The 288,358-nt window shown below is 41.0% G+C and overlaps 8 protein-coding genes and 1 long non-coding RNA gene across 22 annotated transcripts; 3 read left to right on the top strand and 6 right to left on the bottom strand.

Annotated features, from left to right (window-relative positions):
- Positions 1–33,588: 33,588 nt before the first annotated feature.
- Positions 33,589–34,558, bottom strand: LOC134206240 (uncharacterized). The gene is made up of 3 exons (XR_009978256.1): positions 34,132–34,558; positions 34,001–34,068; positions 33,589–33,928 (listed from the first exon to the last, which is right to left on the bottom strand). It is a non-coding gene; the product is annotated as an uncharacterized LOC134206240 (long non-coding RNA).
- A 6,902-nt stretch (positions 34,559–41,460) lies between these two features.
- LOC134207158 (uncharacterized) lies at positions 41,461–42,613 on the bottom strand. Its single transcript, XM_062682880.1, has 2 exons — positions 42,205–42,613; positions 41,461–41,952 (listed from the first exon to the last, which is right to left on the bottom strand). Exons 1-2 carry the CDS (start codon positions 42,611–42,613, stop codon positions 41,474–41,476), a joined length of 888 nt encoding a protein of 295 aa, XP_062538864.1. The 3' UTR covers positions 41,461–41,473.
- Positions 42,614–44,243: 1,630 nt separating this feature from the next.
- On the bottom strand, positions 44,244–64,072 carry LOC134206236 (zinc finger and SCAN domain-containing protein 21-like). 4 transcript variants are annotated; one of them, XR_009978253.1, is made up of 7 exons: positions 63,917–64,072; positions 62,704–63,860; positions 62,328–62,568; positions 61,691–61,942; positions 61,335–61,585; positions 44,480–44,619; positions 44,244–44,419 (listed from the first exon to the last, which is right to left on the bottom strand). XR_009978253.1 is itself a non-coding variant. In XM_062681928.1 (5 exons), the coding sequence occupies exons 1-5, from the start codon at positions 63,968–63,970 to the stop codon at positions 61,343–61,345; spliced, it is 1,944 nt and encodes a 647-aa protein (XP_062537912.1). In that variant the 5' UTR covers positions 63,971–64,072; the 3' UTR covers positions 61,301–61,342. The 4 variants fall into 4 exon arrangements, 2 of the variants coding, with proteins under 2 accessions (XP_062537912.1, XP_062537911.1); XR_009978252.1 differs by having other exon boundaries at positions 44,244–44,352; XM_062681928.1 differs by lacking the exons at positions 44,244–44,419; positions 44,480–44,619; positions 61,691–61,942 and adding an exon at positions 61,991–62,239 and having other exon boundaries at positions 61,301–61,585.
- Positions 64,073–84,616: 20,544 nt separating this feature from the next.
- Positions 84,617–103,903, bottom strand: LOC134206169 (zinc finger protein 2-like). Its single transcript, XM_062681861.1, has 2 exons — positions 103,681–103,903; positions 84,617–85,863 (listed from the first exon to the last, which is right to left on the bottom strand). Exons 1-2 carry the CDS (start codon positions 103,786–103,788, stop codon positions 84,634–84,636), a joined length of 1,338 nt encoding a protein of 445 aa, XP_062537845.1. The 5' UTR covers positions 103,789–103,903; the 3' UTR covers positions 84,617–84,633.
- Positions 103,904–104,066: 163 nt separating this feature from the next.
- LOC134206168 (DNA ligase 1) lies at positions 104,067–107,510 on the top strand. Of its 2 annotated transcripts, XM_062681860.1 has the most exons (4): positions 104,067–104,233; positions 104,291–104,416; positions 104,690–104,905; positions 105,038–107,510. In XM_062681860.1, exons 1-4 carry the CDS (start codon positions 104,214–104,216, stop codon positions 107,412–107,414), a joined length of 2,739 nt encoding a protein of 912 aa, XP_062537844.1. In that variant the 5' UTR covers positions 104,067–104,213; the 3' UTR covers positions 107,415–107,510. The 2 variants fall into 2 exon arrangements, with proteins under 2 accessions (XP_062537844.1, XP_062537843.1); XM_062681859.1 differs by lacking the exons at positions 104,067–104,233; positions 104,291–104,416 and having other exon boundaries at positions 104,423–104,905.
- A 1-nt stretch (position 107,511) lies between these two features.
- On the bottom strand, positions 107,512–108,933 carry LOC134206170 (GATA zinc finger domain-containing protein 1). Its single transcript, XM_062681862.1, has 2 exons — positions 108,048–108,933; positions 107,512–107,987 (listed from the first exon to the last, which is right to left on the bottom strand). Exons 1-2 carry the CDS (start codon positions 108,585–108,587, stop codon positions 107,619–107,621), a joined length of 909 nt encoding a protein of 302 aa, XP_062537846.1. The 5' UTR covers positions 108,588–108,933; the 3' UTR covers positions 107,512–107,618.
- Positions 108,934–120,547: 11,614 nt separating this feature from the next.
- Positions 120,548–123,267, top strand: LOC134206165 (protein Aster-B-like). Its single transcript, XM_062681855.1, is given in 3 exon segments — positions 120,548–121,966; positions 121,969–122,216; positions 122,364–123,267. Coding segments are annotated over 3 exon segments (2,247 nt in total). The 5' UTR covers positions 120,548–120,780; the 3' UTR covers positions 123,177–123,267.
- Positions 123,268–154,083: 30,816 nt separating this feature from the next.
- On the bottom strand, positions 154,084–241,442 carry LOC134206237 (septin-4). Of its 10 annotated transcripts, none has more exons than XM_062681931.1 (6): positions 241,300–241,442; positions 181,864–182,251; positions 157,498–157,936; positions 157,124–157,440; positions 156,820–157,064; positions 154,084–155,473 (listed from the first exon to the last, which is right to left on the bottom strand). In XM_062681931.1, exons 2-6 carry the CDS (start codon positions 181,868–181,870, stop codon positions 155,390–155,392), a joined length of 1,092 nt encoding a protein of 363 aa, XP_062537915.1. In that variant the 5' UTR covers positions 181,871–182,251; positions 241,300–241,442; the 3' UTR covers positions 154,084–155,389. The 10 variants fall into 10 exon arrangements, with proteins under 10 accessions (XP_062537915.1, XP_062537916.1, XP_062537919.1 ...); XM_062681932.1 differs by having other exon boundaries at positions 241,275–241,429; XM_062681935.1 differs by having other exon boundaries at positions 181,864–182,246; positions 241,275–241,425.
- LOC134212173 (uncharacterized) lies at positions 223,014–224,818 on the top strand. Its single transcript, XM_062689797.1, has 3 exons — positions 223,014–223,260; positions 223,320–224,045; positions 224,114–224,818. Exons 1-3 carry the CDS (start codon positions 223,132–223,134, stop codon positions 224,816–224,818), a joined length of 1,560 nt encoding a protein of 519 aa, XP_062545781.1. The 5' UTR covers positions 223,014–223,131.
- Positions 241,443–288,358: the final 46,916 nt, after the last annotated feature.

Genomic DNA, 288,358 nt, shown 5'->3' with positions numbered 1-288,358 from the left:
TCTCAAAGAATATGCGCTCGAACCATCGTCTTGGCCCATCAGAATCCGGCTAAAAGAGTTTGTTGATTTCTCAAAAAAACTAATCTTGGATGTTGACAAAAACATACCATCTACTGTTGCTGATCCGGGACTACCTTCGAAAAGTATTGGGGATTCCTCCTACCCCCCGACCCATTCGAGCTCTGCAGCATCGTTCATCATCGTCCCGATCGTGTGGTCGGAGGTGGCGTAGGGGATTATCGCACTCCAACCTCAGGCGAGTATCCTCATAATTATATACTTTTGGTACCTGATGCTTCTCCGACTTTCAGCTACTCCATACCATTCGACTGTATTGTCAGTGCTCCTGCATCGGAAACAAGCATTCTATCATCATTTACTACAACTTTGGATCCGGGACACCCTGTAACAAGTACTTAGGAAGTCCCTGAGCCTCCCGACCCTTCCAATGCCACCCGCCATCGTCGTCGTCCCGGTCCTGTGGTCGGTGATGGCATACGGGACTTCCGATCTGCTTCACCAGGCGAGTATAATCACGTTAATGATCTGTCGCTGCCTGAAAATTCGCCGCTTTTCAGTTCGGTTTCAACTTCCGTCATGGACACCGCTCCCACTAGGAGTCAACGAGTGTATTACCAAAATACTAGAGGACTTTCTACCAAATTGGACGACGTTTATCTGGCTGTGCTTGATGGCGAGTATGATGTTTATGTGTTCACCTCAACTCACTCCAACTTTTCGGTGACAACTTCGTCGTTTATAGAGTGGACCGCAGTATATCTAATAGCTCTCGCGTGCGTGGTGGCAGTGTTCTAGTTGCTGTTTCCAATGAGCTTGTTTCCTGCCAGATCGCCGTCGGACAATTCAATTCAATTGAGACTGTGTGGGCCAAAATAAGTCTCTCTAGACGCAGCGTTTTCATCGGTGCCTCGTACATTTCTCCCGACAGACGACATGATTGCAGTGTAATACAACTTCACCTTGGTGCTACAGAATTTGCCTCCGCTTTGGCCTTATCATCGGATGTGGTTCTTCTGCTTGGAGACTTCAATCAACCAGGACTTGTCATGGATATAAGTTTCCTGATCCGCTTTTGTCTACAACTACACCTGCTAGTCGCCAACTAGTCGATGGAATTGCTTTTCTTGGACTCCAACAAATCAACAGTAATCCCAACTTTCAATCAAACATGCTCGACTTGGTGTTTATCAATGATTATTCACTGCATGAATGCACTGTCCTTGAGGCTCCGGACGCCGTTGTGCCACTTGACAACTATCATCCTGCGTTGGATATATCAATTGACAACGGATTTAATCTACGTTTCGATGGACCTATGAGTGACGACCGACTCAATTTTCGCAAAACCGATTTTCAACAGCTCCGACAATGCTTGTCCCGTATTGACTGGAATGTTTTAGACCGCCTGGACATCGAATCAGCTGTAGACCGCTTCAACTGTCTGCTACGTGACTGCGTTTCGGCCGCTGTACCGAAGCGAAAGCCTCCGAGGAAACCACCGTGGACTAATGCTCTATTACGCAACCTGAAAAGAGTGCGCGCTAGAGCTCTTCGCGCTTATACCTATCGACGGTGTGCCTTCACTAAACGGAACTTCAACATTGCCAGCAATGATTATCGGCGGTATAATAAACTTCGTTACAAACATTATGTTCATCTCACGCAACAAAATCTCCGACGACACCCTAAGAAGTTTTGGTCTTTCGTGAATTCTAAAAGGAAGGAAACTGGACTGCCATCAAGTGTTTTTCTCGATAACGACATTGCGCTGAATACTGAGGAGAAATGCAGCCTTTTCGCTAAACACTTCTCAAGTGTATTCTCGAGCTATTCGCCTTCTCAGGATGACACTGATAGTACTGTGAGTGGAGTACCTAGTAATGTAGTGGATATGGATGTCTTTGATATAGACGTTCAAATGGTTCTGTCAGCGATACGTTAGACCAAATCATCTTTTTCTTCTGGACCTAGCGTTCTTTCCATCGGCCGTGCTGAAGAAATGCTCTTTTATTCTAGCTGTTCCGTCTATTATTCAACCTATCACTCCAGCAAACATTGTATTCCTTATATACGCTTCATTCGTAATATTCTTTGAAGTCAAACAAATCATCATCTTCGCAATATAGTGTTGACGTTTTCGACCCGATTTTATCACCCCAAAACATTTCGAAAACTCCAGTCTTTCTTTTTATTTTCGTAAATAATACAATACCGTAAATAGTACAAACAACAATGATTTTCATGAAATAATTGTGCCTGTGATTAATTGTGAATCATTTCTGAGTGCCTGTCCAGAATTTTCCACATGAAGTTACTGGAACCTTACACGCATTTTGCCTTTCCAATACATAAACTGATTCATATTTGTAAAATGAATTAATTTTTTTTCGATTTTGTCACATTTTCTATTTTATTCACCCTGGAATTCACCAGAGGGTGATAAAATCGGGATATTACAGTTATATGAGCCCACTTCCGAAAGAAGAAAAGAGGGACGAGTAGTGCTAAACGCATTGTTATCATGTCATCGTCTCGAATATTTCTGATGCGTCCTGTTCAATCTGGAGCTATTTTGATAATGGATGAGCACGTTTCTTTCATTTCCTTATGAATTTAAAAATTGAAAATTGAGCACTAATTACGTACAGGGCATCGTTTTTTACTATCGCCGCGGACATTGTGGAAGTCCCAGGTATCCGGTTCACGCTTTAGTTAGCAACGGTGGCTCTTCTCGACCTTCTATTCCCTGAGTAGTTAGTACAAATAAGGACGTCCTTGTGAAGTTTTGCTGTACATGTTATGAATAACTAGTACATCCCGTTCCCTACACTTCCTGAAGAAACTTTTTGCTTCAGGGGTGAATCCTTTTTGTAGTACAAGTCTTCGTAACATAAAGGGCACCATTACGGAACATGAGATATGATCAAATTATTCGTGGTACGTATGTTTTTCATGACAATCAATTAATTCCAAAGTGCATAACCTAACCCCTAATATATCAACAGAAAACTATAGAAAAGTTCATATAATTATCGTACAATGTTCTATAGAATTGATCTTTAACATGCCAACTGCCTTTGTTGCAGTTGAGCTCAATCGGGCATACCAAACCAATTTCCTGAACAAAAGAGTGACGGAGGTGTATTTTCCTATGCATTTTGGCTAAAACCAAGATACAAACTTCAAATCAAATGCGCCAGCTTATGCTGGGGCACTCCTTAGCCGTGCGGAAAGATGCGCAGCTACAAAGCAAAACCATGCTGAGGGTGGCTGGGTTCGATTCCCGATGCCGGTCTAGACAATTTTGGACTTCCCTGAGCATAAAAGTATCATCGTGTTAGCCTCATGATATACGAATGCAGAAATGGTAACTTAGATTAGAAACCTCTTAGTTAATAACTGTGGAAGTGCTTAATGAACACTAAGCTGCGAGGCGGTAATGTCCCAGTGGGGGATGTGATGCCAATGAAGAAGAAGAAGAAGCTTATGCAACAAGCGATTGAGGTGAAATTTTCATAGATTGATTTTCTTACCCAAAGGCACAATCCTGGGGGGTGCCCTCATAGAGTTCGACAACCTTTTGTTTCCTCGGCCAGTCTAGTATGTATGTATGTATGTACGTATGTATGTGTGTGTGTGTGTACAAAAAAATGTGAGACACACTTTTTTGTATTTAACCTTATCCGATTTGCTTGCAACGGGTTGCATTCGACGCGGAATCCTTCCTAAATTTTCGCTATTGAAAATTGACCCAATCGGCCATTTGCGTTTCCAGGTATTTAAAAAAAAACATTGTTTTTTCCCCATTTTTGACAAGGACTCCTTAAAAAAATTCAAAATCATATTTTTTTTTCATAAACTGCTGCAATGCATTCAAATGAACGCAAATAAATGTGAATTGATGAAAATGACTGAATTTATCTCCCTGAAGTGCAATTTTCACCTCTCACCTTTCTTGTTACTCTTATGTATTTTCTTGTTTTAATAATACACGAGAAAGGCACCATCATCGCTAGGTGGATTATTCTGGGTTTTTTATTTACGAAAACCTTTCGGGATGTTCTACGAAACAATCCCTGGAGGAATATTCAAATGAACTACTGGAGGAATCTTATAAATTATTGCTGGAGGAGTTCCGGAGAGAATTTCTTGGAGGATTTTCTGGAAGAATTTCCAAATGTATTTCAGGAGGAATTTCTGAATGAATTCATGAAGGAAACTCCGAAGATCAACTTGAATAGATTTTCGAAAATAATTTTTCAACCAGGTTCTGAAGGAATTGTTGAGGGAATTTCCAAAAAAATATTATAGGAATCCACGAAAGAATCTCCAATGGAATTTTTAAACAAATACTTATTGAAGTTTTCATATAAATTTCTAGATTTCTACAGGAATTCATTCGGAAATTACTTCAAAATCTTCTGCAAGAATTTCTTCAGGAACATCTGAAAGAATTTCTCCGGGAATTCCTTCGAAAATCCGGACACAAGTAAAACAAAACCCTGTTTGAATCTGAAATTAAGGCTTCATGTCCAAAATAAGAACTCAATAATATCGACATTGCAATCGACTCATCATCAAACTTCTTCAGATATTCTCAAGAATTCCTTGGAAATTTACTTCAGGAGTTGCTTCGGCAATTTATCCAGTATCTACCCAGGTGGTATTTCATGAATTTATGATAAGTTTGTCCCGAAAATCTTCCCGACATTTTTTTTGTAAAAAATACCCCAGGAATTAGTTCGGTTAGTCATCCAGAAGTTCTTTCAGGCATATCTTCAAACAAGTACAAGACACTGAAGACGACCACACAGTTGTGGTCGAAATACGTATCTGCAAAGATATCGAAATAATTGGTGGAATTAAATGGAGATTACTGCGAGAATATGAATAGTAAAACAAATTTGCTTTTCAATAGATTTCCTCACCGTTTCATGCATGTGATTAGTATTATATTTAGGAGCTGCTGGCTGCTGCAGTAGTTCAAACCATGGTACGATTTTAGTTCAAACCATGAACAGTGTAGTTCAAATCATGGTACGAATCAAAGTTATGTAATTATTAAGTTTTTTCAATGAAACTAACCATAATTATGTGCACCCAGGATGTTTTTAGAAAGATAATGAACTAAGCTTTCATATAAAATAGAAATCGCAGTTCTAACATGTCCCTTTAATGAAATAAATCAACTTTGTTTTGACGGCTCATCTGAAACCCGCCATTTGGTTCAAACCATGATTGGATACCCTACATGTGGCCCATTGTTAAGCATTATACATAGAAAAACTTTTCATGGTGCCCATTTTTGTTGTTGCATTCGAGTATTTTGACAAGTTTGCACCTTTATGTTGTTAAAGGACGGTAAAAAGCATGAATCGTTTTATCATCATGATAAATAAAATTCATCACTTCATAAATATTGAGTAGGCTAACAGCAAACATACTTCAATGTTATTGCTATGAAAATAGCATTTTTTTTCTTTGCATATTTAAACGAGCTTAATGTCGAACTTCATGTAAAATCAATGCTGCTTCACACTGCTCTGTAATAAGGATGCTTTTATTCTTAAAAATAAGTAAAGGCACGGCGAAATTCAACTGAAAAACTGCTAGATAGTGAACTTCAGGAAACACGTTGACTTCAAACTATTATGTCAATGTATTTTAAGCTACGGAAAATATTGAACGAAATCCAGATTTTTTTTTCATTTCTCCGCTACATATGAAGAGAAGGTTTTAGAAATGTCAATTGATATTCGAAATGCAGATTTACTCAAGTTCAATGCAACACTGCTAAAATGTTCACCTGGCTTCAAAAATACTTTTGAAACATGCCATCGCTATTTGCGCGACAATTCATAGTGGACAACAATCCTTAAAAATAAATGCATAAGGTAATAAAGTCGGAGTTCGGCTAAACCGCACCAAGCGGTTTTTAGACTGTCTTGTAACACTTTGCTCGTAAAAAGAACACAAACAATATTCATATATCTATGTTTGTGCTTATTTGATAGAAAATATCTTCGATTACTAAAACGAGTATAGTTCAAGGCGTTTTGTAAACAATTACAACCTCAACACGTTGTTTTGTGCGCAAAATTGGGTGATTTTCCATTGGCACTTGGTGCGGATTGGGAGGACCCCGACCATTTGTACATTTGAGAAAATAGCTTAGCATACTTTCTGCCAACTGATTCAAAAAGAAGGTGATGCAAACGAATTATCTCCTGTCAAGTCTTAAAGAGCAGAAGCAGTAGTTTCGACTCATAGTTAGCTATGGCGATAAAACATCACTTAGGTGCTTACCCATACGCTTAAACCTGGTTTAAGCACTAAGCGGAGGTGAAGAAATCGGCCCTTAGTACTAAGATTAAAAATTTTAATTGAAAAGAAAAACAAATATATTGCAAATATACTGCGGCCCGCTTCAACAGTTCAAAATTGCAATGTGGTCCTTGACAGTGAGCATGCTGGGGACCACTGCACTAAAAGCTTAAAATATTTTTTCTGATTTCTCCTGTAATTCCATCGTAAATATTTCTAAGTAATCCATAGGAAAATCCTTCAGTGATTCATTACTAAAATCCTCGAGGAAGGAATTTATTAAGGAGCTCCTGGAAGAAACCCAGAAAATCTGTGCACATTTCTTCGGAATTTCCTCTAGAGATTCTTTCGTCAAATTCTCAGGAATGACCTCGAAGATAGATCCAGACATTATTTTTGAAATGCACCAAGCCAAGATATTCCTTCAAAAAATCAAATAAAAAATTCTAGGAATTCCTTCAGAATTTTCCTAAGCAGCTCCTTCAAATATTCACATAGGAAAACCTTTAGAAAATCCTTAAGGAATTCCTTCGGATATTTCTAAACGAATTATTGAAAATGAACCTACGGAATTTTTTTCTGAATTCTTACGGAAAATTCTTCCGAAATACCTACGGAAATGAAATTCCCTTCTTTGGAAATTTCTTTATGATTTCTTTTGCTTTGGGAATTCCTGTGGAAATTGGTTTAGGAATTCCTTTGAACTTTTATTTAGAAACTGCTTCTGCAATTATTTCAGGAATTTCTTTAAGTAATTCCTCAAGAAACCCCTTCGAAAGCTCTTGGAAGAAATTCTTGGAATCTCATCAAGATGTGAACCATTCCAGCGAATCGTTTAACTGTTAGTTAAAATTTGACAGTTCGATGGTTATTTCTCCGTGGTTATGCTCCGGAGCATGGTTAGATTTGATAGTTCGATAGTTAAACTTTGTTTGCGAGAAAATTGGCGCTATCAACCTGTCAAATCGCAAATGGGTCGGCTTCGGAGTAAATATTTTACCACGATGGGAAAATAACCATCGAACTGTCAAATTTTAACAAAACGTTAAACGAATCGTTGGAATGATTCACAGCCTCAGTAAATCAGTAAATTATTCAGAACTTCATCCAGACATTCTTGTTTAAAATATTTTTGGTTATTTATCCAGACATTCTTGTTTAAAATATTTTTGGTGATTTATGTAACGACAGAAACGTATTTCGTTTTTTACTTCTTCAGTATCAAAACACTGAAGAAGTTTTCAAACAGAGAACGAAATACGTATTTGTCGTTACAAAAATGTATCGTAGTGGAAGTAAATAGAAAGCAGGAATCCTTTCGAATTCTTTTAGGAATTCCTCCTGAAATTTAATTAGAAATTCATTGAGACCTTCGGATATCCCTTTAGGATTTTTTCAGGAAACTCTTCAGAAATTCATTCATGAATTCTTTTAGAAATCAAACTTCCGAATTAATTCCTGGACGAATGTCAAAAGGATTTCCTGGCGTAATTTTCTAAATTATTCCTGGACGAGTTCTCAAACGAATTTCTGAAAGATTTCTCAAAACATATCCCGAAGAAATTCCTTAATCAATTTCCGAACAAATACCTAAAGAAATTTCTAAAGGAATTTTAAAAAGAATTTCGTAGAAATTCTCAAAAGATTTCGTAAAAAAAACTCAGAAATTTTATTAGAATTTTTTTTTTGAATTAGCAAAGAAATGTCTTGAGGAATTTCCAAATGAATTTCTGGATTTATCTACGATTTTTTTTTCCGGAGGATATTTTAGAGAAATGCTCAGAGGAAATTCGGAAAGAATTCTTGAATGAGTCGATTGCCAGATCCGCCGACAATATCCTCCGATGATGTTTGGTACACAACGGAGCGGAGTAAAAAGTTTCAATGGATATGGCAAATTTCTGGAGAGTTTTCGAATCTATTGATAAGAAAATCTCGAAAACCCATCGTAAGTAAAAGGGCGCTTTTTTGAAATCTCGTCTAAATTTTCGTCTTACACCCTGTATCCAAGCCTTACTTTAGGTGTAGTTTACGTAAAAAAAAAGATTCCGGTTGTTTGTCATTCAAGCGAGATCCTATTCGGATAGCTAGTAAATCAAAATAGATAAATACAACCACGTAAAAAAGAGAATATCCCATTGTGCAGTTAGAAGTCAACGCCAAAAGTAAACGAAGAGCATACTCGAACCAGGAACTGTAACCAGTTTGCAGTGCAACACATTGCCAATCGCTCCGGTTGATCGAGTTTCACTCCACTGCACGGAAGCATTCATCCGCATGGTATGAGATAGCCAGGGAACCTCACAAGCATCTGCTACACTGATACAAGATCCCTCGTGGCAAACCCGAACGTTCCCAGTGCCGAGTCACCAGCAGCAGCACACGAATGAATGACTTTTCACTGGGAGTAGAATTATTGGACGAAACAGAGCATAAATGTTCCAAAACAACCGGAGAAAAAGGAGTGCAATCGTAAGCGACAGAATGTGCGTTGCTTTTCTGCATACTAACATAAAATTATGCTTATGGTAGCGCACGTTCCACTCTCATTTATGGCACTTGATGTGTCGTCGCTTTACGATTCAAAATTCTAGAAAGTAAACAGTTCACAGCGACAGAATTCTATGTCCCAGAAGTGTTGTTTCTTCAAATAGCCTCTATTCTATTCGTCAACGAGAAGTTCATGGTCTCCGTAATGTGTACAATCGAATCGTGATTGTGTATGGAAATATAGACGTTGATTAAAACTTTAATAACAATAAAAAAATCTGCGTAAGTAACAGCAAGGACATGGCCGACGCAATTTGAATTGTAGCGTAGCAACAGTGCATCATAGTGTTCAATGCTCAATACATCTTAGCATTTTTATACCCCATTATCATTAGCCCTCATCATCCAGTTCCACAAAAATATTTATCACCAATTCGAAGAGAAAGGGTTATTATGATAACAATACTAATGAAAGATGTACATGTGTAGAAGTTCCATTTTCATGCACTAGAATAGTAATTCAACATTCCTGTTTTGTAAAGGCCAAAATTCTTTCTCCCGCATATTTGTTATTCCCATTAACTACTATCGAAATCAGATATAGACTGCAATTAGCATCAAACGTACGATTTTTTTACGTTTGTGACATAAACGCTTATAAAACAAAAATACCAGAATTCATTAGGGGAAAAGACGGCTTTGGCAGGTTTTGTTCTATTATTGGCAGGGGGGTTTTTGTCGACCGAATTTTATGAAATTTGGCCACAATATTCTTTGATATGCAAAGAATGTTTAGGCCAAATTTGAGCATAATCAATCATAAAAAAACCCAGACAATAATAGAACAAAACCTGCCAAAGCCGTCATGCCTCCTATGTCGAACACCATTTCAAACATGAACATAATCAAGCTGATCTGATAGGTACGTCGGTGCAGTGGATCTTCCACGCAAAGGAATACATTCTCAGGAGAGAGAGACGGAAGCAACTCGATTTGCCATAAAACTGCAGTCCACATTAAAAGAGAGAAAGCATTTTGACCACGCCTTTCAACGACGGTTGCTATAAACGCATCGACCAATCAAACAAACGAACACACTCTTTCTCCCTCTCTCGTCACTGAGAGCAATTCTGTCATTGTATCAATTTCATTCGGAACAAAAATGGCGACCGCGTTTGTTCGTTTCGGTTTCAATTACAGACTCTGGATGGTCCGGATGCATTCTGTGCTCTCTTCTTCCACAGCAAAACATAGCTTGGCCAGGTGTGCCAGGTGCTCGCCACAGTTACAGGAAAATGGTTTGAAAAGATGGAAGCGACAACACAAGGACGACGGTGACACATTGAATCGATTACCGAAAGAAGAGAATATTCAATGTCAATGGTTTGTTGACTGTACTGATACTCTTTTCTTTGTAGGGATTGAAAGGAGGAGGGTGTCACCTTTTTATTGTGCCAATATAGTGACCGGGAAGCCAGGAGCGAGGATGTGCGGTGAACAAACATCGTTAGCGAAAGCTATGAAAGCGCTCTGTTGCGGATGGAATTAAGTGCATCAAATAGAAAGGCAAAATGGATTTATAAATAGGTGTTATTATGCAAATCAAGATTTATTTAGGGTTATTGAAATAGGTAAAATTAAAACCTTAAGGCTTAGTATCAAAGCCTGACGTTTGAACGCTGAACAGGGTGTCGTATCTGATGCTTACTTTGAAAAGCATTATCAAACCAACAACTGTTTCGAGTGAAGCGCGGAACGCAGAATGCGAACCCATTCTACTCTGGAGAAGAATCAGATTATAAAACTAATGGATCTTGAAACCAATTTCACTACACATATCCCGAGAATTTGAAGATTTCCTAAATATTTTTGTCTGAATTGTCTGAAGATTTCTGAAGAATTAAGGATTCCTACTATGTTTTTCATCTGTTTCGAAGTAAATTTCTAAAATTCTAAAAAAATGTTTCTTCCATTTAAATAAATTTTGGGGATTTCAGGAAACTTTTGGGGTTCTGATAGCACTCCGAAGGAACTCGATGCACTTACGTGGAAATCATCTCCAAAACGGCATGAATTTGCGAGATTTTAATGTCTATGAATGTATGTTTAAACTTTCTAAATCTCGCACATGGCCTCTAAGGGGCTGTATGTACAACATGGTTTGCTATTGGCTTTGTATCAAGCCCAGTTGACATGGTAGATCAATCGGTCTGAACTCCTGAGGGATTTGTAGAATTTAGATCATCCGGTTGTGACATATCCAAATCATAAATCATGCACATGGCCTCTAAGGGACTGTACGCGGATACCTTGAGTTGCTATTTGTTTTGTACCAAGCGAAATTGACCTGATAGACCAAGATTCTAAACTCCAGAACTGTTTGAAGAACCTAGAACATCTGTAGAAATATGATTGCATTCGTTATTCGTCATCTCTGAAATATTATTTTAAAAAACAGTAATAAAATTATTCATGTCCATACCGTGCAATTTTCATTGTGCAATTTTCATCCACATAAAAGTGGCCAACTGACGATCCTTCCTCCGACGATTAGGTAGTAGGTGTGGCCGATCAACAATCTTAAGTCAATTTCGGAAAATTTATGAGCCGACGATCTTTTTGGGTATATAAACATGTGAATTTGGCCAAGTCAAATCCCGAACACCGTTAGTGTGAGTGTTTTTTAGCCCTTCAGGAACGTCGTACAAAGTAGGTCATCGTTCAGGAACATAGTTTTCACACAAAATAGGAAAAGTCGAGAAGTGTCAGACGTTCACATTGTTGCGTTAAAAAGTTATTACAATTCGAAAGTTCGATACGATTCATATTGACCCAAACACGTTGGGAAGGTTAAGCAGCGCAGAATTTTCATAAACATAGGAGAATTTTTCAAATGTCAAGAAGCAATCAGTTTTAGCAATTCTTCTTTCTTCTTCTTCTTTTTCCTGTTCCATCCTTTTTCTTTTGTATTGCCTCCTTCATTCTTCTTTGAGTGATCGTAGTGTGCATTGATACAGACAGGATGGAAAAATTTCAAGTGTCACAATTTTTCAAGTTTCCTAATTTGTATAATTTATCACCTTGAATTTGCTAACACTGTATTTCGGATAATATGTGATTTGCCGAGTTGCCGAGAGGTTGCCGAGTTATTATAGTAGGACAATTGTGGAGCTTAGATGGTCGTGTTAAAAATTATTTTAAGAAAAAAATCGGGCTGGTTTTGCTGAACGAAAAATACTCAATTTAACCATCGGAGGAACAGGATCTGAAGGACTCAAACTCTTTGGATTTGCAGCTAAGTACATCATATTTTGTCCCTCTGTATAACAAAACACATCAACATTACCTCAGTTATATTATCTGATGGTTTTGTCAAACAGCTTTACTTCGGTCATACGCATGTTTGTATCATGTCTGCTGGGATTCCTTGGAGCATGGGACGGTTATGCGTGTGACGGAGGCTAAGTAACTTTATTCCAGCATTCGTTATATTATGGAGCTCGAGACTAAAGAGAAGATTTTTGTTTTACTTTATTTTTACCTAATCTAATTTCCATTTCCTTACTATTTTGCTTAATTTTTTATTTCAAGATTTTTAATCTTATTCCAACTCATAAGTTTTTAGTTTTTCGTTTACTCTATTAGTATAATAATATTATTCGATCAAATAACAATCATTGATGCGGATTTTTCTAAATTATTCCTTATCATAACCGTTGAGATGAATTAATTGAATTACACTGTAGTTATATACCGTCGTCGGGGTGACAATGGGTCAAATGGGGGTGAGAGTGAGACACTGTTTCAACTACTTAGAATGCTTGTAGAATAGATTTAATGTATCTGAGGGCGGGAAGACTAAAATATAAAAGACCTTTTTGAACGATTTTGCTCTACGACCTCCAGACTGCCGGTGAGAGCGCTAACTCATTCTCACCCCCCAGATAAATTGTACATAAATATAAACGCTTGGAAATAAAAATATGTTCAGTAACAATTAACAGTACCAATAAAAAAACAAAGATTCAAGTCTTGTTTACAGTAATAACTAGAAACAAACCAATCAAGATTACTATCGATGTGGTTGAGCAATCGTGAATATTTCCTTATTTTCAATTTCAATCCCACTTTTTTCTACTTTCCTTACGTTAAAGAAATAATAACGCTGGCTCTTGATCCAAAATTAAAATGACCAATCGCTCGTTTTGAGCGGTTGATTGTTTGTCCTCTCGAGGGATGAACAATTGAACAAGATAGGGAAATGCTAATACTTTTGTATAAAAGTTGCATAGGTCACATCACTTTCCATGGTGAATCCCGATCTATGTTATTGATTGCCCGACCCAATTAATGCAACTTCCTTTCCGTGGTAAATTGTGGAGATGCAGAGGTATTCTCGGTCTCTAGTAGCAACACTCGCTCACTTTGAGCGATTGATTGTTTATCCTCGCGATGGATGAACAATTAAAGAACCATAAAAAGTTTTAATCACTGCAAATCGTTCAACATAACGACCACCAACGACAAACCTGTCCCAATTCCAAGCACCTGTTCATGTTCTAGTCCACTTTATCATGCTATGAGTGTATGTTTATCTGTTTACACAAAAAGTATATTTTCGGGAAATAGCTGAGAACCCGAGAGGTAATGCTCAATATTCGGTATAAATACATACATACATTACATTAAACAATTAATAATACTATACAAATCAATGTTCTCAAACATCATTGGTGTTTGATTTACTTTTTACTATCTTTTTTCGTTTCCTTCTCTATAATTCGATTGTTAAATCCACACGAAAATAATAACCATTATACACTTTTTTCACTTGGTTTGCGTGAGAGTTTTTCGGACATCTAGCGCTCGGAACGATCACCAAATTGTTTTGTTCTGTGTTGTGTGTACGAGTAATTAAATTTACAATTTCAGAACGATCACGCGATCTTCGAAATATTTTGTTCTGCTTTGTATAGGTGCATTAATTAATTAGCAAATGAAATATCGGTCCGCGTATTTCTTCTAATAAGCAGAACGATCGCACGATCATTATATTTGGCTCTACGTTGTGCGGGTAATTAAATTAATTAACAAATGAAAATTAAGTGCGTGTTCTATCGTGTTTGTATTAGTACGCGGAGCGATCGTGCGATCATCGAAATATTTTGTTCTGCTCTGCGCGGTTATTAAGTCGATTAATCAGTGCGCGTTCGATTGTATATTTGTTTAAACTTCATCAAACTACACGCTTCACACGGAAAACCGTTTACCAAAACGAACCCTGCTACAATACCTACCCCATGTATCCAACATCCCAGTGATTTCTCGTGAAAGTGCAGATGACTCGTCGGCTTCCATCAAAGCGAGTGTGATACATTCTCCTACCCATTCCTTAATTGATCTGCATTCGAACACGTATGGCGCTGGTATTGCTAATAATTTGGGTCACCAGTTCTTACACATTGAGGATAATGTTGGTCCCAAACATAATCTGTTAGTTCTCTGTGTAATTTCAGCTGACCTGACAATAACGGAGTAGCAACCGTGGGCGGTCATTCATGCTCATGCTCATGCTCATGCTCATGTATTGCCTCCTTCATTCTTCTTTATTCTTTCTTCTTCCTTATTATTTTTCTTAATTCCTTCTTTTTTTCTCTTTTTCTTCGTCAATCGTCAAACCATTTTCTTCCCCCATCCTTTTTCCGTTTTTCATCTTCCCTCTCTCTACTTTCTTTTTCCTCCACTTTTTTTTTATTCTTATATTTTATCTGTCTTCTTCCTTCATCCTTCTCTCTTCTTCCTTATTTGTTCTTTCTTCTCCCATCTTCTTCCTTCATTCTTCCTTATTCTTTCTTCTCCTTTCTTCCGTCTTCAATCTTACATCATCCTTCTTCCGTCTTTCATCTTCCATCCTCTGTATTTCTTCTTCCTATCAGGTATCAGGTATCAGAACGTCGGCCCAGGACGCACTTTCCCTCAATTTGGGAGATTTGTGCCATCGCCTTCACTGGCCTTTCTCATCATTTACATGACGGAAAAGGAAGTGAAAAGGGGAAAGGAAGAGGAAGTGAAGTTGGAAAGGAGAATGGAACCATTTATAGGAAAGTCAATTATGTAGACTCACACGCATTCAGCTAGGGACTAAAAAGAGGTGTCACAAAAACACAGAGGACGTAACAATGGACGAACGTCAAAGACGAAACACAGAGTGCACTGTGAAAACGCATAATGCGAATCCATATAGGTGACAATTTGTTGAAAACTAAGTAAAACACATATCCATAACCCCACTCTTATTTAACCTCACGTTGAGATTGAACAAGAGTAGCCGAACCCGAACGTCAAGAACGAAACACAGAGTACACTGTGAAAAACGCATAATGCGAATCCATAAAGGTAACATACACAACGTACATCGTAAAAATCGCATAATGCGAATCCATATAGATGAAAAATTTGTTGAAAAACCAAGTTAAAAACATATTTACTACCCCACCCTTATTCAACCTCAAGTTGAGATTAAACAAGAGTAGCTGAAGCCAAACATCAAAGATGAAACACAGATTACACTTTGAAAAACGCATAATACGAATCCATATAAGTGACAAACACAAAGTACATTGTAAAAAAACGCATAGAGTAGAGTGGGGCAAGAGTACGCACTTAGTTTTCAATCGATCATATGGCCCTCATGAAGCAAGTTTCTGCATATCAAATCAGTGTCGATGATTCATATACTCTTCCTTTATGTTACCCAGTGGAAAAAATATTGAAATTATTGAGATTCGTTTTAGTAGAACCCTTATTGCAAGACAAGTGAAAAACGCACTCTTACCCCACCGGTGGGGTAAATGTGCGCATCGGGTGGGGTAAGAGTACGCATTTATCCAATCATGTGCTTTGAGTATATATTAACACAAATAAGAGTTAATAACATTTAATTTATGTTTAATGAGCATATATTAGGGAATGTTTAAAGATTACGTAACTCTTAAAGGGGGAGGGGGTCCTAAAAAAGTGCACTTTCATACGAAAACCCATTGTTTTTTATATATACAAAAACATTACAGAGGTAATAACATATATCAGGTTTCGCGTGGCATATACAAAGGCATTTTCCATAAAGAAAGTCCACCAATCACGTATCGTAAAATTTGGCTATTTTCTCACCTCCCCTATCTTACACTATTTGTATGAATCCTCTAAAAATTATATGGATCGTCACACATCCCACAACCCTCCCAGCTAAACGTTGCGTAATTTATGAATGTTTCTTTGGATTAAAAGAAATTATCATTTAGAGGAAATTCTATTTTCGTACTATGTTTAGGTGTACAACAAGTCCTAATACAATTTCATTATTTCGCTTCAGTGCTTTGTTCGCAGAGTCCTTTCTAACACTGAATTACTTCAACTTATCCTAAAACTTGTGATAAGTTCAAATTCTGTCCTTTTTCTTAGTTGTGGATCTTTACGCTTTGGAAGAAGTCTTATTTCGGCCGCAGATACGGGTTTGACATCATAACTTGAAGATTCGTATGCGTACTCTTGCCCCACCGGTTCCTGCGTACTTTTACCCCACAGTCCCAAAAATTATTCAAGTAATGGTTTTGACTTCTTGGAAAACCAACCGATTTGGTGTTCTGTACCATAAAGTACTCTATACAATAGGTTATCGAAATGGTATAATGTTCACCTGATTGAACGTATATATGGTAATGAAATACTAGTTGCGGAAATCCAATTATTTTTAGCAAAATGATCAAAAAGTTATCCAACTCCATATCTCCCTTGTTGTTTATTCAAATCGTTTACAATTACACATGATAATAGTTGGCCAGAATACCTGTCAAACTGATGCAGTGCTGCTAGTTTATCTTTTTTTATTACTTCAAAAAATCGAAAACGTACTCTTACCCCACGCGCACTCTTGCCCCACTCTACTCTAATGCGAATCCATATAGGTAACATACACAAAGTACATTGTAAAAAAAAAACGCATAATGCGAATCCATATAGGTGACAATTTGTTGAAAACTGAGTAAAATACATATTTATATCCCCACTCTTATTTAACCTCACGTTGAGATTGAACAAGAGTAGCCGAAGCCGAACGTCAAGAACGAGACACAGAGTACACTGGGAAAAACGCATAATGCGAATCCATAAAGGTAACATACACAAAGTACATTGTAAAAAAAACGCATAATGCGAATCCATATAGGTGAAAATTTGTTGAAAAACTAAGTTAAAAACATATTCATAACCCCACCCTTATTCAACCTCAAGTTGAGATTAAAAAAGAGTAGCTGAAGCCGAACGTCAAAGACGAAACACAGAGTACACTGTGAAAAGCGCATAAGTCGAATCCATATAGGTGACAAACACAAAGTACATTGTTAAAAAATGCATAATGCGAATCCATATAGGTGGAAGTTTGTTGAAAAACTAAGTAAAACACATATTCATAATCCCACACTCACGTTGAGATTGAACAAGAGTAGTCAGAGCCGAACGTCAAAGACGAGACACAGAGTACACTGTGAAAACCGCATAATGCGAATCCATATAGGTGACAATTTGTTGAAAACTAATTAAAACACATATTCACAACCCCACTCTTATTTAACCTCACGATGAGGTTGAATAAGAGTAGCCGATTATCTCGGAGGATTATCTCGGAGTCAGAGTCGGACTCGGAGTCAACTACGCCATAGCTCCGGTTAGCGCAGCGAGGGCTAAAATACTGTGAAGAGGGCCCTGGTGCTTCACAGGCTCCGTTTGCGGATAGGTTCTTATTAGACCCCCCTAACCATTCATTCGTAGGCACGGTAAGCATAAAGCCGCATCACACCGAGAATTAGGGGTCACCTGTATGGTGGACTTTTACCACTGGAACAGGCAATCCGTAATGTTATTCTTAGCCAGATAACCAGCTGCCGACACCACACGGCTATCTAGGCTGTTCGTGGAGAGAAGTTGACATTGACTTTACGTCAACTCTCAATGTGGCCGAACAGCCGTTTATCATCCTTCTTCCGTCTTTCATCTTCCATCCTCTGTATTTCTTCTTCCTACTTCCATAATGCTTACTCCTCTTTTTATCTTCTTTTTTCCTATTATTTCTTCCTTTTGTTTTGCTTCATTCTTCTCTCTTCTTCCTTTTTCTCTATTTCTTCTTGCTTCATTCTACTTTCTTCTCCCTTCTTTCTTTTTTTACTTCTTCCTTCCTAATTCCTTTTGTCCTTTCTTCCATCTACATTCTTTTCTTATTTTTTATATTTTGTAATAAAAGTTTTCAATAACATCGACGCCATAAAAATAATTGTATACTCAGTTTTTTACACGGTTTGGTTTTAGTCGAATAAAACTATTAGCGTCAATGAAACAATGAGTTACCCTACAAAAAAAAGAAAAAATCAAGGAAAATTTAGGTGGTAGTCAAAAAGCTGTGAAAGTTCAACCGAGAAATTAATTAATTCCAATCGCCCTATTCATTCCATTTTAAAACTTCCGCATTTTTCCCAATATTTTTTGAAAAGTTCCCGATAAGATTTTGAAGATTTAAAATAAAAATATATATTTTCAAGTAGGTATCAATTTTTTTGTAATGATCATATTTTCTTTTAAAAGTTCTTTTAATTGACCTTTCCCGTCAAAAATTTTATCTCGTTTTATTATCTCAGTCAATTCTTTGACATATTTAACGTCAACTTTCCCAAAGAATCCATATTTTTTAAGCCTCTACCCAACAAACATTGGAAGCTGGTAAAGCACTTATTTAATCAAAAATTGTTTTCTTCAGCTACAAAATTAGCTTATTCAGCTTGAATTGTTTGTTAGGCAACTAAAAATCGAATGTTGGCCTTAAATAAATTAAAGAATCGATTGAACGAATACAAAATTTGAAAAAGGTTTATTTTTTCGTCAGCACTGCATTACGTTGTGCATGTGTCAATATTGTATTTAAATAGCTTCTATCTCTTCAACAGCTTCATGTTATTAATTGCTTCTCTCTTAATATCTAATTTTTTTCTCGGTCTATTATCAGTTCTTGAGGTACCGTGACCAGGTGTTTCGAATAGGAGTAGTGAATTATATTAATTGATTTGTTTATTTTTCCTATTGTTACACATCTTGATCGTTTTCTGGCATCGTACCTACCTGGATACCAGGTTGGCTACATCGTCGATATACCTATGTCTGGCGTATTGTAGAGCTTCATAATCATCGGTATTGGGTGATTTTACTCCCGTTTTCCCAAACGATTAGGGTCCCCATTTCCGATTCCACCGCGTGCAGCCAGCGTGTTCGTGGCCTTCCACGAAGTCGCCGGCCTCTATTTGGTTCTCTATTGAATATTGTTTTCGCTATTCTTTCTTCCGACATTCGCACTAAGTGACCAGCCCACTAAAGTCTGCCGTATTTTATACGATTCACAATATTTTCTTCTTTGTATACTTCATACTGCTCATGATTCATGCGTCTGTGCCACACACCATTTTCTAGTTTCCCTCCAAGGATCATCCGCAGGCTAAACATCTGATTCGTCGTTGGCGGCCCTCACGAAAACCTGCCTGACATTCGCCGACGAAGGACTCCTCAAGCGGTCTCAGTCTGTTAAACAGGATACGCGACAAAGTTTTGTACGCCGCGTTCAGAAGGGTGATCCCTCTGTAATTGGCACACTCTGGTCTGTGCCTTTTCTCATAGATTGGGCATATGAGGCCATCTAACCAGCCGGCAGGCAGTTCTTCATCCTCCAATATTTTCTCGATCATGTGGTGGATTGATTGATGCAGCTTCTCACTTCCGTGTTTAAGAAGCTCGACCGGGATCTCGTCCTTCCCAGCAGCTTTACTGTTTTTCAACTCGTTTAGAGCCTTTTTTAACCTCTCCCAGCGTTGGTGGTTCCACAGCTTGACCGTCGCTGACTATGTCCATCATGCTCCTTAATACACCTTCATTTTCATCGTTCTACAAATCTTCGAAGTGCTCCTTCCACCTGGCTGCCACCATGGTCTTGCCTGTCAACAAATTCCCCTCTCAGCATTGCACATAGCGGGCACTGGCACAGTCTTATGCGCTCCATTGACAGTTGCGTAAAACCTCCGCATATCGTTTCTATCCATGTTCTCCTGCGCTTCAGCTATCACACTCTCTTCGTGTTGCCTTTTTTTCTGCGGTGGATTCGTTTCACTTCTGCCCTTGCTACACTGTACCGCTCTCTGTTGGAACGGGTACGAGCCACTAGCATTCGACTCCTAGCAACATTTTTCTCGTCCGTCACTCGCTGGCACTCCTCATCAAACCAACCATTTCGTTGGCGTCGCTGTACAGTGCCTAACACTTCCTGCGCTGTTGTAGTCACAGCTTCGTGGATATTTTCCCACAATCACGGATACAAATTTCATCCATTTGATTCAAAAATATTCATGTTTGTTCACAAACTGATAATATGTTTGAATCAAACATATTTATTTTGAAAATTAAATTTAATGCCTGTTTGTTTTATGCGTGCACTAGTGGGTAGCCCCTCGATCGCTCTTGCAAAAGTAAACAAAAACTTCAGTTCAGGTCAGGTCCGATTGGATTCCAGCAAAGAAAGGGAAGCAAGTTTTTTCTTGCTTCCAAATTGCTGATGAGGATGTTTTTCAGGTACAATAAGGTAAGTAAATGAAATATGAACGTTAGAAATTGTGGAATCTGGTAGTCAAATGCTACCAGAATATAAATATTGCAATAATTGATAGGAAAATATTTTTGCGTTCGAACCAAAACAATAATATCCATGTTTGATTCAATAATTTCGATGGTTAAAGCAACTTAAAATGCATATTTGATTTAAAAATAGTTTTCGTTTGCTTCAAATGTAACATTATGTTTGTTTCAAACGTATTTATGTTTGGTGCTAGAACAAACTGAACTTTTGTTAGAATTTACCTCGAATATGTTTGTTTGTACCATACTTTTTTCTGCGTGATCTGTTGACGTCGCCAGATCCGGTAGCATCGCCTATCCGCTCGTCCAGCTTCTAGTGGTACTGTTCAGAAACTCCTTCAACTGGCAAGCGTTGGATTGGTTGCGGACGATTTTTTGCAACTACAAGGTAGTGATCCGAGTCAATGTTCGGACATTTTAAGGACCATAACATCCGAGAAATATCGTCCGTCGATTAGCACGTGGACTATCTGTGAGCAAGTATCTCCACTCGGATGTTACACGCAGAAAAAAGTACGGTACAAACAAACATATGTGAGATAAATTCGAACAAAAATTCAGTTTGTTCTGGCACCAAAGAATAAATACGTTTGAAACAAACATATTGTTATATTTGAAGCGAGCAAAACTATGTTTGAAACAAATATTTTAAGTTTCTTTAACCACAGGAGTTATTGAAACAAACATGGATATTATTGTTTTGGTTCGAACGTTAAAATATTTTCCTATCTATTCTTGCAATATTCATATTGTGGTAGCATTTGACTAACAGATTCCACAATTGCTAAACGTTCAAACTTCATTAACTTACCTTTTTGTACCTGAAAAACATCAACATCAGCCATTTGGAAGCAAGAAAAAAGTTGCTACCACTTCTTTACTAGCTTCCAATCAGACCTAACCCGAGCTGAAGTTTTTGTTTGCCTTTGCAAGAGCGAGCGAGGGGCTAGCCACTAGTGCACGCATAAAACAAACAGGCATTAAATTTAATTTTCAAAATAATATGTTTGATTCAACATATTATCAGTTTCAGAACAAACATGAATATTTTTGAATCAAATGGATGAAATTTGTATCCGTGTACCAAGTGTGCTTGCGGATATTCTTACGTGCGAAGTAGGTACTGCTGATTGCCATCTCTCTAGCAGCAGCAAAGGTCACAAGTCGCAGATCATTATCGTTGGTAGCGGAATGAAGGCTTTCCGTACCAATGACAGGGTGAAAGAAAATTTCTCTTCAGATCTGCGCGTTTGCATTCCCGATGACAATCTTTACATCGTGTGTTGGGCACTCTCCGTAGGCTTTATTAAGGCTCTCACAGAACTCATTCTTCACGACATCAGGCCCATCTTTCGTTGGGGCATATATGCTGATCGGGCTATAGTTGAAGAATTTGTCCTTCATTCTCAACACGCAAATGCGGTCGCCTATCGGCTTCCACCGGATAACACGCTTCATTTGCTTCTAAACCACCATGAAGCCAACTCAACGTTCTGCTCTGTCACCGCCGCTATAATAGATGTGATACTTGAATGAAGTGTTCGCTATGGGATCCACCGCCCGGAATTCACGTTCTCCAGTTCTGGGCCACCGTCTTTCCTGGATTGCTGCTATACTCACGCCGACCTTCTGCAGCTCACGAGCCAGTAGCCCAACACGTGTGGGTTCATTCAAAGTTCTCACGTTCCAAGATCCGACTTTCCAATCGATGTCCTTTATTCGTTGCCGGGTCTGTTGCCGTTGAATCAATCCGTTTGCTCTACTTTTGGCTTTCTTGGTAACTGTAGAATCTTTGGTAGGCTACCTTAACACGGTTGCGCTACTTACATCGCATTGAGCCCCTTCTCGATGCAGCATGATGTGCACACCTTTGTTTAGAGTCCCTCGCTGGCACTCGGACGATGATCAGCCGCCTCTAATATGGGGAACAGACGCTGTTGTGAGCGGTGTCAGGACATGTGGTAGGTAGATATGGGCGAACGCTCACGAGCAGTTCATTTAAGCCGCGGCTCTCAAATGAACGGTCGCTGTTAAAATGAATCAATGGCTCAAAAATAACAATAGCTGATTCCCTCGTTCAGTCGTTTAATTTTGGTGCTCAAGGAAGCCTCATACCTTGAGTTTACGATTTTGTGTTCCGTAATCGTAAATTCTGCCCATTTTAAATATATGGGTGGCAAACTTAACTGTCCGTCGCATTTGGGATCCATGATCTGATTGTTTGACATCTGTAACTGAAGCTCGTTAATATTAACGTACAAGTAAGATTGGTAATTTTTGTATGCGCTAGCGGTTCTCAACCTTTTTCTTGAGAGGTACCCCTCCAAACTTTCGCATGAATTGAGGTACCCCCCCTGTTGAGTTGAAAATAGGCTTCCAAGCCTTTGAAAGAATAATTCCGAGCCCTTTGAATGGAGCCTTCCGAGCCTCTTGAAAGAAGCTCCTGAAACTCTTGAAAGCAGGCTTCCGCACCTCTTGACAAGAGGCTTCCAAGCCCCTTGAATGGCGGCTTTCGAGCCACCTAAAAGGAGGCTTCCTTTGCATCCAAGCCTCTTGAAAGAAGAGTTCTGAGCTTCTTGAAGATAGGCTTCCGAGCCTTTTGAAAGGAGACTTCCGTTTCACTTGAAAGTAGGTTTTCGAGCCTCTTAAAAGGAGCCTTTCGAGCTTTTTGCAAGTAGGCTTCCGGTACCTCTTAAAAGAAGGTTGAGCCTCTTGAAAGGAGCTTCTGGACCTCTTGAAAGTAGGGTTCCTCACCTCTTGATAAAATACTTCTGAGCGTCTTGTAGAGAGGCTTTCAAGCATCTCGGATGGCGGCTTTCGAGCCCCTTAAAAGGAGGCTTCTTTTGCATCTTGAAAGCACGCTTCTTAGCCTCTTGAAAGTAAACTTCTGAGCCTTTTGAAGGAAGAATTCCAAGCTTCTTGGAGGGAGGCCTCAAGGAGCCTACCGGGCTTTTTGAAAGAAGGTTTCCGGCCTTCTTAAAATGAGCTTCCGAGCCTCTTGAAAGTAGGCTTCCGGACCTCTTAAAACGAGGCTTCCGGGTCTCTTGAAAAGAGGCTTCCGAGCCCCTCATAAGGAGCTTTCCAAGCCTTTTGAAAAGAACCTTCCAAGCCTCTGGAAAGGAAGCTTCCGAGCCCTTTTAAAGAAGGCTTCCGAGCCTCTTGCAAGGAGGCTTCCGAGCTTCCTTCCGAGTTTCTTGAAAGGAGGCTTCCGAGCTTTTTGTAAGAAGGCTTCCGACATTCTTGAAAGGAGCCTTCCGAGCGTTTTAAAATAAGGCTTCCGACCCTCTTAAAAGAGGCTTCCGAGCATCTTGGATGGAGGCTTCCGAACATCTTGGAAGGAGGCTTCCGAGGCTCTTGAAAGAAGGCTTCCAAGCTTCTTGATAAGAAGCTTTCAAGCCTCTTGCAAGTAGGCTTCCGAACTTCTTGAAAGGAGGCTTCCAAGCCTCTTGAAAGTAGTCTTCCGAGCCTCTTGAAAGTAGGCTTCCGAGGCTCTTGAAAGGAGCTTTCCGAGCCTTTTGAAAAGAACCTTCCGAGCCTCTTGAAGGAAGCTTTCCGAGTATTTTGAAAAGAACCTTCTGAGCCTCTTGAAAGAAGGCTCCGACTTTCTTGAAAGGAGTCTTTTCTGAAAAAAGCCTTCATGCCTCTCAAACGAAGGCTTTAGATTCTAGATTTCAGTTCAAAAGCATATTCCCAACATATTATTCAACATTTTGTTTAGATCAGGTAGACTACATTGAAGATTTTTCAAATTTGCTCATTCGACGTTTTGTCCATTTGATCTTTTGTTCCGCAGCCCTTGAGCAGGGCAGGATTTAATTGGCTTTGATTTACTGATTGCCATGCATGTTATGTACAAGACAGTTCAAAACTTTTATCAAAACAATTATCAAAACTTCATCAATAAGTTCCGATTGGAATTTAATACGTCCGCCATTACGCATTTTTGTCCGAGGTACCCCCTATGGCCAGCAAAGGTACCCCCAGTACATGTACCCCAGGTTAAGAAACACTGCGCTAGAGTAGACAATGCTTAAATGATTTTTTGTTCGTTAAGTTAGCATTACACCTCGGGCAAATTTTCCGGAACAGTTCTGGCTCCCATGTTAAAATACAGGCCGAAATTTCGATTTTCTGTGTCGGAAATCCCGTGTTACGATGTTAACAACGAAAAAAAAATTACCCGACTGAAATTGGAGAGCAAAGAGCATATACCTTCTCACAGTTGTCTGATTCTAAATATACAAGGATTTAGACGAACTTTTGACTGAACGAATTTGAATTTTTAAACAAGCATTTTAACATCAATAAAATCACAGTTGAATTTACAAGATATCATAAAACAGTTTACTTTTATGCTTCATTCAAAACAAAAATTACTTTGTAATGAGTCACGAGCCGTTCAAATGAGTCGGCTCATTCAAGTGAACATTTGACTCATTTTGCCCATCACTAGCCAAAGGTCATTAACCCGAACGGTCATTAGGCATAACGATCATAAGGCCGAATTAGCAAAAAGAAGCAAAAAGTTAAAAATGAGTTAAAAAAAGTTCTTTCTCCACCTTATCTCTTCTTCCTTTTCCCTTCTTACATCTTCCTTCTTCTCTCTGTGTCTTCTTTTTCATCTTCTTCCTTTTTTTCTATTGTGATCTTCCTTCTTTCTTCTTCCTTCTCATTTGTTACTTATTTCTTCTCCCTTTTTCTTTCTGCATTCTTATTCCTTCTTTCTTCCTTCATCCTCTTCCTTCTTTCTTCTTCCTTCTTTCTTTTTTCTTCTTTTCCTTGCCCTTCTTCTTTCTTCTTCTTTCCCTTTTCCTTCTTACTTTTTCCTTCTTACTTCTTCTTTCTTCCTTTTGTCTTTTCTCTCTTTCTTCTACCTTCTTTCTTATTCCTTCTTCTTTCTTCTTTCTTATTCCTTCTTCTTTCTTATTCCTTCTTCTTTCTTCTTTCTTATTCCTTCTTCTTTCTTCCGTTTTCTTCCTTCTTTCTTTTTATTTCCTTATTCCTTCTTTCTTCCTTCTACCTACTTCCTTCTCACTTCTTCCGTCCTACTTCTTCCTCACTTCGCATTTCTCACTTCTCACGACCCAGTTCTCATTTGACCTAATGGCCATTCGGCCTAATGACCCAGCATCGTTGCGAGCCGATACTAACATGGGGAACAGACGCTCGATTAGATTTGCACCTCCGGAGAGGTGTATACTATGTTGCTGTTTTGAAGATCTGGTATCGGATTTTTGGTGTTGTTATACAATTTTTGGTCTGGTCGCTATATTGGGGATGGAACAGTATGTAACCAATACATCACTGGTAGTATAAACTGTATTATCAGTGGGTTGATGAAGCATTCTGTTTACAAGTTTTTTTTATAGTCGTTGCGGAGCAGGTTCATTGCTATTAGTTTGTTTTGCTCATCTCTGTTTTTAGCCGTGCTGAGGGATAGTACTCGGTTGATGGAATTAAATCCTACGTCGAGTTTTTGATCCATTGGATGCATTGAATGGAAATTTAGTAGCCTTCCTGATGAAATAGGTTTGGCATACCAATCGGTTTGTAGGGTGTTGTTCTCTTTTATAATGATGAGCATATCCAGATATAGAAGTTTTCCATCTTTTTAAACTTCACAGGTAAACTGAACATGTGAATTGAATGCGTTGAGGGTTTGGAGAACGGAGTCTATTCAATCTTTAAGAAGAACCAAGAACAAATCGTCTACATACTTGCGAACGTGGTCAGTAGGAATATTGGCTAGTGATGAGGCTGCGATGAGCAAATTCTCGGTTACGACGTCCGACAGAATTGACGACAAAGGAATCTATCATGCATTTGCACAACATGTGATAGATTTAGTTCGGAAAAAGTATTGGAGGGTAACCGCTCCCTTCGGTGGGGTTTGATCCCACGAAACCAGTACGCTGGACAGGTGCTTTCCCTACTAAGCTACGAAGGATCTCTGTCGTCCCCCGCACCTTAGCGGGTACTGATGAAACCAGTGGGGGGATGTAATGCCAATGAAGAAGAAGAAGCAGAATGTCGGAGTGACCTGTGCAGTAGTCTTCTGGAGATTACAAGCCATACAAATGGTCCAGCGTCCTGCTGCACATCCAGCGGCCCAAAATATGTTTCCCTCAACTGCCGTAATCTGACAAAGTGACGTATGCGCCAAATTACAACATGCATGTTTTCTATTTTTCTGTTAAAGAGCACGTTAAGTACTACTCGTTAACACCATTTTTGGAAAATTGCATATACGGCACTTCTTCAGATTACAGCAGTCAAGCGGATGTAAAATAACGCAAGAAAAATGCACAAAAAAAACGCCACAGTCAATGAATAAGGGCGATTCAAATATGACGTCCACTAATTTTAGGGATTTCTAGACCCCTCCCCTCCTTTGTCACGCTTTTTTGTATATCTAGTACATGTTCTGTCACAAAATCAAAAAAATACCACCTCCACCCCCGTAAAACCTGCGACATCATTTTTGAACGACCCCTAATAAAAAAAGAATCGATTATTACTATGGAATGATTCTTTTATACGAACAAAATGGTCCAATTAACTGCGCGCCCCCTCAAGCAATAAGGTCCAGCCACGTGTACCATCTCTACAGCTGAAGTCGATCCAATGTGAACTGTATACCTTTCTCAACCTGTAGGATAGGTTTAATTCAAAGTCGGACTCGAATAAAACTGCAGTCGAAGCCAAAAAGTGCTTCCGTTTGGCGTTCGGGTTCATTAAGCGCAATCCCGCGTCGTTCAATTGTGGGACCGACACGTGCACCCGTTTCTACGCGTAGCGATCTCCGGCACTCAGCGTGATGGGAAGTAGGTCTTGGCACGTGGAAGCTGAATTTAAAAACAGAGGGGAGTACTGATTTGTTCGTAAAACCTACGGAAAAACACAAAACGAACAAAGCCTTGGTTTTTTTTTTGTTAGGGTAATTGACTCCTGTCAGCAGGTTTACATTGCTTTGTCATTCGACACTAGTTTTGGGTAAATTGGTAAAAATCCCAGTTAGTTTAGTGCTGTTCGGAGATTTGTTTTCACTTCAATCGAGGTCCTTGGCCTTGCGCTGGCTGTCCCAACGGAAGTAGTGCGTGAAGGCCAATCAAAACACTTGACATGGAGCGTGTTTCATTCATCGAAATGGGATAAAGACTGGCGCTACTCTACGTTGTGCAAGCATGATGCGAACTGGGTGGGAAAATGATTTGAATAAATACTTTAAGTTTGCAGCCTAATCTGTTGTAAAAACAATGCACTTTTGTTATCCTGCTGGGCGTATAGTTGATGTGAAAGAAAAAAAAAACTTCAAGGGTTGAATAAAGTGGAAAATGGAGAGCCTTGCCACTGATTTCAAGTAGTCTAGTTATGGGTGTCATCATCCTATACTGAGTTGAGTTTACCTTTGTTTCGGGTACAGTTCCCGTTCCTAACCTTAGATTGCATAATCGATATTTTAACAAAGTATTTATAATGGATCTTTGTAGTTGTTTTGCTGTCTAGGAATAGAGTAGCATTGTTCTGGTCTTGAGGGTTAAATATCGATTCCTATAGCGATAAGTCCTAGGGGTCTCCAGTAGCCTTGCGAGCAAAGGCGTAGGATTGCCAATCCGGAGATGGCGAGTTCGATTCTAGGTCCGGTCTAGGATGTTTTCGGGTTGGAAACTTTCTCGACACCCTGGGCATAGTGTATCCTTTGTACTTGCCACACAAGATACATACTCATGCAATGGCGGGCATAGAAAAGCTTTCAATTAATAACTGAGGAAATACTAATACTAATAGAATACTAAGTTGAAAAGCAGGCCAAGTTCCAGTTGGAATGTAGAGCCATTTAAGAAGAAGAAGAGAAGAAGAAGCGATAAGTACTGTACTGTCCAACGTACGGCCCGCGGCCGCATTTTTTGAAGCCCATGGCGTGTAAGAAAAATTCTTCATAACAAATTCGCAAGTTAATCTATCTGGTTCACTGTGCTCCTATCTAATCTATCATAAGGCTATCATTCATATCCAAAACGAACTTTTCTTTTTGCTCGAAACGCTTCTTTCACTAGCATCCTCGAATTGACCATCGAGAGATATCGTAGAGGAGGCGAATATAGACAATTGCTGCGGCTCTCCCCCCTTCGTCGGCCAGTGTGTCCACCTACGCTCAATTGTTCCGTATGCAGTAGCGTTTAACCAGGTTTACCTCCTTCTCTAGACCCAAATATCGTTGACGAGGCTCTTTTTTAGCTTCTCAGGTTCTTGCCCCCTGTATTGCGGGCTTTGCTACTCTCCTTAATAGGTTTTTTAGATTGTCAAAAACTTATTTATTAGTTTATTGAGCACTGTCTTCAATTTGAAAATTGCACAGACTGATTGTTTGGCATAGAGTAGAGTGGGGCAAGAGTACGCACTTAGTTTTCAATCGATCATGTAGCCCTTATGAAGCAAGCTTATGCATATAAAATCAATGTCAACGATTCGCATACTCTTCCTCTATGTTACCCAGTGGAAAAAAATATTGAAATTATTGTAATTCGTTTAAGCAGAACCCTTATTGCAAGACAGGTGAAAAAACGCACTCTTACCCCACCGGTGGGGTAAGAGTACGCAATTTTCCAACCATGTGTTTTAAGTATATATTAACACATATAAGAATAAATAACATTTAATTGATGTTTTTTGACAGTATATATACAGTTGGATTCATTGTCAAGAACACTCAGGATTTTTATATTCATGGGGCAATGCATAATTGTTTCGTGATACGTAATTAATTTCTGATCTAGGATAAAGCTGTTGGAGATTATAACGAACAAAATTGCTGGTGCAATGAAGGAAATTCATGCAGTTGTTGTAAAGTTGAAAAGGAAACGAACACAAACAAATTCATAAAAAAACGACCATATTGCATGTCTGTTACAGATTTCCTATATACTAGTTGTTTTATATATATATATATGTATATATATATATATATATATATATATATATATATATATATATATATATATATATATATATATATATAAGTTAAACACGATACTCCTCAATCGAACATAAACGACAAATCAGCAATACCCGGACAACCGATAGAAGTCACTGCTACAGCGATGTCAGCAACATCGAAGTGGAACGGACGCAATACGACACCCAACATCAGCAATATCCACCTGGACTACGTGACCACCGGAGGACCATCGTTGCTGAGCGTAAAGTCAGCAGTTTTAGGTACGAAGGCAGGGCACTTAGGCTTTGTATAGTATTCAATATATCATTCCAGTTTCGACAGCGAAAGCGTGTAGTTCAGTTTATAATTTTTTAAAAACCGAAATCCTCAGATTAGAAACTTAATTGGCGCAGGATAGTGAGAAAACTTGTACCGCAATCGAGCACCCGCGAGTGAACATCGTGGATTAGTGTCAAGTTCAGTGTCTGCAGAACCTTTAACCCAAAAACCAAAAGTGATCTTTAAAAATTTCAGAAGAAATAAATTAGTGATCTCTAAGAACTCTACAAGTGCTAACCGATCGACAACTGGAATCCAGAACTCATCTTAGATCACGAGCGAACATCGTGCAATCAAGGGTAAGTCTGTATTTTTATATTTTTAATATATTTTTAAGAAGTGAATATTTAATAAAGTGAATAAATAATTGAACAGATTCAGCAAGTGACTAAAAAATTTTATTACCAAGAAATAAGTGAAAAAGTGAATAATTAAAAAAAAAATGGATCAGATTCAACACCAAATGAATGTTCTTCAACAACAATTAGAGGAAAGGGATGAAATCATCCAACAATTAAGATTAGAAGCACAAGGTGCTGCCCATGCATTACATGCAGCACAATTGGCCGGGCAAGCAAACGCAGCTGCGGCACCCGCGCCTATAATTCAGGAAATAGAGCAATCGCAACCGATTTTAAAAGCATTACAAACACCACAAATTATTAGAGACCTCCCATCTTTTGACGGGAATCCTGTGAAACTTCACTCGTTTCTGAGATCTATCGAAAATCTCATGCCATTAGTAAATTCTGTGCGCAATACCGCGATGCACATAATTTGGATTCAGGCGATTCGTTCAAAAGTTATCGGTGATGCCGATAATGTGTTAGAGCTGTACGGGACGAGGCTAGAATGGAATGAAATAAAAACTAATTTAATTACACACTACAGCGATCGTAGGGATGAAGTGACGCTTACAAAAGATCTTACAGGGCTAGTGCAAACCAATACTGTGGAAGAATTTTACACAAAAATCTCGCACATTCTTTCGTTATTAGTTAACCTACTGAATCTCAATGAGACAAATCCACAGATAAAATCTTCTAAAAACACTCTTTATCAACAAATGGGACTAAAAGTGTTCTTAGGTGGACTAAAGGACCCTCTTGGACCCATTATTAGGGCTCAAACACCCCCAACTTTAAAAGACGCACTTAGACTATGTTTAGAAGAAGCTAATTATCACTATGCAAGAAATCCAAACAAACAGATACCGATACAGATACCAATACCAATCAAACCAGTCCAACGTCCTATCCAAATGCATCCAATGCAACATCGCGTACCATTCCCACGACTTCCATATAAGCCATTCACGCCAATGCAAAGAAATCCAATCCCCACATACAAACCGAATTCATTTAATCCTAATCCATTCAACAACCAGTTCAGAAAACACCCAAATCCGCCTCAGTTCAACTTCCCCAGACAGCAATATTCAAATCCGCATCCATTTAACCTGCCCCAACAACAACGTCCCATCCAAAATGTGTTTGCTCCGCGATTTACACCTCAACCAAAACAAGTCCCGATGGAAGTCGATCACTCCATCAGGTCCAGTAAGTTAAATTATATGAACAGACCCAACTATCATATAGAGCACGATACATACAACTACGACGACTATTACGATAACTATTACTACTATCCTGAGTCAGAATTTTACGACTATTATCAACCCGCAGAATGCAATTCAAACGAGCACGCCGTCGAAACAGTAGAGGCATCTACTGTCGAGACACCTGAACCGACAGCAGAAAATGATCCCGAACCAAAACAAAGTGAACCAACTCATGTCGATGATTTAAATTTTCAGCAGGCCGGCGGTCCATCGAGTCAGACATAAATAATTTCATTCCATACATCACCATTTTAACAAACAAAGGCGAACTCAAATTTTTAATCGACTCTGGAAGTAATCGTAACTATATTTCTGAAAAACACGTAAATTTACAAAATTGCAGGTACACAACTCCTACTACTGTGAGAAACGTAAGAGGCACACATACAGTTAATCAATTTGTAGAACTGAACCCTTAACAAATCTGAAGAAAAATACTCGGCTATAGAGAAGGAGCTCTTAGCCGTCGTTTGGGCTTGCAAATATTTTCGTCCGTACCTGTACGGAAGAAAATTCACTTTATACACAGATCATAAGCCACTCACATATGGTCTTAACTTAAAAGACACCAATAATAGGCTTGTCCATTGGCGTCTTTCACTGAGTGAATTCGACTACGAAATACGCTACCGCCCAGGTAAGCAAAACGTAGTCGCTGATAGCCTCTCAAGGATTCGAAATGACCTCAACAATAATGAAAGCTCATCATCTGATATGACTGTTCATTCAGCCGATACGGATGATTCCGAGTTTATAAAATGCACAGAACAACCGTTAAATGCCTTCAGCAACCAAATAATTTTGAAAATAGGACCCACTGAACCTGATCATTACGAAGAAATATTTCCAAGAGTCTACCGAAGAACAATAACAAGACTAAACTTTGGGGTACCAATAATATTTAACATGTTTAGGGATTATATGGATTTGAAAAGGATAAATTGTATTTATTGCCCAGAGAATCTTATGAACCTTATCCAGACCGTTTATAAAAATCATTTTAATAGAGCAAATCAATTCAAAGTCTATTTATCACAGAAGTTGCTGATAGACATTGAGCAAACACACGATCGCGCACATAGAGGCATATGGGAAAACAACGAACAAATCTCGAACAGATTTTTCTTCCCTAGGATGAAAGCAAAGATTCGAGATTACATCAAGCTTTGCGAAACATGTAATAAAAATAAATATGATCGTCACCCGTATAACCGTCAGCCTTACTGACCTTCCCGGCTTAAAAGTGAGATGGCTTAAGCGCCACTCCCGAGGGAGACCATCCACCAATATTTGGGTTGCCCGACCGTTGAGACCTTTCAGGGGAAGAAGGCTCAGTTTTTAAATTTGGTCCGGGAAGTAAGATGGCTGACTGAAACTGTCCACAAAAAGAAACGCTACTAATGCGATTTGTGAATAAAATTACTTTGAACACGATTGCAATTAACGGCCAGTGATGAATTATGTAGAGGGGGTTTTATCATCACCGGCAAGTATCCCGAAATTCCCAATCGAACCGACCCGTGTCCGACTAAAAAGTTGCCCGGTTGGTTTCGGAGCCAACCTCCCCAGTAAAACAATTTCTACAACAAAAACTACAAACGGGACACGTGTGACATGAAAAACACTCAACTCATTTCACTTAATTGGGACCAACATTTATTGCGTGGATCTATCTGTCCGCTTCCTTAACATTCATACGGTACAGCTGAAATGTTTCTACATTACGCGTGGAAAAAACGAGCTTTTATCCAGACAAATATAAGCTTTATTCATAACATTTATCCTACACTAGTGTTCATTTCTCTTCGCTCTTCTCTTCCTATACTCTCTCAACCTTTCCCATGCTCTATGGTCCCTGTCTACCTATCGTGTGTGCTTTGGCTAGGTGTGCATTTATCAACGTGCTATTTACGAATCTCTCGTTCGCCCTGCGAACGCAACGGGTTTTCGATTCACGGAATGTTCAATTCACGGTCTTATAAATTTAGCCGTGCACGCCACGCAACGTAAGCTATGTTGCGGCGTGAATTAACTGGTCGTCATGCGCATGAATATTGAATGGGTGGGTACTCACAGACCTTCTTCGGTGACGATGATGACGCCGCCGGATGAACGGAAAGGGGGTGGCGGTGAATTCGCTGCTGCTCTCTCGTTCGGCGAAGAAGTTTGGTTGCCGCCGGGGGTAGGCGGATTGCCTTTCTGCTGCTGGTTGGCGGTCGGTTCACTCGAACATCGGAATAACTTACTCGATTTGCGCGCGACGCGACACGTGCGTCGAAGTTTCCCTAGTCGTCACTAGGGGAACGGAAATGCGATTGCGCTTGCTGATTCGTCCTGCCTAGGGAGCGTAGAAACGGAAGCGTCCCTCTTCCGGCGTGTCCCGGGAGAACTTCTGAGCCTGACAGTGGGGTCAGAAATGGCCACTGGGAGTTCGGTTGCGGTGCCACGGACGGATTAACGGCTTGGCAAGAAACCTTTAGAATAATTTAATGCACGTTCTACGTGTTAATTTAACATCACATTTAGCACAAATAAGCACGAATTACCTTTAATTGCACGAAGCCACACACGATAACACACCGCCTTTTCACAATAGCACACACGATTCTACAAACTAGGGAAAGGAATTTAAACAGGTATTAATTAAGCTCTACTAACTGACTATTCTTCATGTCACCTTTGAGAAGACACCACGGCGCGAGAACTTTGGGCCACTCCTGCCTCTTCCACGGATCAGTTCGAAGTGAACTTGATCAACTTGGGAATCCTCAGATTAACCGCCAAATTGCAAATTGCATCACCGGACATCACGAAGTTAATTTCGTGATTCCAAAAATTACTCTCGCGCTCTAAATAATCATATTCGCGCATGTTTGCGTCTCTTTCCACGAACAGCTTCAATCATCCATCTCACTGTTCGGCCCCAAAATCTTGGGTGGAAAGAAAACGCCAAAGGTCAACGCATCCTGAAAGGATTCCCAACGGGTCGATGCACGCGGGCGATAGCATGTGCTACAAGCCACCCGGCAGATTTGATCAGTTTTAATGGGCAATTAATTCCCACGGCCGCTCACAACGTCAGTAGGAACTCACATAATCAATTTTGTTTTGCGCTTCTTGCGAGTGTCGCTCATGAACATAATGAACGCTAATGTAGTGAATTTGTATTGTGGCTCTAGACTGGTTCAACTGTTTTGGCAAATTACTAAATTAATTTAAATAAATAACGGATATTACGAGTAACATAAATTGAACAAATAAACATGAAACGACCTGCTCGTTACACCCGTTCAATTTGAAATTAGGCAGTACACCTAACCCGGAGAGACCCCTAGACATACTACATATTGATATTTTTATCGCGGAAAAAACTTATTTCCTTTCAGCTATTGACAAATCTCGAGGTTCGGATCGTTGACACACATCAAATCCCGTAATATCATAGACGTAAGAAATGGATTGATAAAGTTTTTGAAAATTTATGGAACACCTCGTAAAATAGTTTGTGACAACGAACCATCCTTAAGATCGATTGAAATTAGAGGATTACTTCACGATCTCAATATTGAAGTATTCTTCACACCTGCTAATCACAGTGAGAGTAACGGTACTGTCGAGAGATTCCACTCCACCGTTGCGGAAATCTTTCGTTGTATCAAACCAACATTTAAAGATCTAGACTTGAAACAAATTTTCTATATTGCTTGCACTCAATATAACAACACCATCCATTCCGCTATTAAAATGAAGCCTAGAGAAGCTTTTTATGGGTTGAAAGATTCCCAAGAAAGGCCTCTCGATATGGAAATACTAGTAGAAAATAGAAACAAAGTTTACGATGAGATCATTTTGGCCCACGAAAAATCAAAACAGGATAATTTACGCTATCACAACAAGAGCAAGGAAACCATACCTGAATTCCAACAGAATTCAACTAAATACAAGAGAGTGCAAGGAATAAAGAAAAAAACACATCCCATGTATTCACCGGTCATAGTCGCCGAAGATCAAGGTAGATTATTGAAAGACGACTCTGGACGGGAAATACACAAAGAAAACATTAAAAGAACAAACTAACATGAATTTAATTTCAGGAAGGACAATATGGCAAGCGAGCAATGGATTCTATTTCTTTACACCGCCTTCACACTCTTCATTCCATCCCATGCGCAATCCATACAGATTCATGATATTACGAACAACGCAGGAGCGTTGCTTCTTAAAAGGGGGGACGGACGAGTGGTTGCAGGATACGACAGATTATTGCATGTGATTGATTACTCAGAATTTGAAATTTCGTAGGGCATATAGTTGTCTCGACTGGCCCTTTCCTCCCTACTGTCAATACAACAATTTGACAGTGACAAGAAAGAAGAAGAAGAAGAAGAAATTTCGATATCTATTTTAGAAAATGTAATTAGCCAAACTAAAAATTCGTCAAGTAATTTTTCAGAAATAATTCAAATGAAACTCAGGGAAGTAAAATTCATTTACAGCACACTTAATACGAAATCAAATAGATACAGGAGGTCTATTGACATTTTAGGAAGTACTATCAAATTCATAACAGGTAATCTTGACGCAGAAGATCTTAAAATAATCAATAATAATTTAGACGAATTGAGAAAAACAGGCAATTCCTTCATAAAACAAAATAATAGGCAAATTAAAATCAATTCTAAATTTGAAAACAGGCTTAACCTAGTGAACAAAGAAATCAGAAACCACCAAAACATGTTAAACTCAAACAAACGATGATTACATTCTGTCAGAGAATCAAAAAATTTCAATAGCTTTTCAACTAGATTCATTCTTAGAAAATTTAAAAGCAATAGAATACGCAATTATGTTATCAAAATTAAATATTGTCAGTAAATTTTTACTCACACCAAAAGAAATACAAATTATTGTTCAGGAGATCGTAGATCAGGGCCTCAGAATTCAACACTTCGACGACGCTAGCAACTACCTAACAACCACCACATTACATAAAGGCTCATCAACCATCATATGCGTGAACATCCCCAGACTACAACCTACATCCTACGAGAAAGTTATCATCGAACCGTTATTCCGTAACAACCATTCGGTATGCTGACACATAACACAGTTTTCATAAACCCGGAACAAATACTAGCTATTACATCCCAATGTCGAGAAGCCAACCAAGTAACGATCTGTGAGAGGAATCAACTAGTGGACATCAGCAACAATGCATGTGAAGCTCCACTCCTAAGAGGACAATATGGGCAATGCCCGGTATCAGAAAAACCACCATCAACGAATACTAAAACGATAGCTCCAGGAACACTATTAGTGCAAACCGTTCACCAAGACGTAATCATTAATAGCACCTGCGGCATTCAACCAGAAACGTTGAGAGGAATTCATCTAGTCACGTTTCGCAACTGTTCGCTGTTCATCAAAAACGAACTTTTCGAGAATTATGAACTAAGATTTGAACAGCCATCAATCCTTCCGTTGCAACTTACAAAAATCGAAACGTTGCACGTAGAAAGACACATAAACCTTTCGGAACTACATGATCTACATTTGGAAAACAGACAACACTTGAAAACCATAGAGTTCAAATACCGAATCGGATCCATAGCATTCGGCACCGTCATCACTCTCATAATCATACTATTGGCCATCGGCATCAGCAAATACTGGAAATACACAAAAACAGGAAATTGCTCGGGACGAGCAATACTTACGGGGGGAGTAGTTAAACACGATACTCCTCAATCGAACTTAAACGACAAATCAGCAATACCCGGACAACCGATAGAAGTCAGTGCTACAGCGGAGTCAGCAACATCGAAGTGGAACGGACGCAATACGACACCCAACATCAGCAATATCCACCTGGACTACGTGACCACCGGAGGACCATCGTTGCTAGGCGTCAAGTCAGCAGTTTTAGGTACGAAGGCAGGGCACTTAGGCTTTGTATAGTATTCAATAAATCATTCCAGTTTCGACAGCGAAAGCGTGTAGTTCAGTTTATAATTTTTTAAAAACCGAAATCCTCAGATTAGAAACTTAATTTATATACTAGCTGTATGTATCCGGCCTTGCTCGGAGTTGCCAATTTGATTCGCAGTTTTTTCACTATCGGAAAATGAATAAACCAATTGGTCAACAGGAGAATCGTATTTTCTTTGATACTTCATCATTTGATTAAAAGAAGGTAGATTTCATTTGAAAACATTGACTGATATTGAAAAAGGGATCAAACCAAAAAGTCATCTTATTCCGAGCAATCGTCTATTTTTAATCTAGGAAAAACATCCACCGATGCCTTATTCCGGGCAAACGTCTATTTTTAAGGAAGGGAACACATTCACCATCCAGAAGGCAACACATTAACCATTGCTTTTCACTGGGCGAACCCTGATTTCGATGAATGGTTGAGGTGATTGATAACTAAACAATACCACTCCTCCCTCACACCCTCCCTTCTTCCATCCTTAACCCACTATCGCCGTCTCTTTAATATGAAGAATGTGTGCTCCAAATTGTGCTGAAATCGGCTAAGGGGAGATCAGAAGTTACACTGAGGTGATTAAGGGCTGAACCATGCCAGTCCATCCATAACCTTTAATCACAGGTTGAATGATTTAATCATAACAAATTTTTTCATTCGTTGGAAGCTTTATTCATTAACGCTATGATACATATATAGATTTCTATGCCCCTTCTACCTTTTCAATAAACATTTTTTTAAAATAAAGAATATGTGTACCAAATCTGGTTGGAATTGCTCCTGGGGTTTGGAAGTTACACTGAATTGCTCGTTTCTAAAAACAACCGCTTCTCCCTTACCCTCCCTCTTTTCCCAATGACCATTCCACCCCTTTGTTATCTTCTCCTTATGATAGAGAATGTGTGTACCAAATTTGGTTGAAATCGATACAGGGGTTCAGAAGGTAAACTGAATTGCCCGTTTTCTGAACAATATCCCTCCCCCCTTTCCCTCCCATATGATCGTCTCCTCATAGTGAATATGTGTGCCAAATTTGGTTGAAATCGGTCCTGAGGGTTGGGAGTTACACTGAATTGCTCGTTTCCCAAGACAACCCCCCCCCCCCTATACCCACCCCTTTTTTCCAGTGACCATCCCACCCCCTTTGATGTCTTTTCCTTAGGATAGAGAATGTGTGTACCAAATTTGGTTCGAATCGGTCCAGGGATTCATAATATACTCTGAGTTGAACGTTTTCTGAACAAAATCCCTCTCTCCAGACCCCTTCCCCCATTCTAATTACCCTCAATCGGTCCTGGGAGTTGAAAGTTACGCAGAATTGTTCGTTTTCTAAACAAATCCCCTCCCATATATATATATATATATATATATATATATATATATATATATATATATATACAGCGATTCCACGGGAAAAGAATAGAGTTGAAAAAAAAAGTTGTCCAATTTTGCTCAAAATCGCTTGGTATGTTCTTCACCGAAAATAATTAGACCCGTATTTTTTTATTTTTTTATTAGGATGACCATGTTCGATATAGGGTTACCAGAAAAATCTCTATTTTTCGAATTTTTTTATTTTCAAAAAATCATAACTTTTGAACCACTGGTTCGATTTGCAATATTTTCTTATGGATAGAAAGCTTATTACTTCAAGTTCTTACTAAAATTTTTGGTTTGGTGTATTGGTGTACTCAAATTTGCTAAAATGGCCAAAATATTCGTTTTTTATGATTTTTGAAATGTTGGACCACAACGACTATATATTTTTATATTTTTTTATGAAAATTCAAACATTTTTTGATAACATATCAAAAAATTAGAAATGTTCATCGAGCCGTTTTTGTGTTACATTTTTTTGAAAATTTCAAGTTTTCTGAACATACACACATGGAATGAGCATAATTTTCCATCACTTCAAAATAACTGCGGGAATCATTCTGTTGAAGTTATCAAACTTATTCCTAATAAATTCATGATAACCATGTTTACAAATCTAGTTTTATTTGTGAAGTAATGTACCTACTCTATTCGGCGTAGGTTCATCGAAGAGCTGTAGCCCATCAAGTATCAAGTAAGTAATGTACCTATCAAAAGCAGGGGAGGCTTGTCCAAGCAGAGACCAACATTGCTAGGGTTTACTCAACCATGGTTTACGCTTTAACTGGAACCACAATGGTCCGTTAGCGTCCTAATTCAGCATGAGTGCTCATAAGGGTTGTAGAGGCACTCATGCCGAATTTGAGTGGTAGCGTAAACCACGACTGAGTAAACTTAACTGTTTTGAATTATTCCACAAAAGGGTCATTTTGAGTGAACCGAACTAAAACTAGAATATATTTTTTTTAGCGTGTAGAATTTTTTTTTATATTTAGTGAAGTTAAAAAATCAATTTTGAAGTCCAAAAAACACCGACCAATGAAATCTACGTTGAAATTCTTTGTGTAATGAATGCTTTACATTGGTATTATTAAAAATTTGGCAACCAGCGCTGTCTGAGAGAATCTTGGCTCTGCTATATTGAGGAATGGTAGCTCAAATCTCAAAGCTTTAGACTACAAGCAATGGTTTTCTCTGATTACCTTCAATTAAAACTCAGCATTTAATTTGATTATTTTTATTTTTCATAATTCATCAAAAAAAATATTACATAGCAAAATTCTTACAATTTAACACACTTTTCTTCATCTGAAAACGAAAACCGTTTCACGATAATGTAATTTTCATTTTGTGGCTTAAAGTAATGAAACGATTGTGTCCCAGAGATTTGTTTCACACGAGTATAACGGTTCTTTATTTTCTTTTGCATTGCATTGTAATCTTTTTCCGAGAAAAACTCGTAATATATTTTGGAATCTACTTTAGAAACAGCCCAAGAGTAAAGTTCGTATGCAGTTGTAATATGATGGCCTTGTAAACTTGCTTTTGAAGCGTTTCGCTTTAGAACACCTCCTAAAGCGTCACAAGGTCCTTTTCCATGGCAAGTGGCAAAAAAGTTCCACTCTGCTTTAAGACCGAAGTCTTTGTACATGTGGCACAAATTGAAAGCAGTCATCTTATTTTTGTATTGACTGCCTGATCCATCAGAAAAAAAATGGATATTTTCAGGTAAGGTAGCTTTTTTTAATGAAATTCACACAATTTGTTATAAACAGCCGAACGGCAACATGGTTATGTTTAGTAAATTCTGCGATTGCTATGAAGCTTGTAAACTTTATATTTTGTGCTTCATCCTTATAATATATGGCAAAAGGATGGATTATGCATTGAGCGTTTGCCCAATGAAAACCTTGTATAGCGTCCTGAATAACAAAAGAGTAATTTTCAGAGAAGTCAGCAATTATAATGCAATCAGTTGCTTCCAATTTCCTTGTTGCTCTGCAATAAAATTATGCGGAGATAATTCGCTTAATTTTTCTAAAAATGTTTCCACATACTCTTCTGCATCCATTCGCATTGAATTTAAATGACAACGATCTGTTTGCTTCCATTGTTTAAATTCTAAGGAATCGACATTTTTAAGAAAATTCATCAGGTCATTCTCCAGTGTCTGCGTACCCGGGCAATGATCACAGGTTTTCAACCAACATTTCTCTGTAGGATTTTCACAAAGTATTTTAAAAAACAAGTCATGATACGTTTTTAAATGGTTATGAATAAGTTTCTTGTCCTTAAGGGTTTTAAACATTAATTTAAGATTCTGATGATAAATGCATACGCAGACAGTATGCGTTCCACTTGAACCAGCTAGAATACAATTCGGCACCAACATTTCAAAAGGGCGTAACTGCTTTTGTAAACAAAAGCTTCTTACGTCGCTGGTGAGTTAATTTGAGCCCACCCACGCAATCCAATACCACTGATGGAAGCATCGAACCCTCTTCTTTCATTTAATGGTGCTGGATTGCGTGGGTGAGCATAAATTAGCCCACCAGAGACGCGAGAAGCTCTTGTTTACAAAAGCAGTTACGCCCTTTTGAAATGTTGGTGCCGAATTTTTTGGGCGGCTGCTGGAAAACATTGAAAATCCAATTTAAAAAGTAAAATATTGCTCTTTGAAAATTGAATAAATTTCACGAAGGTTACATAAAAGTAACCTGCGCTGTACATGCACTTTTTCTCCTGCCATATTTTCAATAACGAAATCCCTTTTCCCAGGACATGCTCTGCTCATCTCGTCACTATTATAAAAGTCCCTAACTACAGTTAGAGTATCATCGCTCAAAGACAACATATTTACTCTGGTCTCCGGTGTGCTCATAAAACCTTTTTCAATCTGTAATTTCTTTGCACGTTGAGCAGTTCGTTGCGAAACACCGAATTCTTGCATCATTTTGTATGCAGTCCAGGATTTGGGAAGGGAAGTTAGAATCCTATATCGATCGTTTCTGTCAGATATTTCATCAAATTTTGCCTTCATTTGTTGAAGAATTTCCTGGCCGTCTCCGGGTTTCTGGGCACCAGCGCTACCAATTGATTCAGCACTCGTTGATTCCAAAGAAAACAAAGATTCTGAAAACAAGATGGAAAAATAACTATTAGTTAGGAGCATGTTTCTTCATATAATGTAATACATATTGTATTCGATTATTCTATTTTGTTGCATGATGGGCAACTGCTCTACAAATTGAGCTACTAGGTCAGATTAGGTAAGATTATACGGAACTGATGTTTTTTCAATTTTCTGAATAATCGAGTACAACTAGCATAACGTAGCAAATCATGATGTCTGAATGAACAAAAAGAAGAGATTATTCTACTTACCAACACTAGGAACAGCGTCAATTTCCGATGATCCAACGGCATTGGGATCGATTATTTCGAAACCACCATTATTGATGTTTGCTGGTGCGGGGAAATTGTTCACTCTAGATGGTCCCGCCACGGCGAAATTATTGGTGCCTGATGGTCCGGCAACGGCGAGATCATCAAGTTTCGATGGTTCAGAAACGGTGAGTTCTTGATTTTCACATTCTATATTAACTGCACTTGGAGCTGCTGGCTCGTTTCCTTTCTTGATAAAGCGATAAAGTCGGCAATAGCAGGTATTACAAATGTAGGAACAGCTTTTATCCAATTTTATTCTCCTTTCCGCTGCATGATAATACAGTTTAGGAGTAAGTTTCCTGTAACAATTACTCCAAACATGGCAATTTGAGCACTCGTGCTTCATTGTATTAAACGTTTCTTCAGTAAGGCAACTGGACAATTTCACTGATTTTCTTGACTGACATATACTTTATCTTATAGACCACTTTAAAAAGTCCCTTTGGGTATCATTTAGGTAGAGTGAACAAGGAAAAGGAGACAGATGAATCATAATCAAAAAAGAAAATACAATGAATTACCTGCATCAAAAATATTGAAAACATATAAACAAAGCAGGTAACCTATTGTATGGATCGCTGAAAACCAACCTTTTTGAAAAACGACATATTGCTTTGCCGATTTTGGAGAATGAAGTCATCAATAACAACACCAGACTATTCCGATTGAATTATTTTCAACAAAAGATATTTTAGTTACTAGATAAAGATTGTCGCTTCGGTTCCCTTTGTTTGACATTTAGCTCCCCTATCCTCGCCAGAAAAAAAGATGTTCCAGACAGCGACGACAGCGACAATCTTTATCTGGTAACTAAAATATCTTTTTTTTTTCAACTATTGCGATTCGTAAATTCTTCTAATAAACGAGACCAAACAAACACTCTTGAATAACATTTTCATACTTTTGATTTAATTTGAGCTATTTGAAATAGTGGAGAATAACGTTCATTCCATATGTGTATGGGCAGAAAACTTGAAATTTTCAAAAAAATGTAACTCAAAAACGGCTCGATGAACATTTCTAATTTTTTGATATGTTATGTAAAAATATTTGAATTTTCATAAAAAAAATATAAAAATATATAGTCGTTGTGGTCCAACATTTAAAAAATCTCAAAAAAAAAATATTTTGACCATTTTAGCAAATTTGAGTACACCAATACACCAAACCAAAATTTTTAGTAAGAACTAGAAGTAATAAGCTTTCTATCCATAAAAAAATATTGCAAATCGATCCAGTGGTTCAAAAGTTATGATTTTTTAAAAATAAAAAAATTCGAAAAATAGCGATTTTTCTGGTAACCCTATATCAAACATGGTCACCCTAATAAAAAAATTTAAAAAAACGAGCGATGGGTAATGTTTTCAACATAACCGCGAGTAGACGTAGGACTTGTATAAACGTAACGTATTTACATTTAACTTCTAACTTTGGAGTTTGATTATTAGTATTGATATTGGAAATGACAACTTCCATGCTGTGTACAAGTATTAGCAATTTGTTTATTCAAAACTTCTGGAAATAAAACTAATAATTAAATACATTATTAGAATTGCTTAGTTTCTAACTATTAAGCCCTTATTTACTCAAGCAAATGTAGGGCATTTTTAGATTTCTTATTGATGATAGTATTTAAAGTTTAAAAATTTTGATTTATAAAATTTTTAGGCTTGGGCAAAATGTGCTGTTTTATTGGAACTGTCCCGTTTTCCAAACAAAGAAATGCAGCACCAATTTCGTTGCTTCTATTAGCTACCATGCGTGCTTACTAATGAAAAAATCACAACAATAAGAAACAAGTCAAGGAGCAGTAACCCTATTAAAATAGAGGAGGTATGTACTGCTAATACATCAACGAAAAATTATTTTATGTTTTGATTCCGAACTCCGAGTCTACGTCAAGTTTAATAATATAATTTCTCAGAAAATGAAAAACAAAGAATGAGATAGTTTATTTAAATATCTTCTGGAAATTACTTTTTGCGAACTTTTTTAAAACATTTACATGTAATACAGCGAAATTTTCTAATCTAAAATTAATATTAACACTATTGGTGATTTTGTATTTTTAATTGCTAATACCTTCTGCAAATAAATGAAAGTAATTATTTTAATCAAATTTTCATTTTCATCAGTGTAGTTGATTTTTTTGCTGGGGAATCAGAACTGTTATAGTATAACCATGTTTTAATGTTAGGCTGACCATACGTACCGTATTTAACGGGACAGTCCCGTTTTTTAGGCCTTATTGTGCTGTCCCGTCGTAATCTAGAAAATCCTCAATTAGTCCCGTTTTTTCATTGATTCATCAAAGGAGCTCCAAAATGTTATTCAAACAAATTTAATAGGAATCTAAAACCAAATAAAAATAAAGTGGACTAAAAACCCATAAAAAGAGTGTGACATGTTATGATATACACTGAAAATAATATAAACATTCATACTACTGGTTTCACACATGAATCTGCACTTATTGAAAAGTATAAGGATGTAACGTGTATTTCCAGTCGCATATGTCAAAAAAGGCAACGCGTGATTTTATTGGAAAACAACATGAATTGAAATGCGAAACACGTTAAATTTATATGGATTGCTCTCGTTGATGAAATGAAAGAAAGGGTTTCAGGATTTAATCTTAACATGAAGCAAATCGTAGATAAACATTAATAAAACACTGCATGTAATATATTGTACGAAACATTTATTGACCATCTCATGGAACAATTTTTTTTCTACACACCGACAGTTGTAAACAGTATAGCTCTCATGATGTAATGTAATGCAGCGAAAAAGTGGCAGCGGCAGGAGTTTGATGGAAATTTTAAATTAGCTGGCCAAACATACCCTTTCCGTGGCCGTCTCACCGCATTACGATCGAGGTTTTGCCGGATAATTATTCAACGTTGACTCGATGTTGCTGGTCACAGGGGATTCAAATAGATCTGGTATATGTCTGAATACATGCTGACCTGTGAAGTAAATTATTATTCAACATATTTTCCAAAACTACGAACGGAAACTTAAACTTACCTTATACCAATAGAATATATTATATCAGATTTATAAAACTTAAATTTTGTTTGAACTAAACTTCTGGCAGGCGCCATGATGTGAATTTCTCAAATCGATTGTCAACTAGATCGATGTTTTTAACACGTTAAATTCCGCAGTGATAACTAGTGGTGTAGATTCAAATTCATTTCCTTAAAGTATAACGTGTATCACTAGTGAAAATTCACAGTGATAAAACACGTTAGATTCACGTTTAAAAGAACATTATTCAAGCGTGTAGATTATTTTCAGTGTAAGTGTTGCTTTTAAGGTGATTATACAATAAAGCCAGAAATCGGCCATTTTGTAAACCACGTGCTTTTCCAAAAAAAATTTCAAGAGCACGAGATGAAAGAACCATAACGCGTATGCGGCTGAAATAATGGTAGATCGTTTGGTTAGTTATGCTGAACAATCATAATTTGAGTTTCAGCACTGTGTGTGTGCGTACAAACTAACCCCCACTGTCTGGTAGTGATGTTATGGAAGAAAGCTGTCTGTTTGAACAGTCAGATTTAATCCGGGAGTTAGAAAGTGCTAGCTCTACTGCAGCTCCAGTGACCCATTTCAGAGTGCCTGGTATTTCATGTCCACTCCGAGGTCACTATCACTAACAGTAAGCCCCGCCTGGTTATGCTACCGTTTATCAAATGGATAAAGCTATCATAATCAAACTTCCGGATTCAAAATATATATAATAGATTTTGAATTCAGCCCGCATTTAGTTTAATTCATTAAACCACCAATTCCGCTCATATCTTGGGTGGAAACGCATTTTCCCGTGCGTTTATCGTAAGATATATACATTGTTTAACATACTGTAGTTCAAAAACTTTTTAAGACTAAATCTAAATCTCTCGCTGTATTGATTTGAAAAAAAGGTCGTTGAACAGAACTCCTTCTTTGCAGTATAAGATGATAATGGAAAAAAATGTGTAGTACTATTAGGGGAAGAAATGGCCCTATGTTCAGAAAAAGGAATACAGGTGCCTTCCGCTAAGAATCAGAAGCGATAGATATGTACATATTGGGCATGGTTGGTAAATGATTGTGTAAGATGTGGGTGGATGACAGTTGAAAAAATGAAATAATGGTAGATCGTTTGGTTAGTTATGCTGAACAATCATAATTTGAGTTTCAGCACTGTACGAAAACTATTACGCCAGATTTGGACGTTTGAAAATGTATGTAGATAAACGTGTGGTGAATTTGAAATTAACCACGGGCTTCATTCTATAATCACCTTAAAAGAATGCTAGCTATGCCGTTATGTATTTTGCATGGATCGAATTTTCTTAAACAGCTAATGACAACAGGTGAAACGGGAGATGTTTTTCATACAGTTTCATTTCAATAATTTTTTCTGCTTATTCCGAAGGCATTAAAATTTGGCCAATTTCATCAGCGGATTGAACGGAAACGGTAACTTGGTAGGCATGTCTGTATATCCTGGTAATCAGGGTATCACCTCAGCGTCAGTAAAATGAAGCGCAGGGACAGACATTCTAATTATAAGATCGAGGAACCCTCTGCATCTCCATGAGCGCTGGAAAGGAATAGTATATTAGTTGGGATGGAAATATATTGGAAATCGCCTTGGTAAGCGACTAATTATTCATGATGATACAAAAACGGAAAATCAACGCGTGTCTTACGTATTTTCCCGAAGACTGATTCGATATCTTAACTACTTCGGGACGACTAAAATACGCACTGCCCAACGCTTGCTCGATGACTACTGCAAACTATCGAAGATCGCGCTTGATTCGACCTGACAATACATGCGCATTAGTCACCGAACAGAAGATGGATATTTTATTATTTTCCCGACGACTAAAACACGCACTGCACTTACTTGCTCGATGGCTACTCATCAGCTGAACAAAACCGAGTTCAAGCCAGTTTCTAATCGAGGGGAAATTTGTTCAGATTTCAGTCCTCACATACTTTCAGGCTAGTTCACAGATCAGGCGCTTGTCTGAAAATTTCGCTTCCTTATGTGTGGGCGGGTTTAATTTAGGCCCGATTTGAAATACAATCCGGCGGAAATCTCCGAGACTCCGAGCCGTAAACCAGCCTATAAATTAGGCAGGATTTGTTTTTTACTTTTCGTGACGAAAATTGCATGAGTTCCGTCTTTTTGGAAGCACATGGGAACAACATCAATGAACAAGATTCCCGAGGTGTGAAGCTACTTTTAACGTCATTTGAATAAATTTCGATCTAATAGAACTGTGAATTGATTAGGTTTGACATTTATTCACATGCGAAATATGGAAATAATTACAATTACAGTTTATTAATGTTCTTTCCATGATTATCTTTCCGCAGATTTTCTATCACTTATATTTATGAAAAAGGGTTTTAGTTTGGGAAATGATTAAGTCCCCCTATTACTCTTTTCGCTTTTGTCTTTTGACATTTTTTTCATAAAATTATTTTATATTTTCACTCTAATGCCCAGACTGGCTTTAGGCAGGGTACTTTGACATTTTTTTATATTCAATTTTTTAGAATTGGAAAAGTTTTTGATATTGGTCAGTAATAAAATCCTTAATGCATGTTTAAAAGTGAATTAAAATAATATTTCAAAATTCCAGAATTTTTCAATTTTTTTAAATGCATTATTTTTTGCTCCTTTGTGTTTTTGTCCACGCCCCTTTGAAGAGTTAAGTATTTGTAGTTCAGTATTTTGCCACATCTAACTCAAAACAATAGAAAGGCGAATGTGGCGAATGATTCACTTTAAAATGTTTTTCTAACTCACACGTAAAATGAAAATAAAGCCCATAAATTATGAAATTTCCACAGCTCTTGTATTTTGACACAAGGTTTTTTGACATGGCCCGTTTGCAAGTGCGTTTGTCCCGTTTTTTCACCGAAATGATCTGGTCAGCCTATTTAATGTACGTGTCGTTTAGTACCAAGCACAACTTAACCACAGAGAAACAGACGTCTCACTTAGAACAAAATGCAATCAAAATCATCGTCACGGAAACATTATCGCCCAAAGCTAAATTCACTGTGGATGGTCAAGCGGAAACCAGATGGCGGTAGTGCGCAAACGTCAAACACAAGCAAAATCGATCGAAGCGCCATCCGTGGCCGATTGACCACCTACAAAAAAAATGAATCTACCGTTAAAAAGGTGAACGATGGAACATAGGTCGAGTGAGACGTCTGTTTCTCTGTGACTTAACATATGGTCAGTCATATGACATGACTCGTACCCATCCCGGGATCATGTGGATTATGGAACCAATCACCTGGATGAGCAGACCAAATCTCTCTAATTTTATTCTTCTTCATCCACCACCGGTGCCCTCGCTGCCTCAGCCATCATCGGCCTCTAGTCGTTAACTCCGAGTAATGCGATGGGCGATTGCATCCATCGCAACCGACACCAGAATGACAAAAAAATGCGCCCACTTCTTTCATGCATATTCGCAGACCTACCGGCAGTTCTACCGCTGGTGACTGCATGCTGTCGTTGTGTAGGTAAAAAGCGAACGAACGAACGAAACGAAAAATGCGCGAGCAAAAAGCACGTCAGTACGCGCTGCTGTCACAAATTGTAATGACTCGCACACGGCAGGCACTGCTTCTTTTATACACAAAGAAAATCTTCCGGTAGACCCGAAGCCCCGTGACATACCGAATTCTGATGTCCGTGTTAGGAATGCACGGGATTGGTTACATATGAAATTTTTACTGGCTTTGGCAAGAATTGAAATTTTCAATAGCTTATCGTTAATAATCTTAAGTTTCAATGAAATAGACAAAATGGTGGAGAGTGTCCGAGTCCGAGTGTCCGAGATAAAGGCACTAGTAGCGTTCAAAATCTTCCCTTCCAGCGTAACGCTCTCGATTTCCAAAAATCTAATTGACACCCAGTATAGTAAAGAAAGACGTAAGTCCTACGTAAGTCCTATACAATGGAGCTGAGTAGACCAAATAATGCTTTGACAGTTTTCACATTTCCACGTTTAAAATGTTCGACCGTGTTCTTTTCCCATGATCTTTGTTCACTTGAAAAATGTACAAAGTGCGGCGCAGTATTTTTTGTTTCTACGGCATGTTGTGAGCAGTGTTGGAGTGAAAGTGTGTGTGTGACAATTATTAAAGTCTTTTGCCTTATTTCGGGTAAATGCGTACTTTTAAAGAAGGAGTCATCTACCCTTTGGGTTCATCCTGGACAAATGCGTACTTTTAAAAAAGGAGTCATCTACTCTTATGCCTCATTCCGGGCAAATGCGTACTTTTAAAGAAGGAGTCATCTACTTTTTTGCATTATTCCGGGCAAAAGAGTACTTTTAAAAACATAGTCATCTACTTATTTGCCTTATTTCGGGCAAATGCGTACTTTTAAAGAAGGAGTCATCTTTTTTTTGCTTCATCCCGGGCAAATGCATACTTTTAAAGAAGGAGTCATCTACTCTTTCGCATTATTCCGGGCAAATGCGTACTTTTAAAGAAGAAATCATCTACTCTTTTGCTTCATCCCGGGCCAATGTGTATTTTTCAAAATGAATCATTTACTCTTTTGCCTTATTCCGGGTAAATACAAAGGAGTCATCTATTCTTTTGCTTCATCCTGGGCAAATGCTTACTTTTAAAGAAGGAGTCATCTTCTTTTTTGCTTCATCCCAGGCAAATGCATACTCGCAATCGTAAACAATGCCTTTTCCTGCAAATTTCTCAACAACTAGGACCGCTCCCAGGTAACAACCACTTGGAACTGGTGGCGCTCCGCGCCGTCTATCAAACAGAAGTGGAAAATATCGCCAGAAGTCTTTATTCTACCTGAAAACAGCAGAAGAAGTCAATGTTTACGTTAGCGACTTTTGCCCTTATGAAACAACAATGTCGATATATACCTACGATTAACCTTTTTTGTGCCAAATGGTAGTTTTGCTAAACGGTCCGTTGTATTTAATTCATGTTTCGAGGATTATGCCAAATGGTAATTATGCCAAACGGTCGTTATGCCAAATGGCCTCGAGGTACCCAACAAATTATGCCAAATGGTCTTCATGCCAAATGGCCTTTAGACATTTAAATCGTTATGCCAAATGGCATTATGCCAAACGTTCTTATGCCAAACGGCATTATGCCAAATGGCATTATGCCATATGGGCTTCCTCCCAAGAAAAATATATAAATACGCATCAATAGAAGAAAGAAAAGTACATATTACCAAATAACAATCAAAAAGAGGATAATTTTTGCCACTACTCAATTTCCAAAGATAATTTTGCTAGTTTGACAACAGGGGATAAGGTTTACTACAAAAATCCAAATTCCAAAGATATCCAAAAACGGGTTAAAGCAGTATTTATTGAAAGAATTTCTCAAAATATTTTGCAGATTGCCATCGGGTGCTGAGAATTCCGATCGTTTCGGCGTAACCTCGCCTGAACTCACTGTCTCCTTGATGAGAAGTGGTGAGTGGAAGGCAGGGTTAAGCGAGATCCGAGAACTATCCTGGGAGTCAGCGTTGGTCAAGGACTGAGGGGTGGGTTCGAAGTTGGTGACGGAGTTGCTATGGGCGGGGTAGGCCCTTTCGGTATCTCGATAGAAGTGAGTGTGTCGTTCATCGAGTCTTGTTCCTCAGTTCAGGCTAGTTGAGGAGTTGGTGCTGTTATAAGGAGCTGGCTATCAACGATTTTAATAGTCATGTTTGGCAGAGAACCTAGAAAAGGGCGTCGGCTTCCGGGTGGACCCGCACTCAGTGGCTGTGTGCAATCGAAGAAGATGCGTGTGCAGCCGACGTGCAGGGAGACTGGCGACTGACGGCCCGATAACGGCATAACCTGGCATAAGACATTACATTCGGTTTTGCTCCGGACAACACAGACCATCATATGTAGGTAGGTGTGGGAGAGAGCGGAGGGTTACTAAAAAAGATTGGGCAATAGGGTGGCTCAAAAAACACTTTCTCAAATTTTTTAATGGGCCGCCCTCTTATTCGGTTCTATTTGATGCCTGATGCTCTGGACAAAATTTCAGCCAATTCGGTCAACGTTTGGGCAGTGCTAAACTCGTTGGAAGTTTATATGGAAAAATGTATGCAGAAACATCCAAAAACAGTGATTTGCAGTTGGACGGCACAATTTACGATCAAGAACCATGATACTCATTCAGTTCTTGTAAAATAAAATACAGAATGTTATGCTGAAAACCGCGAGAAGATTAGAGTTTATTAGGCAAAGATATTAGCATTTTACTGGAGTGTTGTAGGGGTGAATTTATTTGTTTTCAAAGGTAAAAGAAACGAAATTTGCTCGTACCCCACTGCAGAGAAATGCTAATAACTTAGCCGGGAAAACTCGAATCTTCTCGCGGTTTTCTGCATAACATTCTGTATTAAATTCTATTGCAGAGCAAAAGACTAACACAACTTGTTAGGTTGAACACTTACAATGGAATGAATTTTTTTTTATTGAAACCTTAGCTACTAATAACAAGTCCATAGCGACGCGAATTACTGAACTACTATGATCACAACACTCCTCCCTAATCCGCGACGCCTATCATCTTCCGAAATTCCTGCTGCTTCTGTATGGTTATCGGTTTGGTGAAACCATCGGCGGGCTGTTCCGTTGTTGATATGTAGTTTAGCTTCACGACGCCTTGTTGCAGACTGTCATGCACGAAATGGTATCGTATGCTGATGTGCTTTGTTCGAGGGTTGTACGATCCATTGTTTGCTATGCTGATTGCCGATTGATTATCGCAGTGTACGGAAATAGACTGAACATCGAAGAACTGCGATTGAAGATTTTTCCACCACATGGCCTCCTGAATAGTGCGAGACATGGCCATGTATTCCGCTTCGCAGGATGAGAGAGCTACTGTAGGCTGCTTCTTGACGTTCCATGAGATTGCCCCTCCTTGCATCATGAAAACATAACCAGTTGTAAATTTCCGGTCGTCCATATCTCCTCCCCAATCGGCATCGCTGTAACCAATTATTTCCGCTGGACCGCTTTCCGAATATTCGAGTTTTTTTGCGATACAGTCAAACCTCCATGAGTCGATATTGAAGGGACCATCGACTCATGGAAATATCGACATGTGGATTAGGAAATCTTTGGAAATCTGTTTGAAGGGGCCATCACAGTAACCCAGAAAATATTTTTTAATATGGGATAATTTGCTTCCATGAGTCGATATCGAGTCATAGAACATCGACTCATGGAGGTTTGACTGTAGTGCCTTTTAGATAACGTATTATCCGTTTCACCGCATCCCAGTGAGGACGTCCGGGGTTGGCACTGTACTGGCTCACAACGTTCACTGCGAATGCGATATCGGGCCGGGTAACTTGAGCTGCAAACGATAAGCAGCCGACTGCTTCTTTATATGGAATTAACTTCATTTCTTCCGTTTCAGATTTTGTCTTCGGTTCCATCGATCTATTCAATTTGTTGCTTGGATCTGCTGGTGTTGCCACTGGATGGGCATCGGCCAAACCGAATCGATGAATTTTTTTTTTTTTTTTTTTTTAACTAATTTTATTTGCTAATTATCTAATACATACATTCATCTCTTAGACTAGGTGTTCCGTGTTTTCTTAACACTATCATCCTTATTTGCTATGTTACGCTTTTAGTTATTATTAATACATTTCAATTGCCTCTGGCAGTTAGAATTTTTTCCTCTGGTTGAATTGAACCATGTAGGAATTACAATGTTTTCAACTTAAACTAAACTTAACCTATTTTATACTAAGGGTACAAGGAGTTAATCGTTGGAATAGAAGATTGCAACGATTTTTGTCTAAAATTGGAAATTATTTTGTTGGACATTTGTTGCAATGTCTCAATATTAGAAATTCTATGAAGTTCATTGGTACTATACCACGGAGGCAACTTCAGAATCATTTTCAAAATTTTATTTTGAATCCTCTGGAGTGCCTTCTTTCTGGTATTGCAGCAACTAGCCCATATTGGCACAGCATACAACATGGCAGGTCTAAAAATTTGTTTGTAAATCAAAAGTTTGTTCTTAAGACAAAGTTTTGATTTTCTGTTTATAAGTGGATATAGGCACTTAATATATTTGTTACATTTGGCTTGAAGGCCTTCAATGTGATTTTTAAAAGTTAATTTTTGATCTAGCAGAAGTCCTAAATATTTAGCTCCGCTAGACCAATTAATTGGAACCCCATTCATAGTGACAATATGTCTGCTAGAAGGTTTCAAATAAGAAGCTCTCGGCTTATGTGGGAAAATTATAAGCTGAGTTTTGGAAGCATTCGGGGAAATTTTCCATTTTTGCAAGTAAGTGGAGAAAATATCCAAACTTTTTTGCAATCTACTACAAATGACACGAAGGCTACGCCCTTTGGCTGAGAGACCTGTGTCATCTGCAAACAAAGATTTTTGACACCCTGGTGGTAAATCAGGTAAGTCAGAAGTAAAAATGTTGTACAAAATGGGCCCCAGTATGCTGCCTTGGGGAACACCAGCTCTAACAGGTAATCTATCAGATTTAGAATTCTGATAGTTTACCTGCAGTGAGCGATCTGATAAATAATTTTGGATCAGTTTAATAATGGAAAATTAAAATTCATCAATTTTACAATCAAACCTTCATGCCAAACACTGTCAAATGCTTTCTCTATATCAAGAAGAGCAACTCCAGTCGAATATCCTTCAGATTTGTTGAGCCGAATTAAGTTCGTAACTCTTAATAACTGATGAGTGGTTGAATGCCCATGGCGAAAACCAAATTGCTCATCAGCAAAAATAGAATTGTCATTAATATGAACCATCATTCTATTTAAAATAATCTTTTCAAACAGTTTGCTTATTGAAGAAAGCAAACTGATTGGGCGATAACTAGAAGCCTCAGCTGGATTTTTGTCCGGCTTCAAAATTGGAACAACTTTGGCGTTTTTCCATTTATCTGGAAAGTATGCCAATTGAAAACATTTGTTAAATAAATTAACCAAAAAGGATAAAGAGCTCTCAGGAAGTTTTTGATAAGTATGTAGAAAATACCATCATCACCTGGGCTTTCATATTTTTAAATTTTCTAGTAATAGATCTCACTTCATCCAAATTGGTTCCCAACGAAGGGTCAAAAACATTCTCTTGATTGAGAATGTCTTCGAAGCTCCGTGTAACCTGATCCTCAATTGGACTAGTGGGACCTAGACTAAAATTATGGGCACTCTCGAACTGCTGAGCAAGTTTTTGAGCCTTTTCGCCATTTGTTAATAAAATTTTATTTCCCTCTTTAAGCGCTGGAATTGGCTTTTGAGGTTTTTTAAGAATTTTTGTTAATTTCCAAAGGGTTTCGAACTGGGATCCAACTTCGAGACATTATTCTCAAAGTTGGTATTTCTCAGAATAGCGAAACGTTTTTAATTTCATTTTGCAAATCTCGCCAAATAACTTTCAACGCGGGATCGCGAGTTCTTTGGTATTGCCTTCTTCTCACATTTTTAAGACGGATCAGTAGCTGAAGATCGTCGTCAATAATAATGGAGTTGAATTTAACTTCACATTTCGGAATTGCAATGCCTCTGGCTTCGACAATTAAATTTGTCAAAGATACGAGAGCATTATCAATATCACTTTTGGTATCGAGAGGAATATCAACATCAAAATTCCTATCGATATACGTTTTGAGAGAATCCCAATCAGCTCTATGATAATTAAAAGTAGAGCTGATTGGATTATAAATGGCTTCTTGTGAGATTTCAAATGTCACAGGAAGGTGATCAGAGTCAAAGTCAGCATGAGTTACCAATTGGCCACACAGCTGACTTGAATCCGTTAAAACTAAATCAATTGTAGAAGGATTTCGACTGGAAGAAAAACAAGTTGGTCCATTGGGATATTGAATAGTATAATATCCCGCAGAACAATCTTCAAATAAAATTTTACCATTGGAATTGCTTTGAGCATTATTCCATGAACGGTGTTTGGCATTGAAGTCACCAATTACGAAGAATTTTGATTTGTTGCGAGTCAGAATTTGAAGATCAGCTTTCAACAAATTCTTTTGCTGCCCATTGCATTGAAAAGGCAAGTAGGCTGCAATGAAGGAAAATTGTCCAAAATTTGTTTCAACAGAAACTCCCAAGGTTTCAAAAACTTTGGTTTCAAACGAAGAAAATAATTTATGTTTGATACGTCTATTGATGACAATGGCGACCCCACCACAGGCGCTGTCAAGACGATCATTTCTGTAGATAAAATAGTTTGGATCTCTTTTAATGGAGAGTCCTGGTTTTAAATACGTTTCAGTTATAATGGCAATATGCACATTATGAACTGAAAGGAAGTTGAATAATTCATCTTCCTTACCCTTTAGAGAGCGGGCATTCCAATTTAGAACTTTCACACAATTATTTGGATCCATTGAAACGGAGTCCGATAACAATTTTTTGTGTGTACTTTATACCAACCTGAACAGCTTCAGGAATGGTATTTGCTTTGAACATTGCATCAATCATGTGATGCAATTGTTCAGTTAAAAATCAAAATCGGAAGCAGTCATGCTACCTGAATCGGCAACATGACCGTTATTTTCCGTTGGGACATGGGTATAAACCTCATTTTGAGAAGAGAAATTTTGTCTACCAGCAGCGATGTTTGCATACGTAGGTACATTCGAAAAATTGGAATTTACTGAAGTGCTTGCTACCCGTTGACGAGCGGCAAAATTTGTTTGTGAATTGTGGTGGGTATGAATTGCTCGACCGGTAACCGGTTTCGAAATTTGAGCGTTTGAAAAATTTCTACCCGTCGAATCGGATCCCATCCGATTGGAATTTCCCGTCATCAATTTTGCACGGGAATTCAAAACTTTTTTGCGTGAAGGGCATTCCCAGAAATTGGATTGGCCCCACAGTTTGCGCACTTAAATTTATTGGAATCTTCTCTCACAGGACATGCGTCCTTGGCGTGAGAGGTTCCACCACAAATCATGCATTTAGCATCCATGTGACAATGTTTGGTTCCATGACCCCACTTTTGGCACTTACGGCACTGGGTAGGGTTTTGGAAATTTCCCCCAGGCCTGCGGAAATGTTCCCATGTAACACGGACATGAGACATAATACAGGCCTTTTCCAAACTTTTCATATTATTTAGTTCACTTTTGTTAAAATGAACTAAATAAAATTCTTGAGAAATGCCCCTCTGGGAAGTACCAGAATGGGATTTCTTTTTCATCTTAATTACTTGGACTGGTGAAAATCCAAGTAATTGAGAAATTTCAATTTTAATCTCATCCAGTGATTTGTCATCACTGGGAGACCTTTCAAGACGACTTTGAACAATCGCTCAGTTTTGTCGTCGTATGTGAAGAATTTATGGCGCTTCTCAGTTAAATAGTGAAGAAGACGTTTGCGATCGTCAAAGGATCCCGGCAAAACGCGGCAGTCACCCTTCCTAGCAATCTGAAATGAAACCTTGATCCCCTGAAGGTTACTCAAGATTTCATTCCGAAAGCCAGAAAACTCGGCAACAGATACCACAATTGGCGGAATCCTTTGCTTTTTCGCATGAATCGAATCACCTGGGCTAGAGGTAGATTCGATTTGCTCAATTTCATCATTAATCAAATCGAACTGATTGCTCAGTTCGATTGGAGAAGAATTAATTCCGATATTAGAGTTAGAAGGAATATCTGAATTCTCCAGCTTCCTTCTATTTTTTCCGCGCTTGGGCAGGACGGTCTTGAAACCTTGTTTCTTTGAAGGAAGTGGAGAATTCAGAGACTCCCCCTTCCTCTTGTTTTTGTTAATACTCATTGCTGAGCGTGGAGACGTGACCTTCTAAGAGGTTTTTTCCCAGAACGGTGTCCCTGCAGGATTACCACCGCTTGTCGGAATTTTACTTCCGCAAACGGGTCCAACGTAAAACGAAGGCACGGGTCCTTGCAAAGATCGTAACGGGATCAGTGGGTACAAAAAGCGCTAAGAAGCACCGTTGAAATTAAAATAGCTTCGGGTAGTATTAAAAACTTCCTTCCGCAAAGAGAGAAAGAACCGCACAGCACGAAAGCACGATGCGGTCTGACGAATCGATGAATGATTTCTTCTATGTAGGCTTGTTGATCCAACCAAAGCTTGCCGTCTTCACGCCTTCTTGTGATTCTGATACCGAGGCATTGTTGCGCCTCGCCAAGGTCTTTCATTTGGAAACGATTCTGAAGATGGGCTTTCAACTTCTTTTTCAGCTTCCTGTCGTTTGTAAAGATTAAAAAATCGTCAACGTAGATGGTTACAAACATAATTTTTCCTCCGCGTATGTACCAATACAAGCAGGGGTCGACGCTTGACCTCTTCAGTCCAAACTCTTGCAGCACTACATCCAGCTGAGCATTCCACACTCGACTGGACTGCTTGAGACCGTAAAGAGCTTTCTTTAACCTGCACACCTTTCCGTTAGGCACAACGAACCCCTCCGGTTGGAGCATGTATATTTCCTCGTCCTCTAGTTCGCTCTGTAGGAATGCTGTAATAGCGTCCATTTGATCAATGTCCAAGTTGTAACGCACCGCCAGTGCCATCAAATACCGTACGGTTGCGTACCGCACAACCGGAGAATACACTTCGTCATAGTCCAGACCAGGTCGTTGAGAGCACCCCTTTACAGAAAGGCGAGCCTTGTACCTCTCAATGTTTCCGTCAGGCCCTCTCTTTGTACGAAACACCCATTTGTTCTGAATTGCTTTCCGCCCCTCGGGCAGATCAGCGATGGTCCAAGTGCTGTTGTCGCTCAGGGACATGATTTCTTCTCGCATCGCAGCCATCCAACATTCTCGGTCGGGCCGCCGCAGAACCTCTTCGTAACTTATCGGATCATCCATTTCGTCATTGTAGGTCTTGTTTGAGGGAAACTGAGGAGAATGGATACCACCAGAAAAGGAACCGTAACTAATAAAATCTTTATACTTGCCTGGACAACGGCGCTCCCGACCGCTGCGCCTTGACTCTTGCTGCATTTCATCAGCTGGTCTATTGAGTTGCGGTGGGAGCGCAAAATCGGCACAGGCATCTTCAAAAGGTTCTTCTTCACTAATCGATCTATCAAAACCGACGGCTCCCTCCTCTACCTCAGCATTATTAGGGTTGTCACTCATTTGGTTGAAAGTTTCTTCTTGCTCGATAGCACCAGGAAGTGGATAAGTGAATTCTTCCCAACATAGCTCCATGAACTCCACCGGCTTGATTAGGCACCCTTCTACACACGTAGCGATACCTTCATTCAACACTACGACATCTCTGCTAACATTGAAACGACCGTTCACAGGATTGTACACTCGGTGGCCTTTCGTATCTTCACAATAGCCAACAAAGATTCCCTTTTCGGATTTAACATCAAACTTCTTCCTTTTAGTTTTCGGTATTAAGGTCATTACACTAGAACCAAAAATCTTGAGGTTTTCCAGGTTTGGCTTTTTTCCAGTCCACGCTTCTTCTGGTGTTTTGTCTTTCAGTGAACGTGTAGGACATCGATTCACCACATAGGCAGAGGTTGAAATAGCTTCTGCCCAAAATTTCTTATCTAGCTTCGCATCGTTCAGCATGCACCGCGCCTTTTTCACCAGTGTGCGGTTCATCCGCTCTGCTGCTCCGTTTTGCTCGGGCGTGTACGGGCATGATACTTGATGACGAATTCCTTCCGACTCCAGAAGCTTCCGAAAATCTGCGTTCACATATTCCGTTCCGTTGTCTGTACGCAAGATTTTTAGCTTTTTACCACTTTGTCTCTCTGCTTTGGCCTTGAATGACTTAACCATCACCCGCCTGCTTGCATCGTCTAGGAACGTAATAAAATAACGGCTTCCTCCCAACGATGGAACCTCTACTGGACCGCAGAGGTCGGAGTGTACCAGCTCCAAAAGCTCTTCAGCTCTTGATTCGCTGCTTGAGAACGAACGCCTCACATGTTTACCTTCCAGACAAGCAATACAATCAGCTAGAGACCCGTTCTGAAAATCGATTCCATTCGCAATATCTTTCAACTTCTTTAGGCCGCCTTCATGAAGATGTCCCAAACGTCGATGCCAAAGCTCTATGCTGCCGGCCAAAAACGATTTTTCTGGACGATTCACTTTGTATAAGCCATCTATTTCGACACCGCTGACGACCAGATCACCATCATCATCCCAAACTTCGCATTTCTCCTTAGAGAAAATGACAGTATTTCCCTTTTTGCAGATTGCACTCACTGATAATAAGTTGGTGGCTAGATCGGGGATTTTTAGAACTTCACTGATATCGATCCGACCATCGTTGCTATCTAGCACAACGGAACCCTTTGCTACAGCCTTCATACTGGTGTTGTTCGCTGTTCCAACCTTGTGTTCCATCCGCATTTCACCAATGAACTTTTGATCCGGCCGTGCCATGTGGCAAGTGGCACCGGAATCAAAATACCATTCACTGATGTTCACGTTTCCCATGGCAAAAATTGAACAAAGACCTTTGTGCTTGTTTGGCTTCGTTTGCGGCTGCTTCTCCTGGCACTTTGCAGCGAAATGTCCCGGTTTTTTGCAGTTGAAACACGTTTTCTCGGTGACTTTATGCTTTGTTGCCATTGACTTACCGGATTTTGGTACATGCTTGCTGTAGAACGCCTCTTCTTTGCTGCAACTGATAGCGCCTCGTTCGATCTTCACATCTTGCAGTATTTTGGATTTCACTGCATCAGCCGTTAGTGCAACGCCAGACGCCTCGAGGCCCATTATCATAGGCTCATAATTTTCCGGCAAACCCATCAGAAGCATTGCGGCCAACCAGGAATCATCCACTTTAAATCCTACCGACGCTAGCTTGTGGCTCGTACTCATCAGCTCATCGACGTAGGCCTCGACACTTGGACTGTTGACAAGACGTATCGAAGTGAATTTTCTTAGCAACCCAATTTTTCTGTTCAGGCCGCTGTCTTGGAATGCCGCTTCCAGTTTCTTCCACGCACCTCGTGCATCGCTCGCATCCAGCACCAAGCTATAGTTATAGCTCTCCAAACTCAAACAGATTGTTGCCAGCGCACGTTGCTTCAAATCGTCCGGTACTGCAGCTTGAGCTGCTACGGTTCCCGCATTCACGGCTTCCCAGCATCCTTCACGGATCAAAATCATCCGCATCGCAAACGCCCATGTCGTATAATTCTCCCTACCTCGTAACTTCTCGATTGCCGGCAATCCAATGGAACCTCCGCCAACACGAACGCTTCTTGCTTCAGCTGCGGTCCTTCCATTCTGCTGGACTTCGTTGTCAGGGTGCGACATCTCAGCTTCAGTTTGCGAATACTTCAATTTGATAAAGTTTCTTGATGAGTTTCTTTATTTTAAATTAAACTTTTTCAAAACGGCTCCGGTCATGGTCCAATTGCTGGGCCCATAACCTATTGCAGAGCAAAAGACTAACACAACTTGTTAGGTTGAACACTTACAATGGAATGAAATTTTTTATTGAAACCTTAGCTACTAATAACAAGTCCATAGCGACGCGAATTACTGAACTACTATGATCACAACAAATTCTCCAAGATCTGAATGAGTATCATAGTTCTTCATCGTTAGTTTTGTAGTCCAGCTGCAATTTACTGTTTTTGGATGTTTCTGCATTTAAACTTCCAACGAGTTTAGCACCGCCCAAACGTTGACCGATTTGGCTGAAATTTTGTCCAGAGCATCAGGGCATCAAATAGAACCGAATAAGAGGACGGCCCATCAAAAAAATTGAACAAAGTTTTTCCCATAGTAATTTGAGCCACCCTATTGGGCAGCCTTGAGATTGCTCAGTGCACGTACGAATAATTGTGTCCAGCGTCGATCAACGACGTTGTAGACTATTCTATCAGTCGTTGAAAAGACGCAACTGAATCAAGAGAAGGCTTGGCGTCTTATTATCGCGAGAAGAATGTATCAACTTTCGGTGAGGAAAGATACACGTTGTACCCGATTTTTAAATGACATCGGAAGTTCTAGAAACAATAAAAGTTTGACCTACCAGTCAATCATGCATCTATTTATTCTCTTACCTACAATCTCATTCGTCTACTCCTTCCTGCGATTGATCCACATCAGCTGCCGCCAGTGAGGCCACAATCATGGTTTTCTCAGTGGGGATCGACACCCCCGGATGCATGGACTTCATGTGCTTTTGCAGTCCATTGTACCACCCGTACGTGGAAGAACACTCCGGACAGGAATACGGTTTCTTGCCAGTGTGCCTCACCATGTGCTTCTGGGCCGTTTCCTTGGTAGTGAATGTCTTTTCACATTCTTTGCACTGTTATGGAGAGATAGAGGAAAAATCCCAATCAGATTCAATGAAAAAAGCAAAATGAAAAGAAATTTCATCAATTCAGGCGCATACTGAGCATAAAAAAGATACCTCAAATGATCGCTTGCTTTCGTGCATATTACGAACGTGTTTGTGCATATTGCTGGACGTTCGGAATCCCGTTTTGCAATACGCGCAAACATAAGGCCGAGCGTTCAAGTGCGACTTCATATGAATAGACAGTGACGATTTAGTGCTCGTCCGATAAGAACAGTACTCGCACTGCACCGGACGATCTGCCGGGTTATGCACGAAACCGTGAGCCTTTAGCTGGCTGTATGTTCGGAAAGCTTTACTGCACACCTAGTAAGAGAAAACCAAAATATTTGACTGTTAAGAACCTCTACTGACCTGGAACTTCTTCTCGCCCATGTGCCGTCGCCTGATATGCTTGCTAAGGTTGCTGGAAGTGGTGAATGGACATTCACAATGCACACAAACATATGGACGAGCCCCTGAGTGGGTGCGCTTGTGAAGATTTAGATCGTTTTTGTTGCGAGCTTTATACGCGCACTGATCGCAAGGATAATTTCTAATGTCTCTGTGAACTTTCATGTGATAGACTAGGTTTGTGCTTTGAACAAAGCTTTTACTACAGATCTGAAGAATAGACGTAAGGCACTTATTAGTTTCCACGCAACGGCACATAGGAAGAAGGAAACTATGGAAGGCGAGCAGCGGTACCTACCTCACAAACGTAGGGGCGTTCATTGGTGTGTGTTCGCTGATGAATTCTTAAAGTCGTAGAGGAACGGAATTGCTTGGAGCAGACCTTACAGGTATACCGTTTTTCTTCAACATGTCGAGCTCTATGTGCCTTCCAAAGCTCGTACGTTCGCAGGATAACTTTACATTCTGGGCACGGATAGAACTTGTCGTTCAAGTCGGCTAGATTTTTGCGTGGCGCTTTTTTCTTTGATTTAGGTTTCCTAAAATAGGGGGGAAATGCATGTTGGTACGAAGTTAGTTATCTGAAGTTGCAAATGAATTTTTGATTATTTTTTAGAAAACAAATGAAGCTCTCTGGATTTAAACTGGAGATAAGAAATTCTATTGTAACTAACCTCTTTTTCGATTCCTGATTGACATATGTTTCCTCCTCATCAGCTTCCAGATAATCCTCTTCGCCATCCAATACTACATCAGAACACTCAGCTTCATGCGTCTCGCTCACATCTTCGTGCTCCTCTTGACCAACAATCATTTCATTATCATACACCTCTTCCCAATTATACAAGATATTGTCCTCTGCAGGTACTTCTTCCTCCAAAGGTTCAACATATTTTTCCTCCATCATCTCTGCATGCTCTTCCAAAAATTCTAGCGCGACAATCTCTTCGCAATGCTCATTTTTCATATCTGCCTCAACCACGGTATTCGTCTTTCTATACTCCCCAATCAAGTTCTGCAACTCCTCACCGGTACGGTCGATCTGCATTTTCAACGCATACGCCCCCTCCACCTTTTCCACACATTTTCGGCAAACGTACTTTGGCAATCGCTCCTCCAATCCCATCTCCGTCCCAAAGCAAACATTAATCTTATCGGCCAGTGTAGTCTCTGTCCCGGCCGCTTCAAACAGGTACGCCTTCGGATCGGCTGCCCTGAGCATTTTTAAACAAGTCCGGCAGTGGTTCATCACCAGCTCCAAGGCGTCCACTTCCGGCCCACTTCCATTGTCGGCCAGCTCAACTTGCTCACCGGCAAAATCAATGAACCTCTGCTGCAATGCCGTCACCGCTTCCGGATCGTCCCGAAATTGATCCCTCGCATTGCTGCACCACTCCTCAAATCCCCGTCGCCAGTAAACTTCCGGACGAGGCGGATGCTTCAAAGCGCGCATCTCCACCGCAATAGTAGCCCAAAGGCCATCCGCATCACTGCCCACCACTTCCATGTGTTGCAATATTAGCGTAATTTGGGAATGTGTCAGACGGGTTTCCAGGGCCATGAGCAACCGTTGCAGTTCCCGGTCCGTTGGGCGAGCTGGTTCCGACGGATCTGCCGTCAGCAGACCAACCCGAGTCTTCCAGTGTTCGATGGCGTGTAGGATTTCGGTGGCGGATTTTTGGAATGTCGATTCGTTCAGGTCATTGGCTATGAGATTCAGGGTGCGTGGATAGTTGGCAGGATTTTTCAGAAAACCCGGAATGATGCGGAAGTATTTCAGCAGGGTCTGCAATCGCGCTGGAGTGAATTCATGGAGAGCATCTCCCTCATCCTGAAATTAAAAAAAAAATGAATAATCGAAAACAGTACATTAATGTAAATTCTCACTTTTTCTTCAGCTTTTAAATGCTCGGTAATACATTGCCTTTGAAAGTTTGTCATTCTCGATAAAAGATATTTAAAATATTGAACAAAATAATGCGCGAATTCTTCTACAGTTGATGCAACAGATGCTATTATTTGACAGATGTGTGTAGAGATGTCGCTAATTAGGGTCTCGCCGACATTTCTCACCAACACGAACGCAGGTTCGTGGTTGCAAACAATCCCATTTGATTTTGCCGTGACAGCTGCTCGTGGTTGCAAACAAACCGAGTAAAAGTGTGAGTGAAACGTGCGTGTACGTACACGATCGCTGAAAGCCTAATTAATAAGGCATTTTATGAGACGTTTCGCGGTGGCCCGTTTATTTACTTCTAATGTTTTGTTTTGGTATGATTCTGCGTGAACATTCCGTTAGGTCCGAACACAAAATAATGTTTGTAACGTTTTACTTTTCATTAGTGTTTTCTTCAGCATTTCATGCTTAGAATGCAATGGTATGAATTATCTAACGATACATTTTAAGAATCATATGAAAAACTATGTTCTAAAACCCTGGTAGACGAAAAGTAAAACAGGCAGAATTGATGATGGGACCCATCGGAATGTTCGGCGCGAAATTACCAAACAAACGGGCTCCCACTAATTGTCAAAGTAGATAAACACGAGAAAAACAGCTGTTTCGATCTGTCTCATAAAATGCCTTATAGTTTACTTCGATTAATCGATTCATCGTAGTGATAATCGACTAATTTTGAATCGATTACAATAGTCATTTGGGTATACCCTCTGGTATACCCAACGATTAATCAATTCAATAATCGACAAGAACCGAGAGTAATCGATTAGTTACTTAATGATAATTGGGGATTTTACGATATCTCTAAGAGATTTCGCAAATTAATCGAATACTTCGATTAATAATTGATTCATCGGTGTGATAATCGATCAATTTTGAATCGATTACTATCCAGCGATTAATCGATTCAATAATCGATAAGAATCGATAGTAATCGATTAGTTACTAATTGGGATTTTACGACATCCCTCTTTTGTATAAAATAAAACAAGACAAAATTTTCAAAACGACTTATCTGCTTTTGTAAACAAAGATTCAAACGACGATTTGACGATTCTGATAGCTCTCCCACACAGACCAACACCATCAACAGGTAGCGGAAACCTTCACCTACCTATAGACTAACGCAAAATGAACTCCCCCAAGAAATTATGACGTTTGAGCGGGTCGCATAATGAACGGAAAATGAACTTTTGTTCGAGAAGACGACCCGCTCAAATGTCAAAATCCATCGAGTGAGTGAATTTGATGAACTCCTGCACTGGTCTATTGATGGTGTTAGTTTGCGTGGGAGAGCTCAGATTCGTCAAACCGTCGTTTGAATCTTTGTTTACAAAAGCAGATAAGTCTTTTTTTAAATTTTTTTTCTTGAAAACACTGAAAACATAAACGACATATCAAGCATAATTTTTCATAACGACGTATGTAACAAAAGTAAACTAAACGAGGTTTTAATACAACGTGACAATCACACGCGGCTTTATATTATACGCATCGATTTTACTGATTTAAGATCTTAAAATTCTTTAATTCAATCTTTTTACGAATCGACGTATGTAAAAAAATCTATTTTTGAAGTCTCACTGTTACATACGTCGTTTTAACATATGGGAACTAAGAGTGACCTATGTATCAAAAAAAGCAAAACAAAACTGTAGTTGCGTCAATCGTGCATTATAGAAAGCCGACCAATGTACACAGACGTGCGTGCGTATGTATAATTTTATCGTTTTTCACAGTGAATTTGAATGAACTGAGATTTGATGTGAAGCACGCTTATTATGTGACGCATGCCAGCGGAAAAAAAGTATTGAAAAAAGATTTAGTTTTAAAACAGTTCTAGAAAAAGTTTTGCCTACTTTCTGCAAAGGATTTCTCGAATCCTCATAATTGTTACATACGTCGTTATGAAAAATTCTAGATTGCTTTGAGAATAGGTCGTATGTGCAAAAGAGAGATTCTCTTTGATCACGCTCTCTTTCGCTAATAAATCGGCTAGTTTTGCATGTTTTGCTACGATTCCACTTCAGCATAATAGACAAAGCTATTGTCTTTGGATATCTGCCAAGAAATTCTAAGTAAACTTTTGTATAGTTTCTTAATAATCGAAAGAGAATAGATCCAAAGAGAAACTCTCTTTTGCACATACGACCTATTTTCAAAGCACTCTAGAATTATGCTTGATATGTATTATCAGGCTATAGCCATCCCTATCTAACTCCCTTAGCCCAAAAATAGCCACCATGTCCCGGGCACAGTGTGCAGATAGACCACTGTCAGTTGCATGAGATGTCAACAATCGTCAACAACACCAATGATTGTAGCTTGATAATTGAAAATATCCACAACAATAAAAGAGCAGGATTTATTTTTAAATTCTGCTCAAGCTTTTCACGATGAAATAAAAGACTAATTGTTGTTCTCCATGTAAGTAAAATCAAAATTGATCATGCAGATAAGTTTTGAATGAATTAAACTCATTAGTCATATTTAATTAATATTCCCGATTAAAGTTGAATATTGAAGAAAGCTGAATTTGGATGTTTTATGATATTAAGCTTTTTTAGATTTGACGTACGTTGCTCGGCGTTGGTGTTGGTGTTGGCTACGCTAAAGATGAGCTCTTAGCATAGGGCTGTACACAGCCCTATGCTAAGAGCTCATCTTTAGCGTAGCCAACACCAACACCAACGCCGAGCAACGTACGTCAAATCTAAAAAAGCCTAATATCATAAAACATCCAAATTCAGCTTTCCTCAATATTCAACTTTAATCGGGAATATTAATTAAATATGACTAATGAGTTTAATTCATTCAAAACTTATCTGCATGATCAATTTTGATTTTACTTACATGGAGAACAACAATTAGTCTTTTATTTCATCGTGAAAAGCTTGAGCAGAATTTAAAAATAAATCCTGCTCTTTTATTGTTGTGGATATTTTCAATTATCAAGCTACAATCATTGGTGTTGTTGACGATTGTTGACATCTCATGCAACTGACAGTGGTCTATCTGCACACTGTGCCCGGGACATGGTGGCTATTTTTGGGCTAAGGGAGTTAGATAGGGATGGCTATAGCCTGGCTGTGTATTATACGCATAAACGGGATTCTTTTTTCAAAAGAGGTGAAACAAAAAATACCACGCCGACAGTAAACACAATTACCAAAATGAAATATTTCAATTTTATGGTATACTGGGTCTGTTCAAATATTACGTAACGCAATAGGGGGTGGGGGGTTGTTTCATTTTTGTTAAATACGATTTTTTTTTTTTTTAATTAGCGTTTATTTGAAGGCTCAAGCGCTCGAAGGCATAACGGAGCCGAAAGTCAATTGAAATTTTATTACAATTTCATCTTTTGCTTCTTATGTTCTTATGTTAGTTTTGGGGAGCCGAAAAACTCGCGGCTTAGTCGAGGTTAAGGAGTACATACAAAAAAAATTGGATGGGATTGGGGCTTGGGATTATATTGGTGTCCGTAGGTAGCGTTGATGCAGTCTTCCCATGATGATTGGTGTGGTTCAGAACAGGGACAAACTGCAATGATACAAGCAAAACGTTTCTACCGAGCGGGAGGGAGAATACAAGGTGGACATGGCCCTACGAATGGGGGAGAGGGAATCAAACAATGACGTTGATGCGCTTCAAAAATTGTGAACAAGGGCCATGTAGTCAATATCAAGCTTTCCCAACACATCTCTAATGTCCTCATTTTCTGGTTTCCCTCGGGCCCGGAGGGATGCATATAAATCGGACCTGGCAATACCGTATTCGGGGCAGTTCCAGACAACGTGATTGATGTCCTGATAGCCTGCCCCACAACCGCATCGATTGCTGTCTGCGAGCCCTACTCGATAGGAATGCGCGTTTAGTGAGTAGTGGTTGGACATTAGACGACACATTACCTTAATAAAGTCTCGGCTAAGGTGAATGGAATGTAACCACCTACCCAAATCTCCTTCATCCCATTTTCGTTGCCAACTGAGCAAGGCCTGTTGACGAGAAATTGAAAAAAAAATCGTTAAAGGTGATTTGACGCTCGTATATATCACCTTCCATAGCGCCCACCTTGGCAAGTGAGTCCGCCTCTCATTACCCGGAATCGAGCAATGTGAAGGGACCCATACCAAAGTGATAGTGTAAAAGCGATTCGATAGAGCACTCAATATGGATCGTATTTCGCTCAGGAAATACGGTGAGTGCTGTACTGGTTTCATTGAACGTATAGCCTCTATTGAGCTGAGACTATCCGTAAAAATGAAGTATTGATCAGAGGGAAGAGAGGCAATTCGCTCTAATGCGTAGTGTATAGCTGCTAATTCTGCAACATATACGGAACAAGGATTTTGAAGTTTTCGAGCGGCGCTATGCAATTCGTTGAAGACACCAAATCCAGTGGATTCATTTATTTTTGACCCGTCGGTGAAAAACTTTTTGACGCAACTGACATGGCTGTATTTACTTGTGAAAATTGGTGGTATACACTCCATTCGGAGAGGATCTGGAATTCCATGGATCTCTTCTCTCATGGTCAGATCAAAAACTACAGAAGAACTGGAGGAGTCTAAGAAGCAACCATGATGGGGAACGTTCGAAGAAGGGCCAATCTCCAGGCTCATGTACCAGTAGTACAGTGACATAAATTTTGATTGGAAGTTTCGTTCGATTAGCTTCTCAAAATTCTCAATTACCAATGGATTTAAAACCTCACACCGAATGAGGAATCTGAACGATATTTCCGCGATGCGATCTGATAAAGGAAGTACTCCCGCGAGTACCTCTAAACTCATTGTATGAGTCGAGTTCATACAGCCTAGCGCGATGCGGAGGCAACGATATTGAATGCGTTCGAGCTTCAATATATGAGTTTTCGCGGCGGCTTGAAAACAAAAACTACCGTATTCGATAACCGACAAGATCGTTGTACGATATAGCTTTATCAGATCTTCCGGGTGTGCTCCCCACCATGTACCGGTAACTGTCCGCATGAAGTTGATTCTTTGTTGGCATTTCTGATACAGATGTCTAATGTGCATTCCCCAGGTGCCTTTCGAGTCGAACCAGACCCCTAAGTATTTATGTAAAATGCCTTGAGACCCCTAAGATGAAGCTTTAATTTTGCTGGCGTATGCTTCCTAGAAAAGACAATCAGCTCAGTTTTCTCCGGAGAGAATTCGATACCCAGCTTCAAAGCCCAAATAGACAAATTGTCCAGAGTATCTTGCAATGGTCCTTGCAGATCGCCTGCCCCTGTTCCTGTAAAGGAGACAACAGCGTCATCCGCAAGCTGTCTTAACGAGCAATTTTCCACAAGACATCCATCGATGTCTTTAACATAAAAATTGTAAAGAAGGGGACTTGAACATGAGCCCTGGGGGAGACCCATGTAACTAATTCTTGAAGTTGTTGAGTTTCCATGAGAAAAACTCATATGTTTCTCAGACAACAAGTTGTACAAATAGTTATTTAGTATTGGTGAAAGCCCACACTCGTGGAGTTTGTCTGAAAGGACGTCAACGCAAACTGAGTCAAAAGCCCCCTTAATATCCAAGAAAACTGAACCCATTTGTTCTTTTTGAGAATAGGCCAGTTGGATTTCTGTAGTAAGCAACGCAAGACAGTCATTCGTTCCCTTGCCTCTGCGGGAATCCAAATTGAGTATCTGATAGAAAGCCATTTGATTCGACCCATCTGTCGAGCCGATTGAGAATCATCTTCTCTAACAGCTTCCGTATACACGACAACATCGCGATTGGACGGTACGAGTTATGATCCGAAGGGGTTTATCGGGTTTTTGATATGATCACCTCACTTGTCTCCATTCATCCGGAACAATGTTGCTTTCCACGAATTGATTAAATAAATTCAGCATGCGCCTCTTCGCGACGTCTGGGAGGTTTTTAAGCAAGTTGAATTTAATTCTATCCATTCCTGGAGCGGTATTATTACATGAAAGGAGAGCAAGTGAGAAATCAACCATCGAAAATGGGGCGTCCATCTCGTGTTGACCGGATGTTGCTTCGCGTGCTAACCGTTGAATTGGGACGGAATCCGGACACACTTTTTTGGCGAAAGCGAAGATCCGTATCTTTCCGTATCTACTTTCCGTATCTTCGTTAATCGATGACGCGTTACGCATTCTTCTCCCGACGGCCCAAAGTGTTTTCATTGACGTTTCGCGCGAAAGACCATCAACAAAATGGCGCCAATAACCGCGTTTCTTAGCATTCGCGAGACTCTTAAACTTACGTTCAAGAGAGGCATAACGATCGTAATTATCTCGAGTACCACGCTTTCGATAGTCCTTGAACGCGTTGGACTTTTCCCGATAGACTTTGGTACACTCTTCATCCCACCAAAGAGGAGAAGGCGGACGGCGACGTATTTGAGATCCCGGTATAGATCGACGCTGTGATTGAACTGCGCTGTCTAGGATTAGCCCGGAGAGAAACTGGTATTCTTCCAGCGGAGGAAGAATATCGACCAAATGCTCACCGACGATGATCGCCTCGGTGTATCTTCCCAGTCAATGTGTTTCGTGAGGTCGTACGCAACGTCAATCTGGTGAGACTGATATGATCCATTGGTGATTGAGATTTCTATCGGCAAGTGATCACTACCATGGGGATCTTGAATTACTTTCCACGTACAATCCAATGTTAGTGAAATCGAACAGATTGAGAGGTCAATTCTACTTTCGAGTCCTGAAGGTGCCACACGTGTTGCTTCTCCGTTATTTAAATATGTCATATTGAAGTAGTCGCACATGTCGTAAATCAACGAAGAACGGTTGTCATCGGTAAGTTCCCCCCAGGCCGTACCGTGTGAGTTAAAGTCTCCTAGAATCAACCGTGGCTCAGGCATAGCGGAGCAGATTTCGTTAAGATCTCTGCGTCGCATAGAAGCATTCGGCGGTATATACACAGAGGCTATGCTGAAGCTTTTCCCTCGTATGGTGACATGACATGCGACTACCTCAGTGCCTGTCATCGAGGGAAGATCTATTCTGTAAAAGGAGTGGAGCTTGTTGATCCCCAAGAGCACCCCTCCATATCCATCTCCTCGATCTAGGCGAATAATGTTGAAATCGTGGAAAGAGAGAACTTTGTCTGGAGAAAGCCATGTTTCACTAAGAGCAAATGCGTCACAGCATGAGCTGTGAACTAAAAACTTAAACGGATCCAGGTTTTTTTTTTAAATACTCCTACAGTTCCACTGTAGAACTACGATCTTATCCCCGACCTCGTTGGTTAAATTAGCCATCGAGGGATAAGATTGAATCAAGAACAGGCCATTTTGAAATCAATTGCTTCAATAAGGGTTTCACCAGTGAGATTATCATGTTGATAATGTTTCTCACTGCGGGAGAGATTTCTAGAGTATTGAAGATGAAATCCACAATCCCAGAAAGAGTAATTTTATCGGGTACCTCAACATGGTTATGTTGAACCGCCTGATGATTTTGTTGCTGATGTAAGCTTTCTGGGCAAAAAACTGGAACAGCTGGGGTTTTAGATGTTCCCGGAAGTGGCGGGAAATTGCCAGCCGCAAACTTGAACCCCATAGGAGAAACTTTTTGGGGTTTCCCACCACTTGCTAATTTTCCAGGGGAGGGTCGAGTACTCTGTTCAACGACAGGAACATCTAGAAAAGCGTGCTGGTGTTTTGGCCTGCACCTTGCTCGCTTTCTTTTTGTCCCTGTTTCGATGACAGTGTATTCTTCACCGTCCCCAGAGTCTGAGCCTTGATCATCTAAGGGCAGGGAAGAGAAGACATTTGAGCTGGCGATAGAACGGGTTGATGGAACAGCGGCTGGGGCAAGCGTCTTCAGCATTTCTGAATAGGGATCGCCTTGACCGCTGTTTTATTGAGCGGATTTGATGTTTCTACCTCTCTATATACCGAGCACACGCAGTGAGTTCATGCGGAGCTTCGCCACAGCAGGTACACTTCGGCTGTTTACTGCAGAGACCCTCGGCATGCTGCTCACCGCATTTGCTACACCGTGGTTTATTGCAGCAGTAGGTCTCTGTGTGACCAATCTGCTGGCACTTTTTACAGTGCATTACGGTCGGTATATAGAGGCGCACTGGTAATCGAAGTTTCCCTAGAACAAGGTGGTCAGGAAGGGCAGACCCAGAAAAGGTCACACGATACGAATCAGACGGTTTTTTGTGCCATCTTCTGACACGTAATTCATTTGTTTGTCATCAAGAATCTGAACTGTTGGGACCGCTCGAATTTTAACCCCCCAGCACCAGTCTTGATGTCAGCACATGTTAGAAACGGCTCGGTGACCACTCCTGCAATCTCGACTTCACTGCTTGCGATGTATACGTGATATTCCAATCGAAAGAGCTCGAAGGCAGCAATTCTGTTGGCCTGTTCACGATCACTTACAGTGACTCGTAACTTGTTACGGCTTGGGGCATTCACTTCAATAACGCCCTGAAACGATTTTGCCAGATCTTTTTCGATTCGCAATTTGTTTAGCGGTTTACCTTTGGGCCGAAAGAAAACCAGAAATGGGCCCTTAGATCCGGGCGGGTACGCTTTTAGGCGGGGGGTCGCCAGGGGTGTTGATCCACTTGCCTGGTTAGTATCCATAGGATCAGGAGAAGGCAGGTTAAAAGTCCCAGGAGAATTTGAGTTGATGACCGGTTTGTGCAAAACAGTGTCAGCGGGAATTGAGCCGGTTTCGGTGCTATGTTCGCTTTGTGGTGGAAAATTTCGCTCATTAAATTGCTCGTATTCCGGGGATGGAATGTAATCATCGTCAGAAATTTCGAATTGCGAATCACCCCCGCCTTTGTCATCAGTTTCCATTGCGGAGAATGATCACCGCAACGAAAAATAAGATGATTCCAATATCGAAACAAAGAGCACGCAGAATATTGCGGTTATTCCAACAATTCCAACAAAGAGAAAAAAAAAGAAAAAAAAAGTGGCGGATAAATAAAATAAAAATAAAAAAGTTAGCGGGACAATGAATAAAAGATGAAAAAAAAAAATAAAATATAACGAAAAAAAAAATATAACGAAAAAAAAAATATAACGAAAAAAAAATATATACGAAAGAGTAAGAAAACAAAATATGAAGAAAAAAAAAATAGTGAAAAAAAAATATAACGATAAAAAAAAATAACGGTGAAAAAATAACTTTTATCTGATGAACTTTTGGCACAGTTCCACTTGCCAATTCACTACCAGTTCACAGTTCCACTTGCCAATTCAACTACCAATTCACAAGATGCGAGAGACCGAAAACAAGAGGCGAGATCAGGGCTGCCATATATACAGATTTATCTGTATTATACAGATTTTTGAACATCAATACAGACTTGATACAGATTACAGATTTTCTACAGATTTTTTGAATCCAATACAGATTTATACAGATTTTTCTATTAGAATATTGCACATACATTCTTGATCTGCATTCAATATTCCTGCATTCAATCAACCTGAAGATTGACTCCTATCGGGTTGGGCTGAAATCTCGAAAATTGGTTATCAAAAAACAATTTCCTTTTGAATTTGTCAAACAAATTTCTCATGTAAAAGCTTAAGAATTTGTACTTTAAAAGTAATAATAAACAAAAGAATTCGAGTTGTGATTAATTTATGCAGTTTTGGCGAAAATCCGTTCGAACTGGAGTTTCACATCTATGATTTCTAATGAAATTAATTTAACGACGTCTTGAAACACAGAAAAGGTTGTGAATCTTGATCTTAACTGATCATGAATCTTTTGAAAAAAATTTAGCTGAGACTTTGAAAAGGTTCACCAAGAGTTCAGTACTTTTCATCCAAATAATGACAAAAAAATCTATCCAGTAGCCTTGCGAGCAAAGGCGTAGGATTGCCAATCCGGAGATGGCAAGTTCGATTCTTGGTCCTGTCTAGGATGTTTTCGGGTGGGCATAGTGTATCCATTGTACTTTTTGCCACACAAGATATACTCAATCCAGTTGAAACCCGATATTGGGCTAGCGAAGTTGGATTTTTCTTTTAATGCATACGTTAAACCAAACTTCGGAAGTGGTGCGCTGAATAGCGCTTCGCGATATGAAAACAGCGCACCACTTCCGAAGTTAGGTTTAATGTACGGATTGAGCTTGAGCTTGAGCTTGAGCTTGATTGACTGCTCGTAGTTGCTACTCCATTATGACCAGATCAGCTATTCTTGCACAGGGAACCAACAGATGTTTGCTTGGGACTAGCACACATCTTTAATGTACAAGTACTGGTGATCTCATTTGTTGGCCCGACACGTCAAAATGCAAGTCAATGTAGGGAAGGGGAAGAGAAATGATGATACAATCGCTCGCCCACTGCAAGCCGAATATACCTCTGCACTGGCCACGGGCTCATGCGGAATTTGTTTGAATTTGTGGGTTGGGTTGGAGAGGCAGAGGGTCCGTCTTGGTTAACGAGCTGCCAATGTGATAGATAGGAGAAGGTAACTGATGGAATTTCTAATTGGATGTAGGAAACGAGCTCTATAGTTCATTTCCAATTCTAGCAGATTACATCCGATTCTATTTTTACACGGATTATTTTCACACGGATTTTTTTACACGGACACGGATTCTCAAAATAACACGGATTTTTTTGCACGGTTCTCGTACTAACAAGTATTATTTTTACAGGGATTCTCGAAATAACACGGATTATTTTGTAAAAAATTTTGTAAAAAAAGAATCGGGTGTACTGTTAGAATACTCAAGTTGAAGGTATAGGAATAGTAATGGAAACGGTATGGAAGTCCATTTCCAGTTCTAGCGATTGCTAGAACATGAGAAATAAAGAGAAGGATACAAAGTAGGAGAATGGAACGGACCTTGGATTGAACCCACGACCTCCTGCGTAAGAGGCAGAAGCAGTAACCATATGACTACCAAGCCCACTTGATTTTTTCGTCAAATCCAATATCCAAAATATTCAGGAGTTATTCGCTTACCATGTAGACAGCTTAGGAGGTAAAGGGGAATGAACAGAAGATAAAGGGGTATGTCCATTGTTCACACAAATTAATGAAAAGTTGCATGAGCAGATGTACATGCTGATGGATGATAGTATAGAGATGTCGTAAAATCCTGGTAAAACGATTAGTGACTTGTTTGTTGATTATTAAATCGATTAAACGTTGGGTGGTAATCGATTCAAAATAAATCGATTATCACAACGATCGATCGAAGTAACCCGAATTGGACATTAATTTATTGGGTTTGGAAAACTCATATGCAAATATGTACATTATGAGGAAAATTTTTATTTGAAAAATGTATTGGAGGTAAACACTTTCCTTCGATGGGACTCGAACCCACGACCCTTAGTACTGAGTATGAGTTTTCAAAACATTCAAGAATTGATCACGAAATGCTTCTGGGTGAAATAATAAATAGCTATTACTAGACAAATGATCTTGTCCGAGTTTGGCCGATTGTGGTGTAAGCTTTATGATTTCCATAAGTACTCATCAAAACTATGCATTATTACGATTAACTAATTATTCCAATAATATGTTCCACCAAGGATGTTAACGATCATTCAGTAATTTGTGTTCGATCATTTAGTAGTTTGTCAATAACACAGTCCAGAAGCTGAATTTCAAAATATGTTGTATGGTGGACTTCTAGTGCGAAGGTTTTCTACAACTTTGCCTTTGTTCGTTATTAGAATTCAACTAATAACGGAGTTAGAGCGTTAGTTGCAATAACTTAAACTAAATGATTGGAATTTTGTTATCATTTAGTCTAAGTTACTGAAACTATAGCTATAACTCCGTTACTAGTGGAATTCAAACAACGAAACCATTAGGCAGAGTTGTAGAAAACATTTGCACTAGAAGTCCACCATACAACATATTTTAAAATTCAGCTTCTGGACTGTGTTATTGACAAACTACTAAATGATCGAACGCACGTTAATGAATGATCGTTAACATCCTTGTGTTCCACTTTTCCCCAAAAACAAAAATTGCTGATCTCAAAATAAATATTATTGGCATTCCTTCTCCACTGGTACATTACCACCTCGCAGCTGATACTTTTATACGATGATACTTTATGTCCAGAGATGCCGCGAAAATTTCTAACCCAAAAATTTCCTAGACCGGACCGGGAATCGAACCCAGCCACTTTCAGCATGGTCTTGCTAAGCAGCCGCCTATCTTGCCGTACGGCTAAGGAAGGCCCAGTAGAAACAATTTGCAACTCAGATAATCGTTCCGTGAGTTAAATCGTGACAAAACAAGCCCCTTATTAATTTTTATTGATTAATTCCCCTTGATTTTTTGCCTTCCTCGTACAACAAAGTTGTAACGAAAGGCTATTAGTTCAATCCAAAAACGAACGAACGAAGAAAGAGACTCATAGTATTACATACCAATCGACTCAGCTCGACGAACAAATGTTGCATTCTACATATAGGGGACAAAGCCTTGTAGATCACTATTGAACTCGATAACGATCTTGGTGTGCTTTCTTTTTCGTTCACATTGAATTATTGCCTACTCTGTTGCCATGATGAGTTGGTTCACCATGAAGTGTTTATTAAATCCAAAATGTAGGCAAATAATGTTGATAATATCTCGCTTAACTTTTCAAATGACCCAAGTAACATTTTTTTCATGAATTAATTTGAACAGTGCAATCAACAGAACAACATGAAAGCTATTGATTGCAGTATTCAAATTAATTCATGAAAAAAATGTTACTTAGGTCCTTTTGAAAAGTTAAGCGAGATATATCCCAGGCGTTCGTGTCGAGAAAGGCATCAGCGCTGAGGGATAAATTTGGGTTTTTAATTTTTATTTGTTCAATTAAACCCTAAGATGAGAATAAAACCCTTATTAATCCACTTAGTGGTGTTGGTGCCTTTCTCGTGCACAAAAAAACTAAAAAAAAAATATGATTGAGTATTTTTTAGCGTGTTTTTAGCATAAAAAATACTAGGCCGTAACTTCTGATCCGGACTATGGGATCTGGCCAATTTTCAATAGCAAACAATGTGACAGGAATCCCCGTCTAATGGAACTTGATAACAAGTTGACCAATGGTAAGTTCCAAAAATTGTGTACATAAAATATTCACATACACACACACATACATACATACACACATAACAAACATCATTCGTCGAGCAAAGTTGATTGGTATCTAACACTATGGGTCTCCGAGCCTTCTATCAAAAGTTTGATTTTGGAGTGATCATATAGCCTTTACGTATAATAAGTAAACTCAACCCTCTTTTTACGGCAATTTTGTATACGTCACTTCGTTTTGTGGCACGTGACGTAAAAAGAATTTTAAGCAATATTGTCATCCAAAAGTAAACCTATTAGAAAGCACTCTTAGAAACCCAAATAACTAAGTAGCTATTTTGCATCTTCAACAAGTGTTTTGTAAGCCATGCGAGAATTCCCTGGAGACTACACGCGTAACCAAGACCTTGAGATCTACACACATAACCAAAGGGCTGATATCTATTAAAATATTTAAAAAAAATATATCTTTTAAATCTCTGTTAAAAAACGGTTCATGTCCTATTTTATCCATAAAACCAAATTACGCCATCAATATCTGTTCCTTTCCAGTTCATCCAAGAATTTCCTGGAGTATATACCTTAAAGTCTCCTTACCCGTACGATAAGACACGCGGCTACAGAGCCAGATCATGCTGAGGGTGGCTGGGTTCGATTCCCCGTGCAGGTCTAGACAACTTTCTGATTGTAAATTGTCTCGACTTTCCTGGGCATAAGAGTATCATCGTGTTAGCATCATGATATACACGGTGTCTTTGTCCCAAGAGGCTTATTTTCAAAAAAAAAGTATCTCTAAAACACCCACTACACGAAAGTATCCTCTTTCACGTAGGTACATTCTTAAAATGTTCTATCGGGGTCATTTTTCCATACATCTTTGAGGGGTTAAATCGGCTATTATTTGAGATTTCTATGAAGTTTGCACCAAAAATAGTGAAAAACATGAAAATTGTTCTAGATTTCCCGATAGAACATTTTAGTTTACCCACGATATGAAAGAGGAGATCATATACTTTCGCGTGATGGATGTTTTTTTTTTCTTTATTAAAGTGATTTTTAAATTATAAATAAAGTTCATCACTAACGTGGTGAATGTTTCAGAGGTACTGATTTTTGAAAAATAATATTTCCCCACAGAGACACCGTGTATACGAATGCAAAAATGGTAACTTGGCTTAGAAACCTCGCAGTTAATAACTGTGGAAGTGCTTAATGGACACTAAGCTGCGAGGTGGCTCTTTAATGCCAATAACGAGGAGAAGAAGGCCTTGAAGTCTACATGCGTAACCAAAGGGTTGTTATCTCTTTTTAAAAATGGCTCATGTTCCATTCGATGTAATAAACGAAAGTGCTTTCAATAGCTGTTCCTTTCCAGTTCATTCAAGAATTCTTTGGAGTATAGGAATTGAGGTCTACACGCGTAACCAAAGGACTATTCTCTCTATTTGAAAATGATCCATGCACTTTTCAATCCATAGAGAAAAATATGTTCGGCTACAATAACTGTTCCGTCGAACCCAGGTCATCCAAGAATTCTACACGCGTAACCTAAGGGCTGATATCTCTTTATGAAAAGGGTTTATGCCCTATTTGATCTATTTAACCATATTAGATAGCATAGTATAGCATGGCATAGCACGAACCCTTGCACAAATCGTAGATGGAGTTGCAGAGATAAACATATCCATGGTCATTGAAGATTCCGCTAAAATCTACAATTAGGCGGACTCGATTTTCTCAACACACCTGGCCACGCCCTTACAAGTGTTTTTATTTTATAATAGTCCTATCTCTACTTAAGAAAGCCCTCGGAACTGAAACAGCTTTCACAGACGTAGGAGATGATAAAATGGTGGACATAAATAATGAATATGTGTAATAGATATAAATATATATTGGAAAAAATGAAAATATGGTTTGATCTCACCCGAACTGCAACACGGATTAAAACTAGCGCGGTTCATGCAGCGATCAGTTTTCGTACTTGAGTCAGCCGCTGATTACTCGTCCACGCGTACGGTTAACTTGATAGGCACGAACAGTTGGATCCCGGTTATTGATGAAAAACTGGATTACAGGATACCTCGAAAACCTTACTGGCCGTCAAAAACACCATCGAAAAATCTCGGGTTCTGGTACATCCCTGCTATTCACCAGCCAGCTCTTTGCAAATGATTTGGTCCAATCCATCGCAGATTGGAGACCACGATACTTGAACTCTTGGTCATAGTATCCCCCCGAAATCGGTGATCTGGTTTCTTGGTAAATATGTTCCGATTTTTCAAGTGGTTATTCAAGCCAAATTTCACTCTTCGATCAGGACTCGACAATTGGGATTCGGACAAGTTTGAAATTTGTAATAGAAAAAAAACTGCTAAATGTCGTTAGGTTTAACGTACGGATTGTGAGAAAAATCCAACTTCGCTATCCCCCAATTCCGGTTTTCAACTGGATTGAGAATACATATTCACGCAATGGCCGGCATAGAAAAGCTTTTAATTATTAACCCTTTATAAGGCAGTGGCAACTATATTGCCACCAACAAATAATATGTTTTTCTATTTATTAACAAGAGCTCTACTTATTATTTCACATGAAGTGACTTTATTTGCTTCCTAGTAACACCCCAGATGAATTTGAGCCATGAAAAATTGAAATGTCAATTTGAGAACAGTTTTTTTAAAGAACATATCGTAAGTTTCGAGTGGAAGAAGGATTTTCAGTTATAATTCGTTAAAAAACGACAAAGGTATATTTTTTCCCGTTGGTATCAATTATTTTGAATCTCCTGTGTTAGATTACTACGTGATTAGCGTGAAAAAAGCTTTGCCTTTCTGTATATTTGGTTTTTGGATTTTTGACGAAATTGAATTTTTTTCCCAAGGGTCCCCCCTTGGTAGAAAAAACGCGAAGTTTTTTTTTTCACTTATAATGCGTTTTCTGATTAGGACTCTTCACCAAAAAATGTAACGTACCTTGATTTAACTGGTTCTACGTCAAACCAAATTTTTAAAAATCTTTTTATATTTTTGTTGTTGCCTGTTTTCCCGCTTGCCGGGCAGTGGCAACTATATTGCCACCAATTTTTCAATGTTTCTGAACTGTTTAATGTATAACAAACATACATTTGAGTTTAATACCATGTTAACGATGTGTCCTATTGTTGTTTTTGTTAATTTATTGTTTAGATTTGTCTGCCTTATAAAGGGTTAACCAAAGAAATACTAAGGAGGAAATACCACTGACGCCAAATGCCCGGATGAGAAGCTGAAATTTCCTGATCCCAAATCCTAAGCCCCGTCCATCCTTAAACATTGTAAACTAACCTCGAGTCACTGGCTTCTGGTATGCTGGCTTCTACCCCCCTCTTACTAAAGGTATAATAAACTGATATTTATTGTATATATCACCAAGAACAATGGCTCCGTAAAGTGTTATACACGCCTGAGCCTACCAAATAAACGAAATTGGAAAAAAAAGGAGGAAATACCGAGGAAATACAGAATACTAAGTTGAAAAGCATGCCATGTTCCAGTTGAAATGTAGAGCCTTTGAAAAAGAAGACAAAAAATCATTGTTCCAGAATTAATCGACGAACTCGTCTTATGACAAGCATCAGAACAATTTTAATTTTTTTACAGACAATACAGATTTTTATTTTAGGCCAATACAGATTTACTAAAAAATCATCTGGCAGCTCTGGGCGAGATATTTACCGACAATAACAGCCTTGTGTAGGTAGGTAGCGTACCGGTGTCGATGGCGACTCCTCTGCAGGCACGCTTTCGTCGTCGTACTGGCTGCTACGATGGGGACGGGGCTTCTGTAGCAAAACGATTGCCGCACTTTCTGCTGCTGATAGTGATGCAGCTTTTGCAAGGAATGCGACTTTCGATCCGGCAGTTTGTCGTAGCCGGAAGTGCCTTTAACAGACACACCGGAGGTCTCGGCCAGGGTGTGCTGCTTCCCAGCCACAGGGCGCAAATCGCGTTGAAAAACCGAGTGTAAAAACTTCAAACGAAGAAAAACACTAGGAAAAACTTGACGCGAGATGGGAGCAATAAAAAAACGAACTGCTCGCTTCTAACGAAGAACAGGGAATGTTAAATACGATTTGTTACAGAAAATATGGTGGGTGGGGGTCCTTCGAAATATTGTTACGCGTAACAAAATAAATGCATAGAGAAAAAATATTTAAAATTTTTAAAAAATGTTTACTTTCTTTAAAATAGCATAAAATAGATATACAATACATATTAATTTTTTGTACCATGCTTCAAATTTTACCAAAATTAAGATAAAAAAAAGCTTTTGTTACGCGTTACGCATTGGGGTGGGGGTAATTCTGAAAATTGTTACATAGTGTTCAAGGGGGTGGGGGGTTCTTAAAAACAACGTTTTTCGCGTTACGTAATATTTGAACAGACCCTACTATGTATAAAATCCACCCATCGGCAAGAATCTGATGGAAAATACAAATAAATTTAATGTCCCAAATAGAAATAAACCATTCATCGAATCGGTATAATATCATTCAGTTTCTATGGTTTCTATTCATGGAAACATAACCCGAATAGACCAGTGCATGATGACGTAGGTTGACAGTTCACAGAGCTATTTCACCAGGACTTAGCCTCCGGCGAAGCTCCCGATAAAATTGTTTCGTCACTTTATTCGCATGTAGATGTCTTCTGCGATTGATTTCATGCTGAATGCAAAGAATATCACTGAAATATGCGAATCACATCACTTTTAAACTAAAAATATGAAATATAATTTTCCCCTCATCGATTTTTCTTCTAACACCTTGTAAACAAGCTCTGTGAACTGTCAAAATAAGTGAGGTTAAGTTAGAGTTTGCATTGGTCTATAGAAAATACAATGAAGTAGAGTCCTACAAGAAGAGTAACGTCATGTGCCACGTTTGACAGGTCTCCTGCTCGTTTGGAACGCGCATTTGTATGGAACTGACAGACGATTCTGTTCCAATTCTGACACTTGACGACACTGTTATTATAGTCACTGTACAATGAAGTATAGTATCCCCCGCTTATATGGGGGACACACTTGAGGTATTCATATTTACCATGGTACAAAAATCTTGAAATGAGGACCATACCAATTATTGTCTTATTTGTCTTCATTTGAGTGATTAGATAAAGAATAATGAATAAGAAATAGAGAATAAAGAATAAAAAATAAAGGATAAAGAATAAAGAACAAAGAATAAAAAATAAAGAAAAAAGAATAAAAAATGAAGAATAAAGAATAAAAAATAAAGAATAAGGAATGAAGAATAAAGAATAAAAAAAGAAGAAGGGAGAAGGAAAAAAGATGCATTATTGAAGAAAAACATAGAAGATGGAAGAAAGAAAAAATAAGATAAAGATGGGTGAAAGAATAATAATGAAACAAGAAGAAGCAAGGAAGAAGGAAGGCAGAAGAAAGAAGGATAAAGATGGAGAAGGAAAAACAAAAAGAAAAAACAAGAATGAGGAAGATAAGAAAAGGAAGAAGGTAAAAGAAAGAAGATGGAAAAGGGAAAAAGGAAGGAAAATTTTAAGGAAGAAGAAAACAGGATGAAAGCAGGAAGAAAGATGAAGAAACAAGCGACAAGGAAGAAAAAAAAAGAATGAAGGAAAGATGAAAGAAAGAAAAGGAAATAAGGTTGAAAGAAGGAAGAAGGTAGAATGAAGAAAGAATAGAGGAAAAGGAAGAAGTAACTAGGAAGAAAAAACAAGGAAATAAAGGAAGGAAGAAAGAAGAAAACAAGGAAAAGAAAGAAGGCAAAGTAAGAAAGTAAGGAAAGAACTAAGAAGGAAGAAGATCGAAATAAAATGAAGGAAGAAACCAGAAAAAAAGTAGGAAGAAGAAAGAAGGAACAAGAAAGGCAAAAGAAGGAAGAGGGAAATAGGAACAACGAAGGAGGAATTAAGAAGGAAGAACTATGGAGGATGAACAAAGAAGAAAGAAAGTAGAACGAAGAATGAAGAAAGAAACAGGGAGATGGAACTATGAAGGGATGAAGAAGAAAGAAGGAAAAAGGAAGAAAAAATGGAATAAAAAAGAACGAAAAATAGAAAGGGAAACGAAAGTAGGAAGAAAAAAGAAAAAATAAAGAAAGAAAAAGAAGAAGGAGGAAGAATAAAGAATAAAATTAAAAAATTAAAAAGTAATCTTGGCAAGGATCAAAAAACAAATACAAGAACCAAGATCAATAAAGTCTTGTTCCTTTCTATGCTACCTCACATATTTTTGAGCTTCTTCTTCTTCTTCTTCTTATTGGCATTACATCCCCACACTGGGACAGAGCCGCCTCGCAGCTTAGTGTTCATTAAGCACTTCCACAGTTATTAACTGCGAGGTTTCTAATCCAGGTTACCATTTTTGCATTCGTATATCATGAGGCTAACACGATGATACTTTTATGCCCAGGGAAGTCGAGACAATTTCCAATCCGAAAATTGCCTAGACCGGCACCGGGAATCGAACCCAGCCACCCTCAGCATGGTCTTGCTTTGTAGCCGCACGTCTTACCGCATTACTGTATAGACTAAGAAAATAAGAATTCCGTGTTAAAATTAAAATACAACAAGAAGTCGCAAGAAGGTTGTGGATCATTTTAGTATGGGCCCCTATTAACGTCAAATGTGAATTCTTCCACTAAAATTGGTTTCTCACGATTTTTCAACCTTTTGATATTTCAGCCGTATGTGAGATTTTTACTTTTTCAGCCTTTCGTGTTCAGCCTTATGTGATTCAGTCTTTCGTCCATAAATATAAAAGTCACAGTTAGGAAATGGCACATAGGAATTCGGATACTGACGAAGAAATTAAACGCGCGAAATATGAGTGAAAATTGATTTTTATTCAGGATTTAGATTTTACAATGCTCACACAGTTGTTATTTTATTTCACCTCATGAACATAAATGAGAAAGAGGGATCATACCATTCATATTCATACGATGTGCATGTGAGCGAGTTTATACAGAAATCATAGTGTTTCTATTGTAAAGAGGTTGGAAGAAAGAAAGCTATTCGTATACATAGACAATTTTTCAACGAAAAAAAAAAGATTTTCATATGGAGTGATCAATCAATGAAATTCTATTGACTTGCCAAAAGTTGAACATGTTAAACTTTATTTTCGTTCAAATGAGCTAAAAAAAAGGTTCATTTCGCGTTCAAGTCAAGCGACTTGCTTAATTAATTTGTCAATCTGTTTTTCAACTGGATTACAAAAAAAAAGTTTGTAGTCTTTTATTTCAAGACAAAATTTTCAAAACGACTTATCTGCTTTTGTAAACAAAGCTTCAAACGACGATTTGACGAATCTGATAGCTCTCCCACGCAAACCAGTACCACCAATAGGTAGGTGAAGGTTTCCGCTACCTGTTGATGGTGTCAGTTTGCGTGGGAGAGCTATCAGATTCGTCAAATCGCCGTTCGAATAATTGTTTACAAAAGCAGATAAGTCGTTTTGAAAATTTTGTCTTGATTTAGTACACTAAATTAAGCCTAGGCGAATAACTTTCTTTTGTTAGCGTTGACTTTTTGTTATCTTAAGTTAAATTATTCAATATAACATCTATTTCCAAAACTTACATCTGTTGCGGTGCTCCGTAACCAGGGCCTTCGAAGAAAACTTCTTAGGACACATTCCGCACTCGAAAACCTGTTCCGGGCCATGTTTCTTGTCCACGTGCGTTTTCAGGGCCTCTGTACTTGTAAACCATTCGTCACATTTGTTGCATTGAAATTGGTTCGTGTTTGGGTTCAGGTGATTTTCCATGTGCTCGTAAAAATTTTCCCTTATGGAAAACTTCTTTTTGCAGCATAGCACGCTTGTTGACCGTCGGTGGGTTTTCATCGAATGGTTTTGCAGAAGATCGAACGTAGTATATGTCTTAGGGCAGTAACTGCATTCCAAGGCACCGTGCATTAAAGCGTACTTTTCAGCCTGTATCTTCTCTTCGGCAGCCTGTTTAGCCCGCACAGCCCTGACACAATGCCTCTTATGCAAGCATTTTCCTTTAGTTTTTTGCCCATTATCAGATTCTTCATCGTCTTCCTTGATATAGTAGTCATCGGAATAGTTGTTTCCTTTAATCTTTTCATATTCTGTCAGATCATCATCAATGACTATGTATGACCTTTTCAGGGTCGATGTACTGGAGCAGGGTTTTTCCAACTGTAACTGATTTGTACTCAGATGGGATTTCATGTGATTGTAGAATTTGCCGTGCTGATTATACTTCACTTTGCAGCATACCACGGTTGAATGCTTTCGGTGTAACTTCACGGAATGTTTCTGCAGCATATCAAATGTAGGATATACCTCAGAGCAGAAACTGCATTCCAAATGCAAAAGTTTTTCAGCATATGCATCGAGCTCCATCAACGCCTCCTGACTAAATGTGGGAGGCTCTTTACTAGCCGCGTTGCCGGCTGATTTGTTTCCAATATCTTGCCTGTCATCAGTTTCTTTGCACACTTCCATCACACTAAGACCGATCGAATTTTCATCATCATCATCATCAACTTTACCAAAAACGGTGACATTGTAATGTACTGTGTCATCTCCGTGCTGTATCTCTACGGTTGCGATTTCGATTACCTCTTCTTCCTTCTTGACCTCTACTTCCTGCATGACCTCTTTTTCCCGCTTGATCTCTTCTTCCTGCTTGACTTTCACTAACTGCATCGAATCAGCACGTTTGTTGGAGTGAATGCTTTCAATTTCACAATAAAATTGATGGAATTCATCTATTTTGGTCCAGCAAGTTCGACACAGGATGCCGTTGGAACTTTCGTCTTCCTAAAAATATGAAGAATTATACGTTGAAAACCTCGTTAATGTCCTTCGCTTCCCAATCCCCAACAAAATCTTGATCTAAGGCAAATGTTGTTTTCAAACTAGACTTGTTCCCATTTTTTGTATTTTGTGATGTGTATTTTTATGGCTTTAGGAAAGGTTTTTATACTATAGGCATAACGTACTCAGGCATTTTATTACCAAAGGAATAATGATTTGCTAGGAGTTAGATGTTGTTATAACATAGTATGTTATGTCTGGAGTATTTTGCATATTAACCTCCAGATTACAGTGTCGTCTATCAATAACAGAATTATATATTATTGAGTTATTTTCTCCTGCTCGGGATGTACTGCATTTAATTAGAATGAACACAAGCCTTGACACAAGCTATTTTATCTTGTGTAGGGTTAAAAAAAAATAAACTGAAGATATTATACTGCAGTTTGAACCTAAGGCCGATGACATAGTGACGCGTGTGCGTGCGCGAACGCGTTCAAGACAAAAGGAATCCTCTTGCTGATATTCTGCTTCACGAGTGCTTAGACGCGTTCGCGCACGCACACGCGTCACTATGTCATCGGCCTAATGGTTGCTAAGGAAGTTGCAGATCGTTGTGTCGTGCAATCGCAGCCTCACTCTTAGCGCCGTTAGTCGGCTGTCCAGACTCTTCTCCACGTGAGTGACGTGGATGTGCTCCTTCACTGCAATAGCAGTGCCTCTCATCGTGGGGTCCACCAGAGCGTTAATGAAAAGAGCTTCCAATGAATGATTAAATTTGTTATTATTATGTAATTCAGCTCTATGATTAAAGATTATGATTAATGATTTAATTATTTTTGACAATGATTAATGATTATGATTAATGATTGAATTATTTTTTGACAATGATTAACGATTACGATTAATGAATAAACCGTTTGGAGTATGATTAACGATTATCGATCGTGATTAAATGCTGACACAATATGTGTATGATTAATGATTAAAGATCGGTATGATTAATGATTATGAATAATCAAATTGAATGGTTTGCATATTGATCAATTATCAAGGAATATTTTTACCAAATAGGGTTATTGAAAGGTATGAAAATTAAATGATTATGATTAAAGATTAATGAATAAAAGCGATGTATGCAATGAATAAAATTGATGATTAATGAATACACTCAAAACAATTATGAATATGATTAGTGATTAATGATTAAGTGTAAAGTTCTATGATTAACGATTAGTGATTAATGATTGAATCATTTTTTTGTATGATTATGATTAATGAATAATGATTAAATAACCCATTATTCATTAATCATGATTAAATCTATGATTAATCACTAATGCTCTGGGGTCCACATTCGCGAAAACGACAAAGCCAGACAAGGGAAGTTGTTCGTTCTCGACTTCCTGGCAGACAAACGCTATCGAGGTTTCGGGTGCTTATGAAGGTTCGGAGTGCGCTCAGTTTTGTGGAGTTCGTGATCGTACCGATGCGATGGATTGTATGACGTGAAACCCATTTATGGAAGAAAGTCCACATCCTGCTCGTCGTCACCGTCGTTGCATGGCTGTTTCTTGTCTGGCTGGCGTCCTCGGCTTTGGCTACTTCTCGTCCATGTGTACGAATCGTCCGTATCGTTGCCGCCGGTTCGGTCTTTCGATCGATCCCATCGCGTTTGCTGGCTTTTGGAATATGTCAACCAAGACCACTTCAGCGGTATATGATTGAGTGCGCAACAACGACGATGAGCTGCGCGCGTTTTTTGCTTGCAACGAGCTAGGAGACACCGTTCGTGTAACTGACGGTTTATTGACCCAGACGGTTCGTTCCGACTCGCAGGCTGTGGCAGGTCGGAGAAAGTCTCCAGCGATGCTGATGGTGGAGCGACAAAACACTGACCTAGTCGTTTGGCGCTCGGAGGTATTACGCCTGTTGGGAATTGTTGGATATGGCACGACGATACAATTATCGAAAGCAACCTTCATTTTCGAAGCTTCAATAATGGAATTCATTTTATTACAAATTATACATAAAATAATGATCTTAACAGAAATTAACTAATAGTAAACAAAAGATCGCCAGGTAAGGGTGGTGTTCTTAGCTGGTAGTTCAGCCTGGGCACTGTTGTCCTTCTGACATCAGCTAGAGTGAGAAGGTACGTATCGAGCGTGCGGAGGCGCTGTATCACGTCAGCTATACCTAAGGTGGGAGCCCTACCAGCGCGATGTAGGTAACGCGACCCCAGCAAGGTAGCCTCTCAAATACCACGAAAAATGGAGATAGAAGAAAAAGAGGACGTTATTTTAAGGACTAAGGACTAAGGAAATAAGTACAATATGATTGGAAATTCGGTATCTGAAATGTCAGGACCCTAAATGAACCTGTACGAGTGAGCCTTCTGGCTCGTGAACTGCAGAAGATTGGAGTGAACGTGGCCGCTATTCAAGAAGTCCGGAGAACGTGTATTCCGAGCCGTGGACCCCACGACCCACACTGCATTCAAGTATAACATCTATCACAGTGGCGGGGGATGACGTGAAAATTGTAATCATAGTAAACGCTCAGGTCGGTCTTTTTCCGTCCCATAATCGGCACGCAGAGCCTTCACTCCGCTACCAATGACAACGGCCTACGGCTAGTAAATTTCGCTGCTGCCAGAGGGATGGCCATCAGTAGCACCTACTTTGCACGAATGAATATTCGAAAGCGCACCTGAAGACACCCAAATGGTGAAACTTGCAACCAGATAGACCATGTTCCGGTGGATGGACGCCATTTCTCGGATGTTATCGATGTGCGGACATTCTGATCACTACCTCATTCATTTATGTATGTTGGATAGCAAGCGAAGAGTAGTAGCATAGCAACCTAGAATAACAAATCATAGTGGGCATAAGTTTGTCTTAATAAAATATTTTCACTACTTCCAATGTAACACTCAACAAATCCAGACGTCTTTTCATTACCACTGCCTAATCAATAGGTTATGGGCCCAGGACATAATGGAAGTTAAGTTTTTCTTTGCATTTTCAAGAACGAAGTAGTTATCAAAATGTCCGAAGAGAAGCTGTGGTTATTCGACGGAAAATGCAAGAATCTCCTGATTCACCGGATCTCGGAAGACCAGCTGGAGTATGTTAAGGACAAGAAGACAGCCAAAGACGTTTGGGACGCCTTGAAGAATGCTTTTGAGCGCGTTGGGATTGCAAGCAAGATATTCCTAAAGAAACAATTCCAAGAGCTAAGGCTGGGTGAAGACTTTCTTGCTGCGATTCGACAAGGTTCTGCGAGAACTACGTGCAGCGGACGTTAATATGCAGGATGAAGATGTTGTGTGCCAGTTGTTACTAGCGCTTCCCAAGTCCTACGAAGCGCTTATTACGGCCCTGGAAACGATACAACCACAACAGCTGACATTGGAGTACGTAAGGAAGCAAATCCTGTAGGCAATGCGGAAGGTTCTAGCACAGAGAAACAGACGTCTCACTCAGAACATGTTCCATCGTTCACCTTTTTAACGGTTAATTCAATTTTATGTAGGTGGCCAATAGGCTACCGATGGCGCTTCCATCGATTTAGCTTGTGTTTGACGTTTGCGCACTACCGCCATCTGGTTGCCGCTTGACCACACACAGTGATTTTAGCATTGGGGGATAATGTTTTCGTGACGATGATTTTGATTGCATTTTGTTCTAAGTGAGACGTCTGTTTCTCTGTGGTTCTAGTGAATCGGCGTTTGCCGGTAAAAAACCAGGGTAGAAATATTTCAAAGTCAATGCAGTGAAAAACATGGATCTCAAAAAAATCATTTCCAACACCGACCATTCAATTTCGCATTCAGCCACTCACAAGTCGCTTTGACCGGCTGCTCAGTTCGCACCTTACCGTATGACTGTGAGTGGCCCATTTAAACGCGTGGTGAATTTTTTCAATTTGCTGGGTGAATGTGTACATTTTGCTGTGGTAAATTTCATCTTCGCGGCGCAGTGGGTGATGTGAGTTCTGTTGTTTACTTTCCTGCCTCTCCGGGAATGTGAGGTTGATTTCAAAGCAGGAAGAAAATAAAAAAATGATATAAAAAAACATCACCTTCATCCAGTGCTGCCGAATATTTACAACCCTGATTGACATCAGCTTACGTGAGTAACCAGAGTCCTACATCAGCACTGAAAGAGAAGAAAACGCCATATGAGGTATGGTATGGAAAGGAAACCCAACATCGATAAAATGCGAGTATTCGGTTCTGCAGCATACATCTGGGTGCCAAAAGAAAAACGCAGTAAGCTGGACTCCATGTCAGAAAAGAATATTATGGTTGGTTATACGGCGAACGGTTATCGAGTATGGGATCCACGGAAGCGTAAAATTACCATTGCACGAGATGTTGTATTCGATGAACAGCGAGGTGTTAGTGCCGCGTACCAAATTGCGTCAAAAATGTTCTTTATAGAAATGCAGAAGTTGACTTCGAACAAATTGGCTCTACACCGGAAGGATAAGTTACCAGCGAGCAGCATGAAGATGCAACGTCGGACGTAAATGAAGATTATCTAACATCTGATAAAAACGATGAGGCTGATGACACCACGCTCCCTTCGCAACCAGATAGTGTTGACGGTTCAACAGTATGTAACACGAGGCGCAACGAATGGGAGCGCAAACTTCCCGGTAAGTTTATTAACTTTATTACCGGTTTGAGAGCATCTACTGATCAAGATGATTCGACGCTGGCGTTTGCATTGAACGCTGAAACTTTTGTGGAAAACCTGCCGACCACAATTGACGGGTTGCGACGACGACGAAGCTATTGGATAAACTGGAAGGAAGTCATCACAAGCGAGTTGGAGTCGCTTAATAAAAACGAAACGTGGGAACTTGTCCCGAAACCACAAGGCAGGACCATAGCTGAGTGAAAATGGGTGTTCAAAATAAAAAGAGATGAAGCTGGGAACGTCGACCGATATAAAGGGAAGCCTCTATTCCACTCAACGCAGTCTCAACAATAATACCACCGTAAATCAACTCTTCGACGAATCATACTGCGTTTATCGGCAAGATAGGTCATCGTCTAACAGTAACAAAAGCACTGGAGGGGGTGTTCTGTTAGCCGTTCGCTCCTGCTTCAAATCTTGCTTAGTGAGTCCTCCTGAAAACTCGTCGGTTGAGCAATTGTGGGTCGCTGTAACTACTGCTGATGCCGCTCTCTTCATCTGCGTTCTTTACATCCCTCCCGATCGAATCAATGATGCGGAGTTGTTCGACAGTCACTTCGCTTCGCTTAACTGGGTGTTCTCGCAATTAGGACCAAGGGACAAAATGATTATCCTCGGTGACTTCAACTTGAGCACAATCAATTGGCAGCGCCATAAATCTGGATTTCTCTTCCCGATTGCATCGAGATTCCTGATCGGCCAGACGTCTCCTTTGCTGCTTGACCCGTACGGCACAGCTGGACTGAACCAGATGAATGATGTGGAAAATGAAAACAACCGAATACTTGGCCTGCTTTTCATCAGCAACGAACTCCGCGGGAGCTGTTCGGTTATGCAGGCCCCATCACCGCTCGTCAAGATTGTCAGACATCATCCTCCCGTCCAGATGCAACTCAAGATAAAACCGCTCCATAACTTCCACGAGCCGTCTGAAAGCATTTCATATGACTTTTACAAGGCCAATTTTAACGGGATGAATGCCTTTCTTGCTCAAGTTGACTTGGATACGGCTCTTCGAGATTCTGACGTCAACCTAGCTGCTTCGACCATGTCAAACATACTACTTTACGCCATCGACCAGTTTGCTCCCGTGAGATCCACACCAGAACCGGTCAAACCAGCCTGGTCTAACGCTCATCTCAAAAATCTGAAAAGAGTCAAACGCGCGGCCATCAGACAACACTGCAAGTATCGTACGGACTCTACAAAAGCTAGCTATATCAAGGCCAACTTCAAATATCAGCAACTCAACGATCATCTTACGCCTAATCTAACGCCTTTCAAAATCGTTTGCAAAGTCGTCTCAGGAATAATCCCAAAAGCTTTAGGCGGTACGTCAACGAACAACGGAAGGAATCTGGATTTCCCCCCAACGATGACTGTTGGTTTATGTGAAGCCCAAACTACCAACGACATTTGGGCTTATTCTACGGAGTGACGTGAGATTGCTCGAATGACATGAGAAGAGTCGTATAGCCCGATTTGAATAACATGGTCACCTCACATGAGAATTGCTAAAATCGACTCACCTCACGTCACTCGACTCGTAGAATATGCCCAATTGCTTACTTGTTCTGTACTCAATTCAGTAGTGTATTTACTAATGAGTATCTCGACCCGCAAGATGTAGTTATTGCCACGAGGAATGTTCCCAGTCTTCCTGCGGCTAGACAGCCATTGGTCATCACAAACGACTCAATAATAGCTGCCAGTAAGAAGTTGAAATCCTCCACGGGATGCGGCCCAGACGGTATCCCATCGGTTGTTATTAAACGAAACCATCCAACACAAATCTGTCCCCTTTGCTCTACGACATTTGAGATGGAGAGACCCAGTCAACCTTCCCAGCTATAGTAACCGTTGCATGCTCATCAATCTCGATTCGCTTGAGGCAAGACGTAATGTGGCTAAAGCTTGCTTCATCGGGGACCTTTTACAGGCAGACATCGACTGCCAAACGCTTCTTAGCATGCTGGACATCAACACACGCCGCCGTAACCTCCGAACGCACTCGTTCTTCAATCTTCCTGCATCCAGAACTAACTATGGGCTACACGAGTCCATACACACTTTTTTTTTTTACCGGGATCTCAGCAAAATATTGAACTTTTACCGAGATTCGCACAGCCGTGCCCCAGCAAACATGTTTTTGCCGAGATTTCTGTCAAAATTGCTGAAAATCAGCAAATATTTTGCCGAAAATCAGCTAACAAACGCCATTTTTGCTGAAATATCAGTTTTTTATTACGCTGGCGCTGTTGCAGAGCAAACATAAAATACGTGTGGAAGGTTTGGTTGTAAGGAATGGAATAATTTATTAGGAAAAAATAACAAAGATGGTTTCTAGCAAACGTTACTAAACACCCGGTATCTTGGATCGCTCGTCCAGCTAACACTCCTCCTCGAGTAGTCCAGATTTCACTCCGGCGTTCGTTCGGTGAGTGACCAACTTTCTTTTTTGTAGTGGTTTGGTCAACATATCAGCAATCATAGTTTCTGTAGGGCAATAGATAAGTTTGATAAGCTTATTCTTAACCAGATCTTTGACGAATTCGAATTTGGTATCCACATGTTTGGATCTCCTCTCTAACTTCTCGGTTTTAAGTTGTTGGATTGTACTTTGGTTATCTTCATACAGTATTATTTCAGCTACTTCATTGAAATCTAGCATCATTTTACGAATCCATAAAAGCTCCTGACTTGCTTCGGCAACTTCTATAAATTCTGCTTCAGATGAAGAAAGCGCCACACATGTTTGTTTCTTTGCACCCCAACTGATTGCTCCTCCTCCGAAGAATATTATGTAGCCTGTGTTCGATTTTCGATCGCGATGATCTCCTGCCCAGTCAGCATCTACGAAGGCAGTCATGTTTGACTCATCTGTTCCTAAATGTAATTCATGTTTGGCCGTTGTTACAAGGTATCGCAACACTCGTTTTGCTTCCGTCCAATCCTCTGCCCTTGAGGAACTAACTTTGCGGCCCAGTAAGGAAGTGCTGATGGCTATGTCCGGCCTTGTATCCACAGCAACGTAGAGCAATCCGCCAATTAAACTCAGATATGAATTGTTATTGGGTAAAAGATCACTCTCCTCCTCCTTTGCTCGAAGGTAGCCGGGTTCCATAGGTATGGCTGATGGTTTCGCCTTGTCAAGACCAAAACGTTCTGCTAATCGCTGAATATAATTTTGCTGATTGATTACAAAACCTCCTCCTGAACATTGATTGACTTGAATTCCGAGATAGTGGCGTACATCACCGAGTGGATTAACTTTGAACCTTGAAGAAAGAGATTTGAGAATCGCTTCATATTCTTCCAAAGTGTTACATACAATTAGCATGTCATCGACGTATAGTAGTATGAATGTTTGCTGATTTTCATTGTTGATTTTAATGTACAAACAGGCATCGGAATTTGATTGGACAAAGCCGAGCCGTTTGAAAAAATTATCAATGGTTTTGTTCCAAACGTGTCCAGCCTGTTTCAAGCCATATAAACTTCGCTTCAGATGACAAACTGTATCAGAACTGCCTGTTTCATATCCTTTAGGTTGCTTCATGAATACGTCTTCAGATAGAACACCATTGAGATATGCATTCTTGAAATCTACGTGCTTTACCAACAATTTTCGACGGGCAGCAACAGTAAGCAGCATCCGAAAAGTAGTATGCCTTGCAACTGGAGCAAAAACTTGGTCATAGTCCATGCCAAACTTCTGTCTGAAGCCTTGAACAACTAATCTTGCCTTGTATCGAGAAATTCGACCATGTTCATCTAGCTTGCGCTTATACAACCACCTACATCCGATGGCCTTCTTGCCTTCAGGTAACGTTGTGTATTCCCATGTTGAATTCTGCATTAGTGACATGAACTCTTCATCCATTGCTGATTCCACAATTCACTATCATCACTAGAACAAGCTTCGTCGTAGGTTTGTGGCTCGATTATTTTCACCAAATTACTTGAAGTCTTGTATCGTGCCGGTGGAACTCCCTTATTACATCGCTCAGACTTGCGTGTTGTGGTACAGGTAGTATCTTCATCACACGAATCAAAATCATCGTCTTCATCAGTGCTTTCATCGTTATTTCTATCAGCAATAGGTTGAAGCGCGATCGGCAATTGTTTCATAGGCTGCAAAGGTTGTAACGCATCTTCGACAGTTTCCTCCAATATCGGGACATCTTCACTAGCATGGATATATTATATTCTTCTTCTACGAATCTTGCATCTCGGCTGATCACCAGTTGATTTGTGGAAACATCGACGAACCGGTACGCTTTGTGGTTGTTTGAATACCCAACAAATGTCATTTGTCTCGACTTCTCAACCAACTTCCGTCGTTTTTCTTTAGGGATGTGAACAAAAACTTTACACCCAAAAACTCTGAGATGCTTGACGTCAGGTTTCTTACTCCACCAGGCCTCGTATGGAGTAACATCAGAGATCGATCTGGTTGGTAAAAGGTTCTGTAGATATACCGCTGTATTTGCTGCTTCTGCCCAGTACCGCGTTGGAAGTTTGGAATCAATTAACATACAACGACACATTTCTATAATATATCTGTTCCGTCTTTCCGCCACTCCATTTTGCTGCGGTGAATACCCAGCTGTGAACTCAGCATGAATTCCTTTCTCTCGGTAATATGTCATCAGCCGTTCGCTTGAGTATTCCCCTCCTCGGTCGGATCTGATCCGCTTGGGGTATCGTCCAAATTGTGTTTTCACGTATGCCGAAAATTCTATTATTTTGCTTGGTACTTCAGACTTACATTTCAACAGGAAAATCGTGCAGTATCGGCTGTAATCATCTACAAGTGTAAGGATGTAACGTTTACCACTCACCGACTTAACTTCCAACGGTCCATATACGTCAGAGTGAATAAGATCCATAGAAGCTGTCGTCTTTGTCTCTGATGTCTTGGGAAATGATGTTCGAGATTGCTTCCCCTTCAGACAACATTCACATCCTGTACAAATTCCACAATCAGATACCTTCATTCCGTTGACAAGGCTTTTTCGCAAAATCTCAGATAAAGCTTCCGCATCACGATGCCCAAAGCGCCGGTGCCAAGTGTGTTGACAATCCCCTCGATGAACATCGCCGTTGGATGCACAAGCTTGATCACTACATTGCTTGATGCGATATAAACACCCCGAATTCACAGCTTCTGCGATTGTCTTGCCATTGATCAGTATCAAGCATTTCGTTTCCTCGAATTTCAGTTCAGCTTTTCTTGTAGTGAGAACAGGAACCGACAACAAATTTGCGGCTAACTTTGGCACGTAGAGTACTCCATTCAAGCGTATCATGGTTATGTTACCATTCTCATCGCTACACTTGATAACTCCGCTGCCAGATCCCTCAACTGTGAGATTCCGTCCATCAGCTAGCTCAACATTTCCTGTCGCGGGAACTATTTCTTCAAAGAATTTACGGCTTGACGTCATATGAGAACTGGCTCCGGAATCAACAATCCAGTCTTCCGAATCATGTCCTTCGCTAATTATTAGTGCGTACATTTCACCCTGATTGCCAAGAGCCGTTTTTGCATTTTGCTTCTTCTCCGTTCTCGACTCTTGCTTCCATCTGCATTCCCGTTGCTTGTGACCTGTCCGCTTGCAATTATGGCATAATATCAATTTACGGTTCACAAAGCCCCTCAATGCCGATCCACTGGAAACATTACGAGCATGCTTGTTTACTTCATCCAAAAGCTTTTCACGTATTAAGTTCAAGGTTAACGCATCATCCGAACGTGTTTCTAATGCGGTCGTTAAGGCATTGAACGACTTCGGCAGTCCTCGCAGTATGAAAGCCACCATAGTGTCTTCGCCTAGATCCTTCCCTGCACTGCAGAGTTTCGTGTATAGGTCTTCCATCTTGTTCAAATAATTATCCATATCTTCGCCATCGTTATAACGAGTTTCACACATTCGCTGTAGTAAAGAAACCCTCGTGGTAAGTGTTGCTTTTTGATGGTGTTTTGCTAATGCTTCCCATACTTCCTTGGCTGTCAGATGTGCTCGAATTACGCCATACTGATTCTCTTCCAACAGGAGCAATATGGTAGCACGAGCCTTTGCATCACCTTCTGTCCACGCCTCAGGTATGCCATCAGCCTGACCTGCTACCGGAGCTGGTGACCCGTTCTTAATATACGTCCACAGTCCCTCTCGGATCAGCAGTGCTTCCGTTCTTAACTTCCACGTCTCATAATTTGAATTATTGAGCTTCGTAGCATTGACGCTTCTCAGATCCATATCTATCGCAGATATAGGCTCTAACGTTCAATAGAGAAATACTGTGCTCAGGCCCATAACCTGTTGCAGAGCAAACATAAAATACGTGTGGAAGGTTTGGAAAAAATAACAAAGATGGTTTCTAGCAAACGTTACTAAACACCCGGTATCTTGGATCGCTCGTCCAGCTAACAGGCGCACGGCTGTGCGGATTTTTGCCGAGCTGCAGAAATAAAAACTGATTGTGTACGAAGTATGTCTCGCCTATTCAATAGATGTTATTCTGTGTTTAATTTTAATGTGTCACGAGAAACTAATAAGTGCAATTTCAGACGTGTTTTATGTTAATCTTGACAATACTAATGGTTGTAGGTCATTTGGCCTAAAGTCGTTTGGCCTAATGACGTTTGGCATAAGGCCGTTTGGCCTAATGGTCATTTGGCCTAAAGTCGTTAGGCCTAATGGTTGTTTGGCCTAATGGTTGTTTGGCCTAATGGTCGTTTGGCATAATTTGGAAAACGTAAATTATTCTTTCAAGTAAAATATGTGAAAATGTTAATATTTTATTTATTGCCGATTTCACCAATTTGAAGAGTTATGTGTAGATTGTGATTTGCCCGCTTCTTTTTCTCACACCCACTCTCATTTCGGGTTGATCGATTTTTGTTACTGAAATTTACCCAATTATAACCCATTACTCGTTAGTCACATGTAAGCGTGTACACTAAATCGATTCCCGCCATGATTTGACGTCTATTTGTTTTCAGATTGGGCACTCACACTCAAATATTATACACGGAAAATCAAACTTTTTTGAGTGTATTGAGTGTGAGAAAAAGATGACTGTGAGAAAAAAAATCTCGCAGAACTCTTATAAAGTGCAAAAAGCGCAATAATGCTACTATTATTGGTGTATAACAACATTATCCGATAGTCATCGTTTGGGTTCACCCTCTAAAAATATAGGCAAAAGGCACAACACACTTAGATAGGGCATGAGATTTCGTTCATGCTCGAAATTGGTTTTTGATTGACATGTCGAAGTTCAGTTTTGGCGAATTCCAACTTCTGGCTCCATTCCAATGAATTTCGGCCACCGGGGGGAGCACCTTGTTGGCATGATTTTCGAGGAGTCGATTCGCCTCATCAAGGAGAAAAACTCCACCCCTACATGGTTCCGTTTTCTCGATAAAGCTAGTAGCTCGTTTGCAGATGGTATCAACGATGAGTAGCTTGAAGGGCAACCTCCCACTTTCTACGCATGTAGCATCAGAAGGTGTCGAAGGCAACAGGCCGGAGGTAATCCTAATTGCTTGATGATATACGGGTGCGAGTGCTGTTGTCAAAGCGTCGGTTGATAGACAGGTGCCGTAGAGTAATCTGCTGTTGATGATTGCTTCGGATACTCGTAACCGTACATCGCGGTTGCTCATTTGATGACGTTTTGATAAGGTGCGTAAGAGATTCAAACGTGGTTTACAATTTTGTTTTACTTGCTTGAAATGATCTTGGAATGTAAGACGGCGATCCAGATAGACACCCAGTACTCGAATCGATTTTTTCAAAGGGATTGTTTGTCTATTGACGCAGACCGTTGAACGCATGGGACGATGAGACGAACTGCAAATGTGCATTATAGCACTTTTATCGGTGGCGATATCGAAACCTTCTTCGTTTGCCCATTTGGCAACAGCGTTCACAGCGGCTTGGAGCTTGCGCCGCAAAGCTTTCTCAGTTGAACCCATAGCTATGAGCATGATGTCATCTGCATATACGAAGATGTATATTTCTTTCGGAAGGTTAACGAAGATTCCATTAATTGCCACCAGAAAGATCGTGACGGCAATGACAGAGCCCTGTGGGACCCCAGTATCCTCAGCAAAACATTTCGAGCGGTGGTTGCCAACACAAACTTGGAAGGTTCTTTTACGGAGGAAGTTTCGTAGGAAGTGGAGAATGTGTCCTGATAGACCCCATTTCCTGAGCTGCTGTATAACACCGGGTGTCCAAGCTCGATTGTAAGCTTTCGCCAGGTCCAATGTGGCAAGCTCGATGTGTTGATCCTCGGATTTGGCATCATGAAGAACTTGACTAAGAGTTGCAAAATACGTACCCGTTCCGTGGCCGGAGCGAAAGGCGTGCTGCCTGTGGTCGAGATACCCATTAGATTCGAGAAAGTGGATGAGCCGACGATTTATCATTCTCTCCATAACTTTGCTGATGCAGCATGTCAATGATATCGGTCGAAAGCTTTTAGGTGTTCTTGAAGACAGTCCATGTTTCGGGATAGGGATTACAAGGCTGTGGTTCCAGTTTTGTGGTAGGGAATTGTCGGACCATTCCTTGTTTAACAGTCGTAATAGAGTCGCCTTTCCATTGGGAGTGAGATGCTTCAGGGTTGGGTAGCCTATTTCGTCTGGTCCGGCAGATTTGCCTTTGCACCTGGATAGCGCCATTTCTAGCTCATTTAAACGAAACGGTTCGTTAATTGGCAGGCACGTTGTATCGGTCGGGATGAGCATTTTGTCCAAATCATCTATGGTGGCATTTTTCCGATGGATGAAAACATCGCTATATGTATCGAAGGATGAGAGAGATGAGAAGTACAGACCAAGCTCATCAGCTATGATGGCAGGGTCGTGGGTGAGTACACCTTCAAGGTGGATTGCCATACCGCGAGCTTTACGTTTCCCACTGAGAGCATTAACCCTTCCCCATAGCTCTGTCGTCGATTGATTGCTGTTTATTCCATCTAGGAAATTCTCCCAGCTGCGATCTTTAGCATCCCGTATAATTTGTCGGCATTCGTTTCGTTCGTCACCGACACGCCAGAGCAGCCGATTTACGATACCAGGGCTTGCTAGTGATACGTCGACTGCAGATTCACGATGGCCACTAGTGAAGGTTATGGAACCGTCATTGAGTGGTACCAAATCTAGTGCTTCGGCGGTCTCTGCTAATGTGATTCCTCTCGCATTCGAAATGGGACTCCCCCACGAATTATGATGTCCGTTAAAGTCTCCTAAGACTAATGTTGGTCCTTGTATGGATTTCAGTACCTGGAGGATTTGGTTTCGTAGGTCTGGTATCTTTCCGCATGGTAAGTACACACTCGCTATCGATACGGGAAACGGATAATTAATTCTCACTGCTACGATTGTAAACTTGTGTACAACTGGATACTAGAGTATTGGAATGATGCCAGGACTCCTATAGCCACCGAGTGATAGATGTTTGCGTTACTTTTATATACCCAACGGTACTTTCCTCCTAGCGATCGGTTGAGTCTATCTACACTGGAACGGTGGACTTCTTGTAAGGCCAGGACGACTGGCGGATTATTTTGGATGAGCCATTCAAGGTCGCTGATATTGTTGTTGAAACCATTTATGTTCCACTGTAGTACGAATGGGGAAGCTGCGATTGCGTTACGTGGGTTTGACGATCTGTTGGAGGTCCTTAGTTCTGCCTCGGAAGCGAAGTTTTTTATAATGTTGGCGACGGGAATATGCCTAGAGGAACCAGCTGAAGGTACGGCGGCGGGGCCGAACCTAAGCAGTTGGTCACGGTCGTAAGCTGCTGCGATGGAGTTGACGGTTGATAATGTCCTAAATCTTGCGGGTGGTTGGTCTTTTCTTCCTCTAGTTCTACTTCTTCCAAAATGCTTGGGATGTAGAGAATGGTTCGCCAGTTCCGGTGGTGATTCAGTTTCCGAACCGGCGGGTCCTCCATTGTCCCGAGGGGGTTCCGGATGGGTTGTGTTGCTGGGATGATGAGTGTCGAATTGTAAAAGTATTTCGGTGATTGAGCGACCAGTATTATCTTCTTTTGCAGAAAGCGTAGTTTTTTTATGCATTTCGGGGCCCATGGCAAAAATGAGAGTATGATGTTTCGAAAAACAGAGGATCAGTATAGAAATTACTGGAGGCGTTTCTTCTTCATTCCGACATGCAGTCGTCGCCGCTGTAGGTGGAAACGTCAGCGTAGATGTCACTGTCGGAAGTGAGAGCTTTAATTTTCCTTTGACTGGAGGAGTCATCCGAGTCAGTGGGAGGGTGGTCTCTTTTTGGGGTTCTCTCTTCAGTAGTTGTATAGCAGGCAATCGGGCTGGTGTCACTTTCGTACATTGGGGTAGGTTTCCAGTCCTTCTTCGGCTTCGTGTCCTTTTTCGGTGCGGACTCGTTCTTCGAGTTGTCGGCGGTCCAATCTTGCTTCTGCCGCTGCTGTTTGTCAAAGATTGTACGGAGTACCTTGACTTCTTTTTCCTTGCGCTCCAGTTTGGTCTCAAGATTGGTTACTTTTGAGACCAGGTCTTCGATTGTACCGTGCTTGCGGACGAGTGAAATACGGGAGCCACTCTGCAGGGCTGTTTCAAGGCACGAATGCGTTCATCTTTCTGCTTCATTGCGGATGTAAGATTTTCTAGCTTTTGTAGCAGGTCTTCGATCATTTCATTATCGGATAGCATTTTGCTCGATTCAAGAATCTCGATCCTTTTGTTCTTCCTTTCCATCTCATGTTGAAGTTTGTCCACCTTAGAGGATAATTCGGTAATTGTCTGGTCTTTTCCTGCTGCTGTAATTTTGGAGTAGCTGTTTTGTCTGTGAGTTTGGTCGTAATGACGTTTGGCTTGCGGGTAGGATATACCCAAATTAACCCGAATTCGTTGGATCTCGGTTTCCTTGCAATACGTTGGGCATCTTTTACTGGATAGCGGATGGTTGTGTTGGTCGCAGCGTTTACAGAAATCTTCTGCAGCACATTTAGTTTCCTTGTCAACGGCATGTTCTTGCGAGCAAGTTCCACAGGTAGGTTTAGGTTGTTTACAACGTTTGCTAGTATGTCCGAACCCCCAGCAATTGTAGCATTGCATGGGGGTGGGATAGTATGGACGAGTTTTGCACCTGATCCAGCCAAAATCCACGTGAGAGGGAATCACGGTTCCACTGATTGTGAGAATAATCGTTGACGTGTTTTCTTCTTTGTCTCCAACTCTTCGTTTGATACGACGAATGCTTCGGACACCTTGGTTAGCAAGACCTTCCAGGACAGTTTCATCATTAAGACTTGAAACAGAACTGCAGTTGACAACACAGCGAGAGGTGTTGAGAGTTGGGTGCTCGGAGATTTTAATTTCAGTTCCATCTGATAAAGAAGTCAGCTTCAGCAGTTTTGCTACCTGTGCTGAGCTGCGAACTTTAATGCGTATGTTATTCCTCTTTTCCTTCCGGGAAGGCTCCGTCTATTTTCGTACCCACGCACATTTCAACAGATTTACGTAGCAGGAAAGGGTCGCTTGGTAGTGATCCATTGCAAGCTTCCAGTCTTAGGACTTGGATTGCTCCAGATGTTCCATTTTTGTCCAGATAGCTTGGCAGTCGTGCACCAGCAAAGTCTCCATCGAAGAAATTAGTTGGACCTCCACCTGGATCACTGATGGGGGGAAAGGCATCCGGTGCCAACTCCATGGTTGGCAATCCGGTGAAATTAGTCGGAAAGACTGTCTCCCCTCAGCAGAAAAGTATTTCAGCTATGCCAACTATCAACTATGTTCACTTTTGTGGTTGAAGTTCAGAGGTACTCCACTTTACGGTATCACGAAAACAACACTGTTCGTTTGACGTTTGCAGCTGGCAATTAGAAAAAAGCACACTCGCGTTGCGTCAAGTATTTTGGTTGAAAAACGACTGCAGTTCCCGGTAAAACGTCGGAAGCAGGAACACGCGGACAGATTTATGTGCAGGGCACTGAGAACCGATGGTAGCGATCTCCACGATTGGCGAGAAAAGTGAAAAAAGCACCTCGAATATACGTAAACAGTGGCACATGTAGCAAGAACAAAAGCTTCTGTTCGCACCGAGATCTAGCTGTCGACTGAGTGGTTCTTCTTTCTTTTGGACTCCTTGATGGCCATCTTCTGACATGCATCGCTTGAGCAGAACCATTTTTTCGGCAAATTACCCTCGGTGACACTCACACGATACTCATCATACGTTGACGGGCCACATATTTCGCAAGGCGTTTCCGTGAGATTTAAGACCGTTTTGTCCTTCATGAATTCGGTACCGGATTGCATGTTGCAGGCACTACAAACTCATTGAACACTGTACTTATTTTAGTTTTTTTTAGATTTTTTAAAGTTTTTTGAGCAGAAAGCTCCCACCCCCCGACTTAGACGGGTTGTTCTACACCCGGAAAATAGGCAATTAACCTTGGTTGAACCTTATATCTGAGAGAAAAACCGTTCTCACGCTCCCTAATGAATATGATCATATTAAGAAATCTATGGCTCTGTTAAGTTGATTTATACGACATCTGAGCCTATCAAACAAACGAAATAGAAAAAATGCTAGAGAGTTAGAGTTGTTCAAAATCTTACATGATTTCGTAAAGTTTTTCAGAACTGTATAAAGTAGGTATTTAATATTGATTTGATACCCAGTTCATTCCCGCTCCTTAATGTTGAGCAACGGTACAAAAGCTGTTCAAATCCTGGCCCGAAATAATGCACTTTTCATATAGATCTAATGCTAAGCTAAAGCTAAACTAAGCTCTATATCTATATACATAAAAATGAATTTCTGTCTGTCTGAACCTTATAGACTCCGAAACTACTGAACCGATCGGCGTAAAAATTTATATGCAGAGGTTTTTGGGGCCGGGGAAGGTTCTTAAGATGGTTCGAGACCCATCCCCCTTTCGGAAAGGAGGGCTCCCATACTAATGAAACGGAAATTTCTGGATAACTCGAGAACCAATCAGTGAATAAATCAATTTTAGGCGAAACGAAGTTCGTCGGGTCTGCTAGTAGAAAATAAAAAAAATCCCGAGCATTACAGCAATCAGTAATAAGGACCGTAACTTACTTTGAACCATAAATGCTTGGCCACAGCATTCTGTGCTGCTCTGCTACTGGCGATGGAGATCGATCCGTGGGACGTTGCACTTTTCGTACACGTAAGACAACTGGACATTTTTACATCCAAATTCCACTTATTTTTCACCAGTTTTAAAAGTTTCGATTCACGGTCCTTCTTGCGTGAAAAGTTTACACCCGAAATCGATAAACAAAAAAAAAGTCAGACAAAAATCCTAAATATAAACAAAACAGAAAACAACGATGATTTTGACAGTAGTATTGCACGGAAACAAAATATGACCGCAAACTGATTTTTTTATAGCGATTGAAATATTTCAGTTTGAATTTGACTTTTGTTTGGTGGCGCAATTTTGTTGTCTCGTTCGCGTTTTGATGCGCTTTTGCTCTGTTGGGCTGATGGATGTTTGTTGATTTATTTTATTGTCAATCGTGTCGATTCAAGAGTTAATTTTTTATCTTGTTTTCTTCGGCCAAAATAAGCCAGATAACGTAATTAAAATTGCATAATTAGTTGGAGTTATGTCCCAAAAATCAATATTGTAAGTAGATAATTTCTCATGAAAGGGAAGCATTTAAAGTTTTTGATTTTTATGCAGATCGTTTTTCGCGAAAGCGAATGTCAAGAAATCCGATGACGAAGTCGTTAATCGTGAGAAGTGCAGTGCGGCGAACGGAAAGGGGAAACAAACCGACGACGCGCCGGACAATAACAATGCGGTTAGGTAGGTGTCTTTTGATGAGAAGTCGAAAGTGAATGTGCTGGCGTGTAATCCGTAGAAATTACGCAGTCGTAGCCGGTTGAAAACCAATCAGACTATGCTACGAGCTGCATTTGCATCCGTATTGATGGCCGCTGCGGTTCAGTGTCCCATTCGTGGTCAGCGAATGGTGCAGTTGACGCGGTCTACGATACTTGTAGCAAGGCTCGCCAATGTCAGTAATTGTAATCCGTTGTATTGTTCAATTCGTTTCTATGCCGGCACCAACAAACGTAGCAAAAGGTCGGATGACGAGGACAGTCCAGTTAAGCGTTCCGGAGGTGGTACAGCCGGGCGAAAGTCTGCCGCAGCTGCGTTTGATTCTTCACCTTCTCCGTCACCGGAGAAGAAGGCTTCCGGCGAACTGAAGACCATTTCCGGTGATAGCGGACCGAAGCGACGTAGAATAACGTCGTCCAGCGAAGAGGAAGAAACGCCTTCGAAAAATGTCAGGTGGGTCCGAGTTCTGATAATGATCTGAAACTTTTAATTAAAAAATAATACTAAAACACTGCAGTAATTCAAACACATTTTCCCATATTTGCTATTTTGATTTGATTTAACAAAAAATCGAATAAATTTTAGCCCAAAAAAAGAGAAGCAAAAAGATGTCAAGAAGGAAAAAATAAGTCCGGAAAAAAAGCCTAAATTGGAATCAAAGTCTAAAAAAGCGGTAGAAACGAAGAAGTCTCCTAAAACGTCGCCAAAGAGTAGTTCTCCGAAGGAAAAGAAATCGGCTAAATCGGACAAGAAAACGATAAAAGAAGAGAAGAAACCAGCAAAGGAAGAGAAAAAACCAATAAAAGAGGAGAAAACTGCTGTTAGTGAGGACGTTGAAATGAAAGAAGCCAAGAAGGAAGTTGAATCGCCGAAAAAGGACACAAAACCGATCGATGTCAAGGACAAAACGGCGAACGTGATGAGTTTCTTCACTAGCGCCGGTAAGAAGGACGCGGGTTCGAGTGGCAGCACCTCCAAGGTGGATGGCGTCGACTACAATCCAGGCAAAAAGAACTACCACCCGCTCAATGATGCGTTCTGGAAGCAGGGTGACAAGGTGCCTTATCTGGCGCTGGCCAGAACCTTCCAGATAATCGAAGAAACCAGCGGACGGTTACGGATGATCGAGATTTTGAGCAACTACTTCCGGTCGGTTATTTTGCTCAGTCCAAAGGACTTGCTGGCGAGCGTCTATCTCAGTCTAAATCAGTTGGCACCGGCTTACGAGGGTGTGGAGTTGGGAATCGCTGAGCACTCGCTGATGAAAGCCATTGCTCAAAGCACGGGACGCAGCTTGACGCAGATTAAGACCGATGCTCAGAATACGGGCGATTTGGGATTGGTGGCCGAACAGTCCAAGAGTAGCCAACGGATGATGTTCCGTCCGGCACCGCATACCGTGGAAGGAGTGTTTGGGAAGTTGAAGGAGATTGCCAAGATGACCGGAACTGCTTCGATGGCCAAGAAGATGGACAAAATACAGTCGATGTTTGTCGCGTGCCGTCACTCGGAAGCTCGCTTCATCATTCGTTCGCTTGCCGGTAAGCTGCGGATAGGACTCGCAGAGCAATCTTTACTCCAGGCAGTGGCTCAAGCATGCGCCATGACTCCGCCCAATCAAGCAGACAGAAAGGAACCCATCACGAATGCTCTGAGTAAGTGCAGCGAAGCATCAGCAAAGGCCAAGGTGGACAACATTGCTCTTATCTTGAAAACGGTCTACTGTCAGTGCCCGAACTACAATCAAATTGTCCCGGTCCTGTTGGAGGACGGTATCGACCATTTGCTGGAGAAGTGTCCGATGATGCCGGGAACTCCTCTGAAACCCATGTTGGCGCATCCCACAAAAGGCGTACAGGAAGTGTTGGAGCGTTTCGATGGGATCGATTTTACCTGCGAATGGAAGTACGATGGAGAACGCGCTCAGATCCACTTGCTGGAGGATGGCAGTGTCAACATCTACAGCCGAAACCAGGAGAACAACACGAGCAAGTATCCGGACGTCATTGCCCGGTTGGGTAACACACGCGGCGAAACGGTGAAAAGCGCCATCCTGGATTGCGAAGCTGTAGCATGGGATCAGGAAAAGAAGCAAATTCTACCCTTCCAAATCCTTAGCACCCGCAAGCGGAAGGACGCCAACGAAGCCGACATCAAGGTGCAGGTATGCGTGTACATGTTCGATTTGTTGTATCTGAATGGACAGCCCCTCGTGGAGCGGCCATTCCTCGAGCGCCGCGAACTTATGTACAAAAATTTCCGCGAGTTCGAAGGTGAATGGAAGTACGCTACTCGTTTGGATACGGCAGACATCGATGAACTGCAGTGCTTCCTGGACGAAGCCGTGAAGGGTAACTGCGAAGGCCTCATGGTCAAAACTCTCCAGAAAGAAGCCACCTACGAAATCGCCAAACGATCTCGGAACTGGCTCAAACTCAAAAAAGACTATCTCTCCGGCGTTGGAGACTCTCTGGATCTTGTCGTAATCGGCGGATACAAAGGCAAGGGCAAGCGAACCGGAACCTACGGAGGTTTCCTGCTTGCCTGCTACGACGAAGACAACGAAGAATACCAGAGCATCTGCAAGATCGGAACCGGATTCTCCGACGAAGATCTCCAAACGCACACAAACTTTTTGAAGGACAAGATCATCCCGCGTGCGAAGAATTACTACCGCTACGACTCATCACACGAGCCGGACGACTGGTTCGAACCGGCTCAGGTCTGGGAGGTGCTCTGCGCCGATCTGTCGCTCAGTCCGGTGCATCGCGCCGCCCAAGGAATCATCGACTCGGAGAAGGGCATTTCGCTGCGCTTCCCACGGTTCATCAAAATCCGGGACGACAAGGGAACGACGGATGCCACTTCGGCCAAACAGGTTGCCGACATGTATATGAACCAGGACCAGATCAAAAACCAGCAGCAGAACAACCAACGGGATGCCGAAGAGGACTTCTACTAGGAATTAGGTGTACTATTTGTTAACTGTGGTTTACTTATTTCGTTCGAACCCTTACAATTACGATCACAATTGTGAAATAAATTACTTGAAATGCTACTTCAGAGGTTGATACTTCTTTATTGCCGATGCAATCTAAATCTAAGCTTATCGTGAGGTCTTAGTTACAACGAATTTCTTAACGTAAGAAACCGAATGCAACTACTATCATTGATACAAATGGGATATATTCGCCCAAACGAAGTTGGTGTTGTCCTCCTGGGACGTATTTTCCGGTCCCCAACTGTCCGGCCGCGGGTACGGGTTGCGCCGATCCAGATAGTAACTGCTCGGGGCGTGCATAACAAACTCCATGCAGCTCAGCTTACGCGGCATATCCTCCTCCGGTCCAATCAGGTACGACGACGGATCGAATCGTTGCTTCGGCGGGGGACTCACAGTCGTCGGAATGAGCCACGTGATATACGCCGACTTTTCGCAGTACGAATCGATCTGCAGTCCATGGATTTGAGCGTAGTAAACATTATCCTTGGCGTCCATCAGCGAAACAATGTCTCCGATCTGGTAGTAAATGTTCTACAAAGAAAAAAAATGTTATCAAAATTCGGATGGCAAAATTCACAAAATAATAATTACATTGTGGAACAGCGTTTCAACTGTGCGCGTCGTCACCGTAATCGTGGGAGCCTTCATCGGATTCTTCTTAAATATAAACCTCCTTGAGCGACCGCCTTTGCCACCGTTCCCACCAGCGCCACCACCGCCCCCTTTTCGTGCACTTCTCACATTCTTCCGAAGTTTCCTGGGGCTCATCGAGGGTAACGGACGTTGCTCTTTCGCATCCGCATTGGAATCCTTTTCGTCCTTCTCATCTGCTTCCTCTTTAACCTCCTCCGGGGAACCAGCTTCTTTCTTTTCATCCTTCCCAGTAGTCTGATCCGATGCGGCATGACTTGACGATTCTGGTTTGGCCACCGTTCCTGTTGTCGTCGACGAGGGCACCGGTGCTGGTGGTTCCGCTTGTATCTCCTTCAGCTCCCGTTCTAGTTCAAGCTGTTCCTTCTCCTGGCGCTCATGACACGGGATGCAAAGCGTCACGCCTTTCTCCACGGTGTGCCACTTTTCCGAGGTGCACGTATGGCAGTGGGAACACTTCGGGGCCAGTTTAGGACCCATCGTTGCCGTATTATCCAATCAAAGAAACAAAAACTGCAGATTTTACGAGCACAGATTTACAATAAATTTAACTAAAAATTGTAAACACAGACGATGCCAAACGTCGTTAAGGTCAAATGCGAATGAATTAGAAAATGGCTATCTTTATGTGATTCCGGTGGAACGCAATATTGCGTAAAGACCAGTTGATAAACACAGCTGAAAGTAAATTTTTGCGCAAACAAAAACAAAAAAAAATGGTTTTCACTGTCTTGTTTCTTGTTTATTAATTATTATTATCAATGGAGATTATTTTATTCTTCTGATATCAGAAGTAATTTTAAAATCAGATTTTGATGACGCGTTTCGCCTTAAAGCTGGTCGGGGTAAAAAAAATGATGAAAATAAAAATTCGAAGCAAGGTCTCTAAATACAAGGTTCAGCTGAAATGCATTAAATTCATGAACGTGCCCCATTGCTCCAATATTTGCCATAAAGTGTAGGGTGACCAATTTGATGAAATGATTAATATTGGAATAATACACCGAAGCAAATTTCCGCATATATGTTATGTGTGAAACTACATAAATTTTTGCAATTTGTCCAAACAAATATACTTTATGTGTGGGGATATAAATGTTATTGGATTACCGACTAATGAAAGTCATGTTGTTTAGCAAATAAAGTTTATGTGTGAGACTCATATCTTTTTTTTTTTATAAGCATATTGAGGGTCTGTCTCATTTGGAGAATTAAACTTAAAAGTGACAGTTCGAAAATTAAAAAATCACCCCCTTATAAGAATGGCTGGTGCTACCCAGCAATTCCAATAGGACATCGATGGAAAAAGATTCGATATCTGTCAAAAGTAATCTTGCTCTGCGAGCAGGGTTATTCGATAATTATTGAAATGTCACTTTTAAGTTTAATTTCAGTTTAATTCTCCAAATGAGACAGACCCTGAATATGAACTTTATGTTTTCCTATTCATGGAATGTATTTGTCTACATTGTAAATGGGATATGTACATTTTATAATAATAAAAAATAGTCATAACTTTCTTGATTTTTTTTATTATACTGAAAATATACTTCATAAATAATAAATTACATATGCCTTGCTAAGTCGTGCAGTGCATGAAATAAAGATGCACTAATGTGTTGATCTGGCTGGTTCACAATTTCCGGTCACCATTCAATGCGCTTTTCTTACACCCTAACCTCTTTGATCAGCTAAGCCAGTGTTGTAGATAATATCGTTGAGCTTATCGATAATGTCCTCGGGAAGTGAAGCCCCGTAGACGGCCCACTTGGTGTTTGTAGCCGATCTCATACCTGCATGTTCCATCTAACCAGCATTCACTTGAACGAGAATTCATTTTCAATGGGAATTCTGAATGTGCTGACTTCCTCTACGTCGAATTCCGATCGGGACTTCGGTGCCAAATGCTGATCTAAAAAACGCTGAAATCATTCGAAATATAATATTCTTTTATTATCCGCCAGATCAGCAATGTATTATATTATACTTACTATTCGGGTGCTGGGAGTCGTAAACAAAATAAGTCTGCACAAATCTGTTGACCATCCGACCAACAGGTCCAATCACGAGAGATAGAGTGAACAGCTTTGAAACATCAATCATATTGTCTATGATAGTTGATAAATGAATATCATTGCTCACATATATACCGGTTATGTGCCTCCTTTTAATAAACAAAGTATTCGCAATGAGTTTCATGTTTGCACTCTTAAAAATAATGATTCACTTATCTTATAAGTTTTATATTTTTCAAATTAATAAATTTTACGTTTGCAATTTTGTTAGTGTACCAATTTTTTCCACAAAGATTTTTCATATTATTTATGCATCTCAAGATAAACACTCAGCGGCTATTAAGCTATGGCAACCCCATTCGGAGGCTTATTAACATCAACAGCACAGACACGCATCCTGTGTAAAAGCTTATGGGCAGGCTGTTGCGCAATCTTTGCTTGCGCGTTACCACCGCGAAGAGCTGAGCGTTTAAGAAGAATGCGACAATAAAAGCACCGACAAACTGACGTGAATCCAAAATGCCAACCCGCATAATGAAAAACGACATACCATGCGGTCAAAATTACATATGCGTTATAAGATATATTGTCACTATTCACTTCATTGTTAGCATACATTTTTAGGCTTGATTCACCATACCAACCCTACATCAGCACTTACTGTTAATACATAACATGCTGTCGATGTGTAATTATATAGTTCTTGAATTGTACATCTACCAACTGATGTATGGTACATCGAAAATTTTGTTCAAAAAAACGACCGGATTTAAATGTTAATTATACTTAACCGCCCATTACTCATATGGTCGTTTGGCCGTTTACCATCTGAGGTACTGTTGAAACAGTATATGAGACTGTTCATTTATAGTTAACTACTATTAGTGCGACCATCGCTACAATAACACTTATTCTCTTCAATTATAACAGATGTGGTCTACATATGGTCCATGATTATGCGGGAACCCTGACCGAAAATGTGAAACGGTCGATTCGAATATCGAGTGATCTCTAATGTCAAATTGATTGTGACGTTTTGCGAAAGGTGGTAAATCCAAGAAGGAAAAGGTGCAATCTGCATCAGGAAAATTCAACAACTGTTCGATGTAAACATATAACGTACACTCTGAAAATATTTCACTGAATTGCTGATGCAAATAACTGCATCATATAAAAATCTTTCAGATTATTTACTGAAAATTTAGATTAAATTCCTCATACTTTTCAGATAATACTTAATGTGTGAGACATCGAATCATTTGAAGTATTTGGGTGCTTCATTTTCGTAGTAAATTCCAAAGGGATTGTAAAAGTCCGTAAGTGATTACAGTCGCGATTCGCTGGTTGGGCCACGACCTCAACCCAACTATAACGAATTCGGTTTTTTAGTTGGGCCAACTGACAGCCATTTGAATACGTGTATTTCGACTTGAACATCACAAATGATGTCCAGTGACGCCCAATCCCAATTTACGTGTTTACACTGATTTTTGACGTACGGTTGCTTTTTAGTTGAGTCATGACCCAACCAGCGGAGGCCCAACTAAAAAGTGGCCCAAGTATTAAAATTCCAACCAGCGAAGCACGACTGTATTTACTTAAAAATGAGTGAAGTTTTTTAACTGTTATGCGTTTTCTTGCACACACATACATTGAACAGACGTTGTGTAAACAAGGTAAAATAGCTTATTCAAGATAAATACTTCATGAAGGTGGCCTGTTTTGGAAAGCGTTATTGTGGATTTACTTGACCAATGGATTCGAAGGTCGGTTCACTTGCCTATTTCACCCTTCTCCAGCAAGGTTTGCCAAACTCAATAAATGTTTGGTACATTACCTTGTTTTTTGCTCCTTGTCTATCAAAACAGATGTCAAAACATCGGAAAAAAGAAAGAGAAGTCCGAGGGAAACAGCAAAAAACACGTGGCAGACTTGTCAGTTTTGACAGATTTTACTATGAAGATGGGTGTGAAGATGAAAACGGCGATTTCAACGACCGTTCAAGGAGCGACTATTTCGAACGGTCGGGTCCAATAGGGAAATCCACGTACAATAATTAATTACTGATAAATTATATGAGACTTGCGAAGAGCTAATAAAAAATACGTGTGCACTAGAGTGATTCAAATTTTGACTTTTTTGCCCCCCGATGCTTAAACGATTGCATTTGCCATTTTAATAACCCTCCCAAATTTTTAGCAAATTTGCATTACAGTATGTAATGATACTGTAATGAAACATAATTCAATAATTTCACTAACTTCAGAACGCAAATCTCATTTGCTCTAAACTTTAACAAAACCATGCTTTCGTTCGACTTGGAGCACAATCATCTCAATCATCTTGGAGCACAATCATAATCATCTGGAAACCCTAGAAATTCGTCCTCAGAGTCACTCGATTCTCCCTGTCTCTTGATACGCTGCAATGGTATCCTCATCCTTGAACCTGTCGGTCGCCTTTCCATTATTTTCAGCTGTGAGCGATGTGCGTTTAAAGCCCCAAACGCAATACAACGGAACGGCGACGGAAACGGAAAATTTGACAGTTAGCACATATATTTTCTGTCAAATTTGCCGTTTCCGTCGCCGTTCCGTTATATTGCGTTTGGAGCTTAAGGTGCTCCTGCCAACGAAAATTCGATACATCTTCTTCTTCTTCTTCAATGGCATTACATCCCACACTGGGACATTGCCGCCTCACAGCTTAGTGTTCATTGAGCACTTCCACAGTTATTAACTGCAAGGTTTCTAAGCCAAGTTACCATTTGTGCATTCGTATATCATGAGGCTAACACGATGATACTTTTATGCCCAGGGAAATCGAGACAATTTCCAATCCGAAAATTGTCTAGACCGGCACCGGGAATCGAACCCAGCCACCCTCAGCATGGTCTTGCTTTGTAGCCGCGCATCTTACCGCACGGCTAAGGAGCGCCCCTAAATTTCGATATATATTAGTTGATATTCTGGTCACATACTGCGCTATGATCCATTTCTCAAACGCAGTTTTTCGAGGTGTCTATAAAATACTTTATCCCCGGGTTCAACTTGAGAAATGGGTCTTGGGAGGGCGCACTACAGGGTTCATCAATATGTTCGTTGTTGTAAGAGTCTTTAGCCGGAGAGATAATAAGCTGATTTTTGTAACTCTTTTTCGGATGTAAAAGGTCCGTCAACGTTTTAGGTTTGAAACAGAAAATCTTTTCTGATGGAAACATTCCATCTACACTAGACCCAGTATTACGATAATTGGATAAAAAATATAAAATATAAATGGATCTAATAAAAATTTCTTAAAAACATCTTTAGCTGTTCTCAACATTCTCTCCGCCTGCCCGTTGCTACTCGGGTTGTAAGGCGGACTTTTCAAAACTTTTATGCCTTGTCTTTCCATGAATGATATAAATTGATGAGCGTTAAACGGAGGACCCCCGTCCGTGACTAGCACGTCTGGCAGTCCGAATCTAGAAAAAATGCTACAAATTTACGAATGACTTTAGAGGCCTCAGTTCCAGTTTTCATCAAATCAATCTCTAACCATTTACTGAAGCTATCAACCACCAATAGGAAAACTCGGTGTTCGAAATGGAAAAAATCGGCATGAACGCGACTAAAAGGCCGACTCGTTGGTATCCAAGATGTATCACTAGCTGGTTTAGGTGCGGTAGATGTTTGCAAACATATTTGGCATTGCTTAACATGCCATTCTAAATCTTCATTGATTCCTATCCAAAATACACACCACCTTGCCGATTGCTTCATTTTAACGATCCCTTGGTGGTTTGCATGAAGCAACTTCAAAATCCCCTTATATATATATATATGTACACGCGTTAGTAATTACCACAACTGGTTTGTTATTATTTATTTATTTATTCAGACTAAGGCCGAAGTGGCCTGTGCGGTATATAAGAGTCTTCTCCATTCGGCTCGGTCCATGGCTACACGTCGTCAACCACGCAGTCTACGGAGGGTCCGCAAGTCATCTTCCACTTGATCGATCCACCTTGCCCGCTGCCCACCTCGCCTTCTTGTGCCCGTCGGATCGTTGTCGAGAACCATTTTCACCGGGTTACTGTCCGACATTCTGGCTACGTGCCCGGCCCACCGCAGTCGTCCGATTTTCGCGGTGTGAACGATGGATGGTTCTCCCAACAGCTGATGCAACTCGTGGTTCATTCGCCTCCTCCACGTACCGTCCGCTATCTGCACCCCATCATAGATGGTACGCAGCACTTTCCTTTCGAAAACTCCCAGTGCGCGTTGGTCCTCCACGAGCATCGTCCAGGTCTCGTGTCCGTAGAGGACTACCGGTCTAATTAGCGTTTTGTAGATTGTCAGTTTGGTACGGCGGCGAACTCTATTCGATCGGAGCGTCTTGCGGAGTCCAAAGTACGTACGATTTCCAGCCACTATGCCTCTCCGAATTTCTCTGCTGGTATCATTTTCGGCCACCAGTGAGCCCAAGTACATAAATTCTTCTACCACCTCGATTTCGTCACCACCGATGCCAACTCGCGGTGGGTGGCTCACATTGTCTTCTCTTTAGCCTCTTCCTATCATGTACTTTGTCTTCGACGTGTTGATGACTAGTCCGATCCGCTTGGCTTCCCTCTTCAGTCTGATGTAGGCTTCCTCCATCTTCTCAAAGTTACGTGCCATAATATCTAAGTCGTCGGCGAAGCCAAATAGCTGGACGGACGTAGACGTAGACTTATTGAAAATTGTACCACTCGTGTTAATCCCTGCTTTTCGTATTACCCCTTCCAAAGCGATGTTGAATAGCAAACACGAAAGACCATCACCTTGCCGTAACCCTCTGCGCGTTTCGAAGGGACTCGAGAATGCCCCTGAAACTCGAACTACGCACATCACCCGATCCATCGTCGCTTTGATCAACCGTGTCAGTTTATCCGGAAATCCGTGTTCGTGCATTAGCTGCCATAGCTGGTCTCGATCGATTGTATCATATACGGCTTTGAAGTCGATGAATAGATCACAGACAAACAGACATAACACATTGAACATTCACTCATCAAATTCATCGTCGTTGAAACACTAACGACATCTGTTGATTTCAATTAGTTGGGCAAACCACGAACCAGATGGCGGTAGTGAGCGAATGTCAAACTAGAGCAAATCCGATGTGAGCGCCACGAGTGATTGATTTGCCAACTAATGATTATTTGAATTGACCAGTAAATCAGTGAACGCTGGAAATTTAACGAGTGTTATGTCTGTTTGTCTGTGAATAGATGATGTGTGGGCACGTTGTATTCGCGGCACTTCAGTTTGGCACTGCAGTTTGAAGTATAGCGGTCCGATAACTGCAAAACTGTTGCAACTATCGAATTGCAGTTAAAAAGCATTGCAGTTAAATGACTTGCAGTTATCGAACGTCTACTGTATATAGACGAAGAAGATAGATAAACATTGCCGTTCCCCTCGATTTTTTGCGCTTACTCTGAGTAGTCGTAAAAGTAATCGGGAAATCTTAATAGCGAGTAAATCCACAATAAAGTGACAGATCCCATTAGTTTGCGTGGGAAACTTGCAAATTCCCTTTTTGGTTATTGTTCTTTTCAGGTGGATACTGTTAAAGAAATTTCATTTCAATTTTTTACTTTTCTGATTCAGTAAACGGAATTCAACATGGGATTGGGATAGAAAAAGGAATTTCTTTTGAACACGATATTTATTAACCTTAATGAGAGAGTTAGTTCTGAAAATGTATTGCGAGAGTTTGGCTGGTGGCCCGGGTGCTGGGAATTTGGTTTCATCAGTACCCGCTAAGCTGCGGAGGAGCTCCTTCGTAGCTTAAGGCCAGTATCGACTTAAAAAGTAGAGAGGTTACGGAATTTTGTTCAATATTACCAAGAGGAGTTTTGACAAATGATCTGCATGGAGCAAATTGTCACTTTTACTTACGGAATAATCGAGCAGAATATTTTTCCGAAAGTAAAGTGACAGGTCCTATTACTTTGCGTGGGAACCTTACAAATGCCAATTTAGTTTTTTGTTCTTTTCATGTGGATACTGTTGTTAGAATTTTGTTTCGATTCTTTACTTTTCCGATTCAGTGAACAGAATTTAACATGTGATTGAGATAGAAAAAGAAATTTTTTTTGAACACGATACCAACCTTTAGTAGGGAAAGCACCTGTCTAGCGTACTGGGGTCGTGGGATCAAAGCCCACCGAAGGGCGGTTACCCTCCAATACCTTTTCCGAACTAAATCTATCACATGTTGTGCATATGCATAATCGAGTTTCAGACATAGTAATAAATTTGAGTGGCTTAAGACCCGGAATATAGGCAATTAACTTTGAATGTACTGAAGCGTTCATTAATTTGACGTCGATAATTTCGTCTTGAAAGTCTAAATAGGGTAAAATGCCCAATAGTGGACCCCCTAGTAGCGGAATTTTGCTCTTCCTGTCATAAGGCTTAGAAATTTTCAACATATTAACCCGCATAGTAAAAAACTGTTTGTTGTTCTGTTATAACCTTTGAAAAAATTCATATGAAACGGTCAATGTTTCTGTAATTGTTATTTTATTATTGAACTATTCATGCCTTCCCATCTTGTACTCTATATAACAACTATCTAAGTTCATCTTTTATATTGAATGTACCACATAAAGTTATTAAACTTTTCTATATGTTTTCAATCAAATTGAATTTTGGTGTTAGATCGTATCAAAATATTTAATGAACATTTCTCATGATGTTAAAGTTATGTTATACGTTCCATTCATGATTGCGTACTGTTGACAGCGAAAGCGAAATCAAAACAATATCACACAAACATTCAAATAAATTTATAGTTTAAATTTAAAGACACATTATCTATTAAAGTTCTGCCGTAAAGGTGCTTTTGTACATGTGTAAACATGTTCTGAAGAAGGATTTGTCATACTGATGAAATGAAACTGCTTCAAGTGCGATTAACAGTTCATCTTTCTGTCGATTTAGAGGTAATTAGCACTGATTATATCCATTTTAATGTATTAACTTACTAATTAAATAATGATTTTATCATTTTAGATCTACATCGAAATAGTTAAGCAAACATAATGCGCAAATATTAAGAATCACAGTAAGTATTATGGTATAGCTAATATGTATTGATACCAAACATTCAGTAATTTGTTTGTTTTGCCTACAGATTCGAGTTCTCACATGATGTATATCTGGGTGCACATGATGTACATCCGAACAGGAAATCTACTGGTGGAGTCCGTGCTCTTCTGTAATCTGATACGGGCTATAACCATTGAAAACTTTGCCGTTCTTAACCACAGACGTGATGGCCAGACGATGTGATATTTTTTTATTTGATGTGATTTATTTGGCTAATACAATATTTTATCAGAGCTTTAATGTTGTTGTCTACTAGAATTGAGATGTTTTTCTCCTTTTTTTGTTTTTATTTTCTTTATTCATTACCGGGGTGCATTCGATCGTACGCGATGTATCCTCCAACTATCACTTACCATTAAGTCATAAGGTTCTACCTCGCCAAACGTGGAACGTATTTTAACCTTTTGATATAAAATGGGACGAAAAATTTGTTCGAGAAAATTGCCGGTTTTTTATGGTAACCTAACTTAACAACCCTTTACCCATATTGTTAATTGACGAATAACATTATCTCATAATGTTAAAACTATTCAAGGTAATGTCCATTTATGGTTTCGATACACGTTTTGTGTAGATGTACATAAACAGTTACAAATGGTTGTAAACCATATAAGTGAAGTTCCAAATATGGTCCAGATCTATGCGGGAACTCTGCTTGATATCTAACAACAAGCTCTGCATCCCTTCTTCACGATACATACATAAAACACCCAAATACACGACGTTATTCGTTGAAATTAACATTTTAAAGTCTAACCGAATTCGCCCTATAGTAGACCACCTGGGGGTCCATAATAGGAAATTGCTTCCTTATATTCGACACTTCATTTGATTTTCATGTCCCGTTTCGGGACGTTCTTCTTTCCTATTATGGACCCCCCAAAATATTCCTATAATGGACACTCTCGTGTTTATTTTTTATAGAATTGTAAAAAATCATCTAATTTGACTTTCCATAGCATTTCCAATGCATGTAATCAAATCATAGGACTGTAAGGTAGGTTCTACCGATATAAATTCATAGCAAAATGTTGACTAAATTAATGATTTCGTGTGTGTTACTTCTACCTGAAGTTAAACGATTTACAATGATATGGAAATGCTAATATCATCTTCCAAACTTGGACGTACATGTTCATGATAGAATTAGAGGCGAAAGTATAGAATTTATAGTTCCGTTAGGATACGGCAGGCATGAAGAATGTTTTTATCCAGGTTTTTACGCTGGCCATAAATCAACTATGGCAGTTCAATTTTGACACTAGCTGTGTACAATGATTATGGCATAATTCTCGTTGCCTAGGAATCCTACAGAATTGTTTATGAAGCGAAAATTTTCACCTTGTTTATTTTGAAGCGTATCGTAGCGAGTCGTCCATAATTTATTATTCATATATTTTAATTATTTTTTATTGTTTTAGGTCTTTAAATTCAAGAGTACTATTTCACTGTCTCTGTTATCATAGAGTCATAAACTCTGCTATCGAGATCAAGAAATTGGGATCTCGTGCTCGGTTGCATCTAATTTGTCCATACATCTCCAGCTGAGGACGCTGTTTTTAGGTACAAAATGGGACGGTTCCAGAAAGACGAGGATTAATAACTACGTTTAATTTTGACAAAGCACTTTGGACCTGTTTAAGATCTTGTCCTATGACATCACCCTCCGAGGATTATACTTGAACTCTCTGTCCTGGTGGTCTGCCCCATTAAAAAAAATTGTATCACCAGTAGGAAAACCTTCGGCTGCGGAATTTGGGTTTGTATATCCCATTACGAAGGCCAAAATATGGTTGGATAGACAACAGACTTAGAAATCCTGGTTAGCGACTTAGAATTAGACTTAGAATTCGATAGCGAGAATCCACTGGACAAATATAATTATATGACAAAATACAGCAATCGCAATGGATGATGACTGCAAAGGAATACTGGGATGAACTCGAGTGCTAATCACTCCGGATCGTCCTCTGTCGCTTTGTCTGGCTGAAGAGTCTTTTACTGGGAAAAAGCTGCTCTGGAACAAAAATAAATGGGGCCTTGCCCGAGCTATTATTATGGTCACAAAGAAACAAATTTTGGTTTTTGCTTAAGTTTCTATATTGTCGTTCGAATTCAGAATTTCGTTATTTATTACTCAAATAGGATATTTGTGATGTTGTTGACTTGTTGATTCACGGCGATCACTTGACATATCCCCAGATTTAAGCTCTGTCGGTGAAATACTCTTGTCCAATTCGGCTACGGTACTTACTCCTGTTCGGTAGAGTACCTACTCCTACAGCGAGATCAACCCACTCATAGCGGAAGGTGCATCCGAGGGAAATGAGATAGGCTTTCCCAAGCAGGAAAATTTCTAAAGAGACGGCACACTCCACAAAAAAAAACTACAAAACCCGCACAAGATATGACGTATTTTTCAGTATTTTTAGCTAGGAAAAAATTGTCAATTTTCCTTAGGTGCATTTCACCCGCATCATTGAATATGGTTTGATTTAATAATGGTACCAAATATATCTAGATACACCACATCAATTGAATTTAAAAGCCTACACCGAAGGGAATAGATGTTTCAATAATGTAAATATTAATTTCAGAAGTTTTGACATTTAAAGATGTTTCAATCTGTTTCAATGACTACTAGAACGACGCTATAAAGGTTGTACACAGCATGTGTCAAAATTGAATCCCCATAGTTGATCCGCAGCTATAATAAAAAGCTGGATAGAAGTCGATTTGAAAGCGAGCGGAGGGCAATATTTGCATATATTGGCATATGAGCAAGTCAAACCACCTTCCTTTTGCCAGTGGAGATATTATCAGCTTCCACACTGATATTCTTCCCTCCCCTTCATACGGGAGCTTGGCAGAAGGAAGGTCGTGTGATATGTGCCATCACAAATATTGCCCTCCGCTCGCTTTCAAATCGACTTCTATAAAAACATTCTTCATTCCTGCCGTATCCTAACGGAACTATAAATTCTATACTTTCGCCTCTAATTCTATCATGAACATGTACGTCCAAGTTTGGAAGATGATATTAGCATTTCCATATCATTGTAAAATGTTGACATTGTGCAGTAATAATGCAAAAATGGCTGGAGGGTCCACTATTGGTTGGGGGTCCACTATTGGTCACTTTACCCTATTCATGAAAAAAGCAATACCGGTATACCGATTTTTATTTAGTTTATTCACCGATAATCCTATAAAATAATCTGACCACCCTATTGAAACTTTGTGCATTTTGGGCTGATTTTTGGGCAAAAATACTTTTGACAGTTTGCGTTGTGCGTGTTGTGCTGACTGATGGCTGCTTTGGAAAATTTTGCGATATCATAATCGCATCCTTGTGAAACTCGGAAATTCGCGATAAATAAGTGCCGAAAAAGTGAATCTCCGAATCCCAATCGATGCCAGAAATGATGTAGATAACTGCGTGTAGGTTACTAGCAGCAGTGGCGCATTTCAGTTTGCGGTGTCTCCGTTCTGATGGAATAGGTATGTGCATCAATGGGAGACAATGTTCATCGCCACCAGGATGCAATGACTTCTAATAGCAGCAGCAGCAGCACCAATCTGACATCGACCACAGCCGCCACAGGTAATCAATTGTCCCCTTCGCCTGCTTACAGCGGCGGCAATAGCACCACTACCACCACCAGCACTTCCGATAGCTCATCATCTGCTACGGGAGGAGCTGCGGGTGTCGTCATTGTTAGCACCTCTCCCAGCACTTCCACCGTCGAGCCCCCTCTTGCCCTCTGCGTCCGAAATAGCTCCGCCACGACCAACATTACTGATAAGGTGTCCGATAACGACAATGTGGACACTGGCAGCAAGTCGAGCGATAGTGGAAATTTGGCCTCCGTGCTAGACGGTGGTGGCAAGCAGCCGTCGGAAAAGGGGACCGAGAAAACCTCGAAATCTCAGAAGAATCTAACCGAGCGGGCGAAGAAAACTCCATGGTATAATGTGATTTACCCGTCGTACAAGTCGCGAACAGAGGAATTCAAAAAGCTGTTCAAAGAAGTGTCCGATGACGAGCGTTTAATCGTGGACTATTCGTGCGCAATTCAGAAGGACATTCTGGTTCACGGTCGGTTGTACGTTACCCAAAACTATCTGTGCTTCCACGCGAACATAATCGTCTGGGTGACTCGGCTCTCGATCCGCTGGAAGGACGTTACGTCAATTACCAAAGAGAAGACTGCCCGGGTGATTCCGAACGCGATTTCGGTTTGCACCGACAATGAGAAGCATTTTCTCACCTCGTTTACTTCGCGCGATAACACCTATCTTATGCTGTTTCGAGTGTGGCAGAATGCGTTGATGGAAAAACCGATTAACCCTCAAGAGCTTTGGCAGTGGGTTCACACTTGTTACGGAGATCAGTTGGGACTGACGAGTGACGACGAAGATTATATCGATCCGTACGATAAGAATACGGAAAATTGCGGCACTGCCCCGATCGCCGGCGATCAGACTGCGGAGGACATTAGCGGCACCAGAGACGTCGCCGAACTATCAGACGAACCGACAACGGCCATTATCATGGTGGCGAAGGAAACAAAACCGAAGAAAACGGCGGTCCACGCCAAGGTGGCCGCCTTCAACCCGGAAAGCAACATTTCCACTCCCTGGGAGCTCCTCCCCACGGACATGTCCGTCTCGACCGAGTCCTAGAAGAAGGAGGAGTTTCACCAGGGTTCGAGTGCAACTCATTACATTCCGGGCGGCAGCTGGTGCACACTATTCTTCCGATCAACGTTGACATCCTATTCGAGCTGCTTTTCTCTAAATCTAAATTTTTAACTGAATTCCACAACACACGTAAAACAACGGACATGATCCACGGCGAGTGGAAGGTAAACAAGGACGGACTGAAGGAACGGGTCGTCTGTTTGACTATTGCCATCACGCAAACCATTGGACCGAGGAGTGCGCAGGTGAGTGAGAAAATTAGCACCAAGTGTTCGTATAGATCAAAAACATAGGGTAGCCGGTAACAATTTGGACCGAAAATAGTAATCGACAGAATTAAGTAAAGAATGGTCAGGAAAAAAACAATTAAATGAATTTTCCATCATCACCAGGTAACGGAAACGCAGGTCATGCGCGATTGCAGCAAACCGGGCCAGCTTTACTCGATCGATGTCAGCGCGGTTCAGGGCGGCATCCCGTACGCCGATAGCTTCTACGTGACTCAGCACTACTGCATGTCCCGCACCAAGGACGACCACACGGTTCTCTCGGTGCACGCTCAAATCCACTACAAGAAGAATATCTTTGGCTTTGTGCGTGGTTTTATCGAGAAGAACACCTGGGTCGGACTGGAGGACTTCTACAACGCACTGCTTCGTAGTCTACAGAGCGAGTACTGCATCCCGCCGGCCAAGAGCAAAAGCCGCCGATCGCGCAAGCCTGCGCCTTCTCAGCACGCCAAGGTTCTGGAGGAACCGGCGGTTCAGCGAAACACCCCACTCCTTCCAGCGGCAGCCGCGGCCAGTGCTTCCACTAAACCACCCGCCCCGCAGACCTTCTTCTCCTGGTTCATTGTGATTTTGTTAGTGATCTTATTATCGATAAATGTTGCACTCTATGTTAAGTTGTGGAACCTGGAGGGTGAAAACGAGAGCCTGTTCAGGGGCGACAGCGTGGCCGCAGCCGTTGATCAGAAAATTCTTGAAAACCCCCCTCAGACGCACGCCGATTGGCTCGCTTTGCTGCACGAACAGGAAACCAAGCACGCAAAGGAAATGATCAAATGGCAGCAGATTTTGCACACGGTGACGGATCTCCTTAGAAAGGTAAGCAGTATTTGTGAGAATATTCCGACTAATGTTACTAGTAGTGATCAGACGCTGCCGCAGTCGCAACAAAAAGCTTTTGGCATGGAAGAATTGTAGAGTATTATAATAGCGCACGGTCATAGTTGTGAAAAGGTAATAAAGTTTAAATTTGACTATAGATGATATATTCAGACTAGGGATAATTAAATTTTGTTTTGTTCGCCGAATTTACAATCCGAACAGTGCCCGTTCCGCAGGTGTAAATCACGAATTCGGTCGTTAATGATAGAACGATTAGCACTGACTCATCATGTTATCTAATCAACCATAGGGAATGGATAATTTAGTCACAACGTTGAATGGTTGAAGAAAGTCTTTATCAGTAGCTTTCAATAGTGCTCAAACGTCTTATCAGGTTAGGTATTTCTGTTTCTGCTGAGGAAGTAACTTGACAAAAAAATATTCATAGAATTGATTTCAAAACATTTCATAGTTACAAATCTCTACTAATCCAATAGTTTTTAGTAATGTTATTGTTTAGAAACTACCATTTTATTCATCAAATTCATTATCCTCAATTTTAGTCTACTTTCTTATTGAGCTGTCTGTTTAAAATTGTTGAACACCTAATCTGCCGTTATACGCATAACTGTCCCATGTATATAGGGAATCCCACCAAACATGGGACAACTAAGCGTATGACGGCAGTAATGCATTATTGAATCATCTTGCAATTACTACGTTTTCAACAACAAACAATAATTGGTTGCTTTTCCTATTAATTTAAAGACGCATTCGATAGACTTCCGCCTTCATTGTTAGCAAATTTGGTAATAATTCACCCACCGGTAGCCTCCTTAGCTTAGCGGTGAGATACGCGGCTACGTCATCCATGAATTCTAGTGATAACGTTTTTGAAAAGATATATCGAATTAAGGATACAAAGGATGTTGACGTTTCATCTGAAATCCTAAAAAGCTAAGCATAATGGATAATTTTCGTACGTTTTGACACTTTTCCCATAGAAAAAACTGCCAACACGTGCGCAGATGTATCCATGCATAGCTCCTTACACTTGAGTTAGATCCGTCCAGTGTTTTGTCGGAAAACCTTGTTCTCCCGGAATTTATCAAAAACTAGCGAAAGAAATCCAGCTTTACCCGGGTGTTGCAAATGTCACAATGAACTATTTGCAGCACCGCACTCTAGATCAATTTCCGTGCGTTTGTTTTCCTCAACAGCTGACCCAAAATTGTATTCTAATGATTTTTTACATACATTTCCCCGTTTAATTCATCAACTTTTTGTACATTCAAACCTTGCGGATCCCCTTGCGGTCAGCCAGTTCGCGAGTTAAACCGTTAGGAAGGAAATCTCAACTCATTTTTATTATATGTATAGAAGATTTGCGATAGGGTAAACATGTGGTACGTCGTTGACCAAACCTCTTGGAAACTGGCTTGGTATTTGCCAACGAAGGGCTCTTCATGCAGTCTCAGTATATTGAAAGTTGATCAGAATACGAGATACGATTTTGTACGCCGAATCAAGATTATTCGGTACAGAACATGCGGTCCTTAGCCTCTTACCCAGCAACTGCTATCCCTACCTCCTCATGGAGCTGGCCGGGATGTGAGAAATATTAGGGAAGATCGGGTAACCAACCCCGGTGGAAACTGTGGTCGTATGCTGACAGAGAAGGGGCAGGGAGGTTGCTCTTCTCCGGGGTGTAAATCTGATCGAGCGTCTGATCTGCATGTTAGGAGCGGCTCACAACAATGTCTGTTTCCCATGTTAGTAGCGGCTGATCATCGGCGGCAAAATTGTGCACCATGGTCCACCGGAAATTTAGGATGTTGGTGTCAGACCATGCAAGTTAGCTTTGAAAACAGCAACGAGTAATCAGCGAAAGAATACGGACCGGAACAATCGACGAAAAAGGACTATCGATTGATAACTCGGTTTGTGGAACTGCAAATCGCTCAACTTAATCGGGAGCACACGCATAATTGCCGATATGCTCAATGACCGTGGATTCGGTATCGTACCGCTGCTGGAGGAAGGTGGGTTGGAAGGTGGGAACAGTTTTCATAGTGATGGGCGATATGCAAAGGCGCGAAATCGGATGGTGGCCGATCAATGAGAGAATGTGCATGTTGAGGATCAAATACCGGTTCTTCAACTTGAGCATAATCAACGTCCGTGTAGCCCACATTTCGGAAGCACTGATGATGATAGACGCATTCTGAAACAAACGCGCAGCTGAAACAAAAGTACGACACTACGCCCAAGCCACGACGTCAAAATCATCATAGGAGATTTGAACGCTCAGGTTGGCCAAGAGGAAAAGTTTAGACCGACTATTTGAACAGTTCAGCACCCACCGGGTGACGAACGAAAACAACCTACAATTAATTGATTTCCCCGCCACCAAGAAAATGGTCATTCGTAGCTTCTTCCGTATCAAGACACCTGGAGTTCACCACTGCCGACAGAATCTCAAAACGACACCGTTCTGATTGATGGATGGCAGTTCTCCGCCTGGAGAAGCGGAGTGCGAGGAGATCGAACAGCTGTTCCGTTCTCAAGAAATACGCAAGTTCTATCAGAAGCTCAACTAAACGCATCCCCCAAAAGCTTCGTGCCGCGAGCCGAGATGTGCAGGGATATAAGGATGGGGGCATCTTGATGGACGAACGTATGGTGATCGAAAGGTTTGTTTGTTTGTTTATTAGAGACACTTCACACCGCCATGGAGATCGAAAGGTGGAAGCACAGACAAACAGACATAACACTCGTCAAATTTCCATCGTTCACTGATTTACTGGTCAATTCATATAATCATTAGTTGGCCAATCGATCACTTGTGGCGCACGCATCGTTTTTGTTCGAGTTTGACGTTTGCTCACTACCGCCATCTGGTTCGTGATTTGCCCAACTAACTGAAATCAACAGATGTCGTTAGTGTTTGAAGGACGATGAATTTGATGGGTAAATGTTCAATGTGTTATGTCTGTTTGTCTGTGGTGGAAGCACCACTACGATTATTATTATTTATTCAGACTAAGGCCAAAGTGGCCTGTGCGGTATATAAGAGTCTTCTCCATTCGGGTCGGTCCATGGCTACACGTCGCCAACCACGCAGTCTACGGAGGGTCCGCAAGTCATCTTCCACCTGATCGATCCACCTTGCCCGCTGCGCACCTCGCCTTCTTGTGCCCGTCGGATCGTTGGCGAGAACCATTTTCACCGGGTTACTGTCCGACATTCTGGCTACGTGCCCGGCCCATCGCAGTCGTCCGATTTTCGCGGTGTGAACGATGGATGGTTCTCCCAACAGCTGATGCAATTCGTGGTTCATTCGCCTCCTCCACGTACCGTCCGCCATCTGCACCCCACCATAGATGGTACGCAGCACTTTCCTTTCGAAAACTCCAAGTGCGCGTTGGTCCTCCACGAGCATCGTCCAGGTCTCGTGTCCGTAGAGGACTACCGGTCTAATTAGCGTTTTGTAGATTGTCAGTTTGGTACGGCGGCGAACTCTATTCGATCGGAGCGTCTTGCGGAGTCCAAAGTACTTACGATTTCCAGCCACTATGCGTCTCCGAATTTCTCTGCTGGTGTCATTTTCGGCAGTCACCAGTGAGCCCAAGTACATAAATTCTTCTACCACCTCGATTCCGTCACCACCGATGCAAACTCGCGGTGGGTGACTCACATTGTCTTCTCTTGAACCTCTTCCTATCATATACTTCGTCTTCGACGTGTTGATGACTAGTCCGATCCGCTTAGCTTCCCTCTTCAGTCTGATGTAGGCTTCCTCCATCTTCTCAACGTTACGTGCCATAATATCTATGTCGTCGGCGAAACCAAATAGCTGGACGGACTTATTGAAAATTGTACCACTCGTGTTAATCCCTGCTCTTCGTATTACCCCTTCCAAAGCGATGTTGAATAGCAAACACGAAAGACCATCACCTTGCCGTAACCCTCTGCGGGTTTCGAAGGGACTCGAGAATGCCCCTGAAACTCGAACTACGCACATCACCCGATCCATCGTCGCTTTGATCAACCGTGTCAGTTTATCCGGAAAACCGTGTTCGTGCATTAGCTGCCATAGCTGGTCCCGATCGATTGTATCATATGCGGCTTTGAAGTCGATGAATAGATGATGTGTGGGCACGTTGTATTCGCGGCATTTCTGCAGTATTTGGCGAATGGCGAACACCTGGTCCGTGGTAGAGCGTTCGCCCATACGCCCATTCGTACTGCCCCACGAACTCCCTTGCAATTGGTGCTAGTCGACGGCATAAAATTTGGGAGAGTACCTTGTAGGCGTCGTTCAGCAATGTGATCGCGCGGTAGTTGCTACAATCCAGCTTATCGCCCTTTTTGCAGATGGGACACACGACACCTTCCATCCACTCCTGCGGCAAAACTTCCTCCTCCCAAATCTTGGTAATGACCCAGTGTAGCGCTCTAGCCAGTGCCTCACCACCGTGTTTAAATAGCTCTCCTGGGAGTTGTTCAACCCCAGGGGCTTTGTTGTTCTTCAGCCGGCCAATATCCTCCTGGATTTCCTGGAGATCCGGAGCCGGTAGAATTATGTCCTGCGCGCGTTCTCCCAGGTCCATCACCATACCGCCATCTTCGTCTGCCACATTGCCATTCAGGTGTTCTTCGTAGTGCTGCCGCCACCTTTGGATCACCTCACGCTCGTTCGTAAGAAGGTTCTCGTTTATGTCCTTACACATATCAGGCTGTGGCACGTGGCCCTTACGTGAACGGTTTAACTTCTCATAGAACTTTCGTGTGTTATTAGCGCGGTACAGTTGCTCCGTTTCTTCACGGTCTCGATCTTCCTGCTGGCGCTTTTTCCTCCGGAAAATCGAGTTTTGTCTGTTTCGCGCCTGTTTATATCGTGCCTCGTTCGCTCTCGTGCGGTGTTGCAGCAATCTCGCCCATGCTGCATTCTTCTCTTTCACTAACTGCTCACATTCGCCGTCATACCAGTCGTTTCTCTGATCCGGGGGCACCGTGCCAAGTGCAGCGGTTGCGGTGCTACCAATGGCGGATCGAATATTTCTCCAGCCATCTTCAAGAGACGCTGCGCCTAGCTGCTCTTCCGTTGGAAGTGCCACTTCCAGCTGCTGCGCGTATTCTTGGGCTAGTCTACCGTCTTGTAGCCGCCCAATGTTAAGCCGCGGCGTCCGACTTCGACGCGTGTTGTACACCGTCGAGAGTTTTGAGCGCAGGCATACTGCAACGAGGTAGTGGTCGGATTCAATATTCGCACTGCGGTAAGTGCGGACGTTCGTGATGTCGGAGAAGAATTTACCGTCGATTAGAACGTGGTCGATTTGGTTTTCCGTTTCTTGGTTAGGTGATCTCAATGTGGCCTTGTGGATATTTTTGCGGGGAAAGAAGGTGCTTCAGACTACCATTCCGCGGGAGGCTGCGAAGTTTATGCATCGTTGGCCGTTGTCATTCGATACGGTGTGCAGACTATCCGGTCCGATGACCGGTCTATACATTTCCTCCGTTCCCACCTGTGCGTTCATGTCACCGATGACGATTTTAACGTCCCGCAGTGGGCATCCATCGTATGTCTGCTCCAGCTGTGCGTAGAACGCTTCTTTCTCGTCGTCGGGTCTCTCTTCGTGTGGGCAGTGCACGTTGATGATGCTATAGTTGAAGAAAAGGCCTTTAATCCTCAGCTTGCACATCCTTGGGTTGATTGGCTGCCACCCAATCATGCGTTGGCGCATCTTACCCAGCACTATGAAGCCGGTTCTCAGCTCGTTGGTGCCACAGCTTTGGTAGAAGGTAGCCGCTCGATGCCCGCTTTTCCACGCTTTCTGTCCTGTCCAGCAAATCTCCTGCAGCGCCACGACGTCGAAGTTGCGGGGATGTAATTCATCGTAGATCATCTTGTCGCAACCTGCGAAACCTAGCGACTTGCAATTCCATGTTCCAAGCTTCCAATCGTGATCCTGTATTCGTCGCTTAGGTCTTTGCCGATTATATCGAGTCTCATTATCTCTTATATTGTTCGTAATTATTGGTTTTCCAGGCGGCTTATTGGGCCTGCGCACACCTCCTGTCTCGTCGGAGGGCCGTCGTGTCAGGGCTGTTTAGCGTCCCACCTAACACCAGGACTTGGGCTTGTGCGCTTTGAGCGGCACACGGTCGCTTTGGTGGGGCCTACTTGCGGATACATGCAGCTTTTTATAGAGGTTTAACAGGGCCCACTGTTAAACCCCACCACATCCTAGGCAAGCCCCACAACTCACATATGTCCTGGGGAGGGATCGTCAAGCCCTTGGACATAGTCCCTGCTGCCCACCTCTACGAGTAACAGTTAAGTGGCGCTGAGAGTACAGGCAGTGAACGTCAAGGTAGCGGACGATGAAAGCTAACCAGCCCCCATTTTGAGGGAAGTTAAGAATACCATCCAACAGTTAAAGACCAATAAAGCAGTTGGTATGGATGGCATCGAAGCTAAGATCACCATGATGGAACACTAAACAGCTACCGAAGAAGTGGAAGAAAGGGGTCATATGCCTCATCTCCAAAGAAAAGGCGACAAGCTGGAGTGTGAGAACTTTCGAGCGATCACCATTCTTAATGCCGCCTACAAAGTACCAGGTCCCAACGTACCATCTTTTTATCTATTTCAAGGCGGCATACGACAGTATAGACCACGTAAACTAGAGCTATGAAAAATTATGGACGAGAACAGCTTTTCTCGGAAGCTTACCAGACTGATCAATGCAACGGTGGATGGTGTGCAAAACTGTGTGGTGCTTTCGGGTGAACATTCCAGTTCGTTCGAATCCCGCCACGGACTTAGACAAGGTGATGGACTTGCTCTACACACTCAGTTTTTATTTCTGTAGCTCGGCAAAATTCGCACAGCCGTGGCTCAGCAACTCAGCATAATAAAAAACTGATATCCCGTCAAAAATCAGGGTTGTTAGCTGGGTTTCGGCGAATTATTAGCTGATTTTCAGCAATTTTGACAGATATTTCGGCGAAAAACATGTTTGCTGGGGCTCGGCTAAGCGAATCCCGGTGAAAGTTAAACAAATTGCTGAGATCCCGGTAAAAAAATAAGTGCTAGTTTATAATCTACTACCATGTCCTACAAATACCCGTGCTGTGATGAAGGTGAGGATTTTGATGTTAGCGTCCAGTGCGAGAAGTGTCGAGAATGGTACCACTTTGAGTGCGGGGGGGTCGATGAATGCGTCGCTGAGGTTGTTTGGTTCTGTGCGACCTGTCTGGGGGAAGATCGATCCATCCGAGCTTCGTTGGGTGCCCCAGGCAACACAGCCATTTCTCCAGTGGTTTTCACACATTCTGGTCGTTATGAAGGTAGTAAGACGGAGATTGGTAAGTCAGAAAAGACAAAGTTGACCAAAAGTCGGATGACTAGGGAACTAGCGCAGGACGATGAGATAGAAGACGTCGATGACGCTAAAAATTCGACAAAGATAGGAGATCAGGGACAGAAAAAAATAGGCGAGAAACACGTAAGCGGAGACGAAGGCGCTACAGAGGATGATCACGATGGTTTGTTGCATGTGATGTCAGACATAAACGGTCGGTATTGCAACCGCGTGACACGTGCCGAATCTGTTCCGGCCAAGAAAACCAGTCGCGTTCGTGGGTGCATGAAAAAAAGTGCTAGTGTGCCGTCGGCGGAGTCGAGGCGAACCCGCGCTTTGAGAGAACTCAAAGAACTCGTAGAGTGGAATCGACTGGAGGAGCTTGAAGAGGAGAACTAGCGAATGATCTTGGAGCTTGAGCGGAAGAGAATTGTCCGCCGGAAGAAGATGCTGGAAAGAAGATCAGCTCTGAAGAAGATTATCGATCTGGATGGGAACGTTGGAGATTTTGTGCTCGACAATGACGATTTTCCGGAATTAGGAGATGGCGCGAAGGCTGATGTGGCAGAAGGTGAACTGGAAGATCTGTTTCCGAGAAAGCTTCGGAGCGGTTCACGTTGCCATCGTTGCCATCGAATCCACGCAAGACAGAGCGGGGTACGGACAGATGTTATGCTGGAATACCCGACGTCAGTCTTCAAAGTCCTTCGTTTGAAAGGGAAGTTATTGCTCAATTATCGGAGGATGAGTTCGATGTCATTCAGGAGAGAGTCTCCACGAGAGTGAAAGCGACGGAGACAGGACCATCTCGTTTTCAGATTGCGTCGAGGCAGGTGTTTACGAAAAGCTTGCCAAAGTTTCCATCTGAAGAATCCGATTCTGATGCAGAATTCAGTTCAGAAGCCGCCTTCGTACTATGCTATGGAGTGGATGGAATACAAGCGGCGCGCTCGGTCGGTCGACTTGGAAACATTCGCGGCATTCATGAAAAGTATCGTCGAAAAGGTTCTGGAAGCAACCTTCGAGAAGGTGGAAGCAAACGAGAAGAGCAAGAAGCGTGAACAAACTAGAACGAAAGTATTCGTTCAAGTAACGAACGATGGGCTGTCAAGTGACAAGTCTAGTCCTAGAATGACAGAGACCTCGACCCAACCACAATACCGAGACATGAAATGTTCTGTGTGTCAAAAGATAAGTCACTTTAGACGAAACTGTTCGGAGTTTGTTGGAAGAACGATGAAAGACGGTAGTCTGGAGTTTCATAATCCTTTGCTGCATAGGGGACCCGCGATAAGCAAAACATTCTTCACTGGTCTACTGGGTACTGCCCGTTTGTTTAAACCGTTTTCCTGCTTTTTCTGAGATCTTCGCAGAATTAACGATGTTCCAAATGTTACACATTTCCTGGTTTTTAATTTTCCAGTTTTTGGAGCTAACTCAAGTCCTTACGATTCAAATTTTCAAAATGACTTATTTGCTTTTGTGAACAATAACTCAAACGTCGTATGTACTATCTGTTGATGGTGTTGGTTTGCATGGGAGTGCTCTCAGATTCGTCAAATCGACGTTTGAGTTTTTGTTTACAAAATCAGATAAGTCGCTTTGAAAATTTGGTATTGGATTCAGATCATTGTCATGACTTAAACTTTTCAGAATATCTTAGATATTTTAGTTTCCGTAGATCATACAAATTCCTAATATTTCTGCATTCTTTAGACCATCCAGGTTATACGATTTCCTAATATTTCAGTTTCCTAATATTTCTGCGTCTGAGTAATCAACCTAACATCTGCTGCTACTTTTGAATCCATAGATTTCTTTATACTTACGGAAACGGCTAATTTTCATATATCCAAATCCCCCTCCTCCCATATGGTAGACTTTCGAAGACTTTTCCGAAACCGTTTTCCGTAATCTCGAAGAAATCGTCGTTGAATTTCCGAAGTTTTTCCCGTGGATATCCAAAGATTTCACATTGGAATTCCAAAGAATTTCCGATGAAACTTCACCAAATATTCCAATGGAAAATCAGACCAGAATATCAAACCTAAGATTTTTTTTATTCTTTAATAACGTGATTTTTAAGTTTACACAAAATTCATCACTATGAAACCTAAAAGTTCCCGTTGCAAATTCCGAGGAATTTTTCATGCAGATTCTTAGCAATTTTCTTCGGAAACTCCAAAGAGTTTTCCAAAAAGTTTCCCTTTCGTTGAAATTGGGAATAATTTCTAGGAAAATTCTGAAGAATTTCTTATGCAATTTCCAAATAATTTTCTGTGGATATTTCCAAGATTTACTCGTGGGAATTCAAAAGAATACCAAGTGGAAAAGTTTTTCAAAACATTTAGACCATTACTTAAGTGGAATTACTTATAAAAAATTCTTTATAAAAAGTCCGGAGAAATAAAAAAAATCAAAGAAATGAACGCAATAAGAAATCGTGACACAGATCACAATAACACCGCTGCCGATATTCGGACCAGCACACATTCCTTATTAGGCATGTATTGCTGTATCTTCTAGTCCATCAGTTTCCACAAGTCCTGAAGCAATCTGGAATACTTCTGTTATTTCGTTTGCGTCCATTTCGCACAAAGGTGGTGTATTCATTGTTTTCAAAAGTGATGAAGTTAAGAATAGAAAAAGATTGTATTCAAAAATAAAAAAATAAAATAAAAAGTCTACGTAGACTCTTGATTACAGCGGCACACTAGGAGTTAACTTTCGGAAATCAGTATGGCGAAAGGCATCTAAGGTTTAATATCTCGAAAATAAGCACCTTAATCGAAAAAATATTTGGTAGGCGTAGTAGCGGACACCTTCCTACATAACTGGTACCAAATAGTTTTTCGTGAAAAGTTCCTTTACTTACTAACTTATGGATCCTGTACACCTCCGGTGGTGCAAAGGGCCGACTTGAAAGATCTCCATCCTGAGCGTTGCCCGGCTATCGCTTTAACCTGTTGCCAGGTTAAATTTCGGTCGACTTCTTTTATTTCTTTATTGAGACTTCGCCGCCATGAGCCTCTGGGTGCTTGTTTACAGATTTCGTTTCCGCCCCTACGTAGAGTGTGGCCGACCCAGCCCCACTACCGATCCCGAATTTCTGTTGCTATCGGCCTCTGGTGACAACGACGATGGAGCTCGTTGTTTGAGATCCAGTTGTTAGGCCACCAGGCCCGAATTATATACCACAGGCATCTGTTATACTATCGACAGACATTTGATTTCTGCACAATGATTTTCGTATCACGCTGTACGCGAACAGTGCCAAGATGACACACATCTTTTCTTTTCAGCGTTGTATCTATTTGACAGCTTGTTTTGAAACTGATTCTACAGCTTTCCAAAACTATATTTTTCATCAAAATATATAGAAATCATAAACTGTTACTATAGTTTTTATGAGTATTACACAATATTTATCCATATTTTTCAAATAAATTGTGTATTCGCGTTAGCAGTTCATGGATCGATATGAAAACGTCATAGTTTTCTAATTCTTCGTATGGATAGGTATTTTAGCAAAAATATGCGCAAGACAATTATTTCTGCGAACGTTAATCACTCTATTTTATGGTTTGGGATGATTTCAGTGCAAACGGCACTGATCGTTTAATTCATTTGAACATTTTGAAGGATAAAGCCAGCACCGTTCAATTGGGTCATAGATCCTGTAACAGGTTTATTCGGACACGGAACTCCGGGTTTTTCAAACACTTATTTATTTCGCGCTGACTATCGTTTATTTCTGCACTCCACTTTAACCTCCACGAGATCCTCCTCTCCTCTTTTCGATCCCTCCCTCTCCAAATACTACAGATCCAATTTTGAATTTGTCCAAAACAACGGTATAAAACATTCTTCCCATCTAAAAAAAGTAGATGCTGACTAATGGCAAATCAAAGAACCCGCATCCTTCCCAATCCTCATTTTATTAGACCTCATTCCAATTAAAACCCATGGGATCCTTGCACAAAATGAACGAAATCACACGATACAGAACTCAAACCATTGAATTTCATGTATCATGCAAAAGTGACGGTAGATCTTTCCCGGAAACGACCCAAGAACTGGCAAAATCAATGGAAAGGCATGTTCAGAGCAAAGTTGTATCAAATAATGGGCTCACGAATAATTATTTTGCCAATGTTGTGAACAATATCATCCGGAATTGCAGAAAAACGAATTTTACTCAGTCAGCTTGCAAATGTTTGTTTTTATTTCATATGTCAAACGGCGTATTTGACATTTCAAAACAACAAATTATGTTCTGTTTCGTACAATACAACGGTCGCAGGGCAGGGTACGGAAATCATCGTGCTATCGTGATACCAGCGTGATTCTGGGTGACAGACATATGATTTTATGCTGTACAGTGATATTGGTATCATATATGTGTCACAAGTATTAATAAACACCTGCAGCCGTTGAATGTTCTCCACTGATACACACCATGTTTCGCTGGCGTATAACAGTACAGATTTCACGTTAGAGTTGAACATTCGTATTTTGTGCCTGTTTTTTCAGAAATTTCTTAAACTCGCAAAGGCAGCCCTTGCGCCTATGTCGCGCGATATTGGAAGCTTTCAACATTCTCCACTGGTTGCCCGGCTACTGTGAAACTAGAAGGAGTCACCGTGTTTACATCCAACGATTTGGTTTTGTTGACATTGATGAGTAAACCTGCCGAGGAGGAGCGCTCGGCAAGGTAGTTGAGCTTACTCTGCATATCAGAGCGCCGTTGCGCAAGGAGTGCAACGTCATCAGCCAATTCGAAGTACTGTGCTTCGACGAGGCTGATGATTTTCTCAGGAACCCCCTTGCGTCTCAGGGCGCCCCACATATTCTCGTGATTGAGACGGTCGAAAGCTTTTTCGTAGTCAATGAATACCAAGTAAAGGGACTCTTGGAATTCGTTGACCTGCTCCAGAATGATGCGGAGCGTGACAATATGGTCCACACAGGATCTTCCGGCACGGAATCCGGCTTGCTGCCGCCGGAGAGTTGCATCGATCTTCTCCTGAATCCGGGCTAGGATAATTTTGCAAAGAACTTTGAGAATGGTACACAGCAACATAATGCCTCGCCAGTTAATGCATACAGTCAGGTCAACCTTTTTGGGCACCTTCACTAAGATACCTTGCACCCAGTCGACCGGGAAAGTTGCGGTGTCCCAGATATTACGAAATAAACGATGCAGTAGTTGAGCGGATGTCATGGGGTCAGCTTTGAGCATCTCGGCTGATATGCGGTCGACCCCTGGGGCTTTATTCGATTTCATGCTTTGGATGGCTGTTTGAATCTCTAGCAGTGATGGAGCTTCGGTATTGATGCGTGTTATACGTCGGATCCTAGGCAGATCATGTCGAGGTGGTGATGGCCTGGCTGACACTTGAAAAAGTTGTTCGAAGTGCTCGAACCAGCGTTTCAGCTGGTCAGTTGGGTCGGTCAACAACTGATTATTCGCGTCTTTCACAGGCATCGTTGCATTCATCTTCGCCCCGCCTCAGCGTCGTGAGATATCGTAGAGGTGGCGAATGTCCCCGGTTGCGGCGGCTCTCTCTCCTTCGTCGGCCAGAGAGTCTGCCCACGCTCGCTTGTCCCGTCGACATGAGCGTTTTACTTCCTTCTCAAGAGCCGCGTAAGCCGGGCTAAGACCAGAGCTGGCATTTCCTCACACACTGTGCACAATGAGGAGATTTTACTGCACACCACAGAGTGATGTTGATACTCATCATGTAACAAGGCCAACACGATGAGTGAGGACGAAGACGAAGAGTGAGAGAATTATTCCGTTGAGTATTGGGCCAACACAAAGTTGTGCAACTTAGAGCAATATTCTTTAAAACGATTTTGTTTTTTATGTTGCTGCCGGATCGGAAGCGAACACCATCTTTGTAGGGTTGCTGTCCGGCATTCTTGCAACATGTCCTGCCCAACATACCCTTCCGGCTTTAGCTACCTTCTGGATACTGGGTTCGCCCAGTAGCTTGAGCTGGGCGAGCTCGTGGTTCATTCTTCGCCGCTACACACCATCTTCTTGCACACCGCCAAAGATGGTCCTAAGCACCCGTCTCTCCCGTCTCACCCGTCTCACCCGAATACTCCGAGTGCTTGCAAGTTCTCCTCGAGCATTGTGCATGTTTCATGTCCGTAGAGGACAACCGGTCTTATAAGCGTCTTGTACATGACACATTTGGTGCGGTTGCGAATCTTTTTCGACCGCAGTTTCTTCTGGAGCCCGTAGTAGGCCCGACTTCCACAGATGATGCGCCTTCGTATTTCACGACTAACATTGTTATCAGCCGTTAGCAAGGATCCGAGGTAGACGAATTCCTCGACCACCTCGAAGGTATCCCTGTCTATCGTAACACTGCTTCCCAGGCGGGCCCTGTCGCGCTCGGTTCCGCTCACAACCACCGCACATTCACCACCAGTCCAACTTTTGTTGCTTCACGTTTCAGGCGGGTGTACAGTTCTGCCACCGTTGCAAATGTCCATGTCATCCGCAAAACAAATAAATTGACTGGATCTGTTGAAAATCGTACCCCGGCTGTTACACCCGGCTCTCCGCATGTCACCTTCTAGCGCAATGTTGAACAACAGGCATGAAAGTCCATCACCTTGTCTTAGTCCCCGGCGCGATTCGAACGAGCTGGAGTGTTCGCCCGAAATCTTCACACAGTTTTGCACACCATCCACCGTTGCTTTGATCAGTCTGGTAAGCTTCCCAGGGAAGCTGTTCTCGTCCATAATTTTCCATAGCTCTACGCGGTCTATACTGTCGTAAGCCGCCTTGAAATCAACGAACAGATGGTGCATTGGGACCTGGTATTCACGGCATTTTTGAAGGATTTGCCGTACAGTAAAGATCTGGTCCGTTGTCGAGCGGCCGTCAACGAAGCCGGCTTGATAACTTCCCACGAACTCGTTCACTAATGGTGACAGACGACGGAAGATGATCTGGGATATCACTTTGTAGGCGGCATTAAGGATGGTGATCGCTCGAAAGTTCTCACACTCCAGTTTGTCGCCTTTCTTGTAGATGGGGCATATAACCCTTCCTTCCACTCCTCCGGTAGCTGTTCGGTTTCCCAGATTCTGACTATCAGTTTGTGCAGGCAAGTGGCCAGCTTTTCCGGGCCCATCTTGATGAGCTCAGCTCCGATACCATCCTTACCAGCTGCTTTATTGGTCTTTAGCTGTTGAATGGCATCCCTAACTTCCCTCAAGGTGGGGGCTGGTTGGCTTCCATCGTCCGCTGAACTGACGTAGTCATCTCCTCCGCTGCCTTGACTTTCACTGCCTGTACTATCCACTGCCACTGTACTCTCAGCGCCATTCAGATGTTCCTCGTAGTGCTGCTTCCACCTTTGGATCACCACACGTTCGTCCGTCAAGATGCTCCCATCCTTATCCCGGCACATTTCGGCTCGCGGCACGAAGCCTTTGCGGGATGCGTTGAGCTTCTGATAGAACTTGCGTGTATCTTGAGAACGGCACAGCTGTTCCATCTCCTCGCACTCCGCTTCTTCCAGGCGGCGTTTCTTCTCCTGAAAAAGGCGGGTCTGCTGTCTCCGCTTCCGTCTATAACGTTCCACGTTCTGCCGGGTACCTTGCTGCAGCGCGACCGCCCACGCTGCGTCCTTCTCCTCCAGGATCTGTCTGCACTCTTCGTCGAACCAATCGTTCCGTCGACTTCGACCCATATACCCGACGTTGTTCTCCGCTGCGTCGTTAATGGCTGCTTTGACTGTATTCCAGCAGTCCTCAAGAGGGGCCCCATCGAGCTCACCCTCTTCCGGCAACGCTGCCTCGAGATGCTGCGCGTATGCAGTGGCGACATCAGGTTGCTTCAGTCGCTCTAGGTCGTACCACGGCGGTCGTCGGTACCGAACATTGTTGATGACGGATAGTTTTGGGCGCAGTTTAACCATCACCAGATAGTGGTCAGAGTCGATGTTAGCGCCACGATATGTCCTGACGTCGATAATGTCGGAGAAGTGCCGTCCATCAATCAGAACGTGGTCGATTTGTGATTCAGTCTGCAGTGGTGATCTCCAGGTGTACCGATACGGGAGGCTGTGTTGGAAGTAGGTGCTGCGAATGGCCATATTCTTGGAGGCGGCGAAATCAATCAGTCGTAGGCCGTTTTCGTTCGTCAGCCGGTGAGCGCTGAACTTTCCAATAGTCGGTCTAAACTCTTCCTCTTGGCCAACCTGAGCGTTCAAATCTCCTATGATGTTTTTGACGTCGTGGCTTGGGCAGCTGTCGTACTCACGTTCCAGCTGCGCGTAGAATGCGTCCTTATCATCACATAACATAAGTGGATCTTCGAAGAAAATCCAATCCAAAAGTTGACCCCCTTTTGATGAGCCAAAACTGTTATAATTGGGAACGGGAACATCGTTCTGTCATTTTCAAGTGTAAACAAATACCATATGATCAGAAAATTATAACACTTTTTTCCAAGACTACAAAGAGCAAGATCTGTAGCCAAAGTATAATGATATTTATTTTTCTATCATCAATTTTTTACATTGTTTTTAAAAATGACGGATTGCATCCAAAAGAAGGTCTCTCCTATGCTGTTACTAAATTATTTATATTTGATGAAATCTAATTTGATTTATTTGTACGGTAAACCTCCTTTTTTCAGGCGATTTTTGATGAAATGTTCGTCTTTTATCCATTTTAACTTATTTATCATACGAAAATAAAATTTCTCTAAAATTGATATAATATTTTCGAGTCAGCATGGAAAAAAATCTAGATTTTGTTCAACATGTGTAGAAAAGTATATTCCTTAGAACTGTTCTACATTGAGAACGAATCTTTGTATACGCAGTCTTCGGTTTTTTCGCAAGGATGACGAGGGATACACCAATGTTTGTCTACGATGCGCAACAATCACAAAATAGATAGATTAGAAGCAACATTATAAATTATCAATCGTACGAAAGCAAACTCGCTTATCACAATGCAGGAGAGTATCGCAACTGTGAGGTGCTTCCAATTTGGATATCATATTAAATGAAAATGTTATGATTCAACATTGAAATCAAGATAATCTTTATCATGCAATGAAGCACCTGATCTGAATAGGTTATTACGATGTGCGATATTAATGTTATCTCTTTTCATGGCATTCTTTTCATTATTAGAACATTGCTTTTGGGTTGATAGTATTTCGAATACTCTTTATCAAAAGTAGAGCAATTTCAAAGACATGTAAAAAGGAAACAGAAAACACCAAAACTGTACATTGAACATTTAACTGAGGGTAAATTCAGGTAAATATCGATATTTCTTCAAAATAAACCGATAAATGAAACTCTACTTGTTGTTATTTATAGCTTAAGGAAACATAGTGTAGAAGACTTTTGAAAGACAAAAAGTTGGTTACATACATGTTAGAAAAAAAGTCAAATTCGGGTGCGATGCCACACCACTGGGAGAGACGCCACACATGGGAAATGTTTGAGAAATGCGGTTAATAAATATGCTCATAGCAATGAAGGAGCATTTGATATGCTTTTCGAATAAAAACATAATATTTCAACCAAGCACCAAACAAATTCATCGTTTACTGGTTAGGAGCCCGTGCGCGGTGTACGAATGGATTTTGTTCGAGTTTGTCGAATCAATATCAATACAATATTAAATCAGTTACATACCTTAAACTCCTTGCTTTTCTACTTTAATATTTTTTACCCCAATCTCCAATTAATTATAAAAAAAACAAATTCAGCTCCTAAACACCCAACGCCACTAGGGAAAATCTTTTGTAGAATTCCAACGCGAATCGTATTCAGATATACAATATAAGTCGCGTGACCCCTTGTTAGATCAAATACTGTTATACTATCTTCTGACGTTTCGATGTTCCGTATAACAATTAAAAAGTGTTATAAGGGTACAACTTTTGCTACCCGAGTTACACATATGTTATGTGTTATCATCATCAGTGCTTCCGGAGTGTGGGCTGTGGACGTTGATTATGCTGAAGTTGAAGAACCGGCCTTTGATCCTCAATCTGCACATTCTTTCATTGATCGGCCACCACCCGATCACGCGCCTTTGCATATCGCCCATCACTATGAAAGCTGTTCCCAGCTCGTGTGTGTTGCCGCAGCTCTGATAGATGGTATGATTACCTCTAAACGTTCGCACCATTGATCGCTTCCAACAAACCTCCTGCAGCGCTACGATGCCGAATCCACGGTCCTTGAGCACATCGGCGAGTATGCGTGTGCTCCCGATGAAGTTGAGAGATTTGCAGTTCCACGAACCGAGTTTCCAATCGCTAGTCCCTTTTCGTCGCAGTGGTCTTCGCCGATGGTTCCGGTCCGTACTCTCTTGTTGATTGTTCGTTGCTTATGATTTTTTAAAGGCTGGCTTGCAGGGCCTGACACCAAACCCCTAAATTTCCGGAGGACCATTCCTCCTGATTTCCGGTGGACCATGGTGCACAGTTTCACTTTAGAGTCCCTCGCTGGCACTCGGACGATGATCAGCCGCCCCTAACATGAAGAACAGACGCTGTTGTGAGCCGATCCTGACATGGAGAACAGACGCTCAATAAGATTTGCACCTCCGGAGAGGAGCAAACCCCCCTTCCCTGTCAGCATACGACCATAGTTCCCACCGGGGTTGGTTACCCGATCTTCCCTAAGGTTGCTCGTATCCCGGCCAGCACCGCGGGGAGGTAGGGATAGGAGTTGCTGGGTAAGAGGCTAAGGACCGCGAGATGGGGTCTATTTTATTCCTTCAGGTACGCTTTACCCAGCATTTGCCGTGCCCTCATGGACAGGTTTTGATCACTACAATATACCTAATGAGCTAGACTTTACTAAGGTGGCGCAGATCAGCGCTGCGTGCCACTAGTTGTCTCTTTCTCTCTCCCGTTGTTCTTGTGCAACGCAAATAGTGACGTCACTATTTGCGTTGCATAAGATCAGCGGGAGAGTAAAAGAGAAAACTAGTGGCACGCAGCGCTGATCTGCGCCACCTTAGTAAAGTATAGCTCCTTGCAATATACCCCCTCCCCCAGCGTGGACAACTGCTCATATAAATTCTCAAAAAAATGTATGAATCGTGGACATTCGGCATACACCCCATCCCCCCTAAACTGTTCACGTGGTATATGGACAGCCCCTTGCGATACCAGAGAAGTCTGAAGTTGGCCCAGCTGCAATGGCTTCAGATGAGCAGGACGAAATATACTGTACCTTCGAGGATCGTCATAGTGAATTGTCCAACCGTGTCCAGGAAATAATAAATTTTACTAATCTACTCCTCGAGAACCTTCATTTCTATTCCATTTCTCAGCCACAAGTCATCAACTAGCAGCAACCCCTGAAAGCGCTATTACCTATGTTCGACGGCAATTATTTCAATTGGCCGACATTCAGGACTTGTTGACGTTGTCAGGTGATTCGGAGGCGCTAAAACTATACCAGCGCTGATTGGATCCGCATCAGGCATACTGGATGAGAAGATAATCAACGAAGGTAATTATCAGCAAGCCTGGAAACGGATCGGTACGAAAACAAGCGTGTGATTGTCGAATTGCACATATAACGATTGCTAAATCTAAATAGAATGTCAAAGGGGACATTCAAAAAGCTGGACAACCTGCTGAGCGAAGCAACCGGTCACGTTGAAAGTCTACGGTTCCAGAAACAGAAGCTGATTGGAATTTCTTAACACATCGTAGTCTACCTCATCGTAACTCCTTTGGACGATTGAACGCGAATGGCTTGGGAGCGCCCCCAGCAGAGAGGAGAGCTTCCGAAATACCATCAAACTATTTCCTTCATCATCAAGACGAACTGCAAAATCTTGGAACAGTGTTAATCATCACAAGCTCTGTCTCAGCCAACAGTTCCCAAGACAAAAGCTATGTCAAGCATAAGCAAGATGTCAAAATTTGATGTAGCCACCACAAGCTCCAGTATCTGTCAAGCGTTGTGTAAAATCTGTGGTGATAGACATTTCAACTTTCAGTGTGAAACGTTCAAGCAACTAAAGGTGCCCTAAGAAAAGTGATTGCATGCAAACTGAAAGTGATTGCATGCAAACAAATGACAATTCGTAAGCAAACGCTCGCTTGCAATGTGTGACTGCTAAGCGTTAAAAAATTTCAACTCGCAGAAACGAAATTGCGCTTGCTAGCGCAGCACTAGCAAATTTTTCGCTCGCAAAAGTAAAAACGTTTTCAGGTGGCAGTGTTGCACTGCAAAAATAGCAATGAAATTAGATTTTGTGGCCGAAAAACAAGTTTTTCGTTTTTGTTTATATTTGCATGAGAGTAAATCTGTCATTTGCTAAAAGTAAAAAACTGCCACGTGTGACTGCAATCGTTCGCACGAGTGATTTGCTTGCAACGTCTGACGGAGCCTTAACTGGCATACAACGGGCAGAAAAGGTTCGAGCATCAGTCGAGAGAATGTACGTCGAGCAAAACGTGTTAACTATGCTGAAGGAAAAGACACCATAGGGTAAGTTTACCGGTTTTGGCCACCTTAGAGCCTAATTTGGCCAAACCTGAAAAAACATATTTTCCAAAAACTATCGATCAGTTTCTACAGCGACGAAGCATAAGGGATATATCTTTTGTTACAACTAATAAAATCCTCGGAACATGCTTTATTTTCGGAGTTATGTGAGTACAGTTACCCTACCCTTCTCCACAAAGAAAACGGACGGAATATCAGCCAAGAGGGCAAACAAATGTCGCTTGCCCACGGCCACCTCAAATAGTCAATCTGCTGCTATTCAACCTCCTGTTTCGGTGGGGGATCAATCAGTATCCACTACTTGCTCAAATAACTATGTTCCAGCATCGAAGCGACTATTCCTCTGCTCACTGCAGTCATCCAAGCCATCGACAAGCATAACCGACCCCATCCATGCCGAGTTCTACTGGATAGTGTGTCTCAAACTCAAGTACATTCCTTCACTGAGGAAATGGCAAACCGCATCGGTGCTTCTAAGATGCAAGCTAACGTCCCAATCACAGGAATCAACGCTTTGAGAAGTTCAACTCGGGATTATGTCTTCATAGAATTTCGATCAAGCTACGGAGAAAACTTCCTGAAGGCATTCAGCTATACAGTAGCCGTTCGATAACTGCAAAATGTTTACTCTTCAGTTAACGAATGCCGTTCGATAACTGCAACGTATTCTAGACGTCAAACGGTTGTCAATCGACGTCAGATGCAATAAAAGTGCATCTAAATGTGCAGCGCAATGCAGCTGTCATTGAGTTTGACATCAGTTTGAAGTTTAGCGGTCCGATAACTGCAAAACTGTTGCAACTATCGAATTGCAGTTAAAAAGCATTGCAGTTAAATGACTTGCAGTTATCGAACGTCTACTGTACTTCAGCCTTGGTACGAATCTTCCTCAACTACGTGACACTTATCTAGGATGGGTGGTAGCAGACGTGATGAACGAGCCGTACATTTCCAATGCACCAGTTCAACATGCCAACCTTACGTCATTCAACTCCATTGAGAAAATGATGCAACAATTCTGGAGTATGGAGGAAGTACCGGATGTGGCTTCCTTTTCAGTCGAAAAACTGTCCTGTGAAGCACATTTTGTGTCAACATACGAGCGTAATGTAACCGGCAGGTTCGTGGTGAGATTATCCTTCAAGGTGCTTCAGGGACAACGTAGAGCTGCTAGATAATTATCGTTTTCTGGCATTAAAATAATTTCTTATGCTGGAGAAACACTTAGAACGCAATCCGGAGCTAAAGCAATTATACTGCGAATTCATAAAGCAATATGAAGATCTCGGTCACTGACGGGAAATCAAGGAGGCTGAGGATCCACCGAATTTAAGCACCTACTACTTTCCACACCATGCTGCACTACGACCATCGAGCTCAACCACCAAGTGTCGTGTGGTATTCGACGATAGTGCCAAATTGGAAGCGTCTAAATTGTCGCTCAACGAAATGCTACAGGTCGGTCCGGTGGTGCAAAACAGGATATCTTCCTTTACACTGCGATTCCGCAAGTAATTTTATGGTTTTACTGCGGATGTAGCGAAACTGTACCGCCAAGTGGCGCCAGAGGACAGACGTTTTCTTCGTTGCTTCTGGAAATCTGATCCTTCCCATTCTCTACGGGCACTTGAATACGGTTACACACGGTACCGCGTGTGCGCCGCAACAAGCAACGAGGTGTTTGGTGTAGCTGGCTAAGGATGATGGCGCTGATTTTCCTATCGGTGGTGCCCGCATTCTGAGTGGAGACTTACGTCGATGATGCCCTGAATGGTGCCAACACTATAGAAGAAGCTATCGAGCGTCTGTCAACGTTAATTCTTCTTGCTTGAGGTGGTTTTCACACCCACAAATGGTGTTCAAACTCGAACAAATTCTTCAAAAACATACCACCAGCCGATCGTGAAAGGAAGGTTCCATTAACCGAATATGGACCGAACAAGGTGATCAAAGTGCTTGGTTTACTGATGTGGGACATCGGCAATAGAAAGAGCCAAGAAATCGACTACCTTAGACATCGAAACACCACGAGAGTGGCGGAGAGGCAGTGTTTATTAGTAAAATCAAAAGGAAGGTACCATTGATTGTAAAAGAGCTTGATTTGCATCATATTTTGTTTTTGAAAAGCCTGTCTAATCGATACAAAAAGCCCCACTCGAGTGGGGAATTATTCAAATTTCACTCAGTGGCTATGCTTGAATATCGTTCCACAAATCCTGGAATTGTTTTTTTTTTATAAAACGGATATGACATCTTGTGAATACTTTCAATTCAGAATTTGTGCCGATGATATAATTACTAATGAAGCGTTGCCAGTTTTGAAACAGCAGGAGACTGAACCTATTTCTTTACCGTACGAAAAACTATTGGATTTGAAGAAGTAAATGCCATTTGTTGGGAACAAGCTGTACTGTGAGGCGATGTTGAAGAATCTGGTTGCTCCAAAGCGAGGGCGGAAGGCTAGATGTCGTCTAAACCTATGTTTAACAACGCGCGCCCTTTGAAGATGTACTGCAATATCTGTGCCGTCCAAGCTGCCGCCTGTCACAATGCGTGAGTAGGCAAAAGATCAAGAACAGTTGTGAGTTAGTGAATTATTAGATAACGAATTTTGCTATATTATTGGATTGTATTGTATACATATATATATATATATATATATATATATATATATATATATATATATATATATATATATATATATATATATATACTAGTCGACCCGGCAGACGTTGTCCTGCGTAGCAGGCGAAAATGCCCATGTGAAATTTCCATACGAATCCTAATTTTAGATTTTTACAATTTGCACAACCTTTCGCGTAGTTTTCGCATGAGGAAGTATCATATAAACCCGTCGAAAGCGGTAACGAACATATCTGCTGAAGAAATGAAGAAAATCCATCCAGCCGTTTTCGAGTTATGCGGATACGAACACAGACCATTTCATTTATATATATATATATATATATATATATATATATATATATATATATATATATATATATATATTGTTTTGAATTTCCATACTTGATACAAGTTATAGTAACACGGTAAAATAATATAAACCTACATCAAACAAATTGAAGCTAATGAACCTATATGCCTTAGATACTTGAACTATTGATAACATACTAAATAGAAGAGTGGTTCCCAAGCTATCCTTATAGTAAACACAAACGGTAATCGGTGAGCTAAGAGTAAATCAATAATTATTAAATTCCAAATCATACAGGAATTGTCATTACAGCATACGACTTCACCACCTTAAGACCCTTACTTCTCATTAAGACCGAACCTAGGGAACTAAACGTAAGTACCTCAAGACTGTTAATTAAAGAGATAAGCTATTTGTTGGATTCGAAATAAGTGCTAAACACCGATACTCTTCGTATTATTAACAATTGTTAAAACCTTATAACTAATTGTATATTCCCGTATATATTTCCACTACTCTTAAAATAGGAAATTTATAAACTCCTTAAATAAAGAGCAAACGAATATGAATCGCTTCGGAGTTTACAAATTCGGAAAAACCCGGGTATTCGTCAGTTGGAACGAACTCCAACAAATTATAAATTTCGTTTATGAGAAAGATGTCGGGTCGAAAAGGTGCCAAAGAAGCCAAAAGTGGTTCCAAAAGTGCACGGTCGAAGGATAAGCCTGCGGAAGTGATCGATATCGGCGGTGAAAACAATGTAGTGGTGGTGGTCACGGATGAAGCGAACCAGGTCGATAAATCGACAAGCGATCAGCAGGTGCAAAGCTGCACGTTCTGTCAGGATGTAGATAACAACGAAATGGTCCAGTGTGACAAGTGTGACAGGTGAACTCATTTCGCTCGTCTTGGGGTCTTAGAAGAAATCGCGGATAACAGCTGGAGGTGTCCCAAATGTGCTGTCACAACTGGACTCCAGCATCCATCGTCCTCTGCTTTAGTCCCCCTTCTCGTGGATCTACAAATCCTGCCGTCCAGAAGTCATCCGCTACGAATGAAGTGCCTATGTCCAAAGCCGCGACAGGAATCGCTTAACACTTTCGTGTACATACGCTGTCGGAGTCGATAGTGGGTCGTCGGACTACCCACGGAACCGAGCATCACGACATGAAAACGCCCTCTGTAACGTCATCGTCCTCGCGGAGATTCCTACTTCAATTACCACTTAAGCGGCTGGAGGAAGAACGTGTATTCGAGGAACAGCAAGCGGCTAAGCATCGGGCCTACTTGGACAAGAAATATGAACTTCTGGAGCAGTTCCACAGCCAAACTGGATCCGAGCGTAGTGGATCACAAGATCGTGTTAGGCAGTGGGTTCAAGATACGAACGATGTTCGTACCGATCAAGGGCTAGATCATCGTATGACAGAGGTATTTGAACCGCAGCGGCACTCAACGCAGAACTTCTCTTCTCAAGCTCAAATTGGTTCTGATCGAGCTGCATGTCAGCGAAGAAATGAAGATATGGCAGCGCGTCGTGAGCAATTCGTTCAACCGTTATCGAGCGGTAGGTGTCTTGCAGAATCATGTGAGCGACTAAGTCTACAGCAACGAAGAAATGTGCAAGAAACTTGTTTCCAAACGGGCCGTCAAGAAGATGACCTTGAACCATGCTCATTTTCGCGCCAGCAGTTGGCAGCACGCCAAGGAATCTCTAAAGAGCTACCCAAGTTTTCCGGCAAGTTCGAAGAATGGCCAGTCTTTTTTTCCATGTTCAACAGCACAACCAACATGTGCGGCTTCACAAATGAAGAAAACCTTATTCGACTTCAGAAGTGTTTAGAAGGAAAAGCGTACGAAACGGCTCGGAGCCTACTAATGCACCCGTCGAATGTCCCCGCTATCATGCGTACTTTGAAAATGAGATTTGGACAACCCGAAGCTGTTGTCCACTCACTGATACAAAACGTAAATTCCCTACCAGCAATACAAGAGGACAAACTGGAAACGCTGGTGGACTTTGCAGTACACGTGCAAAATTTCTGCGCTACTGTGGATGCTTACGAGCTTGAGGATTACATGTACAATGTCTCCCTCTTGCATCAGTTGGTGGCCAAGCTTCCGTCCTCGCTAAAACTAGACTGGGCAAGACATCGTCAAGCACTCCAACGGGTCAACCTGGCGACCTTCAGCAATTGGACTTACTCGCTGGCTGAGGCAGCTAGCACGGTTGTTGTACCGATCAGCTCAAATGAATCGAAGCGAGCATCCAACGATGGTCGAGAAAACAAGAAATCGAAAGCGTTCTTAAACGCCCATTCTGAGACGCTGTCAGATGTCGGCGATGGACCGAAAGCTTCCAGTCCCAAGGTAGCTTACTTAGAACACAGGCGTGTGCCAGTCCAAGGAAAGTTGGACGGTGTTTCTGAAGATTGCATGATATGTAAGGGAGGATGTAAATCAGCATCTAAGTGTAAGCAATTCATGGAACTATCTCGAGAATCAAGATGGGCGATCGTAAGGGAATTCAGGCTTTGTCGAAGCTGTCTTCGTCGTCATAAAGGAGGATGTGATGCAAAACCGTGCGGGCGTGATGGCTGTACATACAAGCACCATGAGTTACTACATAATAGCCAGATAACTAGGTCATTTGATCGATCTGCGCCAGGACCGTCAAGGCTACAAACTACGGCTGCGAGCTTGCCCACATCTGATGCAGACAATGCAATGCACGACTGTAACAATCATCAGGTGAAATCGAGTGCAGTGCTCTTCCGCTATTTGCCCGTAGTACTCAGCGGACCCAAAGGATCCATCCGTACCTTCGCCTTCCTAGATGAAGGTTCGCACCTTAGCCTAACAGACGAGGCATATGCTGACCAGCTGGAACTTAAAGGCACAACCATACCACTGTGCCTTCGTTGGACAGGAGGAACGCAGCACTATGAAAAAGACTCAAAGTCTGTAACTCTAGAAATCTCTGGTACAAACGAAGCAACTAAGAACTTCCAGTTATCTGGAGTGCGCACTGTAGATAAGCTGTTGCTTCCACACCAAACGCTCAACGCTGAAGGATTGAGACAACGACATCCGTACCTTAGGGGATTGCCTATCGACTCATACTTTGACGCACGGCCACGGATCCTTATAGGAATGAAGCACATACAGGTCAGTCTTGTACTGAAAAGTAGAGAAGGGAATATTGGAGAACCAGTAGCAATCAAAACACGCCTGGGCTGGACCATATGCGGTGGAGGTAACGTAGAGAATGACAACTCAAGCAACCTAGTCCACTACAGCTTCCACGTGTGCTCCTGTGAGCGTACAAACGATGAGGAGCTGCATCAGGCAGTCAAAACACACTTCGCTCTAGAAAACCTCGGAATTATGAAGGCAGATAGAGTTCTTCTCTCTGATGAGGATCAGCGGGCCCAGGATCTGTTGAAGGAAATTACGACGTACGATGGAGAACGTTACACAACGGGACTGCTGTGGCGTCACGAAAATATTCGCCTTCCAGATAACTACGCTATGGCCCTACATAGACACCAATGTCTACAAAAGCGCCTTACCAAAGAACCTAAGCTAGCAGATACCTTGCACGATATGATAACAGATTATGTTCGCAAGGGCTATGTTCGGCAACTCTCAACGGATGAACTTAGTCAACGATATCCGAGAGTGTGGTATCTCCCTGTATTCCCAATCATCAACCCGAACAAACCAGGGAAAGTGAGATTGGTTTGGGACTGCGCAGCCTGTTCCTACGGAGTTTCTCTAAATTCATCGCTGATGAAAGGACCTGATCAACTTTGCTCATTGCCGTCCATTCTGTTACAGTTCCGAGAGAATCGAGTGGGACTTACTTGAGACTTACGGGAAATTTTTCATCACGTACGTATCCGGGATGCAGATCAACAGTGCCAACGTTTCTTGTGGTGCAATAAGGAAGGAGAAGTCGTATGCTACACGATGCAAGTTATGACATTTGTTATGACCAAGCTGCGCTCAATATGTAAAAAACATCAACGCAGACCGCAATGCAGGAGAATACCCCGAAGCTACTGAGATCATCCAAAAGAAGCATTACGTGGACGACATGCTCGTCAGTGTTGAAACTGAAGAGGACGCGATACGCATAGCACAGGAAGTGAAATACATCCATCAACGCGGAGGGTTTGAGATCCGCAACTGGATAAGTAATTCTCCGAATGTTTTAGGAGCTCTCAACGAGAAGACCTCTGATGAAAAAAATCTGGATTTGTCATCTCAAATTGGTACTGAGAAAGTTCTGGGAATGTGGTGGTGTACCGCATCCGACACATTTACCTATAAAGTCGGATGGAATCGTTACGAATCCGCTCTTCTAGAGGGCCTCAGACGTCCATCAAAACGAGAAGTTCTGCGGGTGCTCATGTCGATATTCGACCCTCTCGGTCTAATATCCCACTTTCTTATGTTCCTGAAAGTTCTCTTGCAAGAAATATGGCGTTCAGGCGTGCAGTGGGATGATGAGATACCCGAAAATTCGTTTGTAAAATGGCAGCAGTGGCTGAAGCTGTTACCCCAGGTCGAAAAAGTTCAAGTTTCCAGATGCTACCGTTCAGCTGACCAAAGCATAGATGGAGAAATCGAGCTCCACATATTCGCTGACGCCAGCGAAAGCGGAATGGCAGCTGTTTCTTTTCTGCGATTCGTTGCGAACGGATCCGTCCAGTGCTCTATCGTAGCTGCTAAGACTAGGGTGGCACCACTAAAGTTCATATCAATCCCACGTCTAGAACTTCAGGCTGCCTTAATCGCCGTCAGATTGGCCAATACAGTTACCGACGCCCTGTCATACAAAATATCCAGAAAGTTCTTTTGGACAGACTCACGGGATGTGCTGTGCTGGCTGAACTCTGACCACCGCAGGTACACGCAGTTCGTGGCCTTCCGTGTTAGTGAAATCCTGGAATCTAACGAAGTGAACGAGTGGCATTGGGTGCCTTCCAAAATGAACGTTGCGGACGATGGTACTAAATGGAGCTCTTCACCCGATCTCACACCAAAAGGTAGATGGTTTACGGGTCCAGATTTCTTGCGGCGATGCGAAGCGGAGTGGCCACAACAACCCACAAAAGCTAGTTCAACGGAAGAAGAACTCCGACCAAATCTGCATGCGTTCCACTCTCATTATGAACCAGTCATAGACTCTAGTAGGTTCTCTAGTTGGAAACGTCTGATCAACGTTGCTGCCCTCGTGACTCGTTTTGTAAACAACTGTCGACAAAAGTTACATAGGGGAATGACTACAACGGGACTCCTAACAGAGGATGAATTGATTCTGGCCGAAGCGTACCTACTAAGATCTGCACAGCGCGACAGTGCCAAAGCACATCAGCTTGTTCCAACTGTCACCGTGGTTAGACAATCAAGGCATCATGCGGATGCGAACAAGAGTTGCAGCCTGAGACTATGCAACAGAAGATGCTAAGAAATCTATTATACTACCACGTGACCACCCCATTATTGACCTGATCATCATGTACTACCATCAACGTTTCCATCACCAGGATCACGAGTCGGTGATCAATTAATTGCGACTGAAGTATTATATTCCCCGCATTCGTGCTGTGTTCAATAAAAGGAGAAAGAACTGCCAAAGGTGCAAAAACGATCTTTCCGTCCCACGTCCACCGATAATCGCTGATCTCCCACAAGCATCGCTCGCAGTATATTCTCCACCTTGACACATACAGGCCACATACATTGACTTTTTTGGCCCATACGAGGTGGCTGTTGGGAGACGCGTCGAAAAACGATGGGGAATGCTAGCTACATGCCTTACGATCCGTGCAATACACATTGAAGTAGTGCACACGCTTAGCACCGACTCCTGTATTGTGGCAATAAGAAACTTCATTGCTCGTCGTGGAACGCCCCGAATGATCTACACTGACAGGGGAACAAATTTCATCGGAGCATCCCTTCAGATGAAAGAAGCGGCTCAAGCGGTCAATACGGATGAGGTAATGAAGGAGTTTATCACATCTGATCTGGTCGTTCAACCCTCCTCTGGCACCTCATATGGGAGGAAGCTGGGAACGGCTTATAGGCAGCGTTAAAAGGAACCTTCAAGCCATAAAACCACCAAGGAATCCTAAAGACGAAGTTTTGCGCAATCTACTGATTGAAGTAGAAAACATCATCAATTCCAGACCACACACGTCCCAGTTGACGACGATTGTGCCCCTGCTTTGACTCCCAATGATTTCCTCCTCGGATCATCAAACGGGATAAAACCATTCACGACCGTAGACGACAGCAGTGCCTTTCTTCGGCAAAACATCCTAGCTTCGCAGGTATTAGCCAACAGGTTTTGGAGGCGCTGGCTTAGCGATTACCTGCCCGAAATCACCAAGCGATCCAAGTGGTTTGATAAAACCGAATCGATTAAGATAGGCGATGTGGTCGTTGTGGTTGATCCTAAGCTACCACGAAATTGTTGGCCCAAGGGGAAGGTCATTGAAGTTCATCCAAGTAAAGACGGAGAAGTTCGCTCAGCTACTGTAAGAACAAATTTTGGAGTCTACGTGAGAGCGGCCACCAAACTAGCGGTTTTAGACGTAGGGCGCGACGCATGTAAGCCAGCCTAACCAGTGGCGTACCCGGGGGGAGTGTCGTCTAAACCTATGTTTAACAACGCGCGCCCTTTGAAGATGTACTGCAATATCTGTGCCGTCCATGCGGCCGGCAGCACTGGAACGGAGTGACAGAGCTGCCGCCTGTCACAATGCGTGAGTAGGCAAAAGATCAAGAACAGTTGTGAGTTAGTGAATTATTAGATAACGAATTTTGCTATATTATTGGATTGTATTGTATACATATATATATATATTGTTTTGAATTTCCATACTTGATACAAGTTATAGTAACACGGTAAAATAATATAAACCTACATCAAACAAATTGAAGCTAATGAACCTATATGCCTTAGATACTTGAACTATTGATAACATACTAAATAGAAGAGTGGTTCCCAAGCTATCCTTATAGTAAACACAAACGGTAATCGGTGAGCTAAGAGTAAATCAATAATTATTAAATTCCAAATCATACAGGAATTGTCATTACAGCATACGACTTCACCACCTTAAGACCCTTACTTCTCATTAAGATCGAACCTAGGGAACTAAACGTAAGTACCTCAAGACTGTTAATTAAAGAGATAAGCTATTTGTTGGATTCGAAATAAGTGCTAAACACCGATACTCTTCGTATTATTAACAATTGTTAAAACCTTAAAACTAATTGTATATTCCCGTATATATTTTCACTACTCTAAAAATAGGAAATTTATAAACTCCTTAAATAAAGAGCAAACGAATACGAATCGCTTCGGAGTTTACAAATTCGGAAAAACCCGGGTATTCGTCAGTTAGAACGAACTCCAACACTAGAACTAACGTGAAGGATGATCATTTAGTTTGACGATGACGGTCTACAAGACCACTGACACGCAAGCATTGTGAACGATTTAGAAACATGGCGAGTTGGAATATGTGATTTGATGAATTGGAATATAAATGTCATTTAGTTAAAAATAATCCCTGTTTTATCTTTTCTCTTCTTCTTGTTCTTCTTCTTCATTGGCATTACGTCCCCCACTGGGACATTGACGCACTCGCAGCTTAGTGTTCATTAAGCACTTCAACAGTTATTAACTGCGAGGTTTCTAAGCCAAGTTACCATTTCTGCATTCGTACACCATGAGGCTAACACGATGGTACTTTTATGCCCAGGGGAGTCGAGATAATTTCCAATCCGAAAATTGTCTAGACCGGTACCGGGAATCGAACCCAGCCACCCTCAGCATGGTCTTGCTTTGTAGCCGTGCACCTTACCGCACGGCTAAGGAGGGCCTCATCTTTTCTCAGTGATGCTAAAATAAATCTTGAAAGAATGCTAGAGAGAGAAGTCGACCATTGTTAACAATTATTTCATCAGACGCTGGGATCCAGTAGTAGGCTGGTGCCATTCAAAGATCCGCGTAAGTCATCACAGTATTTTTAAAGGGTTTTAATTGGCATTTCTTACATAACATAACAAACACTTACTAAAACTATTGTCAGAAATAATGATTGTGATATTAATTTTTCACCAGAGAAACAAATTAAAACGTACCCGGCTTCAATGTTTTAAAATTAAACTTTATTGGAATATCTATAGACATTCTAGCAAAACTAGTAAGGTGGTTGCACTGTAATTTGTCATTTTTAAACTGGCTTCGCTATGTCCGTTAGATGAGCCTACGTACATGTTCTTGCGGAAAGTATCGAATACTACTACTAACATTGGTTAATGAGTTTCACGAGTTCTCGTTTCTGCGATGGAAACAGGATTAAATAAATAGATCATAATACTATGTTCAGACTACGTAACACGTTTTCGTGCTATTTTGCTAACATTTTCTTTTGTCGATATTTCAAATTGTATGTCGTAACTGCGTAGTCTGCACGCAGCTAACGTGAACTGATTCGTGTGGTACACCCACTTGTGGAAAATAAATATTCTTCTGATGAATTAAACCTAGATTGTAGTTTGTAGAAATAAACATTTGTAAGAGCAAACAAGTATAAATATAGCTTCTTAGGATTCCAGTGCTGGTACTGTTTTTTTTCCTCCACTTCCTACACCTAAGGGCGTAGCTTCAAAAAGTAACAATTTAAACCGATTGTTTGAAACAATTTGCACGATTTCTTCTTTCTCCGGATAATCGCCAACTCTCGCGACTGGCGCAATGTCACTCTGTCCGCTTCCTACATTATATCTTATTGCACGATTTTTTGTTCTCTGTTTTGGTGGTTTCCGAGTTTTGAGAGTTAACTGTGGTCTATTGTTTGTGGCTGATTGTGTTCTTTGGTCATGCTCGATAACTATTACTAGTGTTCATAGTTAGGTCTATATAGAGTCCTATTTATTGTTAGGAAATTGAGTACATTTTTGCTACAATTACAATTAGACATCGATTAAGTGTTATGCTTTGATTTTGTGATGTGATAGTATGAATTCGATTATGTTGATGAGATGAGATGAAGCTTGTATGCGGTTAACAAAATTAGCAACGAATCACCGAATTTTTCGTTATAGGATTTTATTGGTATAGTTGTTTAATGAATTCCATACCATAAACCTTTACAAACAGTGATAATAATTCGCTCCTTACAAAATGTCATATTTCATAATACAAAATTTTGGAATTTGTCAAATTATCATTCGTAATGGCGGATCAACTGCCAAATAAAATGATTAAATCCTCAATTTTTCTAAATCTCTACCAGAAACAATGCTTTCTTCCAAGCCATTAGCTTTCCCAAATTTCTGAATGTTGTACGTGAGCGTTATTCAGATGGAACAGACCTTAATCTACAACGGAAAATGCCACCTAAAAGTTGCGCGTGTTTATCAAAAAGGGATACGATGGCGAAACATCATCTAGACGTCGATTACGGTGTCGCTTATTTGAGTTGATTTCAACTTTTCCTGCATCTGTGCTAGCATATCCTGCATTCGTCGGATCTGGAATAAATAAACAAAATATCATTGTTAGTTGTTGCGCAATTTGGCTATGAGCTGATGGTTTCGACAAACATTGTATTCTGGAATCTCTCCTGTATTTTTTTTCAGGAATGCCTTCTAGGATTATGCTAAGAGAAATTCACAAGAGAATTTGAAAGAATTTCCTGTGGATTTCGTGAAATAATTTCCAAATAAATTTTTGGGGAAATTTTTCAATATGTTTCTGAAGGAATTTTTCTATGGAATACCTGGATGAAGGGGCCCTCCTTAGCCGTGCGGTAAAATGCGCGGCTACAAAGCAAGACCATGCTGAGGGTGGCTGGGTTCGATTCCCGGTGCCGGTCTAGGCAATTTTCGGATTGGAAATTGTCTCGACTTCCCTGGGCATAAAGGTATCATCGTGCTAGCCTCATGATATACAAATGCAAAAATGGTAACTTGGCTTAGAAACCTCGCAGTTAATAACTGTGGAAGTGCTTAATGAACACTAAGCTGTGAGGCGGCTCTGTCCCAGTGTGGGGATGTAATGCCAATAAGAAGAAGAAGAAGAAGAACCTGGATGAATTTGTTGCTAATTTAAAGTTCTAATGGAACACGACAGGCTAAAAGTATTAAGACAAGAGCGATCAATTCTTTATCCCTGAAGAAGGTCCCAAATACGGACCGAAACGTCGGAACAAGAACATTATAGTTCGTTTGATACAATATTAAGACTGCTAAGCCAATAAAACAATACGTATTAAACAAAATTCAGTCGAAACTCTACAACATATCAACCACGATGGCGAATATCAGAGGAATCAGTTTTTACAATGGACTACATGACACGTACGGGCCGGAAATCGTCAAACTGTTCTAATGGAATTTTTTAAATTGATTTCCTGGGATAATTTACGAGGGAACAACCTGAATTTTTTTCTAAGGAACTTTTGGTTAACTTCAGAAGAATAAAAACTTGAGGGAATTTCTGTTGGAATCAACAAAAAGTAATAATTTCCCTTACAAAAACAAAGCTTTTAATATTCGTTAAAAAAAAGTTTGTGCGCGTGCTTGCCAGTAAAATAAAGTAGGGGTAATGACGGCATTGGCAGGTTTTGTTCTATTATTGGCAGGGGGGTTTTTTATGACTGATTATGCCCATATCAAAGAATATTATGGCCAAATTTCATAACCATCCGGACGCCAAAAACCCCCCTGCCAAGAATAAAACAAAACCTCCCAAACCCGTCTGTTCCCCTAGTAAAGTTTTGAAAGTAAAAAAGAGATTAAAATTATGATAGTGCATTATGAACACTACATAAGCAGCTAGACAATTCTCCGAGATATGATTTCGAACCACAACTTACTTCCTCTTCCTTCTGTTGCAGTAACCGATCGGTGTCGTTCAGGCTAGCAGATTCATGACTGGAAGCAATTGATTCCCGTTTCAGTTTGTTACGCTCTCGCAGTGCGTGCTGCGAGATCTGTGAAATGCACTGGGCACGGAAGTTCTCATAATGTACATCGCGGGTTGTGTCCTTCAGGTCCTGCATATGCGTCGAAATGAGCATTGTCCGCAGCTTGATGAGGTCACTGTGCTGTGGATTTTCCGCTGTAATTCACAAACAGTTATTAAAATTTGTGTAAATTCTAGAATTTTTTATAACTTACCATCCACAACTCCCCATGGATACTGTCGTCCCCGAATCTTCTTGCCGGCCACCTCCAGCACTATATTACTCCCCACCACGGCGAATGGAATACTGGCCTTCAGTTCACGGTCCTGTTGTTTGAACTCCTCGTCCTCGTCCGAGTCGCAGTCCGGAAACTGGTAGATCTGCAACCCATTGGTTTCGATGTCTTCGAGGACGCGGGTCTTCAGCCTTTGCACTTCGGTTGTCGTTAACGTATCCGCCTTACCTATAACTATCACGATGTTAACCTTTTTGTGCATCCGCCGCATCAAATCGATGTCCATCTGTCGGAGACTACAAGGGAGATTTTAAAACGAGTTACATCGATTTTGGAAGATAATAATTACTTACCCATGTCCCCAAGGTGGCACGAAGTAGAGCAAACAATGAACACGATTATCCTGAATGTTCCGCCGGTTGAGCCCGCTTTCGTCGGTGAAAAACTGCCGGAACTGTTCGTCGATGTACTGCGTACACACCCGCCAACTGTCTTCGCAGTTGATGGAATCACCGAAACCGGGCGTATCCACAATGGTCAACCGTAGCTTGACGCCCTTCTCCTCGATGTCGAGCGTTTTCTTGTCGATTTTGGTCGTCTTCTCCGAGCGCTCCTCGACCGGCGACACCGTCCGGCTTTGGTACAGGTCCGTCAGGAAGAGACTGTTGATTAGCGTCGACTTGCCGAGACCACTTTCGCCGCACACCATCAGCGTGAACTCGAAACCCCGCTTGACCGATTTGCGGTGCACCTGATCGGCTAGGGTCGCGAAACCGATGTAATCCCGTTCGGCTGGAAGGAGATACAAATGGACATTTTTTATTATTATTATTTTTATTTTTAACTAGCAGACCCCACGAACTACGTTTCGCCTAAAATTGATTTATTCTGGTTCATTTGTATGAGAGCCACCCTTTCCAGAAGGGGGAGGGGTTTCAAACCACCACAGAAACATATCTTCCCTTCCAAAACCTCCACATACCAGATTTGGTTCCATTTGCTTCAGTAATTCTCGAGTTCTGATGAAATTGGTGTTTCATTTGTATAGGAGCCCCCCTTTTTAAAGAGGGGAGGGGTCTCAAACCATCTAAAGAACCTTCCCCTGACCCAAAAACCTCTGAATACAAATTTTTACGCCGATCGGATCAGTAGTTTCGGAGACTATAAGGGTCAGGGAGACAGAAATTCATTTTTATGTATATAGCTTCAAAAGTTGAAGGAGGGAAAAGCCTCGGAAATGTGTAATGGCGGATGTATTCCAATTTAAATAAAAACTTATAGACTTTTTATATTTGTGTTATTTTCTATTATTAAACTAGAATCTAAATCTTCGGAAGCTGCCATATTAGAGACATGAAGACTTTTCCCGATAAAGCTCAGTAGTTTCGCCGTAACAGACTTTAAAGCCTCCTTATTAGCGTCTCGGAAGCCTTCTTGCAAGCACCTCGTAATCATTCTTTCGAAAAGCTCCGAAGCCTCCTTTCAAGAGGTTCGGACCCCTACTTCCAAGAGGCTCTGAAGCCTCCTTTGAAGAGGCTCGGAAGCCTCCTTTCAAGAGGCTCGGAAGCCTCCTTCCAAGAGGCTCGGAAGCCTCCTTCCAAGAGGCTCGGAAGCCTCCTTCCAAGAGGCTCGGAAGCCTCCCTTCAAGAGGCTCGGAAGCCTCCTTTCAAGAGGCTCGGAAGCCTCCTTCCAAGAGGCTCGGAAGCCTCCTTCCAAAAGGCTCGGAAGCCTCCTTCCAAGAGGCTCGGAAGCCTCCTTTCAAGAGGCTCGGAAGCCTCCTTTCAAGAGGCTCGGAAGCCTCCTTCCAAGAGGCTCGGAAGCCTCCTTCCAAGAGGCTCGGAAGCCTCCTTCCAAGAGGCTCGGAAGCCTCCTTCCTTGAGGCTCGGAAGCCTCCTTCCAAGAGGCTCGGAAGCCTCCTTCCAAGAGGCTCAGGAAGCCTCCTTCCAAGATGCTGGAAGCCTCCTTCCAAGAGGCTCAGGAAGCCTCCTTCCAAGAGGCTCGGAAGCCTCCTTCCAAGAGGGCTCAAGCCTCCTTCCAAGAGGCTCAGAAGCCTCCTTCCAAGAGGCTCAGGAAGCCTCCTTCCAAGAGGCTCAGGAAGCCTCCTTCCAAGAGGCTCGGAAGCCTCCTTCCAAGAGGCTCAGGCCTCCTTCCAAGAGGCTCAGGCCTCCTTCCAAGAGGCTCAGGAAGCCTCCTTCCAAGAGGCCCGGAAGCCTCCTTCCAAGAGGCTCAGGAAGCCTCCTTTCAAGAGGCTCAGAAGCCTGCTTCAAGAGGCTCAGAAGCCTGCTTTCAAGAGGCTCAGGAAGCCTGCTTCAAGAGGCTCAGAGCCTCCTTCAAGAGGCTCGGAAGCCTCCTTCAAGAGGCTCAGAAGCCTCCTTCCAAGAGGCTCAGAAGCCTCCTTTCAAGAGGCTCAGAAGCCTCCTTTCAAGAGGCTCAGGAAGCCTCCTTTCAAGAGGCTCAGAAGCCTCCTTTCAAGAGGCCTGGAAGCCTCCTTTCAAGAGGCTCAGAGCCTCCTTTCAAGAGGCTGGAAGCCTCCTTTCAAGAGGCTCGGAAGCCTCCTTTCAAGAGGCCTCAGAAGCCTCCTTTCAAGAGGCTCAGGAAGCCTCCTTTCAAGAGGCTCAGAGCCTCCTTTCAAGAGGCTCAGGAAGCCTCCTTTCAAGAGGCCTGGAAGCCTCCTTCCAAGAGGCTCAGAAGCCTCCTTCCAAGAGGCTCAGAAGCCTCCTTCCAAGAGGCTCAGAGCCTCCTTCCAAGAGGCCCGGAAGCCTCCTTTCAAGAGGCTCAGGAAGCCTCCTTTCAAGAGGCTCAGGCCTCCTTCAAGAGGCTCAGAAGCCTCCTTTCAAGAGGCTCAGGAAGCCTCCTTTCAAGAGGCTCAGGAAGCCTCCTTTCAAGAGGCTCAGGAAGCCTCCTTTCAAGAGGCTCGGAAGCCTCCTTTCAAGAGGCTCAAGCCTCCTTCAAGAGGCTCAGAAGCCTCCTTTCAAGAGGCCTGGAAGCCTCCTTTCAAGAGGCTTGAAGCCTCCTTTCAAGAGGCTTGGAAGCCTCCTTTCAAGAGGCTTGGAAGCCTCCTTTCAAGAGGCTTGAAGCCTCCTTTCAAGAGGCTTGGAAGCCTCCTTTCAAGAGGCTCAGGAAGCCTCCTTTCAAGAGGCTCGGAAGCCTCCTTCCAAGAGGCTCGGAAGCCTCCTTCAAGAGGCTCAGAGCCTCCTTCCAAGAGGCTCAGAAGCCTCCTTCAAGAGGCTCGGAAGCCTCCTTCCAAGAGGCTCAGAAGCCTCCTTCCAAGAGGCTCAGAAGCCTCCTTCCAAGAGGCTCGGAAGCCTCCTTCTAAGAGGCTCAGGAAGCCTCCTTCCAAGAGGCTCAGAAGCCTCCTTCCAAGAGGCTCAGGAAGCCTCCTTCCAAGAGGCTCGGAAGCCTCCTTCCAAGAGGCTCGGAAGCCTCCTTCCAAGAGGCCTCAGAAGCCTCCTTTCAAGAGGCTCGGAAGCCTCCTTTCAAGAGGCTCAGGAAGCCTCCTTTCAAGAGGCCTGGAAGCCTCCTTTCAAGAGGCCTGGAAGCCTCCTTTCAAGAGGCTCAGAAGCCTCCTTTCAAGAGGCTTGGAAGCCTCCTTTCAAGAGGCTTGAAGCCTCCTTTCAAGAGGCTCAGAAGCCTCCTTTCAAGAGGCTCCAGAAGCCTCCTTTCAAGAGGCTCGGAAGCCTCCTTTCAAGAGGCTCGGAAGCCTCCTTTCAAGAGGCTCAGAAGCCTCCTTTCAAGAGGCTCGGAAGCCTCCTTTCAAGAGGCTCGGAAGCCTCCTTTCAAGAGGCTCGGAAGCCTCCTTTCAAGAGGCTCAGAAGCCTCCTTTCAAGAGGCTCGGAAGCCTCCTTTCAAGAGGCTCGGAAGCCTCCTTTCAAGAGGCTCGGAAGCCTCCTTTCAAGAGGCTCGGAAGCCTCCTTTCAAGAGGCTCGGAAGCCTCCTTTCAAGAGAAGTGTATATGTATTGCAATTAATACATTAACTACTGGCTTTATTTATTAACACTTTGAAAATGTTTGTCGAACTAAGCACAAAATTTCGAACTCCGCATCACTTAGTCCTCTAGTTTAGAGGCAATTTATTTTCACATCGGGTGTGGTGCCAAAAATCACTTTTTGTTATCAGGCACTAAACCGCTTCATTTGTATGTCTAAGATTAGTATCCAGTTGAATCTACGCTGGTTAAAGTTCATAAACATTTCATTGGCGCTCAAGGACAATAAAACGTTTGATGAGCCGGATGCTCACATCGGCGTGGTGACATTCGAATATGTATAACGGCATTTTTTGAAACAATACCTATTAGAGGACCGTGTAGCTTAGCATGAACAGTTTTAGAAACTGTTGATTAGTTTGAGTTGATTTATAGAGGCAATGGAACTATATCGTGGAAAATAATATCACATGACCTACATTCAACTCACGCTAGCTTAATTACAAGCTGTCGTATTTAAATCAATGAGCAATTCCTATAATTGACACCTTCGATTAAAATCCCCATCATTTATGGCCTCAATCCAATTCAATACGCCAAAGTGCCACTCATCCGCTCAAATGTCCATCCCTTTCAGAAATGTCACCTAACCTGAGCGATGAGCGTCAATCAACCATATGATTCCGACAGCGCGAACCAGTATGTTGCTGCCGTTGTTGTTTGGACTTTGTTTTCCGTAATTTGATCTGTTATGCCTAAGCACGTTGGATCATCCATCCATCTCTTAGCCCAGCGCCAAACAAACAAACGATAGTGTCGCCGGCCGGCCGGTCGGGGTGCGGCATGCAGTGTCCCCATAATTCAACACCGACCATCTCTGTGGATCGGCACCATAATCATCATCATCACCATCAGGTGGTGGCGGTTCCACTATGGCATGGTCAACTGATACGCCTTGCCTTGCTGGAATGCAAATATGAAACGAACTGAAGGTATCTATCCGTCACCTGAACGAATGGCTACACTATTCCCGTCGGTTTTCGGTCGACTGATTTTAGACATTATGATAAATATGCCTGCAAATGCACTATGGCTGGGTCAAAACGGAATGGGGAATTGTTTTCCCCACTCGTAGTTATAGCATTTCCTTCCGACAGCTCTGTTGCTTGTTTTTCGTTTTTTAGTGCTTACTGAATTCTCGCTTAACTTTTCAAAAGGTCCTAAGTAACATTTTTTTCAAGAATAAATTTGAGTAGTGCAATAAAAAGCTTTCATATTGGTCTGTTGATTGCGCTATTCCAATTAATTCATGAAAAAAATGTTACTTAGGACCTTTTGAAAAGTTAAGCGAGAATTATATTATGCATTGATTAATAATATGCACTTCCGACTTATATAACTGTTTCATATTCCTTTTTAGATACTTTGATTGAGAGCACCAGGGCTGGGCCAGGTGTCTGGTTGCAGATTTTTGTTTGCTCCTTGATAAAAAAAGATTTGTCTAATATATTCACACCCAGATGTGTTTCTAGGAATAGAAAGTAGAAGTTATTTCATGAATTCCTTTAGAAGTCTCCTCAGAAGTCTTTTTGCATTGGTTGATGGCGTTGCACTTCTTACCCGACGGTGCTAAGATAAGAAAGTAAGTTGAAAAACCATAACTTTTAAAAAGCACATTGAACGCATTCAAGCCAAATATAACAAATACAGGGGCTAGGCAAAATGATTGAGATAGGCAAAATTTGGCCCAAATTCAAATCCTTATAACTTTTTGAAAAATTGATGAAATTGGACAAAACCGGAAGCATTCGACGGCAAATTTAATCAAGATTTAGGAACATGTGCGGTCACGAATACTGGCCACCGACACCGGAGATGTTCCGGATTTTCGGAAGCCAAGTCAAAAACACATTTCTTTCTGCCGCTCGCATTTTTGTGTGGTTTAAAGTTACATCGATAAACATTATTTTCCTAGAAACTAGATCTTATTGAAAATTGAATGCGGGCTGTTGCGCTAAGATCCGTTGAAAAACATCCGAGATATGGCCATTTCAGTAAACCTGGTTCCGGATGCTATGGTCAATTATGTGTCTCCTTCCAATCACGTATATATTATCCGGTACCATATCAATATTGGTATCAAACTTCAAGATTTTTCATGGAGATGCTTCAGGAAGCATATTCAGGATGGTCAGTTCCTCTGATCACTCTGTAGTAGGTTCCAGGTGCCCCGGGGGAAGTGGCCAATTTGAAAAACGTTCAGAACTCTATCAATATGGGTATCAAACTTCAAGATTTTTCATGAAGATGCTTCAGGAAGCATATTCAGGATGGTCAGTTCCTCTGATCACTCTGTAGTAGGTTCCAGGTGCCCCGGGGGAAGTGGCCAATTTGAAAAAGTTCAGAACCCTATCAATATGGGTATCAAACTTCAAGATTTTTTCATGGAGATGCTTCAGGAAGCATATTCAGGACGATCAGTTGCCCTGACCACTCTGTGGTAGGTTCCAGGTGCCCCGGGGGAAGCGGCCAATTTGAAAAACGTTCAGAACCCAATCAATATGGGTATCAAACTTCAAGATTTTTCGAGGGGATACTTTTAAATTCATTTTAGAACCAGCAGCAGCCATGACCACTCTGTAGTAGGTTCCAGGTGTCCTGGGGAAGTGGCCAATTTGCAAAACGTTTGAAAGCATATCAAAATGAGTATCAAAGTTCAAGTTTTTTCATGGAGATGCTTCAGGAAGCATATTCAGGACGATCAGTTGCCCTGACCACTCTGTAGTAGGTTCCAGCTGCCCCGGGGGAAGTGGCCAATTTGAAAACGTTCAGAACCCTATCAATATGGGTATTAAACTTCAAGATTTTTTATGAAGATGCTTCAGGAAGCATATTCAGGACGATCAGTTGCCCTGACCACCCTGCCTGCTGATCAAGTGCCCCGGGGGAAGTGGTCAATTTGATAAACGTTTCGAACCCTAGCGATATGGGAATCAAAATTCAAGATTTTTCATGGAGATGCTTCCTGAAGCATATTCAGGACGATCAGTTGCCCTGACCACTCTGTAGTAGGTTCAAGGTGCCCCGGGGGAAGTGGCCAATTTGAAAAACGATCAGAACCCAATCAATATGGACATCAAACTTCAAGATTTTTCATGGAGATGCTTCAGGAAGCATATTCAGGACGATCAATTGCCCTGACCACTCTGTGGTAGGTTCCAGGTGCCCCGGGGGAAGTGGCCAATTTGAAAAACGTTCAGAACCCAATCAATATGGGTATCAAACTTCAAGATTTTTCGAGGTGATACTTTTAAATGCATTTTAGAACCAGCAGCTGTCATGACCACTCTGTAGTAGGTTCCAGGTGTCCTGGGGAAGTGGCCAATTGGCAAAACGTTTGAAAGCATATCAAAATGAGCATCAAAGTTCAAGGTTTTTCATGGAGATGCTTTTGGACTCTCCTGTCGAATAGAGTTCGCCGCAGCACGAAGTTGACCATCTACAAAACGCTCATTAGACTGGTCTGCCTCTATGGCCACGAAAGTTGGATGTTGCTGGCGAAGGACCAACGCGCCCTTGGAGTTTTCGAATGGAAGGTATTGCGGACTATTTATGGTGGGGTGCAGATGGAAGCCAATGGAGGTGGTGGTGGAGGCCAATGAACCACGAGTTGTAACTGTTAGGAGAACTACCACATGGTACAATTTTGGCGGTTACGGTGGGCCGTGCATGTAGCGAGAATGTCAGACGACAACCCGATTGAGATGGTGCTCGATTATGATCCGACCGGTACAAGAATAAGAGGCGCGATGCGGTCACGGGGGATCGACCAAGTGTAAGATGGCCGGCCTGCCATCAAAGGCAGCAGATCGCAAGCATGACTTAGCAATTGTGTGGGGTGCTATATCTTGACATGGCCATGGTCCTATTATGGCACTTAAGGGCAAAGTGAAGCCTGCCGATTATCAAATTATTTTGGAAGACAATGTATTTGTTGATATGATGACAAATCCTGAATATGATGTCTGTTTTTCATTTTTGCGAAAGATCCACAGGTCGCGTTCCACTTGGTCGATCCACCGTGACCGCTGCACGCCTCTTCTTCTTGTACCGGTCGGATTATTATCAAAGCATCATCTCAATCGGGTTATCGTCTGACATTCTGGCTACATGCCCGGCCCATCGTAACCGCCAAAATTGTACCATGTGGTAGTTCTCCTGACAGTTACAACTCGTGGTTCATTGACCTCCACCACCACCTCCATTGTCTTCCATCTGCACCCCACCATAGATGGTCCGCAACACCTTCCATTCGGAAACTCCAAGGGCGCGTTGGTCCTTCGCCAGCAACATCCAACTTTCGTGGCCATAGAGGCAGACCAGTCTAATGAGCGTTTTGTAGATGGTCAACTTCGTGCTGCGGCGAACTCTATTCGACAGGAGAGTCCAAAAGCATCTCCATGAAAAACCTTGAACTTTGATGCTCATTTTGATATGGTTTCGAACATTTTGCAAATTGGCCACTTCCCCAGGACACCTGGAACCTACTACAGAGTGGTCATGACAGCTGCTGGTTCTGAAATGCATTTAAAGGTATCACCTCGAAAAATCTTGAAGTTTGGTACCCATATTGATAGGGTTCTGAACGTTTTTCAAATTGGCCACTTCCCCCGGGGCACCTGGAACCTACTACAGAATGGTCAGGGCAACTGATCATCCTGAATATGCTTCCTGAAGCATCTTCATGAAAAATCTTGAAGTTTGATACCCATATTGATAGGGTTCTGAACGTTTTTCAAATTGGTCCCTTCCCCCGGGGCACCTGGAACCTACTACAGAGTGGTCAGAGGAACTGATCGTCCTGAATATGCTTCCTGAAGCATCTCCATGAAAAATCTTGAAGTTTGATACCCATATTGATAGGGTTCTGAACATTTTTCAAATTGGCCACTTCCCCCACTTCCTACAGAGTGGTCAAAGGAACTGACCATCCTGAATATGCTTCCTGAAGCATCTCCATGAAAAATCTTGAAGTTTGATACCAATATTGATATGGTACCGGATAATATATACGTGATTGGAAGGAGACACATAATCGACCATAGGATCCGGAACCAGGTTTACTGAAATGGCCATATCTCGGATGTTTTTCAACGGATCTTAGCGCAACAGCCCGCATTCAATTTTCAATAAGATCTAGTTTCTAGGAAAATAATGTTCATCGATGTAACTTCAAACCACACAAAAATACGAGCGGCAGAAAAAATGTGTTTTTGACATGGCCTCCGAAAATCCGGAACATCTCCGGTGTCTGGTGGCCAGTATACGTGACCGCACATGTTCCTAAATCTTGACTAAATTTGCCGTCGAATGCTTCCGGTTTTGTCCAATTTCATCAATTTTTCAATAAGTTATAAGGTTTTGAATTTGAACCAAATTTTGCCTATCTCAATCATTTTGCCTAACCCCTGTATGTTAAGTTTCCTAGACACTTATAAACAGAAAATCAAAACTTTGTCTCGAAAACAAGTTTTTAGACCAGCCATGTTGTATGCTGTGCCAATATGGACTAGTTGCTGCAATACCAGAAAGAAGGCACTTCAGAGGATTCAAAATAAAATATTGAAAATGATTCTAATGTTGCCTCCGTGGTATAGTACCAATGAACTTCATAGAATTTCTAATATTGAGACATTGCAACAAATGTTCAATAAAATAATTTCCAATTTTAGACAAAATCGTTGCAATCTTCTATTGCAACGCTTAGCTCCTTGTACCCATAGTATAAATTAGGTTTAGTTTAAGTTAAAGACATTGTAATTCCTACATGGTTCAATTCAACCAGAGGAAAAATCCTAACTGCCAGAGGCAATTGAATTGTATTTTTTTTGTTTATTTATTAAAATAATTCAACTGACAATGAATGTCTAAATGAATATTAGTTAAACTAATTGGTTACGGTCAGCGGTACGGAAAAAGTCTAGTAACCGATGACGAAACACGTCAACTGATGAATTAAAGTAAAAAATATCGAAGAATTCGTTGAAGCGGCGACTGATGAATCGAATTGGTTCGTGTAGTGCATAGTTGCTAGTCTGTGGTTCTAGAAGCAAAAATAGACGTTGACGAAGAGGTCTTTCAGGTGCATATAGATTTAACTGCGACAGTAGTGCTGGACAATCGATGTGACCCGTGAGCAGCTTCCCAGCAAACGTAGCTTGAGCGGCGATCCGTCTAAACTCTAGTGGTTCGATGCTAATCAACCGGCACCGCTCCTCGTACGGTGGCAAGTTCGTCGGATCACGCCACCTTAGGGATCGAAGAGCGTATCTTAGAAACTTCCGTTGAACGGCTTCGATCCTAGCGATCCATGTGGTCTGGAAAGGGCACCAAACAACAGCGGATGATTCCAGTATTGATCGCACAAGGGACCCGAGCAAAGCTTGAGAGCAAAACGATAACTCGCTTTGATGTTGTGAGATCGCCGAATATGATTACTTAATTTGATATCTTTTTGGTCGTTTTAACGGTTAAAATAACAAAATGTATAGCAGAAAAATCATACTGTGACATCAAATCGAAAACTATTCCTGCTATCGATGAGAGCAAATCGAAAACTAAATTTGATATTGGTTTCGATAGCAAAATAAGTACACAGTTTGATGTCAGATCATACAATTTAGAAATCAACAGCAAAATGAAATCAAAATATGTAATCAATCATGATGATTCATATTTGAAAACAAATTATGATTTCAATTTGATGTGAAAATCAAAATATGTTTTCTTTGTGCTCTCGTTATGTTTCCAGACTTTGCTCGGGGAACAGTACAGTGATCTAAAGCATAACGGATCACGGAATTCACCGGCAATTTTGAAAATAAAACCCAATTGACGATTAGCTCGGGCTACAATGTCATCGTAGTGAGGTCTGTATGTAAGTCCGCTATCCAGGATAACGCCAAGATCCTTAATGTGCTGAACGCGAGTGAGCGATCGTCCAGACAGGACATAGTCGAAGATGATTGGTGCGTTTTTCCGGTGATATGAAATGATGTTGCATTTTTCAATACTTAAGTCCATGAGATTTCTTGAGCACCAGTCCGCAAAAATATACAACATATTTTGCAGTTCGTTGCAGTCTGTCAGGTTTTTTATAACGTAATAGATTTTTGAATCGTCTGCGTAGAAGAGGCGGCAGCCTTGTGACAACAGCATGAAAATATCATTAATAAAGATTGAGAACAGTAGCGGGCCCAGATTGCTGCCTTGAGGTACTCTCGATTTGTTTGCGAAAACTTCTGATTAACTTCTTCGAAAACTTCTATTAAAAATAACTAAACATGTACCATATCAAATGAGGATTATAGTGTTACGAAAACACGGAACACCTAGTCTAAGAGATGAATGCATGTTTTAGATCATTAACAAAAAAAAATAGCTAAAAAGAAAAAAGGATGTCGAAAAACTTTGTCGAACATCGGTAGGTTTAATCATCAATGCCCACCAAACCAAACCGTTGGATGTGGATTCGATGATCTTCTTCCAGCTTTACAGTAGCCAGGTTACTAGAGAAGAATTTGGAAAGTTTCCAATATGTCGGCAGCCACATGCCGTCAGACGGCGGTACCGAGATCAACATGGTTGCACGGATCAAGAATGCAAAAGCTCCCTTTGTGAGTTTGAGAGACATTTAAAGAACCGACAAGATCGGTCAACGTTCCAAAATCCGAACTTTTAATCCTTGAGTTAAGTGAAGCATGGTTTGTATCAATGGAGAACATACAATGGATACAGGTGTTCGTCGATAGATGCCTGCGGTACATAATCAGAGCCTAGTGGTCCTACAATAGGCTCACAAATACTGAACTTCATCGTCGGTGTCCCCGGAGGCTGAAATTTGGAAAGGTCTCGGGGCTGTGTCGACCACACCATATGTTCAAATAGAAAGGGATTTTGCAAATAGTCGTTAGATTGACACTCAGCAGGACATCGTTGCAGACGTAGATACTCATGATGGCGTAGCCTCCACAAAGAAACAAAAGCAGTAGACTAAAATCTAATCTGTCAACGGTTGAAGCAATAGCGAATGAAGCCCAGGATGAAGCTCTCCCAAAACGCAGGGGTACGCAAGGCTACGGAGCTGCGTCAACCCACCCGAGCTTTGAACAACTTTCAAGGTGCAGCGACGCGTGATCGAGTGGTGATTGATTAATAAGAGAATGTGCAGTGCACTGTGCAGATTGAGGATCAAAGGACGGTTCTTTAACTTTAGCATAATCAAGCTACGACGTCAAAATCATCATAGGAGATTTGAACGCTCAGGTTGGCCAGGAGGAGGAGTTTAGACCGACTATTGGAAAGTTCAGCGCTCACCGACTGACTAGTACGAAAACGGCCTCCGTCGAAAATCGTACCAAAACAGCTATCCGCATTGGTACACCTGAAGATCACCGCTGCACACCGAATCACAAATCAACCACGTTTTGATTGATGGACGACGCTTCTCTGATATTGTCGATGTCTGGACCTATCATGGCACTGATATTGACTCTGACCATTATCGCCATCACCAGGGTTAAATTGCGCACAAAACTATCCGTCACCAACAATGTTTAGTACCGGCGGCCACGTCGGTATGACCTAGATCGATTGACCAACAACGGATGACACAATGATTTGTTTGATGAAGAGCGCAGATAGATTTTGGAGAAGATGGTCGCAGCACGGGCGGTCGCGCTATAACAAGGGATCCGGCAGAACGTTGAACACTATAGACGAAAACAGAGACAAGGGATAAGGATGGGAGCATCTTGACGGACGAACATGTGGTGATCGGAAGGTAGAAGCAGTACTTCGAGGAGCACATAAATGGCGCTGAGAGCACAGGCAATGAGGGTCAAGCCACTCGACAAGAGATCAGATCTATACTATACGGGAAATCCTTCAAAAATGCCGCTCGTAAAAAAAGCGTTCCCGAATTCGTAAACCAGCAAAAATTCATCGTGATTTAATTCATGAATTCCGGAACACCAGTCACGTTTCCAGAATGTTCCAGAAAATGGGATTATTGTTCCCGAATTCGTGACTATACATCGTAAACTTGTTAGTTCATGAATTCATGAACGCTTTTTTTTTGCGTGCGTGAATATCAGATCCCAACGCACCATCTGTTAATTGATTTCAAAGCGGCATACGATAGTATAGGCCACATTGAGCTATGAAAGATTATATACGAGAATAGCTTTCCCGGCTTACCATCGTCGGCGGGTCTGGCAATCTTAGCGCAGAAGTATCGAATGGCGGTCGCGCGGTCGAGTGGTTGCTGTTGGTAATACTATCGACAGACATATGATTTTCGCACAATGATTTTCGTATCACGCTGTACGCGTAGAGTGAGAAGATGACACACATCTTTTCTTTCCACCGTTGTATCTATTTGACAGCTTGTTTTGAAATTGATTCTACCGCTTTCCAGAACTATATTTTTCATCAAAATGTATGGAAATCACAAACTGTTACTATAGTTTATTACACAATATTTACCCATATTTTTTTTATTAAATTGTGAATTCGCGTCAGCAGTTCATCCATCGATATGAAAACGTCATAGGGCCGGTTTTCCAACGCCACGTGCACGCAGCGTTAAAATAACGCTGGTGTGCATCGGCGTGGTGACGCTGCGTTACCGCTTTTTCTCGGTGCACACCTGCGTCTTTTTGACGCCACGTGCACTCTGCGTTGAAATGACGCTACGTGGGCATCGGCCCATAGTTTTCCAAATCTTCGTATAGGTATTTTAGCAGAAATGTGCGAGTTCTTGCAAATATTCCGCAGAGCAATTATTTCTGCGGACGTTAATCAACTCTATTCTATGATTTGGGGTGATTTCGGTGCAAACATTTAATTCATTTGGACATTTTGAACGATATATCCAAAGCCATTCAATTGGGTCATAAATCCTGTAACAGGTTTATTCGGACAAGGAATTCCGGGTTTTTCAAACACTTATTTCGCGCTGACTTCCGTTTATTTCTGCACTCCACTTTTACCTCCACGAGATCCTCCTCTTCTCTGCTCTTTCCCTCTCGAAACACTACGGATCCAATTTTGAATATGTCCAAAACAACGGTACAAAACATTTTTCCCATCTTAAAAAGTAGATGCTGACTAATGGCAAATCAAAGATCCCGCATCCTTCCCAATCCCCAGACCTCATTCCAATTAAAACTCATGGGATCCTTGCACAAAAAGTTCGTAATCGCACAATACAGAACCCAAACCATTGAATATCATGCAAAAGTGACGGTAGATCTTCCCGGATGCAACCCAAGAACTGGCAAAATCAAATAGGAAGACATCTTCAGAGCGTAGTTATGGCAAATATTAGTCTTGTGAATCATTATTTTGCCAATGTGGTGAAAAATATCATCCGGAATTGCAGAAAATGAATTTTACTCAGTCAGCTTGCAAATATTTGTTTTTATTTCATATGTCAAACGGCGTATTTGACACAACAAATTATGTTCTGTTTCGTACAATACAACGGTCGAAGGGCAGGGTACGAAAATCATCGTGCTATCGTGATACCAGCGTGATTCTGGGTGACAGACATATGATTTTATGCTGTACAGTGATATTGGTATCATATACGTGTCACAAGTGTAAGGCACATAAGTGAACAAAAATCGGTTCTTTTCAGGGCCCCCATTATGTTTGGAAAGTTAAGATATTTTTTTAAGTTCAATAGCTAGGAACTGTTAAATTTTCTAGCGTGATTCTTAATTCGGTTATGTGCTGTTAGTAATTTAGAAAGTTGATTTTAGACGAACTTTCTTCATAGAACAAAGTATAATCAATTGGCATCGGTAGCGGAATCATAGTGTCAGTGCCGGTCCGAGCATCGGCTGTCGGCGGGTGGTTGCTGCAGAAATTTATTCACTAATGTGGCGTCTGCAATGATTTTGATTTCGTGTGAAATTTTTCGGCGAAACTCTAAGTTTGGTTTTGTTTCTGTTGGTGATTGAAAATGAAAACGATTCCGAGATGAACATTTTTTTAATGTGCAAAACATAATCGCTTGGCAACGACACAAGGGTGCTGTCGGTAGTAGAATCCAAGTACGTGTCGGAAGAAGACGATGCATTAAATTTATTCTCATTATGACTGAACTGAGGGGCCCTTCTTAGCCGTGCGGTAAGACACGTGGCTACAAAGCAAGACCATGCTGAGGGTGTCTAGGTTCTAGGATTGGAAATTGTCTCGACTTCTCTGGGCATAAAAGTATCATCGTACACGCCTCATGATATACGAATATAGAAATAGTAACTTGGGTTAGAAACCTCGCAGTTAATAACTGTGGAAGTGCTTAAGGTGGTTATACAACAAAGCCACAAATCGGCCATATTGGAAACCACGTGCTTGTTTCAGTCAAATTTCAAGAGCACGGGTTGAGAGAATCATAACATGCATAGTGGTGATACAATCGTAAAATCATGTGCTTACTTATGCTATGCAATCGTATTATGTATTATGTCGTTTCTTACTTATTGAAGTTGGGAGTGGGAAAACATGTGGTGAATTTAAATTTCACCACGGGACTGACTGTATAATCTTCTCAATGGGGGGGATGTAATGAAGAAAATTTTATGGTGTCAGTATTGTCTTTTCTTGCCTGACCATTATGCAGTTCAACTAATCTCCTGCCGTTGGGGTATTTTTACTGGTCTCTGGACACCGTCAGAGCAGTGTTCAATATCTCTTCCGACGGATCAGTATAACAAACGACCCATTGTAGGACCACCTTCCTCAGAGACATTATAAAGCAGACTACATTCATCGGCACGTGATTAACATTACTTCAAATGGGGTCATGCCAACAGAATCAAAGGGCCATTTCAGGGCCACCAAATCATTTGCTAGGAGAAGGAATGTGTTCCGAGGTTACTTTATTTTTTGATTTCTCATTTTATATTGCTTAAGGTCACTCCTGACAGAATCCAAGTTTCAAAGTGCTCGCGTTTTCGGGTAGTGTACATGAGACTACGTTTTCACCGACACCAGCCAAACCGATGAAAACGCCACCACAGTGAAGACTTTTTAGCCGTCGTCGTCTGCGAAAATAAAATATTGCAGCGTCTCTCTCCGCCAAACTGCGCATTTTAAATCACTAAAAGCAACAAAACCAAAGTCAGACCACTATTATATTCGGAAGAAAAAAAAGGGCTTTAGTGTGACTGTAGCAAATTCATGGCACCTAGTGATATTTTCTCGCAAGATTTTGTGACTGAAATTCAATGGCGTCAGTATCGATCCGGGCGGCGGGCAACTGTCGGGAAGTGTTTGAGAAGAATTGATATGATTGCACCAAAAGGTTTTTTTTGTAGTTTACGTCGGGCGGTCGTGTCTTGTATGATTGTACGACAATTCCCCGAAAACCAAATCCCCGAATGTAACAATTCCCCGAATACAATTTCCCCGAATGCAATTTCCCCGAATGGAACAATTCCCCGAAAATATAGTACCTCTTGCAAACACATATTCGCAATCGACTATATGCTATTGTACGACAATTCCCCGAAAAACAATTCCTCGAATGCAATTTTCCCGAATGTAACAAATCCCCGAATGTAACAATTCCCCGAATGTAACATTTCCCCGAATGAAACAATTCCCCGAAAATAATGTATCTCCTGCAAACACATCTTTGCAATCGACTGCATGCCTCCGAACCGAGCAGCGTTCAAAGATTCGATCAAGAGAGTCTTCTTGGAGATTATCAGCTGAAGATCTTTCGATAGTATTGGATATTCTTGATTCTCCAAGATGTGTTGTTAAATTATAAAGATATCAGAGAACAGTGTTTTCCAAGGCAGTTTAATCTTCACTTGTCATGAGACGAGTTTGTACAATCCCACTTAATTCCACCACTTAATTGTACCTTGACAGATACGTATTTCAACCTCAACAGTAAGGTCGTCTTCAGTGTCTCGTACATTCCACGAAAAAGCTCAAAATAATTTTCTTAACAGTTTAATCTTGTTTCAAATAGTCGAACAACAACTGCATTGCAAAATCAAATTAGAATCGCGAACAGCAATTACGATTGAAAGCGTTTTGGTAAATATTTTTTGATCTCCGTTCCTTTCTTGTATATATTCTTAAGAAGTATAAGGCAATGGTGGATCTAAATACTTTTAAAGAAAAATAATGCGATTGCCCGGAATAAGGCAACGGTGAATATGATTCCTTCTTTCAAAAGAATGCATCTGCCTGGAACAATGCAATGGTAAATGTGTAAAGTAGGTCTTCTTCTTCTTCTTATTGACATTACATCCTCACACTAGGACAGAGCCGCCTTGCAGCTTAGTGTTCATTTAGCACTTCCATAGTTATTAGCTGCGGAGGTTTCTAAGGCAGGTTACTATTTTTGCACTCGTATATCATGAGGCTAACACGATGATACTTTTATGCCCAGGGAAGTCGAGACAATTTCTAATCCGAAAATTGCGTGGACCGGCACCGGGAATCGAACCCAGCCACCCTCAGCATGGTCTTGCTTTGTAGCCGCGCGTCTTACCGCACGGCTAAGAAGGGCCCCAAAGTGTAAAGTAGGTGTTATCTCCAAATAAGGCTAAATTAAATGAGATTTGTTTTTTAGAAGTAGGCATTTGCCCGCAATATAGATGAATGTAATATGTTATTTTGATGCAGGCGAATTTGGCCAGAATAAGGAAAACATATATGAGATCCCTACTTAGGCAAAACGTATCGAAAGTATAACATTTCATCGAAAAACATGTTTTTGAATTCATTTTCGCGGTATAACATTTAGCGATATGTAACTTTCGCTGTATATTTGATACGATATGATACCTTTTTCATAATTTCATATTGGCTTCTCTCCTTGCCTTATAACGAACAGATTCTTTATTAGTATTCTCTTTCTTTCGCCTTATACCGGATAGATGAGTTTTTTTTTTATAGAAGGCATTATCTCCTACAATCGCAATATTTACAAAACATGATTATTTACAGAACGCATTTTATCATTCTTTCACTTTGTTCCAGACAAGCGAGTTCTTTTGAAGAAGGGACTATCTACCCTCTTTGCCTTATCCTAGGCAAATGTGTTTATTTGAAAAAGGCATTATCATTTCTTTTTTTCAAATACTGGGCGATGCTATCATCTAAAGAAGGCATTATATCCTCCCTGCGCCTAATACTGGGCAGACGCATTCATTTTAAGAAGGCCAAATCATGCCCTTTTGCATTCAACCGGGCAGATGCGTTCATCATACCAAGAGAATGTATCCATATAAAGTAAGCATTATCCGCTCATATCGACTTTTTCCAGCCAGATGCGTCCATTCAAAGAAAGTATTGCCTTCTTTTATTACTTTGTCGTCTTCTTCTTAAATGGCTCTACATTCCATCAGGAACTTGCTCTGTTTTTCAACTTAGTTGTCTATTAGCATTTCCACAGTTATTAATTGAAAGCTTTCCTATGCCCACCAGTTGGATACAATGGATACACTATGTTCAAGAAGCCGAGCATGCTTCCCACCTGAAAGCATCCTAGGCTGAACCGAGAAACGAACTCGAAATCTCTAGATTGGTAATCCTACCCCTACGCCTTTGCTCGCATGGCTAACTGGATATTCATCGATTTGTACCGCACTCAGAAAGGGGGAAGCATTCGGGGAAATGTTACATTCGGGGAATTGTTCCATTCGGGGAAATGATACATTCGCGGAATTGTTATTCGGGGAAATTACATTCGGGGGAATTGCATTCGGGGAATTAGTTTTCGGGGAATTGTCGTACAATCACTATATGCGTCGATAAAAGCAGCGTTTGAAGATACTGCATTGTATAAAAAAGTAGAATATCAAACGGTAATTCCGATTGATAGCGTTTTTGGAAATATTTTCTCTATTTTCGAAATAAAACTCCTGTCCTGTATATACCTTCTGAAGAAATATAAGGCAATGGTGGATGTAAATCCTTGTAAACAAAAATAATTCATTTGCCCAGAATTGAGCAGTGGTGAATGTGATTCCTTCTCTAAAAAAATGCATTACTTGGAATAATGTAATAGTAAATGTGTCCATTTTTTTGTGGGTGTTTCCACAGATAATGAATGTTATTATTCGTTCTTCAATAACATGTATCTGCCCAGAATATGATAATGGGGGATGTGGTCCTTTAAAAGAAGGCATTTTCATGAAGTAAGGAAATGGTATATGTGATCCTTTCTTCAGAAATAGGCGTTAGCTCGAAAAAATGCAAATATGTAATTGAGAATGAGAATAGGGATTAATGTGATCTTTTTTTTTATGCAGGCAAATTTGGCCAGAATAAAGAAAAAATATATAAGATCCCTCCTATAGCGGATTGAATGTCCCTAGTAGCACAATTCGTTATAAACTGATTTACAACAGGTTTGTTGCTCGGGGTTATAATATTTCACCGAAAAACATTTTAACGAATTCATTTTCTCAATATAGCATTAGCAATGTGTAACTTTCGCGGTATGACATTTGATGGATTATATCTTTTTTAGAACGTCGTTTTCCAGAATGTTCTGTTCAGAAAATTGACATTTTCTTAGATAAGTGGTGTAGTATAGCAGCAGTTTTGAAACATATAACTGCTCCATATCAATCCTTTATTATACCTCCTCCGCGCTCCTTTAGCAAACGAATTACCTACTCTTCTTACCTTATTGCGGACAGACATTCTCTTTCGAGACGTCTTATAACAGATAGACGAGTTTATTTAAAGAAGGCATAATCTCCTCCATTTGCATTACACCGGGCAGACGCGATCAGACGCAGACAATACAATTCTTTCACTTTATTCTAGAAGAAACGACTTCATTTAAAGAAGGGACTATTCTATCCTCTTCACCTTATACGGGGCAAATGTGTTCATTTGAGGAAGGCATATCACTTCTTTTCCTCTAATACCGGGCGATGCATTCATCTGAAGAAGGCATTATCTCCTACCGTCGTCTTATACCGGACAGACGCGTTCATTTTAAGAAGACATTCCCATTGCTTTGAACCGAGGATGCGTTCATCATACCAAGCAAACTTATTAATTTAAAGGAAGCATTATCTCCTCACTTTGCCTTATACCGACTAAATGCGTTCATTCAAAGAAGTATTGCAACTTGGGCTGTTTTTCAACTAAGTGTTCTATTATCATGTCCACCGTTATAGAAAGGTTTTCCTTGCCTGCCAGTTGCATGAATGTTTTGTGTAGGAAGTTCAATAAGTACACCATGCACAAGAAGCCGAAAAAACTTCCCATTCTGAAGCATCATAGGCCGAACTGCAATCATACGCCTTTGCTCGCATGGCTTACTAGATACCCATCGCTTTGTGCCGCACTCAAAAAGATGGGAGAAGCATTCGGGGAAATGTTACATTCGGGGAATTGTTACATTCGGGGATTTGTTACATTCGGGGAAATGTTACATTCGGGGAATTGTTATTCGGGGAAATTGCATTCGGGAAAATTGCATTCGGGGAATTGGTTTTCGGGGAATTGTCGTACAATCGTCTTGTATACAACACTTCTGGTTTTTTTTAACAGATCCAGTCAATTTGTTTGTTTCGCAGATGATATGTGTGGGATTTGAGTAAGATGCCTTCAGCGTGTGTTTATAGATCCACACCTCAGCGGGCGAGCAGCAAGCCATAACTCTGCCTCTTCTAGTCAGATCTCCGCATCAATGGAGAGTCGCTGTCACAGAGTTTCGTTCCGGCCATTAAAGGGCTACCCATTTTGGCGATCCTGTCGCTGTCTATTTTTTGGATCCTGTCGCTGATTTCATGAGGAGAGTTGAATTGATGTGATTAAATTGTGAAGAATGATATATTTTAGTTTGAAAAGCACATGGCACGTCTGGCGGACCGTCGAAAAATGATTTTTGGTTTGCAAAATCACAAGACGCGTCTCGAACACCGTCAGAAAATGGTTTGTGGTTTGCACAAGCACAAGGCGCGTCTCGAAGACCGTCGGGAAATGGCTTGAGAGGTACCCCTTCGCACCTTTGCATAAATTGAGGTACCCCCTATTTATTTTTTTGGCTGTTAAATGAAAATAAGATATATGAAAAAAGCAACTAAAAATTAACGGGATATATGACTCTCCATAAAGTTAACTGAAATTTTCACTATTCCGAGCTCTTGGAGAAAAGCTTCCGAGCCTCTTAGAATACGCTTTCGTGCCACTGAAAAGGAGGCTTCCGGCCATCTTGAAAGAGCTTCTCTGCGCCCCTTGAATGTTGGCTTCTGGCCATCTTGAAAGGGCGCCTCTGAGCCCCTTGAATGTTGGCTTCCACGCCTCTAGAAAGATGAACTCTGAGCGCCTTGAAGAGATGTTTCCGGACCTCTTGATAGTAGCCTTCAGAGCTTCTTGAAAGTAGGCTTCTGAGCCTCTCGAAAGTAGGCTTCAAAGCATCTGGTAAGAATGTTTCCGGGCCTCTTAAAAGAAGGCTTCCGGGCCTCTTGAAAATAGGTTTCCGGACCTTTTGAAAGGAAGCTTCCAATCCTCTTGAAAGGAATCCTCCGATCCTATTGAAAGAAGTCCTCCGGGCTGATTAAAAGGAGGCTTTCGAGCAGCGTAATCTTCCGTTCCAATCCTCTTGCAACGAAGCAACTGAGCTTTTCCGAAAAAGCCTTCATTTCCCTCAAATGGAGGCTTTCCAACGTGTAGACTTTAAAAAAAAAATTTTTGGAAAGCCGAATATATTATCTGGAAATTTATCTTGGAATGCACTGACTTAGTACCCATAGCGGGATTACCTGTAGGATCAGATATTTTGGAATTTGCAAAATTAATAAGGTTTTCACAAAGCTATTCGAAAGTTCGAATTTATTATTCATAAGTTTAGTTTGGAGTTATTGGGTAGCAGTACTAATTTACGCGTCTCTCATTTGGGTATGTATAATATCTCAGATTTTGCGAAATTTAAGATAAACGTCATTTGCAAGGCGTTTGCTCGGAAGGTCAACATCAATATGCTGAAGTTCAGATTAATGCTGATCCGGCAATCCGTGTTCGTGCATTAGCTGCCATAGCTGGTCCCGATCGATTGTATCATATGCGGCTTTGAAGTCGATAAATAGATGATGTGTGGGCACGTTGTATTCGCGGCATTTCTGCAGTACTTGGCGAATGGCGAACACCTGGTCCGTGGTGGAGCGTTCGCCCATAAAGCCCGCCTGGTACTGCCCCACGAACTCCCTTGCAATTGGTGCTAGTCGACGGCATAATATTTGGGAGAGTACCTTGTAGGTGGCGTTCAGCAATGTAGGCACGGTAGTCGCTACAATCCAGCTTATCGCCCTTTTTGTAGATGGGACACACGACACCTTCCATCCACTCCTGCGGCAATACTTCCTCCTCCCAAATCTTGGTAATGACCCAGTGCAGCGCTCTAGCCAGTGCCTCACCACCGTGTTTAAATAGTAGTAGTTGGTAGTTGGTCGTTGGTAGTTGGTCAACCCCAGGGGCTTTGTTGTTCTTCAGCCGGCCAATCTCCTCCTGGATCTCCTGGAGATCCGGAGCCGGTAGAATTATGTCCTGCGTGCGTTCTCCCTGTCCATCACCATACCACCATCTTCGTCTGCCACATCGCCATTAAGGTGTTCTTCGTAGTGCTGCCGCCACCTTTGGATATGCTCCCCTTCATCTTATGGAACATTTCCAAGAAGTATGTTTTCCAACATCTTTACGAATTTCCCGAATTGATTATGGTTTTCGGTAAATTTAATAAATTATTTAATGGTTCAAGTAATTATCACAAACTTCTAGGAATGCGAAATCTTTAGAAACAATCATCATAAACTACTTCATTTTTGCATTTTTTTGCAACTGTTAAATTTTTGGATACGAGCTGTCTAGTGACTACATATTCTGCCTTTATTGACAGGAGGTCTGGCAAAGACTACATCACATAATGTGGCATAGACTAAGAACATCCCTTTTCAAGTGAATTCTCGATGTACACTTCTATTTATCTACCCTACAGAATTACCGAAATTGCCTTCCCGTGGTATTGTGGGGATGCAGAGGTTTTTTCAGACTCTAGTAAAAACAATAACTACGTTCCTACATTCTCTCTCCTTTCCCAACTGACTGGCGCCGTTATTGATCTATATATGAGTGCTGCTGAAACGTGTACATCCAGAATAGGTGGTAAATCCCAACCTTTATTCAGATGGATCGTAGCGCAATTTATCCCAATTCTGACCATTGACAAGTACTGTCAGGCTAAGCTAAGCTTTATCCTTGTTTAGATATTCAACTTTTGTTCAATTCGCCTGTCGGTCTGTCTATTCTTATTCAATTTCATAAATTATCTGAGCCTCCCTGAACAAGCAGAAATAATTACGTACTTCCAGCTGATTTTCTACAATCTCAGTACATTATTGAGCACTTTTTGGAATAGAAAAAACATCCTCACAGACTCTTTAGAGAATAGATTTCTCTTTTACAATCCCGTAAACCTCCAAGATTGTCAGTTTGACCTCTGATAAACCTTCAAACCTCTGATTAACATTAAAACGTTTAAACGATATATTTTTTTGAATTCGAATTGAAACAGTATTAGATCTTTTAGTTATCCATTCTTACCATAATCATGTCCTACCCAGGTATTTTCATGCGTAGGACATGTCCTACTTGTCCCATCCATTCCCGACGCCACTGGATTCACACCTCAGCGTGTCAAGCCATGACTCTGCCTCTTCTAGTCAGATCTCCGTGGCGTGCACACGCATCAACGGAGAGTCGCTGACACAGAACTTCGTTCCGGCCATTCAGGACCACACAATATATACTTTGTCTGTCGAACATTTGATAAGGTTGAAGAACTGTACCACCGCCTGAAACGTGAGGCAACAAAAGTTGGACTGTAAAAGTTGCGTAAAAGACAAAGTACATGCTACAGGATCTGTAAAACAGTGTAGACGGGGATATCTTCGAGGTGGTCGAGAAATTCGTCTACCTTGAACCCTTGCTAACGATCGATGATAATGTTAGTTATGAAATACGAAGAGGCATTATCTCCCGAGCAGCACACATGTTGTGCATAGATCACAGTAGCTTATGTATGACCCGATTTAGTCACAATTAGGTTGCTGTAACCAGTTTCATTAGACTCGTGCTGCTGGGGCTGTGGATATCGGACTACCTACGGGTTTCAGAAGAAACTGCGGCCAAAAAAGATTCATACCCGCCTCAAATGTATCATGTACATAATGTATCACCTGTCTGTGGTGATGGTTTGCGTGGGAGTGCCATCAGATTGGACTAAACGACGTTTGAATTTTTGTTTACAAAATCACATACGTCCTAAGTTCTAGAGAATTGTAGATTCAGTGATCTGTTTACTTGCAAGCTAAATAAATGAAAATGAATGTATCGGAGCGAATCACTAACGTTAATGCTAAACTTAAGAACCCGGTTTGAATGAGCACTCAATGATTATAAGTTTGTATGAAATCAAATAGACAAAGTGTAGAAAAAAAAGTGTTTTCATGAATGAAATTTGTAATCTGTAATCTGTGTTATGCTTCCACTAAGATTTCAAACATATTTCCAAAAATCATTTTTCCAGAGAAATTTTATAACGTTAAAAAAATGTTTATTGTGATATGCTACCAGCCCTGGAGCACATGGAACAGAAGTAATTCTTACTTTTTTTCAATTCGTAAATCCGATTCGAATACATGCAAATCAAAGAAGGCGAATAAAAGTTCATTTATCACACTTACCAGCCATGTTTTGTTTTGCTGCACCGTTGGCTGTTTTCCCTGTGTTCCTTGTGGTTGAGCTGCAAGCCTATCCCAATTCTGGCAGACTGCCTGCCAGTCCTAGCTGCTACAGCCGATCCGTATTGACTGCTAGGATGGTATTCCTCCCCCTGATAATTCGATTTCCCAACAGGGCAGACTGAACGTCGCCCCTGTTTTTTCGCCTTTGTTTCTTCGTCACTCCGCGGCTACGTTTTCGATTCCAAACTCACGTCCGTTAATCCACATTTTCAGGACATCTTCATTCACTGTTTTGTGCCTATTTGCAGGCAACTGCACCTTCGCAAACACTATTTTTCAGCACCTGTGACTACACAAAGCTGTTTTCCTGTTTTCTCCTATACCTTCACTGAAGGACCAAAATTACTGAATGTAGTAGGTTTTATCACAAACGAGACACTCACAAGACTGGATGTTTGGATGCTCTCTTCCTCGCGAATCTGTGCTGGGTCTGCGATGGATAAAAATGTGTTGTGATATCAGAGTTCGCCAACGGTGGCCACGCGACTGCGCGCCTTCGAATGTTTCTCACTATCCTCCGCACGTAGCACAATCATCCCTCCACCTTACCCACCACACATTGTCTCGTGATGCACAAATCCGTTATCGTAATATATCTTGGTTCAGTTCTTTTTCGTTTCGCTAGGCATGATGTAGGAGAGCAATAAATTGTGTTTGGGGATGAAATACATTTTAAATGTTGAAGTAATTGATGTCTGTTAAAATTCCTAGTTTTTTTGTCTGAGCTTCAGGATCAAGATTGTCCTCAGAATCTAAATACACAGGATTCTGTTTTTACACGATTTTTTTTGCTTGTATTTTTGATCGTGTGACTTCAATTTGCCACCAAAAACTTTGCAACATGTTTCAAAAAATCCTAAATAATTCAAAGAAAATTTACATGGTAATTAACATGCGTTAAACATTTGGGATGGGTGCAAAATTAAGAAAATGTAAATCGTGTTAAAACAGAATCCAGTATATTCTTTGCGGAAAACATTTTCTGAATTTAAGTGTAAGGAACTTAAAAGCTAATAATTTAAAATGTTACCTATTTTTTGAATAGTGGATTGGAAAATTGGTCAGAATTTGTCAAAAAGACTCTGAAATCAATTTTTCTGTTATGATTCATTTCCGTTCTTAGATTCGAGCCTTAGGTGACACTGTGTGCCGATAGAGAACAGCCACTGAGAGGAGAACACTCCCAATACAACGCACCCTCTGTTATCCGTGTTGTTGGTTCGCTCGTTCGTTCACACATGATACCGTTGCGTTCGTTGGGTTGGTTTTTGGGTGGTAGGTACGCGTGTCGATTATCCGCGTTACGACGGCAACGACGATGACGACACTGTTTCAGCCTGCAGAGGCTCTGTTGCACGCACCCGCGCACCAAAAAACATCCATTTATTGGTGGACAACGTAAGCGCTGTTGTGTTGTCGTTGTGTAGAGTCCTACCAAATCTCAACCGACCAAGGGGTGGAGGCGGAAAATACGCGACGCAAGCACTCAAACACGCTTCAATCAATCTGGGTCGCTGTATTGCCACTTTCGATAGAGAGGGTGGAAAATTCATTCATCGGAAAAGCGAGATAACGAGCTATTGACTCCTGGCGCCGTCTGCAGTAATTGTGTGGAATACGTGTGATGTAAAAAAGACATCATTTCGATTATTTCTGATTATCAGAGACATCTTGTGTAATATCAAGAAAATGTATAAGACCATATCAGAGCCGTGGTTTTTCGTTGATAGTTCGATTGTACGACAATTCCCCGAGAACCAATTCCAAAAAAAATCACAATAACAAAGTAAAAAAAAAATCCCCGAATGCAATTTTCCCGAATGGAACAATTCCCCGAATACTTCCCTTTTAGATTTCAGTGCGGTACAAATCAATGGGTATCCAGTTAGCCATGCGAGCAAAGGCGTAGGGGTAGGATTACCAATCTAGAGATTGCGAGTTCATGCGGGCTTGACGATCCCTCCCCAGGCCATCTGCGAGTTGTGGGGCTTGCTTAGGATGTGGTGAGGTTTGACAGTGGGCCCTGTTAAATTCCTATAAAAAGCTGCATGTATCCGCAAGTAGGCTCCACCAACACGACGAAGTACATGATAGGAAGAGGATCAAGAGAAGACAATGTGAGCCACCCACCGCGAGTTTGCATCGGTGGTGACGAAATCGAGGTGGTAGAAGAATTTGTGTACTTGGGCTCACTGGTGACTGCCGAAAATGATACCAGCAGAGAAGTTCGGAGACGCATAGTGGCTGGAAATCGTACGTACTTTGTGTTGGCCATAGGAAGGGAACCCCCTCACAAAGAATAACAACTAGAGTTCCCTCTCTACACCACGGCAGGCTACTGACTGATACTTCTGCCAGTAGCTGCAGTTCTCTTTATTCAACAATAGGTATCTACAATACATTCATAACAATATTCCTTAATCTACACCTTAGTGTGCACGCCTCGCAACTCTCCTGGCTCCTTCTAACACCGAGCCTCTCGTCCAGAGCTTCTCCTCGCCGAAACAATTCCTCCTGGCCCAATCCGTTGCCCGTACAAATGGCCTCTATCCGACGTTTGCACAACACCCTCTGTTGACCAGCTCCTGAATGTTCCGACGCTCCTCCTGGACGCTGACCAGCCAGCATCCTACCGAAAGTTCCCACCTCCTGATGAATTCCGTCCGGCGCTACCCAAGACTTACGTGGCTGATCCATGATCCCACTGCGCCACGCGACTTATGCGTCCGATCCATGATCCCACTGCGATAACGTCGACGGCCATAACACCCCACTAAGATGGAGAACGGGAATCGTTCCTGGGCCCATAACCTATTGACCAGAGAAGGAAACCCTCTCACAAAGAATAACAACTAGAATAACAACTGATATTCCAACACTTTGGACTCCGCAAGACGCTCCGATCGAATAGAGTTTGCCGCCGTACCAAACTGACAATCTACAAAACGCTCATTGGACCGGTAGTCCTCTACGGACACGAGACCTGGACGACGCTCGTGGAGGACCAACGCGCACTCGGAGTTTTCGAAAGGAAAGTGCTGCGTACCATCTATGGTGGGGTGCAGATGGCGGACGGTACGTGGAGGAGGCGAATGAACCACGAGTTGCATCAGCTGTTGGGAGAACCATCCATCTTTACACCGCGAAAATCGGACGACTGCGGTGGGCCGGGCACGTAGCCAGAATGTCGGACAGCAATCCGGTGAAAATGGTTCTCGACAACGATCCGACGGGAACAAGAAGGCGAGGTGCACAGCGGGCAAGGTGGATCGATCAGGTGGAGGACGATTTGCGGACCCTCCGCAGACTGCGTGGTTGGCGAAGTGCAGCCATGGACCGAGCTGAATGGAGAAGACTTTTATGTGCAGCACAGGCCACTTCGGCCTTAGTCTGGTGATAAATAAATCTGCCCGGTAAAGCAAAAAAGCAAGATATGGCTTTCCTAAAAGGGGAAGGGTCATTTGGCCGAAACCCATTCGGCCGAAAGCCATTTGGCCGAATGCCACTAGGCCGAACAAGCCATTAGGCCGAAACCCATCTGGCCGAAAGTCATTTGGCCGAAAGGGTCGTTTGACCGAAAGGGTCGTTTGGCCGAAAGGGTCGTTTGGCCGAAATGGTCGTTTGGCCGAATGGGTCATTTGGCCGAAAGGGTCATTAGGCTAAAAGGGTCATTTAGCCGAAAGGGTCGTTTGGCCGAAAGGGTCATTAGGCCGAAAGCGTCATTTGACCAAAAGGGTCATTTAGCCGAAAGGGTAATTTGGCCGAAAGGATCAGTTCGCCGAAAGGGTCATTTGACCGAAAGGGTCGTTTGGCCGAATGGGTCATTTGCCCAACGAGGTCATTTGGCCGAAAGAGTCGTTTGGACGAATGGGTCATTTGGCCGAACAGGACATTTGGCCGATTTGGTCATTCAGCCGAATAGTTTATTGAAAAGTGAGAAATTAGGGATGAGAAGAGAGACATCTCACTACTCACTTTGCGTTCCTCTTTTTTAACAGTGAGAAGTGATAAATGAAGAGTGAAAAGTGAGACGTCTCACTTCTCACTCCTCATTTAACACTTCTCGCTACAAAAACAGGGTGGCGCAAAGTGAGTAGTGAGACGTCTCCAATCAGTGCCTGTTTTGAACCAATCAGTGAAAACCAATCAGTGCCTGTTTTGTCGTGTTTCTGTTCAGTAAGCAGATAGTTGGTGCGGTCGAGTAAGTAAATAATTGGTGCGCGATCGGACATGTTTTAGGTAGGATGCAGAACAATCTTAAAATCCGAGTTTTTGGTTCTGTTTTAACCTTCGGTGAATAAGTGTGCGGTTGAACGGTTGTATATGATCCGGGTTACTTTGTCCTGCTTTGGACGGTTCGTAAGTAAATTGATAAATATATTTTATTAATTTTTCAGCATATACTGTTATTGTCAAACGCTCTATATTGTCGAAGAGAGCTCCCTATTATTTACCTTACCCACTAACAATAATTTGCCTTCCCGAGACATCTATGAAGGTAGTATGGGTTCCCTGCATCTTCACTAGTAGATGTTGAACTAATATTCCTTCCCTTCCTTCTGTGATTGTAAGAACGTGGTCAGGTATACAACTGCTGCTATATAGGAAAAGGTATCAATCCCAAGTACCAATTTGCGACAATATACAGTTCAATCAAAGTTAATTGCCTATTTCCGGGGATTAAACCACCCGACTTGGACGTTAATTTACAATGTTATGAAAACTCATATGTGAATATGTACGTTATGTGGAAGATATTGATTTGGAAAATGTATTGGAGGTAACCACTTTCCCTTCGATGGGACTCGAACCCATGACCCTACAGTACGCTAGACTGGTGCTTTAACCAACTAAGCTACGAAGGACCTCCGTCGGCCTTCGCAACCTAGCGGCTACTGAACGAGCTCGAGATTCCCAAATTGGACGCATAGTCAAATCACTCACAATCCATTTTCTCAAGCCAATACTTCCACATGTGTATAGTACACGTCCACATTAGAGGAGCGTGAGTATTTAGAATGTCTGGTGGCTGTACACATTCTTCATCAGCAACTGTACTGATCAAGTGAGGTTGTGTAAGCTATTTGCCAGTCGGTCGTCAAGCTCAGACCCGACCGCATTGCGTAGGCAAGAGCACGCAACTCAGGTTCAGTTCAATCAAAGTTAATTGCCTATTTTCAGGGATTAAACCACCCGACTTGGACGTTAATTTACAATGTTATGAAAACTCATATGTGAATATGTACGTTATGTGGAAGATATTGATTTGGAAAATGTATTGGAGGTAACCACTTTCCCTCCGATGGGACTCGAACCCATGACCCTACAGTACGCTATACTGGTGCTTTAACCAACTAAGCTACGAAGGACCTCCGTCGGCCTTCGCAACCGTACTATGCTAAATGACCTATTAGGCCAAATGTCCTATTCGGCCAAATAACCCATTCGGCCAAATGACCCATTCGGCCAAATGACCGATTCAACCAAACGACTCATTCGGCCAAACGACCCTTTCGAAAAAATGACACTTTCGGTCAAACAACCCTTTCGGCCGAATGACCATTTCGGCCAAATGACCCTTTCGGCCAAACGACCCTTTCGGCCAAACGTCCCATTCGGCCATTTGGTCTGTTCGGCCAAACGGTATATTCGGCCAAACAACTTTCGGCCTAGTGGCATTCGCCCAAATGGTTTTCGGCCGAATGGGTTTCGGTCAAATGACCCTTCCTTTTCTAAAATGCCTAGTATAAGGCGTGCTTTAGATGATAGCATTGTCCAGTTTTAGGGGAAAGGAAGCGATAATGCCTTTTTCAATTGAACGCATTTGCCTGGTATAAGGCAAAGAGGGTAGATAGTCCTTTCTTCAAACGAACTTGTTTGTCTGGAATAAAGTGAAAGAATGAGAACTAAACGCACATCTCTATAGAATAAACCTGGTGAATAGCAACCTTTGTAGGTGCGGAGCCGGTTACGATGACATCGATACGTAGTTTGGTATTGCTTGGAAAATGACGCCTCGCGAAAGCAACTATTGGATACCCTTGTGCTGCCGTAATCTGAAAAAGTGACATATACGCCATTTTTCAAAAATGGTGTTAACGAGTACTAAACATCGAGCTCTTTAACAGAAAAATGGAAAACATGCATGTTGTAAAATGGCTGTTACGTCACTTTTCCAGATTACGGCAGTGTGGCCCAAAGTAAACAAACCTTTAGGGAAGTACGAGGTGTTATGGGAGATCGCGATGTGGTCCCGTATGGAAGCGCAAAGTTGGGTGGATTGAACTACCTTTTGGGTAGTTTAGTTCTTCCGTGTGAATCAGTTTATGCCTTGGGGGTCCCATACACGCTCCAACATGTTGTACAACTTTGACTCCGCCCCCAGAAAATTTGGTTCGATCTGTTCGACTGTCCAACAGTCGTACAACTTGTCCACTGACGGTCCTACTTTACTCCGACCTAACCAAATTTCCTGGGGGCGGAGTCAAAGTTGTACAACATGTCGGAGCGTGTAAAGGCAAAATACGTGAACAGAGCCGCAATTTCTTGTCGAAAAGGCTTACAAAACTCTTGACAGGTACTCAGAAATGATTCATAATAAACCAAAGGCGGTGAAAGTTATTTCATAAAAATCATTGTTGTTTGCTGTATGATTTACGAAAATAAAAAGAATGTCTAAAGCCCTACATACACGCTCCGACATGTTGTATACCTTTGACTTTGCCCCTAGGAAATTTGGTTCGGTCGGAGTCAACTCGGCGCGTTTGTGGGCAAATACAACTTGCCCACAGACGGTCCGACTTTACTCCGACCGAGCCAAATTTCCTAGGGACGGAGTAAAAGTCGTACAACAGGTCGAAGCGTGTGTGGGGCCCCTAAAATGTTCAGTTTTTTTGTTGTGACAAAATCGGGTTGAAAACGCGATAAAATCGGGAATTGGCCAAATCTGGTCAAAACTGTATTCTATTTTTGCTTCTGTTGGAGAATTTCACTAGGAGTATCCAAATCAAATGGCCTTCGACCTATCCCCATGGACATAGCATTTTTTGACGTAGGACTTACGTCTCTCTTTACTATACCGGATGTCATTTTAAAATATTCAAATCGACCGCGTTAGCGTTGAAACATTTTAAACGTTAATAGCGTTCGTCTCAGAGAACGAATTTCTGCGGTAAGCCCCTCAATCGACAGATTTCAAGTATGCCTTTCATGTCCATGCTTGATAAGACCCGAAAAACTTGTTTCAATAGGCATGAAACTGTTTTCAATGAAAAACATTGAGCTCAAGGGAACCTATAAATATGGGTACCGCATAATTCTTGCATCATTCCATTACCACGTTCTGATTGGTGCAGACACCAGCGAATGAGCAGCCGCTGGGTCTGCCGAGAAGCCATAAAATAGCGCAACGCGATTTTTTCCTTTCATTCTGACCGGGACAAGCGAAGCAACCGCATCATCGATTGAACAGCACTCACACCTTTTAGCAGGGAATGAAGTCATCGAAGCCACCATCATTAGCCGAAACCTAGCCAGTACCGCAGCAATCCACCCTACAGACCCGACAAAGCAGCAATGCTGAGCAGATACCGGCAGCAGCAGCAGAGTCGAGCCGAGACCGGCCGGCATCGGTGATGAGCCGAGACAGGCTGAAGAAAAGCCACATGGATGCAGCATGTATGTCCAAAAAACAAACGGTTCTTCAGAGAGCCAATAATAGAGATCAATATCAATGCTTTCAATACCCTTCGGGATAGAAATTGTACTTGGGTGCCAAATCCAATATTCTAGAGATAAAATTTTATGCGTGATTTTCATAAAAAGCGTCAAAACTAACAGTGGATAATTTTTCTGATTTAACCGCGAAGTGGACGAAGGACTTCGCATGACCATGCCTTTAAAGATTCATAAGATGTCCAAATCTCTCACATAATCTTATTTGGATAAAGAAAACACCGATTACAGCTAAAACATTAATAAACTATCAATCGATTTTTCATCAAATGTTGGATTTTTTGGCATTGATCAAGAAATATCTAGATAAACATTGTTTGCTACTGACCGCACACAAAACGAACGTGACTGAATGATCGTCCCATGTTACCAATTCTAAATCTTATCACCCGAAATCCCATGTTCGGGTGTTTCCTTCCTTCTACTACTAACAATGTTGTCTCAGAAAAGAACACGTACTTCTCACCTGAACTGCAATTCTAAGCTCGCTTGCCCGGCTTATTGTCCTGTATATAGCGAAAAGTCCCGTTAGGAAATAGACGCCAGCAGCGAGCAACAAGCGTAAAAAAGAAGAAGCCCTTCTCGAACGCGTTGATGATGATGACGCTTTGGCTGACAAAGAAGCGGGATACAAGACACTAGCTGATTGGCCCACCAATTGGGAAGCAGAGAAGATTCAAAATAAGGTATAAAAGAAAAGTGCATTTGCTCGCAGAGCATTCAGTCTTTTTTATACCACCACTAGAAATTCGCGGTTATTTGAAAAGATCGTTTTCTTACTTTTTGCACTTAGCCGAAGCAAACAGCCTTTTCAAGGCTCTAAGAGTTAGAAATAATGTTCTCTCCCAGTCGCTATCGCTTTTGGATTAGAGGACCCTTCAGTGGAAGGGCTGAGATACAGTCTACATCCCCTGCTGAGCCAACTTGTGGTTTATTTCAGGCAGTCCTGAGAAGGTTGCCAGATACTTCCTGAATTTTGTTTGATGATTCTTGTTCGAGGTAGATTTGATTTCTGTGTCGGTTTGATGAGAAGATTTTGCCAAGGAATGGAATGCAACGCCGATTATTTATCCAAAATAGTTGATGTGATAAATTTGGACATATTATGTATCTTAAAGGCATGGTCAAGTCAAGTCCTACGTCTACTTAGCGGTAATGTCATAGACATTACCCACCGTTCGTTTTTGCCTTTCTCGTACAACTAAGTTTTGCCTTTCTCGTACAACTAAGTTGTACCGAAAGGCTATCATTTCACTCCAAAATCGAACTTTTGATAGAAGTCCCGGAGACCCATAGTGTTATATACCATTCGACTCAGCTCGATGAGCTGAACAAATGTCTGTCTGTCCGTGTGTGCGTGTGTGTGTGTGTATGTGTGTGCGTGTGTGTGTGCACAAAATGCCATAAAAAACATTAGCCAAATTTTCACATAGAAACTCTTAATCGATTTTCTTGCAACAAGTTGCATCAGACAGAGACTACAACGCTGTTGATCACTATTGAATTTCATAATAATTGCAAATTTCAAAAAATAGATAATATTAAAATAGTGATAAGACATAGTCACATAGAACAATAATGGGTTATGAAAAATGCCTTGCATCTATGAATATTTTATCCTTGGCTTCCCATTAAGAGTTTCATCGTACTATAAAGATGCTCGTGTTGCACGCATTTAGGCGTAAGTATGCTCTTCGTTCAGTTTCATAGTACTATGTACATAGTACTAAATTGTCCGAAAGTCAAAATTCGAACATAGGAAATTCGAGAAACTTTTGGCAGCGCCATCTGTCGTCTACTAGTGTAAATTTTCTATCATAACATTAGACGGTGTAACTGTTTTGCCTTTCTTGTACATCATCGAGGTGTAAGCGTAAAGGCTACATTTATTACCTTTTACGCGAGAAAGGCGCCATCACCGCTAGGTGGATTAATCTGGGTTTTTTAAATCTGTTTGTATCTCCTGATGTTCCTGCTGTTTTCTTCAGACACAGAGCTTTTCAATCCTCGCATTCATATTCGAAAAAGGCAAACAAATGGAAAAAACGAGCGGTGGTGTCATTTCCCATGGATTGTGGTTTAATACAATGCATTCTATATTTATCCTCTCCCGCTTTGATGCAGCTGTAGTTGCCATTTGATATCACCACATCGCAGTGCCACCAGCAGCAGCTACGGCTACGAGGAAGTCGACCGGGCCCCTAATTGGTAACACTGGCTGTTGTGACCCCCGGAAATAGCGTTCTAGCACCAAACTCCGACACACAGCACGCCTTTACCGGTGTGATAATCGTGCAATAATTGCAACGCACAAACGGGTTCTGTTCTTCTGTTTAAAGCTTTTGAAACAAACTTCACAGCAATTTACTACTTCTAATTTAACTTCTAATTAATTTCGGTGACCGGTTGAGCAAGATGGAATTTTTGAATAATGCTCCAACTTTCGGGAGGTGCTCTTTTATAAAGATAGATGGCGGGAAAATAAGGGTTCGTTTCTAATCGGAGCTTTTGAATCGATCTTAACCTATACAAAGCTACATATATGTGTTGAACGTCACAATACAATAACTTTACGCCTACCCTAATGCTAATACACACAAACAAACATTTATAGCAAACTCTTTACTACAACATAGCCGGCCACCTAAATTTGAAAGCTCGAATTTATATAAACAAACTATCACGATGCAGACGAACAGGAATGGCGTTATTTCACAAAACAATTACTTAATTATCTATATTTTCAGCTAACTGCGTATCGGCAATATCGGCTACGGCATTCATCGGTTGCTGGTCGAAATTAAAAATTCGGGTCACAGGTCGTTTGTAGGTTCCACTAGCTGTTCGCAAAGTTACGACCCTTACTACTCCGTCTGCTCCAGGATGAATTTGTTCGATGCGTGCAATAGGCCAATTGATGGTAGGTTTGCCGTCCTCCTGAACAAAAACAATTTGGCCGATGTGGACATCAATGGAAGTGTTGTTTTCTCTCGACGATGGTTCAGTTCTGTGAGGTATTCTTTCCTCCAGCGATCCCAGTGCTGCTGGACCAATTTTGCAACTGTTGGTAGTGGTTTAGTCGGTTGGTGGGAATTTGCACGTAGTTTGGTTCCGGGAGGCTTATGAGCGGTGCCCCGATGATGAAATGACCGGGAGTGAGGACATCTAGCTCAATAGGATCGATGGATAAGGACGTAAGCGGTCGGCTGTTCATGTTTGCCTCGATTTGTGCTAGCACTGTTGCGTAGTCTTCATAGGACAGCTGCGTTTTTCCGAGCACTTTTCTCAGTGTTGTTTTCGCGGTTTTCACAGCGGCCTCCCATAGACCGCCGAAGGTTGGTGCTCTTGGCGGAATGAAGTGCCACTGAATTCGGTGTTTGCTGCATTCTCGGTTGATTGATTCTCTGGTGTGTTTCGCTTCGAGAAGACGGTATAATTCGGTCAACGTATTCGACGCCCCTTGAAAATTTGTACCGTTGTCCGAATGGATTTCTGCTGGCATCCCGTGGTGTGCGATGAAGCGACGTAAGGCTGCAATAAAGGCCTCTGTGGATAGGTCACAGACCAATTCCAGATGCACGGCTTTGGAGGCGAAACAAACAAATACGGCAATGAATGCCCTCCGTGGTGCTGCTCGTCGGTGCGCTGGTTTTAAGTAAACGGGTCCGCAGTAGTCCACTCCAACTACGGTGAAAGCTCTACATGGTGCTGTGCGGGACTTTGGCAATTGGCCAACGGGTTGAGAAACTGGAGCAGGGTTTAGGCGATAGCATTGCGGACATTTGCGACACACAAAATTGGCGATTGTCTTTCCGTTAACTGGCCAGAATTCTTGATGCATTGTAGCTAAGGTCATGCGAGGACCGGAATGCATGCATTGTTCGTGATAGTGTTGTGTAATGAGGCGTGTGAGTGGGTGGAATTTTGGTAAAATTATAGGGTGCTTTGTGTGGTAGTTCTCGGAGGAGTGTTCAAGTCGTCCACCGAGTCGAATGATTCCCTTTTCGTCAAGGAACGGGCCAAGTAGTTTCAATGACGACTTTTTGGAGACGGTTCGAGTTTTTTCCAGTTGTTTACGTTCATCTGCAAATATTTCCTGTTGCGCCAACTTCGATAGTGTTTCTTTAGCTTGCTCTAGCTCTCCTACTGAAGCGAATAGGTTCGGGTGGCAGCTATGTTTGCGACGACATCGATTCACAAAACGAAGAACCAAGGCAGTAATCCGAAGTAAACGCCAAAAGTTTGAATAGCGGTGAAACAAAAAGTTATGCTCTGGTGCTTGTTGAATCACGAGTGCTGTTTTACGACGCTCCAGTAGATCCTCCGGTGGCGTACCAGTTAGGTGTTTAGGCCAATATTCCTCCTCGTTCGAGAGCCATGACGGACCGCAGCGCCACACAGTAGCGACGGAAAAATCTTGAGGAAGCATTCCACGTGAAATGTAGTCAGCCGGGTTTTCAGTTCCTTTCACGTGATTCCAGCTGTGCCCGTGGGTTAATTGTTGAATCTCTGCAGTCCGATTCCAGATGAAAGGTGCCTGAATCCAATGATGCGTGACCAGACCATCGAATCTGACCAGAACCAACAAGAGATTTCCGGAGTGCTCTTGAGTGCTGCGGTGACTTTAGCGTACAATTTTGCTCCCAGGAGTGCAGCACAGAGTTCAAGCCGCGGTAGGCTAACGCGCTTTAGTGGTGCTACCTGATTTGGCTGCTATGAGCTCGATTTTGATTTGCTTCACCTTGTCGATGGAGCGTGCATAGATGCAGACCCCGTACCCAATTTCCGATGCATTGGTGAATACATGGAACTGTATAGAAATATAATCTGGCTGGAAGATGAAGCGAGGTACCTTGTAGTCATTCAGACATGGCAACTGTGCAACGAAATCCATCCATTTGCTTGCGATTTCCTCCGGAACTGGATCGTCCCATTCAACAGCGGTAAGCCAAAGATGCTGCATTCGGATTTTTGCCCATGCGATGACTGGCGAAACAAGTCCAAGCGGGTCGTACAGCTTTGCGATCGTAGAAAATATCTTGCGTTTTGTCCAAATACATTCTTCTGACGATGGTTGAACCTCGATGCACAGGTAGTCTGGTTTTGTTTCCCATCCAATACCAAGCGTTTTTATTCTCTGATCTTCTCCAAAGTGTAGAGTTGTTTCGCCAACAAGAGCCTCGGTAGGAATGTTTTTCAAGACATCCGGATTATTCGAAGACCATTTCCGAAGCTCTAGACCTCCTTCTTTCAACAAATCTTGCACTTCTTTTTGCAGCAGTATTGCCTTTTCCACCGTGGGGGCACCGACAGGAAGTCATCCATATAAAAATCTTCTTCCCCGGAGCTGGAAGCATTCTCGTATTTTCGCCAAAATCCAACGACAATTGTTTCAGCACCCGAGTAGCGAGAACGACGACGGGGACAAACCGTAAGTGACAGTTTGTAGCTCGTAAACCGCTATTGGTTGCAAAGGATCGAATCGCCAAAGAATTCGTTGGAGCGGTTTATCGTCATCATGGATCCGAATTTGACGGTACATTTTTGCGACGTCCGCCACCAGGGCAATGGCATGTTTCCGGAACCGAATCATTAGTTCAAGTAGTTCGTCTTGAATAGTTGGCCCCGTAAGTAGAGCTTCGTTGAGTGAAAAGTTTGTGGAAGTTTTCGCTGATCCATCGAAGACCACACGTATCTTCGTCGTAGAGCTTGTTTCCTTGAATACAGGATGGTGTGGAAGATAGCACACAGTTTTGCCTTCATCCAATATTGAGTCATCCGCCAATCCAATGTACTTCATGTGACCCAGCTCAATGTACTCCATCATGAAATCACTATACTGCGATCGCAGATCACAGTCCAGTTTCAATCGCCTTTCAGTGTGATGAAATCTTCGGAGAGCCATCTGTTTCGATTCTCCAATCATATTATTGAAATTCATGTGCTTAGGGTACCGCACAATATACCTGCCAGTGTGATCACGAGAGACTGTGTTAACGAAATGTGTCTCACAGTCTTCCTCTTCCTGTGAGCGTGGTGTTTTAACCGTAAATTCTTCCACTGCCCAAAACCGTTCGATTGCCTTGTCCAAAGATTCCACCTTCGCAATATGGCAACTAACCCGCGACTGCCCTTCCATGCATGTAACCTCACCAGCTGCTACCCATCCGAATACCGTATTGACAAATACTGGGAGCGTATTGCCGAATTTACGAGCTTGCAACCGGCCACCATCGCTTATGTGGAATTCGTAGAAGTACTGGGTACCTAAGACCAAATCGATCGGACCAGAAACGTTGAAACCAGGATCAGCCAAAACCATATCAGCCGGAGGTTGCCATTCTCGCATCGGAATCGAGTATGATGGCTGATTTTCAGTGAGCTGCTCCAACACCAGAAATTCCATTGAAGTTGAGAAATTCTCCGTCCGAGAAGAAATTGTAGTGGAGACTTCATAAGCCGTGCGATTTCGTGATCGACCAATACCAGTTATTTCCACCTTTTTGTCCCGTCGTGAAAGTTGAAGTAGCTTGCAGAGATTTGCCGACATCAAGTTGGCCTGTGATCCGGAGTCTAGAAGCGCCCTTGCCTGATGTATCCTTCCCCAAACGTCCTTCACATTTAGCAACACCGTGAGCAAAAATATATGCGATTTTGAGTGCCCTATCGCCGAATTGGATGAAATTAGTGCCATCGAACTAGAAACAGATTCACCAGAGTTCGAAGCACCGCCATTTGATGATGATGTAGAAGGGTTTCCGTTTTCATTCGTTGCCAGAACCGTGGAACCAGAACCAGGAAATCCATGATGCAACAACGTATGATGCTTCTTCGAGCACGTTCTTCAACGATATTTTGACGGACAGTCCAGAGTCAAGTGATTCCTATCAAGACAATTACTGCAGAGCCGCTTGGAGTTGGTGGGCTGCAGCCATTTGTCCACTCCCAAATTAGCGAAGGTTGGCCACTGAATCCAATGATTTTCCTTACAGGCGAAGTAGTTTGGTGACTTCGTTTCAGTCGCCGAGTTGACCGAAACTTTCGTGGGACGGAATTTACTAACGCTAGTGGATGTTGCCGTTGAAAACATACGCTGATCGACCGAGACCGCATCTAATACCTGAGTTTGTTTTTGAGAAAATCGACCAACGACCCAAACGACGGTTCCTTTTCTGGCGACACATTTTCTTCCCACCGCTTCTGAATAACCTCCTCCAGTTTGAAACCAATAAATGGACTAACATAGCTCCCCAACCACTCGTTCTTTCACCTAGCTGGTCCAGAATTTTGGTGTTGCGCTCGAAACAATCAATTAGATCGTGCAGACCAGCAGCTGATTCCTTCTTCATCCTAGGGTACTCGAACAACGCGTTGAGATGACGTTTTATGAGGAGATAATTGTTGGAAAACCGATCGACCAAAACCTCCCATGCAACCCTTTAATTAGCCTCATTCATAGCATATGAATCAATCACCTTTAAAGCGTCACCTTTCAACGAGGCACGCAGATAATGGAACTTCTGTATGTCCGTGAGCTCTGTCGAAGAGTCAATCAAAGCTACATAAATATCGTGAAACGGAAGCCAATTTTGAAAGTTGCCATCGAACTCCGGCAAATTGATTTGTGGAAGTCGTACGGAGGCTTGGACGTTTGGGACATGGTTCGTGTGCGCATTGGATGTGTTTAGTGTCACTTGACCTTGCTGTACCTTTCTTGCCAACCCTGCTCTTACCTCAAAGTACTTTCCTTCGAATTCGGCCCTGAGTTGATGGTGCTCTGGCATGTTCTCCTCATTGTCCTCCATGCTCTCGATGTCGTTCTGTAGATCCTCGAAATCATTCCACTTTTGCTCGAGTTTCTCTAACCGAATGTTGACCGACTGCTCATCGAACTCCTTGGTGTTTTTCAGGTACTGTTCAATCCGGTCCATGAACTCGAGAACGCTGTCTCTGTTGCGTATCAAGCTCTTGAGTTTCTTCGACGTCGACATCTTGCTTGCACCGAACGGAATTCACAAGATCACCAAAGAGCTGTGGAAATATAACCAGGGAAGCACCTTCCAGAGAAAGTATATTTGATGGACAGGGACTCACCTGGTGAGCCTGTCTTACAGGCCTTGTATACTATATAATATAATCTCTGGGCAGCAAAGTCTACACCGTCAGCAACACCACACGAGCTGTAAAATTTAACAAGCGAAGCACCCTCCAGAGAAAAGTATTTGATTGGACAGGAACTCACCTGGTGAGCCCGTCTAACAGGCCTTGTACAATAATACAATCTCTGGGATCAATGGTCCACACCGCCAGCAACACCGTACGAGAGCTCGAGAGCTGATGAGCCTGTCTTAAAGGCCTTGTATACTAATATTCTGGTCAGCAAACACCGCCGGAAACACCTTTCGAGCGTTAATGCGCCTTGCACAGAGCCGTCCACTACGTTAGCGTTAAGGGAGTCCTAGATTGTTCTTCCTCACCCACCAGTAGTCCAAGATGCACGTTGAAGAATCCGGCCACCGAAAACTCCGTCGAAGTAGTTTTAGAAATAGAACCAAGAAATGACCAGGTAGAGATGAATATAGAAGTGTAATTCGTTGGACAGGTCCTCACCTGGTAGGCCTGTCTAACAAGCCTTGAATAATTATTCAATCTCTCCTTGAAACCAACTCCAAAAACTGCTATGGCTGCGCCCAATAGTTCCAGATATGTGATTTTCGTGATGGCAGCTCGAGTGAATTCACGATTATAGCTATGGCGCCTTTCACCTTTGTAGTCGCCGAGAATGGCGCCAAACCAATTGTCTGTTGATCCAAAGGGCTTATTAGCGTCGGTAATTTCCAAAGAAACGCTATCCTGGTCACGGCACCAATGTTGTGACCCCCGGAAATAGCGTTCTAGCACCAAACTCCGACACACAGCACGCCTTTACCGGTGTGATAATCGTGCAATAATTGCAACGCACAAACGGGTTCTGTTCTTCTGCTTAAAGCTATTCAAACAAACTACACAGCAATTTACTACTTCTAATTTAACTTCTAATTAATTTCGGTGACCGGTTGAGCAAGATGGAATTTTTTGAATAATGCTCCAACTTTCGGGAGGTGCTCTTTTATAAAGATAGATGGCGGGAAAATAAGGGTTCGTTTCTAATCGGAGCTTTTGAATCGATCTTAACCTATACAAAGCTACATATATGTGTTGAACGTCACAATACAATAACTTTACGCCTACCCTAATGCTAATACACACAAACAAACATTTATAGCAAACTCTTTACTACAACACTGGCAAGTTAGTCTATCTATAGTGAAAGCAAATCGCTATTTCGGCAACGTTCCGAACCTATTAACATTTGATGCAACAACGCTGCCTGGCATCAAACACACACGGATAAAAATTAAAAAGCTAAAAAGATTAAATTCTAATCTAAAACCATATTCGGTCCATCCACTCATTGCTTTGTATAATTCTACGATAATCCTATGAATGAATACCATAAATTTAATCATTGGAAGGATTATTCCTTTTTTATCTAATAATGATTAAAGTTAATTAATTTAGTCAGTAGATTTTTATCCCAAAACAAAGACATCTGACTTTTCAAAATAAATAGAACGGAATGTTGTTTCAGCAGTGGCTTTTGCCGTCACGCCGGTGAAAATGATTTTGCCGGGTTCTGCATGGGAATAAAACCGAGATTAAAACCTTGATGAAAACGTAAAAAAAGGGAGCTTCTTTAAGTATGGTGGCTTTGAACGAGGGTGATGGTGGTTCGATTTGTCTCAGCCTTATCGCGGGATCATATGGGTGAAACATTGTAATTGTTGGATTGCCAGGGAGAACAACACATATTTTTCCAAGCCGTTTGCCAATGCCGAAAAGATATCATGCAGTCAAGTAAGACAGCAAAACCCGCACAAGAATATGTCGTCTTTTTCGGCTTGAAAAAAAGCACGTGTCGTTCCCCTTGGGGATTGCTTTGTCGTTTCGGTGCAACTCCAGAACAAGTGCGAGAAATTAGTTTCTGACACGATTTTTCGTATTCTTATCGCTGACTGCGCAAAGCCGAACCCGGAGCGGACGGAACTGACGTAATCCGATCAATATGGGCTGGAACCACCTGAAAAAAAAATCTGAAGAAATTTGGCACCGATTCGACCTACCTTGATGAGCGACAAATATATAATGAATATTTTCTCAAGTCTCAAGAGTAGCAATGCGAGCTTGTTAATCATTTAAAAGTTTATATTCCAGAAAATCATACCAATGCTTAAATAGCAACCCAGGCTAAATTTATTAATAATCCTTGCAACAATTAAAATTTGAAAAAGCATAAAAAGGAATAAATATTAAGCTAATAAGCTTTTTTCATTTTATCCGTGCATATCAGCTTAATTACTTGAAATCGTGCATTCATCCGCGGCGGACGGCGACATTCTGACTGAAAGTGTCAACAGCTGTCCACGGCCGCACCGCACCATGCTGCGTTCTGGGGACTGGACAATTTAATCGTGAAACTCTAGGCCAAACTTTGTCGTCGCTATATTTACGGGTGATTTATGAACGAAAACTAACGAACTGCCGCAGTCACCGCTCGCGGTATTCTTGAATGGCAGAACTGTTTATGTCTTCAATCTCGAGTCTGTTTTGCCGCCGCGGCGGGAGCTGTCTTCAGGAAGCCCTAATAATGTCAAATCTCCCGCAATGTGTTACGCAATCAACCACTTAGCGAGCATTTGCTGCCAACTCCTTCATCAGCGAGTGTGAGCTGTCGCGTCGAGGGACTTCACCGTACGTTGCTTTTCTGTTGATTGGATTGGACTCTCGATTATGGATGTGTTGTGAGTATTTTTTTTTTTGCGGTCTAAATTTATCTAAAAACTAAGGGTATGCGATAATAACCTTTTTCCTGGCGAAACGAAACGAAACGAAATTTGAAATGTCTATGTAGATTCGAAACAAAACGAAACGAAATATAGATTTGTTTTCGAGATCTTGAAACGATACGAAATCTAGGTCCATTCAATTCGAAATTTTTCGAAACGAAACGAAATTTAAATTTTTTTCCGCGGAATTTTTGTTGAATTGCTTATGTACGCAATTTAAATGGGACACACTTGGCCCTTACAAATATTTAATTTAAATTATGTCCTACTGGTCTCCGAAAGGTCAAGGATGGATGTAAGGAGCGGGGGATAATAAAAAAAAATAAAAAATTAAAAAACTTCTCGGATTTTTTAAAGGATGTTTTGAAAATCCTAGAAAAAACCCGATTTTTTGGTTGCCCCCATAAAATATTATTTTTGGACAAAAAAATACAATCAGCACGAGCTATCAGAGGTTCGATAGCGAATCCGATCATCGACCGATCCACTTCAAAGGTTTCTAACCATCTGACATTTGTATATCTCGCGCTTAGGATCATAGGGGCGTAACTGCGTTGATAGATTTCTCTTCTTCTTCTTGACAATGCAATGAATTTAGACAGTTTGCCATACATTTTTGAGGAGGTTGATGGTTGATGGTTGCATCTTTTTTTTTTCTAAGTTGGGTATTTTAATCACTGCGACCATTTGTTAGATCTATTGTTATATAAGCCCCCATTTGATCTAGCTTTGTCAAGTTGACGCATCATTACCATTTAGAGTAATTCCATTACCTTGACTACCAGCGTTATCCTAATGCGGTATTATGGTACTGATGAATCGTACCATATTGGGATTTGTTCCCCAAACTTCTGAGGGTTCTATCAGCCCCCTGTAGAAGAACTGTAATATCTTTCTAAAAATTGCCGGACAATGGCATAACAGATGTTCCACTCTTATACATGTATGCCGCAGAAACGACATACATCATCTTGAAAATTTCCTAACAGCTTCAAGTGATATCGGCTCGGGCAATGGCCTGCTATAAGGCCTGTGTATGTGTTAAGATCTTTTTTGAAAGATCTAAATTTTGGCGAGTAATAAATACTTTGTTGTGATAAAACGTTTAGACTGCCTCGCAATCAAAGTGTTTTTCCAGATGTCCTCTGTTTTAGAATGTTCCCAAGAGTTCCATTCGAAGAGAACACGCAGATACACCACAAAATGGTTCGGGACCTATGAATTGTCGAGATGAACCAAGTCTGGCCAGCATATCAGTTTGTTAATTGCCTTCAATGCCACAATGACCAGGAACCCAATACAGGTTCACTTTGTTACGACTACTCAAGGTTTGGAGTGACTGAACACATTCCCAAACGAATTTAGATCTGCATGTTGCTGATTTCAAAGCATTCAATGCTGCTTGACTGTCAGACATTATGCAAATATTTGAATGCCTATAATTTCTGCGTAAGCATAATTTAGAGCATTCAAGAATAGCCTGAACTTTTGCTTGGAAAACAGTTGGCCATTTGCCCATGGGAATCGAAATATTTATCCCTGGGCCAGTCACACCTGCTCCAACTTGATTGTTCAGCTTTGAACCATCGGTGTAAAATACAATTGATCCTGAGCGACGATTTGGTCCACCGTTTGCCCATGTATTTCGCTCAAGATTAATTACATCAAAACAACGATAAAAATTGTATCTTCTCCTCATCCAGTCATCATTGTATGGATGCATCTTACTTCAGAAGCAACAATCAAGGTTGTAGCTTTGAAACTTTTGCGATATTAACGAAAGAAAAAATAAATGAAGAGAAATCGATCAATGAAGTAACGCCCTTATGAAACTATGCGCGTGGTATGATTTGCCACGATTTGTCATGTTTTTTTTAAATCCCTCCTTTCCGTAATGCACTAAACAGTACGTCGATTTCTTCAAATAAGGCTCAAGAAAATTTGAACGATGAAAAGAGCTTTCTGAATGATTTACCACCGGCGTTGTATCGTCTGTCTCTTTCCGACCTTCGAAAAATTGTAATTTTAGTAGTGCAAGACCGAGAAATACCACAAACACTCATTCAAAAAATACGGAATAATGTATTATGTATTATGTATTATGTTCTACGATAATGTAGTGGTTTGATGCCAATCTTTGTTCCCCCTTAAGTGCAAGAACAGCTGCTATGGAAAGTATGATCTGAACCTATCTGAACCTGTAGGCAATCGTGAGTCTTTACTTTCAGAAATTCTACTGATTTTTCAATCCGCTCTGAACTTTGGCAAATCCCATACAAAGCTCTAGAAATACAATGTTACATACATATTTTGCCAATAGTCAAACTATATGACACAATTTAAAACCGTCTCAAGAACTGTATGTATATTTAGTTGATTCGCTGAATATTGACTGCTACACAGATAAGTTAAATGGAGAATCTTCAAAACTCTAAATATTTTATTCTTACTTTCGGTGAGATTCAAATTATAATTTGAATGAGAAATGTTTCACCTTTTGTTTTCCTTAAGACCTTCTTCATGCTCGCTTAACTCTTGAAAGGTGCTTACTCATACCTGGTTTAAGGTCTAAGTTGGTTTAAGGTCTAAGTGGAGAAAGAGGCGCCCAGAAAAGACTTCGTCAAGGGCGCTATGAATCCACGAACTTGCCTGCTAGACAACGTTTTTAAACTTTAACCCTGGCGTACTAAAAATTGCGTTAAATCCGACGCATTTCCGTTAAAAATAGGATAACTCAAAAATTGCTTTTCGTTTCCTGTTGAACATTTCCAACAAAACACTGAAGACGTTTTCTAGAAGAAAATTCAGTGCGTATTCGTCGACTCGGAATGGGGTTACGTAAATAGTCGGCGTCACTATATAGGTAACAAAATTTAAAAACAACCTCTATGATTTTTCAGCGGCGCAGCCGAAATTTTGAGTAATTTGAAGTACGACATAAGTTTAAATTGGTTTAGAAATTCCGCGGAATTCCGTAAAATTTCGTTAAAAGCTAGTTTTTGAGGGCGAAATTTATGTAAATTAACGAAACGAAACGAAATCAAGAAATCAGATTTCGCCATGCTTAAATTCCGCGAAATTCCGCGGAATTTCGTTTCGAACCACCTGAAACGAAATTTTTCGAAATACCGCATATGCTTACTAAAAACGGTAGCGAAAACCACGAGACATTGCAACTGTTATGTGCACGTTGCCGACCGTGTCGTCACCAGGAATCCATTTCCCGCCCAAAGCCCCAAAAGTGGATTCGAATTTCAATCTTTGATATCTTCCTCACGTCACGAGTAGATTTTTCCGTAGCAGTTATGCGATACCAATGTGGGAGGCGATTGAAACCACAAAATGAGGAAATCCATTCCAGCCACTTTATTGCGACGACGATCGATGAATGAGGCAACGATAGAGACGCCCATCATCGAGCACTTAAATTTGGATGATCTTCGCTGGCGGAATGAACGTGCCTGGCATTGACCAAACTGTCATTATTTTCTATCATTCAAATTGATAGAGATCATAATCAATATATGGTTACATTATCAAAAACGGTCGTCGGAATTCGGACGCTTCCGCATCCATAACGAATAATCGTCCATCGATATCCGCGCTTTGCTTCTACTCGAACTATTATCCAAACGCGTAAAACCATGATGCGTCACTCCTACTGTTATGAGCGCATTGCACATGGTCGTCTTGCTGTCCGATGACCCAGAAATTGTGCAACGAAACAACCAGGAAACTGGAGACCAAAACAAAAAAAAGAACCCGGCTGCGAATAAGTGATAATAATTGATGATGATCCCCATCATGTTGGGTGAGGTTAAGTTATGTGCAATTAGATTTCCAGACTGATTATAAAGAGGGATGCAATGGAAATGATCGTATTCAATATAGGAATTGCGTGTAATTGTGGCGGAGAAAGCAATTTCTACCCCGGAAATAATTAGATTTCCGAGAATTAGGGCAATTGTGCTGAAACCTCATTGTAGAGGTCTTTCGCAAGAAATGGTTGGAAATTAAAAATTTCTCGAATTAGACATGAAGTTTGTGCGTCAAAAGAAATAATTAGATATAGGGGAACGGTTTGACACTTCATCCCATAGCTCCTATTTCCATCCCATCAAAAACAAAGCAATGAAAAGGAATTTGGATTGTTTTTTTTTGTGATTTTTTTCACTGGTGGTACGCGTGTTAGCAAAAAGAAGCGACGATATTGGTGCTGTATTTCTTTGTTTTGTGATGAGATGAATATATGTTCAGTGAGATGGAAAACGGAACAGTTCCCCTAATTGTTCTTCTTTTTCATATAACTTCATTTTAGTGATTTTGTTATCTAATTTCAAGTTCATTTCTTAGTTTTTATGATGTCGACTACTGTAAATAATGGCGACATCTGTAAATATTGGTCCGAATCAAAAGTGTTAGGAGCAAACAAGGGACGAAAAACGAAACAGGGAATAATGGTCCAAAGTTACAAAACTATACTTGACGAAAAAAACGAGTGAAAGATCAAATAAGGATTGAAACGTTGGAGCAAGAAAGTGCTATATGGTCACCCCAATAACGAACTTTTTATGAAATATTCCAGAAATTGATAGCGATTGTGTTAATGCTTGATCACAGCTCCGAACTCTCTACGTACGCCGACGTTTTTTCTAGGATTTTTATTTCAAATTTAGAATTAGTTTTAACATATTTTTACATTTTAGGTGATTTGTTCATCTTAGGTCTTTCATCTTAGTGTTTGTGTTCAAATTTTAAAAATTCTTAGTTATAACAATTGCGTTGCAAAATTCTATAGACTAGCCTATTTAGGCTTTGGTATGTTTTAAAATTTTATTTCAAAACTAATAATTTGATAACCTATGCCTATATACACTACAAAATTCGATATCCTAGGATAGGACTAGCGTCTAAATCGATCCTTTAGCCTCCTGGAGATTCTGGCCTTTGCCTTTAATTTTCATTGTTGAACTAGTGAAAGAAACCCAGCTTTGCCCGGGTGTTGCGAATGTCACAATGAACTATTTGCAGCACCGCACTCTAGATCAATTTCCGTGCGTTTGTTTTCTTTTCCTCAACAGCTGACCCAAAATTGTATTCTAACGATTTTTACATTTCCCCGTTTAATTCACCAAGACCTTTTGTACATAGGTACATACAAACCTTGCGGATCCCAAAACAAATTGATTATGGAAAAAATCCTGTATAACGGTCAACCCGTTCGCGAGTTAAATCGTCAGGAAGGAAATCTCAACTCATTTTTATTACAGTCGCCTCTCCACATCTCGATATTGAAGGGACCATCGAGATAGGGAGAGATCGAGTAATGGACGGAAAATTGAAATGGGTACTAGATCCAAAAAGCTCGTTGCTATGAAAAACGACAACATAACAAATGTCGTTTCCTGTTGTTGATGTGTTTGTTATTGTCCAAAGATGGTAAGGAGAGGGAACAAAATATGATCAGAACCCATCGAGATAGAGAAATATCGAGATAGGGAGGTTATCGAGATGTAGGAAGTCCAAAAGTATGTAGATTGAAGGGACTGAGGAAACCGTCGACATAGAGAGAGATATCGAGATATAGAACATCGAGATGTAGAGAGTCGACTGTATATAGATTTGTCCTTCTTTTAGTCATAAACTGTTCTTTCGGGTTTTGCAAGTTTATTTTTATTTGTGTATCACCTGTTCGTTTGAACATCGCTCAAATTAAAAATGGTTCAAACGTCATTTAGCAGGTGGAATCGAGAAAACAAAATTGGAACATCGCAGAATCAAAGCAAACCAGCAAAGAGAGCAGTTTTTCTGATGCGAATAGAGTAACCAGACGTTCAAATTAAAAACGAACCTTGGTAATTTGAATGATTCCATCTATCGGGGTTCCACTGTATATTATCTTTAGCTTAACATCAGGTGGGTGTCATCCATATCTCGCTTCTTTTGCAGCCAACATTATGTGACTGGTCCATTTCTGGCCCATTCTGGATCCCAATGGGAATCAAATCAGATGTTGATAAACAACACAAATACTTCAATAAATTTTACTTTGAGATGTTGGCTGCAAAAACATGGCGTCGTGCCAGGTGGCTGCTTAACATACACTACTATAAATCCACACATATTTAATGGCAAAAATCCATAAATTTAACTTATGATGTATATCAGCGCACACATAACCATTCTCCACGCGAACTACTAATAAAATGTATATCCAAATAAACTTTATGTGTGATCTCGAATTAGCAATTATTTAATTTATATGTGGTTCTATTATATTAGGGTGAAGCTATTGCAAAAATTTATAACGGCGACACATAGATCTTATATAGATATTTTTGGCAGTGTACTTTCTTCGAATTATAGTAATTTTATTTTTATGTGCTCAAAAGACCATACGTTTTAGCGGGAGTAAAGTTTGTTTAGAAGTAAATATAAACATATACTGTATATAAATATTTCAAATTATTGCCAACGTTTCGATCCGGAAGTTTAGATCATTATCAGGGCCTGTCATTTTATTGGCGATAAGTAGTAAGTAAACATTTGATCCGTCGTTGATCGGCCCTCACGAAAACCTGCTTGGTATTCGCCGACAAAGGACTCTTCAAGCGGTCTCAATCTGTGAACAGAATACGGGACATAATTTTGTACGCCGAATTAAGGAGGGTTATTCCTCGGTAATTGGCGCACTCCAGTCTGTGCCCTTTCTTGAAGAGAGGGCAAATGAGGCCGTCCAACCAGCTAGCAGGCATTTCCTCGTCTTCCCATATTTTCAACATAATATGGTGCAGAACTTCATAAAGCTGCTCACTGCCATGTTTGAGAAGTTCAGCCGGGAGTTGGTGCTTCCCCACAGCCTTATTGTTTTTCAGCACTTTAACAGCTTTTTTAACCTCATCTAGTGTAGGCGACTCCACAGCTTGTCCATCGTCGCTAATATTTATTCTGCCCACCGATGCACCGTCACTTCCACTATTCAATATAGTCTCGAAGTGTTGCTTCCACCTGGCAGCCACTTCGGTTTTATCTGTCAGCAAACTCCCTTGTTGGTCGTTGCACATGACGGGAGATGGCGCTATCTTTCTCCGCACGCCATTGAGAGACTCATAAAACCTCTGCATATCGTTCTGCTCCATTTTTTCCTGCGCCTCGCCAATCACTTGTTCTTCATATTATTTTTTCTTCCTGCGGTGGGTTCGTTTTTCGGCTACTCTTGCTTCCTTGTACTTGTACCGATCTCTATTCGATCGGGTAGCCGACACCAACATCCGGCTTCTGGCAACGTTCTTCTCGTCTGTCACTCTCTGACACTCCACATCGAACCAACCTGTCCTGGGTCACCTCTGTGCAGTGCCTACCACTTCTCGTGCTGTTGTGCTCACCGCTCCATGGATCGACTCCCATAGATCGTTGATGTTGTCGCTAATGTTGATTGCACTTATCTGTTCGTCGAGCTTCTGGCGGTACTCAGCCGATACTCCTTCCGCCGACAATCGCTGGATATTGTAACGCATCGTTCGCTGTGATCTTTCGTTCGATACAGTTGACAACCGTGATCGAATTTTACTAACAACGAGGTAGTGATCAGAGTCAATGTTCGGACCTCTGAATGTCCGCACAACGATAACGTCCGAGAAATGGCGCCCATCCACCAGAACATGGTCTATCTGGTTGCAAGTTTCACCATTTGGGTGTCTCCAGGTGTGCTTTCGGATGTTCTTTCGTGCAAAGTAGGTGCTACTGATGGCCATCCCTCTGGCAGCAGCGAAATTTACTAGCCGTAGGCCGTTGTCATTGGTAGCGGAGTGAAGGCTCTCCCTACCAATTATGGGACGGAAAAAGTCATCTCTACCGACCTGAGCGTTAGCGTCTCCGATAACAATTTTCACGTCATGCTTTGGGCACTCTCCATAGGCTTTATAAAGACATTCATAAAACGTGTCCTTCACGTCGTCGGATTTATCGTTTGTCGGTGCGTAAACGTTGATTAGGCTGTAATTGAAGAATTTGTGCCGTATCCTTAACACACAGATTCGTTCGCCTATGGGTTTCCACCGTATCCCTCGCTTGATCTGCTTGCCCATCACTACGAAACCAACTCCATGCTCTGCTTTTTCACCGCCGCTGTGATAGATGTTATACTTGAATGCAGTGTTGGTCGTGGGGTCCACGACTCGGAATTCACGTTCTCCGGATCTAGGCCATCGGACTTCTTGAATAGCGGCCACGTTCACTCCAACCCTCTGCAGTTCACGAGCCAGAAGGCTCACTCGTCCAGGTTCATTTAGGGTCCTGACATTTCAGGTACCGAGTTTCCAATCATAGTCCTTATTTCGTTGCCGGGTCGGTTGCCAAAAATAACGTTCTCTTTTTCTTCTATCTCCATTTTTCGTGGTATTTGAGAGGCTTCAGTAAGCTACCTTACCGGGGTCGCGCTACCTACATCGCGATGATGGGGCAGCCACCTTAGGTATAGCTGACGCGATACAGCATTTCGTTAATCAGCCGCTGGGTACCAGGCAGACGCTGTTAGAGCCGCACCTCCTGGTGAACAAACGCTTCAGTACGTACCTTCTCACTCTAGCTGATGTCAGAAGGACAACAGTGCCCAGGCTGCACTACCAGCTAAGTACACAACCCTTAGCTGGCGGTCTTTTGTCATCGGACGACCCGTGGAAGCGTGAGATAGGAACTTGTGGGGACCAGAGCTCTGTTGGGCGCTCCTTCCTTGATGTCGACCCATCATTTTGCATTTCTGCAGGTGAATGTGATATCTGTTTTGAAAGTAGGCGTTTGTCCGCAAACATGCAATGGCGGATTTGATCACTTCTTCAATCTTAAAAGTGATTGCTTTTATGAAAATAGAAGTTTGTTCAGAATACAGGAATGATAGATGTGATTCATCTTTTGGAAGTAGGCGTTTCCTTGGAATAAGGTGGTGAATTTAATTACGGACGTTGGGCCGGGTTGAGGCAATAATGGTGGATGTGATCCTTTCTTCAAAATTAGGTGTTTGTCGGAATCAAGTAAGGGGATTTAAAATTATTTTTTTATGTAGACGTTGGAATAAGTCAATAACGGATGTGATCCCTTTCTCGGAATCAGCCATTTCGTGAGTCTAAATATCTTCAGTATAAATCTATCAGAACATATTATCGATCTACTTTAACTATGTGAAAAAATACATCACAAAACCCTTTCTCTTTAACAGTTCCAAATTATGCCAAATGCCCTTATGCCACATGACTTTATACCAAATGACCCAGACTTGTAAATAAGGACTCTTATTGTTGTTTCATTTAACGAAGTCAACTAGTAACTCTCTAACGCCCAAGACCGCCTTTAGACGGGGTACTTTGGTATTTTTTTGTGTAAGTTATAATTATGCAGAATTCAAAAAGTTGTTAATGTCAAACAATAATAGAAAGTTTGATGCTTATTCAAGTCTGGATAAAAAATTATTCTAAATTAGAAAATGAATTCTCGATTTTATTTTTTTGCCTAAAATGTGTTTAAATCGGCCCTCCGTTTCGGGGCCCTCCTTAGCCGCGCGGTAAGACTCGCGGCTACAAAGCAAGACCATGCTGAGGGTGGCTGTGTTCGATTCCCGGTGCCGGTCTAGGCAATTTTCGGATTGGAAATTGTCTCGACTTCCCTGGGCATCGTCCTAGCCTCATGATATACGAATGCAAAAATGGTAACCTGGTTTAGAAACTTCGCACAGTTAATAACTGTGGAAGTGCTTAATGAACACCAAGCTGCGAGGCGGCTAGGTCCCAGTGTGGGAATGTTATGCTAATAAGAAGAAGAAGAAGAAGTTTTAGAAAAGTAGTGATTTTTAGCAAAAACAGAAATTTGGGTGTTAGAGCTTTGAATAAACTCTAAGGAGTGATTGATAGAATGAAACCTCCAATCTCTACTTTTTTCCCGTCGATCTTTTATCTCTTCGATCTTTTGACCTGTTGACCCAGTTTTTTTCCAACCTTCTTTTCCTTCAACCTAAGTAATTTTTTTGATCATCTTTTCTTTCGACCTTTTGTCCTTTCGACCATTTGTCCTTTCGACCTTTTATCCCTTCGACCTTTTGTCTTTTTGATCTTCTGTCCTTCGACTTTTTGTCCTTCGACCTTTTGACATATTCATGTATGGAAGTTGTCAGAGTGCCGAGAGTAAAGTTCAATACCAAAATTTCAAAACGACTTATCTGCTTTTGTAAACAAAGATTCAAACGTCGATTTGTCGAATCTGAGAGCCCTCCCATGCAAACCAACACCATCAGCACGAATCTGTGTCAAAAGGTCGAAGGACAACAGGTCGAAAGGACAAAAGGTCGAAGGGTCAAAAGGTCGAAGGGTCAAAAGGTCGAATGGACAAAAGGTCGAAGGGTCAAAAGGTCGAATAATGATCATAATGTCGAAGGACAAAAGGTAGAAAGGACAAAAAGACAAGAAAAGTGAGACGTAGGAAAAGAGTAATGAGCATAGGTAAATGAGAAGTGAAAAGTGAGAAGTGAGAAATGAGAAGTGAGAAGTGAGAAGTGAGTAGTGAGAAGTGAGAAGTGAAAAGTAAAAAAGAAGAAATGAGAAGTAGAAAGTGACAAGTGAGAAATGTGATATATTGAAAGATAAAAATGAGAAGTGAAAAGGTAGAAAGAAGGAGGGAGGAAAAATATACGGTAAGAAAGAAAAAAGAAGAATGAAGAAGAACAGAAGAAGAAAAATTAACAAAAAAGAAAGAAAGAAGGAAGATGGAAGAAGGAAAAAAGAAGGACGAAGGAAGAAAAAAGAAGGAGAGAAGACACAAGGATGCAAGAAAAAGCATGAATCACGAATTGTACCAGGTGTATAAAGGGCAGGATATTATCAAGCTTATTCAACACGGCAGACTACGGTGGGCTCGTCACGTTGTTCGTAGTCCGGAATAACGTCAAGCGAAGATAATATTTAGTAGAGAACCCGGAAGAGGTCGCAGGCTTCGTGGAAGGCCACGTACATGATGGCTTTTTGCAGTTGAAGAGGACCTGAGGGCGCTCAATGTTCAGGGCGACTGGAAGCGATTGGCCCAGGATCGAGTCCAGTGAAGAAGGATACTCCAAAAAAAGAAAGACGCAAGTAACAGGGAATGGAAAAATAGAACAGAAATAAGGAACAAAGAAGAAAGAAATAAGTAAGAAAGAATGAAGAATGGAAGAAAGAAGGAAGAAAGGAAGAAGAAAGAAGGAAGAAAAGAAGAAGAAAATATAAGGAATAAAGAAGGATGAAAGAAGAAAAAAGGAAGAGAGAAGCAAAAAAGAATGAATGAATGAAAAAGGGAAAAAGAAGGAAGAAATAAAAAAACAAGCAGAAAGAAAGGAAACAAGAAGGAAGAAAGAAAGAAGAGAGAAAGAATGAAGAAAGAGAAGAAAGAAAGAAGAAAGAAGGAAGAAAAGAGGAAAAAATGAGGAAAAAAAGAAGAAAGAAGGAAAACGGAGGAAGAAAGAATGAAGAAAGACGGAAGAAAGAAATAAGTAAGAAAGAAGGTAGAAAGAAAAAAGAAACAATAAGAAAAAAGGCAGAAGAGAGGAAGAAGAAAAAAAGAAGGAAGAAAGAAGATAGAATGAAAAAAGAAGTTAGAAGGAAAGTAGAAGAAGGTAGGAAGAAGGAAGGAAGACACAAGGAAACAAAAAAAGAAGGTAGACAGAAGAAGCAAGTAACAGGGAAGGACGAAAGAAAGATGGGGAAATAAAAAACAAAGAAGGGAGAAATAAGGAAGCAAAAAGGAAGAAAGAAGGAAGAAAGATGGAAGAAAGAAGAAAGAAAGAAGGAAAAAGAAGGAAAAAGAAGGAAAAAGAAGGAAGAAAGAAGGAAGAAAGAAGAAAAAAGAAGGGAGAAAAAAGGAAGAAAGTAGGAAAAAAGAATAAAGGAAGAAGAAAGAAGGAATATAGACGGAAGAAAGAAAGGAAGCAGAAAGAGTGAAGAAAGAAAGAAGAAAGAAGGAAGAAAAACTGGAAACAGAAAGAAAGAAGGAAGGAAGAAGGAAGAAAGAGAGAAGAAAGAAGATAGAAAGGAAGAAAAAAAAGAGAAAAAAAATTAAGAAGGAAAAGAGGAGAAAGACAGAAAAAAAGAAGAAAGAAATAAGAAAGAGGAAGGTGGAAAGAAGCTTAAAAAAAGGGGAAAAAGGAGGAAAAAATGAAAAAAGGAAAAAAGAAGAAATAAAGTAGTTAGAAATAAGGAAGATGAAATCAAGACAAAATTTTCAAAACGACTTATCTGCTTTTGTAAACAAAGATTCAAACAACGATTTAACGAATCTGATAGCTCTCCCACGCAAACCAACACCATCAACAGGTAGCGGAAATCTTCAACTACCTATTGGTGGTGTTGGTTTGCGTGGGAGAGCTTTCAGATTCGTCAAATCGTCGTTTGAATCTTTGTTTACAAAAGCAGATAAGTCGTTTTGAAAATTTTGTCTTGAAATATGGAAGGAAGAAAGAAGTAAGAAAGAAGAAAGAAGAATGGAAAGAAAGAAGCATATTAAGTAAGAAAGAAGAAGGAAGAAGAAAAAAGAAACAAGAAAGAAAATAGAGGGTAAAAGGAAGACAAAATAATAAAGAAGGAAGAAAACAGAGGGTCTTTCTTCATTTCGACCTTTTGTCCTTCGACCTTTTGACGCAGTTTTTTTGTTTCGACCTTTTGACCCTTCGACCTTTTGTCATTTCGACCTTTTGATCTTCGACCACTTGTCCTTCGACCTTTTGACCTTCGACCTTTTGTCCTACAACCATCAGCACATAGGTGAAGACCTCGGCTACCTGTTGGTGGTGTTCGTTTGCTTGGGAGTTCTCTCAGATTCGACAAATTGTCGTTTGAATCTTTACAAAAGTTTATAAAAGCAGAGAAGTCGTTTTTAAAATTTGGTATTGAGTTCATGTTTCATTGTACAAGAAATTATTTAAAATGACGGGTAATTCAGTACTGTGCAGACAGTACTTCTATGGAATCTGAATCAAAAGCGCCCTTAATATCCACACAGCAAATCATTTTGAAAATTCAACGACGTGTAAAATTGCAGCTAACTCTAGCAAACGAATTAACATTCGATATTCAAATAAATTTGATTGACTTTTACAAGCAAGCACAGTTGAAATTTATTTCAATTTAAAACAACAGTGAGATCGATTGAATGTTACGTTTATTTACATGCTCCAAATATGTGCATGAAAATACATTTAAAATCACAACATATTTTTATCTGTGCAAGAAAACTGAAGCTGAACAACGGGGTGGGCGGATTTGTATAGAGTGTGAATCAATCACACTCTGCTGTACCAAAGATTTCCTTGGCTAAAGCATTTGATGAGTGTAGCTGCTCTACGCAAGAGGTCGCGTGTACTCAAATGAAACTCCAAGTGCGTTTTGGTCCTCCTGGATTTACGAAGAAAAATCAGGAGGAATTTAAAAATCTGGGGAATTAAGGTAGACCGATAAATTGAAAAAATCTAACACATGAAAAGTATGATTTTACTGTGTACTTTTGTTTTGAAGTTCATAATTACATATTTTTGCAAGTGCCATTTTAGCGAATTTCTCGAATTCGTGTTGACAATTTTACTTAATTGTTTGTTATAATCAAGTGTCCTTCCGAAAGATATAGCAACAAAGATTTTACGTTTGAGTTGAATATTCGAAATGCGGTCTGATTAGATCTCCGTACATTTCATAAATTGGTAGTTGTTGATGTTCTTCTTCTTCTTCTTCTCATTGGCATTAGTTGTTGATGTTAAATAATATAAATCTCATTTTTGTTAGCAAATTTATTTTTTCATCTATTGGCTAAGATATTAAACTCTGAATTTCCTATAATTATCGATTTTTTAAAATATTTTCTTTTGTGGATCTACTAATACCTCCACTATTGAAACCGTTACCCTATATTGTGTTTTGTTTGGTCGACATTATTCTTCAATGTTCTCAGATTTTTCCACATCCTAAACAGGAGAATCTTTTTACGGGAAAAGCTTGAACGATATTCCGATCGAGAATATGACTTATAGGATCCGATTTATGTTCAAAATTGTTCATGCCTTAAAATGAAAAATTAATCACTATACTTCCGATTCACATTGAACACTGCTCCGATGCTCTTATCCTATATTTTCGCCATTTGAATCAGAATCAGAATCATTCGCATTTCCATAAAAACTTAACCAAATGGCACTTATGAATCACACAGCGACAGATAGAAATGTAGACAATGATGCTCAATAAATACCAGTTATTTAAACTTCATCTTGAAACAATGGGAGCGCATCAAAATCGTGCTTATACTTTCTGGGACATCATATAACCCCTTCTAGAATTCTCTTCAATTTAATCCATTAGATACGTCTTGCTTTAAGTATTTTCATGATTTGTATTTATAAAATCGCAACTAAGGAAAACCACATTTTGTTTTGGCAGCAACCTTCTTCCCCTAATTTCTAACCACGTGGTTTTAGGTGGTCTCCGCAGGCCTATTGAATACCGGACGAGCTGCTGGAATAGGCTAATTAAACCGTTCGTTGGATTAATCTGACTTTCCATATTCCATCATGTTTCAGCTGGAGCTGAAACCGGTGAAAACAGCAAAGATCTGCACCATACCATCATGATTCATGGATGTTGCAGTCAGTGTCAAAGTGGAATTTGTGCATTCGCCAACAGAACGTGCCGCGCCGGAGAAATGCATCAAACAATGAATGGCATCGCGCAGGTTAGGAAAACCCTTCAGCAGCGCAGCGCTCTGTCTCGCTGTCTTTCAGATAAGTAGTTGAGCCGCGAGCTGACAGCTGTCCGCCGAGGCGTTGTTGTTTGCTTTCTCTCTATTTTATTTTTTCCCCCTAAATATACTGCAGCGCGCTGATCATTTGATGTAAAAGCGCGATAAACTGCTGTTGGAGGTTGATATCAGTTACGTAATGTGCACCACCGACATAGTTGAAGTGCCACTGCATCAGCGGATGCTACAGACATTCCGAAAGTTTGCTGTACCGTTCAATTATGCGCATACTATCATTACTGAAATAGTTTTGATAGGTTTTGATGAGATAAGATTCGTATTTTGAGCCATGAGTAGGGTTTTGGCGAAGGACTACGAAACATAACAAACGGTGTGTGTTTAGAAACTTTTCTGTTTTTGCTCATATGCTTTCGCTTCTCAGTTTTGGTTTATCCGACGTTTTGAGCTAATTATTGGGTCTTTTTTTGTCTTTATTATCGAGACTTTCAGCCCAATGCTGGCTCGTCTCGAATTATTGGGTCTATTTCGAAAAAAAACTCCTTCGTTCTTCTTGCACATACAAGTTTCTGAAAGAAAAAAAATCCGTTGATTGATAATTAACAAACAAAGAAGCAAAATATTGATCATTGAAACGCTTTCTCTTGCTTTTACTTTTCTTTTCATAATTTAGAAAACCCAATTTCAATATAATCTAAACGTTCATTTACGATCGGAAAGGGAACGCTATTTCACAGTTCTTTTCAATTTAAGTTCACACAGCTGAATTGCTTACGTGAATACGCGCCTCAAATGCTAATCGCTGCCATTATCGATCTTATTACCCGAATCATTCCCATCTGCACACATGGCAACATAAATCAATCATGTTTTCAACTCACAGGAGAGTGGCAATAATGTTGTCGAGTGAAAACAACATATTTCATTGGTTTATAGCGCCATAGTCCATCTCGACTCGACCCCAAAAATACGATGTGTAAGATCGATTAACTGCTTTTTCCCGAATTGGAACGGCCCCGCTCCTCATTGGCAGGCATCTTCAAAACTGCACTGCTGTTAAGCGCTGTTGTGCTGCGGGGTGTGTAGAGCTTAATAACTACATATCAAAATTAGTGGTAGATTCGCTTGGCTACCGTGTTTATTGGAGCTTCAAAAATATTCGTTTCAGAGTAATTCCCATCGAAAAGTTTGAAAATTGCGCGCAACCGGTTGAAATTTTTAAGGTAATTTTGCGAAAAGTTTAAATTTTAGATAATTATTTTCATTCATTGTCCCTATGAATATGTTTATTCATTTTGAACTTTGATGGCAAATTTTATATGACATTTCTTACAAAATTATCACACTTTTGGTATTTTGTTTGAAAGTCTTGATATTCGATACATTGGTTAAGATCCCAATGTAAGCCCATATTATTCGAACTTATTATGCGAGATTCAAACGCCCGAAGCTGGTTGCCACTGAATAGAGGAAATCGTTCTTCAAAATTTGTTTTTATTTTTATGGTGAACGCTGAAAAAGAAGGTCAACGAAATTTTATTTCTTGCGGCTTATCCGCAACAAGTGTGCGGCGTGCGAACCACAACGAACGCGCCACTTCTAATTTCTTAACGCTTTCTATGTGCATACTATGTTTAACATGTGGGATGGGGGACTACAGCTGAGTGTAGAGGGCGGAAGTTTTTGCTTGCGTTCAATGATTAGGCAAACATACCGAAAAGTGGAATGAAAATAGAATAAGTAAAATAGGTAGGTCGAAATGCCGAAATTGAATGGAAAAAATGGTGTTGTTCCAATATCGGGATATGCTGGATAGTCGGCAGTTATGTTAGTCGGGTGGAAGTGATTTTCTCTGAGTGAAATATGGCTTCAATTGTTTGATATTTAGAAGATAATGATGCTGCATCAATATTTTATAACGCTTCTTTGGAATGCAAATATTCAAGAACTGTTCAAATAGGAGGAAGATTTCAGTTATTGAATAAATTTAAATAATTATAGCTAACAATTTGATAGATGAGTATGACGCATGCAGTCATAAAATGTTTGTAAAAAAATGATGCGTCTTCAATTTTTACTGTTCTGGAAGACTGGTTAGCAGTCTTGTTCTACACTCAGAGTAAGAAATTTTGCTCTTTGTTCTTGTACTATTTATTCGGTTGCATAATAATTAAGAGGTACACGCCAGCAGGCTGTTCTATGACAATCACCTGAATGAGTCACAATCGAATTTAATTCCTACTGAAATTAGATTCTATACCTTTAATCGATAAACTACTGTATAGGTTTTGTGTAATGAGGAAATGAATTATTACTTTTTATACATCTCCAGAGCAAGACACTAGTAGAATTTGGGAATTTGAAAATAGGGGTCTTTCTTATTCTAGTGGTGATGTGCCTTACAAAGCAAGACAATGCATTCAACATTGCAACGCTGACGGTGGCTGGGTTCGATTCTCAGTCGGTCTAGAAGATTTTCGGGTTAGAAATTTTCTCGACTTTCCTGGACTCGTGTTATCCTCATGATATACGAATGCTAAAATGGTAACTTGGCTCAGAAACCTAGCAAGATAATTACTTTAGTAATGCTTAACCTTTCCGTCCCTGACGTCTGGGTTTCAAAAATTGAAAATGCTGCAATAACCACATTTCTTGACCGGTTCCTTAGCAACAAGTTGCGTTCGATCCGGATGGATCCCGATTTTTGATTCATACTGGATTTGGGTTAATCCTTAGTACGGCTTCAGATTTATTCTAGAATCCGTTGGGGTCAGTCGTCCCCGGAAATAGTGGCCATTCACATATTTAATTCAACCTCCGGAATGGCCATTTCCTAAATTGAGCCAAAATAGGTCGAGTGACATCTCGAACTTCTTGTTTTCACGAAATAATGATCGGAATAATATTTTCAGGGTTACTGGGCCATTCGGGTTCAATCCGGCCACATCGGCCATTATACGGGGGACCTCCAAAATGACCATTTTCTAAATTGAGTCAAAATAAATCGTTTGACACCTCAATCTTTATGATTTCACAAAACAAAAAGTAACGGCGTTGCTAAATCGTCTGGAAAAGTATTGGCATATCTCTTATTATAGGATCCCTAGGCAAGGCTAACGGTTTTTCCTGCATACCATCATTGTTTTGACGTTGACTTCCGGACGTGCTGACATAGCACTAGTTTTGTTGCACATCGAGTGGCTCAATCGTCATTGATCGGAGTGTGTAGCTGAACCGTTTTCCACCGGCGATCGTTCACCTAGGCTCACATTTATTCACTGGTGTTCGATCTGAACAAGAAAACCAGGTGAAGGTTCCAGGACAGAGACTCATTTTAGTGCGAATGCAAACACGTTTCTCAACATGAACCAAGTGGCCGAAGGAAGGACGACGGCCGGACATGAAAAATCAGTATTGGTTTATCTGTTCGTAAAAATTACCTATTCGGCCAAATGAACTATTCGGCTATGCTATATGACCTTTTCGGCCAAATGGCATTCAGCCAAACGACCCTTCCCCAATTTGACTTATTTACTTACTTATGGATCCTGTACACCTGTCCTGTTTATGACCTTCAGCGTTGATGAAACTATGAGTTAACCCCATGACAAAATTCACGAAAAATCAAAGAAAATTCAGGTGGTATTTAAAAAGCTGTGAGAAATCAGTGTGTATGTGTATATCTGTACTATCAGTAAATATTTCATTCCTTAGTATTAGAAGTATGTACCTTATGGATAATGGTGTCGAAAGAAGAGCAGGTTGGAGAATCAATTGTGTACAGCCGCTATTAAAATTTAGGTCTTCGGTTCGAAATCTTGCTTGAAAGCTCTTGTTTTCATGTAAGCGCTGGTCATAGAGTATTGAGATAGTTTGACGTTTCGTTGACCAAGAATGCAAAGGACTAGAACAAAAACGGATTTAGGGAACCTCCAGAAGAATGGGAAGGAGAAACAAATAGGGGAAGATGTCCCATAACGCCCCCCCGGGGCAAAACGCCTTTTGCAATAATCAAGCCAATTAGAGTATTTTTCACAATATAAACACTTAGAACTAATAGATAATAAACATATTTGACCATTTCTACATAAAAAGCTGCTTCAAATACAGTTAATGCAACAAAAATCTTAAAAATATTGGAAACGCACTAATTCATGTAATTTTAGCGCTACCTTTCGTAAGCTTTAGGACGATAACAACCAAATTAAAAAGTATTCTAATTACCTGTGTATCTCAAGATACTATTCATACATGGTGTCACCTCTGAATATTGCAGAAATATTCTATACTAACACTTAAATTACAGCTTTTTATGTTAAACGTGAAGATGAGGCAAAAGGCACCATTGAATTAACAAAAAAACATCAGTTTGTTTCTTGAAGCGTAACTTCTGAAAAGGGTTGGCAACAGATTTGAATTGAAATATTGTCGATTGATGACATTCAACGATTGCGATCTCAGAAATATTTTTTTGACCCGTTAAAAAAAACCGTTTAATATTGGCAAAGTCCCGCAAAATATACCAAATTTCAGAATAAACTCCACTGAGATCTCATTTATATTTACACTACTAAAAATCCACACATTTTTATTGGCAAAAATCTTATATAACCATTCTACACGCAAACTATTAATAAAATTTATATCCACGTGCTTTTTGGCATTTGCATTTCTGGCAGAAAAAAGAATGAGCAGTGCTTTAGTATGTGAGGGTAGTTAGATTAAAGTGATTTTATCACCTGATTGTGAGGTATCGAAAGTTTACAAAAAATAATTAAATGCCATAAAAAAGCAGCAAAAATATCTAAACTATTTCAGGAGCTCCGCTTCTGTAGTATTTAAGAATTAATTTCATTTGACTAAATATTGTCGCGCTCTTCTTAAACGCTCAACTCTTCGCGGTGATAACGCGCAAGCAAAGATTGCGCAGCAGCCGAGGCAGCAGCGCGCCCATAAGCTTTTACACAGGGTGTGAGTCTGTGCTGTTTAATTTAATAAGCCGCCGAATGGGGTTGCCATAGTTGAATAGCCGCCGTGTGTAAAGTAAATGGGCGCGCTCCAGCGCAATTCAACGGAGGCTGATTGGGATGATCACGATCTGAGTGTTTATCTTGGGATGCATAATAATTGTGATCATTGAAATTAAGTTTTATAAACACTAGCAGACCCGACGAATTTCGTTTCGCCTAAAATTGATTTATTCTCTGATTAGTTCTCGAGTTATGCAGAAATTTCTGTTCCATTGGTATGGGAGCTCCCCTTTCCAAAGGAGGGAGGGGTCTCGAACCATCTTAAGAACCTTCCCCTGCCCCAAAAACCTCTGCATACAAATTTTCACGCCGATCGGCCCAGTAGTTTTGGAGACTATAAGGTTCAGACAGACAGAAACTCATTTTTATGTATATAGAAGATATAGAACATAGATTAGAACTATATAGAACAGGGATTGCAGAAATCGCTCTCGATAGATAACGAACAACGATAAAAGAGAGGCAAAAACCTCTCCGGATCATAACAAGCCATGAAAACAAAACTATCGCACTTGTATATTGCGCAGATTGCGCCTTATTAGACCCCTACGCGAAAATTATTTGCGTGAATATTTTCCCCGTGTCACACAAACAAGTGAATTAAGGTGATTATATAATCAAGCCAAGTGGTGAATTTTAAATTCACCACACGGTTTTCTACTCCTATTATCCAAAGTTCAAATCTAGCGTAATAATTTTCGTACAATGCTGAAATTCAAGTCGATTGTTCAGCATAAGTAAGTAAATGATTTACGGATGTTTTTATCCCCATGGGCATTGTGGTTCTCTCAATTCGTGCTCTTGAAAAATCACTAGAAAAAGCACGTGGTTTCCAAGATGGCCGATTTGTGGCTTTGTTGTATAACCACCTTAACATTATTCGCTGTTTGTTTGAGTAAACAAAAACACGTATGTTGATAAATAACAACAACAACAAAACAATTACAAAGATAGTTTGAATGTATTAGTGTGTACGCTGAAAATTCAAAGCAAAACAAAAATTGCGCCAGAGTCTAAAGATTGATGCAACGGGCAATACAAGTTGGAAAAAACTGATTCGGATAGGCGGCCTCCACCAATGGGGTTTGATAAAACGCTTTGTTCTCGCTCATTTCATGTTGGGGACCATATTTTTTTTTTGGAACAGCTGTGTAAAACAAGTTGAAATGCATCATCAGAACCGGTGCCCCCCGCAATTTGGGCTTATTGAAAGAAATTTATCATGGGTTGTAGTCCCCCGAATCAGTTCATTATCGTAACAGCTACCGAAAAACGTCTCTCACAGTATGCTACCTATCGAGAGTGTATACAGACATGATAAGTGAGAGATTCTCTCATTCTCATTTGGATTCAAACCCTGATTTAGAAGAAGAAGATTTACATTTGCGTTCCCCTCGATTTTTTGCGCGCTTTCTCTGAGTAATCGTGAAATCTTGATGTCGAGTTAATTCACAATAGTTTTAGTTGATACAAGCTATGTGTACCTAGTCTTGCCCGGAATTGCTAGTTTGGTTTCGTAATTATTGTCCAAATTGCTAGTTTGGTTTTGCTAAAACCAGTGCAGTATATGGAGAAGAACAAAGGATTGGTGAAAGAACATCCAATGATCAAAAGAAGGCAGAGGAAAATGTCATTATCGTGGAAATGTCATTTTCGGGGAAAGTTATTTTCGACAAAATATTATTTCTCAGGAATTTGGTTTCAAGGGAATTGTACAATCTACATGAACATAATGTGGACTGAAGAATGGGGAATTTACATTATGCCAATCGGTATGCTTAACGTACATTAAGTTCTGACGTTAGCTTTGCGATTTGATTTTATTGGCCATTCATTCAAATTTAAGCTTCATTGGCTTGATTGGTTCTCGAATTATGCATAAATTGGTTTTTTATTTGTGTGGGAACCCTCTTTTTCTTTCAAACGGAGGATGGGTCTCGAACCGACATACAAACATTTTAATGTCTTCAAAAACTTTAACATACAAAATTTGGTAACAATTCCATGATTAGTTCTCGACTTATATAGAAGTTTGTGTTTATTTGTAGGGGAGCCCCTCTTCCAGATGGGGAAGGGTACCCCATCATCATAGAAACATTAAATGCTCTTCTTCTTGTTGTTGGCATTACATCCCCACACTTGGACAGATCCGCCTCACAGATTAGTGTTCATTAAGCATTTATTATAGATAATTTTTATGTAGGTATATGAAAAATATCGATGTTTTACGTTTGGGCGCTTTTCAGAAGTGCGCACAGCATGATAAAGGAAAACAAAACAAAACAAAACAAACGTCATTTGAGCTCTTTGCATCGCTTGTTAGGTTTCTGCAGTTTCCGTAATCAAATTCGCGAAAAATGGTCCGAAATTATAAAAGAAAGACGGATCGTCGTGCCTGGACGGTTTCCCAATTGAAGGCAGCTCTGCGCGACATTAATTCTGGTGAATCCAGGAACAGTGTTTCTCGGAAATATTCGATTCCGAAGCGAACTCTGTGTCGTTATTTGCATCAACAAAGTGATACAAGAAGTGAAGAAGTTGTGCTCCGGAATTTGGGAAACTTCTTTCCGGTGCTAAATCATCAGCAAGAGAACAAGCTTGAGGAAACCATAGTTCACATGAGTAAGTGTGGTTTTGGATTAAACAGCAAAGATGTGAGGAATTTGGCATTCCAATTCGCTGAGTATAACAAAATCCCCCACACATTTGATGCTGAAAAGCAGTGTGCAGGATTAGCATGGTACTCTGGTTTCCGTCGCCGGCATCCAAACCTGTCTTTGCGTAAACCTGAGCTAACTTCCATGGCTCGCAGTACAGGATTCAACCGAGAAGCAGTGACGACGTTTTTCGAAAATTTGGAGACAATTTTCGAAGAAAATCAGTTTTCGCCGGACAGGATCTGGAATACAGATGAAACCGGCATTAATACGGTACGATCATTATTCAGTGTTATTTGATTATATAGTGATTTTATCTTTCCTTTTTTCAGGTTCCGAACCGAGTATCCAAAGTTCTCGCTGTGAAAGGTAGCCGACAAGTTAGTGCTATTTCGTCCGCTGAGAGGGGAGTTAATACGACTGTTATGATGACTGTTTCCGCTGCTGGTCAATATTTGCCGCCGATGTTCATTTTCCCCAGACAACGAATGAATGAACTACTCAAGATAGGAGCTCCGGCGGGTTCGGTGTTCACATGTAATCCGAGTGGTTGGAGCAACGTAGCTACATGTTCAACGTGGTTCGACCATTTTCTGGCGCATACGCGACCGACCGCTGATGCACCGGTACTACTGATACTAGACGGACATTCGAGTCATACTAAGAACATCGAGATGATTGAGAAAGCGGCACGTAATAATGTTCGTATACTTTCTATCCCACCGCACACATCACATAAACTGCAACCTCTGGATGTGTCAGTAATGGGGCCACTTAAGACGAAGTATGGCCAGGCGGTTGACCACTTTCTGAGACGAAACCCAGGAAAGACGGTGACTGTATATGACGTGGCGGCCTTGGTTAACGAAGCATTCCTCGATGCAGCTACCATGCAAAATGCTGTCTCGGGATTCCGAGCCACTGGAATTTTCCCATTCGATAAAAGATTGTTCAATGACACCGATTTTGTTGCTTCAATCTTCCTGAATACATCCGGTGGTAGCGTGGACAAAGCCATACAAACAGAGACAGAGTGTGTTGAGGTTCCCAGAAAAGAGGTAATATAATTTGAATCAATACATACTTCTACAAAACTCATTTTATTTTCGTTTGATTATAATTTCAGCAAAGTTCGTCCAGCAAGAATAATAGACCTGCATCACAACACACTGCATTAAACAGCCAGATAATGCAAGCAGATGGGCACGACACGCCGGTAGAAATATCGATTGTCGAATCGACGAATGCAGAATTGGGATTAGAATGCTTTGATTTGAACATGTCAACCGGCGAAACTGAATTTGTAACGATTGATCCAAATATTTACTACGTTCTGGAAGAAAACGGCATTGTGAAGATCCACACGGTGAACGACTCATCCATGCACCCATCGGGAAGCGGCGTATATCCTTCTGTTGCTGGTCCTTCTACATACTCGGTACTGTCGAGTAACGCAGTAGGAACGGATTTTGTACTTCATCCGAACTTAATTGTTCCAAAAGGCATTTCACGAAAACGCAAGCCTAAGAAAGACCGACGAGAACAATCAGCAGAACTTACTTCGATTACATATCGCAATCGTTTGCTGCAGAGTACCGCTGAGAAGGAAATAAAAAACATCCGAAAAGCGCAGCGCCGGAACAAGCGAAAGAAAGATGACCCTATTGGTATTTCAGATGTTCTCTGTCCATCATGCGGTATTTGCTTCAGTGCATCAGCAGATGGCAGAGGATGGTCAATGTGTATTAAATGCCATGCTTGGTATCACAGTGAATGTGTTACGTTCGACCAGATGGTATGCGGATCGTGTACTCAACCTGTTCCTGTCTGAAAAGGGTGTGTTTACTCAATTTTTTTTAACGTAATGAATTTGAAAGTGCTTTATTTTTTTTCCTGTATCATTTGTTATCGTTTTTGATCAAATGCATAATAAATGGAGTATGAACAATATTTTTGTATTATGAGTTGTCCTGTAAAATGTGGGTTTCTGAATAGGAAAGAATTCTCAGGTGGAAAATTTTTGTTTGTTAAATCTATATCTAGACGGGAATAGGGGGTGCTGCCTAAATGGTTCTCCCTATATACATAAAAAACTACTTTCTGTCTGTATGGCCCTTATAGACTCGGAAACTACTGAACTGATCGGCGGACAAATTTGTATGCAGAGGTGTTTGGGGCAGGGGAAAGTTCTTATAATGGTTTGAAACCCCTCCCCTTCTGGAAGGGAGGGCTACTATACAATTGAAACATAAATTTCCGCATAACTCGAGAACTAAGCAAGCCCGTGGAACCAAAATTGGCATGTGGAGGTTTTTCATGGAAAGATATATTTCTTTTCAGACCCCTCCTTCTTTGGAAGGAGTGGCTTTCATACAAATGAAACAGAAATTTCTGCATAACTCAAGAATTAATCAACCAAATGGGACCAAATTTGGCATGTGCAGGTTTTCTAAGACAAGAAATGCTTCTATCGTGGTTCAAGACTCCACCCCCATTTGGAAAGGGAGGAGAGAGCACTCATACGAAAAACAAATTTCTACAAAACTCGAGAACAAATCTAGCGCATGGGACCAAAGTCGGCATGTGGAATTTCTCGAAAACAATAATAGGGGATATTATTTAAATTTAAAACTAAAAATCCTGATTAATCCACCTAGTGCTGATGGTTCCTTTCTCATGCAAATGAAAAATTGTTTTTTGTCCATAACTTCCGATTCCATGGTCCGATCTGGCCAACTTTCTATAGGAAAAAATGGGACAGAATTCTGCGTAAGCAAATCGGTTAAAGATAAGTACCTGAAAAATGAATGACACTTTTGCCACTTTTGGGTGGGTACGCACAGACATACAAACACACACATACACAAAATTAAACAAAATTTGAGTTTAATGTGGAAATACACCTAGCTCTTTTTTTACATGGTTGGGTTTTAGTCGATTAAGACCTATAGCGTCAATGAAACTATGAGTTAACCGCACGAAAAAAAAAATCAGGTGATATTCAAAAAGCTGTGAAAGCTCTCAAGTTAACCGAGAAAAATCAAGAATTCCATCTCGGTGTCAGTGAACAAAAAAAATCTATCTGTCTCATTTCTCGAATTAAATTCAAATTTGTTGTAATAACCCGGGCCTGCTCACATGGCAAGATTACTTTTTATAGACATCGGATTGTTGTAGAAAAATGTCTTATTGGTCTTACTGAAAGTATTTGCCATTCTTGTGACCGTATGATTTTGAATTATCGGACTGAAATTGAATACTTCAATCCGGAAGATGGCCTAAGTGTTTGCGCTAACAACATGATAATTAAATGAATAAATTATAATTGGATTTATAAACTATAATTATAATTGATAAAACCTTGCTTCTATTAATTCTCAACAGTAAGGGTACATGCACTGATTGTGTAAGGTTCTAGAAGAGAGGGTAACAGGGTTGATGTCTCTAGGATGCGAAGTAGCAAAATCCTGACTGAAGTATGCGTTTCATGTGAATGAAGTATACTAGGGAGGACAACCATTTGGCAGAACCCCGTATTCCCGTCCGTAACGTTATGACTCGATTGCCATCCAACCATATGACTTGATTTTCGTACATCAATAGAAATCTGAGGATTCTATCCATATAACTAGAAACCAAGTAATTCAGTTGTAAGGCGCTCGAGTAATAAATGTGGCGGACAGGAATACTATCCGTTATGGTTAATTCCAGCAGAAAATTGGCCAATATAATCCATCTATGATCTAGTTTGGTATCACTGTGTGCACTCGACTTAGCGCGTTTTGCCTCTTTTTGTTGTGGTGCATTATGCCTCCAACAAAGGCCATTTTGCCTCACAAAAACAAGTGAAGTCATATGAGCATATATTTTTTAAATCATTATTCTATATAGAAAACACATGTTTTTATGAAACAAATATACAATAGACCGGAAGTAAAATGAATGAACTGATATCCTGATGCATGAACACCTAATATTTCGGATCATTTATACCAATTTAAGTCAAAAATCCTTAGATAGGGCGTTATGCCCCATGTTCCCCTACTACGGAGGAGGACAAATCTTCCGGCACGAATTGTTTCTCGAAAAAATAAAATGTCACCTACTTTAGTGCATACATTGCAGCATCGACAAGGAATGAAGTCATTTGAAGTGAGCACTGTGCCGATTAAACTACTAAATTGTTTGTTTTTATTCTTAATGTTGTGTGTCCAGATTTTGTCGCGAACAAGCCTTAAGATACCTAATGACCGTCATGTTCTAAAATTCACGATGAAGTCCTTGGTATTCTCATAAAAGATCCAGGGGATTCTACGAGGGAAGTCCAGGTGCGATTGAATGCCTTGGAATCTCCAAGTAAAATATCTTTCGTGCTTGCTTTGACAGACATTTATTTCTTTGTAATAACCATCAATGCATTTCAATATTCTTATGAAATTTTCATAATTATTATCATAAAAAAAGAATGCTCTTCTGGTTTCTTCTACTGTTCGTTTAATATACAAAATCGCCAAGAAAACCATTGATATTCTATGGCATGTTCATAATTCTTAAGTGGAAAAAGTTCCTGTTGAAATATGTACAAGGTGCTTCAAAAGTGTCTCGAAATCATAATATGTACTATATGATTTTTTTTTCACAGACCGTATCGTGCTTTCGTGCTGTGCGGTTATTTCTCTCTTTGCGGAAGGAAGTTTTTAATACTACCCGAAGCTATTTTAATTTCAACAGTGCTTCTCAGCGCTATTTGTACCCACTGATCCCGTTACGATCTTTGCAAGGACCCGTGCCTTCGTTTTACGTTGGACCCGTTTGCGGAAGTAAAATTCCGACAAGCGGTGGTAATCCTGCAGGGACACCGTTCTGGGAAAAAACCTCTTAGAAGGTCATGTCTCCACGCTCAGCAATGAGTATTAACAAAAACAAGAGGAAGGGGGGGTCTCTGAATTCTCCACTTCCTTCAAAGAAACAAGGTTTCAAGACCGTCCTGCCCAAGCGCGGAAAAAATAGAAGGAAGCTGGAGACTTCAGATATTCCTTCTAAATCTAATGATGACATTGTTTCTTCTCCTATCGAACTGAGCAATCAGTTCGATTTGATTAATGATGAAATTGAACAAATCGAATCTACTTTAAGCCCAGGTGATTCGATTCATGCGAAAAAGCAAAGGATTCCGCCAATTGTGGTATCTGTTGCCGAGTTTTCTGGCTTTCGGAATGAAATTTTGAGTAACCTTCAGGGGATCAAGGTTTCATTTCAGATTGCTAGGAAGGGTGACTGCCGCGTTTTGCCGGGATCCTTTGACGATCGCAAACGTCTTCTTCACTATTTAACTGAGAAGCGCCATAAATTCTTCACATACGACGACAAAACTGAGCGATTGTTCAAAGTCGTTTTGAAAGGTCTCCCCAGTGATGACAAATCACTGGATGAGATTAAAATTGAAATTTCTCAATTACTTGGATTTTCACCAGTCCAAGTAATTAAGATGAAAAGAAATCCCACTCTGGTACTTCCCAGAGGGGCATTTCTCAAGAATTTTATTTAGTTCATTTTAACAAAAGTGAACTAAATAATATGAAAAGTTTGGAAAAGGCCTGTATTATGTCTCATGTCCGTGTTACATGGGAACATTTCCGCAGGCCTGGGGGAAATTTCCAAAACCCCACCCAGTGCCGTAAGTGCCAAAAGTGGGGTCACGGAACCAAACATTGTCACATGGATGCTAAATGCATGATTTGTGGTGGAACCTCTCACGCCAAGGACGCATGTCCTGTGAGCAGTGTTGTAAAATGTCATTTGCATTCGTTTGTATAATTTTCCCAGAACTTGTTTCAGAAGGTAGCTATCAATTCATTTAGTATGACGAACTTATAGCGGTTAAATGGGCCTACAACTTTGTCTAACGAGACTTTGCTGTAAACATGTAATCTGGGGCGTGGGAGGCAAAATGTCATTCAAATGACATTATGTCAAATGACACGTGACATTTTGGAGAGTTTTCACTCTCCAGCCCTTGATGTTATACTTAGAGCAATGTACCCTTGGACAAAAATATAACCCTACTCAAGCGTTATGAGTACATTCAAAATTATGGAAGAAATTTTGCTTCTAAAGAAAGTTATGAGCAAATTAGTCAAATGACATGCAGATGACATTTTACAAGCCTGCCTGTGAGAGAAGATTCCAATAAATTTAAGTGCGCAAATTGTGGGGGCAATCATAAATCCAATTTCTGGGAATGCCCTTCACGCAAACAAGTTTTGAATTCCCGTGCAAAGTTGATGACGGGAAATTCCATTCGGATCCCAGATTCGACGGGTAGAAATTTTTCAAACGCTCAAATTTCGAAACCGGTTATCGATCGAGCAATTCATACCCACCACAATTCACAAATAAATTTTGCCGCTCGTCAACGGGTAGCAAGCACTTCAGTAAATTCCAATTTTTCGAATGTACCCACGTATGCAAACATCGCTGCTGGTAGACAAAATTTCTCTTCTCAAAATGAGGTTTATACCCATGTCTCAACGGAAAATAACGGTCATGTTGCTGATTCAGGTAGCATGACTGCTTCCGATTTTGATTTTTAACTGAACAATTGCATCACATGATTGATGCAATGTTCAAAGCAAATACCATTCCTGAAGCTGTTCAGGTTGGTATAAAGTACACACAAAAAATTGTTATCGGACTCCGTTTCAATGGATCCAAATAATTGTGTGAAAGCTCTAAATTGGAATGCCCGCTCTCTAAAGGGTAAGGAAGATGAATTATTCAACTTCCTAACAGTTCATAATGTGCATATTGCCATTATAACAGAAACTTATTTAAAACCAGGCCTCTCCATTAAAAGAGATCCAAATTATTTTATCTACAGAAATGATCGTCTTGACAGCGCCTGTGGTGGGGTCGCCATTGTCATCAATAGACGTATCAAACATAAATTATTTTCTTCGTTCGAAACCAAAGTTTTGAAACTTTGGGAGCTACTGTTGAAAAAAATTTGGTCAGAACTTTCATTGCAGCCTACTTGTCTGTTTCATGCAATGGGCAGCAAAAGCATTTGCTGAAAGCTGATCTTCAAATTCTAACTCGCAACAAATCCAAATTTTTCATAATTGGAAACTTCAATGCCGAACACCGTTCATGGATATTGCACAAAGCAATTCCAATGGTAAAATTTTATTTGAAGATTGTTCTGCGGGATATTATACTATTCAATGTCCCAATGGACCAATTTGTTTTTCTTCCAGTCGAAATCCTTCGACAACTGATTTGGTTTTAACGGATTAAAGTCAGCTGTGTGGTCAATTGGTAACTCGTGCTGACTTTGACTCTGATCACCTTGCTGCGACGTTTGGAATCTCACAAGAAGCGATTGACAATCCAATCAGCTCTACTTTTAATTATCATAGAGCTGATTGGGATTTATATAAAACGTATATCGATAGGAATTTTGATGTTGATATTCCGCTCGATACCAAAAGTGATATTGATAATGCTCTCGTATCTTTGACAAATTTAATTGTCGAAGCCAGAGGCATTGCAATTCCTAAATGTGAAATTAAATTCAACTCCATTATTATTGACGACGATCTTCAGCTACTGATGCGTCTTAAAAATGTGAGGTGAAGTCAAAACCAAAGAACTCGCGATCCTGCGTTGAAAGTTTTTTGGAGAGATTTGCAAAATGAAATTAAAAAACTTTTCACTGTTTTGTGAGTTACCAACTTTGAGAGTAATGTCTCGAAGTTTATTCCCAGTTCAAAACCCTTTTAGAAATTAAAGAAAATACTTTTAAACAAATCTCAAAAGCCAATTCCAATGCTTAAAGAGGGGAATAAAATTTTATTAACAAATGGCGAATAGGCTCAAAAACTTGCTCGGCAGTTCGAGAGTGCCCATCACTAGTCCAATTAAGGATCAGGTTACACGGAGCTTCGAAGACATTCTCAATCAAGAGAATGTTTTTGACCCTTCGTTGGGAACTAATTTGGAGGAAGTGAGATCTGTTACTAGAAAATTTAAAAATATGAAAGCCCCGGGTGATGATGGTATTTTCTACATACTTATCAAAAACTTCCTGAGAGCTCTTTATCCTTTTGGTTAATTTATTTAACAAATGTTTTCAATTGGCATACTTTCCAGATAAATGGAAAAACGTCAAAGTGGTTCAAATGTTGAAGCCGGATAAAAATCCAGCGGATGCTTCTGGTTATCATCCAATCAGTTTGCTTTCTTATATAAGCAAACGGTTTGAAAACATTTTTTAAATAGAATGATGGTTCATATTAATGACAATTCTATTTTTGCTGATGAACAATTTGGTGTTCGCCATGGGCATTTAACCACTCTTCAGTTATTAAGAGTTACAAATTTAATTCGGCTCAACAAATCTGAAGGATATTCGACTGAAATTGCCCTTCTTGATATAAAGAAAGCGTTTGACAGTGTTTGGCATGAAAGTTTGATTGTAAAATTGATGAATTTTAATTTTCCTCTGTACATTATTAAACTGATCAAAAATTATTTATCAGATCGCTCGCTGCAGGTAAACTATCAGAATACTAAATCTGATAGATTACCTGTAAGGGCTGGTGTCCCCCAAGGCCGCATACTGGGGCCCATATTGTATAACATTTTTACTTCTGACTTACCTGATTTACCCCCAGGGTGTCAAAAATCTTTGTTTGCAGATGACACAGGTCTCTCAGCCAAAGGGCGAAGCCTTCGTGTCATTTGTAGTAGATTGCAAAAAACTTTGGATACTTTCTCCACTTACTTGCAAAAATGGAAAAATTTCCCCGAATGCTTCCAAAACTCAGCTTATAATTTTCCCACATAATCCGAGAGCTTCTTATTTGAAACCTTCTAGCAGACATATTGTCACTATGAATGGGGTTCAAATTAATTGGTCTAGCGAAGCTAAATATTTAGGACTTCTGCTAGATCAAAAATTAACTTTTAAAAATCACATTGAAGGCCTTCAAGCCAAATGTAACAAATATATTAAGTGTCTATATCCACTTATAAACAGAAAATCAAAACTTTGTCTTAAGAACAAACTTTTGATTTACAAACAAATTTTTAGACCTGCCATGTTGTATGCTGTGCCAATATGGACTAGTTGCTGCAATACCAGAAAGACGGCACTCCAGCGGATTCAAAATAAAATTTTGAAAATGATTCTGAAGTTGCCTCCGTGGTATAGTACCAATGAACTTCATAGAATTTCTAATATTGATACATTGCAACAAATGTCCAACAAAATAATTTCCAATTTTAGACAAAAATCGTTGCAATCTTCTATTGCAACGATTAACTCCTTGTACCCTTAGTATAAAATAGGTTAAGTTTAGTTTAAGTTGAAAACATTGTAATTCCTACATGGTTCAATTCAACCAGAGGAAAAAAAATCTAACTGCCAGAGGCAATTGAAATGTATTAATAATAACTAAAAATATGACATAGCAAATAAGGATGATAGTGTTAGGAAAACACGGAACACCTAGTCTAAGAGATGAATGCATGTAATAGATTATTAGCAAATAAAATCAGTTAAAAAAAAACTATATGATTTTTGGATGTCTTACGATTTCTTTGGTACGAATTCAAAAAATCGTTTAGTTTTATGATTTCTAGATATAGCGAATCAAAAAAATTCAATCCCAGGTCCGTTCCATTCTCCTACTTTGTATCTTTCTCTTTATTTCTCATGTTCTAGCAATCGCTAGAACTGGAAATGGACTTCCATACCGTTCCGTTCGTTTGCATACGTAGTATTTTTTAATTATAATTCTTCTTGTTGGTTAATTAATAGGGCAAAGAAAATTTCGGTTGTGTATGATATTATGTATGAAAATTATTGCCTGCAAGTCTCGCAAGCCTAGGACAGGGATTACTTTGTGGTTTAAATCGTTGTAGAGAGAAAAAGTGGGAAACAATAGAGCAGGTTGTATATTATTTTCAAGCATCTGTTTTGAAGTGTATCTTTGATTGAGTGGCATGCCCCAAACAATTAAAAGGTATTGAATTATTGAATGAATACACGCATAGTAAAAATTTACCAATGCTTCCTTGGGTACAAAAGAACGAACGAAAAGTTCTGCAAATCCTGGTTTTCATTATTGGGGTTGCAATCTGATAATGGTCGTATTCAACCAAAAATAGACTTCTTCAGCTAAACAACTAGGGGAACAGACGGCTTTGGCAGGTTTTGTTCTATTATTGGCAGGGGGGTTTTTGTCGACCGAATTTTATGAAAGTTGGCCACAATATTCTTTGATGTGCAAAGAATGTTTGGGTCAAATTTGAGTATAATCAGTCATAAAAAAACCCCTGCCAATAATAGAACAAAACCTGACAAAGCCGTCATTACCCCTGGTTTATTCACTTTAAATTGTTTGCGATTGCGAAATATCTAAAAACAATAAAAATATGATAGACTTGAAACTTTAATATCTCAGTCATTTCGCGATTATCTATTTTCTTGGACTATTTGATCGAGGATCAGTCAATGCTTTATATAAAATATATTGAAATATTGATTTATAATTATTTACTATTGGAAATTTGCTAACAGTTTAGCAATCGGTTTCGGTAAATCAACCATTCTTATAAGTGTATCGTAGCTTGCAACTTACAGGTTTAGTTCTAATCCTCAGTTTGATCAATACTAGACCAACATTAGAGGCTGTTACGCTTTTTTCAAATGTTGGTCTTGAATATTTCGGATCGAGCAAAAACGACAGCGCATGTTAAATATGACCATTAATCGCCGTTATACGCATAACCCGTTATACGCATAACTGTCCCATGTATATAGGGAATCCCAGCACAAATACAAATACAGACAAATAAGCGTATGACGGTAGTAAATATGTGTCATGTTGTTGAGAATGTTTTGTTTTGTCATCTACATTTGTTTGAAACTTTAGGTACCGGTACTTTGGCTGCCAGACCGCGGCAAACTAGATGTTGGTATCTCGAATTGGTGCGACATTGGCAATCTTATAGGGGAAGGTGGTCGGTTGTCGGCGCCCGTCGTAACTTTTGACAGAAAACAGATAGTGTTATTTTGACATATGTCATACGTGTGCTATGGTGTCAGGCCATTAGGCCGAAGGCCATTTAGCCGAAGGTCATTAAGCCGAACGATCATTAGGCCGAATTAGCAAACAGAAAAAAGTGAATAATGAGAAGTTTTTTCTTCACCTTACCCCTTCTTCCTTCTTGCATCTTCCTTCTTCTATTTGTCTTCTTCCTTCTTATTTCTTCTTTCTTCTTTCTTCCTTCTTCCATCTTCCTTCTTGTTTTTTCCTTCTTCCTCCTATCTTCTTCCTTCTTTTTTCTTCCCTCATATTTCTTCCTTCTTCTTTCTTCCTTCTTCCTTTTTCCTTCTGCCTCCTTCTTCCTTCTTCCTTTTTCATTTTTCCTTCTTCCTTCTTCCTTATTCCTTCTTTCTTCTTCCTGTTTCGTTATTCTTTCTTCCTTCTTTTTTCCGTTTTCCGTCTTCCTTCTTCTTTCTTCCTTCTTCCTTCTTCCTTCTCACTTCTTCCTTCTTCCTTTTCCTTCTTCCTTCTTCCTTCGTCCTTCTTCTTTCTTCCTTCTTCCTTTTTCCTTCTTTCTTCTTCTTTTTTTCTTCTTCATTTTTCCTTCTTTTTTCTTCATTCTTCCTTCTTTCTTCATTCTTCCTTCTTCTTTCTATCTTCTTCCTTCTTCCATCCTACTTCTTTCTTCCTTCTTCCTCCTTCTTACTTCTTCCCTTTTTCCTTCTTCCTTCTTCCTTTTTCCTTCTTCCTTCCTTTTTCTTCCCTCTTCCTTCTGGGGAAGAATCGTTTGGCCGAAACCCATTCAGCCGAAAGCCAATTGGCTGAATGCCACTAGGCCGAACAAACCATTAGGCGGAAACCTATCTGGCCGAAAGGGCCATTTGGCCGAAAGGGTCGTTTGGCCGAACGAGTCATTTGGAAGAAAAGAACATTTGGCCGAAAGACGTCTCACTACTCACTTCGCACTCCTCATTTTTTCACAGTGAGAAATGAGAAACGAAGAGTGAGAAGTTAGACGTCTTTCTTCTTACTTCTAATTTCTCACTTTTCAAATGACCTATTCGGCCAAATGCCTTATTCGGCCAAATGTCCTATTCGGCCTAATGACCCTTTCGGCCAAATGACCCTTTCGGCCAAACGACCCTTTCGGCCAAATGACCCTTTTGGCCAAACAACCCTTTCGGCCAAATGACCCTTTCGGCCTAATGACCCTTTCGACCAAACGACTCTTTCGGCCTAATGGTCTGTTCGGCCAAATGGTATATTCGGCCAAACAACTTTCAGCCTAGTGGCATTCGGCCAAATGGGTTTCGGCTAAACGACCCTTCCCCACTTCACAAGCATAGGCCATGAGCTAGCAAACAAAATCAGTAGAAATCAGCGTGTGAATCCTTATGAGAACATTGTGAGTATGGGAAATTCAATTTACTTACGTCTTTCAACTGTAAATGAAGTAGTTATACTTATAAACGAGTTAAACTGCAGTAAAAGTTCCGGATACGATGCCATTTCGGCAAAACTATTGAAAAGTAATCCACTGAAGTTTGCTGAAATATTAACCAAATTGTTGAATTTAATCATAACGAATCGTTGTTATCCAGATTGTTTGAAAATAGCAGAAGTTACACCAGTTTTAAACTTAAACTTGGAAAAACTTCAGAAGTATCAAGACTTCTTTCTTTCTTTAATCATAATAATGTGCTGTATAACCTGCAATATGGGTTCAGACGCGGGTGTAGTACTAGTACGGCTGTTGTTGAACTAGTGGATTATGTGATAAGCAGTATGGAATTCAAAAATATAGATGGGGCTCTTTTTCTGGATCTACAAAAAGCCTTTGATACACTAAACCACGGTATTCTTTTGAATAAACTAGAGCGGTGCGGTATAAGAGGGGTCGCTCAATCTGTAATCGCTAGTTACTTATCGAACAGGAAACAATGTGTAGCCTTAGGCAATGCCAGGAGTACAATAAGAGACATAAATATTGGAGTACCTCAGGGCTGCAATATTGGCCCATTGTTATTTTTGGTGTACGCAAACGACATTGGTTTCCTCAATTTAAAAGGTATCGTATCTGCTCGGTTACTGATTGCCATACTCTCCAAGGTCAAATCAATGCTTTCGCTGATTGGTGCACTACGAACCGGATGGTTGTTAATCCGACAAAATGTTCCGTTATCACATTTTCACGCAAAACGATTATCTTCAATTACCATTTGCTGGGAACTACACTCGAACGAGTGAATCACGTGAAGGATTTGGGTGTGGTTTTAGACTCAAAATTGACATTTTCACACCACCTTTCATACGTTGTCGACAAAGCGTCTAGAACCCTGGGCTTTGTCATGAAAACGGCGAAAAATTTTACGAACGTCTATTGTCTGAAATCGCTGTACTGTTCTTTGGTGCGCTCTACACTAGAGTATTGTTCGTCAGTATGGAGCCCGTATTACAACAACGGCGTAGAACGTATTGAATCTATTCAACGGCGTTTCCTGCGGTTTTCGCTTCGAAGACTAAACTGGAGAGACCCGCTGCATCTTCCTAGTTACGAAGAGCGCTGTCGCTTGATTGCCTTAGAGCCACTGCGTATCCGCCGGGATGTGGGCAGAGCCCTATGTGTAGCTGATGTACTTCAAGGAAGAATAGATTGCGAAAGAATTTTACAACAAGTGAACATGAACGTTCAACCAAGACCGCTACGGAACAATTCGATGCTGAGGCTCCCCTTTCGTCGCACTAACTACGGTGCAGAAACTGCAATCTACGGCCTCCAGAGAACGTTTAATAGAGTTTCTTCCATGTTCGACTTCAACTTGACGCGGAATGTTCTTCGTCGTAGATTTTCTGATTTTTTTTCGTTGATTGTATGTGATAAGTCTGCATTTTATTTGTTTTAATTTTTTTATCTTGACAATGCTACTATGTTATATTTTCTTGACTATGTGCGTTTTTAGTATTAATTAGTATTTACATACATCATTAGGGCTAATTGTAGTCTGTTGATGAAATCACACAATAAACAATAAACAATAAAAAGGTGTTCCTGCTATCTTTTATCCAAATCGAAGCGCGAGAAGTATTGTGTCAGACATAGAGTATGACCTGAAAGCTCTAGTTGATTATTTTTCATCAAACTTACTTTATTTAAATTTTACAAAAACTAAATATTTTATTTTTCACGCGGCAAATAAAAAGGTTGATGTGCATGATGACCATTAGGGAATATTAGAATAGAAAAAGTAAATGAATTAAAATATTTGGGCGTTATTTTTTATTCTAGGTTGACTTGGAGCAAGCATATTGATTATATTGAAAGCAAAGTTTCTGTTTTGTGTGGATCGATGCGTAGAGTAAGCGACTATATCAGTAGAAGAGCTTTGCTTAGTTTTTATTATGGCTGTATACATTCATTACTTCAGTATGTTATAGTTGCTTGGGGTAACGCTTGTAAAAGCTCCAAATAATACAGAATAGATGCCTGAAAGTTATTTAAAAGCTCCCGTTTCTGTATCCTACTCTGAGTCTATACGCGGATAAATCGCATAGTATTCTTCCAGTTCGTTCATGTACATAGTCCAAGATATAAGATATTATGTCGATATGAATCATAATTTGCATTTACCAGTAGTAAGCAATGTGAGACGTACTAGGCAAGCTGATCAACTTCTTCTATGTAAAACAACAACGGTAATTGCCCAAAAAAGAATTTCAAGTTTTCAACTCTATACCCAGTGATGTAAGAAGTACCCAAAACAAAATTATCAAAACCAGGCTAAAACTTTACCTTAAAAGCAAGATTCATGAATTTATTTAATTGTTTGTCATCAGGTACAACGCTTTTGGTTATAATACTTGCTAATTCGATAGAATTTTTGTCAATTTATTCATTTTTGTGTTTGTTTCTTAATATTTTTAAGAGTCCCTTAAAAGCTAAATTTATTTCCTCTGGGATCACGAAATTTTTGTTCAAGTATGTGTATGCTAACCTCACACTAATATATCACGTGACTAGCACCAATTATTTTCCCTGAAAAATCGACATAATTCCCCACTTGGATATTTCCTAGGCCGGACTGGAATTCCGACATTTGAGAAAATAGCACTTTGGGCAATATTACCATTTATGTAGGACTGGACTTATTATTCACGTTGGATTACATTTATTTCCATTCCATATAAATATCCGATTTCATCAGAATAAAAAAAATGGCTTTTCATCATTGGAGAACTTTAGTAAACACAACAAAATAGTGACTTGAACATTGACATGGACACAATAACCGATCTGGAATGTTGTCTAATAGAAAAAATGGATCCTTGAAAGTAACTTGTGGCGATGGCGAGCGATCGGATAATGGTCTTGAAAATGAATAAGATCTTCGTGCACATAGATCATACACACATATACGCACACAGAGGCATCATCTCAATTCAATGCAGCTGAATCGATTGGGTTTGGGTCTAATTCGCCATACTTTTTCGTATACTTAGCGAACGTTTAAACGTTGTAGTCAAATAGACTTCAGGAAACATACATGGTACTAAAAACGTGCAAAAGTAATGAAATATTTGTATAAATGCTCAAAACCATTTTATGAGACACAAAATTACCCAAACTGAGTTTTTATTATTGTGCGCAGAATTAGGAACATTGTGCGCAGAATATGGAACATTTCAAAATATGTGCGCAGAATTAGGAACCATATGGCAGTTTACAAATCGATTAATAATATATGTTCTTAGTCAATTTAATCAAAATTTTCATGACTCATTGTCTTCCGGGGACTATAGTTACAGATCTACTACATAAAGATATTCATAAATCATTATGGTTTCTCGATAACAACGATTTTATTTCAAAATTTTCTTAAAAGCGCAGAATATGGTACCTCCACGGTACATAACTATTGAATAGTTAAAATAAATACGGCAGAATTAAAAAAATATTATCGAGCTCAATAGAAATTCGTTATCATATGTTCCACAATGTATGCCAAGGTTACATTTTGATAGCTTCCTTATTCATGGTTGTAAATAGCTAATTTTCAAACCGTGTGAAATTTCCCCCTTATTGCAGAAAAATAGGTTCATATTTGTGTGCCATCTATTTTTTTCATTTCGTTTTTCGAATCACACAGAACGAAGTTTCGCTCCACCTTTATTTGAAACTTTCCTTTTTTCTTTCTTCTCGCTCTAGGGGAACAAACAAAGCAAAACAAAGGAATCAAAACAGAAAATTACTTCTCCAATTATTTAATTCAATATCCATTTAATGGATTGATCTGATTTTTGATAAAGAACCGTACTTTTTCGATCTGATGCACTCATTTGGATTTTTTTTAGAGATCGAAAGAAAGTGATGCTTTGGAAGTGTGCAGCAATGCCGCGCTTATTATTTTCCCAACCGAGGCTTCTAACCGAATTATCATTAACCACGTGCAGTCAACTCAATTGTGCCGAATGGGAGAACCGTTCCGCTACTCAGAATGGCGTAGGTGGTGTAATGGCTAACATATCGGTCTGTAGCTAGATAGTCTTGAGCTCGATCATAGGCTTGATTTTTTCTTATTTGGCAATCTATGTAAAAAGCATCTGTGATTAACTTCTACTGTTATGCACATTCGTTATTGATAATTGCACTACTTTCGTTATAATTACTTAAAAGAGATCATTGAGTTATGTGCATTTTTCTTTAGTTGAATTTCCTTCTTTCCCGCAGTGACAGTGAATGGATTTGCATAAACAGAACCTGGAAATCCCATCTACTGATCAATTGTCAATAAAATTAACCAAATGTTGTTATGTATTAATTAAATAAATTCTGATTTATCCACCTTGTGGTAGAAAAGCGTGTAAGTAAAATATCACTGATAGGTGCATCTAATCTAATATTTCACATTCGTGTACGTCGAATCGAATAAGTTTAAAATACTTACGAGACGATCCACCCTCGGGCTGAAAGTCTCGATAATCAAGACAAAAAAAAAATACTTGAAACAAAATTGTTTTTCCTATACACCTTTGAAAATTAGTGTTTTGACCACAACTCTTGAGACCATAGTTCTTCGAAATTTTGTTAATTGATAACAAATAAAAATATTTTCTACAGAAAATGGCAAGTTTTCTCGGTACGGATTTTATTCCATGCTCAGACTGAATAATAGCGACATTATTTTGCCTAAACTACACTACTCGCTAGAAGTTTCACGATTCAGCTGTTAAACACAAAAATTAGGTAATATTGTCGTTTCAAAGGAGTGTACCGAATCGCAACAGCCATACTGGGATACCGACCGTTTCTGTATGTTAACAATATCAAACTATCTAACAATCCTAATTCATATGTCGTAGTTCAGCATTGAACTTAGTGGATTGATACACCTCTATTGTATTAATTTTAATGAGGAAAGTTTTTCTTTTTACGTAAAAGTTCAGTATATGTTCGTTTTAAGACAAAGTCAATAACCAAATAATAATCGAGCATCAGTTTTGTTTGATCTTCTACGAAAGCTCAAATTGACATGTTTCCAAATTTTAAATCTAGTGCAACGCACCGAACAGTGCGTAACTGTCGCAAATTGAACATACCGAACATGTGTATATTGCTTCCCTCCAGCAGCCGCTGACTTACACAATCCATTCATTGGGAATCATTATGGTAATTTATTCCACACGACAACCTCACGGCGCGATTGTATTCACTGATTCCACTAGGGTTGGCGTGAACTCCTCTTGGGATTCACCTTTCTGATCACCGTGGTGATCACACCACGCACCGCACCTCTGCCAAGTCTCCCTTCACTTGACGCGATCACAATCAGATGTTTTTGTTGATCAGTTCAGGAGGTGACGACGACAAGTGCTTGAAGCGTGACGGGAAGCCTAACTACGTGTGAAGAGGGCGGTGTTTAGTGTTCACCTCTAAACAAACAAATACAGCGGTGTGGCACTCAAGCGAATCTACAGTACACTATTACACAACATGATTGTTCACTCAAACACAGTGTCTGAAGAAGGAGAGCATCCAAATTAATCTAATTACGGCAACGACTATACGGTGTTGACAATATTATTTCCCACTGCACTACTCGAAACCAGGCTAAGTTCTGATAAGCGCGAAACCTATTCCCAGGTCGACGACGACGAGTCGTTATTAGATTATTAGGTTGGTCCCTAATGACGCACCGCGCCGTACCGGGACGGGTGTTGCATTGACGAAAAACATACGTTGAATAGTATCTTGTTTCACTACCTTCCGAATTATAACACCGACGACAACTTGTTCACGAACTGCGTATAGGAATACGGACCGCGAACAACCAACGGATGCACGTGGCGCGCGAATCTCCGCGAAGCGTGTCTGCGCGAGTCGACGAGAGAAATGCGACTAATCAAACACTCGCTCACTGCTGTTCGATGGCCGTTGTTGTTGTTGCTGGTGCTGCTGCTGCTGGATGCTCACTCTGCACGTTGCAATATATTTTTCTGTGTATAGTGGGCATAGTGTGATTTGGTTCAACTGTATGGATACGGTGGAGAATTCATTTCAACAATAGATATTAGAGATATTTGCGAGGGAGAAGTCTAGATAGTTTATAAATCAGGAAACTGAAAGGATGAATAAATCCTCTACCCTACAATCATTGATTACAATTGTGATAACAAAACTTGGTAAGCAGCGATATGTCCTTTTGCGATTTTGCGTCATGAAAAAGCTGAAAAAAAAAAGTCTTGACAAATCTCAACTAATTGCAACTTTTGTCCGGACAATTTTTAATTGCTGAGGCACATTTATTGCCATTGTGTAACAATACCGCTTTCAAGCTTTTGCTAGAAGCGTCAATGAAGAGCCTCCAGTCGGATGCACAATACTCCACCTGTAGTGCATTCATCAAACCTTGCACATTGTGACAAAAAACTAGATCCCCATCCATTGAGAAGTACTGCACATTGTTGGAATGCTTCTTACGGTAAGATGATATTTTGACGTCTTTCTCCACAACTTTCCACTGCTTGAGTCTGGAAGCCAAAAGTTCTGCTTTCGTTTTGGGTAGTTCTAGGTCTCGAACCAAATCAGTTCAATTCAGTCGCGTGATCACTGGGGTTACTCCATAGCATAGGTTTAGCAAAAGCCAAACCTTTGTGCGAACCTTTCATCCATCCAAGCAACGTTCGGTAGCATGACCCGCAGGATTTTTTTGGAACCCACGGAAGCTCACGATCCGGAAGTTCGACGCCAAAGTATGATTTATATGCATTATGTAATGCAGCTGTAAAACCTTTTTTCTGTCCTTTCAGTATCAAACGTCCACAAATAAAGCAAAATTTAACCGGATCGTTCAAACAAATTCGCGACATATTTACTTAATATACGCACCCGTTGCACTGTTCAAGCTTACTCGAAATGCGAAGGAAACGGATACACTTATGCTCTCTTTTGATTCTTTTAATATGTGTCCAGCACGATGAAGAAAGACAACAACATTAATGCAAGTCAATTCTCGCTTAACTTTTCAAAAGGACCTAAGTAACAATTTTTCATGAATTAATTTGAATAGCGCAATCAACAAAACAACATGAAAGCTATTAATTGTACTATTCAAATTAATTCATGAAAAAAATGTTACTTAGGTCCTTTTGAAAAGTTAAGCGCAAATTGTTCTATCACCCATGTTTTGTTTCTTCTGTTCTCGTTATTGTTGAATCATATGCTGCTGTTATTTTCTCGCTGCTTATGTGTGTAACCTACTCTAGCCTGTGAGTGAGGAGCTAAAATTCGGCGAAGAAACCAAATTTCCGTGAAAATTCGAATTTTTGTTATTTTTATTCGTTTTTCTCGATTGAACTTAACGTCCTCGACGTCTGTTTTAAGGACTTTCAAAAATCTAAACTGCAGTAAAAACATTTATTGACCGATTCTTTCGCAACAAGTTGCATTCCATCCGGATGAATCCCAATTTTCCATTTATACCAATTTTGAGGCTATCCACAGTACGGTTTCACAATTATTCCAGATTCCGTTGGAGTCAGTTGTCCCCGGAATAAGTGGCCATTTACAAATTTAAGTCAAAACAGGTCGTGCGACACTTCAAACTTCATGATTTCACAAAGCAATTATGGGAATGATATTTTTAGGGTTCCTGGCCCACTCGGATTCAATCCGGTCATATCGTTCATAATCCGGAGACCAACGGAATGGCCATTTTCTGAATTGGTTCAAAATTGGTCGTGCGACACTTCAAACTTCATGCTTTTACAAAAGAATGATGGGAATGATATTTTTAGGGTTCCTTGCCCACTCGGATTCAATTCGGCTACATCAGTCACAATCCGGGGACCCATGGAATGGACATTTTCTGAATTGATTCAAAATAGGTCGTGCGACACTTCAAACTTCATGATTTTACAATGATTACAATTGCATGAAAAAGATTTTCGAACGAATTTCAGAGAAATCTGTGGATAACTTTCCGGAGGAATTGAGAATTTTTCAGGGAAGCTTCTAGAAGGATTTCAAGAAGAATTCTTGAGCCCGAAATGTTTCGAGTTGTTTTGCCCCAACCTGCCCCCTCTGGCTACGCCTTTGTATCATTCCCATAATTGCTTTGCAAAATCATGAAGTTTGATGTGTCACACGACCTATTTTCAATCAATTTAGAAAATGGTCATTCCGTATGTCCTCCGGATTGTGGCCGGAATGGATCCGAGTGGGCCAGGAACCCTAAAAATATCATTCCCATCGTTGCTTTGTAAAATCATGAAGTTTGTGGTGTCGCTCGACCTATTTTCAATCAATTTAGAAAATGGCCATTCCATAGGTCCCCGGATTATGACCGATGTGGTCGGATTGAATCCGAGTGGGCCAGAAACCCTAAACATATCATTCCCATCATTGATTTGTACAATCATGAAGTTTGAAGTGTCGCACGACCTATTTTGAAAATGGTCATTCCGTACGTCCTCCGGATTGTGGCCGGAATGGATCCGAGTCGCGCAGGAACTCTAAAAATATCATTCCCATCATCGTTGCTTTGTGAAATCATGAAGTTTGAAGTGTCGCACCTCCTATTTTGAATTAATTCAGAAAATGGCCATTCCGTAGGTACCTACTGTCATTCCGTAAAATTCTACTGTCATTCCACTTAATCTTCAAAATTCCACGGAAAATTTTGTGGACCTCTTCGAATTTAAATTGGCGTGGACAAATATAGATCAGCGGCGTAGCAGGTTTTAAACGCCGGGGCGACTCCAGTTAGGAAGTGCGCATTCCATAGTCCTCCGGATTGTGCCGCTTTTGTACCAGATTGAACCCAAGTAGCCCAGGAATCCTAAAAACATCTTTCTCATCATCGCATTGTAAAATTATGAAGTTTTAAGTGTTTTACGACGTGCTTTGACAAAATTTAGAAAATGCCTATTGTGTCCTCCGGATTATGACCGATGTGGCCAGATTGAATCTGAGTGGGCCAGGAACACTAAAAATATCATGCCCATCATTGCTTCGTGAAATCATGAAGTTTGAGGTGTCGCACGATATGTTTTGACTAAAATTTGTAAATGGCCACTTATTCCGCGGACAACTGACCCCAACGGAATCTGGAATAATTCTGGGACCGTACTGTAGATAACTAGTATAAATCGAAAATTGGGATCCATCCGGATGGAATGCAACTTTTTGCGAAAGAATCGGTTAAGAAATGCGATTTTTACAGCAGTTTAGATTTTTGAAAGTCCTTAAAAACAGACGTCGGGGACGGAAAGGTTGATGTACGTACTGATTTAGGTCCAACAACTTATGCACACTCCGCAAGGTCCATTCTATGAAGTCCAAGCTTTGCTCACAAAGTGAGAAGCTAAAGTTTGACTTTGCTGAACTTAGAAACCACATTTCCATTAAAAAACGTACTTCCATGATTTTTTTTTCGTTACAAATAAACCAAATTTCCATAAAAATACGTATTTATGTGATTTTTTTTCGTTTTTCACGACAAATGTTTGTACTGAATAATGTCCAACAACTTATGTAAATTCCGCAAGGTCTATTCTATGATGTCCAAGCTTTACTCACAAAGTAAGAAGCTAAAATTCGGTAAAAAATTTTTTTTATGAAAATACGTACTTTTGTGATTTTTTTTTCGTGCTGGACTTGGATTTTTTATTCATGCTGGACTTGGATCAACCCTTAGTACGGTTCCAAAAATATTTACAAATTTAAGTCAAAATAGGTTGTGCGACACCTCATATATTTAGGGTTCCAGGGCTACTCGGGTCCAATCCCACCATAATCCGGGGGAATGGCCATTAACTAAATTGAGTCAAAATAAGTCGTGTGACACTTCAAACTTCATGAGTTCATAAAACAATGATAAAAATGATATTTTTATGGTTCCTGGGCCACTATTGAACCTTAGTAGACAGCTAACAGGTTCAGGGTTCCTGGACCACATCGGCCATAATCTGGGGGAGCTCTTAAATGGTCATTCCATAAATTGAGTCAAAATAAGTCGTGTGACACCTCAAACTTCAGGATTCCACAAACCGATTATTCGAATAATATTTTTAGGAGTTCCTGGGCCCATTGGATTCAATCTGGTCACATCGGCCATAATCCAGAGGACACAATAGGCATTTTCTAAATTTTGTCAAAGCACGTCGTAAAACACTTAAAACTTCATAATTTTACAATGCGATGATCAGAAAGATATTTTTAGGATTCCTGGGCTACTTGGGTTCAATCTGGTACAAAAGCGGCACAATTCGGAGGACTATGGAATGCGCACTTCCTAACTGGAGTCGCCCCGGCGTTTAAAACCTGTTACGCCGCTGATCTATATTTGTCCACGCCAATTTAAATTCGAAGAGGTCCACAAAATTTTCCGTGGAATTTTGAAGATTAAGTGGAATGACAGTAGAACTTTCCGATAGATCCTCGCATCATCACGTTGGAACTTTTTTTGAATTTTTCTTCATAATGACAATGATTTCCTTGAAAATTCCATATAATTTCCCGTCAAAATTTGAAAAATCTCTACGTAAAGCCAAGAAAAACTTCGAGAGGAAATTTCGAAAGATTTCCAATTCAAATCCGAGGAATTTCTCGCTAAAATAGAACCAAGAAAGGTAGTCACAACGCTGAAAGTTATTAGGCCCAATATGTGGTTTGATCGAGCAAACCATTTGACCGAAGTCCATCTAGTTCAAAGTTATTTGGTCGGAAATGTCATTTGGTCGAACGGTTCCTTTTGTAAACAAAAAAAAAGTTGCCTGAATAACTAAGTTGGTCGAAAATGTCCTTTGGTCGAAATGGTTGTATGGCAGAAATGGACATTTGGCCGTAATAAACATTCGGCAGAAAATGTTGTTCGGCTGGATTGATCATTTTGCAAAAAAAAATTCGTTTAGCCGAATTGGTAATTTGGCAGAAAATGCCGTTTGATTGGAATGGTTGTTTTGCAAAAAAGGACATTTTCGGCCAAATGATCCATTTTGTCAAACGACTTCCTCGGCCCAACGGTATTTTAAGCCAAATGACCTGTTAGGGTAATCAACTCTTTCGGCCATAGTTCTGCGAACCATTTTCGACCTAATAAGGTTCGGTCAAATGGAATTTGGCAAGATGATTTTCGGCTTAACATGTTATTTGGCCAAGTGGCATTTGAACAAATATCTTTTTGCCGAATAACTTTCGGCCAAGTGACAGGAAGGGCTATTTGCCTGTATGCTACAAAGACCGAAGGTGTTAGCCGAATTTGTCATTTGACCGAACAAACCTTTAAGCCAAAAGCCATCTGGAAGAAAATGTCATTCAGCCAATGTAGACATACGACCGAAAATGTCCGTTCGACCGAACAAAAAAAGTCATTTGGTAGAAGAGTTCATTTGGTCGAAAAGATCATTTGGCAAAAGGGAGTGGCCTTTGGCCATTTCTGTCAAACGTCCATTTCGACCAAACGGCATTTTTGGCCAAACGATTATTTTGGGCAAACGATCAGTTAGGGAAAACGGCATTTTTGGCCAAATTACCAGTTCGGCCATTAGTATAGCCGTTTCACTCAAACGTTAATTTTGGCCGAATGCAATTCGGCTAGACTACTTTCAGCTTAGCGTGTTATTCAGGCAATAGGCTTTCCGTCGAATAGTTTTCGACCAAATGACCCTTCCTTTTTGTAAACAATTTCCCATGGAACTTTCGAATAGTTTTTATGGGCAATACAAAGAACTGCCCGTGTAAATCCACAAAAAATCTATTGAAATTTTTTCCATTGAATGCCGATTAGATTTCTGTGAAAATTTAAAAATATGACTTATAAATTCTGAAGAATTTCCCGAAAGAATTTTCCCGGGTGATTTTCCTTGGGAATTACAAAGAGCTTCAAAGTAGTTCTCGTGGAAAAGTCGAAAATAGTTTCCAAAAATGAATATTTTGGAAAAAGCATTAAGATTTTTTTTGGAAGAGATGCTCTCGTTGATGTCTTGATGTGACAGTGTGTGGCAATGTTACCGAATGGGCTAATGGACATAAACCCAAAATTTATTCCATTGAAATCATCAAGTATGAGGTGGCACCCCAAGTAACCACGGAGCTATATATGCTTGCTAATAATACAGCCATTAAAGTTGACTTAAAGTGGAAAAGGCCTTTTTACGACCGAAATAATAAAACATAAGTAATGCATCGCTGCATTCGTAATGTTGAACTAGTGTATCGTTGCTTGACAGTTGATGAATAAATGCATCTGTACATCGTTAAAACTGATCTAATGCAATTAGCATTTAGTATGATGATCTGTGATTGATTATAAGCATTAATTAATGCTTGGTGGTTACTTGGGACATGTCCTATTTTGATTTAATTTATAAAATGTATATTTCGTAGGTCCTCGGATTATAGCCGATGTAATCGGATTGATGCTAAGTGGCCTAGAGACCAATTTTTCTCATTGTTGATGTATCACAGCCAAAAATAAATAAACTCAGGGGTCGTACACTAATTACGTAAGCACTTATGGAGGGAGGGCCATTTTCTTACGTTCCATATAAATAAAACATATTTGTATGGGAAAAATCTAACATGGGGGGAGGGGGGTTGAAAAACCCAGAAAAATTGCTTACGTAATTAGTGTACGGCCCCTTACCGTGGAAGCACCATTTTTGACGCAGGTCCAAACTTGGCACAATATCATATCAAATGATTCATAAAACTTATTTTCGCTAAGAATATATAAAAGAGTCAAGCTAGATGGCTTTATCTGCTCTTCTTCTTTGCATATATGATATGAAATGCACATTATTTATGACGAATCAACGTCCCCGAATAAAATATATTGAGGTTATACTCATAATGCGTCAATTATTCGCCTTCTTAGCCACAGTGCACAGTGATGAACGAATGTAAAAATGGTAATTTGGCTTAGAAACATTGCTGTTAATAACTGTGAAAATGCTGAATGAACAGTAAGCAGTGAGTCGGCAATGTCCCAGTGGGAGATGTAGTTCTAATAAGAAAAAGAAGAATCCACAGCGTAAAGGCGAGGATCTTTGACCCCTACCTACAAACAGCTGAGCATTATGAGTAAGTTTTCTCTTTTAAGCTGAATATTGAAACATTCGAACTCATTTTTCGACCCAAAATATCCTGAGGGCATATAGTCTTGGCAACTGGCCCTTACTCCTAGCAAGTGAAACTTGTCACCCAGAATCAAGAAGAAGAAAGTATCCTACCTCAAATTAGGCTCACCACAATGCACAATGATGTTCTTAATTAATCTTGTCAGAGGAATAGACAAGGCAGTGCTTAGAAACCTCAATACTCTTAGGAAAGGCAATATGTATTCAGTTTATTTTGACTAGCTCTTCGAAATTCTAACAAGCCAAAAAAAATGACACATTTCCAGTTTATTATTCTATTGTTATCCAAGCTATATCCAAAAATATGGCTGGCTTTCTTATAAAAAATTCAGTTTGTCTTGATAGTTTTGTGTATTATTTTTTGATAAAATGTATATAAACGGGCAGCTCATATTTTTTAGATATATGTACCGGTGACGTAACATTTGCATATTGGTAGCTTCAACGTTATTCTACAAGGGTTCATATACAGGTTGCTCCTCATATGCAGAATATTTAGCGAATACATTTTATGATTATTTTTAAAATAAGGATTCTTTTCAAAATTTTCTAAACTGCGTCAAATATGGTGTCTTTACGGTATGCGGTTTTCGAAAATTGTGGTTGTTGTTGACACAAAATCGATTTTCGGCCAGTGCTGTGCTGTCAAAAATCGAAATTAAAAATATTCGGGGCGAATTTGTTCCTTTTCCAAGAACTTGCTTTGATAAAGGTAGAAAGGTGCTCTTTGTTTTTTTAAATTATTTTTCTTCCAAAATACGCAGATTTTCCGACTGGCAAATTTGGGCCTCTCAACCGAATGATGGCAGTTTACAATCAACACTGCGAAACTATTGACTTAACAATGTCTCGGCATAACATTAGATAATATTTTCTAAGAATAAACATTACAATTTAGCAATATAAATTCAAAATCAAAATTATGTATCGCTGTATTAAAAAAACCTATTATTTAATCATACTATAGCAGTGATCCCCAAAGTGCGGCCCGCGGGCCGCAGGCCCTCGAAGCCTTTTCATGCGGCCCGTGATTTTATTACGATGTTTAAACATCATCATGATTAATTAAATTCATCAATTCGCGGGTACTTATTCAAAAGGACGTATGTGATTTTGTAAACAAAGATTCAAACGTCGAATTGTCCAATCTGATGGCACACCCACGCATATCAGCACCACCAACAGATAGCCGAAGCCGCCCTCATCAGTCACCATCTGTCTATGGTGATGGTTTACGTGAGAGAGAGATCGGACAATTCGACGTTTGAATCTTTGTTTACAAAATCACATACGTCCTTTTGAATAAGTACCCGAAAATTCATTGATGTTACGCAGGCCAACTTCGATGGTATTGCCCCGGACTATGAAAATAGTATTGAAATTCTGGTCGAACTAATGTTGTCATATACTGCTCTGAAATGAGGAAACATTCAATACAAGCTAGGGTTTGGCAAAATTTAAATTTGCTTTATTTTTAACTCCAGAAAATAAGCTGAATATCAACCTATTTACGCTACCGTCGTGCAAGGCTTCTTTTAACTCCGGGGGCTGGATTTTTCATTTTCTAAAAAAAACTAAACGGAATAAATATCAAATTTGAAACAGTAACACGACACGACACTCGAATGGTGATAATGGCAAATTGAAAGTAATTTACGTTATTATTCTTGTTTCAAAATATTCAAAATAGCCCCCGATTTGTCAAAAGAACCCTCGAACGATGGTCGCAGTGGTCATCGCCGATGGTTCCGGTACGTACTCTCTTGTTGATTGTTCGTTGCTTAAGATTTTTTAAAGGCTGGCTTGCAGGGCCTGACACCAAACCCCCTAAATTTCCGGCACAGTTTCACTAAGAGTCCCTCGCTGGCTCTCGGACGATGATCAGCCGTCCCTAACATGGAGAACAGACGCTGTTGTGAGCCGATCCTGACATGGAGAACAGACGCTCGAACGATGGTACCACAAATATTTAACAAAGTTAAGAATTTTCCCATGCTCCCATTAGTTGATGAATAAAAGGTTTCTGTAAAATTCAATTGATCTGAAAATTGGGAACGCGGTAAATAGTGCGGAATTCAGATTTATTCGATTTCTATTCTAAAATACTGGCAAGTACACCTGGCTTTGAAAATATGTTTGTCGTTATTTGACACGACAAGTTATGATGAATGGTGTCTTGAAATTTAAATTTAAATTTAAATATTTAAAGTCCTTGTACCGATAGAATGAGGTACAACAAAAATACTGTAAAATTCTACATGAAATGAAAAACAAATCATGCCAATGTACTGCGGCCCGCTTCAACAGTTCAAAACTGTTATGCGGCCCTAGATAGTAAGCACGCTGGGGACCACTGTACTATAGCATTACAAAAACAAACATGAAGGTATATGTACTAGTCTACTTGGTTGACGTCGAAAATGAAATAAATAAATAAATAATCTGAGAATTTGGGGAGACCTTATCCCTTCTATAATATCAAAAAAAGAAGACAGGAACACCATCTTCGACCAGAGGTCGTACAGACTGAGCACTTAACACCTAGCATGAGACAACGGACAGAACACAAGGCGCCCAGTGGATCAGTGGAGAATTTTTCGATCACGGAAAACTTTCTCCTTACCGGGGGGGAATCGATCAATCCATAGCACACGCGTCCCCATAGACGATTGACGTCGCTAACCATATCTACGCAATAAAAGCATAGAGGCATAAGAAGAAATTTTTATTTTTTCCAAAACTTTTGTGAATGAGAGATCGGGTGTCATCCTTGGTGTAATCTTAGACGGCTGTTCGGCCACATTGAGAGTTGACGTAAAGTCAATGTCAACTTCTCTCCACAAACAGCCTAGATAGCCGTGTGGTGTCGGCAGCCGGTTGTCTGGCTAAGAATAACGCTACGGATTGCCTGTTCCAGTGGTAAAGTCCACCATACAGGTGACCCCTAATTCTTGGTGTGATGCGGCTTTATGCTTACCGTGCCTATGAATGAATGGTTAGGGGGTCTAAAATGAACCTAACCGCTAACGGAGCCTGTGAAGCACCAGGGCACCCTTCACAGTATTAAGCCCTTATTGCGCCAACCGGAGCTATGGCGTAGTTGACTTATTGCTTCTCCGGAATAATCGGCTACTCTTATTCAATCTCAACTTGAGGTTAAATATGGGTGGGATTATGAGTATGTTTTATTTAGTTTTTATCTTATTGTCACCTATATGGATTCGCTTTATGCGTTTTTCACAGTGTACTCTGTGTTTCGTCTTTGACGTTCTTGATACGATACCGACTTGGTTTCATCGTTGCTGTTCACATAAATGTTGAAGTTGTGGAGTGTATTATCGTAATTCGCAATGGCTACAGTTAGGATAGCTCAAATCAATCTTCAGCACAAAAGAACAACAACGATTAATCTTTGTAGACTTATGCAAAATGGCAAATCCCAAGTGGCTTTGGTGCAGGAACCCTATTTTCGCAAGGGTAGCTTTTACCTAGGTAACCTAGTGAACCCGGTTTTTGCTGCTTTCAGTAATGAAATGGCAAACTCTCGATCAATGCCGCGTGCATGTGTACTTGTTAACAACGCTATCGTTGCTACACTTATCTCTGAACTAACAACCAGAGATGTATGTGCTGTCACAATTGATGCAACTGGCGGATCCCCGTCAGGAAATACGTCTATTGTTCGGTTTATTTACCACATGATGAACCATCCCCTACGGATGCTTTCAAACAAGTGGTCAGTTATTGCACGTCAAAAGGCCTTCCGCTAATTGTCGGTAGTGATGCTAATGCTCATCACATCATCTGGGGTAGCTCGGATATCAATCTGAGAGGCTCCAGCTTGATGGAATACTTAAGTAGTACCGAACTTGGTTTACTTAACATAGGCAATCGCCCAACCTTTATGGTATCTAATAGAGCAGAAGTATTAGACATAACTCTCTGCTCCAATAGAATCAGTCACGAGTTGACGAATTGGCATGTGTCAGATGAGGAATCCATATCTGACCATCGCTACATCTATTTTGATCAGTTGAATGTTTCTTCGCAGACCTTGCGTTTTAGAAATCCCCGTTCAACCAACTGGGATCTCTATACAGAGTTGCTCTCGACAAAATTTCATGGATATCTACCATCCATTGAAACTCCTACCGACTTGGATGATGCCGTTGATACTACAACGTTGCATATCGTGGAAGCTTTTGAAGAAGCTTGCCCCTTGCGTTCTGTGAAAACCTCAAGAGGAACCCCGTGGTGGAATTCCGAATTGGCTAAGCTCAGGAAGCAGTGTAGAAGGAGTTGGAACAGACGCCATTCAGCAGGGACGGATTCTTTCAAGTTGGCTCGCAAAGCTTACAAGAAGGCTCTACGATCTGCTGAACGATTCGGCTGGAAAAACCTTTGTGCAAATGTTTCCAATTTGAGTGAAGCCACTCGATTGAACAAAATTCTTGCGAGATCCAAGGATTTCCAAGTTGGCGAAATTCGCAAGCCAAATGGCGACTACACTTCTTCTGACGAAGAAGCGTTAGAGCACTTATTTGATACACACTTCCCTGGATGTGTAGATATTGCATCTTCGGATGTTCCTGATGTCTTTTCATGTAGTTATGGGTCTTGGGCTCAGGCTCGTAGAATCATAACTACTGAATCGATTCAATGGGCTCTTAATAGTTTTGCTCCTTACAAATCTCCAGGGAAGATGGGATCTATCCCGTTCTTCTTCAGAAGGGTTTTGAGCATATCAAACATGTTTTGAAAAAACTTTTAGTATGCAGTTTTGCTACTGGGTATATTCCCATATCCTGGCGGGATGTCACTGTAAAGTTTATCCCAAAAGGAGGACGTGCTTCGTATGAAGAAGCAAAGAGTTTTAGACCCATCAGTCTGACCTCATTTCTTCTGAAATGCTTAGAACGCATTATCGATCATCACATTCGTGATGACTGTTTGGCAAACATGCCTCTTCATGTTAATCAACATGCTTACCAATCTGGAAAGTCCACCGTGACTCTTCTACACAAGGTTGTCTACGACATCGAAAAGGCATTTGCTCAAAAGCAATCATGCTTGGGTGCGTTCTTAGATATTGAGGGTGCTTTTGACATGTTTTTCGATGCAATATTGGAAGCCGCACGTTGTCATGGGCTACCTAATATAATTACCAAATGGATTCACCAGATGCTTAAAACCGACATCTCTACTCGACATTACGTCAAGCAGCGATTAGGAAATTAAGTGTCTGTGGCTGCCCTCAAGGGGAGTATTATCTCCACTTTTGTGGAACCTCGTTGCAGATACGCTATTGAGATTACTCAATAATGGCGGTTTTCCTACCTATGGATTTGCCGACGACTATCTAATATTAATAGCCGGTTTGTGTATTACTACTTTATTCGACCTGATGCAAAATGCTCTTCAGGCAGTCGAAAGTTGGTGTCGCCAATATGGCCTTTCGGTTAATCCGAATAAAACATCTATTGTACTTTTCACGGAAAAACGTAACCGTAATGGTATTCGCCCATTACATCTTTTTGACTCTGAAATCAATGTAACGGATCAGGTAAAGTATGTGGGACTAATTCTTGATTCCAAGCTCTCCTGGACTCCTAACATTGAGTTCAGAGTCAAAAAGGCGTGTATGGCTTTCGGTCAATGCCGACGAACATTTGGTAAAACTTGGGGTCTTAAACCTAAATATATCAAATGGATTTACACAACAGTTGTACGACCAATTTTGGCTTATGGATGTCTTGTGTGGTGGCAAAAGGGTGAAGTGAGGACAATTCAGTCTAAATTAGGCCATCTTCAAAGGATGTGCCTAATGGCAATGACTGGTGCGTTCTCTTCGACTCCCACGGCTGCTCTCGAGGTTCTTCTCGACGTTGTCCCACTACACATACATCTCAAACAAGAAGCACTTTCTTGTACTTACCGATTATGGGTTCTCGGTTTCATGGAAGAGAATCCTGTAAACCGCAGTTCTACACACACTTCGTTGTTACAACTCATGGTTGATTGGGACAGAACAGTCCTTGCTCCAAGTGATCTCACACTCGCTAGTAGTTTCCCTTATAGGACATTTTCAACACAATTCCCCTCGCGGGATGAGTGGACATCTGGCTATTTGGAGAGAAGTATGTCGGACAGCATTGTTTGTTATACTGACGGCTCCCTCTTCGAAGGTAGAGCGGGTGCAGGTGTCTACTCGCGTGAGCTAAGATTGGAACAGTCCCACTCACTGGGTAGACACTGCACTGTCTTTCAAGCGGAAATATTTGCCATTATGTGTGGAGTGCAATCCGCACTGCAGAAATACATAATGGGCAAAATAATATGCTTCTGTTCAGATAGTCAAGCAGCTATCAATGCCCTCGCTTCTGGCCAACTCAAGGTCGAAGTTAGTAAACGCATGTCGAACTCAAATAGAGGAACTGAATTCAGTTAATACATTGCACCTTATATGGGTACCTGGCCATTCTTCCATAGCTGGAAACGAATTGGCTGATGAGTTAGCTCGCACTGGAGCATCACAAGACTTTTTTGGTCCTGAGCCAGCTATTCCAATATCTAAATGTTGGGTGAAGCGTTTGATTAGCTCTTGGGCTTCCACTCAGCACAAACGGTATTGGAGTAGTTTGGATTCATGTCGACAAACAAAATTGTATATCCGAGAGCCATCTCCGGTAGTAGCTAACTATTTAGCTAATCTGTCTAAACAGAATTGCAGTGTCTTAGTCAAGGCCTTGACAGGTCACTGCCGACTCAACTATCACATGGCAAATATTCAACGTGTTGAATCCTTTGTCTGTGATGGTTGTGAATCCGATTATGGAACTTCTTATCATCTGATATGTAACTGCCCAGTTTATGCGCAACTGCGTTTCCAAATATTTGGTAAACACTTACTAAGTGAAATTGACTACAGAAACCTGAACCTTCAAAGTATTCTGTTGTTCATAACCCGTTGTGGTAAGGAGCTATGAGCTTTTGTACGTGTTGTATACGTTGTATGCCCTCTTCAAGGGTACCTTTCCCAAACTTCCCATTTTCTCCCATCCATATTCCTTTCCTTTTTGTTCACATCCTTTTCCGTCAGGTGCGTGATGAGAAAGGCTGTGAAGGCGATGGCACAAATCTCCCGAATTGAGGTGAACGTGCCCCTGGAGCCGACGTTCTGATACCTGATACCTGGGGACCACTGTACTATAGCATTACAAAAACAAACATGAAGGTATATGTACTAGTCTACTTGGTTGACGTCGAAAATGAAATAAATAAATAAATTATCTGAGAATTTGGGGAGACCTTATCCCTTCTATAATATCAAAAAAAGAAGACAGGAACACCATCTTCGACCAGAGGTCGTACAGACTGAGCACTTAAACACCTAGCATGAGACAACGGACATATCACAAGGCGCCCAGTGGAGAATTTTTCGATCACGGAAAACTTTCTCCTTACCGGGGGGGAATCGATCAATCCATAGCACACGCGTCCCCATAGACGATTGACGTCGCTAACCATATCTACGCAATAAAAGCATAGAGGCATAAGAAGAAATTTTTATTTTTTCCAAAACTTTTGTGAATGAGAGATCGGGTGTCATCCTTGGTGTAATCATATTGAGACGAAAACTTAGAATCCATTTTCGTCAGTACAGATCATTCAGCATATTTTTGACCTTGTGCTGTGAAACGATGGAAGCATTTGGTCATTGCTATAGCAATCCTATAGGATTTGTTGTTCAGCTTTTGCGTGATCGCAACACACAAACCGTCCTGGCAAAAAATGCAGTTGTTAATTCAAAAAATAACTCACTACATAACGATCATTTATCTAAACTCCCAGATCTAAACTATCTATACTAAAAAACACGCAAGTACAAAACTACTTTGGTTTTCGGTAAAACAAAGGGGGGGGTCTATAGTCTCCCAAGGGAGTGAATCAAGTCTACCTATCTATCCCTAATTATATGCATTGTAGGTTTTCGACTCTTTATGGGAAATTTACATTTCCGCTCAGAATGAACTCCAATGGATATATAACAGCCTCACTCTTGACGTATGAGAAAAAAATATCGACACAAAAGCTGCATATAAAATTTTGAGATTTTTCTTCTATTATAGTTGAAGTGCCATTCAGTCACCCATGCATCATTTGGGCGCCGATCATCGTTGAATACAATGGCCCGCCTATCGTATCCCATCGCACACTTGTTGCTGCTGCTGCATCGAGCAAACGAACGAACAAGCGAGCGCGCGAGGTGAGAAGTGCTTAATCCACCAACAACCGCGTCAAATAATCGGCCGCGCCGCCACTACTGCACTGCCTCGCGCGCGCAATTTTGGCTGGGGTCGCATTTCCCGTTCGATTTACGGTTAAGTTTCCAAAATGAATTATGCCTGAAGCCGAAAACTAGTCGATTTCTCTGTTGGTTGCCTTTTACTGTTAAGAGGAAAATCTAAACAATTTTATTCCAAGCTAACGAAAGTTTGCTCACCTAGTGATTCCGCGGATACTGGGAGGGGATGATCAAAATCAAGCCCTAAAACCTGTTGTTTCTAATATTGTACACCATGCTAAAATCAATTATTTTTGACAACTTTATATTGATCCGGTTAGTGAAATAAATATCAATAAGATAAAACAACGCAACATATTAAAGCGGTAGGTTATTGCGATGTTGAAATCAGCAGTAAAGATCATTTGCGGTTCATTTTGAAACGTAATACTCAAGTGCTTTATGATAGATTACATTAACATTATTCGACGAATGTAGTGCGATTCAGATGACTTTCCCCAATGTGCCTCAGTTTGTTTAGCGAACTCGCCTTACTGGATTCGTAATTTAGTTGGCCGAATTTGAAATATATGCGTTTCGATTCGAGATGCGTGCCGTGTTTGTTTCAGCATCTTCAATTAAATGTGAACGCATTTTCCGAAGTGGGGGCCGATTACCAAAGCCAGAACAGGAACCAGCGAGAATTTGAATTTGCAATGGAGCACTCTGCTATGTTTTGGTTGGCTATACGAGTGCACCTCGAACCGTGAGTCAGATCAGTTATATTGAAATGTGGGAAAATGGACCACAGACACATGGGGCGTACAATGTGGTATTTAACGCTGCTTGTGGAATGAAACCATGGGAGAAAGCCACGGGCTATCCGAAGAGAAAGCTGATTGTCAAAATAAGGCTTCGTACTCAAATGCTAATATTGTAGGATAATTATATGTTCTGTATGAAGGAGCCTTCCATAGCCGTACGGGCTGCGGCTGCAAAGCAAGACCATGCTGTAGGTGGCTGGGGTCGATCCCCGTTCCTTTTCAATGACATTTTTTGGGTTGGAAATTTTCTCGACTTCCCTGGGCTTAAAAAGTATCATTGTGTTAGTCCAATAATATCATAATGCATAAATGGTAACTCGACTTTAAACCTCGCAGTTAACAACCGTGGAAGTAATTAAAGAATACTTGTTGTGAGACAGCAATGTTCTGTTGAGGGATGTAATTCCAATAAGAAGAAGAGGATGTTTTGCATCATTTAAACAAATTTTTACTATATTTTTAATGTAGAACAATCAGGTTTTCACTTTAACAATAGACGACGGTTTTTCAGAGGCATCTAGGGGATGACAGACCGGAGGGGTCCCACACTAATAGTTATTTCTGTATATAGAAATCTTCTTAGAAGCATTCTCCGTAAAATGCACGGTTCCAAATTAAGATCATGCTGAACGAGACTGAATATATTCGAGTGAGAAATAATTTCGATTTCCCTGGACATACAAGTAGTATCATGTCAGTCTGATGATACGAATACCCAAATGGGAACATTGCTTAGAAACCTCGCTCTTAACAGTTGTACGAGTGCTTGACTAAGCTGCGATGCAGCAATGTTTCAAAATAATACCAACAATGAAGCAGAAGTTTATGAAAATGTTCCGATATTATTTATCTCCAGGGGCCCTCCTTAGCCATGCGGTAAGACGCGCGGCTAAAAAGCAAGACCATGCTGAGGGTGGCTGGTTTCGTTTCCCGGTGCCGGTCTAGGCAATTTTCGGATTTACGAATGCAAAAATGGTAACCTGGCTTAGAAAACTTGCAGTTAATAACTGTGGAAATGCTTAATGAGCACTAAGCTGCGAGGCGGCTCTGTCCCAGTTTGGGGATGTAATGCCAATAAGAAGAAGAAGATTATCTGCCGTACATTTGAGCAAATTCACTTCAGAGGCTTCTAGATATGCTCAGTTGCTGACTGTTGTGTTCAGGGAAACAGCCACCGCCTTCGATTCATTGTAGGCTGACAGTATACAGAGGTTGGACAAAATGAACGGGACAGGTAAATTATTAAAAAAATGCAAATGACCATAACTCTGTGACATATCAACCGATGGAAAATTCATCTAGTTTTGAAAAATAAGGCCGAATACCGGAGATATTCAGGATTATTTAAGGGTTTGTCAAAAATATAAAAATAAGATATTTTTTCGTCGCTTATATTTTTACATGACCGGAATATTGGCTCTTTTTATACTTTTTTACTCATATACTGAACATGAATGTGAATTGTTGCGAAGCTCTAATAGCACAGTAATAATATTTAAAAAAATGCACAGAATTTGAGTATAAATAACTAAAATGGAAAACGAAACGGCTCTTTAAGTTTTTGGATGCTATTTTCATTTGCTGTTTATTTAAGTGTCATTTATTTATTTATACATGTCTACCTGGATACTTGGTTGGTTACAGCGTCGATATACTTATGCCTAGCGTATTGTAGACGAAGTCGCCGGCCCCTATCTGGTTCTCTGTTAAATATTGTTTTCGCTATTCTTTCTTCCGACATTCGCACTAAGGGTCTGTTCACAAATTACGTAACGCTTTTGGGGGGAGGGGGGAGGTCCAACTTGTGTTATACTTTGTTACACTAAAAGGTGGGGGAGGGGGTGGGTACTATCAAATGTTACGCATAACGCGAATAAATATTTTAAATGTTTTTAACACTGATTGAAATAATTGCTGACATGTCATGATCAAGTCGATAAATACGCATCAACCTATCCTCTTCAAAACCATACTAACCATAATTGTCCCATGTTAGTCTTTGTAGTTTTTCTTATAGATAGAAGAATCTATAGATGAACGAAAGCATGGCTGAGTCGCTTTTTTGACCGTGCACATGCACGTCTCAGCCCTTTACATTTCTATTGAAATCGTGACGTCATGCTCGTTTGGAGACACGTTTCACAGTTCGGTTGGAGACAGAGGATATATCTTCGCTCACCTATATATTCCACTATCTATAGTTTTCTCTTTTTATCTCAGAACTGGCTATTTTGATGTTTTTTTATTTCCAAAAGATAGCGAGTTTTGTTCAAAAAATTGTTGCCTAATTTCGAGGAATTTTTGTCTCACGACTTCGGGAACGTCGCATTGACTGGTATTGTGTTTCATGATTAGATCTTCCAAACTAAGCCAAAGTTAACAGAGGAAACCCAGAGAATTTTCATTCTAAGCAGTTGCATTTAGCTCAACCACTTCAAACCTGTTAAAAATAGCAAATCCCACATGTTTCAGTAAAGGAAAACAAATCTGCCTTTAAAATTTTCACAGTTACGCGTTACATGGGGAGGAGGGGAACTAAAATGTTACTTTTTGTTACAAGGGGAGGGAGGGGTCAAAACTCGGATTTTTGCGTTACGTAATTTGTGAACAGACCCTAAGTGATCAGCACGCTGTCTGTCGTATTTTATACGATTCACAATATTTTCTTCTTGGTATACTTGATACAGCTCATGATTCAGCAGCAATACGTCTTTTCACTTCACGGGAAACGTCATTGTCACATATCACAAGCGTTCCAAGGTAAACAAATTCTTCAACTACTTCAAACACATCCCATCAAGCCCTACCTCAGCACCAACACCACTAGGTCTTCTTCTATCTCTACCTGCCGCCATGTATTTTGTCTTGGTAGAGTTAACGGTTAGGTCTATCCTCGCCGTCTCCCTCTTCAGTGGGACAAAAGCCTCCACTACTGCTCTGCGATCGATTCCAATGAGGTCGTAGTCCTCCGCAAAGCCCAGGAGCATATGCGACCGTTTAATGATAGTGCCGTTCCTCTGCACGCCAGATCCCCTTATAGCGCCCTCGAGCGCAATGTTTAACAATAAATTCGAAAGTGCATCACCCTGCTTCAATCCGTCCAAGGTCACAAATGAGATTGACACTTCGTCTGCAATCCGAATAATTGATTTCGAGCCATCCAGCGTTGCACGTATCAGTCTAATCAGTTTCGCCGGAAAACCATGCTCGGACATTATCTCCCACAGTTCATTTATTTTCACTGAATCGTACGCTGCTTTGAAAACAATGAACAGATGGTGAGTCTGCAAGTTGTACTCCTGGAATTTATCCAGAATCATTCGTATTCTAAACATCTGATCCGTCGTTGATCGGCCCTCGCGAAAACCTGCCTGGTATTCTCCGACGAAGGACTCCTCAAGCGATCTCAGTCTGTTAAACAGGATACGCGACAGGATTTTGTTCGCCGAGTTTAGAAGGGTGATCCTTCTGTAATTGGCACACACTAGTCTGTGCCCTTTCTTATAGATTGAGCATATGAGGCCATCCAACCAGTCCTGTTTTTGCCCAGACAATTGGCAGATTTAAATTTATTGGAATATTCTCTCACAGGACAGACGCGGCGTCCTTGGCGTGAGAGGTTCCACCACAAATCATGCATTCATGTGGCAATGTTTAGTTCCGTGACCCCACTTTTAGTACTTACTCTGAGGACATCACTGAAACGTGCAGTCCAATACAGTAGCCTGAATTTGTCCGTGCTATCTTTCGCGCCCTTGGGAATTCTTTTCAGATATGTAGGTTTTCTTTTAACCTGCGCTTAATGGGGAAGCGCTATAATCAGTATAATTAAAAATTGTATTTGTCCATACTAATTTCCATGCAAACTTGCAACGGTTTGTGCTAAATCAGTGTTTATCCAAATAAGCTCAAATTTTCGGAGGACACTCAGAACATGGAACAGAATCAGATGAGCATTGTTGCATTGAAGCATTGAACCGAATAATAGGTCGGTTAATCTGAAACAAGTTTTTTTTTCATATTATATTTAGCCACCCTACTCAGCATGATTACTATTGGGCCCAAGTAGCGTCTTTCCGACGCCACGTGCACTTAGCGTTGAAAATACGCTCCGTGGACATCGAGCCTTTGTTCTCCAACATGTGGCGATAAAATATGCGTCATTATTTAAGTGTAATTTTTCTATCGAGCCTATCTTGTTTTCTGTATTCCGTGCTGCGTGTGTAAGCACTCTCCGTAGGCCTTACCAAGGTCCCATAGAAAGTATCCTTCACATGTATGCTAATCAGGCTATGGTTGAAAATTTGCCTTTAATGTTCAACTCATCACGCAAATGCAGTCAGGTTTGGACTTTTGGAAACAGAAAAACCTGTGGTGAATTTAAAATTCACCTCGCGGTTACTTGAGTAATCACCTTTCAATGCAAATTGATCTATTCTTCAAGGAATAGAAAGCATCAATAGTGTGATTTTTGAGGTATACACACTTAACTCAATTCACCGTATTCGGTAAATTTTACCGAAATCTCAACAGCAGAACTGTTCGGTAATTATTTTACAGATTTTTTGTAATTTTTTCCATTGTTCAACTGTCAAAATCACCGAAAATCAGTAAAATTATTTACCGAACAGTTCTGCTGTTGAGATTTCGGTAAAATTTTACCGAATTCGGCGATTTATTTTAAGTGTGTATACTCCGGTATACACTACTAAAATAAATGGCAAAACATAGGTTGAATATTTCAGACAATCAGTAAGCCTACAATATGCATAGCATGTTCAATAACTACTTTTCGTTGCCGGCTTACATTCAACTCGAGTGTGACAAAAAGCTTTGAATACTCACCACTGCCCAAAGCTTCGGAATACACCTCACAGGGTAAGTGCTGTGAGCTTGAACACGATTGGTAAGCTTGTGGGTAATGGTTCAATTGAACTAGATAACTAATGCAATGGTGAAACTGTGATCGGTGATGTGAAACTAGCATTTTAACGTTATGCGCTTTAAGTTACTATTCTTCAGTCATCATCAGACGTAATTCACTAATGCGACCATTTCCCTTCCTCGGTCAAATTAATTTATATTTTCTATGAAACATGTATGTCGTTCGGTACGTTCTGTCTGTCTTGAAAAGTTTTATTAAAGGTTGTTAGATTTTCTAACAATTCTGTATAAGAATCTACCAAAACCTGTATAAGAATTGGCCATATGCGCAATTGTTAGATTCTTATACAAATATTGTATAAGAATCTAACAATATTGTAAGCTTTTCTTACATTTTTTGTATAAGAATCTAACAATTTCGCATATGCCCAGTTCTTATACAGGTGTTGGTAGATTCTTATACAGAATTGTTAGAAAATCTAACAACCGCCGGTTGGGTGCAGTGATCCATTGAGCCTTCAACAGGTATACAGGTAGAATGACATAATTGCGAATAGTTGGGGGAATTGTCTCTAAAGCTAAAAGAAGGCTGCAACGTGCCAGGACTGAGTTAGCCAGAATCGAACGAAGACAGATCTTCAAGATTACTATAGTGATTCGTCCACTACTTTGTGATAGAAATCTCAATTTATTTATTTGTTTATTTGTTTTTTTTTTTGACTGTGTTTGTCTACATGTAAACTTAAAGCTAAACAGTGTCAGTTGCTATAAAATGTTAACAAACAGACGTTGCCGAAATTCTAATGTGATGATGTCAAAATCGAATACAATGGAACCTTCGTTAAGACGACGAATCATGACGACGAAGCAGCTGTTAGCAGCATAATTAGTGTTTTGTTCTGTTTCAAACAGCAAAGCTCTGGGCCGAAGTGTTCTAGAAGGGGCATAAAGTTGAATCTTACCTAGCAAATCAGGCACGTCATACGATAGCAGAAGTTTGGCAATGAAATTGATCAGCGTATGGTGGCAAATTTAGCGGGTCACTCCAAGGTAGGTGGTGCAGTGCAGATCTGATGAACTTGCGTTGAACAGCTTTCAACCGTGCGGTTCATACTGCTAAGAATTCCAAACAGCAGAAACAAATTCCAGTTTTGAGCGTACTGACGAGCAGTAAAGTGATTTGAAGCACACAGGATCAAGAAATTTACTGGAAATCTTGGAAATAAATCCAAGCTGGCGATTTGCTTTCTCAATGGTAGTTGATAGATGATGACTGTGAGTTAGCCTGTCATCCAACAGGACACCCAGATCTCTAACATGGTCAACGCGTTGAAGAGTAGTTCCTGCAATATTGTAATCGAAAACCAAAGTATCGACAGCCCGGTGAAAGCTAATGACGTAGGACTTTCATTCATTTATTTATTTAGTTTACATCTAAACAGATAACACTGAATCAACAATTTGACGCCACAATACACGGTTCGAGGCCGCATCTCTCCATCCTCGGATACGCCCCACGCTCGCCAAGTCGTTCTGCACCTGGTCTGCCCATCTCGCTCGCTGCGCTCCACGCCGTCTCGTACCTGCCGGATCGGAAGCGAACACCATCTTTGCAGGGTTGCTGTCCGGCATTCTTGCAACATGTACTGCCCATCGTACCCTTCCGGCTTTAGCTACCTTCTGGATACTGGGTTCGCCGTAGAGTTGGGCGAGCTCATGGTTCATTCTTCGCCGCCACACACCGTCTTCTTGCACACCGCCAAAGATGGCCCTAAGCACCCGTCTCTCGAATACTCCGAGTGCTTGCAAGTCCTCCTCGAGCATTGTCCATGTTTCATGTCCGTAGAGGACAACCGGTCTTATAAGCGTCTTGTACATGCCACCTTTGGTGCGGTGGCGAATCTTTTTCGACCGCAGTTTCTTCTGGAGCCCGTAGTAGGCCCGACTTCCACAGATGATGCGCCTTCGTATTTCACGACTAACGTTGTTGTCAGCCGTTAGCAAGGATCCGAGGTAGACGAATTCCTCGACCACCTCGAAGGTATCCCCGTCTATCGTAACACTGCTTCCCAGGCGGGCCCTGTCGCGCTCGGTTCCGCCCACAAGCATGTACTTTGTCTTTGACGCATTCACCACCAGTCCAACTTTTGTTGCTTCACGTTTCAGGCGGGTGTACAGTTCTGCCACCTTTGCAAATGTTCGGCCGACAATGTCCATGTCATCCGCGAAGCAAATAAATTGGCTGGATCTGTTGAAAATCGTACCCCGGCTGTTACACCCGGCTCTCCGCATGACACCTTCTAGCACAATGTTGGACAACAGGCACGAAAGTCCATCACCTTGTCTTAGTCCCCGGCGCGATTCGAACGAACTAGAGTGTTCGCCCGAAATCATCACACAGTTTTGCACACCATCCACCGTTGCTTTGATCAATCTGGTAAGCTTCTCAGGGAAGCTGTTCTCGTCCATAACTTTTCATAGTTCTTCGCGGTCTATACTGTCGTATGCCGCCTTGAAATCAACGAACAGATGGTGCGTTGGGACCTGGTATTCACGGCATTTTTGAAGGATTTGCCGTACAGTAAAGATCTGGTCCGTTGTCGAGCGGCCGTCAACGAAACCGGCTTGATAACTTCCCACGAACTCGTTCACTAATGGTGACAGACGACGGAAGATGATCTGGGATATCACTTTGTAGGCGGCATTAAGGATGGTGATCGCTCGAAAGTTCTCACACTCCACTTTGTCGCCTTTTTTGTAGATGGGGCATATAACTCCTTCCTTCCACTCCTCCGGTAGCTGTTCGGTTTCCCAGATTCTGACTATCAGTTTGTGCAGGCAAGTGGCCAGCTTTTCCGGGGCCATCTTGATGAGCTCAGCTCCGATACCATTCTTACCAGCTGCTTTATTGGTCTTTAGCTGTTGAATGGCATCCTTAAGTTCGTCCGTCAAGATGCTCGCATCCGCATCCCGGCACATTTCGGCTCGCGGCACGAAGCCTTTGCGGGATGCGTTGAGCTTCTGATAGAACTTGTGTGTTTCTTGAGAACGGCAGAGCTGTTCCATCTCCTCGCACTCCGCTTCTTCCAGGCGGCGTTTCTTTTCCTGAAAAAGGTGGGTCTGCTGTCTCCGCTTCCGTCTATAACGTTCCACGTTCTGCCGGGTACCTTGCTGCAGCGCGACCGCCCGCGCTGCGTCCTTCTCCTCCAGAATCTGTCTGCACTCTTCGTCGAACCAATCGTTCCGTCGACTTCGTCCCACATACCCGACGCTGTTCTCCGCTGCATCGTTAATGGCTGCTTTAACTGTTTTACAGCAGTCGTTATGAGGGTCCGCATTGAGCTCACCCTCTTCCGGCAACGCTCCCGCGAGATACTGCGCATATGCAGTGGCGACATCATGTTGCTTCGGTTACTGTAGATCGCACCGTAGCGGTCGTCGGTACCTAACATTGTTGATGACGGATAGTTTTGGGCGCAGTTTAACCATCACCAGAGTCGATGTTAGAGCCACGATAAGTCCTGACGTCGATAATTTCGGAGAATTGCCATCCATCCATCAGAACGTGGTCGATTTGTGATTCTGTCTGCAGTGGTGATCTCCAGGTGTACCGATATGGAAGGCTGTGTTGGAAATAGGTGCTGCGAATGGCCATATTCTAGGAGACGGCGTAATCCATAAGTCGTAAGCCGTTTTCGTTCGTCAGCCGATGTGCGCTGAACTTCCCAATAGTCGGTCGAAACTCCTCCTCTTGACCAACCTGAGCGTTCAAATCTCCTATGATGATTTTGACGTCGTGGCTTGGGCAGCTATCGTACTCACGTTCCAGCTGCGCGTAGAATGCGTCCTTATCATCATCAGTGCTTCCGGAGTGTGGGCTATGGACGTTGATTATGCTGAAGTTGAAGAACCGGCCTTTGATCCTCAACCTGCACATTCTCTCGTTGATCGGCCACCACCCGATCACGCGCCTTTGCATGTCGCCCTTCAGTATGAAAGCTGTTCCCAGCTCGTGTGTGTTGCCGCAGCTCTGGTAGATGGTATGATTACCTCTAAAAGTTCGCACCATTGATCCCTTCCAACAATCCTCCTGCCGCGCTACGATGCCGAATCCACGATCCTTGAGCACATCGGCGGGTATGCGTGTGCTCCCGATGAAATTGAGAGAGATTTGCAGTTACACGAACCGAGTTTCCAATCGCTAGTCCCTTTTCGTCGCAGTGGTCTTCGCCGATGGTTCCGGTCCGTACTCTCTTGTTGATTGTTCGTTGCGTGAGTTTTTTTTTTATAATGGTCCCCCTAAATTTCCGGAGGACCATTCCTCCTTATTTCCGGTGGACCATGGTGCACAGTTTCACTTACAGTCCCTCGCTGACACTCGGACGATGATCAGCCGCCCCTAATATGGGGAACAGACGCTGTTGTGCGCCGATCCTGACATGGAGAACAGACGCTCAATAAGATTTGCACCTCCGGAGAGGAGCAAACCCCTTCCCTGTCAGCATACGACCATAGTTCCCACCGGGGTTGGTTATCCGATCTTCCCTAAGGTTGATCGTATCCCGGCCAGCACCGCGGGAAGTAGGGATAGGAGTTGCTGGGTAAGAGGCTAAGGACCGCGAGATGGGGTCTATTTTATTCCTTCAGGTACGCGAAGTACCAATGGTACGCTTTACCCAGCATTTGCCGTGCCATAATCGTGCAATAATCATTGGAATTTTTACGAAAAATTCTCTGGTGTTACAACGATATGTGGTAGGGATCAATCAGGAAATTTTACGGACTTCTTCAAATTTGAATCGGCATGGAAAATTATAAATTAGCGGCGTGACAAATTTTAAACGGCGGCACACCGATGTAAAAATGTCGGCGGCGGCGGCGTGGCGTGGCGACGCACACCTCTAATCTTAGCTAAGTCACTCCCAACGATTCAACAGTTATCACCTAATAATATAAACGGAGCGGTTGGTACGAGATGTCCCCGTTCTATGGCTTAATTGTGAAATCATGTTAAGAATTGATCGGGGTTTTGCCAAAACAAAAGATATTTTAGTTACAAGATAAAGATTGTCGCTTCGGTTCCCTTTGTTCTGTTGTCCAAAACATGTTGGGTACTGAACAGTCAAATCGTATGTATTTTTCCTTCATTGACATTTAGCACCCTATCTCCGCCAGCAAAAGATGTTCCGGACAGCGACGACAGCAACAATCTTTATCTTGTAACTAAAATATCTTTTGCCAAAACGCACCAAGTGGCTTATTGACTGACTTGTGATTTTTTGATCGTAGAAGTAAAACGGAAATCATTTCAAATCAATTCATCCACACATTTGTTGTAGGATATCCTTAGTTGTGGAATAGTGGGAAATCCAATATGATTTTTTTTATCGGGGAAGGGTCGTTTGGCCGAAACCCATTCTGCCGAAATCCTTTTTGGCCGAATGCCACTAGGCCGCACAAACCATTAGGCCGAAACCCATCTGGCCGAAAGTCATTTGGCCGAAAGGGTCATTTGGCCGAACGCGTTATTTGGCCGAAAGGATCATTTGGCCGAAAGGGTTATTTGGCCGGAAGGGTCATTTGGCCAAGAGGGTCATTTGGCCGAAAAAGTCATTTGGCCCAAAGGGTCGTCTGGCCGAAAGCTTTATTTCGCGGAATAGGACATTAGGCCGAATAGGACATTTGGCCGAATAGGTCATTTGAAAAGGGAAAAATTAGGATTGAGAAGAGAGACATCTTACTTCTCACTCTTCATTTTTCTCTTCTCACTGTAGAAAGTGAGAAGCGCGAAATGAGTAGTGAGACGTGGCACTACCCACTTCGCGCTACTCACTTTTTACAGTGAGAGTGAGAAATGAGGAGTGAGAAGTTAGACGTCTCCTCATTTCTCACTTCTCGCTGTAAGAAGTGAGAAGCGCGAAGTTGAAAGTGAGACGTCTCACTATTCAATTCGCGGTCCTCATGTTTTCTCAGTGAGAAGTGAGAAATGAGAAATGAAAATTGAGACGTCTATTCTTACTCCTAATTTCTCACTTTTTAAATAACCTATTCGGCCAAATGTCTTATTCGGCCAAATGTTCGGCCAAATGACCCTTTAGGTCTAATAACCCTTTCGGCCAAATGATCATTTCGGTCAAACGATCCTTTCGGTGCAATGACCCTTTCGGTGAAATGACCCTTTTGGCCAAATGGCCCTTTCGGCCGAATGACCCGTTCGGCCAAACAACCTTTTCGGCCAACCGATCTTTTCGGCTAAACGACCCTTTCAACCAAATGACCCTTTCGGCCTGATGACCCTTTCGGCCTAATGACTCTTTGGGCCAAACGACTCTTTCGGCCAAATGTACTTTTCGGCCTAATGACCCTTTCGGACAAAATGACCCTTTCGACCTAACGACTCTTTCGGCCAAACGACCCTTTCGGCCAAATAACCCTTTCGACCAAATGACCCTTTCGGTCAAATGACCCTTTCGGCTAAATGACCTTTTCGGCCAAACGACTCTTGCGGACAAATGACCCTTTCGGCCAAACGACCCTTTCGGCCAAATGAGTTCATTTCGGCCTAATGCCCTTTCGGCCAGATGACCCTTTCGGCCAAACGACCCTTTTGGCCAAACGACCTTTTCGGTCAAACGACCCTTTCGGCCAAAAGGCTTTCGGGCTAATGGTCTGTTCGGCCAAATGGTATATTCGGCCACAAAATTTTCGGCCTAGTGGTTTCGGTTTCGGCCAAACGACCCTTCTCCTTTTCAATCAATTAAATCTGCTAACCAAAAGCTTGAGCAGAAAAATTGGTAATTTTTTGTTGGCGCTTGGTGCGATTTGGCAGAACCCCGGCCAATTGATTCCCACAGGTATTTTCAACAACGCTGCACAGTAGGCCTAGTCGGTTTTGTGTTTGAACTACATTTATGATGTGCTTTAAGCATAAATAATGACAAGAAAAGTAATAGATGTAGTCGAGTCTATCACTTTCCAGGATTCTTTAACGAACTGGCTGTGTATGTGTAAACTAGACTAGACTCGACTAGAAACGAATAACTCTCAAAGTTACCCCAAGGTGAAAAATATTTTATGTTTAAAACCATTAAATAATCGAGAACAACAGCCTTGTACTTTCTGCATGTAGTAGTACTGGCTTTAAAATTATGATGGCACTTTTCACTTTTCATGTCACTTACGGAGAAAATATGTGCAAATGGTCAACATTCCCCCGGATTACAGTAATTGTCTACGCTTGTGTCACTTACGAATTTGTGCCAATTTCATAAAGTTAATGTATGTCCATTGCCCATTGCCCAGTCTATTAGTACAAAATAAAATTTTGCGAATTTCAAGGATAGGAAGTGATAGGAACACAGTTCAACAGCGTGGAAATGATGAAGTGATAATCTCATTCCCGTTTACAGAACTGTGCAATGGCTAATGTGATGGGACTATTAGCAACTTCTTTGAAAATACCCCTTGCCTAGCCTCGGACCTTCGTTTTGTCATCAGCTCCGTCGTGACGTGAAACATCTGTTGCTATTATTTTCAGCGTACAACAGTCAGTGTAGTCACCAAACGGTGGGACCAAACCTGTAAAATATGTAAAGACTGCAAGCGAATTCAATGGATCTCGTTCCTCACTGGTTGAATGGGTTTTCTCGCTACAGACGCTAATTTTGCTGGTTACTCGCTGGTGACTACCCAATATTTCCGTATCAATTATCGCTCTCTTTCACCATTGGTGTCTAGGCGGTCTACTATAGCTGTTGTTGTCGAACCTTGCTGTGGTTGGTGTCGGTTATTGCTTAGCTCTCAGCCAACAGTATCCGACTCGCCTAATGAGTAACACCGATCTTAAATGGAAGCAAGTCTGCAAAGTCTGTGCGAAGTCGTTTCCGTCCTAACTCTGTCATTGATGCTATCACCACAGACAAGCATACATCGGTACGAAATCGCGTGCGTGAAATAAAAAATATTGGAATTAATCGCAATTAACCATTTTATGATCATCTAGTATGAAGTCAGTTTGTCTGTGCAACAGCTCGGGCGGTCGCACCGCTGCCTGCTGCACATTCCATGTCAGGAATAGATTGTCCAAAACAAAACCTTCGAACCAAATCGGTACAATTTCTGCGCATGGTTTATGCAGGTGAGAAATGCTCCAACGCGTCGCGAAATCTCTCACCGAAGCGTTGTTGTTGTTTTGGTGGTTTGCCGCCACTTTTTGCAGGCAATCAACTTGAAACTTGACTAATTCGCATTTGACAAAGTTGAGCCTTTCTTATACTTGAGCTTAAATTTTACAAATATATTGTGTTAGTTTATCGGATCTAAAAACAATTGACCTATAAAATTTTGTTACCCTAGTATTTCAAATTGTCGTAAAATAAAAATTAAAAAAACATCTGTTTCTATTCTTCATCGCACACTCGGCAGTAACGGGCAAATCAACTTAGAATTAATTAGTTATCCACCGGTTTCGTTTCAATAGATACCAAAAACAGAGGTTAAGGTTATCAGGGTTGCTAATTCCTATAAAAACATAAATTACTTATGCGTCACCCCTAAACGTCCATCAAGTTGCCTTAAATTGTGCCAAGACTAGTACTTAAATTATCAAAAAGATGATATTAGACAAATGGGAGTTGATATTTTCAACCTTTTTTGAAACTTGAACTCTCCTAGTTTTCATTCAACATATTTCCATTCTATAATTTATTTGGTAGGCATAAGTGGCCTTGTACGTTGCGGAGCCAAATCACTGTTTTCTTTAGCGAATGTTAAACTGAAACTGTGCCAATTACAACTCGATTGTCTTGTTTTGTAAACATCAATTCGCTACAAACATTTCTATCAATTTGAACATTTGCCGTGAATTTAAGGAAACCGCCTGGTAATGAAACATTGACTATGCATGTAGATCGCTGAAGTAGAGTAGAATGGAGACAATTTTTGTGCACTGCGCAGGCTGGAGTCAACCTGAAAAAGAAAATCTTTTTTGAAAGGATGATTTCTGGTACGATTTATAAACTTTCTTGTGCTATAAGAAATATAAAGTATGGGCAAAACATACGCAGGAAGCGAATCACATCTGAATGGATCACATTACAGTTGTTTTCATATCTATCGAAATGGAGTTCAGCCACGTTCAGCGTTCTCCACCGACGATCGTCACCGTCAGCTTACACCGGTTATGAAGTTATTTCCGATTTGGTTTAATTTATCAGTCTATTTTTCTGTTGCTTAAAACCTCTGAATAAATTGCTTCCATTTTCCATTTAATTGTGCGAGCGGTTTGATTCATATTCCGAACAATCGAATTGCGAAAAACCTTTCGATACTTGGCCTATAGGAAATTGGATACTTCTGCGATATGCTAAGTATAAAGCCTCTGCCGTCGTCCATTGTGCCGTGATCATCGTGACGATCGTTGAACTCGACCGCGTCCGCAACGTGCAGCGGACCGATACCAAGATCGAGGAAACTTTATCACACGTTTGGACGTATAAATTTCGATATTTACATTTCAGCTTCCTTCCTTGAGTTGAGTCAAGTGTGGAGCAAGTTTGCCTCCCGCCGGCTCTATTGAACGGCTACTTTCTTTCCGCATTTTGCATCGCTTACCGGCTGAGTGATGTGTGTTCAAGTTCACTGGTTACTGCTCGTTGACAGTTGCAGGGGCACAACATGTTTGATAGGCTTGATGTACTCACGATAGGCATTATTGAATGCTTGGAAGAAAGGTGCATAGACTTTCCTAAAACTGGCTCCCCGTGTGGTCACCATGTATGCGGTCACTGGCCACTTATGAAAGCAAAGAATTGAATAGACGATTAGATAATTATGAGCTTCACTTCAAAACCTTGTCGTTTGGGCGTGTATTCCCTTCAAAATTGAAAGTTGTCGTACCGTTCAATGAAGACTGACAATCATGTTTACATAAATGAAAAATTACCGTCATATAAGATATTCCTATATCATCAACACTTTCGCTCGATGGATTTTTTTTCTTCCATCGGGAATACGCTTGACACAGAAACCATGAACTCTAGACATGATGCCATTCTTCCGCATCCACAGTTCCAACCACAACAGAAGAAGGAATAAAAAGGACGGGTTTTCGTTTTTCCTATTCATATAGGTAGATGCCGAAGGATGTGAATTGTTAATGTGAATCTCTACCCAGAATACTCGGCAAGGATGGGGGCTTGTTAACCGATAAAACGGGTGGGTATGACGCAATTAATTGGCATTGAATCATGACATGCCTACATTGCTATGCTTACCATACCACACCCCTTCAACATTAGGTATAAAGTCGGAAGAAAGTTATAAATATGGTCAAGTTTCATCTAGGATAAAGTTCCACATGAAAATAAAAAGGGAGGTCAGGCTACTAACAACCCTAGTCATAAATTGTCAATTTGAGACTTTTCCTCCGTTCATCAATGAACTGCTGAGTTATTTTTAGTTTCATCATATGCCTAAAAGAGCGACCGTGAATCTTTTTATGTTCAAGGATTGAATGAAAATGCAAACTGATGAATGGAAGAGATTTGATATGCACCATCCAGGGATATATGCCTACATGGACCATAGGCCCATGTTGACGGGTACTTATTGCACTCTGGAGCATTCCAAAATTTGAGCAAATAAGATTCCTATAATGAGGTACAAGAAGAATCGTGTTAACAACGATTCAACTGAATCATCGATGTAATGAGTCGGTATCGATTACATTTAGTTTTTATGATTATTGAGTACTATATTACCAAACCGAATTAGTAGATCAAGATAAATCGTTGTGCAAAATATGGATGATGTTCACCACTTTTACAGCGCTGGTCCAGTGATCCTTATAAACACGGTAGCGTTGACTGCTGACTAAGCGAGGGGCTAGAGAAGCTTGGGAGATTTGGGTATCGACGACCTGCCTTCCGTCCGGGCTACGGTACTAGCTCATGCTTCACCTGCCTTCACTTTTGATATAAGTCATATTTTAATATTTTTTTTCCCTTCACACGGTCTTGAGGTGTTTGCACAATACGGTTTCAAGAAGTATCTTCAAATTTGCCATCAACATCCACACTAATTTACCAAGCATTGTAGATATTAAAACTCAAAATATTGTCATCGAAGGAGAATTAGAAGGATTTAAAATCCACGGTGAAGTGCTGCGAAAAATGTCAAATAAATGTCAAGACCTCAAGACCTCTCTTATATAAAATTGCTTTGTTTTGCTTTACTTAATCGCTGTATGCTTATGATTATAGGATTCTAAATGAATCTCAACTTATACCAAACGTCGAAGTCATTTGATTTGATTTTAAGCCACTATGGTACTTATTTAGATAGGTAGCTTAGTTGGTCAAAGCACCAGTCTAGCGTACTGAGGGTCGTGGATTCGAGTCCCATCGAAGGGAAAGCGGTTACCTCCAATACATTTTTCAAATCAATATTTTCCACATAATGTCCTATTTGGGTGGTTTAAAACCCGGAATATAGGCAAATAACTTTGATTGAACTGATTGATTTATTATTATTTACCAAGACAAAGTTTCGTATTTTTCCGGAGTTTTCTGACCATCTCGACGACAAGACTAACATTCCTTTACACCTCCAAGTTTATTAAATGGATATTATCTATAGGATGTATCGAAATTTTCATTGATGCATTGAGACGCTTCTCAAAAAAAGGCTTCAAAGCCTCTCGAAAGCATAATTCCGAGCGTGTTGAAAGGAGGCTTCCGAGCATTTTGAAAGGAGATTTAAAAGCATCTTGACAGCTTTCGACGGGCCTCTTAAAAGAAGGCTTCGTAAACACTTCCAAGCCTTTTGAAAGAAACTTTCCGAGCCTCTTACTAGAAGGCTTCCGAGCTTATTGGGAAGAGGCTTCCGAAGCTTTTAAAAGAATGGTTCCGATCCTTTTAAAAGGAGGCTTCAGACCCTCTGGACAGGAAGGCTTCCGAGCTTCTGAAAAAAAGACTTCCTAGCCGCTTGAAGGGAGACTTCCGAGTCTCTTGAAATGAGGCTCTGAGCTTGAAAGGAGGCTTCCTGGCATCTTAACAGGAAGCTTCCAATCCTCTTGAAAGAAAAACTGAGCCTCTTGAAGGGAGGCTTCCTAGCTTCTTGAAATGAGACTTCTGGGCCTCTAGAAGGGAGGCTTTCTAGCCTCTTGATAGGAAGCTTCCGGAATCTCTTTATAGGAGGCTTCCGGGTCTCTTGAAATGAGGCTTCTGAGCCTCTTGAAAGGAGGTTTCTGAGTTTCTTGAAAGGAGGCTTCCAAGTCTCTTGAAAGAAGGCTTCTGAGTCTCTTGATAAGAGGCTTCCTGAATCTCTTGATAGGAGGCTCTGAGCCTCTTGATAGGAGGCTTCTGAGCCTCTTTGATAGGAGAGGCTTCTGAGCCTCTTGAAAGAGGCTTACAAGCCTCTTGAAAGGAACCTTCTGAGCCTCTTGAAAGGAGGCTTCTGAGCCTCTTGAAAGGAGGCTTCTGAGCCTCTTGAAAGGAGGCTTCTGAGCCTCTTGAAAGGAGGCTTCTGAGCCTCTTGAAAGAAGGCTTCTGAGCCTCTTGAAAGGAGGCTTCTGGAGCCTCTTGAAAGGAGGCTTCTGGAGCCTCTTGGAAGGAGGCTTCTGAGCCTCTTGGAAGGAGGCTTCTGAGCCTCTTGGAAGGAGGCTTCCTGAGCCTCTTGGAAGGAGGCTTCTGAGTCTCTTGGAAGGAGGCTCTGAGCCTCTTGGAAGGAAGCCTGAGCCTCTTGGAAGGAAGCCTGAGCCTCTTGGAAGGAGGCTCTGAGCCTCTTGGAAGGAGGCCTGAGCCTCTTGGAAGGAGGCTTCTGAGCCTCTTGGAAGGAGGCTTCCGAGCCTCTTGGAAGGAGGCTTCCGAGCCTCTTGGAAGGAGGCTTCTGAGCCTTTGGAAGGAGGCTCTGAGCCTCTTGGAAGGAGGCTTCTGAGCCTCTTGGAAGGAGGCTTGAGCCTCTTGAAAGGAGGCTTCCTGAGCCTCTTGGAAGGAGGCTTCTGAGCCTCTTGGAAGGAGGCTTCCTGAGCCTCTTGGAAGGAGGCTTCTGAGCCTCTTGGAAGGAGGCTTCTGAGCCTCTTGGAAGGAGGCCTGAGCCTCTTGGAAGGAGGCTTCTGAGCCTTTGGAAGGAGGCCTGAGCCTCTTGGAAGGAGGCTCTGAGCCTCTTGGAAGGAGGCTTCCTGAGCTTCTTGGAAGAAAGCTTCTGAGCCTCTTGCAAGGATGCCTCTGAGCCTCTTGGAAGGAGGCTTCCGAGCTTCTTGAAGGAGGCTTCCGAGCCTCTTGGAAGAAGGCTTCTGAGCCTCTTGATACGAGGCTTCCGAGCCTCTTTGATACGAGGCTTCCTGAACCTCTTGAAAGGAGGCTTCTGAATCCTCTTGAAACGAGGCTTCTGAGCTCTCTTGAAAGGAGGCTTTCCTGAGCCTCTTGAAAGGAGGCTTCCGAACCTCTTGAAACGAGGCTTCCGAGCCTCTTGAAAGGAGGCTTCCGAGCCTCTTGAAAGGAGGCTTCCGAGCCTCTTGGAAGAAGGTTAGTCGATTTCAGATAGCTATCGAGCGCAGTTAAACTGGTAGGCCAATTGATCCAACTTCCAGAACAGTTTGGAGAACCTAGAACATCTGGTTTAAGAAAAACTGAGTGGAATATCGTACATAAGGCCTTTACAAACTGGCATGGACATGACGGGTTTTCATTGGCACGGGTTTTCGTAGTTTTCTTCATCTTTCATCAGTTTTAGATGTCGTTTTGAAGTCGCTAGAGATGTTCAGAACAAACATATTGTTCTCACATGGTATAGTCAATGCTAGAAAAGTGTTATAAAACATTTTTGGAACCTGTAAATGTTTTTCACACTGAAATATGTCATGTAAAGTAAATTTTACTATATTTTAGAAAAACCATCCTTACTCACGCCCCTATAGAGAAAAAATGAGCATCCCTAGAAACATAACTCATCAGTATGGTGAAACTAGATGAGATGGGTAAGACATCCGTAAAAGAATTGTGAAAATCGGTCAAAAGACGTTTGAGAACCAGCTGTTTGGAAATTTAGTTCCCATGGTTTTCTGATCACGGTAGTCCGCGTTAGTAATTTTATCACGGGATTATTTATTTATTTATTATCAGACTAAGGCCGGAGTGGCCTGTGCTGCACATAAAAGTCTTCTCCATTCAGCTCGGTCCTTGGCTGCACTTCGCCAACCACGCAGTCTGCGGAGGGTCCGTAAATCGTCCTCAACCTGATCGATCCACCTTGCCCGCTGTGCACCTCGCCTTCTTGTTCCCGTTGGATCGTTGTCGAGAACCATTTTCACCGGATTACTGTCCGACATGCTGGCTACGTGCCCGGCCCACCGCAGTCTTCCGATTTTCGCGGTGTGAATGCTGGATGGTTCTCCCAACAGCTGATGCAACTCGTGGTTCATTCGCCTCCTCCACGTACCGTCCGCCATCTGCACCCCACCATAGAGGGTACGCAACACTTTCCTTTCGAAAACTCCCAGTGCACGTTGGTCCTCCACGAGCATCGTCCAGCTCTCGTGTCCGTAGAGAAGTACCGGTCTTATAAGCGTTTTGTAGATAGTCAGTTTGGTACGGCGGCGAACTTTATTCGATCGGAGCGTCTTACGGAGTCAGTACGTACGATTTCCAGCCACTATGCGCCTTTGAATTTCTCTGCTGGTATCGTTATCGGTGGTCACCAGTGAGCCCAAGTACATGAATTCTTCCACCATCTTGATTTCGTCACCACCGATAGAAACTCGTGATGGGTGGCTTACAATGATCTCTCTTGAGCCTTTTACTATCGTCTTCGTGTTGATGACTAGTCCAATCCGTTTAGCTTCGCTTTTCAGTCTGATGTAGGCTTACTCTATCCCCTCAAAATTACGAGCCAAAATATCAATGTCGTCGGCGAAACCAAATAACTGGACGGACTTCGCGAAAATCGTACCACTCGTGTCAATCCCTGCCCATCGTATTACTCCCTCTAAAGCGATATTGAATAGCAGACACGAAAGACCATCACCTTGCCGAAACCCTCTACGCGCTTTCGAAGGTACTCGAGAATGCCCCTGAAACTCGAACTACGCACATCACCCGATCCATCGTTGCCTTGATCAACCGTATCAGTTTATTCGGAAATCCGTTTTCGTGCATTAGCTGCTATAGTTGGTCCTGATCGATTGTATCATATGCGGCTTTGAAATCGATAAATAGATGATGTGTGGGCATTGTATTCGCGGCAGTTCTGCAATACCTGACGTATGGCGAACACCTGGTCTGTGGTAGAGAGTTCGCCTATAAATTCCGCCTGGTACTGCTCCACGAACTCTCTTGCAATTGGTGTTAGTCGGCGGCATAAAATTTGGGAGAGTACCTTGTAGGCAGCGTTCAGCAATGTGATTGCGTGGTAGTTGCTACAATCTACAAACTCCAGGGGCTTTGTTGTTTTTCAGCCGGCCGATCTCCTCCTGGATTTCCTGGAGAATCGGAGCCGGAAGTCGCATGTCCTGCGCGCACTCCTAGGTTCATTACCATACCGCCACCGTTGTCTGCCATATCGCCATTCAGGTGCTCTTCTTAGTGCTGCCGCCACCTTTGGATCACCTCACGCTCGTTTGTTAGAAGGTTCCCGTTTATGTCCCTACGCGTATCGGGTTGTGGCACGTGGCCCTTACGTGAACGGTTCAACTTCTCATAGAACTTTCGTGCGTTATTAGCGCGGTACAGTTCCTCCGTGTCTTCACGGTCTCGATCTTCCTGCTGGCTCTTTTTCCTCCGGAAAATCGAGTTTTGTCTGTTCCGCACCCGTTTGTATCGTGCCTCGTTCGCCCTCGTGCGGTTTGGCAGCAATTTCGCCCATGCTGCATTCTTCTCCTCAACTAACTGCTCACATTCATACCGTCATACTAGCCGTTTCTCTGATCCGGAGCCACCGTGCCTAGTGCAGCGGTTGCGGTGATTCCAATGGCGGATCGAATATCTCTCCAGCCATCTTCAAGAGATGCTGCGCATAGCTGCTCTTCCGTTGGGAGTGCCACCCAGCTGCTGCGTGTGGTCTTGGGCTAGTCTACCGTCTTGTATCCGCCCAATGTTTAGCTGCGGCGGACGACCTGACGCGTGTTGATCACCGTCGAGAGTTTTGAGCGCAGACATACTGCAACGAGGTATCCTTTATTCGTCGCCCAGGTCGTTGCCGATTGTATCGAGTCGTATTATCTTCAATGTCGTTCGTAATAGTTGTATTTAAAGGCGGCTTATTGGGCCTGCGCAAACCTCCTGTCTCGTCGGAGGGCTGTCGTGTCAGGGCTGTTTATCGTCCCACCCAACACCAGGACTTGGGCTTGTGCAGCTTTTGAGCGGCACACGGTCGCTTTGGCGGAGCCTACTTGCGGATTCATGCAGCTTTTTATAGAGGTTTAACAGGGCCCACAGTCAAACCCCACCACATCCTAGGCAGGCGCCACGACTTGCAGATGGCCTGGGGAGGGATCGTCAAGCCCTTGGATATAGTCCCTGCTGCCCTTATCACGGGATTCGTAGTGTTAATTATATTTTTTTTTTGAAGATAACGAGTGTCCATCTATCGTCGTTTTTGAAATACGGATGTTTTTTTATAGACAGATCCTAAAAACCAGTTTTTGACTATATTTTCGAAACTAACAGTTTTAGGTTAATACAGTGCTCTACAAAAATACAACACCAAGTATTCTATTCCGACGTATGAGATTGAAATTAAAAACAAACAAACTAGATCGCTATGCGTCCGTTCACCATCGTTACAAGCAGTCGATGGTAGGTTTCGAGAACTGTAGAATGTTGGCCTAAGCTCCCTATCCGCCGTAATGGGGCTACCATCACGCAGTTATAGCTTTCGGGGTAGAGCATTTCGTATTCAAGGCTAGTACGCTGCTGAAAAGTACTGTGCAAATAGATAGGTTACGGAATGCTCACGGAATGATTCTGCTCTGAAATTCCGTAAGCAGTACGGAGCTGACAAGTAGAAAAAATTTCGTAACGCTAATAACACCTGCGGGAGCTGCCACTTTTCCTTAGAAAAATATTCCGTACCATTATTTCGTACGGAAAAGTGACATTTCTCCCATACTGAATCAGTTGTCAAATTTACCGTGGTAATTTGATCAAATTTTCCGTAAACCCATTCCGTAAGAGCAGCGTACTGGGCTACAGTCGCTGCTGAAAGACACTATTTGGGTCGCATCTCCTTAAAGACTTACAGACACTCGCAAGCTTACTGTTTCGTCAGGGGTGGGTAAAGGCTCGGTCATCTTGTCAGTTCTGTCGCACTCCACACAAGAACTGAGCTTAGTGCACGTAAAAAAATTTAATGTTGTTTATTATTAATATTTCTAATACTTTTTTGCCAAAGCAGGCGCTTAATGACATGTATAAGAAAAAACTTATACATCGCATTAGTCACATACATTCGGAAACTTATACTTTTCATTAACTTATGAATGTTATTAGCTTTTTGATACGGGCTCATTCATTAGGTGGCATAATGAAGAGTATAAGTATTTTCGAATGGTTTTTTGCCATAACATATAAGGTTATTTTTTTACGTGTGCGCGCTAAGCGACACACGATAAAAAAGCGAAACAAAACGGGCAAGCAATGGACGATTGATGTGTTTCAACGGTCACGAAAATCAAGCAATTTAGGAATCGAACGGGCTACTTTGTCTCTTTCTCGCTGCAAAGAAATTAGAAAACAACAAGGCCAGTAAATGTCAAAATTTATGGAGAACGAAAGAGAAAGAGATTTTCCCGTGCAGTGCCCTATTTCATCAGTATTCTACTATAATCACTTACGTGTCCTCCATCTTGGACGATATCCAGCTATCGCCCTGACGTGTTGCCAAGTTAGATTTTGGTCGACTTCATTAACCATGAGCCTATGAAGCTGCCTCTGCTGCGATGTCCAGTCTAATGCCTGTGTACAGATTTGATTTACGCCTGAACGTAAAGTGCGGCCGATCCAGCCCCACTTCCGTTTCCGAATTTCAGTTGCTTTCGGCCTCTAGTGACAACGACGATGCGAGAAATGGTTTGTGGTTTGCAAAACCGTAGGGCGCGTCTGGAAGACCGTCGGAGAATGGAAAATGCTGGGATGCTCATGTGCTGTACTGATTGTTTACAACCACATAATTCAACTGGTGACTGCGGTTTGCTGATCAAGTGGGAAAGTTCCGAGCTTATTTATTCACAAATTGGGGATTTTGCGACCCGGGGTTCGTTGCTTGTGAATTTTATTTGACTACATTGAAGTCATTTGGAGATTATTTGATCATAGAAGGTAGATTACTAAAATCTGTCAACAATCTGATATTTCCCATATCAATCAATTAATTACGTAACGCAAAATTGGCCATTTTCAACCCCAATGAATCAATAATTTTTGTATGGATTGTCACACTTCGGTCAATCCCCCTCCCCCCTCTGAGCGTTATGTAATTTGTGGATGCTCCCTATGTTTTTGTTTCTTGGGTGATTTTCAGGATGTCATCGGCATATTAGGGGGCATTGAAATTTGAGATATTATATGTGATGAACGTCATATGTCAGAATGAGCATACGTGTACATGGAGACGCATGGTGCATTGATGCATCAACTAATCTCGACTTAACTTTGTGTGTAAAATCTAATTTAATAATTGTACATTTATGAAAGCATTTGTATATAAATTTATACCAAGGAAAAAACATTTATTCAATGACCATACGTACAAACTACATCAATTGTTATGAAAATTGACAAAAATAAACAGTAAGTACGTACATTGAACCAGTTTTACTCAAATTTTCAGAATTTTGACTCATACGGTTAGAAAAGATACATACTCGTTTGAGTGTACTTTTTTCAATAAACACGCCTAAAATTAGGCCAAACAAAAATTCATTATCGGAGACGAGCCAGCCTAGGGCTGAAAGTATCCTTAATAAAGACACAAAAAGATACATAAATTTTAAATTGTTCATATGAGAAAGACGGAAAAAGAAGAGGAAAACATTTGCAAAATTTAGCTTCTCCTGTGTCCTTATGATTACGGCTGTACATCACCGGATTTTCATACAAAATGGTCATGTTTGAGGATCAAAATATCGATTTCTAGCGATTAAATTTGGCATCTCAGATTAAAATGACCTGAATTATCAATTAATGTTTTTTTTTGTATGCATATTTACTGAAAAGGTAGGGGAGGAGCTTCGGTTGTGGGCACCCTTTTGTGTTTGGTCCATAACTTTGGCCCTGGTTGATCATATGTCGACATTTGCATAGCAATCGAAAGCTAAACTTATAACCTTACTACTAGCAAAGAAATTAATATGATTTCATCGATTTAGAAAAAAATATTGACAATTTAGAAAATTTGACATTTTTGGACATTTTCAATTCGTGGTTCGGTTGTGGGCACCCTTGAAAACTTAGCTAAAAAAAGAAGCATGAATAAAACCACCCAGATTTAAAGACAAGGAATAGTTTATTCATTCTAAAAGCCAGGAGACGCTAAAAACTTAAATCAATTCACTCTAGCAGCGATGATGCCTCCTCGGTGCATTAAGGAGGATGTTGAAAAAATCACATAAGAAAGGTCTAAATAGCACTTTAGGTAAAATGGGTTTAATTTTCATTGATTTACGTTTTATTGGTATGCATCACAGTCAAAAAATCCTGATTAATCACCCTAGCGGCAATAGTGCCTTTCTCGTTCATTTCAAAAATAATATTTTGGCCATAAATTTTGATCCCATAGTCCGATCTGACCAATTTTCAATAGGAAACAATGGGAAAGCATTCCCCGTCGAATGCAACTTGTTGCAAGCAAATCGGTCAACGCTGTTTGTGTGTGTGTGTGTATAATGACTAGACATGCCCAAAGAACAAAAATATGAAATAAACTCATTATTTCGAACAATTATGTCAAACTAATTATAAAAACTGCCTTAAAACGTTATTAAAAATAAGTTAAGGGACAAGTAAAACGATATTGAGTTACGTTGTCATGAACGTGATAAAGTTTTAAAAATAATTCTAAGTTCGATTCACATTCACTATTTATTCGAGTTCGTTATACACTTGATGTTTTACAAATTTTAATTGTTCACACTTGGACGTGTTGTCCCTATCGAATGCCGCACTGAACTGATCGCCCTGACTGAAGCTACCTAGTTACCTGGCTATGGCCGCCCTAACTGGAAACTGCTGCTTCAGCGGAATTCCTGGTTCGTCAATTGGGTCCCGGCTGATGCAACCTCGATGGCCGGATGTTTACTGCAACGTCAGCGTACCTGTACTAACCTTTGGTTGGTAACCAAATAGCTGACGTCTCCACGTGCCGGATGCAACGGTGACTTTCTGCTAGCGCGTACTTTGCTGACGTCTGTGCATACGCGATAGAGGCTGTTAGGATGCGTACATAACTTCCCCTTATTAGATTGAACCGTCTCGGTTCAACCCTAGATGCGAAGTATCTGCAACTTTGACTGCTGGAATGCGTATCGTCGTTTCAGCTTGTTTACGAACTTCTCTTATGAGAAAAGTGAAGAAAACTATGACGAGGCATGTGATCAAAACTATGGCTCCAATGTTGAATGCTCTAGTCCTTTCGGTAACGGTTTCTAGATGTTCTAGCTTACGACGATTATGTACGTGTAGTTGTTCCAAATTATCCATGGGTTCTGCTAGTATTTCTGATTCATTGACGTTCACTAAATGAAGTGGAGTATAACAGGTTTAGTTTCCCCTTTGAAAGATTTGCTGTTGAAGTGCTTTCCGTTGAGAGTTACGAGGCAATCCTTGAATGATACGAGAAATGTTCCTGTCAGATTTCTCGGGCCAAACCACAACCGTTCTGTATGAGGGTGGGTTTAACGGAGTTTTTATCAGTACTCCAAGATTTTCAACTGTTTTTGAATTCCGAAATTGTTGGTGACTTTGTAAAGAAACATGTACCTGCGTTTCCTCGTAATATTGGATGAAGACATTTGTCGTTGGAGACGTTAAAGAGGTTTTGTAAATCGCAAATACTGCGTTTCTCGATGTTCGTACATGGATACATTACCAGATACGACCTGTTGTTGCCAATAATAGCACTTGTAGCGTTTAGCTATAACTTTGTTATGTATAGGAATAGTTTCCAGCTGAAGTTGTACATAATCTCCTCGTCTAAGCTTAGGAATTTTAATAAGGACTATTATGTCTGAGTTGTTATGAAAAGCTCCCGGTTCCAAAAACTCGTAAGTTTGATCAAAGCTTTCAATCGTTATGCCTTTGTGATTCCAGTAGTTGCGTTGTAAATTCCAGTTCTGAAGGTTCTAAGAACGTTTTCGATATTATACCCAGTTTCGACAATTGTATGGATTCGAAGATTGTTGCAAGCTGGTGTTGGATCATGTCGATGTTGAAGATGATGCTGTGTATATGTAGAATGTGTTTCCAGTCAATTGGCTGGTCTAAACTCAACCTAGCTTGTTTTATGATACTATCTATTTCTCTAGACTGCCTGTAAGCCTGTTTTGTTAAATTGTTTATTCTGTTTTCAAAAAGCTCATATTTTATCCTGACCTGTTCATTGTTCTCAGTAACTTCAAAGCATTATTAGGAATGTTTTAAGGATTCTAATTGATTTTCCAATTATAAGGCAAATCTTCGTTATCAAGGTTTCCAGTAACTGGTTTTTTGCCGTAGATCCAAGAAAGTTGAGAGATCGTTTTTGTTCTTCTTCGTTTCTTTTACAGTAAGATTTTCAAGTATAAAGTTGGCTTGATCTTTATGCTTTTGTTTCAAAATGTTGACTCATTTCTTCAATATTTGGATTTTCTTCTAGATTTTAATAATAGATCTTGTATTGTTTTAAAATAATTCTATTGTATGGAGTATAAATTGAACTTGTAAAATAACAATGTGTGAAACCTCTTTTCAAGAAAACGTAATTAGTTCTGAAGGCAACTATGCCTGGATTTTTGGTTTAGGTCGAGGATTTCCACATATGAGGAACTGGTGAGGTCACACAATAAAATTACAGTGTAACAATAGGTAGATTATCATTTTGGGTTGTCATCTTTAAGCTTTGTGTAAAGAAATATTGAAACAAAAAAGAAAATAATGGGGGCTATTTAGTTTTCGTTAAAGTTAAGTTTTTCCTTTTTTCGTTTTAGTTTAGTTTTATGGATCTTTCTTCCGCTCTCGTCACAATTATATTAGTTTCTGTTTTCTGTGAGACTTTGAGTTTCTGGTATCTCGGTTGATGTTTCAAATTGTTACGTTTCCTTTCGAAAACAGTGTCATTTAAAGAAAAATTCTCAGGTTCTTCTCTGTGTTTCATGTTGAGTTTCTTCTAAATCTTTAAGCTTCTTTTGGTGCGCATGTTGTTCTGAAAGATCCTGTAAAATTCTCTTTTGTCTAATTCCTTTCATCTAGATCCTCGAGGTACGGGTCTTCTATTTTTAAAGCCAAAAACAAACTCCCCTTTTGGGGTTAATTTCTGTTTGGGAATGTATAGAGTCGTGTTTGTAAATAGAGACTGCCAGATTTATTTTTAGCCGTTTCTGACAAGTCTTTGGTTTGAATCTCTAATACTCAAAATATTGTGCAATTCTCTTATTGTTCTGTGAACAATTTCAAGCTGTTCCGATTGGAGGAGGACTGCCCAACACTTGTATAAACGTGATATTCGACATCGTTTTCTTCGAGGAAATCTCTGATTGTTGTGGAAGTAAATGAAGCTTTCCTGATCCATGACGAGAAGGGAAGGTTTTCCAACATTTGAAAAGAAGAAGTGGAGTTATAGCCTTTAGAATGTGCCCTATAGCATTACGTGTTTTCAAAGGAATAACAGCCATTGTTAATCGTGAAAACTTATCGCGCATAGTGTTAGATAGTTCTTGTTGTTAATAATGAAAAATATCCATATGTACAATTTGCAACGGCTTTGTAGGTGTTGCTGTTAGTTTAAATTGTTGTTTGTATGGTCTTCTTCGTACTTAGCTGCTTGGCATAACCTGCAAATGTTAATAAATTTAGTAATTTTGGATTTTACATGTTCGGGAAAAGTATTTTCGGGATATCAGTGGGTTTTTGTTTCTGTAATTCCTCTGTGATTTGCGTTAGTTGTTGCCTTTGAATAATTAAGTCTTGCTCAAGTTCATCGGTGACGTCCTCTAGCAGTTGTTGAGTCCAAAATATTTTGAATGATTTTGCTTCCACCGGAAAAATAATTCTTGTATATAGTTTGCAAATTACACAGGTAATCCTCTCACTACAATAAATGCCGTGGTAGTGCACCTTGTATTGAGTGGCGTATTCTTTTTAAAAATATTGATCAATGGATGCAGTGACCGAAATTTTGTCTTTTAATAATGATTCGCTTCATGGTAATTCCTGAATAAAGGGAGAAAGTCTCTTGGTTATCTTCATTTGCTTCTTCCAGAACGATTTGATTTTCTAAAGTCGTTTAGAGGTCTCAATGTTGATGGTATAAAATCGTTGTCGTCAGTATCTGCAGAGATGTTGCGTAATGTCGTCGCTGGAAGATGAATTCACGTTTACTTCTATTTTCTTCCTCTGGTCCAGGTTCAATTCGAGAAAGTGCGTCTGCATTTGTGTCTGGTCAATGTTCCTTTTCTTTGTACTTAATTTCAAAATTCAAGTTCTTCTAGAGCAAGTTTCCAATGTAATAATCTTTGGTTCAGATCATTTTTTTGTCGGAGCCACACAAAGTGGTTTGTGGTCCGTGCGTATTTCTGAAGTGGAGTGCCATAAATGCTTGAGGGTCTAAAATGTTTTGTTGCCCAGACGATAGCCACACAGTTCTTTTTTCAGTAGCAGAATAATTACATTCTGTTTTATTCAAAGTTCTTGACACAGCGTACGCAATTGGGTGTTCTTTCCTCAGTCTTCGAATTTCTTTTGAGACAAAATTTGCTCCGAGCGCGAAGTCGCTTGCGTGTCAGTTTCAAGGATAAATTTCTATTGAAATCAGGGTATTTTAAAATGGGATCAGTTGTCAATAATCGTTTTTACAATCATTAAAACAACTGGTAAATTCTTCGTTGTGAATAATTTTTTCGCATCTTTCTTCAAACATTTGGTCAAAGGCTTCACGTTAGCTTGTATGGAAATCAAGCGAATGAATTTCCTGTAATATCCCCAGTAAACCTAGAAACCTTTGATTTGGGTAGTTGGTTCTTTTGAATCGGCCAACTAAGAATTTTTCAATTTATTAGGATTGGGTCTTAATGCCATACCTTGAGTTATGATATATGGGCCTAAAAATTCACATCATTCCTTTCCTGAAGGAATTCACACTTGTCAAGTTGGATTTTTAAATTGGCTTGAGCAAGTCGTTGAAGAACTTTGTTTAAATTCGTCGTAAGATGTTGTTGGAAGTGAACTACCAAAATTATTAAGGTCATCTAGGTAAACTAGACAACATTTCTCCAATCAAATTTCCAAGAATATGATTCATTACGCGCTGGAAAAGTTGTTGGCGCTTTTCAATCCTGAAAAAGGCATGCGAAATGAAATTCAGAAATGCCTCATTGGTCCGTGCTTTGACAGGCGAGGTTTTTGGCTCATCCTTTTGATGGACTTCAATCTGGGTGAAATCCAGATTTCAGGGTCCAATGTGGTGCAGGAAATATGTACTGGCCAAGTTTATCAAGAATTTCTCTTCAATTCGTGGGATAGAGAATTTATCATCCACGGTTTTTTCATTTAGTTTGCGGTAATCTATGATACAATGCGCCATTTCTTTTTACCGCTCGCACTCTAATCTTTTTGGAACGATCCAAATTGGGGATGTCCAAGGCAGAAATAGAATTCTGTATAATACCGTCTTCCCAACATTTCATCTATATCTGCTTTTTCAACTTCTGCGCTTTGTGGACTTGAGGATATTCTGTAAGTTGCCTTGTGTGGACTGGAATATCGTCCACATGATGTTCTGATCCTATGCTGAATTGTAGAGACGTGCAAAGATAGTTTTTCAGAGTCCTTTATGAAGAATCGTAGGAATATTTTGCAAGAGTTTTTTTAATAGTGCGGGTTTTTCTTCTGAATTTAGATGTTGACTCCTAATCATTTCTTCCAAATCAGGGTAAGGTGTATTAGACGAACGATTGAGAAAGATGATTTAAGTCTTCATATATTAATTTCTGCTACCTGCTTATAGTTTTAGCTTTTGATGTGTCCCAATAAAATGTAAACCGCTTTTACCAAAATTCCTAAATCAGAGACGTTAACAAAGCCTTTTTCTGCGTGGTATAAACCTGATTGTATCACAGCATTATCAATTTTTATATCGTTAGGGAGGTAAATGCGTTGCCATGGCTATCTTGAGAGACAGGAAGTTTGGTATTCTTCGTTGAATTCTCCGAATTCAGCGTGATCTGCGGTGGAGCTCATTTTCTTATTTGCATATTCACTGTTTTTTGTGGAAAAATTAGTTGAAGTGGATTGCTCACGTCAGATGAGTGCTTCGAAATCAGAAAAGAGTTTCGCAACCGGAGGATTCCGTCAAAAGAATCGTATGGAAATTTTAAAGGATAGAAGGTGACTTTTGTTTCAAAAGCCAAATGGTGTTGTAATAAACTTTTTATCAGTGGAGTTTTGCCCTGAAGTGTTTGAAATTCGAATTGGCTTTTATACATTTTTCCTGTTTTAATTTTTTTG

This window comes from Armigeres subalbatus, chromosome 1 (genome assembly GCF_024139115.2).
Source record: "Armigeres subalbatus isolate Guangzhou_Male chromosome 1, GZ_Asu_2, whole genome shotgun sequence".
NCBI classification, from domain to species: Eukaryota; Metazoa; Arthropoda; class Insecta; order Diptera; family Culicidae; genus Armigeres; species Armigeres subalbatus.
Note: the sequence above shows the minus strand (reverse complement) of the source record. Positions and strands in the feature narration are given on the sequence as shown.

Excerpts from the sequence above, each read along its gene's own strand:
- LOC134207158 (XM_062682880.1), bottom strand. The coding sequence starts at position 42,613 with ATGAAGCACGAGTGCTCAAATTGCCATGTTTGGAGTAATTGTTACAGG. Across the intron at positions 41,953-42,204 it reads TGACGCTGTTCCTAGTGTTG|AATCTTTGTTTTCTTTGGAA; the intron begins GTAAGTAGAATA and ends TCTTGTTTTCAG.
- LOC134206236 (XM_062681927.1), bottom strand. The coding sequence starts at position 63,970 with ATGACAAACTTTCAAAGGCAATGTATTACCGAGCATTTAAAAGCTGAA. Across the intron at positions 63,861-63,916 it reads ATTTAAAAGCTGAAGAAAAA|GATGAGGGAGATGCTCTCCA; the intron begins GTGAGAATTTAC and ends TTTTAATTTCAG. Across the intron at positions 61,586-61,690 it reads AAAGCAAGCGATCATTTGAG|TGCAAAGAATGTGAAAAGAC; the intron begins GTATCTTTTTTA and ends TCTCCATAACAG.
- LOC134206169 (XM_062681861.1), bottom strand. The coding sequence starts at position 103,788 with ATGTCCAGTTGTCTTACGTGTACGAAAAGTGCAACGTCCCACGGATCG. Across the intron at positions 85,864-103,680 it reads CCAAGCATTTATGGTTCAAA|GAAGACGAAAGTTCCAACGG; the intron begins GTAAGTTACGGT and ends TCATATTTTTAG.
- LOC134206168 (XM_062681859.1), top strand. The coding sequence starts at position 104,511 with ATGCTACGAGCTGCATTTGCATCCGTATTGATGGCCGCTGCGGTTCAG. Across the intron at positions 104,906-105,037 it reads ACGCCTTCGAAAAATGTCAG|CCCAAAAAAAGAGAAGCAAA; the intron begins GTGGGTCCGAGT and ends AATAAATTTTAG.
- LOC134206170 (XM_062681862.1), bottom strand. The coding sequence starts at position 108,587 with ATGGGTCCTAAACTGGCCCCGAAGTGTTCCCACTGCCATACGTGCACC. Across the intron at positions 107,988-108,047 it reads TTGAAACGCTGTTCCACAAT|AACATTTACTACCAGATCGG; the intron begins GTAATTATTATT and ends TTTTCTTTGTAG.
- LOC134212173 (XM_062689797.1), top strand. The coding sequence starts at position 223,132 with ATGGCTCGCAGTACAGGATTCAACCGAGAAGCAGTGACGACGTTTTTC. Across the intron at positions 223,261-223,319 it reads ATGAAACCGGCATTAATACG|GTTCCGAACCGAGTATCCAA; the intron begins GTACGATCATTA and ends TCCTTTTTTCAG. Across the intron at positions 224,046-224,113 it reads TTGAGGTTCCCAGAAAAGAG|CAAAGTTCGTCCAGCAAGAA; the intron begins GTAATATAATTT and ends TTATAATTTCAG.
- LOC134206237 (XM_062681929.1), bottom strand. Across the intron at positions 157,065-157,123 it reads TCCATGGGGAGTTGTGGATG|CGGAAAATCCACAGCACAGT; the intron begins GTAAGTTATAAA and ends TGTGAATTACAG. Across the intron at positions 155,474-156,819 it reads TGCAACAGAAGGAAGAGGAA|ATCCGACGAATGCAGGATAT; the intron begins GTAAGTTGTGGT and ends TATTTATTCCAG.